This window comes from Eubalaena glacialis, chromosome 15 (genome assembly GCF_028564815.1).
Source record: "Eubalaena glacialis isolate mEubGla1 chromosome 15, mEubGla1.1.hap2.+ XY, whole genome shotgun sequence".
Taxonomy (NCBI): domain Eukaryota; kingdom Metazoa; phylum Chordata; class Mammalia; order Artiodactyla; family Balaenidae; genus Eubalaena; species Eubalaena glacialis.
In genome coordinates, this window is record NC_083730.1 from 71,517,186 (window position 1) to 71,803,692 (window position 286,507).

Here is a 286,507-nt window from a genome sequence, read left to right on the forward strand (position 1 = left end):
CAACACTGCCCATCCACTCACTAGCACCTGGTCCTGACTTCTTCAGTCAGAGAACCAACTATCGCAAGGGAGGGTGCTTTTGTTCAAACGCAGTCTCAAGTGAGTGTAGATTAGCTTTAAGAAAAGTGGAGATGAGGGACTTCCGTGGTGGTCCAGTGGTTAGGAGTCTGCCTTCCAATGCGGAGGACGTGGGTTCCATCCCTGGTCGGGGAACTAAGATCCCACATGCCGTGGGTCAACTAAGCCTGCGTGCCACAACTACTGAGCCTGCGGGCTCTGGAGCCTGCGCCACAACTAGAGAGAAGCCCGTGCACTGTAACGAAGAACCTGCATGCTGCAACAAGCATCCCGCCTGCCACAACTAAGACCCGAAGCAGCCAAATAAATAGATAAATAATTAAAAAAAATAATAGTACTTTATAAAAAAAGAAAGAAAAGTGGAGATGAGAAGCTGAGCAGACTAGTCAAAAGGTTTCTATTACAGAAATTTCAACTGCAAGGTCTTGTGGTCAGAAAACTGGTTGGCCAACCTTTCCAGATCCCTCCATTGTGAACCCTTTGGGTGTGGAGGGAGGGCAATCAGGCCAAGGGAGTAGCAGGATGAAGGCTTAGAGGTGGTTGCTGACCTATAGGCTGTGGAAGGTGCAGAAGAGGCAGGAGGGATGGTTTGAATGTCAGGACTTTATTTTGGCATAGACTGAAGAGCCATTCATTCATTTAGTAAATATTTATCATGTGCCAACTGTACGTAAGGCATTTTGGCAGGAATTACCGCCTAAGTGAAAGGCATAGTCGTTGTCCTCAAGGAATTAAATGGTCCAGTAGGAGGAAACAGACACACAAATGGAGGAATGTTGTCAGTGTGATCGAAACTCTAAAAGGGATCTGCTTAAGGTGCCAGGAGAACAGGGGAGGAACACCTGTCCATGCAGGGGTAGGGAGCCGGGGAAGGAGGAGGTGACTATGGCATCTAGTTTTGCTTTTGTGGGGTTTGCCTGCCCAGCATCCATTCCCCCTCCAGTCATCAGTCAATCTCAGTCCCTGTGGCTGGAAGGGACTGACCCTCTTCTCCAGCTCCAAGGAGCGCCTTGAGCCAGGCCTAGTCAATCAGCATAGTCCATCCTCCTGGCCATAGTGATTGGTTCACTGAGGTGTACGTAAACCAGCTCTGGCCAATGAGAGTCAAGTTATGACGGGTTGGAAACGAGAGTAAAGAAGCTCTGCCTTCCCTGGGAGTGTTGGCAACGTGGATGATGTGAGCCTGGAAGAGAGGGGTTGCTGAGTAGAAACCGAGAAAAATGACGTCATAGAAAGCAGAGCTGAGAGCTGGAGAAAGAAGGTGCTTGATAACATCCTTTGAGCCCCTGAACCCAGCTGTGTCTGAAACCAAAATTATCTCTGGACCTTGCGGTTATGTGAATCATTAAATCCACCGCCCCCCCTTTTTTTTTTTTGCTTAAGGCTGTTTGAGTTGGATTTCTGTTATAAGAGAAAGGATTATGTTTAGTCTCTCTCCCATCCCAGACTTACAATTTTTTCCTTTATTCAAACAATTCTGAATAACAGTTTCTTCTGTACATTCCAGGAAAAAAAAATATGTATATATACATATATGTTTGTTTGTTTTACAGAAATGGAATATCTAACCATAAGATACCTCCATCTCATGACCCTGCCTTCCCCCATTGAGTTATTCATCTTGAATCCCTGGCTTTCCTTTTATATACTTTAATTGCACTTATATATAATGCTGAGTTTTTTCCCAAATTAGTTACTTTTAACTTTATAAAAGGATATCACAATGAATATAATCTTTGGGGATCTTTTTTTCACTTAATATTATATTGCTAATATTCATCCATATTGTTCTAAGTCGTTGAAGTTTACTTGTTTTGACTGGTATAATATTTCATTGCATAGATATGTCAGAGTTTATTCATTTCGTTCTTATGTTGATGTGCATTTGGGCTATCTCCCAAGTTTTTGCTCTTGTGAGTAATGCTTCTCTTAACATAATTCATGTCACATTATACAATAGCCTATAGGTTATTTTCAAGGTCCTAGTTTTCGTTTCATCCAAAATGAAATTCAGTGGGATCATGGGTGGTATTCTATTATTAAAACTAATTAGCTAACTAAATAAAAGTGGGCCATGTATGGACCAATAATGTGTCCAATAATGTGTGTGCCAAGGCTAATTTAATTCTATATACCTGAGGACCAGAGAGAAAAATAAATTGGGAAAATACTGTGTATGTTATAATGCACCCTGTATTTTGTATGTAACAATATGTCTTGGAACTCTTGCTGTATCAGCGCATATAGCACATCCTATATAATTTTTAACTGTTACGGAATATTCTGTTAATGGACATATCATAATTTAAATAGTTAAAAATTTTCATCATGGAAAATTTCAAACATATACAAGAGAACGGCAAAAGGGAGTTCCATGTATCCAACACCCTGCTTCAGTAATTATCATCATCTGGCCAATCTTGTTTCATCTGTACCCCATCCCTGCTCCCTCCCCCAGTGCATTATTTTGAAGCAAATCTTGGCTATCTTATCATTTGTCCATAACTTGCGCTCTATTGGTGAACACAGGTTGTTTGCACTCTTTGGCTTCTATGAACAGTGCTACAGTGAACATCCTTATAAATAAATCTTTACAGCAAGTGTAAGGGAATCTGTAGAATAAGTTTACACTAGTGGGCTTGTTTGATCCAAAGGGCAAATGAATTTTAAATTCTGATGGATTTTGCCAGATTGTCTCCTAAAGGGGTTGCCCCAGTTCCCACTCTGCATCATCAATTCTTTGGCATCTTTTTTAAAAAAATATTTATTTACTTATTTGGCTGCACCGGGTCTTAGTTGTGGCATGCGGGATCCTTTAATTGCAGCATGAGGGATCTAGTTCCCTGACCAGGGATCAAACCCGGGCCCCCTGCGTTGGGAGCATGGAGTCTTAACCGCTGGACCACCAGGGAAGTCCAGTTCTTTGGCATCTTTTAAACCTCTTTCTCATTCAGTAATGAGAAATTCATTTCAGGTTGCTGTTTCTTGATTTTTCTCTTCTTCCTTCTATCTAAGATGAAAACAGGAAAGATGCCCAGAGGCAGGAAAAAGTATGAAAGGCAGAAGTAAGGCCACTCATCAAGCTGTTCTTGGGAGAGGACTGTCAGCTCCTTGGGGCCTGAGGGCTGTGGCTTCCAAGAGCCTCAAGGCTCCAGCTGACCAGGGCGGGAGAAAGTGGCACGGCTGCAAGCCAGTGCCCCAAACACACAAACAAATAAAGCAAAAGTGTGGGATTTCTCTCTTCCACAGCACTTCTGTGCCCAGTGTTTAATTGTTGCCAGACAGCACTTGTACATAAATGAGGAGATGTCGAAGGCTGGGGAAAGCTGTACTCTATATAATTTATGTCCATCTATTAGCTTGTTGTGGGTTCTAGGTCTTGGATTTCTTATCTGTCAAACAAACAACACTTATATGATTTCTAAGGTGCCTTTCAGCAGTAAAATGGGAGGCCTCTCTGAATTCCATGTCACATTTTGGAGATTACAGTTTTGTTGTTTTCTATGTAGTGAGCTATTTCCGTTTTCTCAAATTGAAATGACATGAACTCTAGTCTGAGTATGTACTCATTCATTCATTCATCCACTCAGTTAATATATTGACTACTTCTTTACTTTAGATCTTTTGTTTTGGAATTCTTTCTTTCGTTTTTCTCGACTTGCAAAAATTTGGGGGGCGTGATAGATACTAGAGATCTCAAGATGAAGCTGATTGACTCAATTGCTTTTAGCAAAATGTGGGTTTCTCGATCTACCTCAATCTCAGAGTTTCTTTGGTTTTATGGGTGTGTGTGTGTGTGTGTTTACTTCCTATTGCTGCTGCTGCAGCTATCATTGAACTAGGCACCTTTTTTAGTGTTGTATTCGTCATGAGTCTTTTTTTAAAAAAATATTTATTTATTTATTTTGGCTGCACTGGGTCTTAGTTGCGGTACGTGGGATCTTTTTTTTTTAGTTGCAGCATGTGGACTCTTAGTTGCAGCATGCATGCGGGATCTAGTTCCCTGACCAGGGATTGAACCCAGACCCCCTGCATTGGGAGTGTGGAGTCCCACTGGACCCTGGACCACCAGGGAAATCCCATGAGTCTTTTGTCATAGGGATGGATCCAGGGGATCAAAGGATGCAGCCAGTACCCTTCTTATTCTTGTTTGTCTCATCTCAGCTTGCCTCTGCTTCTCTTTCTTCTCCTACAGTAGCAGCATCTTCTCTGTGGTTGGGGAAAATGGCCACAAATACCTTAAATTTACATAATCCTTAGGGTTTGAGATCCCATGGGGGAAGACAGACCTTCTCTCCCTCAGTTTCCAAAAAGATCAAATTTTAGGGAAGACTCTGGTTGCCCCTGCTTTGGTCACATGCCTACCTCTGAACCAATCACTGTAGCTAGAGGAGTGGAGTACTCTGGCCATTCTGGGCCACATGCCCACCTAAGTTGGGGAGCTGAGTCCTGTGTTTGACAGCCCCAGAGAGATGGTATGGGCCAGGAAGAGGTGGGTACCCACAGGAAGAGATGCTGAGTCAACAATTCCTGTTCATTACCACTTCTCTGCAAGCTGATGGGGCTTTCCAGCCAGGGTGAATGGAGTGTGCATTTCAGCATTCTCACCCCAAATCCCTCTTCTCTCTTATTGACTCACCTCTGTTCTAAGCCACCTTGTCCTATACAGTTGGAGAAAAGCAAGTGATTGGCCTTTACTTTCTTCTAGTGTTTTCACTCAATCCCTTTTTACCTTCAAATAAAGGTATAATCAATGTTAAAGCCACCTGACTCATCTATCTTTCAAAGCTCCAATGACCCCCTTATCTACTATCAGCCTTTCTTTGTCAAGTAGGCATGTGATTACATTTCCACCTCAGTTAAATATTGCATCCTGAAGATAGGTTCCTCCTGTGGTCAGAGGTGCAGCCTGCACATACAGCTATCTCCTTTATATAGTGCAGTATTTATACTTCTCAGATATTGGGGTTTCTTCCTTTTCCTCTACCTTAGCAGCCTAGAAGCAACAGTTTTACGACCTGGTCCAATCAGCATTTGCTTTGTCACTGGTCTGTGTCTTTTGGGCACAAAATATGTTGCTTTTTGGACCTGTAGGTGTGTTTATTTGGCCCCACACAGCAATATAAATATTTTAAATCTATTTTAAACATTTTAAAACCAAGAGACACTACAAATACATTTGGATTTTTGCTTGTTTTGAACAACTCGGAAGATCTGTGAACCTGGGCCCATGTTCCCCAGAGCAATGATGCTCAGGAGTGGCCCTCTGGACTGGCCATGCGTTCCCTGGCCACCACTCCCAAGGGTGTTCCTGCCTGAGGCCCCTTTGCCATTTACCTTCTTACTTGCTGGTTATTTTTGCTTACACCTGGCCCACCTCACTCAATCACATTCCCTGCCTGGCCCCTGGAGCATTGTTTGAGTTTGTGACTCCTGGTTGGGTGGCCATTGCAAATCAGGGACAGGTTGAAGCAGGGTTTAAACCACTGATGCATCGGGCCCAGATTGGCCTTCTGCCTCAAGGCTCAAAGTAGACGTAGATTGATGGTATACTTCAAAGGCGGAAGAGACACTTCTAAGAGTTTTGAAAGAACTGCCGCTACTTGTCCGTGTAACATCTATTGTACCTTTCAAGAGAATTATATGATCTTTAAATACAATAAATTAAAGTTTCCAGAAATAGATATAAATACTGTGGAAGAATGCTAGCATGTCTTAAATTTAAATCGCCTTAAAGAAACAAGATGAGATTCAAACTCTTAAAATCACTTTGTAAAATAAAGTAGACTTTATTGTAATCTTTTATGACTTCTCTAACTGCCCCATAGAGACATCAATGTTTGCAGAAGGATGGAAGGAGAGAAGAAAGGAAGGAAGGAAAAAGGAAGGAAGCTACTTGAATACGGGGACTTGCCAATTGATTTTTTTTTTAAGATTTATTTTGATGTGGACCATTTTTTAAGTTTTATTGAATTTGTTAAAATATTGCTTCTGTTTTATGTTTTGGTTTTTTGGCCATGATGCATGTGGGATCTTAGCTCCCTGACCAGGGATCGAACCTGCACCCCCTGCATTGGAAGGTGAAGGCTTAACCACTGGACCACCAGGGAAGTCCCACGGCCAATCCATTATTAAAATTTTAATTTTTACTTGTAAATAACTAGAAGAAGAAGTTGCAAAAATAGTACAGAGAGGTCCCGTGTTCCCATTACCTAGATTCCACTAATGCTAACACCTTCCATAACTGTAGGCCAATCCCATTTCACATACCAGTGGCACGTAGAAGGTGTTCAATATAGTTTTTTGAGGGGACTTCCCTGGTGGTCCAGTGGTCAAGACCTCGCCTTCCAATGCAGGGGGTACAGATTCGATCCCTGGTCAGGGAGCTAAGATCCCACATGCCTTGTGGCCAAAAGCCAAAACATAAAACAGAAGCGATATTTTAACAAATTCAGTAAAGACTTTCAAAAAAATTTTTTTTAAATAAGGTTTATTGAATGAATATGTTTGCATATGGAAAATGAATGTTATCTGTTGACTTAGCGGGTTGGTTGCTCTATTTTATTTTATTACCTTTGAATAGGTAATATATGTGCAGGGAACAAATTCAATACGTTCAAAGGGTATACAGGGAAGAGTACGTCTCCCTCCTTTCCCTGCCTCCCAGTCACCCAGATGCCTCCAGAGGCAACCATTTATTCATTTCTTATAGCTTCTTCCACACATTGTTCATGTTTGCAAGTTCATACCTCACGTATCTGTTGCCTCCTCACCACCCCCCTCCATTGTAGAATACCATATGCACATCTTCTTCACTGGGCAATATATATTGGAGATCATTCTATGTAAGTTTATAGAATGCTTCTTCATTCTTTCTAATGACTATTTAATATGTGTTCCATGATATAAGAAATGGATGTATCATAAAAGAATTTATTTAACTAATCCCCTATTGATAAGCATTTAGACTGTTTCCTATCTTTTATTATTAAAAGCAATATGGCTGTGGGACTTCCCGTGGTCCAGTGGTTAAGACTCTGTGCTTCCACTCTTCCACTGCAGGGGACGTGGGTTTGATCCCTGGTCCCTGGTTGTTGAACTAAGATCCCGCACGCCAAGGCTTGGGGTTAGGGGGAGGGGAGACAATACTGTTGTGAATATCCATGTCTGTTTTGATTTAAGCAGATACAGTCTCTCTCTTTTTTAAAAATTTTATTGAAGCATAGTTGATTTACAATGTTGTGTTAATTTCTTATGTACAGCAAAGTGACTCAGTAATATATACATATATATATTCTTTTTCATATTCTTTTCTATTATGTTTTGTCACAGGATATTGAATATAGTTCTCTGTGCTATACAGTAGGACCTTGTTGTTTATCCATCCCATATATAATAGTTTGCCTCTGCTAATCCCAAACTCCCATTCCTTCCCTCCCCTCCCCACCTCCCCCCTGGCAACCACAAGTCTGTTCTCTATAACAGATACAGTCTCTTTAGGTACTAAAGCATATGTTTTATGGATCTGAAATCCCCAAACTTCGCTATTTGGTCATGTAAATAGAACTTTGATGGCAGAAAATTTCCTGAAGCTTTGTGTGGTTTCTGGCCTAAGTCAGTGAGATTTGTTCAAGGTCTGGCTGGCAGCTTTAACTGATGCTGATGCACCTGTTCTCCGTTATTTTCATCTGAGCTGTGTCTGGTAAGTAGAGAAAGGAACAAGGTAAGTTATACTCGGGATGATTAGGGATGTGCCTTGAAGGATAGTGAATGTGCATTGCTTCTCTTCACTCCTATCACTTGATCCAGCTCGCTGATCCAGCCCTTGCTCCTGGCCTATGTGTCTTCCCTCTTATTTGAAGTTATCTTCTATCTTCCCTTACTGCCCAGCAGATTTTGGTGACATTTCATTACTCAGTAAACACCTCCATTTCTAAACAGCTTTACACTGCTGAGATGAATCATATTACCTCTGTGTTGATGATCTGTGTCTTATTAACTGTACCTTTCTTTAAGCAGATTTTAAAAAATCTAAACCAGTTTCTTTTTTGACCCTTGACTGGGTTTTCATCACAGTCCCTGAGGGAAAGACTGTTGCTCTTCTCCATGTTCAGAGTTTATTTTGGTTCCATGAAGCCCAGTGCTCCTAAACAGCTGTTAACAAGCTGCCCCAAATGCCTGCAAAATGAGAGGGTTACACAACAATGAGCTTATCACTCATTCATTTAGTCATTAATTCATGCAACAAATATTTATATTGAGTGTGGACTCTGGGCCAGGCAGCCTCAGCCTAAGTCAGTGAACAAGACAAGATCCTTGCCATTATAGAGTTTGTTCTCCAGCATGTGTGTTTATGGGGCATGGAGGAGAGACAAAAATAAATAAGCAAATTATTTAGTATGTTCGGAGGTGATAAATGCTATGGGGTGGGGGGATGAGCAGGCCAAAGGAGGTTGGGATTGGGGGGACAGGGGGCATACTGCTGTTTTTGCTGAGGGTGTGAGATTTGAACTAAGACTTCAAAGAACACAGAATATCCTTACATAGTATCTTGTGTGTTATGTGTATGTTTGCATGAAAAAGACCACTAATGACTTTGTATTTGTTGAACAACTGCAACTGTACTGAGATATAATGCTCATACCATTAAACTCATCCTTTTAAAGTGCACAATTCAGTAGTTTTTAGTGTATTTACAGAGTTGTGCAACCATCACCATTATCTAATTCTGGAACATTTTCATCACTCCCAGAAGAAACCCATTAGCAGTCACTACCCATTCCTGACTCCCCCCGGTCCCTGGCAACCACTAATCTACTTTCTGTCTCTGTAGATTTGCCTATTTTGGACATTTCATATAAATGGAATCATGTACTATGTGGTCCTTTGTGACTGGCTTCTTTCACTCAGCATGTTTTCAAGGTTCATCCATGTTGTAGCATGCATCAGTACTTCATTCCTTGAAGAATAATATGCCATTGTATGGATATACCACATTTTGTTTATCCATTCATCAGTTGATGGTGACCTTGAATTTTAAATGTTGCAGAGTGTCATGGATGGGCTGTAGTGATGGACCTCCCTGTTAAGGACTGGACTGTGCCATGTAGAGGGAGCCCATTGTCAGGACTGATGTTGCCCAGTCCAGTCAGCACTGGTTAGGCTTGGTTCTGGAGAAACTAAAAAGCCACCATACTCAAAACCCTGCTTTTCCAGGTGCCTCCCTCCTGAGCAGTAGCTCTGGGTGGTCCAAATGCGGCAACACAGACCTGTGGGTTTTTTTCAAGTGTATTTTCTATTCCATATTTTTTCTACTTTAAATTGTAACCTTGGTAAGTTGTTTACCCAAGACAATTCGCAATGAGTTTTCTTTTCTTTTTAATATTTTGGGTGTGGTAGCAAGTAGAAGCAGATCATCCTAACCAATTATTTGCAAATATCTGAACAAAGTCATTCTGGTCATACAGGGAAGACTCCACGGAGGAAATGGGAATTGAATCTGGATTTTGAAAGAAGGTTCGATTCTCAGAGAGGAATAGATGAGGAAGGAAAAGGCACGTTCCAAAGAGAATTCAAAGTTTATCTTTTGGGTGACTGGGAACCCCTGGGCCCTGGAGCACGTGTCTTAGGTATGATAATTTAGCATCTATCCTCTGCGCATAAAGTGCGATGGTGTTGGAATCCTCTGGACTCCTGCACAGGAGACAATCAAAGTTTCAGAACTTCTATCGAGGGGGATGTTTCAGTTACAGCCTCCGGGGCTGCAGATTATTTCCATCAGAGTCCAAATGACTTAATGGCTTTCTCACCCCCGCCCCGCTCCTACACACACAGTTGAGAGTAACTGTCTAAGCGACACCAGTGCAAGACCCGGACACGCCCCGTCATGGCCCAGCGGCACACCTCCCCAGACCGCCGGAGTCATTCCCGTTCGATCCTGGGGGTGGGGGTGGGGATGGGGGTAGAGGACCAGGTGCGGTGCCTCCGCTCCCAGGAACTGCAGATTGGGGCGGGGGAGCCAGGAAGGACAAGAATCTAAATCTTGCATGGGAGCAGGAGGCGTGGGGTCTCCAAAGAGGACGCACATCGGCCCAGAGCAGAATGCTGTCCCCATTCCCGCCGAACTTCAGCAACCGCGAGGAGAAATGTCCGCCGCGGAGGGCGGAGCGCGGTGGGGGCGGAGCTCGACCCAAGGGGTGGAGCTAGAGCGTGGGGGCGGAGCGAGGATGAGGGGGCGGAGCGAGACGGTGGGCGGTGGGCGGGGCGACAGCAAGGGGAGGAGCGCAGACGGCGGAGGAGAGGCGGGGCTGGGATGAGGGGCGGAGCGAACACGGGGGCGTGCCCGGCCATCCGGCCCCGCCCCCGCCGCAGGCGCGCCCGCCCCGCCTTCCCGCTCCCCCCGGCTGCAGAGGCGGTCGAGCGCTGAGAGGGAGGGGAGAGCGGGTCACGACGTTGCCGGGGCGGGGATAACCCCTCACGTGGAGCAGATGAAAGGGCCGCGGCGCGACGCCCGGGGGAGCCGAGCAGAGCCTGCGACCCACAAAGCCGCCGCCGCCGCCGCCGCCGCGATGGGGCTGTGAGGCGTCCGCCCGCGCTTGGTCCTCCGCCGGCCCGCGACTATGCCCGGCCGCGCCCGCCCTCCGCGCCCTCCCGCCGCAGGACCATGAGGCCGCGCTCGGGCGGGCGCCCAGGGGCCCCGGGCCGCTGCCGCCGCCGCCTCCGCCGCCGCCCCCGCTGCCCCCGCGGCCGCCGCCTGCCGCCGCCGCCGCCGCTGCCGCTGCTGCTCGGGCTGTTGCTGGCGGCCGCGGGGCCCGGCGCGGCGCGGGCCAAGGAGACGGCGTTCGTGGAGGTGGTGCTGTTCGAGTCGAGCCCGAGCGGCGACTACACCACCTACACCACCGGCCTCACGGGCCGCTTCTCGCGGGCCGGGGCCACGCTCAGCGCGGAGGGCGAGATTGTGCAGGTAGCAGCCCGCCGCCCGGGCCCCGCGCCGCCGCCGCCACAAGATGGCTCCGGGGGCTGCGCCCGCCGACCCCGCCGCGGGCTGGCGGGCGGGCGGGAGGGGCGGTGAGGAGGCCAGCGGCATCCCTCCCTGGCTGGCGGGCGGGACGCGGCCTCCAGGGCGCCGCCGCGGGGGGCGAGCGCACGTGGGGGCTCGGCCTCCTGTGGGTCCGGGGAGCGGGAGGGGGACCCCGGGTCAGGGCACCCACGTTGGGGCAGCCGCCTCGGGCCGTTGGGGCTTTCGGTTTGCCTCAGGTGGAAGTCCCGGGAACTACCTGTTGAATGCCAACTTCGGAAAGATAAGTGATGAAGGATGGAGTGGCTTGTTTCAGGTCGCAGGCTGTCCTTCCCACCCGTGCATGTTCTTTTGGGGAGTAGCCAGCCTTGTCTGAGGGGCTGCACAGCATCAGGTTCTCCCCTGGAACCTGCCGCCAGCCTCACCTGGGCGCTGACCCTCCTGTGGGGCTCTGGACAAGCAGCGGCGGGAGGAGAGCAGCGGGAGCCCGCCGAGGAGTGGGGATCGCGGGTGCCCTGGAGTGGACGAAGCAGGCAGCCCTCGCTGCGTGCCTCAGATTACAGAGGGTGGGAGGGAGGCAGCCTGCCCGCTCCTCGGCCAAGGACTTCTGCAGAGGGCCTGCAAATCGGGAGACGGGGTCGCTCACTGACAGGGCCTCCACCTTGCTCCAGATGAAAGAGGTGTGCATTCCAGAGGCTAGGGAGAGCTAGCTTTAAGCTGACCCCGCTCTTTCGAGGAGGAACTCTGAGCCCAAGCCTCTGCAGATGGTGAACTGGGTAGATGCCTTCCTGCTTCGGGGCTATGATTTTATCAACTTGTTAGTAGACAGCCAGCGCACTTACTGCGGTTAATATGCGTGCCTGGGATGGGGGCGATTTGAAACGGTTGGCTTGTCTTTGAACCTTTTGGGGGAGAAGAGTTGGCTGCAGGGCTCTAAGCTTTGGGCCTTCTGCACTTCACTCTTGGATGAGTTATGAATGAAGAGAGGGGAACCGAGTGGAATAACTGCAAGCAGCCTTTCCTTTCCCCTCTCCTGGTGCAGACTCAAAGCCCTGCATGGTTAGGACAGGGAGCCCTGCAGCTTGGCCCTTAGAGGTGTGTCCTTACATCCCTATCTTAAACTTCTGCAGGATGAATAGAAGGGAAAACACATGTTGTTTGAGTTCTGTGACTACATATATGTTAAAGGATTTTGGACTTTTTTTTTTTTTGATAATGTTATAATTACGGTCTTTATAAGATTTAGAGACCATGGTCTGCTGAAGATTCCTACACATTTCATTCGCAACCTTCAAGCACAGTTTGAATCTTAAAGCTTACTCGTTGTGACTCCTTGTTTCTCTTTGAGGCTTTCACTGTGGCCTGATGCCTATAGAAAATATTTGATTTACAGCCTTCTAAGAGAAAAGATGTTTTAACGTGGCACTTCACTTTTTGAAGGAGACTTTTGAAGTTTGCGATTTTTGTCTGCAGTGTTTTTTAACTTGTACTCTTTCTCCCTGGTAGTTTGTCTGGCGAGCTATCCGTTATGAGTAGTGCTATGCTTTGGAGATAATCTGGGGTTCACCATTTAATACAAAATTAGCAGTTTAAACACACCATTTGTAACTATTTTATCCTTGTGAGTGGAGAGATAATGTGTGAATTTGGCAGAAGGAATCTATTCTCTTTTAAAACTTTTTGAAGTGCTTATCTAACTCCTTTGTAGTCCATTAGCCTTGCCAAAAAAAAAGTCAACAATTGCTAAGTAAAGAAAGATGACTTAAATGGTATTTAATAAGTTTACCTGTTAAGCAATCACTAATAGGTGTCCTTAATTCCCTTATAACTGCAGTAACGCTGGTGAGTTTATCTGAGCTGTCTGAATAGTCATTTCTTGGTGTTCTCACTCTATATCTTTGATAACTTTATTGTGAGGCCTACTTGCCGAACCTCTCCGTGTGCACAGAAGGAGCTCAGCGTGGCTTCTAGGGCTGTGTGTGTACAGAGGCTGGCATGCTTCTATTATTTCTTCGAATACGCTTGAGTGAAGGAACTGGTGTGGCCCGTCAGCCCTGAAGAAGGTTTTTGTAAGGAAAGCTGATGTTTTAGGACTGCTGAGAGGGAACGTCACATTTTGCATGAGAAATGAGAATGTACAAGAAACAAATTGGTGTTCAGCCTCAGATTAATCAGGTTTTCTAAGTGCCCTTGTTGAACTTTTCAAGCCTCCTTCTATTTACTATCTTGAAAAAACTCTGCATAATTTGCTATTTAATATTTTATGGTCTTCAGAGCAGAGTTCATTTTCCTTTAACGGAACCTAAATAGTAGCCCTTATAGGATTGCTTTTGTTATTTCCCGTGGGATTCCGCAGCCCTGTTGTTCATGCTTTAGGGGAGAAAAGAACCGTTTTCGGAGACTCTCTCCTTTAAGAATTCTAAGATAGGAAATTGGTTTGTATCACTGATTTTTTCCCCTCCCTGTTGTATGCAATGGAAGTATGTGTGTGTGTATGTTTATAGAGTAGATACCTTATCATAGTCTGGTTTGCCCAGATACTCCTAATTAGAGTACCTGTTCATTCATCTGCATGAGTTGGAGTAGGGGGAGGCCTGGTTAAGAAGGGTGTGTGTGTGTGTTTGTGTGTGTGTGTCTGTCTGTGTGAGTGAGAGAGAGAGAGAGAGAGGTATTCAAACCTTGGGATTAGTCACAGGAGTCTTGGATCTCTCCTTGTGCATTTTAGGCTTAAATAACTTTCCCAAGGTCATCAGTGTGCTCTGGAAAAAGAGATTTTTTTTTTTTTTTGACATCTTCATCTGTGAAAGTTGTGGAAACAATGTGTCGCTATGAAATGCTATTCATTACTTTTATTATCTTATTTATTCATACAGCATTAAAGCCCATTTGCTTTTAAGTGTCAAGCATACAGTGTGAATGATGGAGGAAGTAATTACACTTCTCTCATAGTTCTGAAGTGTGGAAGTTTAAAGGGTTCTTAGACATATTGATACATATTTCATCTTTGAACCAATTTGTTGCTATTAATGAGATCCTTATCTGAAACTTTGAGACTTGGTTGTTCAACTCACATGGTTAGTGATGTTAAATAAATGCCCAATTAAACACGGGCTAGGGGTATGTGGATTGGTTAAGCAAACAAAGAAAATTTGCGTAGAGGTGAAAGATTGTTTCAAAGTGGAAATGCATCTTTTCCCCTCTTGAAGTCAGATATTTGGAAATGCTTGAGAAATTCATTTGTAGAAGAAATCTGAATGGTAGGTTTTGTGTAACTTTAAAATCGGCCTCTGTGGATCCTGGGTTAAGTGTTGAATGGTCTTGAAAGCAGAGCTTGCTGAGAACATTTAAGAACTAAGCCAGTGGGACTTCCCTGGTGCAGTGGTTAAGAATCCGCCTGCCAATGCAGGGGACGCGGGTTCGATCCCTGGTTCGTGAAGATCCCACATGCCATGGAGCAACTAAGCCCGTGCGCCACAGCTACCGAGCCTGCGCTCTAGAGCCCGCGAGCCACAACTACTGAGCCTGCGTGCTACAACTACTGAAGCCCGTGCGCCTAGAGCCCGTGCTCCGCAACAAGAGAAGCCACTTCAGTGAGACGCCCGCGCACTGCAAGGAAGAGTAGTCCCCGCTCGCTGCAACTAGAGAAAGCCCACTCACAGCAACGAGGAGCCAACGCAGCCAAAAATAAATACATTTATTTAAAAAAAAAAAAATCACTAAGCCAGTGCCTTTAGCCATGAGGGGCGAGAGGAGAGCTGAGTGGTGGGTTAGAAAGGCTGAGTGAGGTCCTTAAATAGCCAGTGTTAACTAAGGGTATCAGAGAGAATAATTTTAGGAAACTAATTCCTCTGCCTTGTTTCCCTGTCAGTTTGTTTCTGCAGTTTAGCGTTTGATCAAACACTTTCTTTTCATCTCCATTTTAAGTTAACTTAACAGGCCTGCCTCTAAAAATTGACTTGGCCTAATAGAACAATTGCGTGCTGACAGCTGACCTGGATTTACACAAAAAGGGACTGCTGACTGTCTTGTCAGAAGGGCCTTCATAGGTTAAAACCAAGCATTTGATTTTGGGAAAAACATTAGGGCTGTGTTTTGTGACCTTGTGAATTCTTAGGGGCTCTTATTTTCTGTCTTGTTCTCTGAGATGCCCTGGGGGTTACTAATACAGCTCTGTATGGAGATGAAAATGGGAGTGGGAGGTAAGTGTGGGGTCTGGAGACTAGAGAGGGTGGTGATGGCTTCCATTTAGGAGCATTTATTTTGTACCGGGCACTGTGCCAAGCACGTCATGTGTTTGCTCATCTAATCATTACTTTAACGTGGAATCAACAACTGTTGTTAACCCATTTCACAGATGAGGAAACAGGTTGAGAAAGGCGATTTGACTTATTCAACCTCACACATCTAGCGCATGATAAAACCTGGGTTGAAACCCAGCTCTTTCTGGCCTCTTTCTTCCTATTATCGCCAAATAAATAGAACTTAGCCGGCTAGGTCTGGACATTAATTCAAGTCTAATTTTTTTTTAATTTTTAAAATTATTTATTTTATTTATTTAATTTTATTTTTTTGGCTGCATTGGGTCTTAGTTGCAGCATGTGGGATCTTCGTTGAGGCATACGGGATCTTTCATTGCGTTGCGGGCTCTTCGTTGTGGTGCGTGGGCTTCTCTCTAGCTGTGGCACGGGTTTCTCTCTAGTTGTGGCGCTGGGGCTCCAGGATGCACGGGCTCAGTAGTTGTGGCGCGCAGGCTTATTTGCCCCATGGCATGTGGGATCTTAGTTCCCCGACTAGGGATTGAACCCGTGTCCCCTGCATCGGAAGGTGGATTCTTTACCACTGGACCGCCAGGGAAGTCCCAAGTCTAATTTTTAACAGTCTAGCATAGGGGTTCTTAACCCGAGGGACACAGACTTCCAGAGAGGGCCTGTGAACCCCTGAAATTATACACAAAATCCCGTGCACTTTCATTTTCCTGAGAAGGTACATAATTTTTCCCCTTGGTGGGTTCTGTGATGCCCCTCCTCTCCAAGAGGAAAAAGAGAAGCACTCACCTAGTACCTGTCATCAAGTAGTGCATCACTGAGGATTTGAGCGGCGTGAGTTGTAGAGAGGTCTACAGGTTTATGTGTCTCCATCGAGCATGTTCATTTGATAGATTTCTACCAAAGCCCTATTCTGTACCAGATACTGTATTGCTGTTGTCTTCTGGAGTTCACAGTCCCTTATAGAGCCAGACGTGTGTGGATAAATGATAATTCTTCCCAACTGGGTTTCCCTACACAATAGAGCCCTTGGTCCTGAAGGCATCCATTGTCTCTAATGGATTAACTTCTCTCCTGTGCATCTATCTGATAGTAGTTAAATGCATCATCCTTGGGAGAAGTGAGAAGATAGTCACTCCAAGAATTTTGTGCATTTAATATCGAATCACTATGTTGTGTACCTGGAACTATACTTTATACTTAAGTTAAAAAAAGAATTTTCTGCATTTAGCTGGTGAAGGGCAAGAAGGTGAGGCTCAATGCAGGGTGTGAGAGTGCGAAGTGCAGATGTGTGTGCCTTTGCAGTAATTCACTGGAAAATGAAACGGAGTGTCCATCGATGTTGAAATGCCTTAAGAGCAACTCCTTACATCTTCCTTGTGGACCTGGGCACAGGCCTGTTTGCTTTTGTTCATCCCTGGGTCCCCGGTGCTTGCTGCTTATCAGACACTCACTGTTAGTGAATGAATGATGGATTCAGAGTGGACACCAGGCAGGCAGTGGGTCTTAATGGGCTTGGATTAATTGATGAGAACAACGTCATTTGCTTTGGCTATACATTCTGGGATTAGCTTTCCTTTTTGGTTGTTATTTACAGAAACTTGCTTGATTAGATGCAAAGAATGGTTCTGGTGGACCCACTGATATTATAATACCAGGTTGTATGAAAGTGACCTGTGTGTGTGCACATGTTCAGGGGCAGGGTACCTGACATAAAGGTCTGAAGACATGCTTTTCGTGGTAAAACACTGATTATTGAGAAAGCCCTAATGTGGACAGCTGTTACGGATGGACAGACACATGGAGAATAGTTCACAGCCAAGCCCTAGTGTCCCTGGGAATAACTATAAAGGTTTGGTATTCAGAATCATCATTAACCTGAATATATGTCATGTGAAAACTTTGCTTCTTGATGGTGTTTCCCACGTCTGGACGATGCGGATTTGCAGTTCATGACGAAAATGACTTTTAAATCCATCTTAATAATCCGAAGAACCAGACTCAGCCCTTTAATGTGTTCGATAAGGAGACCAAGGTCCAAAGAAGTGAAGGGCCAGGGCCATGTGGTGAGGTAGAGATGACCTTGGAGAACTGTTTGGGTCTCCTGACTTCCAGGCTTGGGCCTTCATGTCATCCTCAGCTGCACCTCGGCTGAGTGTGCCAGGGAGAGCCAATAGAGGAGCGTGCTTTATGATCAGGTGTATAATTGGGGAAAGCCAGACCTTCTAAATCTGCACATTGGGTTTAAGTGGTTGCTTTTCTCCTTTAATTTAGATTTTGAGTCGCTCAGTTTTCCTCTGTCAGAGCTTTTAAAAATAGGTAGTAATGATCATATGCTTCTGCATGCCAGGCCTTGGGCACAGTGCTGTGCTTATACTTAACGGACGAGGTAAATGGATGCCCCGGGTTTTCAGATGCAGAAACTAAGCTCAGAGAGGTAAAGTCACTGAGCAGATCGGTAGCAGGGATCAGATTCAAACCCAGGTCTGTGTGATTCTAAGCCATTTCTGTTTTTACAAGACTGCTTCACTTGGCACTTTCTTCTGCTTGGGATGAGATTATGGCAGCTGATGGTGGAATTTAGAGTCAGTAATCCAGACTGATGGACCAAGAAATGAGTCTGTAACTTCAACTGAGAAAACCCTCCGCTCTTAGAGATCTTAGAGATCTCTTCTCTCCCTCCCTCCCTCCCTCCCTCCCTCCCTCCCTCCCTTCCTTCCTTCCCTCCCCTTTTCTCTCTCTTCTTTTTTTAATCACACAGTCTCATTCTACCTTGTTTTTTCCACAAAGAGCCATTCTGCCAAGGTTGGGAAGAGGGACCAGTGACTTGAGTACACAACTGTCGCTCCGTGGCACGTCCCTTGTTTTTTGGCTTTGGGAAAGTTGGAATGGCCATGGCGCTCTGGCATTTAAAGGGATTTCTGACGTGAGACACACCTCCTTCCTGTGGCCAGCTTTTTAGAGCCATTTCGGAGCCTGCATGGCTTTCTCCAAAGAGGCCCCATCCTGTGTCCATCGCCTTTCTTACTTTACAGTCTGTATGTTCCCTGTGATTTGAAATTTGATTTAAAAGATTGTAAGAACCTAAAGCTGTGGCTTCTCCCTGCTCATGCCATCCTCCTGGCTGTTAAACCTTCCCATAGGTCTGCATTTCCGCAGTGGACAGGCATTCACTGCTGCCTTCTGTTCCCCAGACCCTGTGCGGGGTGAGGCGGCAGGTGGGGATGAGTGAGACACTGGCCTTGCCTGCAGGCAGCTGAGTGGAGGGGGCAGACAGCGTGCCAACCACAGGTCCTCTGGTGGAACACACCTATGGGATACTGAGGGTACGCCTGGCCCAGGTGCTACGTGTAGGCCTGGGCAGCCCATTCTGAAGAAAAACGTCTGTAATGACACAGTACATGGATTTGCGCCTTCTGGCCCTTTCTGACTCATTTTTACTTACCTTTGAGGTTAAAGCTGATAACCCCTTCGTGGAGACGTGCCTTTATACCTGTCAAACAGGATGGGGAGGCCGTAAAGAGTAGAGGTTCTTTGTTCCATTTGCAGCTTGAATGAGATGTTTTAAAATCTGACTTTTAGTGGCTCTGTTGACTCATGATAGTGTGAAGAGAATGAGGTCAGCTGGCCTATTGTGGTTCAAGGGAGAGCGTTTTATTTTTATTACCCTTAAGATGTGTTGTAAGACTTGATATTAACCCCCTTCTTTCCCCAGCAACCAGTCTGTTATGGTTGTTTAGAAACTCAGTGTGTAGAGCTGATTTGGTGAAAACAGACTTTGATGATTCTAGAAGTTTCACGGGGGAATTTTATGTTGGAATGGGGACTTCTGGTCTCCTGGTGTAGAAGCTGCTGCATTTTAAAAATAGGAGAGTAGGGGTGGTGCTCGATTAGGTGTGGGTACGGGAAGCCATTCAGTGCTGTAAGAATTTAATTAAAACTTGATTTTCTACTTAAACTGAGTACCCTAACTTGTCAGCAGACATTTATTGAGTTCTTACCATGAATACAGCCTAGAGAAGAAACATAATACACCCACAATACAGTTTGTGATTTACAGATGTCATTTTCATGATTTCTCCCATACATATTTGGGCAGTTGAATTAGCTGCACTTAACAGAGGAAACCAGGGCTGAGAGTGTAAGTAAGCTTCTCAAGGCCACAGAGCTGGGATTGAACTTGGGTCACTTGTCACAAAGCTCACTGACCCTCTTGCTTAAGGACCTGGGTGTATTTTGATACAATTTGGGCAAAAATGTTAGAATAGATTCATTTTACATTACTTCTTGTCAGGGCCAAAATTTTCCTTTAAAAAAAAATCATCTAACTTATTTTTTAATTATAAAAATAATATATAGTGTAGAATACTTGGAAAATACAGAAAAGTATGAAAAAGAAAATCAGTCCCGCTGCCTACACATACCTCTGTTAACCTTTTGTGTTTTGGTATAGATTTCCTTTCTTTTTTTCCTATGAGCTTGGAGGGATTTTTAAGAAAATTGGAAAAAGCATTACATAGTGTTTATAACCCTTCATGTACCTTAATTATTTTCCTCTTACTAATAAATACTCTGAAACATTTTTAGTGTCTTGTTTTTCTTTATTATAAGTAATGCTGTGAGGAACATCTTTTCTCTGTCTCTTGATTGTCTTCAAAGAATCAAGTTCTAGAATTGGGACCACTGGGCCGAGAGGTATAAACATTTTTCATGCTCTTGTTATGTATTGTCAGTTTGCTCTGCAGAAGAGTGGATCTAGTTTACACTCCCCAACCAGGTCAGCACACGTGTTTCCACACACCCCCACTCACAATGGGTAGTATCTGTTTCTTAAAAAAAAAAAACAAACCTACATCAGAAAACAGTTTCATAAAAGTGAAAGGCTATATATTCCTATCACTTAGTAAATGGTAAAGTACTGGCTTTTTCCCTCTGCCATGAGGATCTGAGTTATGACCAATGTCTGCATCGAAGGGAAGGTACCTGGCATGGTACCTGGGTCCCTCCCTTGTAGGCGTATCTGAGCACAATCCAGGAGCTGCTACCCTAGCGTTCTGGGCAGGGACATATCGGCTGGTCAGGCAGATGGCCATGCTCCGAGGCCTAGAGGCGGCCTCACGGGAGGGACCACTGTGCTGTCGGCACACCCCGTGGCAACTGATTGTGGCCCAGGTGGGTGCTGCTGCACTTGATGTTTTCTGCCCTCTTTCCCCGTCCTCATTCAGAGTGACGCCGTCAGTTTGTGGTGGGCAGAGATGCATTAGAGCCAAGCACCAGACCGTCAGGGTGCCTCCAAACAGCAGGCCCATGGGCTGAAAATGGCTTCCTGCTATTTTGTTTGATCCCTGTTAAAAAATCTAGAAATTTTACATAATAATCTGGAGCTTTGGCTCTTCTTGAAAAATGAAAAGATCTGGCAACGTTGGGCCCACATTCCCACATGGCGACAGCCTGCCCCAGTGGAATAACAGCTGCCCTCTTCAGATGGGACACAGGCCCCAGTTTATAAGCCTCTGTTGCATTGCTGCGGCTTGCTGCGCACACTGTAACGATCCTGTGTCTACCAGTGCCTGGGCCCTGTGGGCATTGATGTTTGCCATCCATTCTGTCGCTGGAAGTTCTGGAGCTGAAAGCTTTTAAGTTGCGTTTGGCAGGTCTCTGTTCTCTCCTTTCTTGGCCATCTGCGTGTCAGATGGCCATTAGTGGCTTTATGACACTTCACCGGACCATGTGAGCCTCAAGTTCTGCTACCGGGGAGGGCTGCACCGGCCCTAGGGTGACCAGAGTGTTCTCTTCACTTTGACACAGGGGCTTTCGTTTTCTAGAGCCATTTGGCCTGTGCCTTCATTATGATCTTTGTCCCTTCTCTCTTTTTGCTCCTTGGTTTCTTTTGACTGCGAGAGTCCTTGATTGAGCTGGAGGGCACCCTGGAATGCTGTGGCTCTGCTCTCCTTTTACAGTGAGGGCGCTGTGGGAAGGCTCCTCAAGCCTTTGGTCACGAGAGGAGCTGGGGTTAGAACTCGGGTCTTGGTGTTCCCAGGTGCTGGTCTTTCTAGAGCGGCATCCCTCTCTGATGCTCAGGTTCCAGCAAATCTTCCACATGCTTTAGGGGCCCCCATGAACTTTCACCCGTATTATCTTGTTTCATCCTCCCAGCTAGGAGCGCCTTCCCTGGATTCTACCCAGAAGGCCGTCTGCTGTTCAGGTTGTCCCGGTTGCCAAGGCTTGTCCCACACTTGACGTAGAATGCTTTTCTTTGTACCTATTGTATGCTTTTACTTAAATGCATTTGACATTGTGTGTTCAGCACCTTTATGCGATTTTTGGAACCATCAGTGGGTACTCGTCGACTTGGCATCTTTTCAGAAAGTGCCTCAGTCTTGGAGTAGGTGGGAAGCAGGCAGCTAATGGCATGTAAAGAATGTTGCAAGCTTGACTTGCAAAGCCATTTCAAAATTTAAATCAAGGTAGCTTGTGGCCAAGTCAGAGGAAATGAACTTGTTCTTTCCTTGCTGACCTTACTGCTTCATGCCAGGTGCTGCCTAAGCATCTCCCTGCCTCACAGTCTCACTCCTCCCAACAGTTCTTCCCCTCCCCACCAGATTCATCTTTCCAAAGTAACCTCTGATCTTGTCATTCCCTTGATCAAAATCTTTCAGTGCCATCCTGTTTACTAGCGAGCTGAGCACAGAGATGGCCTGGGATGCGGGCCTGGGTCCTGTGTGTTCCCGCCCTTACTTCCTGAATGGGTCCTGGGCTTTCTTCCCTCTGTGCCCTTCGTTTTGGATTGCCCTTCTGCGGGAATATGTTTCTACGCCTCCACGTTCCTGACCCCCACCTTTGCCCCCTACCCTCCTATCCTCTCTCCCAACGCTTTCACCTATGGTCAAACTTCCAGCTCTTCCCATCAAGTGTTTCCAAGTTCTACTGGTGGGTTCCTTCGACTGAAGCACTCCATTTTTCACTTCTCAGCTGGTCTTCAATACCTTATTCTTTGTTTTCTTTTCCCCACAAAATCACAGCTCCCAGCAGAGCGGGCTTGTGTCTTACTCATCCCCCTATTGCCCTGCAGTAAAACTCTTAAATATTTACTGAGCTGAAATTCTTCTAGATCATGATACTTTGGGATAGGGTAGTGATGGAGATGTTAGTGTAGCCAGAAGAAGACTTGGCTTTTTGAGGGAGAGCTTTCTGTGATTGTAGAAACAATTCACAAGACATGGGTATGTCCTAGGGCTATTCCAAGTATTTGGGAATGGACCAGACTCTGAAAATAATTTCACCTTGCCTCTGTTCTCCAGGCCTGGAAAAAGGAGGTGGGATCAGGACGTAGCACCATCTGACTCCTCCCAGGCTGGCGTGTGGCTGCCTGGGTGCAGTGTTCAGAGCATGCTGGAGAAGAGACATCTCAGCCTGACAGTAGACTTTTAGGGGGTATGTTTTATTTAAATATGGACAATATTTTGGTGTCACTTAGAAAACTGGCGTTTTGGGAAATAGTAAAAGTTACATGTATTTCCAGAATGACCCATCCTTACTTAAATTTATACCATATTGTTTCCTCGATCCCCCTCCCTCCAGCCTTGGAAGTTAATGGCTGAGCCTGTGTTTAGGTGTTGGATGGGAAGCAGTTTTAAAGGACTACAGTAGTATTTCTAAAGAGACCAGCAGACTGCAAGTGGAAGAAATTTAGATTTCAGTTTAATGAATGTGATTTTCTACTCTTTAAGGGCCCCACTATAAGCATTTGGGAATTATTAAGTTATTGCTTCGTTATGTACATGTTGGCATGTTGAAATTTTTTTTGGTTATTGTTGCTGTTTGTTGTGGAACAGTGGTTATTATATGGGTGCTGGGGCCTCCAGGAATATTCCAGAGTCTATCCATGACATGTTATAGTTCACTTGTACTAGAGGGTTGTCATGCCTTTTCACGGCATGTCCACTCCGGAAATGTTCCAGTGCCCATCAGTAAATGTCACCCTCACTCAGGGAGTTAAATGAACAGCTAATGTGTAGTTTTGAAACTTTGGAGTTATTAGGTTTAAATCTCTAGGACACATATAAACTTGCTTGGCATTAAATGTGCCGTATGAGTGATTCAAGTTCGAGAGGCAATTTTTGCATTTCCTGACTCTTGTGTTTAAATTTGCAGTCTCAACATTGCATCACCGTAGGATTTCACATTTAATGAATATTTATGTTGAGCCGAGTTCTATACGAATGCGATGGTTTCTGACTTGATTATAGCTTGCTGTGTGCTGTGGCCAGGAGTGCCCTACAGACAACAGAGCTGGCACACGTCTTAGCAAGCCAGGCCCTGGCGGATGTGGTTAGGGACCACAGTGACTGGTGCTCTGGTTGCCATGCCAACCTTGTTTTTGGAAGGGGGAGGCTCTGAAACAGCAATGGGATGGGGGTAGAATAGTTTTGAATATTCCAAGTGAAATTATTCCGTATATGTGTTCCTACAAGAAGATGTAGAAAACTCTAGAATTCTTACAACATGCTCAGATGACATTAATTTTCTTAATAATTAATTTTTAAAATTTACTTAGGCAAGGCTGTTTTAATTGTCCTCTTGCAAACTTGTCTAAGTTCACGTATGAATGTCTTCCCTACTTGCTGCAGGATAAATAAGGAATCTTCTGTGTCTTACTATTTACAAACCCTCCCACCTCCTGCCAACATCCCTTGCCCTCTGGTAACTCTGATCCAGTGATGGCTGATTGGGGGAGGGGAAGGGAAAGAACAGTAGGTGGGATGGTTGGGGGACTCCCCCTCCCCAGCTCCTTATCCTCATTCCTCCCTACTTCCCATTTCAAGAAGGCTTATCCTCTCCCCTCCCTGATCGTGTATATTCAGCAAAGACCATGGTGGCAGGTGCCATCACCCATAAGTGGGATCTTAGGATGCCCAGCTCTCAAGGTTTGGCATTCAGGAGCTGAGAGAGGAAGAGGAGTGATGTGTCTTGGCATCCAGCACTGGAATTCTGTCGACCCCTTTGCATATGGTATCCCGCATAATTAATTCTGTGGTGCTTGGGGTTGTGCAGTGAAAGGTCCAGAAGGGAATTGATCAGGCCTGGTAAGCCAGATGGGAGCCCCGGATGGCAGGATGGGATGGGACGCTTGGGCACCATCCTCTGTCCTAGAGCCCCTCTACAGAAGGAGACCCGAGCCACTGGAGGCTGGGCTTGTGCAGCTTCAGTAGCTCAGGCAGTCCCATGATGTAGAGGGCCTGTCCTCAAGGCTCATCCCACAGAAAAGAAAGCACCCCACCCCTTTGTAAATTTATTTATTTATTTATTTATGGCTGTGTTGGATCCTCGTTGCTGTGCGCGGGGGCTACTCTTCGTTGTGGTGCGCAGGCTTCTCACTGTGGTGGCTTCTCTCGTGGAGCACGGGCTCTAGGCACCGGGCTTCAGTAGTTGTGTCACGCAGGCTCAGTAGTTGTGGCCCGTGGGCTCTAGAGCGCAGGCTCAGTAGTTGTGGTGTACGGGCTTTGTTGCTCCGCAGCATGTGGGATCCTCCCAGACCAGGGCTCAAACCCGCGTCCCCTGCATTGGCAGGCGGATTCTTAACCACTGCGCCACCAGGGAAGTCCCTGCCTTTGAATGAAAACTTACTATTTCAGAAGTGGATGCTGACCACACATCTAATCATTGCTTGCTGACTTGGAGTCGCCTGTGTGACTCCCTAGTAGATTGTCTCATCTTCAGCACAGGGCTGGTGTCTCAACCTTTTAACATTTCCCCACTCCAACACAAAGGGTCCCTCTGTGTGAATTAGGAAAAGCTGTCCCTTCCTTAAGATACCTGGCTTCTGTTTGCCATAATGTGGATCTAGGATGACTCCAGAAGTGGACGGCGCCCCCTAGAGTTGTGCAGGCTTGAGACACCTGTCTGCAAGTCGTTCCCTCCTCTCCAGTGCTTCTCTCTCAGCAGTTGTGATTTGCCGCTTCTAATATCTGTAGTCTATTCCTAGAACACCAGGGAAGCACGTTTGCCAGAATTGAGTGTAACGTTAAAAAACAAGATACCAAGGTGAGTAAGGAGTTTAGTACACGGATTCTTGACATCTCCTTTGGCTGCTTTTTTGCTTTGTGCTGACTGGATCGGGGTCCTCAGGCCTTGGGTGCATTACAATCAAATGGATAGGCCTTTTGTGGAGCAGAAATGGCACCACCATTTTATGGGAGAAGATACACATGTCTTCCTAGTAACCAACTTAAAAATTAAGTTTCTGTCTATAACCTGATTTGGGTGTAAGTTCTCTTTAGTTCTGTGTTACAACCTTGAACCAACTGTATTTGGGAGGAGTTGGGACAGCACTTCCGTGTCATGGGACATTGGTGTGGCTGTTAGAAGCAGGAGTCTGCACCTTTGCTATGCAGACACCCAAGGTTTGTCGGGTTCCTTAAACTGTGTTGTAAATTTTGCAGAACAAAGTGGTTCTGGATTTCCTTTGCTGATGGGAGAGGCAGCAGAGCACCAAGTCTGGAGCCAGACTGCCTTGGCTTGGACCCGACTCTGCCAGTTACCTGCTGTGGAAAGGTGACTTTGCCTCTCTGGGTCTTAGTTTCTTCATCTATACAATGGAGTTGAGTTACTCACACCACGCTCTTTGTGTCTAGTGATGATAACGATGATGATGAAGAAAATAACATACAGAGTTACGTAATGTTCCTCACATATACTAATACTTATGTTGTAGTTCCCAAATGGCTGGAAATTTTTATTCTAAAGTTGTAGTTTATCAAGGTTAAAGAATCCAAAGATGGTAGTCATTGACAAGAGAAGTGATCAGATTGTAGGTATCATTTCCAACATGCTCAGTGCTGACCACTTGCACCTGTGTCCTTTCTCCCCTGGAAGCGCTCTGCGAGGGGCCGGGGCCTTCACACCTTGCTGATCCCTGGTTCCCTCCTTCAGCTCTGTGTCCTGTGCGGGGGCGGGGGGGCGTGGGGGGTGTTTGCTGCAGCTCCATGTGCGCATCCCTGTGCGCTACAGCTAGATCACCGTCCAGGCTCCGAGCTCTCTCACTTGGGCCCGTACACACACACACACACACACACACACACACAGAAGCGTGTGAAATGCAAGTCCAGTGCACAGGAGGCTGGGTTTCTAGGCCAGCCTGTCTGTTGTTCCTGAGCCCGCTTGGCCTGCACATGGGCGTGACTGCTCTGAAGGGAAGCGGCGTGGTGGCTTGCTTCTCTGGATCCAGCCAGGTCATGTGGAATGTTGTGATGTGCTAAGGCTGTGCTCTGGGGGCCTAATTATGTGGGACCTGTGGCAGGCACAGGTGACTTCAATGCTTGATTTGATCCACTGTGCTATTATGCCAATGCAAATACTGTATTAATCTTAACCCCCCAAGTTAGGCACATGGACTTTTTCTAAAAATGGGAATGATAGGAGTGCATTGTGGGTTTGTTTGTTTTTTTTATAACTCCCCCCACCCACTCTGCCAAGTGCTTTCCTCTCCTTGAATGGAGACGGTAGCTTCTATCTCTGTCTACCCCCTTCTCGCACATTCCTGAGACTGGGTGACGGAAAGATGCCCCTTTCCCTTCTGTGCAGGTGTGTTTTCTCCTTGCTTTCTCCAAGAGGTACTGCTTCTTTCTACTTCAAGGCCAAAGAATCTTGCTCCTCAAAGGATCTGCCGTCCTGATGGAACTTTCTTAAATGGGGACTCTTCTGGTTTCCTTAGGATCCTGTCCTGAATGTGTGTAGGGAAACTGCTCAGTGACTTCCTGCAGTGACCTTGAGTGTGCCTGGCGGGGCTCAGCTGTAATTTCTCGTGAGGCACTCGAGCGAGGTCAGGGCTTCCACTCGACACCCTCGCAGTGTCTTAGGTGAAGGGCCCACTCACAGGGTAAGTAGAATGCATCTGGTATCAGGAAGTGAGGTCGTTCTTACCCAGTCCAAACTGGAAAAAAGAAAAGCCTCTAAATAAGCAAGCAACCTAACCTCACCTTGAAAACGATTCTGGGCCAGCCTCCTCCCTTCTCTTCACTCGGCCTCTGAGCGGACCTGGTGGGATTTACCAGCTTTGAAGTCCTAAGGTGCTATTTTAATACTTTTCTTTTACACTGCAGGTTTCGAGACCGATTTAACTAGATTCTGGAGGGAGCTCACTTTACAGCATTCTTAAGAGCTCGGACAGTCTTGAAAGAGTTAAACTCTAATTAGCTCATTCCTAAGGTATTTAATGCCCTTATTAAAACTCAACTGCTCGTTCGCTTTTTTCTTTAGTGAATCAGATTTCTCGAGGAGCTGAGCCCTCACTCCTCAGATCACAGGCTCACATGTTGAAGCTGGCAGTGCTAGAGGCTAGTTCCTATCTGTGTGACAGCATTTTTAATTTAACAGGACCGCCTTTGATGTTCCCAAATATTTATAGGCAGCTTTAGATCATTTCAGCGTGTGCTTTCTTTTTCTTTTCTTTTCTTCTCTCTCTCTCTGTTTTTTTTTTTTTCCAAACTGGAGCAAAAGTTCTTCCTCATGCAACAGCCTTCCTTTTATCCTGTTAGTTTATTTTTGTTTCCTTTGCAGCTTTGGTGAAGGCTCTTTGGCTGCATTCACACACACAGGATTGACTCTTCCTTTTGCTCCTTTGGTAAAGGCTACCTCTGTGTATCATCTGCCTGCTTGAGATTGCTTAAGGCGCTTCTCTTTGTCCCTCGACTTTCTAGAGACTGAGGTTTTTTCTGATTTGTCTCAGGAATCTGCTCTCTGGCTAACCTGAAACCTTTTAGATCCATGCAGAGACCTGGGCAACGTGTGTGAAGGTGTCTCTTTATGGATGACCAGGCTGCGCTGTCCTACTCTGCCTGTGCGTCTTGACCGGGCCTCAGCAAGTTATGATTTATGATGTAACTTTGGCAGAGACTGTTGTAGCTGGGGCAGGAAATACAGATAGACAGAACTCTGTTCTGATCATTGCAGGCTTGCTCCATTTGGCTTTGCTGGACTTCCTGGCCGAAAGTAATAGAGAATCGTCGACTTCAGACTCAGGAATGGGAAAAACAGAGCTGTGATGTAGATTTGTTAAACCATTAAGGAAAAGGAAAAGGAAACTTTGTACCAATCAAATCAAATGACAGGACAGAGGACAGTGGTTTCTCCAGCCTGGACTCTGGGTAAACATTCTGCTTGTGAAACAATCTAAGCTTTTTTTATTACCTCTCAGCTGTTGTCACTTACCCGGGCCTGGAACCTTTCCGTGGCTGCCTTCACCGCTGCTGGCTCTGCCTCCTCCTACATGGAAGGTTTTTGGGGCTGAAGGTCACATAGGTGGTTGGTGAAATATTTGAATGAATGAATACTGTCAGACACTGTCCTTGGAGCTTTACATCGTTGGTCCCACTAGATCCTCAGGACCATTCTGAGCGATAAGAGGTTCCATCCCTGTGTTTCTAGATGAGGACACCAAGGTGCAGAGAGGTTTAACACAACTAGTGAGCGGAGAAGCTGGCCTGGAGCGCAGGACTGTGTTTCCAGCCTCACCATAAGGTAGTCTGAGGTGGGTAAATCCGATGGCGGTCTGCTGATCTCTTACGTCTAAAAACCTTTTACATCTAACATCAGCTGTGAGTTGCATTCTGAGAGTTCAGAGTTGACCAGACTCTTGCCACGTAAGGGGCACAGTAGTGGAGAGAAGGGTCCTGGAGTCAGGCCAGCATTTGCATCCCGGCTCTGCCACTGCCAGCTCTGTGACCTTGGCCAGGTCACCCAACCTCCCTGAACTACTGTTTCCTCATCTCTAACATGGGACAGTATAGCTTGTACCTCCAAAGGATTGTGAGGATTAAATGAGATAATATATGTAAGGCATCCAGTAAGTGCTTAATACATGTAGTACCTGTGGCTTTGCTGTTATAGAATCATCACCCTCAAGGAATTCACAGTCCTGCTGGAAGGACAGTCAGGTAAAACAGGTGAACGTGGTAGCTGCAGCAGAGATGTGCTAGTGCTTAGCACGGGCCCAGGACAGCGCCACCGGCTTGGTTTTATGTCTTCCTTTCATTCAGCAGATGCGGATTGAGTGCTTGCCGTGTGTGCGAGGCAGAGCTTTGAGTCACACTCCCCTCCCCCTCCTGAAATTTCCCTTTCCCTTGGGGGAATTTGAGTTAAAATGTTAATTGCCACCTGGAGAAAAATTTCCAGAAGTCATTTTCACATGAAATCCTAAGGTGCCAAATGGGCATTTGACAGTTTATCTCTTATGGCTTTGTGTTATCCTTCAACTGTTATTTTAACCTTATCTAATTTTCCCGGTCTCTCATACATGAAAACGGTACTGTCCTTGAGAATGTACAAGCGACTTGCCGAGGGAGCAGGTGGTGATCCTTTTGTTCCTCACAGTGCCCAGATGGTGTCCGTGCCTTCTCATGGTCTGGTTCCGTGGGGATTTTGTTGATAAGATTTTGCTTTGATTTGGTTTTCCAACCCAGTGCCATATTCGGATTTGATTACCGGCACTGTAGCTTGTTTCTGTGCTTAGTTTCATTGTCTCTGTCATTGGCTGTCTGGAAACATAGGTCCCATTCTTCACCTCCCCACCCCTTCACAAGCCGCGGGGATGGTTGTGCAGGAGAACTTTTTAACTAACCACCGTGTGCGTGGTCCAGAGTGGATGGTTCATAACTTTCATTTGTTGAGTTGATTGATAACATTTAACCAAATATGTTAAATATTTTTAACAAGTAATACAATTGAACAAAAGATACAGTTGAAAGGCAGTTGGTATTGTCTTCTATATACTTTAAGAACCCAAATAAGCCTTTTTTCTAAAATAGATTTAAGGTCATTTCTGTGCCTTTCTCGTAGAGTTAGCGAGCTTTCAGTGGGAGGTGGGTGTTTTCTAAATACACTGTTGATTTGAAGCTAAGATAATGATCTAACTACTTTTGGACCATGAACATAATGTTAATTTTTTACCTGGCTCTGTTTGAAGGTACCACCAGGGTGGGTCAAATCTATTCAGCATTGTTGGTACCCATGCTTTCTTTAAATAGCATGCTTAACTTCACATTAAAGTAGCTTATATTCAGCTAAATCAAGCACTGATTGATTTAGGAGGAGGGTTTGGAAGAAGGGTGAATGAGAGAGAGAAGGCAGCATGCGACTGAAATTTGCTGCAGGTCAGCTCCGTAGTGTCCATGAGAATTGAGCAAAGCCGATTTCTTTCCAAAGAACCCCCAACAACCCTCGATGTTTACTTACCTTCTCTTGGGCATCTTGGTGGCGTCCTTTTGTCCTTGGTCCCCAGTACACTCCAGCCATGGATAAGGATAAGGCAGTAGTGTCTGGAAGCACATCTCCAAGCAGTGTTGGGTAGTGTGCAAGGCTGTTTTGGAGGGGAGAAGTGGGCATCACTAACAAATTTGGACAGAAAGAAGTCCAAGAGGGTTGAATTAGTCCCCCTGGGGCCTGAATGTGGCGATGTTTATGTTTTCTAACAATACTTATGGACGATCCACTTGCCCCATGTCCTATGGGGTGTGTCTGCCCCCACTCTGGTTGTCAAAACTAGGAGCAAAAGCCATTCCACATCGCACCCCTTTCTCCGGCTCAGTTGGACTGCCGCTTGCACAGTCAGTCGGACGCAGTGTGGTTTTGCTCAAGGAGGGGAAAGCCTGCATTGATGATACAGTGATAGGACCTGTGCTTGCAGTTTGGGTGTTTGTAATTGGGGATTAGAGCTGTCTGGGCAGGGAGCAAAGATGAAGGTAATGGTCGAGTAGAGACCACGGGTTCCCAGGCCAGGCCTCTTGTCTCAGTTGGGCTTTTTAGGCACCCTTGCCTGCAGAAGCTTTTTTGCTTTTGAACCACTTTCCCAAACTCTGAAGCCCTTCCTGGTCTTAAGTCTGTGGAAACTTGCCCTTTGGGGATGGGCAGCACCTAGGAGCCGACAGCCTCTTAGCCTCGACCGTCCTGGGGCCTTCCTGTTGGCCTTGTTCACTGCCCTGCTGTGGACTCTACCTCTAGACCAGGACGGTTTTCACTTGTACTGATTTTCTCAGAAAATAATCAAACTAAAATTTGCTCTTGCTGGTATAGGATGATTATGCAAATCAGGTCCATATGCTTATGTTCCTGGAAATGTTCAGCAAAAAGAAGAAAAGGCCTTCCTCTGGCTCATGTACTTTCCTCATTTACGCAATGAATTTGATGAAATCTGGTTTGTGCCCGGGAGCCTCAGTTTCTCTGTTAGACTTTGGGTCTGAAAGGTAGTAAGGGGAAAGGTGAGGTAACGCAGTGCCGTCTTCTATGGATTGGAGCAGCCCCAGTGTCTTCACCGAGGTCTGCCCTGTTCCTGTGTTCTTGGGTACGGCGGTGAGGAAGCCTCGGGTGTATAAAGGTGTGTCTGGCTGTGCTTAGTGCCCTCTTTCCTGGAGCGGTTTGATGGATGTGGGCTTGACATCTTCTGGATAGTGTTCACAGAATCACTGCCGGCCTCCTTCTGAGTGTCTGGGGGCAGGGGTGGAGGGGAGGGCTTATGGGCCAGTGGGAAAGCCAGCATGTGTCCCTGAGATGGTGACATGGCTGGACTGAGTACCACATGCCTGGGGTTGCGGGAAAGTGCCTAGAATTTCTGAGAAGCTCCTGGGGGCGGGCCTCCAGCTGGGTTCTTAAAGAAGGCTGCTGCTTGGATCTTAGCCCTGCCAGCCCGTGGGAGGGTGGGTGGGTAGGTGGGGGGCATTCCTTGCTGAGACCCAGGCTGGCTTGGCATCCGATGGGGCTTTCCCTAGCTTGTGGGGCTAACAAGTAGACCGGAGGCCGCCTGGCGTGGAACGTGCTCGTGGCAGAATGAGGCATGGCTAGGAGACAAGTCGCCCGATCTGCTCCCCGATCTGTCACTTAAGTGAGACCGGAGGGGAGCCAGCCTCCCTGAGCCTCAGCCCACACATCCGTAAACTGGGTGAGATGCCTGGGGGCTTAGATCTGTGTGCCCGGGGGGTGGGGCAGGAGCAGGAAGGGGGAGAATCACCCAAACTGGAGAACCAGGGAGGGAAATGAACTTCAGAGGGCGAGTAGGGGATGGACAGGAGGGGCTCTCAATGCCAGGGAAGGTGTTTGACTTTTTTTGTAGAGCCTGATGGGTCCCACAGCCATGTGCGGTAGATGAGGTCTATGTGCACAGCCAGATTTTTGATAACACGACCTCCCCCGGTCTATGTTCCCCAGCAGCACAGTTTGTAATCACACCAGCCGGGAGGCTCAGTTGGGAGCTGTGCTCTCCTCTCCCGAGAACAGCCTGGAATGTAAGGGAGTAAGTGGCATTCAAGTGAAAACCTTGAATTCGCTTTATTAAAGATAAATAAATTACATGCCAGCTTTGGCCTTTAACTGTTATTACTAACAAATTGCTCTCCACCCATACTCTCAACCATTCATGACACCCTGGGGAAATTTGCTGTTGTGGCTCTTTTTTCTGAGAGTTTTTTTTAAATATACCATGAGTGCGTAGAAACTTCGGGAGGGCGATTCATCAGCTGCCATTCAGGTTCTGCCCATAACCCATCAGTTGGGGCTCCATCTGTTGACAGTCCTGGGTTTCAGAGGAGAGGTTTCGAGGTCCGTTAGGATTAGGCAATAGAGTGACAGGCTGGTTTGGACATTTTTCTGGTTATTGACAGGCCTTACTGTGGCTTCTCCCAAATGAATGAGGAATATATTTTTCTAAATCCAGCCACTGAGCCAAATGAGCCACACTAGGATAAACTCTGTTTGTTTACAAATTATGTAAGAGAAGGGCCTGGCCATTAAATTCTTCTGGGCCAGAATTCCTACCCCTCTTCAAAGTTGTAATCAAACTAAACAAACACTTTCCACAGGAACTAACTCCCTCCTGAGAAACAGGAGCAGATGCTCCTGGGAGGCCTTTAGCAACTTTGGAATGTTTAAAGTAGAAATATGTAACCAAGGTGAAGTTGTTCCAGAAACGTTGCTTGCTCTAGCCAGGACCAAAGCACACGTCAGCTTTTTAATTTAGGGCAGGAGGTGCAGAATGATCTGGGCCAGTCCAGGCGGAATTTTCTCTAGGATGTTTAATTTTCTATTTTCATCTTTCCCTGCTTCTCATAATTTCAGCTCTTTGTGACCTTTATTCCTTTCTGCTTAAGTAACTTTTTTTTTTTTTTTTTAGGTTGATCCTTATCTCTTAGCTATGCTGGATTACATCTGGGGATCAAGGAACCCTCCTCCTAACCAAAGCACTTAATTATTGCTTCTCTGTCCCTAGGAAAGATGTCAGGTGCAGAGCAAACACTCCAGGGGAGGGAGACAGAGGCTGCCTTGCCTTTGTTGTTGTCCCATAAGATGTGCTTCTGGGGATAGGCAAAGACCATCAGGCTCAGGGACAGAGTTTCCCAGCTCTTACTGATTTGGGTCTTTACCGGCTGGCTTGATTTATTTTGGTTTGGGAATGCTGTGAATTTTTAGGGCCTCAGGCACACCTGTATTAAAATAGAGGTACAGTTTCTAATGCCAGATGCAGATTTCTCTGGATTATGCCTCAAAATGAGCTTTCTTCAAGGCGCCTTCTGAAGGATACCAGTCCTACAGAATGCTCTGGAAAGGGTTCCTTGGTGAGCTAACTTTGAGAATGCTGTTTATCATCATTGCCTCTTGGAGATTTAGACTGCACAGTAGTAATGGCTCTTAGAAATGCTGCTGAAAAGGAATTTAAATGAACTCTATTCAAGCTGGCATTTCGCACATATCCTTGATCCCAGAACTCCTTTCAAAGGCCCCAAGGTGCTGGGGAAACTCCACTCTCAAACAGCTGGTGTTAGGTTGGTTTAGGGGCCGCGCTTGTCCAGTTGGTGTCCCACTGGATTATGAGCACGGAAGCCCAAGACTGTGTTGATTTCCAACTTCCCACAGGGCCCTGGGATACAGTTGTGCCCACCAAGAGCGGTCAGAATGCCTTTCAGCTGTGATGGGACCTTTTCTCCCATTTGGGCTTAGCAGGTTTGTGGTCTTCTCTGTACTTGGGTGATGGATGGGGTAAGGGTCGGAGTATAAAAGAACCAAGAAACAGCACCTCTCTTTGAAGAAATTAATTTCTACTAGGATGGGAAGATTCATGAAAGAGTTAAACAGAAATACCTTCCAAGCGGATAGGAAGTGATACCAAAGCAAGCTTAGCACCGGGTCCAAGCAGGCTGTCCTCTGGGCGCTTGTCAGGGGTGGGAAGGAGTGCGTGTGTTGCAACTGAGCGAGCTGTGGGGAGATAAGATAGAGGAGCACCCTGGCAGCTGGGACGTCCTAAATGACTTGTTGTTAGACTCGGCCCTGTGTTTAGCACATGTTCACGCGGAACAGTCCCTTAGACTCCCCCAAGGTTGACGTGTTAAGAGTTGGATGAAATGCAGCTCTGAGAGCTCTCTGGAAAGGAGCTGTCTCTGGCTGCTCTGCTGGATTTGGGGTTGGCCACCCTCCCCAACTCTGACTCTTAAGCTGTGAGTTTGGCTGCCGGGTTTTGGGGGCCTGCTGCCTTGGAGGCGCTGGGCTGAGGTGAATGGTAGTGCATTTTTCAACTTTGTCTACCTTGGTTAATGCACAAAAAGATTAAATATGCTCTTCTGGCTCTAGTTGCCTTTAGGAAGAATGTGACGTGAGCAGGGCTGAGATGCTCCTCCCCCTGTGAGGTGCTAAGAGGAGAATCCAGATGAATTTAAATTCTTCTCCAACAACGTGTCACATTTCATAGAGTGTTGACATAGGGCTTTTTTTTTTTTTTTAACTTTTTAAAGTTGGGTTGACCTACCTGATGGATATTGTCAGCAGCTAAGTTCTCTCCGTAGCCTTGGGCATCCAGCCCTTTGCCTCAGTGGCTTTTGATGAGGCCCCAGGCTCTGCTACTGCACTAAGGGTGGGGCTCAGCCCCTCCTCAGCTTCCCCCCTCAACACACACACACCCCTTAAGGAAGCATCCCCTTCTTGCAGGGTGCTGATTGTCAGAAAGTTCTTCCTTATACTGAATAAGACTTCTGTGCCTTGGTTCTGGTTCTGCTTTCTAGAGTATATTAGTGTCCTAGGGCTGCCAGAACAAAGCACCACAGAGTAGGTGGCTTAAACAACAGAAATTAGTTTTCTCACAGTTCTGGAGGCTACAAGTCCAAGATCAAAGTGATGGCAGGGTTGATTTCTTCAGAGGCCTTTCCCTTTGGCTTGTAGACGGCCAACTGTCTTCTTCCTATGTCTTCACATGGTCTTCCCTCTGTAACTGTCTGTGTCCAAATTTCCTCCTCTTAAAAATGACACCAGTCATTATTGGATTAGAGCTCATCTTTAACTTAATTACCTCTTTAAAGACCCTGTCTCCAAATAGTCACACTCTGAGGTCCTGGGGGTTTGACCTTCAATATAGAGATTTGGGGAGACACAATTCAACCCATAACATAGAGCCACTAAGACATGATGGCCCTTCAGATCTTTGAAGGCGGTTATCCTGTCACCCCCTACCCACCACCACCACCGATGAAACCAATAACATTTGTTTTCTCCTTGCTGAGCACCCTGGTTCTTTTCATTATTCTTCACATGAGATGGTTTTGAGGTCCCTGACTGTCTTGGAGTCTTCTAGACTTGCTTTCAGTTAAGAAGAGACAAAGTCAAGCACCCTGGACTCCTTGCTGTATTCTAGATGGAATTCATCCCAATATCTGCTCCAGCAAATGGTTTTGATGATTTTTTTGAAAAATTTAAAAGACTAAAAATGGACCTGAGTTTCAGTGGCAACTTTTATATATTCATCTTTAATTGTGCCTGAATAGGTCTGACCATTGACACATGCACACGTGTATACATACACACACACACACACACACACTCATGAGAGCAGTGCTAACCATAAGTCTTCTTCTGAGTCAGGCATTGATGTTTAGAGTTAAGGGCTCAGGGTCCAAGTTTATTCACCACTCTTGTCCTTCCTTATACTTCAGTTTTAGGAAAGCCAATGCGGGTAGTTATTTCAAAAGAACAAATAAATGTAGAGATGTGTGTGTTCTTTTGAAGTGTAATTGCTGTCTGGAGAGTCTAGAAGTAACTCAGTTACTTGAATATAACTCCTTTTAGGTACAGACTCTTATGCCAAGTTCTAGTGTAATTAGATTTAAAATTATAAGGTATCCTCTTCACTTTTGGAGATTGTTTTACTTCTTATTGCCCACATCTCCTCCACCAGAAATTAAGTGTCAAAAGGCTTATCTGTTTTGTTCTTCATATTTTCAGCACTTGGCAGAGCGAAGTTTAAAAAAAAAAAAGTTTGTTGAATGACTAAATGAAGCCTCTGAATCATCTTGTGCTTATTTAATCAGGAGTGTCCTGTTGTGTCTCAGAGGCCTAAATGCGGCAGAAATATCAGCTTGGGGTTTGGGGGTTATTCTGGTTGCTTCCCCTTTTGCTGTTGAATTGTGGATCTTTCCACGAAGAGACCCTCAGTGCCATTCACTTTTCTGCTAAGTAGTGGTTTGTAAATCCTGATGGATAGTTCTGACAGACTTTCTCCCTCCACTGTAGTCTGTTCAGATGGAGTGCGGCACTCTTGGAGTTCCTTTCTTTGAAGATGCTTTGACTACACTGCCCAGGGTTTCCAAATTGTAGCTCTGAGATGCCCAGAGCCCTGGCCCCACACAGCTGTTAGGCCCGACAACATCAAAAACACCAACTATTTATAGCATACTTTTCAGTGTCAGGAAATTACAGGATGCTCTTGCCAGTGGGACAGGGCAAACACCCACCTGCTCGCCACTCCACTGCTGCCCAGAAGCTTGCAGCCAGGTGGCAGGAGCTGAGTCCCACCTGAGTGCTGCGGGGGCCTCCCTGGGCTGAGGCCTGCTGGGACGCCAATTACACTTCAAAAGAATAAACACATCTCTACATTTATTTGTTCTTTTGAAATAAGTATCCCCACTGGCTTTCCTAAAACTGAAGTATAAGGAAGGACAAGACTGGTGAATAAACTTGGACCCTGAGCACTCTAAACATCAATGCCTGAGTCAGAAGACTTATGGTTAGCACTGCTCTGGTAGAGCCCAGGTCCTTGGAGATGGTGTGGCTGGGGGTAAAAGAACAAAGGATGCCGAGGTATGTGGACTCTTGAGAGAAGCCCACGCTGCTCTAACTGCCACCCCCCAGGTAGCTGTGTCTTCAGTGGTCTGTGCAGAGAAGCTTGTTAGGTTAGATCAGTGTGCAGTGCAGTGTCTGTGTAATCGTCCTTGGAAGGATCCCTCAGATTTCAACCCAGGAACTGAAGATGCTGGCTTTGGATTTGGGTCGGTACAATCTCCAGAGGGTGAAGAATCTGGAGAGAATGTGAAAGCTCTGGAGAAGGCCTGATAGGGTCTCGGGTCTTAATCTTCCCTCACCTGCCCCTGTGGAAAGCTTTGCAGGCCGCCCTTGAGAGTCCAGGGGAAGGGGCAGCCCCCCCTCAGGGCGCTGCTTTGAACGTTTAGAAAGGGCTCAGCTGCTAGGATGCTGCTGAGGGTGAGCTCTCCCCCGGCCTCCAGGCCTGAAGGGGTCGGACTTTGGGGGGCAGGTTTCACGGTGCTGGCTTTTGAGCCCTTCAGCCCCTCGCGCGGCTCAGGGAGGGACTGGGCGTGAGAGAGAGGCCTGTCCTGTTAGTTGGAGTTGCCACTGAAGCGCTGGCTGCAGGAGCCTCTGAACCTCCAGCGGGAGGGGATTTATCACGGGCTGTTTGCGCGCTCGCGCTCGGAGGAAGCGGGGCGGCCTGGCTGCAGGGGGTGAGGAGCCGAGCCTCGGTGCAGGCTGCGCGGGCGTGGCTCCGCTCCCCGCGACCCCAGCAGGCCCCCACGGCCCTCTCAGGGTTAACGGCTCTGCTTTGGAAGCAGCTGGCCAGTTTACACTCCTCCCTGGGCTGTACAAAAATACTTCCTTTGAAGTGTGGGGAGAAGCGGTGAAGGGTAAAACCTGGTGGCGAACCGAACCTGGAGCGGGGCCTGCGCGCATGTCTCTCCCAGGAAGCTGCCGGGGGACCGAGCCCCCAGGCTTCCTGGTGACCCACCGGCCGGTAGGGTCTCCCCACACATTTCACAGCTTACAGCCGGGTCGCAGCTGGCTTCCTCTGTGTGTATGTGTGTATTTGTGTTTAAAGTCTCTGCGAAAGGAGTGTTTCTCCACGAGAGAGATGGTTAGACTGCAGCTCCTGGCGCGGGCAGGAATCCCTTTGACCGCACGGCTCCCTGGGGCTGCTCCAGTGGGGGTGGCGGGGTGGCGTCCTGGTTCATGGGAAGCCCTGGTATCTCTACTTGGTCCTCAAGCGGTGAGCGTGGCTCCTTGCCCCCCACACCGGGGTAGGACAGCCGCCACAGATCCCGCCTCTGATTCAGATCAGAGCAGCTCAGCCCAGACGACCCGTGGGCTCAGAGCAGGGAAGTTCTGGTTCTGACGCTTGGGACTACTTGCTGAGACCCAGCACGATGCTCTGACTCCTCTTAACCTTGGGGTCCCATTCTGTAAAGTGGGGCTGGCAGCTCCTGCCACCAGGACGTTGTAAGGATCTGTGGAAATAAAGGGTTGGGGGCACCCTGAGAAAGTACAAGACACTTCTCCAGTGCAGGGCCTGCTGTTGAGCAGAAATGGCATTTAGGAAAAAGGGGCCGAAGAGAAGAATGCCAGAGCAGAAATGAGACGGAACAAAGCTTGAATGTCTTCTTAATCCTTGAGTATTTGCAGCCGAGGAGGGGTCAGGGCGAGATGGGAGGAGAGGCAGCTGTTATATTCTAGAGAAGAATGCCAACCTGTTTCTCCCCACAGATGGGGCCACACAAGTTCTTTCTGAGCTGGGGTTTGCAGTCCTTTCTTCCTTGGGAGATGGCCTTATCATATGGATTTCTTACTTCTCATGACACTACTTCCTGTCTCTCTTAGACAAGGCGTGAGGGCCACAGATTTAAAATATCACAGGGCTAACATTTATCGCTGACTTGTGCCAGGCATGACATTAAGCACCCAACACAAACGATCATATTTAGTCCTCATAACAGTCTTGTGCTGTGAAGCACTTGTCCCCGTTTTATAGATGAAGAAACTGAGGCTTAAAGAAGTGAAATGACTTACCCAAGGTCTTACTACCTACTTATACAAGTATGGAAATACAGACCCACTCAAGCTGATTTTAGACCCTTTACTCTTCATAGCTCTAAATTACAGTAAGTGTTGAAGGATGAAATTTAATTCAGTGCCCCAAGCGCGGTCAGAAACTGTTTTTAGGGAAAGAAGCAGAATGTTGAACTCTTCGGACGGTTACGTTCATCTGTTGATTCTTGCTGATCAGTTGTATTTGAATAAACGTAAATGCTTTTTCCCCTTGTCGTTTCTTGAAAGGAACTTTTCTAATTTCTAACTCTCTGTGTTGTCTTTATAACATAAATGCTGTTTTCTTTCTCATTGGGAAGGAGGGACGATGGTCATAGGGCTCTGTAGTCGTGGCTTTCCTACAGTTGAAGTTCTTGGTGTTAGGGATTGATGGTTAGTCTGTACCTCTAGGAATCTTAGCTTTAGGCTTTTGGTCTTTCCCCAGCCTAGATCCAGACTTGGCATTTACTGCAAGGGACTTGAGATCCCATCCTTGACCTTCCTCAGTTAAGGAGGGAGAGGGGGAGCGAGCTGGGAAAGCTTGAGTGATTTGCCCCCTATTGCACTTGGGGCCAGACCCAGGGCTGGCCAGCAGGCCACTGGCCACATGCTTCTTCTTTTCACCTGAATTTCAAACAGGAGGGAAGATGAAAGGAATAGAAATGACAAGTCAGAGGAGTAGGAGGGCTGTCGTTTGCAAACAGTTTCTTTTGATCTTCACCCCCTTGTTACACACACACACACACACACACACACACACACACACACACACACACACACACACACACACACCAAAAAGCCACGCTGGTAGTAGCCTGAGCACATGATTCTCTCTGGTTCATTGAGGGAACAGTCATTTTTCTTTTAGCAGGAAGCCCCCCACCCTCCAGTGGTCTGTTTCAGTTAGGGCCCCACATCCCCTCTTTGATTCTGCTACTTGGCTGCCAGATGTCACATTGCTCTTCACAAATCTTTAAGAGATTTTTTACTCTTTATAGGATGGAGTCTAAACCCTGTCTTACCCTAATGTTAAAGCCCTTGGCATTTTGCTCCCCATCTGTCTCTGCAGTTTGATACCCTACTGTAGAACCACTCGCCTCCTCCGAGCAGGCTCTGGCCTTTATTTGTCTCTTTGCTCACATTCTGCCCATCTTTCAAGGCTGCCACCTCCAGGAAGCTCTCTTGGACCACTGCAGCACCCAGTCATCTCTGCTGCCTCTGAACTTGAGACAACCTGGTCTGGTCATGCATTTGACACTTCATAATATGTTATTTTTTGTTGTTTAATTTGTGGGTGTGTCTGTCTTCTCACAAGATTGCGGGCCTACTGAGGTCAGAGGCAGGCCTTCTGAACTGCTTTACATCACACCAGCACTTCATTGGGCCTAGGCTGGATGCTACATAAGGATCTGGGACTGTAATGTTAACTTTTTTCTGTTAATAGGAACGAAAGACTTGATAAATGAGTTTCCAAAATAAAATAATTAGCAGAGAGATTTTTATGCCAGAAAGATCTTGAGATCTTGCTATGCCAGAATCAGTATGCTTTTAAATCAGGAGTCCTTGAATGAATCGGGGAGTTTGTGTACATTTTTTAATATGTGTGGTTTTACTGGGAAATGGTCTGTAGTGGCGATTTTGGACCTAGACCCCTTCAGGATGAAAGCTAACAAATACGTGCAGTTTTAATCTGCTGTTGATGTTTTGCTCCCCAGTTAGTTGCCCTTTTATTTTTAGGCTTTTACTTCAGTGTTCTGATAACTTCTCCCCCAAACTCATTTCTTGGATCTCTTCTCACACTGTTATAGTTGTGTTCTTCTCTTAAAAATATCCCTAATCTTTTCTTTTTTTTTTTTTTTTGCTGCGTGGCATGGGGAATCTTAGTTCCCCGACCGGGGATCAAACCCTTGCCCCCTGCAGTGGAAGCACGGGGTCTTAACCACTGGACTACCAGTGGTTAGATTAGAAGTGCCCCTAATCTTCTTAGCTATTATGATACTGTGTTTTGTTTCCTTGACCCTTTCCATAGTTTGTGGTTTTGCCCTCGACTCTGAGGGGTGCAGGTAGGTTGGTGGTCTTCACTGGATTTTTAGTTTGACCTCCCAAAGGTGGATCCACCTGTATGGGAAGGATATATTTTCCCTTCTCCGCCCCCTCCCATTCCTTCCCTCTGCCTTCTGGCCTGTGTGTATGAAATTCTGGCTTTGAACACACCTAACAGTCCTGGACCCTTCCTGCTTCTGAGTTAACTCTTTTGTGCCTGGTCTGCGTGTGGCTTGTTCAGCTGCAGCAGTGGATAGAATCGTGTTTGCATCCCCATATACCTTTTCCTTCTTGGCATTTTTTCCACTTCTTACTCCCCAGTTAAGCGTGTAGTAGAAGAGGTGGTGGCAACACAGGTCGTCATTAATAGCTCTCCATTTACAAAATGCAGGGACCGGCTGGGAGTGGTTCACGACTTACCCAAGGCCACAGGGCCAGTAAGGAGCAGAATTGGCTTTGTGAGGCAACTCAGAGATGTGCCATGCCCCATGACGGCCCTGTGTGGTGGCATTGGGAGGCCAGTGACTGGTTGGGTACCTGTAGCCCTTTGAGGGAGGGAGTTGTCCAAATGGAGCAACCTGGAGTGCTTACTCCAAGGGCCATTTCTAATCAGATTTCTATACATAATGGATTTTGAGGGTGGGTTTGGTATTTCCTCCAGGTTCTCCTGTGTTTATGGGTGTTTTTCTGGAGAGATGAGTTTTACAACATTCATCTTTCTGTTAAAGAGGGCTGAGATCCTTCAACCAGTGAAGAGCCCCCAAGGGGGGGGGTGCCATTTGTGCCCCTCCCCCTGCAGGGATTGCACTGGGGAAGCTGGCCATGTGGGCCTGCTGCACCCTGGTAACTCCAGGGACTGCCCTGGGGGCACAGTTGGAAAGTCTGATGTGATCCACCCTCACCCCATCCAGTGTCAAACTGCTGTTTTCTTTCCTAAAATAAAAGTCTGTGAGGAATAACCTTTTAAAATAGCAAAGAGTTAGAGGTTGGTTTCTTTTTCAAGTTCTTATTATAGAAAATGTTACATGTATTCACAAGTAGACAGTAGGTGTCCAGTACACAGTGTACCTCCGCTGTCACGCCCCACCCAGTCACCATCACCTGCTTTAGAAGTTGTCAACTCCTGGCCCCTCTTGTTTCATCTGCACCCCAACCTCTCATGTTCTTTTGAAGCAAAGCCAGCATTATCATTTTTTAATCTGTAAATATTTATAAATCTGTAAATATCTCTGAGTTTTTTTTTTTAACGTAATCTCAGTGCTATTCCCACAACAGGTTAACGCTAAGTTAGTGGTGTCCCCCCAAAGGGACAGTGCCCCTTCCCCCCACTTTGTAAGCCGTCAAGTGTCCCTGGCACTGGCGCCCTGATCGGGCGGGCACTGGCGCCCTGATCGGGCGGGCACTGGCGGGGACGGAGAGCTGGTAGGGACAGAGGCGGGCGCGGGCCGGATGGTCCCAGCGTGGACGGTGGGTCCCTGCGTGGGCGCGCGATAGTATCAGCTTGGCCCCAGGGCTGGAACCTCAAGATCAAAAGGCGCCGCGCGCTCAGCGCTTCAAAGCCGCCGGAGCAGCCCGGATTGATGCAGAGAATGAGAGCGCTCTGCTGATGTAATCATAGCCTGTGAGACAGGTTCTTTTTTTTTTTTTAATTTAAACAAAGACACCCCTTGTTTGTTTAGAGAGGTGAAGCGTGTGCCGCGGAGGGCAGGCGGCATCTGGAGGCTCTAAGCCGGGCTGGGGTGGGCGCGGGGGGCGGGAGCGGGGGCGGTAGGGCAGGAATGCCCCAAGCGGAAGGAGTTTTCTTAGATGGACTTCAGATTTCTCCGCAAAAGACAAACTGTTTCTCTTAAGAGCAGTTGATTTTTATCCCTTTCTTAGGGTGGTCGGGTTTGTTCCCAAGTGACCCTCCTGAGATTTTGAAAGCAGCCTCCTCTGGTGGGTGAGTCAGGCTTTGGAACACACCTGGTGAACCAGGTGGGAGACAAACCAGGAGTAGGCAGGGGTGTGTGTGGGCTGCCTGGGGTCGTTCCTGCTTATCTGTCCCTTCCCCAGTGGGTGTGAGAGGCTTGCCCGAGGCTAGTGAGCAGGGCTTTCTGTTGAGGGGGGGGTCCCCAACAATATGGCAGAATGCCAGGATCTCCACCACCCCCAGCCTGAATATTTTCCAAGTCTTTATAAGAATCACAGACGGGTGGCTGATTTTCTAGGTCTTCCCAGCTTAAGCTGGTGTGTCTGCCTTAAGCCGTTTGTTCAGTACACACACTGGCGAAAGCCTGTGCCATGCATACCTCCATGATAGCCATGCCCCATTGTCTTACAGACAAATAGTTGCACAGATAAAGCAGTCTTCCAAATTGAGCCAGCTTGCTGGCCCTTGAGCTCCTTCCCAGGATCTTTCTTACATCAGAGGTCGGGATCAGTGGGGTCTGAGGCACTCAACCAGGCTAAGTCATGGAGGCTAACGTCCACCTCGGCATCTTATGGGCACACCGAGCAAACCAGCACCTGTAAAACCAGATTTTTCTTCTGTCCCCAAATCCTTTTCTCTTGGGTTCTTGCCTGTAACTCAAGCTCAAATCCTGTTGTCTGTCTAGACTGTCTTCTCTCTTCTGGCCCCAAAGATGCCTCTGTCCACGCATGTCGAATTGTCTGTAAGCTCCTTGACAGCAAGACTGGGAGGTTTTTTATCCTTTTTTAAACTATAAATCAGATTTGCCCCATCTTCTACAACACCCCCCCCCCAGTATTTTATCATGAAAAATTTCAGACATATAAGAAAAGTAAAAGAATTTTATAGTGAACACCTATATACTCATTGTCTGTATTCTACCATTAACATTTTACTATACTTGCTGTATCACTTATCTATCCATCTGTTCATGTGATGTGTCTTTAATATTTGAAACCTGGGTACATGTATATGGTAGGTGCTCAGATGTTTTAATGGATATGACAGGGTTTTTTGAGGTTCCCTTTTTATTCTGGTTTTACAACTTTTAGATCCAAATATCTGTCTTTCTTTCTGTCTGTCTCTCTCTCTCTCTCTCTCTCTCTCTCTCTCAAGTTGGAGCAGCCCCAGGGATTTTGCTTCTTGATTTGGACACTCAAGGGAGAACCCAGAAGCTTGCAGTGGCCAGAGGACAACCTGGGGCATGGAGTTTGCCTTGGAGACCTGTTGTGTTTGAATGACTTGCCTCCTCATGCTTCCTGGAACGGAGCCCATTGCTCTTCCTCCAGCTTGTCCCACCCTTTGCTGCCTGATGGTTGCAGGGCTCAGAGACTGTAGGTTTTCGTACAAAAGTGTGCTACTGTAGAGTAAACGGTTAGCCAGCTGGGTGGAACTTCTGGTAGGTTTTTAAACTGGTTTTAAAGATCTCTAGTTTGAAGAGTATTGTGTTTTTTATTTTTATTTTTGAGTAAGTAAAACAAGTCATGTTTCTTGAAATATCAGTATGAACATGTGCTTTGGAGGGAAATCTCATTGGAATTGGCAAAGTCAGCTTATTTGTATGACCCTTTCAGTTGAAAGGCTTTAGCTCTCACTTGTAAATCTGCTCAAAGGATCCTGGAATCCTAAAATATTTTGACTTAGATGTAAAAACTTAGATGTAAAAAGCTTTGCAAAGTTTAGATGAACCACAGCTTGTTGCACTTAAACTGGCTTCGCGTGAGCTTTCCTTTTTCTTCGCTTTGCTCAGCTTTGTGTCTCCTCCGGAACAAGCCGATGGGATTGTGGGTGTGTGCAAAGTCTTCTAGAGCAGAAGCCCTTTCTTTCACTGTTAAAAGCAGGAAATGGACCAGGTCTGCAAGCTTACCAGATTCTTTCTCTTCATAGGATGGGTAAGCTCTTCAACTTGCGCGTGGTGAGCATATTTTCATTCCAGCCTGTGGTTTCCTTGCTTAAGGGGTTGGGTTCAAAGAGGTTTCAGTTTTAGGGGTGTGTGTGTGTGTGTTCAGAAGAACGACCTGACTTTGCCATGGTCTCCATGGTGCCTCCAGGATGCCAAGAGGTCTGTGACATGGGTTGTGTTGTGAATCTGCTGGGTGTGCCTTTTTTTTACTCCAGGGTTATACCTATTTTATTTTGCTGTAGCGGTAGAAGGCAGTTATGCAGCCTTTTAATAATGAAGCTAAGACCACCATCTCCAGTTTGATTCTGTTTGGAGACCTTTTTTTTGTTTGGTCTAGATCCATGATCCAGCGGTACTTGTGATTTGATTGTCTCCCTGACCCCTGTCTTGGTCTGTGTTAATTTTTGCCTAGCTCTTTTATTTTGAAGTTTTTAAGCATTTAGAAAAGTTGAATGAATAGTTGAGTGTGGCAAAATGTTAACAGTGGCTCAGTTTATACTCTAACATATGCTCTGTGTGTGTGTGTGTGTGTGTGTGTGTGTGTGTGTGTGTGTGTGTGTTTCTGTTTTGGCTAGACCATTTGAAAGATGCCAATACCATGACTTTTTACCCCTTAATACTCCAGCATACATCCAGCTAAGATTAAGGACATGCTCCTAACCACTGTGTCATCATCACGCCTGTGAAATTGACATGTTTAGATTTCTCTAAGTGTCTCAGACATGTCTGAAATAGCTGGCCTTAAAACATCCAGGATGCATTCAGGCTTCTCTCATAGTATTCAACTTTTAAGTAGTTATATTGTGTTGATGCACAGATACTGTAATGCTAATGGGAAAGCAAAATAAAAGGAAAAGCTTCTTCCACAATCCTACTATCACAATAAACCAAACGAATTTCACTTTTCCATCTTCTTATATTTAAAAACGAAGCTCTGGACAAATTTTTAGTTCATTTTTATCATCATCCATGAGATAATTGGAGGTATTGTGGAATGTAAAAGAAAAAGAAAAAAGAAAACTGACCAGGACTCTTGCGCAGTTTCACCACATAACCAAAAATTGTGGTCTTTGAAAATTCTTGCTGAGAGATTGGGAGTTTTACTAAGAATGTCAGGAGGCCAGTGGCCTTTGAGTACTGTTTGAATCAAGAGGGAAGAAATCAGCTCTTCCTTTGGTTTGTTCAGAAGGCTGGTTTTTTCTGATGATGTAACAGTGTCTGTAGGTCTTGGATCTCCTTTTTCCAGGGTGGCTTCTCTACTCTTGGCACTTCAAGCTGGATCATTCTTTGTGGTGGGGGCACTGTCCCACGCATCAGAGGATGTCGAGCAGCATCCCAGGCCCCTACCCACTAGATGCCGGTAACAAGCTTCCCTCTCAGTTATGACAGCTAGAAACGTCTCCAGATATGTGTGTGTGTGTTGGGGGGCAGGGGCACAGCACAAAACTGCCCGTAGTTAAGAACCATTGTTTTAGAAACTCTTTAGGGTTAATTATTGAGTTGGGGTTAACTATGCTACTGATGAATTTCTGTGGAGAGACATTTCCTATTACGGTGAGAATTAAACTATGTTAAGCCCTATCCCTGTCTGAGAACCCAGAAATTTCTAGATGTCACTGGCATCTAGAAGGGATTGAAATCACTTGGCAGATGACAACAGAGTGTGTGCCTTTTGTGATTTTCACACTTTAGCCGGAGCTTGTTACCTGATATTATTGGGACCTGTGGATAGTTGGGTGATTGAAAACGGTCAGTTCAGTTGAAGCTGGGAATGATTTAAAAAGTTTAAAATTATATTTTAATTAAAGTCTGTGAGCAGACAGTCAAACCCAGGCTTTTGTGAATGGGACCACTGATCTGTATTCCTTAGAGTCTTACTTTAGCCTTCCTCTTGATTTAGCACTTAAAATTCACAGTTCTGGGCTTTTTTTCAAAGTGAAGGGAAAACTTGCAAGCACTTGCAGACTATCAGGAGCCTTCTAGAAATTTGCCATTTTCCCCCTTTTTGTCTAGTCTTCAAAAGTTGCACTTAGTTCTCAGCCATTTTTAGTTATTTGTCTTCGTTTAATCTTTTTTTTTTTTTAAAACATCTTTATTGAAGTATAATTGCTTTACAATGGTGTGTTACTTTCTACTTTATAACAAAGTGAATCAGTTATACATATACGTATGTTCCCATATCTCTTCCCTCTTGCATTTCCCTCCCTCCCACCCTCCCTATCCCACCCCTCTAGGTGGTCACAAAGCACCGAGCTGATCTCCCTGTGCTATGCGGCTGCTTCCCACTAGCTATCTAATTTTACATTTGGTAGTGTATATATGTCCATGACACTCTCTCACCCTGTCACATCTCACCCCTCCCCCTCCCCATATCCTCAAGTCCATTCTCTAGTAGGTCTGTGTCTTTATTCCCATCTTGCCACTAGGTTCTTCATGACCTTTTTTTTTTCCTTAGATTCCATATATATGTGTTAGCATACTGTATTTCTTTTTCTCTTTCTGACTTACTTCACTCTGTATGGCAGACTCTAACTCCATCCACCTCATTACAAATACCTCCATTTCATTTCTTTTTATGGCTGAGTAATATTCCATTGTATATATGTGCCACATCTTCTTTATCCATTCATCCGATGATGGACACCTAGGTTGCTTCCATGTCCTGGCTATTGTAAACAGAGCTGCAATGAATATTTTGGTACATGACTCTTTCTGAATTATGGTTTTCTCAGGGTATATGCCCAGTAGTGGGATTGCTGGGTCGTATGGTAGTTCTATTTTTAGTTTTTTAAGGAACCTCCATACGGTTCTCCAAAGTGGCTGTATCCATTTACATTCCCACCAACAGTGCAAGAGTGTTCCCTTTTCTCCACACCCTCTCCAGCATTTATTGTTTCTAGATTTTTTGTTGATGGCCATTCTGACCGGTGTGAGATGATACCTCATTGTAGTTTTGATTTGCATTTCTCTAATGATTAATGATGTTGAGCATTCTTTCATGTGTCTGTTGGCAATCTGAATATCTTCTTTGGAGAAATGTCTATTTAGGTCTTCTGCCCATTTTTGGATTGGGTTGTTTGTTTTTTTGTTATTGAGCAGCATGAGCTGCTTGTAAATCTTGGAGATTAATCCTTTGTCAGTTGCTTCATTTGCAAATATTTTCTCCCATTCTGAGGGTTATCTTTTGATCTTGTTTATGGTTTCCTTTGCTGTGCAAAAGCTTTTAAGTTTCATTAGGTCCCATTTGTTTATTTGTGTTTTTATTTCCATTTCTCTAAGAGGTGGGTCAAAAAGGATCTTGCTGTGATTTATGTCATAGAGTGTTCTGCCTATGTTTTCCTCTAAGAGTTTGATAGTGTCTGGCCTTACACTTAGGTCTTTAATCCATTTTGAGTTTATTTTTGTGTATGGTGTCAGGGAGTGTTCTAATTTCATACTTTTACATGTACCTGTCCAATTTTCCCAGCACCACTTATTGAAGAGGCTGTCTTTTCTCCACTGTATATGCTTGCCTCCTTTATCAAAGATAAGGTGACCATATGTGCGTGGGCTTATCTCTGGGCTTTCTATCCTGTTCCATTGATCTATATTTCTGTTTTTGTGCCAGTACCAAACTGTCTTGATTACTGTAGCTTTGTAATATAGTCTGAAGTCAGGGAGCCTGATTCCTCCAGCTCCATTTTTTGTTCTCAAGATTGCTTTGGCTATTCGGGGTCTTTTGTGTTTCCATACAAATTGTGAAATTTTTTGTTCTAGTTCTGTGAAAAATGCCAGTGGTAGTTTGATAGGGATTGCATTGAATCTGTAGATTGCTTTGGGTAATAGAGTCTCGTTTAATCTTTCTTTCCAAATTATTTGACTTAGTTTTCCTAGGATAAAACTCAACTTTTTGCATCATTTAAGATTTAGTTTTGTTATAAATTTATATCAGATAGAGTTAGCATAAACAGATCTACAAACACGTACAGCCTGGCTGGTGGGAGCAGTGGCGTGTGGTGGTCCTGGTGATGGTTTCCTGGCCAGGCATCTGCAGTGGGAGCAGGTACCGGCTCACGGCGTATTGGGCAGGTTTGTCAATAGCCCCTGCTCTATTCTGAAGTAGCGGAGAGGCTCCAGACAAAGGCGGTGCCCTTTCTAAGTGTGGGCCTCCTCAGGAGTTGGAAGATCTGGGGGCAAGATCTGCCTTAGAGGCCCCAACCTTCTCGTTGCTCATCTGTCAGGTGGGAGTGACAGTTATGCGTAACTACCAAGCAGGTTATCCTGCAGGTTCCACGCAGGTCACCTAACGGACACGCAGGATGTGCCTTTGCAAATGTGCTGTGGGCCCCTGGGGTGTTATTAATGAGTCAGCTTTTGCTGAGTCTGAGAATGGATTGCTCTTCTGAGGATGTGTTGGCTGCTTCTTGCTCTCTGACCAGAGGACACTTGAACCCTCACACTGAGAGCTTTGGGCCAGAGTAGGAAACAAGCGACTTTGCTCAGTGCATGTTCATACCCATCCCTGAGGAAATCGCTCTGGGCTCCTACCATGCTGATGGCAAAGCCACATGGCGTGACTGAGTCTTTGTTGCAGGTCTTGCTTGAGCGGAGATTACTGGCTTCTCAGTGATGAACCCAGAGAGCAGGCGGGAGTGAGGGGGCAGGAGGTGGGAGGACAGGGGCTCGGCTGGGGTGTCGGAGGCTGGCAGGGTTCTTATCACAGGTCCTGTACCCGCGCTTTGATGCGCATGCAAAGCAAGTGACTTGTGGATACTGCACCACCCCGGAGGAAAAGAAGTCATCGTTGCGGTGCAACATTCTAGGGTCTTCTGGACGGTAAAATTTATTTATTTTTGCCAGGATGCCACTTTCATTCTTTCATCATCAGGCTGACCAACGTTGGATATGTCAGCAGAGTCTTGTGCTGTTGAATGAATGGTTAGATAAATCTCACACTGATGTTCAGACCTTGAAGGACCGCTTGTTGTGGAGTGTCACCAGTTAGGGACACTGAGCCCATCCAATTGCTCTTTTTGTAACCTTCCTCCTTCTCCCATCAAGGGAAGCTAGAATCTTCCCAGTAAGTGAAGACATTACTTTGTAAGTATGTTTGTAGCTTGAAGAATAGCGAAATTGTGTTGCAGTTAGCATTAGGGAAACCCTGGAATTATGATGCAAATTGTTATTAATACAGCACAAATTCTGCCCAGAAGCTAGCACTAGTCTTTTGACATGGGAAGTGACAAAAGGGGAATCAATCCAGGAGGCTACTATTGGTTAGGGAGCCCATCCATCCTTGCCAGGCACTAGGTCAGGCACTAGGAACACTGCAATGGAAAAGGCACGGATCCAACATCGCACTAGGGAACCTGTGTCCCAGTACAGTCATTCTGGAAACAGAGGGACTCTTCCTGTCCAGTTCCCCGGGGCTGTATGTGTAGTACATGTGTGATCGAGAAACAGCTAAGCTTTGGTCACATGGCAAAATACAGGTGAGGCTCCCGTGGTCAGAGAAGGCGTGATGGGGACTTGCCGAGCTTGGTGATGCATCAGTGTGGAGAGCCTGGGAGACCCGAACTCGGTGACAAGTGTAGGCTGTCAGCCAGGCATGGGGCCAACTTGGAACAGAGGCTGTGGAAGGGACAGGGGTGTGTGCGGTACCTATAGCTGAGGCTCAGGTGATGACCTTACCCTGCTCAAGCTCGGAGAGGATGAGTTGAGCCACGCACACAGTCATCCCTGAGCACCTATTTGAAATCAAGGGTGAAAGCCTAGAACAGGGAGGTCTGCCTGGGGCAGTAGGGTGTGGAGGAGCTGATGCTTATCTTAGCTGGGGAGAGGCCTGGCCCTCTCCTGAGCTTGGTTTCCTCACCTGGAAAACTAGGCCTACATCTCAAAGGTCTCTCCTGGTTTGATTAAAAAAAAAACAAAACAAAAAACAGAAAAAACTTAACATTGTTGAGTAAGAATCTAACCACTTGCCTCTTTGATCTTTGATCAGTGATCCGGGTGAGTGGAGGGGACCTGGCTTTTCCTGGCTCCCGCTACCTTTGGAGTGAATGCAAAACGTCTGTTTATAGATGGCCAGGCCCCTGTTGTCATGTACAGAAGCTCAGGCAGCGTGAGAGTGCAGGAGCCACACAGCAACACGGGGTCATTGTGTGCATTTGTTCGTAAGTTTAGATGATATTTTAAAATGCATTCTTCTCAGTTATACCCTGATTCTACCATGATCTTCCCTTTCTTCTCCTTAATGTCTCTAGAAATTATTGGAATCTACTTATAAAAACTGGGGGATTGTACATTATAAGTGTTCAAAAATGAATCAGTTCGAGTCTGAGCAGTATGGTAGTTAAAAGGAGTTTTAGGTGTTATTCTGATTCTCTTTTTTTAAGGAACATTCCTGAACTTGATTGAAGCCGTCAGTGTTCCTGATGAGCCATGGGCCCGTGAAGCAAACGTTGGAGTCTTCTGGTGGGCATCATAACTGTTAAGGAGTTAGTGTTACCCTTGCCGTGTTTAAACATTAACCAGAGGGCTTCCTCTGCCGTTATCTGTTATCAACAATTATTTGGAACATTTTCTGGCAGTCGAGCTTTGTTTTTCCTCTGAGGAGATGCTAGAACAGGATGAGAATAGACATTAGGCCTCAACAAAGGAAGATTCTTGATTATATCCAGAGAAACAACTGGCTTTGTGGGTACATAGAGTTTGCCTTCTTAACATTTTGTAACCTCCTGTCAACACCCCCTGCCCCCCCAATACACAAACACACACACACACACACACACACACACACACACACACACACACACACGAGTTATCTGGATCCGGGGGAGAGGGCTGTAGTAATTATTTTATTGTATAAAAATGAATGGTACCTCTTTTCCTATTAGGGATACTCATTAAAATTGCTTCGTGGAGACAGAGTGATGGCGAGGTACAATGAGACACAGTCGAGTGCTCTCTGACGTATTAATGCTCTGAGGCCACTAATATTTGGGGGGACACATAAAGGGGGTACTGCTCTATTGCAGATGTGTTCATTTGGTTATTAACAAAAGGCTGGGGTGACCCAGAAACTTAAACCCGGAGAAGAACAAAAGTACTTTCAAACTCACAAATGGGACGATGTTGGAGGCTCCTGAATAGCCCCTCTGGAGTGCTTTCTCTGCCACCTAGCTGCTTTGGAGCTGTGGCTTCCAATAGCTTCTCAGCCTAGAGGGCCCCATAAAATTTTAGCCTGTTTCTGTATAGAGTGCTTTGGAGTGGCCATTTCTCTCTGCCTCTTATTTACTCTCAAATACCCTCTGGAAAAAGAGCTGATGAGGTGCATTGAGAGTTGACATCAAAGGCCATTCATTGATCGCCATCGCTCAGTGCTCCTGTATTTTTGGCCTTAAATTTTGTTTTAAAAAATTGTTTTAAGGCATAACTCCTATAATTCAAGCAAGCATTAAAGTCTAATCAGTGAAAAAGTATGTAGATTAAGAAAGGAGAAGCCTTCCCACCCTACTCTTCCTCCTGTAGATGCTGCCATTACCAGCTGGGTGCCTGGTTTTTCTTTTTGGCAGTTATCTGTGTGCCCTGTTCCTAGACTTGCTGACCCAGGGCTTCTCCGAATGGAGCAGGGGCACCGGAGCACCATAACCAAGCCTCAGCGTGGCGTGCAGTGCGGGTCACGTGAAACAGGACACACTTGCAGGCATTTGTGGGGCAGTGGTGCTTACCTTACGCCCCTGGGTTTCATGTCTCTTCTGTACGCTTCAGATGTTGCCCCAGTTTCTGGGTATGGCTGTCAATGATTCTTGATTCTTCTGGTGTTGTTCTCCTAATAGGGCAATTCCAGAATGGAATTTCTGAATATCTCAATTCCTTCGATCTCAGATACGAGCACACAGACCCTGTCCCTGTACCCGTCCTTTGTCCCGAGAGGCATCTCTGCGGGAGCCCTTCAGAGGCAGCCCACCTTGGTGTCACAAGTGATAAAGCCCCGTTGTTTTCAGGTTTCTAGTCACTCGGCCCCGACCTTGGCATTGCTTCTCTGTGGCTTGGGTTTCGGGTGCCCTGCCGGTGCCCTCGGTTCATCTGTCTTTATTCCGGGTTCTTTGCTTGGCGTACATTCACCAGGCTCCGCTCCCTGAGGGCAAGGCTGCTGTCTTTGCACCTCGGAGGCTGGCCTGTCCACTGTTGATCCCCTGTGTGGGTGAGGTACCCACCCCGACACCCCACACATCTGACCAACTGCCCCGGGTCAGCCCGCCGCCTCCTCCAAGGTTTGTTGGGTTCCGTCCTCCAGTGGCTGCAGAAAATGATTTTCTACAATTCCATCACAGTGGTTTATGAGAGAATCCATTTTCCTAAACCGGATATGGGGGCCCTTCCACCAGCAACAGAGTATTCCCTGAGGGTCTCCAAAGAGGCTCCCCACCTGAATTCCCAACCACCTCACCAACCCCAGGAGTCTGGGGAAGTGAGTAGATGATCTTTTTATTAGAAGAAGCACTGCTTGTACTTTTTGTCCTTCCCCACCATGCACTGAACCCCACCAGGCCTTTCCTGGTCCCCTCCTCGGTGTGGGAGACTCCAGGGGTGTAGACCAAAGGCCCAGTTGAGGTGATTTAGGAAGCCAGACCCTCGCTTCTCTGGCCTAGGTTTCTCTGCATCTGTCAGGCTCTCCCAAGAGCTGTTTTGATTCACCCGGCACCTTTATTGCTGGTTTCCACTCACTGGCTGGCCTGCTGCTCCCAGACTCATGTGAAGGTCTTTCAGCTGTAGGTCCCTAATGGGGAGGACAGTCTCCTGTCGGCTCTCCAGTGTCATTCTCCTTATCCTCTGGCTGAAAGTCCTGACCTGACCCAGCCATGACCCAGACTCGGACCCTAGGTGGCCTTTCTAGCTTGGTCGACCTCCCATCTCTACTTGAGCAACCTGGGTTTTGTGGCTGTCATGCCCCCCCCGCACGCCACACCTGTGCAGTCTCCTGCCTTGAGGACATGCTGTCCCCGAGCCCTGGAGTCCGTCAGCGGCAGGCACGACACCTTTCAGGTCCCAGTGCCTTGGCACCTCTCTTGGGTTCCCGGGGCCCTGGCAGAGCAGCAGGCTCAGTGCCTGGGAGTGTGGCCCTCAGTTCCTGGGCCTGTGAAGTGCCCTGAGTGGCTGCTGGGTCGTGGGTGGCTCACTTCTGATGGCTGTGATCTTGCTCATCTCCCATTCCTCCTCCCCCTTGGCTCTAGGAGGTAGTAAATTTTTTTTTTAATTAATTAATTTATTATTTATCTTTGGCTGCATTGGGTCTTCATTGCTGCGCGCGGGCTTTCTCTAGTTGTGGCAGGTGGGTGCGTGGGCTTCTCATTGCAGTGGCTTCTCTTGTTGCAGAGCACGGGCTCTAGGCGCACGGGCTTCAGTAGTTGTGGCACGCGGGCTTCAGTAGTTGTGGCTCGCGGGCTCTAGAGCACAGGCTCAGTAGTTGTGGCGCACGGGCTTAGTTGCTCTGCAGCACATGGGATCTTCCTGGACCAGGGCTCGAACCTGTGTCCCCTGCATTGGCAGGCGGATTCTTAACCACTGCACCACCAGGGAAGCCCCTCTGTGCTTTTCTTTGCCATGGCTTTCCAGTTTCTCTTTTTTACCTTTTAAAAATAATACTTTTTAGGAACATTTGGTATAATGTGCATAAAATTATTTACTGATTTATGGACAAAATGATACAAATAGCATCTTTTTTTTCATAAATTTATTTATTTTATTTTTGGCTGCACTGGTTCTTCGTTGCTGCGAGTGGGCTTTCTCTAGTTGTGGCGAGCTGGGGCTACTCTTCATTGTGGTGCGCAGGTTTCTCATTGTGGTGGCTTCTCTTGTTTCGGAGCATGGGCTCTAGGCGCACGGGCTTCATGGGCTGTGGCACGTGGGCTCAGTAGTTGTGGCTCGCGGGCTCTAGAGCACAGGTTCAGTAGTTGTGCACACAGGCTTAGCTGCTCCGCGGCATGTGGGATCTTCCCGGACCAGGGCTCGAACCTGTGTCCCCTGCATTGGCAGGCGGATTCCTAACCACTGCACCACCAGGGAAGCCACAAGTAGCATCTTGACTGAACATCATTTACCTCAGATATTCAACCAGCAGTACATTTTTTATGCAGTCTCAACCTATATCCTATTTGTTACCTCTCAAAATATTGGTAAACAATTATTTTAGCTTTATTCTGTATTACGTGTCAGTGTTTTGGGCACAGGTTGTTGTGCTACTGTCAAATTTTACTTGCTGTTTTTTCTGCAAGTATTTAACAAAAAGTTAAAAAAAGAAAAAAAGTCCCATAAAACCCCACCTTGGGTAAGTGATTAAGTATTGTACAAATAAAATGTATGCTATCCCCATTCCATTCCCAAGTTAAAAAAAAAAAATTGTATGATTTGCATATGAAGTTTTTCTTCAGTTATATGTTCTTAAAGAGGGGAACAGTAGCTTTATAATTTATAGTGAGGCTTACACCTTGAGATTTGCAAGAATGGGGATAGGTGAAGGGGAGGTTTGTCAATTGTGGTATTTCCCTCCTTTGTTGTGTAAGCAGATTGTATTCCCACAAAAGTACGTATGTTGGTCCTGTCAATTTTAAAAGAGGCTAAATGGCATTAGTTATCTTGTCTTTTCATACAGAGATTTTTAAAAAGTGGCTTAGGAAATAGACATCAAAGATATAAACTATACTTCCCAGCTATAACTAGTTTAACAATTGAACGGAAGAATTCTGGTATTTTCACTTAGGGTAATCAGTAAGAGTGATCACCAAGGAAGCTAGCTTTCATTTACATTTTTAGTGTTGCAAATTCTTTTGTTTATCCCGTGACTTTCAAAGAAAATGGGGGTGGAAGAGCCCCACCTAGTCACATTGAGTGTCACAGTTCACACCAATGGATTCTCAATTTTTTTAGGGTAAAGGTGAAGGAAGGGGCAACACTTAGGTTATGGTGGTTTGAAAGAACCTGCGTTGTCTTCTAAAACCAAATGAAAATGCAAACCACAGTGGAATCAGCAAGGAATCTCTGCAGAAAGACCAAAACTGTTTCCACAGCGCTGCTCTGCAAAACAGATTCTTCAGGAAGTTAATTGTATATAATCATCATATATAGCATTATGATGTGGTAAATTTGAACCAACAGCTCTTAATTCCTCAGAGCCATTCACATGCATGTCCACAAAATTGGAAAGACTTTTTGTTTTTGTTGTTTTTCTTAATAAGATCCTGTTTTTGGTAGGGCACTTGGAGGGATCACATGAGTGAAAACTGCACCAATGCCGGTAACATTCCTCCTCACCTGTTTTTCAATCTTTTGATTGTGCTGTTAACAGGCTACATTCCTCCTCTAGTAAATGAAAATATCTTTAAGCCATATTTGTTTACATTATTCTCAAAAGTTTTTTACTAGGGCTTTTTCAGATTTGGTTTTTATTTTATTGATGATGGTTTAAACAATTTAAGAGATGAAGTTAGGTTAAAAAATTTAAAGTACATTTTAGCTTCTCTGTATTAGGGAATATGGAAAGGGGAATTTCAACATTCCTTCTCTGAAAAAATGCCTTTGAAATGTAGGCACGTGCTTCATTTGTATGACTTTTGCTAACCTATTTTTTCTAGTTTGTTTTATAGCTCTTTCACTGATGTTGATGGATTTTCTGTAGCTCTTATGGAGCCAGGGAGGCAGATGAGTGCTCTTAACCTTTTAGTGGAATCTTAAGCTGATAAAAATTTGCAATCTTTTTTTTTTTTAATAAATTTATTTATTTATTTATTTATTTATTTTTGGCTGTGTTGGGTCTTCGTTTATGTGCGAGGGCTTTCTTTAGTTGCGGCGAGCGGGGGCCACTCTTCATCGCGGTGCGCGGTCCTCTCATTATCGCGGCCTCTCTTGTTGGGGAGCACAGGCTCCAGACGCGCAGGCTCAGTAGTTGTGGCTCACGGGCCCAGTTGCTCCGTGGCATGTGGGATCTTCCCAGACCAGGGCTCGAACCCATTTTCCCCTGCATTGGCAGGCAGATTCTCAACCACTGCGCCACCAGGGAAGCCCAAAATTTGCAATCTTCAAGACAGTTCTTTAGGTACTTCTTTGGTCAGTGCCTTTAAAGCAGAGGGTACTTCCCTAAAACAGTTCAGAAAAATTTTTAAAGGGACAATTTTAGCTCCAGTGCAAAATCCTTGCTTCTAGTAATAGTGAATCTACCATGGTAAGTATTTTGGCAAACTGTCCCCCAAAAATCTATAGACTATTGCGTAGAACCAGGATGCAAGCCTTAGCTTTCATGAGACACTGCTGAAAAGTAATTGACAGTGATCTGAAAACTTAGAATGCCTAAGTATGCAAAGAATACGTTGTAACTACTGAAGAGCTATTTTTATGCGCAGAAATCTCATATTCCATTCTAAACGCAATACTTCTTAAAAACCAAGTAAATAATTTCTTAGAGTTTTAAAAATACATGGTAAGGAACACGTTACTGAGCTTTGGTGTCAACGAAATTAGTTGAATTCCAGGGTCTGTCAATCCTCTGGACAGGGCCACTACTGTGTTAGTTTTCTCACCTGTAAACAACAGTAACTAAATATCATAGGGTCTTTGACAGTTAAAAGGATTACAAACTGCACAAGGATAGGGACTCTCTCTTTTGTAAACCTTCCATGAAAATAATAGGCAATCAAATATTCTTGAATAAATGAAGTCACAACACTTAATGAATGCTTATTAAATTTCACTTTAAACATATACCAGGGGCTTCCCTGGTGGTCCCGTGGTTAAGAATCCGCCTTCCAGTGCAGGGGACACAGGTTCAATCCCTGGTCGGGGAACTAAGATCCCATACGCCTCAGGGCAACTAAGCCCACATGGCGCAACTACTGAACCTGCGCGCTCGCCCGCAATGAAGATCCATTGCAGCCAAAATAAAAATAAATAAATAAACAAACAAACAAACATATACCAGTATTAGTTCATGGATTCCTGAATTTATAAGGTGATGCTTTGACATTTCCACATTCCTCATAGGGGTCTACTTTTTGTTGCAAATAGATTTAGTTAACACTGTCATACACTTTCCGTTATTTGTGGGAGTGGTTTTACAGGAATTTCCTAAAGTGCCTGTTAGAAAGACAAATGCTAGTCCCTAGAAGAGGCCCAAAAATCTGTATTTAAAAGCCTCCTACAAGAGATTCTTCTGTAGATGGTATGAGTACCATATTTTAAGAAGTCTGGAAGAAAATGTTCAAACTTTTGGCTTTTTTCTTCCATGTGAACCATCTTCTAGCCAAACTGATCAGTCTCCTGAACTAGAAGACCTTGGTCTGGGACAGAAACCCAAATTTCCATGAATACAGAAAAACTGCAGCACCTCCCAATGGACCAAAAGATTACTCATTACACCTCAACTCTTACCATTGTTTTTTTACTGTTTTGTTTAAGGATTGTTAAAACATCTGGCTGCTGGGTTGAAATGAACTCTTCAAATGTACCACATAAATACTTCACAAGTGTTAAATAAGCATGTGGTTCAATCCCTAAAATAGTCATGCTTATTTTTTTGAACAGCTACTTACAAAATAATCTGAATCACTGGAATTATAAATCATGTAACTGCTCGTGATTCAAAGGCAAGGCACAGCCATGATACTGCATATGTAACAGTCTCCCATAAATACAAAAATACATCTTTATAAATATAGGAAAACATAGTAACATATCTTGTTAAAGGACAATAGCTTTTAGTTCTTTAGAGAAGTATGCCTGAAACTCCATAACTGAAGCCATGGTTATATTTATAACCAGTTTAGGGAGGATGTTGCCCACTGCCTAACATCTGTAGGACAGTTAGGGTATTTCTGCAAAGCATTCATAATTTGTGTATTATCCAGAAGTAGTTTCATCAGCTGGTACTCCCTCTGTGCATTTACTGATGTTCTTTCCAGGGGCCTTATTAATTCTAATTGTTGTAAGTGTTCAAAAGCCTTCATAACAACAGGTTTCTCAAAATTATAAACAGAATGGGCCCTCCTTTGAACAAACTTCTGAAACTCATTATAAACCATTTGAAAATTAAAGGGCTCCTCTTCATAGATGTCATTTAAATGTTTCATTGCTATGATAAGACAGATTTCCAAGACCGACAGACCACGTACAATATTTGCTTTAGAGTTCACGCTACACAGCTGGTTTGCCTCCGTCAGATCTGCTGCAGTCATAAATGGTTGTGATGGTGTTACGCGATTTAAAACAAGCCTCAATAGCATGTGTAATGACCGCAGGTTTTTGCTGACATTGAAATGCTTCTGCAGCACTTCTTGCACACTTCTATCTTCTGAGAGACTCTGAACCTTCTCATTCCGCTTCTCAGCGAAAATCTTGTCTGGAAATACTGCAGATAGAGATAATTATTCTTTAAATATTTTAAGATACTGCGGAAAACCAAATGAATTCATTAAGTGTATCTGCCAGTGGGAAAATCGTGACTTCACTCTTTTTTCTAAGAGTTCCAAAATATCCAATCTACGCGTAAGACCAATAACTGCTACTGGAGTCTGTGCAAACTGAGAAATGTCAAAAAGATTATAGAGGAGTGTTTGGTTTTTATGATGAGCAAAAAGATCAAATTCATCTAATATGAAGATCGCTGGGCAACTACTAGTCCAGTCACCTTTTTTTAAAGCTTCCAGAAGAAATGAAAGGTTTTCAGCAAAGCTTCCAAAACTTTATCTCCAACTACAGTTTCCAGATTTAACTGCCTTTAGGGCAATTTTATCGTTGATCTGCAGCAGTCCATTTAAGTGAACTTGTAATACATTTTCACTCCCTCTTCTCCTTCTATTAGTTCTTTCAAAGCATGGTTTATTAACATAGTCTTTCCTGATCCTTGGGGTCCAATAATGAGAGCAGAGTTACTTTCTCCATGGATAGCAGTTCTTTTCAGCAGCTCAATTAAGTGTTTATATTGTACTTGTACTCCAAATAGGCTACTATGTGGACTCTGATGACAAAATCTTTCACGTAAAATTCTTTGTACCTGTGAAAGGTATTCTGCTTGTATTAAGTTCTTACTCTTTGATTTACGACTGCTCATTTCAACAAATTGAAATCCAGGGCAGAGCAGGATTCTGGGGACCGCGGGAATCCCTTCACAGGCTCCTCTCGCCGCGTACTCTGCTCTGCCTCACCTGCTGCCGCTGCCAGCGATACACCCATACTCCCTTTACCATGGCTCTCATGGAGCTGAGCCAGCAGGCAGAGCAGCCCCTTGAGGGCCTCTGAAAGCAGAGCTGAAGTACAGACTCCAAGGGTCTTCTGCACGAGGTGGAAGGAGTCTCGGGATGTACCTGGAGGGGAGGAAGCCAGCCGGGCATTATAAATACTCCCGGGCCTCGGAGTAGGATGGCAGAGGACATCCGGGGCCATTCCAAAGGCAGGGCTGATAGGCTCACACCTTGTTCATTTGAGCTGCTACTACATTCATGTTTAGGAATTTTTTTTTTTTTTTTTTAATTATGAAGATGAGTCTCTACCTCTTAAACTGTTAGTTGTCATGCCCTGGCTGGTGCTGTTAATATACAACCGAGACCGGAGGCCATAAATTTGAAGATGATGAGCTGGTGCCAACAAACTTTCCTCTTACAATAAAAAATTTTTAAAAAAAGAAACCCTCCCCCCATGCCAGATTTGTTTGTCTGAGACTTGTCTCTGTAGGTATCCCAGGGGCTCCCATGGAAGCTGGCCTGGGATGGTGGGGAGACAAGAGAAGGGACAGAGCGGGTCAGTCTGAGTTGGGACTGGCCTGTGCTTGCCTCCCGGTGCACGTGCTGTGTCAGGGCCTGCATCTGGGCTTAAAATGCTATTCATTCGTCAACATACCCCCTTTTCAAGTTTCATTGTTCTGTTGTTTTGACTATAAAAGTGACACTTTTTATAAAACCAGTTTCTGTGATCTGGAACAGGGTTCTCAAACTCTGGTGTGCATCAGAATCATCTGGCCCCCACCTCTAGAGAGTCTGATTCAGTGGCCCTGGGGTGGGGCCTGAGAATTTGCGTTTCTAACAAGTTTCCAGATATCGCTGCTACGGCTGATCTGGCAACCACCCTTTGAGAACCACTGATCTAGAAGGTACAAGGAAATGAGCACCATCTTCAATCTTACCACTCAGAACCATTGTTAACATTTGAAATGTAGTGAATATATACTTATGTATATGGACAGAGTTTTAAAAGCAAAGATGGTTCTGTGCTATACATATTATTGCTTTTTAAAAAAAAACTTTTTTTTTTTTGACTGTACCTTGCAGCATGTGGAACTTCCCCCACCAGGGATTGAACCTGCACCCCCTGCAGTGGAAACACGGAATCTTAACCACTGGACCGCCAGGGAAGTCCAAAACAAACTTTAAATTTTAGAATCGTTTTAGACTTACAGATAAGCTGCAAAGATAGAGAGTTCCCATATACCATTCACCCAGTTTCTCTTATTGTTAATGTCTTACATTATTGTGGTACATTTGTCACAACTAAGGAACCAACAGTGGTACATTACTGTTAACTCCACACTATTTTTGCTTTTAATGAAAATATTACTTTTAATGTTTTTTCATAATAAGATTCAAATATCAGAACTGCATAGTGACAGAAGGAAAAGACCTCTTTACTCCTCCCATCTCATTACCTATATATTTCAGAGTATTTTTCTGTGCTCTTGTATACCCATGTAATCACACACACACACACCTTTTTTTTTTCATTTAATGTGTCTTGAAAGTTCTTCCTTATCAGTATATCTAGATCTGTCCCATTGTGTTTCAATGGATAGCACACATTGTTTGGTACCCTTTTAAAACTTAATAATATCTTATCAGTTTCCAGAATTTAAATCTAGTGGATGAAAGGTGAGGTCTGGCATACCTCCCTTTTATCTTGCATTGGAAGTTAGACATTATTTGCCCGCTTCTGTGGAGTACTTAGCATGTTCCAGGCACTGCCAAGCCTTTAGCATACATTATCTAACACACTTATCAAAACAACCTTACGAAACAGGTATCATTATTGTCCTTATTAACAGATGAGGAAACAGGGTCAGGGAGGTTAAGCGAGCAAAACCCTTTGACGACTTTCTAGCTGAAGCAGGCTCTCTGGTGTTTTGAGTGTCGTGAGCCACTCAGTTTAGTGTGACCATGGCGTGTTTGTTCAGCTTTCCTGTGTGCCACACCCAGTGCTAGAATATGAAGGTGAAGGATGTCGTTAAGGAACTTGGGCTAGTTGGGAGGACATGCATGTAAACAAATAATTATAGGCTAAGAATTACACCGGAGGTTTTAAATTACTGGTGGGGTTTTGACACCTTAAAAAAAATCCACTGGAGGAGGTGATGTGTGCTTGGAACTGTTGCATTGCAGAGGTGCAGAGGGAAATGCAGCATCAGACTTGGCAATCTGACCTGAGTTCGAAGTCTAGTATTACTTTTCAGCTGAGTGACCCTAGGTAAGGCACTTAGCCTCTCTGAGTTTTTGTTATGAGTATCTTAAAAAATACTTCTTATGGTTGTAAGATTAAATAGATACATAGTAAGAGCTAGCTATTGTTATGCTCAATAAATACACAAATATATATTAAGTATTTTATATATTTAGTGGGCTTAATAAATATAAATGTGTAATCTCTGCCACATCAATTGCTGAGTGGAAACTTGGAGGACTTCCCTGGCGGTCCAGTGGTTGGGACTCAGCGCTTCCACTGCAGGGGGCACAGGTTTGATCCCTCGTTGGGGAACTAGGATCATGCATGCTACGCGGCGCGGCCTAAATTAAAAAAAAAAAAAAAAAAAAAAATCCTTGAAAAGTTCTAGACAGAAATAAGTAAGGAACCAAATCTCACAGTCTTTTATCTCTCGAGACCAAATCCTGAAGCCCTCCCGGGACGCCTCATGCCCCCGTCTTGCCTTCTCTTGATGGGCCTCGCTCTTGGCACTTACCCCTCACTCCCACCTGCATTTTATTCTTTTCGTGCCTTCTCTCCTCTGTGTAACTGCAGTCTCTTTGAAGGACAGGATCCCTGTCTTTCATTCTTGTGTCCCCTGAAGTTAAATGGAAACACGTTGAACATCAGTTGCAGAACCAGGTGCTTTAGGAGGGGAGGTGCACGCTCTCCTTGCCAAGATGGTCGAGCTTAAACAGGATGGTCTTGGAAGAGTTTTTTCATCTCTCCCAACCATTCTTCCCCCCTGGGTTTTTCAGACGTTGGCCTTTTACACCCAAACTTGAGTTTTTAACATGGATGGGTCACTCAACATTTTGTTCAAGATTTTTAATGAACTGTATCTTAATATACGAGTAGTCTGTATTATGAGTTAACTTAATCCTCGGATCTTTCACTGGGAAGATAGATTTATGTTGATATTCCCCGCCCCCCCAACTTAGAAAAGCAGAACAAAACCTCAGCAGGCCTGCGTCTTGTGTAGCCAGGACAATTCCGACCAGACTGCCATAGGTTAAATAAAATGCCTTTTTCCTTTTTCCTTTCCTACTTATGCTTGGGGTAAAGAACCTTCTGGCAAAGAGTCTGGACCAGCAAAGCTGAAATAATATTGTAAAGACGCTTTGGTTGAAGATGAAGCTAAGTGAGTTGAAGGAAAGACTAGCTTCTTTGCTGTGTAATGGCTTGGAGAAATTTCTAAGTTTGTCCTGGGGGATTGGCGGTTAAAACATAGTCCGTGTCAACCTGAACTGTCTAAATAGTAATCTTGAGAAGAAATAAGGCAGTGTTATTTTTTTTCTCCTTTCCCTTGAAAATTGGCTGAACCCCACACGTTGGTTGGAAAGTGGGCTTGACTTGAGTATGTGAAAATCCACTTTCCTAGATCCGAAGAGCAGGACTCCCATTTCTGAAGGGTAGTAACAGAGAGCCAGGCGAGGTTTCTGCCGTTTTCTGTTTTTTGTTTTTTTTTGAAGGAGTTTGCTCCCCCTAAGAGAGCCAACTATTCAGAAAACTTAATCACAGGTTCTTCCTCCATTCAGACTTAATCTGGTCATTCAGAGGCCCTTTCCCTCCCCATCAGAGGCTGCTGGCACCTGACCTGGGGCCACAGAGGTCTTCCTCTGGGCCTTTGGAAGGCTGAGAGGGCAGGAGCAAGTTCGATTCTTTGGGTTAGGGGGTTGGGTTGGGTCTCTTAAACTTAATCTCCAGTTGTGAGCTGTAAGGGAGACCAACCATCAGAGACCAACTCCCCTTTATCATTTACCATTGCAGCCAGAAGCTTCTAATGGTTTCAGCCAAAAATATTTATGAAAATGACCCAATATAACAAAAATGTATTTAACTGAGGTTGTTCATTTTATGGACAGTTGTTCCTTTTCAGGCACTTGAATCACCCTCATGAATTCCTTTTTTTTTTTTCCCCTCCTCTTTTTCTGTCTTCAATTCTCTAACATGTTCAGTGACAGTGGAAGGTACTCGAGAAGTCTTTCTTCATATAAATAAGTGCCTACATCTCTCCTCATACTTCTCTTTTCTTTTTTTAAAAATTTTTATTGGAGTATAATTGATTTACAATGTTGTGTTAGTTTCTGCTGTATAGCAAAGTGAATCAGTTATACATATATCTACTCTTTTTTAGATTATTTTCCCATATAGGCCATTACAGAGTACTGTACTTCTCTCTTTTCTTGACACTAAAAAACAAAACAAAACAAAAAACCCACAATAGTAGAAGTAGGGTTCTGAGAAGTCCTGTGTTGGTGGCAGCATTGGCAGCTGAGGAAGAAAGTGATGAGACCCTGGCATGCTGATTAGGAGCACTCGCTTGTTTACTAGCTGGGTGGCAATAAAAGGTGTCTGGAGTACTGCAGATTTATTTTTGTTGATTTGAATTCAGAGTTTATTTCATTTTTATTTTTTTAATTTCATGTTTACTCTTTTCCACTTGGCTGAGGACAAATACAGATAAAGTCTTGGCCTATTGAAAGAGCCATTTAAATTTGTTTGATTTTTGTTTTTAACACAGCACATTTTATATCCACAAAATGTGGTGAAGACAGAGCCATTCATAAAAACAGATTGCACAAGTCTGTGACTTCTGAGTGTTTACCCTGGAAGAAATCACCCGTGCCATTTTAGCCTTGCCCTTTCACATGGGATATGGTTCTGTGATTGAGTTTCAGGCCTGAACCCTTTGTGTGTGTACATCTAGCCCCATGAACCTCTCACCTGTTTCAGGAAATCATTTTGAGCAAAATGATACCTTCTTTGAGAGTCTGAGCACTTTCTCAGCAGAGCCATGTGATACAGACACGGAGAGCAGGGTGAGGACATACAGATGTGTCCACCTGCCTGTGGGCCTGACTTCTGTGAAAACCCACCAAAACCAACAGACGGACTGTTCTTTGGGAGCACTTTGTTTCAGAACTTTCATATAGCACATCAAGCCATTTAGTAGCAGCCAGAAATGAAGACGAAGCTTTAGCCCCTCTCCTTGTCCCTAGACCTTTATGGTTGTCGCCCATGACAACCAAGAACTTCAGCTTGGGAGTTGGGAGACCTGGCTTCCAGATGAGCTGGGGGAATGTCCCAAGGTCTGTCTTCATTCGGAGTGAAGGAATGGGACTTGATTCTCTAGCGGTCTCTTCCCCCTGAGTCCTGTGTGATTTCTGTGCACCAGTGCTACATCTGGGGTTGGAGAGCTCAAATGCAAAAGGGACTATTTGAGATGTCCACTTAGGGGCTGTGAAGCCTGTCGACTCTTGTGCTTTTTACCTGGAAAAATGAGGGCAGCTTCTACCCAAAGTAAAGGCCGCCCTGAGATTCCCCTATTTAGATTCTGTGGACAAGTGGTTGGTCTACTCTTCTTTGTGGCTGCTGTTGCTGTATTGGGAAGGGGGCATTTGGACCAAGGATTTAGAGATTTTTCTGCCGGGAGATGATCACATTTGTACTGAGATGGTGCTTAAAGCTGGTACTTGCCGTTTTATCACTAATGGCTGTGTTTCTCTTTCCGTAGACGTGGGTTTTATCTGGCCGTCTCTCAGGTACGCTGACAGTTTTGACTAGCGCTTAAAAAGGCAAGTTCAAGAAATGCTATTTTCTGTGTTTCTTCTTTCCCTACTTTCCCGCTTGTTGAGCAGCACAAAACTGCCAGGTTTTATGTTCCACTGGGCAGTTGCTGCTGGTCTGATGTTTTTCTCTCCCCTTCTTCCTCCTCCTCCTGTGCCCCCTCCCCCGGAGACGCCCCTCCCGCATCCGTGCTCTGCTCCGAGGGGAGCTGTACCTTTGTGGTTCTTCTGCAGCTGCCGGACTTTGATGGGGACATGCTTGCTGCCTCTACACTTGCTTCCCGTAGCAACCGGCTCTTTGAAGATGACCTCTTGCTGTTTGCCTGTTGTCTCTTGTGTTGGATTATAGATGAGAGATTTACCAGGCTGGGGGTAGGAGCCTGCTGTTAGCACATTTCTTTTAGGGTTCCCAGCGTCTCTCAGCCTGTGCTTTCTCTTTCCAGAATATGAGGTTTTGCGGGGGTGGGGGTGTGGAGGGGATATTTGTGCTGAATCAAACACAGTTTTGAGTGTGTAGGATTGCCCTAGTTGTGAGATAATGTGGAAATAGTTGCTGCAGTGATTCCTTACTGAAGCTATTTGGTTTACTTTTCATTTTTATCATAATGTGATTAACACTCATTAGGAGGGGAGGGCACTCTTTGGCCCCCCACTCCCCCCAGGTGTTGGTATATTGGCACTAAACTTGCTTCCCCATATAATCTGAGTGCTGGGAATTGCCAAGTACCTAAATCTCCACACACTTGAACACCCGTGTTTTCCCCCAAAGCATCAAGTTTTCTCTTTCTTTACAGCAGCAGAATCCCCTCACATGTGGCCCCTGTCTTGCTTGGACAGTCCCTGATGTGCTGTGCACAGCTAGTGCGTGGATTTCTGTTCAGCTCTGTGAACTTGCCTTGGACAGAATGAGGACATTGTGGAACAGCAAGGATTCCAGAGGAACCCTGGATTAAAACAAAAACTAGCCTTTTTTTTTTTTTTTTTTTAACCTATCCAAGTGACAACGGCTAAAATAATAGTAGCGCCCATTTTGGTAAAAAGGTACAAGAAAATAGACATTTTTATGCACTGCTGGTAGGAGGGTTGTTTGTAGCAGCGTATGTATCAAGAGCCTTAAAAATATTCATACTCCTTGACTCAACAGTTTTTCTTCTAGGAATTTATCCTAAAAAACAAAAAACAAAATCAGAGGTGCATATCAAGATTTTTGTGTGAGGATGTTCACTAATATGTTATTTATGATAAAAATTGCCAACAATGAGAATATCTGGCTGGCAAAGTGATAGTACTTTTGTTCATATAGTAGAGTGCTTTACAGACATTAAAATTGTTTGAGAGTATTTAATGTCAAGGGAAAATGCTCATAAGTGGAAAAAAAGCAGAATATAATAATGTAGTTTAGGGAATTCCCTGGCGGTCCAGTAGTTAGGGCTCTGTGCTTCCACTGCAGGGGTATGGGTTCGATCCCTGGTTGCGGAACTAAGATCCCGCATGCTGCGAGGTGCAGCAAAAAAAGTGTAGTATATCATATGATCCTACTTTTTTTTAATTAAAAAATAAGAAAAATTGTATGGCATACATAGAAAAAGACTATAATGAAATACTACCTCTCAGTTTTTTCTCCGGTAATGAGATTTTGGGGTGTGTTAATTTTCTTCATATTCTGAGTTCTTCAATGATCAGATAATTACTTTTATAAGCTGAGAAATTTAAAAAATTGATTCCCTGCCGATTAACCCACAAAGTACATTGATAATATTTTCTTTTAAAACTAAGTATTTTTTAAATAGGTGAACCAAGATAATACATCTGTTCTTTGTTTTTTTATCGTTAGAATGTGCTTGTGTTTTTTTTTTAATTGATACCACCATCATTCTTTGTGTGAGAGAAATGGCTTTGCAGCTTTAAGAAGTTGTGGTTTTATCCAAAAGGAAGTTCTATCCCTTAGCAGGAATTCAATAAAATAATATATCATCTTTTGTAATCATGCAATGATGCCTGACTTCAAAGTGACTTACTAGTTTATGGGCATTGGTGTTTGGATTGGTTGTTTTTGGCAAAGTCCAGGTGGACTGTCCATTTGTTAAAGGTGGATGCATGGCAGTGGGCTTTGGAAGCCCTTCTGTTTGTTAGTGGTTGAAATCACTAGTTATGGACCTTACCTTTATTTGGAAATATTTGTGATTTGGGGGAAGAATGAGAAGTATTCGCAGGTGATAGTTCTATGAGCAGGTTATCTAGGGGCATCAGGGTGGTGGGAGAGCGTTTTGGGGACCAGAGGGTGGGTTTCATTTGTGTTTGATAGTAGCAGATGGCGGCTGATGGTAGGAAGGTCTGCACTGTCTGTTAAGGTGAACTTGACTATGAGGTTGGTTGAGTTACTCAGCTATGCTACAAGCCTTATGCTTCTTCAACCCTCACTGTCACCAATTACAGTGAATTGGGAAGCTCATAAAGCTGGGAGGAAGAGAAATATAGCAGTCATTTCTTGGGAAAGCATTGAGAGGCAAGTCTAGAATGCTGGAATATGGGTAAAACTAGCTTCTGTTGGGTTCATCTTGTGGGAGGGACTGGTGAAGTTAGGGTTGGCTCTCCTGAGAGGGTTTAGTTTTTTAATACTCTCTTCTATTTTGAATCCTTTAAATAGGCACATGTGGGAATCCACAGGTGTCTAGATAGAGTTTTCTTTTAACTGGTATCCTGTTATTAACCATAGATTACTGAATAATGTTACATTGTATAGACACCACATTTTGTTTATCCATTCATCAGTTGATGATCATTTGGGTTGTTTCCACTCTTTGGTTATTATAAACAGTGCTGCTGTGAACATTCATGTTCACGTCCTTGTGTAGACATGTTTTCATTTCTCTTGGGTGTAAACGTATCAGTAGAATTGTTAGGTCATACGGTTACTCTATGTTTCATATTTTCATCAACTACTAGACTATTTTCCAAGTGGTTGCACCATTTTACATTCTTATCAGCAGTGCATGAGGGTTCCAATTTCTCTCTGTCCTCATCAACACTTGTTGTTGTCTGTTTTTTTGATCATAGTCATCCTAGTAGATGTGAAGTAGTACCTCGTGTTCTGATTGCATTTCTCTGGGGCTAATGATGTTAAGCATCTTTCCGTATGCTTATTGGTCATTTGTATATCTTATTTGGACAAATGTCTACTCAGATCCTTTGTCCACTTTAATTGGGTAATTTTTTTTTTTTTATTGTAAGAGTTCTTAATGCTCATAAAGTTTGTTTTTTTAATATTTATTTATTTAGGTTGCACTGGGTCTTAGTTGCAGCACGCATGCTCCTTGGTTGTGGCATGTGGACTTATTGGTTGCAGCATGCGGACTCTTAGTTGTGGCATGCATGTGGGATCTAGTTCCCCAGCCAGGAACGAACCTGGGCCCCCTGCATTGGGAGCGCAGAGTCTTACCCACTGGACCACGAGGGAAGTCCCTCATAAAGTATTAAGGTGCACAAAGAGATTTTCTTTATGTGGGTTGTATCTACTGATATTTGCCAGGTGAGAAATTAAAACAAAAACTTTAAAAATATTTAATTTTAAAATATGCTTTAAAATAATAATAAACCCATTACATGTTAACATAGCTAACATTTTTTATGAACAATATTATGCTTTGGAAAATATAGTGAAGAGTGGTCTTTTTAATATTTTTATCTCTTTAATATCTGGCTTAATAGAAGATAGTTGGATTCTCACATCTACTTCTGTACCCAGTTTGTTTTGATATGCTTTGGTTGAAGTATATGAAGAAAATCTGGCCTTACACAGATGTGTAATTGGAAAAGGGAGAAGTATTTTATTCGTTTCTTAAGATAATTGTGGATATCTTTGATACTATATCAAAACTCAGCAAGAGGTAGTTTCTTGAAGGTTAATTGTAGTGTGGAACCTGAAGCCATATAGATGAACTCTTCATACTCTTTTACATTGAAATCCATTGGTCTTGCTTGCACTTTGAATGGGTCTGTTACTAATGGATGATTTTGTATTATTGTACATTGGTTATTTAGAAAACACTGATTCACTGAGTCATACGGCTCTTTCAAACTCTGACACATTTCATTATACAATATTAAAAAAATCACATTTGTTAATATCCTCATCATCCTCAATAGGAAAGTCTTTAAGTAGTATTGGGATTCTGTCAAGCACATGGTGGTAGATACAAATTTCCCCAAATTCTGATTTTGCTTGGAAGCTCAGATTTTATTGTTGGCAACAAATATTGTCAATATTTGTCAAAAATAATGTTTTCCTTGAAGTGGCAGGCTCACTTCATTCATTTGTGAGAAAATGTCTGCCCTATACTTATCTGTATAACCATACTTTGTCAGTTATTCTTTTAAGTAAAAATGGTGTCCCATAAAAAAGTGGCTATTTCAGCTTGCAACTCACAATTGCACAAGTACTTTATCAGGAAGCAACCATGTGCTTTGGTATGCAGCAGAAGTGCTCTACGCATACTTCCTTTGTCACACAGAATATTAAAAAGTATGTACTCAGGAGTTGGGAGCTAATAAAATAAAAAATAATAAAATAAAAATAGTTTTTATTCATCAGTGTTCTTCATCAGTATTGCTTTGTCAACATTCTTAAGGAAACTCCTTTTTCTGATTGCAAGTATACAGTAGTCAGGAGTGCAGTCTGGCGCCACTGCCTTGATTCACTCAACAGTATTATCCCACTGTTACATTTACACAATCAGTGCAAATGTCGGCACAATGTAAAAGGCAATTGTTGTCTTAGTATTATTACAAATATGGTATTGCCCTCGCAGATTCTCTTAAAAGGTTTAAGGACCACCCCCACTGCCGCCCCCACCAGGAGCTTATAGAGTGGACTTTGAGGACCCATGGGCTAGATGGCATTTAATGGAAATTGGGGTGAAATTGTTTTGAAGGCACTTGCCCCTCTGTTATCTCAGATGTTAGCACACATTTGCATGATGATAGTGACAGTGTTTGTGTGTGTATTATGCACCTTGTAGTTGGACATTCTTCCTAGTCTTCAGCAATATTCAGAATCACAAAGCTATTACCACTGAGGCTCCTTTGAAAATAAAATGCCTTCCCATTTTCTTTTCTTTTTCTTTCTTCCAAGAAAAGGCCTCTCTTCATCACCCACCTTTGCCAGATGTGATGTTTCCTTATTTCATGTTTTGAGTTTGAGAAAGCAGGGGCCCTTTAGAGCCTTCCTGCATATGTCCGTTTCTCAGGACACTCCTTACTCTGAAAACCCTAGATGGGTGTCTAGCTCAAGCCCAGGCCAGTGGCTGGCAATGACCTGATCCTTGCCATGTAAATCCTCACTGAATGGCATGAGACTCAAAGTTAGCAGTTCACGGAATTGTAAGGTGAGCCCCGTTTCCCAGCCAGTTATGACCCGATCTAAAGCCATAGCTGGGCCATTAATGTATTTTGGGGCTTGTCCTCTTTTATATCTTGCCAAACTCGGAGAGTCTACTGTATAGCTACTGGCAACAGGCCTCTGCCAAAACTGTTTATGAATGTATCATTTTACACCTCATTTTTCCTGTTTCCCCTTGTGATGGTACCTTGCCTGTGTTTCTCTCCCACATCTTTCTGCCCACTTAAAAAAATTATTCATTTAACTTATTCCTGCATTGTGATACAGGCTTTTGGCTTCTGTAGTTACTTATTGTGCAAGAGATGCTAAAAAATGAAAATGCTGATTTCTTACAGGACCCTTTCTTTTTCAACTACCAGTGATTCTCCAAGGGCTTTCTTACGGGGTTGAATTATGTCCCTTCCCCCAAATTCATGTGTTGAAGTTTTAACCCCCAGTACCTCAGAATGTGACCGTTTTTGGAGATAGATTCTTCACAGAGGTAATCAAGTTAAAATGAGATCATTAGGGTGGGTCCTGATCAAATATGGCTGGTGTCCTTATAAAATGGGGAAATCTGGACACAGACACGAACACAGGGAGAACCATGTGAAGATGGGAAGCAGTGATGGGGTGATGATTCTACAGACCACGGAATGCCAAAGATTGCCAGCAGCCCCCCCAGAAGCGAAGGGAGAGGCGGGAACAGATTCTCCCTCAGCCCTCAGACACCTTGATCTCTGACTTCTGGCCTCCTGCACTGTGAGACAGTGCATTGGTGTTGAAGCCACCCAGTCTGTGGCATTTGTTAGGACAGCCCTAGGACACTGATCCTGGTTTCAAGGCTGACTGCTCTCCCTCATGGCCCCGTGGTTCTGTTATTCACCTTGGACCTTTGTTCCATAGGTCACACCATGGATGGTCTCCCAGGGCGACCTGTGCCGCCCCCCGTGTGAGGGTCCTGCTCAGAGCAATGCTCCCTTAGTGCTCACACTGATGAGGAATGCAAGGTTGAGGATGGCATCTTCTGGAAGGATGGAGAGAGACGGTATTGGACCCCGAGGCAGGCAGCTTCACGCATCTGCACCCATCCTTTCCCCGGCACTGATGAGAGATGTTGAAATCTGCCTGGCCTCCTCTTGCTCCCCTTTCCTGCGGAGCAAGGAGTGTTGAGCCAGAATGGGTATATTTGGCTTTATTTTCTCCAAGTGCTTTCTCCCTGCGACCCTCCTGTGGGTTCCCAGCTGACCGCCTGTTTGCACCACACTGCAAGGAGAGGTGGCCAAGAAAACCGAGCTGCTGGAATGCTTGGGGCCCCGAAACATTGCTCTTCATGGTAGTTTGGTTCTTGCCAGGATGTCCTTGTAAAACTTTTATGAAGATGTTGTTGTACTTGCATTGGAGGTTGAGAATTGCTGTTAACTTTGCTAAGTCCCGTGTCCCCCAGGAATGTGGGCCACTGAGGAAATGCCTCCGGCCCTCCCTTCTGGACGGGCGCTGCGCTGTGGCAGCTGCCTGCGCAGAAAGTTGAGCTGGATGGATGGATTAAGGGACATCAGCTAGGCCTTTGTTTAAAAATATTTAAAATATGTTTGAACCTCCCTTTATCAACAAAGAACAGTTCCTTTCGGCAGAGAGAAGTTTTTCATTTCCATGTTTTTTTTGTGATTTTGTTTGGTCCTTTTGTATATTCGTGACTTTGGAAAAGTGTTCCCATTCACATTTTGAAAGCCGAGTACAAAAGGCACTGCATAATGTTCTATTTTGCTTAAGGGAAAAGAGCAGTTTACTTCTATTAAGAACATAATGTTTATGAAGATAATCTTCTCTGGCTTGAGTTAATTTTTTCTGGTGCTGAGCTTTGACGATTAAAAAAAAAAAAGAACATGTTTGAGAATGTATGTATTTTAAACTTCTCTGGAATTAGGAGTTAATGGAGGCATATCAGTAATGAGAATGAGCTTTGCAAGTTACAAAGAAATAAAAATGAAAGAGGTTCCTATGTCGGGGTCTGTGCTGCTCTTAGAACCAGGAGTATTAACTAGCTCAGAGTCCTTGACTATTAAGGTATTTTGAGTTAAATGTCAGAATAAAGTATTTTCCTAAAATAAGATCCAGGTTTTTCCTTGCCTTCCTCCGTGATGATCCCAGTTTTGTGTATCAGGTTTCTGCTTAACTTCAGATCTTCTCTGGGCATTTGCCCAGAGTTATTAGAAACCTGAGCTCCTTCTCTACATATGTGCAGGAAGGGCCAGCATGTTGCACAACTCTAGGGGCCCCATTCATCTGAGTAGATGAGACCAGGGTGTGAAGGGTGCCGGCTGGAGCCGGCTGCGTGCAGCCCTGAGTGCAGGTGCTGACAGGAAAGGCATGGTGGGTGGGGGCCCTTGCTTTTGGGGTCATTTATTACATAATTACTTTTAGAAACAGACCCTGGGCATAACCTTTGATATTCTGTGCCCTTGATGAACCAAATCATTCATCTCGAGAAGTATTTGGCCAACCCTGGCTTATGGCTTTTGCCCTCCAGCCACTAGCTTAGCCACAGCTTGACAGGGGTGAGGCCACAGCTTGTGAAAGATCAATCCAGAGAATTATCAGTTGTCTCTTAAGGTTGTCCTGAAACTGCTTGCAGGACAGCCCTGAAGTTTAGGAACAGAACGTCCTCGCATTTCTCCTTTTTATACCTTTCTCCTGCAAGTATTCCTTCCTGTCCTTCAATTGATTCTGGAGACTGGAGTCCAAGTGAAGAAAATGAAAGGGGCTTTAGGTAAACATTCTAGAATATTTCAAAAGTTTCAGGGTTTTGGATTGAGGTTAGGGATGCGCCGCCCACGACCGAGGTTCCACTCTGCCCTGAAAGGAATTCTCTCTAGTCAGTCACGTTTCAGCCGTTAATCAGACATTTAACAAATGGCTGGTGCAGCTATTAGATTGAATCCTTTGAACTTGCCAGTTTTGTAAGTCAGAAATAGTTGAATATTGGCGATTTCCCATGGTCCTACCCGGAGTTCTCTGGAGAGGCTCAGAAGAGCAGGGAGCTGGGACCCACATGCCTGGTGCTGGGCTGGGCTTCTCACCTCGGCACCACCTGTGTGTGACATTGGGCAGGTCACCGCCCCCATCGTTCTGCAGTTCGCTGCTCTGAAGACAGGCATGATGCGGTACCTCGTCGTGGAGTTGTTTTAAAGATTAAATATGTTCAGTTCTATAAAGCACTTAGAGCAGGGCCCGGCACACGGCTTGCTCTGTGTGCTCTTGTTATATAATGTAGTCATTCTTATAACACCTTCACAGTTCCTCCCATATCTGTGTGCCACAGTCATTTAATATTTCTCTTTAAAGTGACTATAATTCTAAAAACTGAAATAACTTATTTTGTTGATTCTTAGATGCTTTGCTTTTTTTGTCTCTTATCATTTCTGACATTGGAATGTCTTAAAATCCATTGTGTGTCCTCGTTTAATTTTTTCCTTGCGACTCAAAGATGTTTGGTTGATGGTGCCTTAGCTTTGGTGAAAAAGGAGATTTTATCAAGAATTTGTGCTTATCTCTTCTAATTCATTGTAAAATGAACATATGTATATTTATGTATATGAACATAAAATATATGTTTTAAAAAGTCCACCTGTCCACCACCTAGAATCCTCTGTGGATTTACTTAAGGGTGGGTTGATAGAAAGGACTTCCTGGGGCTTCCCTGGTGGTGCAGTGGTTAAGAATCCGCCTGCTAATGCAGGGGACACGGGTTCAAGCCCTGGTCCAGGAAGATCCCACATGTCGCGGAGCAACTAAGCCCGTGCGCCACAACTACTGAGCCTGCTCTCTAGAGCCCGTGAGCCACAACTACTGAGCCCGCATGCCACAACTACTGAAGCCCATGCGCCTAGAGCCCGTGCTTCTCAACAAGAGAAACCACCACAATGAGAAGCCCACGCACCGCAATGAAGAGTAAGTAGCCCCTGCTCGCCACAACTAGAGAAAGCCCACGTGCAGCAACGAAGACCCAACGCAGCCAAAAATAAATAAATTAATTAATAATTTAAAAAAAGAAAAAGAAAGGGCTTCCTGTACTAAACATGGCTTGGAAACCAGCAATAAGCCATCCTTCCATTTGCCCCACTGACCACCTGCTGAGGTCCTAAAGGCCGGGCAGGATGGGGTGCAAAGGGTTCTCTTCATCCCTGGGACAGGAAAAGCACGTTGGCCCACCTGGCTGATGGGTGGTGGCTCTGTCCATTGTTGGAGCATATCAAGTACCACAGAGATGGTCAGAGACAGGGATGTCCGCCTTGGCCAATAGTGCCTTCAAGTAGGGGGTGTGTTCTCTGCAGGCTGCTTTCTGGGATGGAAATGGGCTGGTAAAGTGATGTGGGAGGCCAACCCTGAAATACAAGGGACCGGACAGGTGTGTAGTACAGATAAGGTGGGGAGGGGTGAGGGATAGTTCCTGCTAATACCTGTAGATCTTCCTGTTAGCCGTTAAGTGTCTGATGACTATTTTAGATTTTCTGAGCAGCCTTTGATTTCTGTTTCCTTGATTTTTTTTTCTTTTTTTAGCAGCAGCTTCTTGCATTGGATGAAATCCCGAGCTTCCTAGAAACAAAGGGACCTCCTGATCTTCTTTCCTTCCCTTTTCTGGGGCTGGTGTTTTCTTCATGACCGAGTGTGTAGCATGGAGAATTTGGGGAAGCTGATTTTGCCTTTTCTCCTCCAGGAAGAGAGGCATGTCTACAAAGCATGGGGCCTGTCTTTCAGTCCTTTGAAGTCATCTGCTCTGACTGAGACCGTTTCCCCACTAGCTTCTTGAACCTTGAGCTGAGCAAAAAATTACTTAATCGCCCCCAAAGCAGTACGTGAGGTGCGTGCGGAGGGCTTCATGCATTCCTGCTTTAACTTTATCTGCCAGAGAACTGAGAACTGAGTAAGGCACTCCTGCTTCTTAGACCTCTGGGCATCACAGGCCTCCTGTAGAGGGGGGTCTACATGCCTTCAGGCCTGGGGGATGAATAGTCCCAGAAGGCTTTGGAATCATGCTGGGTCCGTTCTGGAGGAAAAATAGGGCCTAACAGCCATGACTGCTTTTCACCCCAAAGTGTATTTAGCCCTGAGGGTCTCAGCAGCCAAGTGGGTTCCAGGGGCGCCAGGAGTCCTGAGTGGCACTTCCCCCTCCTAGCACATCTTGATTTGTTAACAAGGAAGATTTGAATTAGGTCTAGAAAGGTAATATGCATATTGGGCAGACCACAGGGCTTTTTATTCAAGGCTGTCTGCATTTGGAAGAGAATTGTAGAGCAGTGTAGATTTGTTTGTAGTGTCTTTGGTTTATGACAATTTTTGGTTTATTACAGTGTTATGGTTTGGAGCCAGGACAGTGCTTTCAAAATTCCATCTTTGGAGCCAGGACAGTGCTTTCCAAATTCTGTCTTTGTCGAGGGGCTTTGCAGTTCTGAGATTCTGGTCTGTTGGCACCGGTTACAAGATAAGACTGACAGTCACAGAATTCCAAGCCGATTATCATCTGGAGCCCCTCCAGCGTGGGATCCTTGGTCTGACTCTTCACTGTGTCACTCACAGCACCTGTCACAGTGCATGACACCCAGAGGGTGCTCAGTAAATTTAGTGAACGGGTTTATATATATTTTTTTAATAAATTTATTTATTTTATTTATTTATTTTTGGTTGCATTGGGTCTTCGTTGCTGAGCATGGGCTTTCTCTAGTTGTGGTGAGCGGGGGCTACTCTTCCTTGTGGTGCGCGGGCTTCTCACTGCAGTGGCTTCTCGTTGCGGAGCACGGGCTCTAGGCACGTGGGCTTCAGTAGTTGTGGCACACAGGCTCAGTAGTTGTGGCTTGTGAGCTCTAGAGCGCAGGCTTAGTAGTTGTGACGCACGGGCTTAGTTGCTCCATGGCATGTGGGATCTTCCTGGACCAGGGCTCGAACCCGTGTCCCCTGCATTGGCAGGCGATTCTTAACCACTGCGCCACCAGGGAAACCCTGAACGGGTTTATAAACTTACAGATTGCTTTCTTTTTTTTTTTTTTTTTTAATTTTATTTATTTATTTATTTATGGCTGTGTTGGGTCTTCGTTTCTGTGCGAGGGCTTTCTCTAGTTGCGGCAAGTGGGGGCCTCTCACTATCGCGGCTTCTCTTGTTGCAGAGCACAGGCTCCAGACGCGCAGGCTCAGCAATTGTGGCTCACGGGCCAGTTGCTCCGCGGCATGTGGGATCCTCCCAGACCAGGGCTCGAACCCGTGTCCCCTGCACTGGCAGGCAGACTCTCAACCACTGTGCCACCAGGGAAGCCCACAGATTGCTTTCTGATTGGATGATAATGCTTACTGTTTCTGAGACCTCGTCCATTGCACTGCATCCAGCAAGATCGTATACTGCCTCCCCCAGGTTGCACCACGTTTAGAGGCGGGAACCAATGTTTGTTCTCGGTCTGGCAGTGTGAAGAACTTTGGGATATGGGGTGGGGGAGCGTAGTGGAGAAGGATGCTTTGAAAAGCAAGTGACTCTTCTGTCTAGTTGTTAATAAGAACTGAGGCTCCAAGTCATTGGAATCAGTTTGGTCTTTGCAGAAACCAGTTGATCTACCAACAACTACTTGAGTGCCTACTATGCAGGCAATAAATCAGTAACTGATTGATTTGGCGATGGGTAAAAGTTGGTTTTACTTTTGTCTCCCTCAAATCCAAAGAATGACTAAAAAGTCATTTATTTTTCCTGTTGGGGAAGGTGTATGACCCAGTGACTCGGGGGCCTAGTTGGCAGAGGGGATCAGAGTGGCTGGTTTGAACGTGGGTCCAGCTGCCTCCGTGTCTGTTTGGATGTGTCGCCTCCTGAGTGCAGGCTCTTCCTCAACACACAGGAACAGTAATCTCTGTCATGCACACCTGCAGTGAAGGAGTGGATATGACCTTCATTAAGGGTTGTAAAGACTGGGTACCCCAAAGTGGTTGCCGCTCATGGGGGGAGAGGATGAAAGAGTGGCCCTTGTGGGGCACAGAGACTCCAGGAGCCTCAGGCTTGTGACGGGCTGCATTTGGTGGGTACCGACTCATCCAGTTTCCTTCATTTGGCCCATTTCCCAGTTTGGCTTCTCTCTTAGCTCTAGGTAAACAAGTTACCGTGTTCAAAACTGAATGACTTGCACCTGGTACATTCTGTCCTCGCATCTTATAGCAAGAGCTAAATGGTACCCTGGCAGCTTGGCAGAGTGAGTGCCGACTTCATCAGCAGAGAAGAACGCAGTCTCGTGGGAAGGTGAGGCCCTGGAGGAGGGTGCCCTTTCTGGTCTGGAATTTCTCACCAGTCACAAGTGCTCATGAAAATTACCTTTTGGTACTCACTCTCCCATCCTTCCCAAGGGAAGCTGAGTAGCTTCTCAAGTATGTCTTACAACCACAGGGATGAGAATCCCAGTTTTGTTGAAAAACTAGACCTCAGAAACAGGAAGATACAAGCTGGTCTTTTTGGAGGACGAAGGAGATTCAGCTTACACAAGGCTCTGGCCCAGCAGCTCCGTGGCTCCCACATGGGAAGTGATCCCTTAGCTGTGGAACCGGGCAGCTGGAGGGACGCCATGCCCGCGGACTGCCACACACCCTGGCTGGTGCCACCTCCCCTCTCCTAGGGGAGCAGTGCAGTTCACAATGGAGACAAACCTCTGGCCTGAGTGGACCTCTTATATTGACAAATTAAGGTTATCCTCTTCTATGGATAAGAAGATGCCCATTCGCCAAGGTGCATGCTTGCATCTAGAAGTAATATTACCTTATTACCATATGCAAGTGCAAGTTTTGTAAATAAAGAACTTGGCAAACAGTGGCCATTTCATATCATTTTTTCCACTACTTGGAAGCATTGAGTTATGATTTCTGTCATGTAGTCAGTTTCAGGTAGAAATGGGAAACCTAATTTGAATTATCTTCCTTGTCTACACTTGACCTGTTTTCTTTGGCCTAGGCAAGTAATTTTCAAAGTGTTCTCAGAAGTTCACCTTCATCAGAATCATGTTAAAATCCCTAAGTCTGTGTCCCAGCCCTAGAGATTCTGATTGGGGTTCTGTGTATGGCTGGACCGTGAATTTTCTGTTTCTTTACAGTTCTTTCTTTGAGGTTAAAATTTGCATGGAATGAAATGTACAAATCTTAAGTATTCTACCCTGTGGGTTTTGACAAATGTGTCTCCTTATGTAACTCAACCTTTATCTTTTTTGTCAAGATAAAGAACAATATGACCATCAGTCCAGAAGATTCCCTTGTGCCCCTTCCCAGTCAGTCCCCACTGGACTGTGCATCTAGCAGTGCCCCAGGGCTTCTTGTTAGTAATGGCTGAGGCCAGAGAGCCACTGGTAATTAATGAACTACAGCACAGAGTTGGAAGTTTGATCTAGCAGGAAGGGCTGGGGATTGGAGTTACCATCTGAATTCAAGGTTCTTGAATTCTGTAGATCTTGGATCCTATTGATAGGGACTATATTTTAAAGAGACATATTTTGGCAACTTGCTTAGGAGTTGCAGGCAACCTCTGGGCCTGCCTTGCTTCTCCCTTCTGAAATCAGGGTGTTTGCAGTTCCAGATGTGGCGTCTACATTGTTGCTTGGACTTTCAACTCCTTTGGGCTGTTTTAACAAAATACTACGGACTGGGTAGCTTATAAACAACCGAAATTTATCATTCACCGTCCTGGAGGCTGGAAGTCTGAGATGTGGGTGCCAGCATGGTCGAGTGAGGGCCCTCTCCTGGGTTGCAGACTTCTCGTATCCTCACATGGCAGAGGAGGCCAGGGAGCTCTGTGGAGCCTCTTTCATGAGGCACTGATCCCATATGTGACTTTAAGCACCTCCCAGAGGCCCCACCTACTTAATACCATCACCTTTGGGGGTTAGGATTGCAACATAGGAATTCTGTGGGGAGACAAGCATTCAGACCATAGCAGAGCGCATCGCCTGTCAGGCTCTTGCAGGCTCCAACCCCTTCTTGGCGGGGTCCCCTGCAATTCCATGGTCAGGGTTTCCCAGCTACTGGTTCTTCTGCGGCTGTTCCCAGTCATCCTAAGTGTAGAAGACCAATGCCATTCTTGGCTTCTTCTTGGTGACTCACTTGAGTGCATCAGCTCCCTTTCCTTTATGATGTTGCTGTTTATTTTTCATAATATCAAGGTTTGTCATTTGATCCAGAGCCAGTGATTGACAACCCCCTCCCCTCTCCATGGGGAGAGAATATACATGCAATAGGTAAGCTTAGAAGAGTCCAAACAGGGTAGGCGTTCAGAAGTGGGAGCAGTAATAGTGAGTGGAGGGGTTCTGGAAAGATCAAGCAGAGGCAGTGGGGTTAGAGCTGGACCATGAAGAGTGGATGGAGCCAAGGAATGGGGCATAAGGACCTCCAAGTCACTTAGGTGAATTTATGGTGACATCTTGCTTTTAGGTAGCATTTGGTACTCTTTGGTACTCATTACTTTTTCTTCTCCTTTCTAACAGCTCTTTGAATTAGATGTATGTACGTGAATCCTATGTATTGCTGAGAAACTGAGGTCCAGAGAGAAGAAGTGATTTGCCCAAGACTACCCAGTGAGATCACTGGCAGCCTGAGCTCTCCCTCTTGCTATCTTAAGTTTCCTGTGTCACCTGACCTCCCACTGGTCTCTGACCCCAGAACACCTTCACTGCTCGTTTCCTGTGGTGTTTTGTTTTATTTTGCATTGCCCGGTGCTGCCAAAACAAAATCTTTTTAAAACAACATTTCCGCTGTTAACCTGTAGCATCAAACACATTTCTTTATCTTCTAGATTTGAGCCAGTCCTGATTTTAATTTGATACTTTTAAGATAACTGGAGGTGGACAGGGTAAGAGTATGTTTGGACTTTTGTTTTCCTTTCTTTCTTGAGATTGTAGGGGTGTATTAGATTTCAGAGTCTAAAGTTAAGATTTCAGAGTCTAAAGTTAAGATAGCAGTCACTAACCAGATGTGGCTTCTTAAATTTGAATTAATTAAAATTAAGTAAAACTTAAAGTCCAGTTCTCTGCCTCCAACAGCCACACGTGGCTCATGGCTCCTGCATTGTCAGTGCAGGAACAGAGCTTGCCCATCGCCGCGGAAGGTGCTGTTGTTTGCCAGCCCTGATCCACAGCCGCAGCCCCCACTGAGTGACTTCCCATGACCTCTGACCTTACGAGGAAGGCTCGGAACACAGAAGGTGTGATAAAGCTGTCCATGGCACTGACACGTGTTCAGGCCATGTTCTAGCAGTCTCTGGTTCAGCTCCCTAAAAGACACAAGCAGTCGCTTGTTTTTCACAGAGAGGGAAGACCTCTGACCTGAGTTGTACTGACTCCGGTACAAGTGCTCCTGTGGTTGGGCAGCATCCCACGATAGAATCTAGAACCAGTGTCCGTCGGCCCAGTGTAACCACAGGTTCCACATCCATGGATTCAACCAACCATAGATTGAAAATGTTCAGTTGGGAAACAAAATTCCAGAAAGTTCCAGAAAGCAAAAAGTGAATTTGCCTCATTATGGCGACTATTTAGCATTTACATTGTATTTACAACTGTTTACATTGTACTGAGTATTATAAGTAATCTAGAGATGATTTAAAGTATACGGGAGGATGTGTGTAGGTTATATGCAAATACTGCACCATTTCGTTTAAGGGACTTGAGCATCCTCGGATTTTGGTATCCGCAGGGGTCCCAGAACCAGTCACCCGTGGAGACTGAGGGACAACCGTATTATCGTTTGTCCCATGTTTATATGTGGTCATATTACATGTGCTGTTAGTGGTGCGTATATACACGGTTGTGTGTGGGTGGATGAATGCATACGTGTGAAGATATCTGCCTGTGTTGGGAGAGGTATGGTGGGGAGAACAGCTGTAGCCAGAAAAGCTCCTGTGCAGAGGAACGAGCTGCCATGTTGCCGCCTCCACCCTTAAGAATGTTCTTTGTTGCCGGTCTCCGACTGGAATTTGGTTTGTACATACTTTCGGTTTGCAAGAATGAAAACCTGAATGCAGAGTTACGGGTAAGGGGCTGGTCTTAGTTCAAGTGCATCGAGGTGAGTCGTTTTACGCACAGTGGCTTACACTGGGAGTGTCCTTTTGGAAGAGGGTGGCAAAGAGGGCTCTTGTGTGTCTCAGCATGTACACTGCCTCTGATGGGATGGTTAGACATCCCAAGGGCCCTGCTCTAGGTTTTAGCCTTTATTCTACCAAGATTAGGGTTTACGAAGCATGAAGAGCCAAATCCATGCTAGCTGTCTAAAAAAGATGTTGTCTCGTATTGGTTTTCATGGCCCGATTCTGAGCTAGACCTGAATCAGAAAAGGAAAGTTTTCTTTTTTCTTCCCTGGGTCATCATGTGTTTATGAATTAAAGCCCACTTACATAACTGAGTGTTGACGCTGGGATGCTTGTTACTTTGGGTTGGGTTGGAGAGCTCCATGGTAGAGTTGTTGACTCTCTTTTTAGAATGCTGTCTTTGTTTTTACACAGAATGCAGCAATTTCCTTAAAAAAAAACCCCAAAACCCTTTTAATTGAAGTATTTATTTACCATAAACTAACCATTTAAAGATGCGATGTAGGGTTTTTTAAAAAATTAATTGATTAATTTATTTATTTTTGGCTGCATTGGGTCTTTGTTGCTGCGCGCGGTCTTTCTCTAGTTGCAGCGAGTGGGGGCTGCTCTTTGTTGCGGTGCGTGGGCTTCTCATTGTGGTGGATTCTCTTGTTGCGGAGCACAGGCTCTAGGCGTGCAGGCTTCAGTAGTTGTGGCTCACGGGCTCTAGAGCGCAGGCTCAGTAGTTGTGGCGCACGGGCTTAGTTACTCCACGGCATGTGGGATCTTCCCGGACCAGGCCTGGAACCCGTGTCTCCTGCATTAGCAGGCGGATTCTTAACCACTGCACCACCAGGGAAGCCCCCATTAGGGAGTTTTGATAGATGTATACACCTATGAAACCAACACCACAACCAACATTTTCATCACCCCTTAATGTTTCTTGTCCCTTGGCAGTCCATCCCTTCCCCTGCCCCAGCCCCAGACAATCACTGCATTCTGTCACTGTAGATAACCTTTATTTTCTAGAATTTTATATTAATGGAAACATGCATTATGTACCCTTTTTTGGGGGAGGGGAGTAAGTCTGGGTTATTTTATTCAATGTGTTGATTTTGGGGTTCATCTATGTTGTAGCATGCATCAATGTTTTGTTGCTTTTTATGGCCGGGTAGTATTCCATTGTATGGATGCACCAGATTTTTTGTATTCATTTACTTTGTTGATGGACGTTGGGTTGTTTCCACTTTTTGGCTTTTACAGACAAAGCTGCTATGGCTATGTGAGTACAAGATTTGTGTGGAAAAATGTTTTCATTTCTCTTGTATAAATAACTAGGAGTAGAATGGCTGGGTCACCTGCTAGGTGTATGTTTTACTTTATAAGAAACTGCCAAACTGTTTTCCAGAGTGTCTGTGGCACTTTGCATTCCTGAAAGCAGTGCATGAGAGTTCCCGTTGCTCCACGTTGTCACCAACGCTTCGTATTATCAGTCTTTTAATTTCAGCCATTCTAGTGGGTATGTAGCAGTATCTTGTGTTTACTTTGCATTTCTCTGATGACTAACGATGTTGAGCATCTTTTCATGTGCTTGTTTGTCATCCCTGTCTCTCCTTTGTGAAGTCTTTATTCAAATCCTTTGCCCGTTTTTAATTAGATTGTTTTGTGTTTCTATTATTGAGTTTTAAGAGTTCTTCATATATTCCGGATAGTAGTCCTCAGTCTTCTTTTGAGTCTCACAGTAATTTTGGTGTCTTTGTAGTAAGACAAGGCCCAACTTTCATTTTAGTGTTTAAAACTGAACTCCTTCCGAAACAAACGTATTCTGTCATTCTTCCTCATCTCAGCTAATAGCGTTTCTATCCTTGGAGTCATTCTTGACTCCTGTCTTTCTCCCCCGCCCACATCCAGCCCATCAACAATTTCTGCTGCTCTACCTTCAAATTATGTTCAGAATCCATCCACTTTCACCACCTCTACCCTGTTCTCACCCACCCTCATTTATCCTCTGGGTTCTTGCAGGAACCTCCTAACTGGTCTCCCTTCATCTAACCTCCCACTTCCTGCCACTCTCCCCTACCCCATCTTTTCCCAAGTGTAGCAGCCAGAACAATCCTGTTAAAATCTAAGTCCAACCTTCTTGCTACTCTGTTGAGAATTTCCCATTGACTTATGAGGGCTCGTAACCCTCCGTGGTTTGGCCTCCTGTCCCCTCTCTCCCCTTTCTCTGCTGCGCTCCATCCCCCGTGCTCACTCTGTTCTTCAAACATTCCAGACCTGCCTCAGGCTTTTTGCACTTGCTGTTGTTCCCTTTGTCTGGAATAATTTTCTTCCTCCAGGCGTGACTCTCTCCCTTACTTCCCTTTACGTCTTTGTTTAAATATCACCTTCTGTTCAGTGTATATGTTTAATTTTGGATCACTTCCATTTGCCCCCCAGTTCCAAACACCAAACAAAGTTAAAGATGTAATTATGCTCAAAAACAAGATAAACATATCTGTAAAAAACAAATACAAAGCAAAGATTGATGCTGAAGCCACAGCCCCGCTCTGCTGTGAGTCTGGAAATAGGCGGTGGAGCTGGGAGCTCCGCTCTGCTGGGGCAGAGGGAACTAAAAGTAGCCCATGAGCCAGACTCACTGCTGAAAACAAGGTCTGGGCTGGGCTGCTCCAGCTATGGAAGGAGGCTAAAAACATCCAAGACAATTACTGCTCAGGGTGAAGTCTAGGGCGGCGGGAAGAAACAGACACAAGCTTGCAGCCCACTCATGGGCCAACATCACCTGGAGGCATGACTGAAGTTTACCTGTGTCACTGTGTGCGAGGGGTCCTGGTCTGTCAACACGAGACTTGTTCTAGGCTTGCAGATCCTGGGAGTAGTGACCACAAAACTGTGGGGGAGGGGTGGTACGGAGAAGACCTCCCCTCCCCCCACCCTACCTCGCCCCACTCCACCTCCTCCTCAACTCTGACCGTATGAATTTGCAAACCAAAATTCCAGAACACCTAAACTACTAAAGATAGCCAACAAAATCAACAGTGAGAGATTAATTTGTTCAGGATTAAATGAAAATAGAGCCCTCTGATACCAAGTGTAAAATGCATGTTTAGAATTATCAGAGATGAAAGGCCTTACAGCTAAAAGAGAATATGAAACACAACAGGCAGAAAGGAAATATTAATAGGTAGATATGAACAAAAACCTGTAAATGCTGGAAATGAAAAATAAGCATCGAAATTTAAATCTTAATAAATGAAGCTCCACACTGGCCAAAGATGAAGATAGGATTAGTGAATTGGAAGATATGCAGAATGCAGGCGGAGGAGTAGGAATGTTTTGACAGAGTAGTTGGGTCACATGGAGGGCAGACCTACGCCTCCAACCCTGGTCTGATAGATGTTCTAGAGGAAGAGAGATGGGGCAGTGGCAGACAAGCACTGTTCAGAAAGATGAAGACTGAGAATTTTCCAGAAGCAAAATAAGACATGAGTTTTCAGATTGAAAACACACACAGTGCTTTGTTTAACAAGGTGAATTAAAATAAACCCACAAGTCCACCCCTAGGCATGTTGCAGTGAAATAGCCCAATGTAGGGATAAAGCAAAAATCTCCCAAACCACCGAAAGAGACAAGGCAGGTAATCTACCAAGGAGCGGCAGTTTTAAGGTAGTCTTTTTTTCTGACCACATCCTACTTCATCACAAGCCTCGATCCTAAATGCTAAGGCAGTAGGTTATTGTTTATGCCCTTAAGCAGCCACAGATTGCCTCGTTGAGCGGGAAGGGGACCTGTGTTCAAGTGGCCACCCTCTGCTACACACTGTATCCGAAGATGTACGAGCTGGGGTGTTTCTTGCCATGTTTTATAGACGCAGAACCTCGAGGCCCAGAGGGGCTAAATGACAATGACATGTTCAAGGCCATTGGTGTAAGAGACCGAGTAGAGGCTGTGACCCAGAGTCCGTGCTCTGTCCGCCTCTCCTCAGGGTGGTAAATCAGCTAAGCAGACGTCCCGGGCGATCTGGAATTATTTAGTTCTCCAGGCTAAGGTGTAAGTTAAAGTTCTCTCTCTGGGCTCCTATTGTGGCAGGTGATCTTTCTCACCAGGGCTTCTGGCTGTGGGTCCGCTGCATCCTGGTGAAGGAGAAGGGAAGACTGGCTGGTTACCCTCCTGTGCCGACACACAGACTAAATACCTGGTGTAGTCCCTGCTGCTTTGGCCGCCTCCCAGTGTTTTTTTTCTTTAAATGACCTATTTCCTTTATTAACTTGTTGCTGGACCAAGTTGGTACACTTACGATTTGCTATTATGTGTTACTTTTTTCTTCAGGTTAGGAAAGTTGACATAGATTGGTAGTTTTCTTCCTGCCAAGGTGTTTTTGGTACCCTGTTGAATTTCAGACGTTTAATTTTTTTACACCTTTCCCCTTCATTTAGATAAGGACCTAAGAGCTTTGCAGAGGTAGGAATTAGGTTTTTGCTACTCAGGGCTTTGGGGAAAATATCTGAAAGTAGACAGGAGACATACTAGGGCGATCACTGATTTATGGAGTGGGTAGAGTGTGCTTGAGATGGGGGTGCTATGGGTGGATTTCTTATGTAATAATGTCATTCGGTTTATGCTTTCGTAAGAAATCAAGGGATTGAGATGTGAAACAATATATCAGATACTTGGGTATTTATGAACAAGCCCAAGAAATAGTATTTCCCTCTCCTTTCCTGCAAAATGTGACCCCATCTTGAATTTGGTATTTTTACTTCCATTGCTACATCTATCTTACATGGGTCCAGTGTTTGGCTGAGTTATTATGGATGCTTGCATATTCCTAGATTTGGACCTTTGGTTTGTGGAGGCAGAGGGTCATGAAGCTCAGTTTGTCCTTCTTAACTGGGAATCTATTTGATTCTGCTCTGCTCCCCCCTCCCCAATCACTTATCACTTCTACAGTCTCTTGTTATCTACATCCCTGCCAAGCCTTCTCTTTTTCTCATTGTTTGTTTGTTTGTTTAAACTCAAGGTTAATCGAATAACTAAGAGGGTATCAGGACAGGCACCATTCTTAGCACTTGGATTAGATAAAACATGTTACTTTCTTTTCAGCACCAAGAAGGTAATGGGAATATATTTCATGTCTACTATGGCAGGGTGGTAAAGGCTACCCGGGTTTAAATCCCAGCTCTGCCACTGACTTGGGTGTGACCTTGAGCAAATCACTGAACCTCTGTCTTGGTTTCCTCATCTATAAAACGAGAATACTAAGAATACCTACCTCAAGGCTGTTAGGATCAAATGAGTTGACACCTATAAAACTAGAAAACCAGTGCCCAGAACATGGCAAACACAAAATAAGTGTTAGCGGCTATTATAATCACCGCTCTGGAAGTTTAACATATGTTATCTCTAATCTTCACAACACCCTTATAATATCAGGTCACCAAACTGGATAGAGACCCTTGAAGACAGAGACCCACATCAAGTTTTTTGTATCAATTTTGCACACACACACAATTTTACACATGGCCTTGCCCTCGCTTTGAAACACCGTAAATGCAGGTTTCTTTGTATGTGAACTCAGAGTCCACCTGGTTTCGTTAGTTGGTAGCCTTGAACTTAAAACCTGCAAAAACCTGTCCGTGAGCCTGACATCCAGGAACAGAGTAGTTCAGTACTCCAGGAGCTTGTTCCTGCTCCCCTCCCCAGCCTGGCAGTCGCTCCCCTAGGGCCCTACATGTTGGGGTGTGAGGGCGGTAACACGAAGCAAAGGGTCTCAATTAAAACCCAGAAGTCCAGAGAGCCTTTTTAACCATCCGTCTCTGGCATCAAATGCTGGGCGCTGTGCTGAACGTTCAGGGTACCCTGTTGCTGATGAGCAGGGTGTAGGGAGTGGCGTTAACAAGGTTGGCCAGGCAGAGCAGACCCAGCCTGGGTTATGATCTCTCTGGTCCACTCTTTGAGAGAGAACTTTAATAGCAGACGTAATAAAGCACAGGTGGCATAATGAGGTGAGGAATGGGCAAGAAACTGTCCTAGCTTGTGCTATTAGTGCCTGAGACCTAGTATTGTCTCCAGGGAGCCCGAAGCACAGCTCAGACATTATCTCATTAATCCTCCCAAAACCCCCATGGGGTAGGCAGGTGGCAGGCATTCCCCTTGCTCTCAGGATCAGAGAGAATGGGGCCCTTATATGACTCACCCAAGGTCGGGTGAGGGTGGCAAAGCACAGCATATAATTTATTGCTTTTAACGCTGTGGTTTCCTCTCCTCCCTAGCCCCCTGCCCCTGTTATTAACAGCGATTTTCATCAAGTGACCCTTTCTGAAGCGCTCTGGTTTGGAAACTCACCAGTGCAATTACAGAGAAGCGAGGATGGGATGGGGGTGAATCTGTAGCCTGTGGGTGTAGCTAGCGAGTCCTCGAGGAACTTGAGGTGCCCTTCCCCTCCCCGCGAGCTCTTGCCCCCATTCTGGATCTATCACTGGTGTCCTGCTTTCCTGCATTCTTGCGATAGGTTTCTTGCTTGGGTCCATGGTCTTGGGCATGGTGAATAGGAGTAGTTCTATTTCCACCTCACTCTGCTCTCACCGATCTCCTGTTGTCACTCTTTTCATGGTGACATTGCCCTGGCTGGAGCCCTTTCCCTCTTAGGCACTGTGCCCTAATACAGTCCCCTCACCCCCAACCTTGGAATCCTAATTTACCGAGTGCATTGGCTTGTGCCATCTAACTCGGGTGATGCAGGCGCTGTCCCTGTTTTACACACGAGGAAACTGGACCTTGGGGCTGTGTTCTTTTCAGCACGCCATACCGTTGCTCATAATTAGAGTCTTGCCCTACTATTTATTTCTTCTTTTCTAACTTGCCCTTTATTTGCATTAACTCTTTCAATAACAGCTTTGTTGAGATATAATTCACACACCATACAATTCACCTATATGAAGTGTACAGTTTAGTGGGTTTTAGTGTATTCACAGAGTTGTAGACCATCACCACAATCAATTTTAGAACATATAAATCGTATCAAAAAACAAACCCTGTACCTTTTAGCTCCTACTTCCCTATCCTTTCATTCCTCAACCCTCCAGCCTTATGCAACCACTAATCTATTTTCTGTCTTTATAGATTTCCCTATGCCAGACTTTCATATGAATAGAGAATAGAAGATGTGGACTTTTGACTGGCTTCTTTCACTCAGCTTAATATTTTCCAGGTTCATCCATGTTGTAGCATGTATCAATATTGTTCCTTTGTGTAGCCAAATGATATTCCATTGTTTGGGTATACCACATTTTGTTTACCGATTCACCCGTTGATGGACGTTTGGGTTATTTCCACTTTTTTGGCTGCTATGAATAATGTTACCATAAACTTTCAGGTACAAGTTTTTGTGTGGGGGGAGGGAGTGTATTTTCTAGCAGATGGTGAAAGGATTTTTAGCTTTGTTTTTGTTTTGAGTGTTTTTCTCCATCTGTTTTGTGTGTGTCAAAGGAAGGAACCAAAACCATGGTGTAACTTCATAAAGTATTTCTGTGATCAGGTGGCCTCTGGCTCAAGCTCATCGTGTCGGGATGACCGATGCTAAACTGCTGTCATCATCCATTAGGATGGTGTTTATTGTTGATTCCACACTGCGTGCCGGTTTATCATACTTTCCTCTCATGTTTTCTTGCTGAGCCCTTGCAGGCAGCCTGTGCTGCTTGGCCAGCGCAGGCTCCAGTGCCTGGCCGTCCTGTCCAGCACCCACGGAACGCTCTCTCCAGGGTGCGCTCAGCTGCTGGACCATTCTGTGGTGGCGTGTTGCTGTGGGGAGGAGCACATCTGTTTGCGGATGCGTGTCACTACCTAGTAATGCCGTTTGTTACTTTTAAACTGTGTTGTACATGAGCTGATTTATAGGAAAAAGCCCTGGTGAGCTTCAAATTTCCGTCACCTGTTGTGTCAGCAAATGCACATACATTTTAGATTTTTTTTTTTTCAAATTACTGATCAAACAACAATGGGTCTTAATTACCTTTTCTTGTCCACAGTGTCCGGCACAGGGTCAGTGCTCAGCAAATATTGGTTTGGATGAATACTAGAATCCAAAAAAGGAAAGTCTCCAGCTACCCTTACTCTCTAAACCCATCAACTTTTAAAATTCTTTGTTTCCTTGCAGTTTTCGCCCATCTGCAGATGGTATTTTTAAATAGGTGTTGTTTTGCACATATGCTTTTCTTAAAATTTCATACATGGTACTTTTTATACCATGTTATCTTCATCATTATCCTCTTATAATTATATAATATCCCATAAATTATGCACATTGTTTTGTTTGATTATATAGTCTTTGGGAAGACATTTTCTTTTTTCTTTCTACATTTTCATAGTTTGGAGAAGGACTGCTTGAAGATTTTATCATGGCAAGTTACTTCTTTGTTTTATTTATTTATTTCATTTGTTTTTGACTTAGTTTTAGGTTACTTCCTCAGGATCTGCTCTAAAAATGGAATTATGGGGGAAAGAAAGTCATAGGATCTTGGGTTTGTTGTATATTGATAGACAGATTACCCCAAATTGAGCCGATTTGCAGCATGGCCAGCCAGCTGTGTCCACATACACCCAGCAGCCCATACACCCAGTAGCATTGAGTTAACGTTGGTGATTTTACTGTGCATTCATCAGCAACAAGGTTGACGGTCTTTCTGTTTTCTTACTATAAACTATTTATATATATCCCATAACTGTCACTTCATTCCTTTCTGTTACTGATAATATGGAGAAGTTTTAAGAATATATTGCTCTTTCCGCCTCCTTTCTCACTGTCTAGCTTGTTAATTGTCCTAAAGGACTTCCCTTAACTCGAGTTGCCTCACTGATTCTCAGAATAACTTATGGACGGCGAAACTGAGCTTTTCTCTGCATTGCTATCCACCTGTCCCAACAGGTGTATTAAGTGAGTCCTTTCTGCATCCTTATGTTGTCCTGGTTTGCATCATAAGATCTTTTAAAAATTTAAATGTGTTTTTGGAATTTCTTTTCCACTTGTTTTATTTTTCTAGTTTCAGACTGGCATCATGTAGTTTTATTGATTTTGTGGTTTTATAGTATTCTTTTTAAATCTGGAAGAATGAGAAGCCTTCTTTACCCTTTCCCCTCCAATATACTTCTTCTTGATTTAATAACTGTTTTGTGTGTACAAGTACCAAATCCTTACCTTTTTATAATAAGAACAATCAAGTGTCCTTTATGATGTTGCCTTGTAATTTAAAATAAAACTATGTCTGTGAATTTCTATGTAGAGCTCAATACTTGTCATCTGGTAGCTGTATGTGTCACTTTGAGTCATTTAAAGAATAGATTTAGAATTAAATTTTGCTTAACATTTTCAGATCGTTTCCTATCGGCTACTGGATACTTTTTGTTTTTTTTACTAAATTTAACCTATGAAACATCCCCTTACCTACTTGGAATTGGAAGTTCTAAGTGAAGGTCTGTAAAGTCAGACATGCGATATACACAGGGCCGTATCTAAGTTTCAACATGATTATCTGACAAAATGCAATTCAGGGGATGGGAGATATTCAGGTGAGAAGGTAGATTTGAAATACTTGCTGCTTTGCCCAGATTCCGACAGGCAGCTTCTCAGTTGTTCTTTTGGTACCAAGAACAAGAGGAACCAAACAGGGTAGAGGCTGTTCTTGGTTTTTCTCTAAAAAGTGACACTCACTACAGAAGACAGTGTTCGGAAAACCAGACCCCTCAGCGAAGAAATGCGGGTTTTAATCCTCAGGCAATTCCCATTTGGAAGTTTCCAACAAACAGCAGCAACAGCCAGCTCCTTTTCTGTGTCTGGGGTCCTTTCTGTTCCCATTGCTATGACAACGGGGGGAAAAAACTGTGTTCGGGTACCTCTGGATTCTAGATCCAGAAAAAGGTTCAGGCTGTTTGTTCAAAGAGCAAAAAAGAGTTGTCTGTTTCCTTGTACACAGAAGAGAAAAAATAATCCTTATGATTCAAGAGAAAAATGGGTGGAGCTGTCCTTTTCCATTCTTTCACATAAATTATAAGTCTTGATTCCAGCCACCACACCTTTTAAGAAAAGGTCCAGGGCTGTTGTTTCAGGTGAAACTCTGTACCACAGTGACACCCTAGCCTGGTCTGCGGCGGCAAAAGGACAAAAGGAAGGAAGTTTCCCTTTTAAATCCCCAGGAATTTTTTGATGAGATAATATTACAGAGTGAAATGTCTCTCCTCCTATTCGTTCCGTGTTTGGCTCCAGTGTAACAGTAACCCACTTAGAAGCAGGCGGCCCTTTTGAAGTTATTTTAAACTTCCAGCAGAGTGTGGAGATATTGTAGCCTTGGATAAGAGCACCACCAGCCCCGGTTTCAGTTTTGCCCTTTCAGACGTGTGGAAAGTGCCCCAGTATATCTCAAGGATTTTGTACTGAAAGCTTCTTAAAGAGCTGGTCTTGGTTTCAAAGCTTGGCTTGATGTCTTGTACCCAAGGGAACGTAGTTCTATTTCTCCAGATACTTAACCTTGTCTGACATAGTCTTTGGGCTTTGAAGTTCCCGTAGAGTCTTTGTCCATTAACAAAACAGTGAAACCATGATAGCCAACCTCATCGGGCTCCGAGAAATTTGAAGAGGGTCCATCTTCATGTTTCAGCATAAAACCAGATGCTCGATACCTGGCACTGATGGTGGCCAGGACTCTGCCCTGCTTATTGTTAGCCATTTTGCCCGAGCAGCTCCTTGTTTGGAAATGCAAGTAAGATGTTCAGCACCCCTTGCAGAGGTTATAGGATCTGTCTGTGTCTGGGAGAAAACTGGGGCTCCCTAGAACAACCACCCTGGTTGTTGTGTCTGCCACCTCTGTAACACCCAAATCCACATCACACTCTGGTGCCCCCTGGAAGTTATTTGGCTTATGGGGGTGGTGAGGGCTGCTGGTTCCTTCTGCACCATTCTCCCTGAATCATCCGTGTGCTGTGTTCCAGCCGTCCCCAGCCCAGGGCCTGGGGGCTCCCGAGCGTCGTCCCAGGCAGTCCTCCAAGTCCATAGTCCTGTGCAGGTTGCCTGTTGGGGTCTCTCTTTGGCCTGATGGAATGCTTCCCTGCAGGACCCAGAGAATCGACTGGAACACCTGGAGGAAGGGGACATCTGTCCAGCAGTGCCTACGAAGATCTTAACCAAAATAAAGCACGTATACGTTTACAGAAGGGAAAGAGTACTTCATGGCTTTTAATTAAAAGAGCGTTCCTCTGGTGTACCCTTTGCCATCCCTGATTGCTATTCTCAGAGGCAACTACTTTCAATTATTTAGTGGTTTCTTCTGCCGTTCACCTCTGGGAATATTTCTAAATTTCTGTCAATAATTTCTAAACCTGCTTATACTGCCTCATATTTTTAGCCCATTTATACATTTTTCAACTTCCTACTCTGGAAGATGGCGATTTTGTTCTCTTACCCCCCTCATCCCTTCCCCTGCCCTGCCTTTCCACCTCCCCACCCCCATACACACATTTCCCATCTCTGCATTTTCCCAATGTAGTTATATCACAATCAATGTTTAGATCAGGATTTACGTTATTATGGCTGTCACTGTTCCCAGCCAGGCCATGCATGCCATACCCTGCTTATGGTTTACAATTCTGGTGTGACTTTTTGGTTTTTTTCTGGAGTTAATAACTGTCCCCCCCGCCCCATTACTTTAGTTTGCTCTCTGATTATCACATTTCATTCTCCTGTTCGGGACTGTAACACTCTTCTCAGTACTGTCAGTCCCACCGGGTGATGACTCAGGTTGTTGTTGTTTGTTTGCTTATTTTGGGAGCTCTCCTGCAGCCCTCATCCTTCTGACCCCATCTGGGCTGGTCGCCTGGCAGGCTGGTGGCATAGCTGTCCTCCTGGGATTTCCGTCTATTTTTCTTCTCTGTTGGATTCTCTGTGCCCTGGATCCCATGCCTGCTTCTTCCTCGGTTTATTCCCTTGTTTTCTCGGAGCTGACAGCAGCTTCTGAGATCAGACAGGGGCCGGGAATTTTGAGGTTTTGCTTTTTAGGGGAGGAATCCTCTCTTCCTCTTCCCCCTCCATCACCCTCATAAAGCACTGTGGTGGGCCTGCCTGAGTGAAGGGCAGCGGCGTTGTGTTTTCTGCACGTGGAGAGTGTTACCTGCCTCTGCAAGCCCAGCTGCTGAGACCAAGAAGGAACAGCCTTTGCTCCTGTGCCATTCCCAGTAAATCTTGAGATTGCCGGTAAAGTCCTGGGAATGTGTTTGGTGACTTGGGGATCAATGACTCTAAGAGCCGGATCTTTTAAAGTTCCGGCAGCAATTTGTTGAAATCCTGACCTCTTTGTCCTGTTCCCTCACTTAGCCGAACAGAGACGCAAATGGCTTCCCCAAACAGAGCTGAGATGCGGAAGCAGGCCTGTCTCCAGGCTGAGGGCTGGAGACACCCAGCAGTCATTTATTGAGCACCTATTGGGCACAAGGCTCTGGGTGGGGTGAAAGGGGACCTCTGAGAAAGACTCCTTGTAGGAGCAGGTACCCATCCCAGAGGAGAGGCTGAAGGAACTGTGCTAAGCACCATGTAAAACATTTGGGAATGTAGAGGTGGAAGCAACTAGCTATATTGGTGCATTCAAGAAAGCTCCATGGAAGGGCTGACATTTAAACTGGTCTTGAAGGACAGAGAATTCTAGGCAAATGCATGAAGGACAAGCAAACGTGACATGTCAAGAGAAAGTGAAGAAGGAGAGGGCTTTCCCACTGATTGAGCGTCTACCATGCAGCTAAGATTATATATTTTATCTCATTTAATCTGCACAGCACCCTGTTGAAGTGGATGGTACTGTCCCCATTTTACAGATGAGAAAATAGAGGTTTATAGAAATCGAGTCATCTGCTCAAGGAGGTATGCCTCATAAGAGGCAGGTTTCAAAATATGGTTACATGATTCTAAAGCTCTCATCCTCTCCATCCCCCAAACACCCCTCAGAACAAAATCAGGAGTGAGGCAGCCAGAGGCACCGCTTCTTAATGTCAAACCTCCCGATAGAGGACTAACTGGGAATTTGCCTTCAATTGACTTAAGCCAGGGTGTTGACATCCCGAAGTTATTCTGAGAGCACAAGACCAAAGTTATAACTCAGGACATATCTTCTGTTAAATCCTCACACTTTAGTGTGGCTTGTTAATTATTGGCATTTTTCTTCTCCAGACCTGCCCCAGGAGTTTTGCTTATCTTCTCATTTCAGGCTGTCCTTCTCCTCCTTCAGTATTATCTGTCCAGTGAGTTTTTGTCAAGTTCCATTCTAGGTTTCTGAGTTTATTTGGTTTTTCCTTTATGTTTTCATTAGTGGTTCTTTCTGACAACCCTGAGTTCTTATACACGATTTAGCCATTTTTTTTCTTCCAGTTTTGTTTGACATACAGCACTGTATAAGTTTAGGATGTAGAGCATCATGATTTGACTTACATACATCATGAAATGATTATCACAAGAAGTCTAGTGAACGTCCATCATCTCATATAGATACAACATTAAAGAGAGAAAAATATATTTTTTCCTTGTGATGAGAACTCAGGATTTATTCTCTTAACCATTTCATATGTAACATACAGCAGTGTTCATTATATTTATCATGATGTACATTACATCCCTGGTACTTATTTATCTTATGTCCTGGAAATTTGTACTTTCTGACTACCTACATCCAGTTCTCCCCACCCCCAATTCAGCCATTTTTAACCTTCTTAAAAATATGAAGGCAAAAACTTCTTAAATTTCAAACATCTGATCAGGTAAACCCCACGCACCCAAACATTTTAACAAAATAAACTCAGAAATTCCTATAATTGTTAAATGCTTATGTGCCGCATTAAGTTCAAAGTTAACATGCTTGAACATCATTCATTGAAATCTCCTAAGATTAATTTTGCACACACAGGTCTTATGTGTAGTCACTGCCTGTATGTCACTGGCTGGTGTCAGCATGTACGAATTCACAAGCGTGGTTTTCATGTGATGACAGCCTGGAGCAATAGTGTGGCAGCAATGTCTCACTGAATATTTAGAATATATGTGTTTCATATGTTGGAGGTCCTCATTCTCCATAGGTGACTGTGGTCCAGAAAAGGACTTTGGGATCTTTTTAAGTTAAGGGCTACTGTTTCTCAGTAGACAGTAGAAGGATTTGGCTGGGGCTTTATCTTGAAACGTGGAACAGAAAATAAGTTTGTATTTGAATTTAACAAGTTAAATTATAATTGCAACTTTGTTCTGATTTCTGAGAATGAAGAGTGAATCCCCTGTTGGCAGTGTTGGGATATTTCCAGCAAAACTGTCTGAGAATGTGGATGTGACATCCTTCGCTTACGTTTGACTCCAGCAGCAGGATCACCCAAAGTCATTTTTCCAAAAATGTTAGAGAACTCTCTCTTTTCCCGAAGTTCTGTCTTAATCCTTTGATCATTCTCTGTGGAAGCCCCCATGTGGATTTCTTCTTTAATCCTTAGCTAGATTGTTTGCCATTTGCTTTGAGTGGATCCTGTTGCTGACTAATATGACTTTGGTGGACTCTGTTATATTTGCATCATTGGCTGATTTGCGGTTCTAGCTTGCAATTTATCGACATGGTCTAGTCACTCTATCATCTGATAGACCAATTAGCAAGAGGTTGCTGTAAGGATTAAACAAGATAAAATACATAAACAGAGTAATATAGTTGATGCTCAATTAACAAGAAAGCCCTCTCCTTCACTTTCCCCAGACTTGGCATATTCGTTTGCATTTTATGCCTTTGCCTAGAATATTCCATCCTTTGACACAGGTCAGTTTACGAGTGAATATTTTCATGTTATGGCTTCCCTATAAAACATTCTGCTGAGCTCATAACTTGGAGCCCTTGGGAAAAGAGAACCCCAGGGCGTAAATGTTTGGAGACCTAGGGTGGCGGGCATTTCTGGAAGCTGATGCTGTCATCAGGGGTGAGCTGAAAGAGACCTGAATTGTACAATATTGGCAGGTGAGTCAAAGAGGCCAGTTACACTTGAGACGTAGCTGAGGTTGAATTCACAGCCCCAGTAGTTTGGGTCTCTGGAGATACAGACTAGAATACGGAACTCAGAAGAGAAGAAACTCCGGAGTGGAGCTGGGAAGGGGGAGGATGGTGAGGTCGGTTTTGGATGCTCTGAGATGTGATTTTGGTGGCCCTTTACCCTCCCTGGGAAAATAAACCACCCACGCCAACCGATTACACCCACCAGCACTTGAGAAAAAATTCCTTTTGGTTTTTAAATCTTTGATCCCTGTGCAGAAGTCAACACCCTTGACAGGGCTGACACTTTGAGCTGCTCACAGTCACCCCAGTGACAGCGGATGCTTTGAAAAGGAGTCTTGGGCCCAAGGAGGGGGAGGGCCCCACATGGGGTGCGGCCCAGGGTGCCGGGGGGACCTCAGCGTGTGTGAGGCTCACGCAGTTGGGATTTCCAAGTGCTCCGGACGCCCTCTTGCCATGCCTCCCGTGGCCACGTGTCCTGCCCCGCAGCTCGAGCCTCAGCTTCTACTCCTGCTTCTGCTGCTCTGGGTTCACAGTCCCGCCCTCCTCCTCCTCCCGCCCTCCCAGGCCCCCCCTTCTCTCCAGCCGCCCCACACCGTCCCTCCATCTCCTCCCACTGCAGCCTTTGCTCTTCGCGTCATGTGTGTCAGCGTTTGGCTCGGATCACATCTACTTTAGGTTCGTTTCTTCTCACGCATGTACCTGTGCTCTCCCTAACTTGGCATTTCTCGGAGTGTGTCCCATGAAACAGTGTGAGCATATTAAACACAAAATGGGTTGATCATCAACGGGTAGGAAATGCTGGTTTTAGCAAAGGTTAAAACCCTTTTAAGTTATTTAAACCTTAGGCCTCTGCAGAGCTTTAATTTCCAAATGTAGATCCCGAATCCCTATGTCGTGTTCCTCAGCATTAGTTGCGTGTGCAGGAACCCATTTATCATCGTGCAGGGCTAGTATTCTGCAGGACACAGTTTCCCGAAGGGCTCTGGTGCTTGGCTTAGGCTCTGGAAGGGTGGAAACCACATCGTCCTACACTGTGGATTCCCATGTTGGCTGAGGGCAGTCATTTCTGAGTAAACTCTTAGGACTTTTTTTTTTTAATTTATTTAATTAATTAATTAATTTATTTATTTATAATTTATTTTGGCTGCACTGGCTCTTAGTTGTGGCATGCGGGATCTTTTAGTTGCAGCGTGCATGCGGGATCTAGTTCCCCAACCAGGGATCGAACCCGGGCCCCCTGCGTTGGGAGCGTGGAGTCTTACCCACTGGACCATCAGGGAAGTCCCTGACTCTTGGGACTTTTTAAAAAAACTTATTTATTGTGGTGAAATTGATACAGAATTTACCACTTAAGCCATTTGAAAGTACAATTCAGAGGCATTTAGTACATTCACGGTGATCACCCATCCATTACTATCATCTGATGCCAGAACATTTTTATCACCGTAAAAGGACTCCTGTACCTATTAAGCAGTCACTCTCCGTTTCCCCCTCCCCCAGGCAGGCATCCACTAATCTGCTGCTTTCTGTTTCTATGGATTTGCCTGTTCTGGATATTTCATATCAGTGGAATTATACAATATATGGCCTTTTATATCTGGCTTCTTCTGTAAAGTTTTAATACACATACAAAGTCTTAGACCTGCATGATTCCTCTGCTTCCCTCGACGCAGCTCTCTATCACTGACCAAACCCTATACAGGTGTAAGTAACAAAAAGCACCTTTCCCTCTGGAAACCTCCAAGGCATATGGCCAGGTTAAAAATATCATGGAACTCTGTAGAAAAGTGTCAGTAGTGGGGCTGCCGTTGACGTGACTTGACCTGGGATGTCAGGAAGCTGACTTGAGCCCAGCTGGGAGCCACTTCCTGGAGGGTCAGAAGTGCCTGGCTCTTGGCACGACTGGCTTATTGCCCTTGCCCATCCTCTCCAGTTGGAGATCTGCATTTCAAGTCGCTCATCATTTAATAACCATCGAACATCCTAGAGTGGGCTGAGTTTTTCAGGGGCAGCTGGAGGGAAGCTGTGCCGTCCACTGCACCGCAGGACCCTCCTTGGTCCTTTGGGCAGACTCTTCGAGCCTGAGGGCTGGTGCAAAAATCATATGTCGCAGGCTTCCCCATCTCAAGTCCTGCAATTCCCAGGGCAGTGTTATCCTGTGCCCGCCATGAAGACAGCTGCCGGCCACCGCTTAAGCTCGCAGGGCTCACCCTTCCTTGTGGTTCCATCGACTTGCCAAGGATCTCTGCCCTCTGGGCTGCTCCCTCCCCTCCTCCACTCACTCATCCTCTCCAGTCCAGGGCCACCATTGCCAGAAGGTGCAACCCGCCTGCCTCAAATTACTGTTCTCGGTACGCCGCTTTTCCGAAGAACCTGTGGTGCTGTCCTGGTGTCCACACGCCTTCCTGATTTTTGAGCCCATCTCTTTCTTCTTGGTGTCGGCTGTGGCCCCCCATGCTGCTCAGGTAGCCTCTCCTCTCCCCCTGAATCCCTCAGCTCCTCGTCCCCGGGCGTGGATGGCCGCCCGTCCTCTCCCCTGCCCCGGACCCGTCCAGCTCTCCCTGTGAAGCTCAGCTGCAACTCTGGCCACCTGCACCAAACTCACATTACACTCCCACACCACCCAGTTCAGAGCTGGCAGGCAGCCTTTCTTTACAGAGATTTTACCTCTTAGTCTTTTCTCCCCAGTCAGGTGACCAGCTCTCAGAAGAAGGGACAATAAAGTTAAGCAAGTGGAGTTGGAAGGTACTGGACTGTGAATTCAAGGGCCAGGCCACCCCTGGGGCAGCCACTTGCTGGCTGCGTTGTCTTGGAAAAGCTGTTTATCTTGAACTTCTCATCCGTAAAATGAGTGGGGGATAAGGAGGGTGTATTAGTTTCCTATTTGCTACTATAACAAGTTACTACAAACTTAGTGGCTTAAAGCAACACAAACTTATTCTCTCATAGTTCTGGAGGTCAGAAGTCAAAAATGGGTCGGCAGGGCTACGTTCCTTGTGGAGGGTCTAGAGAGAATCCTTTTCCTTGTCTTTTCCAGCTTCTGGAGGCGGGCTGCCTGCATTCCTTGGCTCATGGCTCCCACCTCCATCTTCTGAGCACATCACTCCAACCTCTGCTTCCCTGGTCACATCTCCTCTGTTTCCACGATTCCCTTTTTTCCTTGTAAGGAGCTTTGCGATTACATTGGGCTCACCCAGGTAATCCAAGATATCAAACTTAATCACGTCTATAAAGTTTCTGGTGCCTTGTAAAGTAACGTATTCACAGGTTCTGGGGTTTAAGACATAGATGTCTCATGGGCCATTATTCTGGCTAACACAGTAGATTCTTCAGTCTCTTGTATCTCTAACATGCCATGACTCTAAAGACATATTTCTTCCAATTATTTAAAGAGCTTAGCACCGTGCTAGACTCCTTCACGTCTCGGTAAGTTAGGTTTATCCACAAGGACTTCCTCTTCTCAGATGGTTATTAGGGATTCTAGGGTCTGATAAAGCTCAATACTAGAACTGTGAGCGCAAGCCATAGTATCATTCTGTGTTCAGGCTTTCACTAAATGCACTTATACTAGTAAAAATTTGACAGTGCTCTCCTACCTATCTTTGATTTTGTGTTTTGCAAATTTTGAAGAAACCTCAAAGAATTTCATCTGTTTTCCAGTAACCAGGGGTAGCCTTTAAACAGCCTGTTAATTATCCTGGTGATTCTGCCGTATGTCTAGTGGTCTCTCCATAAATTCCTGAATGTGTTTCGAGGTCCTCTTGCGTCAGTTGAAGTAGATGTGTTGTTAAGGTCTGGAAGCCAAATAGTTTTGGATGCTGACCTAGCTCGTCTCCTCTGTAGCTGCCACTGAATGTTATGGTATTTCACAGCCATCTAGACCGGGATTTATGTGGGAGTTACGCTGTCTCTCTTTTCCTACATCCCACTGGGGGGTGTCCACCTTGGGTGACCACTGCTTACAAAGCAGTGAGAAAGCATCTGTGAAGTCTATTTGTAGTGGCTCTATTGTGTTCTCCCCAGGGCTCAACTCATTGTACTGAAATAGGATCCACTCAATGGGTTGAAAAATGCATCCTCCCCATATAACTTTAAGTTTTGACGTTGCTTTTGACTGTCGAGTCTGAGACATGCACACCGGGAGTCAAGCAGGTCTGCAGCCTGCCTACTGAAATTTTCTTTCCATTTGTTTCCTAGATGCACCCACTGGGCCTGTGTAATAACAATGACGAAGAGGACTTGTATGAATATGGCTGGGTAGGAGTGGTGAAGCTGGAACAGCCAGAACTGGACCCGAAACCATGCCTCACTGTCCTCGGCAAGGTAAGCACCAGGCCCTCCAAATTGCTCCCGTTTTGATTGGTGTTCTCCACACCCTCATTTCCCCAATTCCTCAAATAGCCGGTTACGGAGAAGAGCCTTGCTGGCACAGCACTCTTTCCTGGCTGAAGTCATGTCTTGGAGCAGCCCCCCATGGTACCCAGAAGCTTGGACTCTGATGGCAGCTGCCAGCCTCAGAGTGGGCTCCACCCTGCCCACTGTGTGGCCTTGGGCAGGTCACTTCCCCTCGAGGAGTCTCAGTTTCTTCTCTGTGAACTGGGTTGAAAATAGAGATTCACAATCCCTATCTTACACCCTTGGGGCCAGATATTTCAGAATTCTGAGATTTGAGACATTTAGAAAGGTATTAAGATGCACATATTTTGTATTAAGGAACCCCCAGGAGATGTGGGGCCGTCCTCAGGAACCAAACACATGCATATTTGTGTAGCAAACTACATGGATATTCACATTAAGTGGGACAACTAAAATCTAAATAGCCCCATGTTAGTTCAGGGCAGCTGTGCCTCCAAATGAGTTCAGGGCCATTAAGTTTCGCTGCCAAGTAAGTTCTGAGAAGACTTTGGGGTTGTAGAGCTTTTTTGGTTTCAGAATGGCAGACAGCAATTATGGTCCTGTATTAGACCTTACCTCATAGGATGGTTAGCAGGTGAGATGAGATACAAACGTCTAGCAGAGGAAGCTCTCTAGAAATGTTTACTGCCATTGGCTATTGTTATTCCGTTTAGAAGTACTAAAAAAAAAATCTTTCTTAGCCTCAAGGGTCAGCATTACCTCTGGCTGCAGTATAAGATAAAAGACAGAAATACATTTACTTTGGAAAACCATCTGTCAATGATCTTAAAATATGACAGATAGCAACCTGTTTTGGTTTTTTTTTATTATTTATTTTTGGCTGCATTGGGTCTTCGTTGCCGCGCGCAGGCTTTCTCTGGTTGCAGTGAGCGGGGGCTGCTCTTCGTTGTGGTGCGCGGGCTTCTCACTGTGGTTGCTTCTTTTGTTGCGGAGCACGGGCTCTAGGCGCGGGCTTCAGTAGTTGCAGCACGCGGGCTCAGTAGTTGTGGCACACGGGCTTAGTTGCTCCGCAACATGTGGGATCTTCCTGGACCAGGGCTTGAACCCGTGTCCCCTGCATTGGCAGGTGGATTCTTAACCACTGTGCCCCCAGGGAAGTCCCAACAACCTGTTTTAAACTGGATCATTTTGTTAAAGGGAAGGGTTTGGAGAAAGTTGTTAGAATTTTGGTTGGAGGAAAGGTAGTATATCCTAAGGGTAGTGTTATTGCCTGGGTAATTTTTATATTCTCAGAAGCTGCTGTTCTAAGTATAATGGAGAGACAGCTGGGAGGAAAACAGTCCTGGTTCTGACCTCTTGAGGAGATTCAGGCCAGAGAAGAGGTGGTTTTGATGTAGGGAGCCTTTCCCACAGTCAAAGCTGTCCCAGCCGGTGTCTCCTGAAAGGCTTTTGGCCCAGGAGACCCTCATGGATCTAATCTGTGATGTTTGCGTCCCACTTGTCTTCTGAGTAGCTTCCGACCACTTGTCAAGTTCCCCTGCCCTTTTATAGAAGGAGAAGAAAAAAAAAACAAACAAAAAACAAAAAACCACAGGGACTATTACCTGTTTGGTTTATAATTCCTGAAGTTGAATCAACGTGTTTTAGGCAGCCCAGGCCCCGATACTTCATCATTTAAATAGTTGGCCAGAGCTGCCTAATGATGCTCAGAGAGCAGTGACCCCCTTGAGAATACGTTAGTGTTTTCCTAGGAGAAATGCCAGCTCCATCCAAAGATTAGGAACAGTGCTTTCCTTGTAGGTAGCACTCTCCTAATAGAATATTTTCTCCTGTACTTAAGCTGCTGCTACGCAGGGCTCAGCAGCTCGGCTTAATTTTGCTTTGCCCCAGTCCAGTGGGTCTCCACCTACGCGTCTGTTATGTCTGTAAATGGGTTGGAACAGGGCCCCTCGGGGACACCGCCTGTTCTCCCATGGCTTAGTGGTGTTGAAGTCCCTCAGAGAACCCAAATGCTCCTCCTCCGCCTGGGACAACCATGTAGTGGTTTGACTTGAAGAGTTCTGTATGGTTTGGCCTGCCGGCCTGTGAAGCCAGGGGGAATTAAAAACCCTCAACATATATTGCCTCATTAAGTATTTCTTGAGTTTATTCATTCACCAAGTGTTTATTGAATGCAGGGGCCCGGGAGCTAAGCGCATGGTTGTACCTGCTAACAAGCAGCACCCCGCTCCATGTTTCTCCGTGTTTGGAGAAACATGTTTCTGTTTGGAGAGGCTGTGGTGGTGGCCAGGCCGTATTTGCACGTGGTTAATTACTGAAATTTGGCTTAACACCTGAATAAAATCATTAACCAACCTGCTTGGGCCAGACGAAGCAAGACGGTTTAGCTTTTGCTTAAAACCTGGGTTGGTATAGGAGGAACAAAGAGTCAGGCATCTCTCCCTCTCCCTCTCCCTCTCCTTCTCCTTCCTCTTCCTCTTTCTCCCTCCCTCTCTTCTGCTCTCTCACCTTGTTCTTAAGTGTAGTTGTTTTCAGCTTCAATTTTATTAACTTCGCTAACTGTGTTTTCTTTCTTTCTGAGCCCCCAAGTGCAGTGGCAAGAGGCTAGGGTAGGAAGAGCAAAGTGGTCCTCATGGGCGGCCTGCTCGCCTGCAGACACACAGCATGGTTTTCTACCCTTTCTTTGCCCTTAGTGGTGGAGGCAAGAAGGAGGTGGGCAGCTAAGAGAAGCACAAAAGGAAGACGCTACAGCCAAGTCCCCGTGGGGGTGGGGGAGGGACTCCTCCTCCGTGTAGATGTTGAGACTTGTTGAAAACCATAGATGGGGGGAGGATGCTGCTGGGCGTTTGGAGGAGCCTGGGGGAGAAGGGGGAGAGCAGACACAGACCCCCTCTCCCTCCCCCATCACCTACCCCCATCACCCACCTGCCCACAGAAAGTGCCATGGGGTGAAATGTTGAAAATAACAGAGGAATGTCCTAAATTAAGAAAACATAAATGCCTCTCCAGGAGTTCAAATAAAGTTTCATTTTAAAAGGGAAATACATAGACTCATCACCTCGGTTTATTACTGAGTGCTTTTGAACTCCTCAAAAAAGGAACACTATAAACTCATGAGAGAAAAATGATTTATGATCCCCTCCTTATAATCTTTTTGATTCTGGAGGAGGCAGGGCAGACAGTCGGATCAGCTAGTGGGGCAGAGCTGGGGTGGGAGTGAGCTCCCCCAGAACGTAGCAGGCCAGGGCACCAGGCCAGGCCCCGGGCAAATCCCTTCCGCTTTCTGGGCCTTTCTTTTCCACTTCATGTGAAGAGGCTGTTCTGGGCTCCTTGATTGTCTAACATTTTGAACTTCTGTATCATATTAAAAATCTCCCCTTGATATTCTAGTTTTCGGGGATTTCTAGGTGCAGCCTTGAAAGGCTCTGTTAACCTGCAACAGTTTACGTCCTCGGAAATTGAAACAGAAAAAAATAGACATTACTGAGCAGCTTGCTATTGAAAGTAAGGGTCTTAAACCATCCCCAAAGTGCAGGAGTCTGTTTATGCCTCAGGCATTTTAACCCTTCAGTTCAAACAGTGTTTATTATTTAAGCATCTTATGGGATTGGTAAGACATTGGAAGGTCGACTTTAATAGCCGTGGTTCTTATGACTCTTCCACCTCATGGAGAGCGTTGTGGCAGGGAACACACAAGACGTGCTCAGATCTAACACAGCCCGCCTGGCCCAGATTCACCAAACGTGGAAGAAAACCAGCCTCCCTCCCTCACACCCCATGCTGGAGTGGACTCGTAGGGAGGGTTTTGAAGGGCAGGATGGACAACAGGCATGAAATTGGCTCTTGCCAGTCCTTAGGAGGAGAGCAGAAAGTTAGTAGAAAGACAAGAAAAACAAGGGATTTAGGTCAAAGAGATGCAGCTTTGGCTGAGTGACCTCGGAAAGGTCACGTCAGTTCTTGGGGCTCATGCTGCCCTTGTAACTGTGTTGGGGGTACTGCGAGGGGCCCTGAACACAGAGCCTGGCTCTCGGGGGACGCCGGCAAGAGTGTAAGAGCAGCCCTCGTGTGGTGGGTGCTCGCTGAATGCCAAGAGCTTTCCGAGCAGCATCTCCTCTCGTTGTCAGGCCAACTCTGGGACTGTGTCCAGATTCCCATCTTACGATGAGGAGATCTCAACCTAACCTGAGATCCAACGGCTCCCAATTGCTGAGCCGAGATCTGAGATCAGGACTGTCATGCCGCCGCATCAGCGCTGGTTTCTTCCTCTTGCCTCCTTTTGCCTTTGCCGGTTTTTCTAGATAAAAATCGGATGCGTTTCAGTAGTCACTGGCTGGGCAAGGACCGTTGGTCACATTGAATAGAAACCGTGCTTGAGCTGTGTTGAGCCGAAAGGGGAATCCGCTCTGGAAGCTCCTGAGTGTTGTCAGGGAGCCCGTGATGGGGGCGCTGCTGCTCCTCTGGAACCGCCGACCGCAGGGCTTAGGTCTTCTGGGAATCTGCGTTATTCCCCACCCCCCACCCCCCCCTTGGTCGGGGACAGCGCCGCAATATCCCTTGGCCTGTCGCTCTTGGTTTCAAGTCTAAAGGATTCCAGAAAAGGGATTTAGTGGCCCATCTTGGATCAGGTGCTCACCTGTAGTCTGGTCAGCTGTGATCCGGGGCTGGGAGCACGCTGCAACTGCCCAGCCGTGTGTGCGGCATGGGTGGAAGGTGTGCCTTCCAGAAGGAAGCTGGTGGGGACAGTGCTGGCCTACCGTCCCCAAGCAGCCCCCTCAGTCACCCAGTCACGTGTGCACTCACAAGCCGCTGGGCGATGGCCTCAGTTTATCCCAGGTCGGTCAGAGAGGCGCCACTTGGAAGAGCCTGCTCTGGTTCCTGTGTGCTGGCAAGAGTCACTTCCTCTTGCCCTGAACCGAGGGCCAGTCCCTGGCACAGACGGTGGTTGTTGTGAGTGAGGAGAAGCATGTCCCCGGGGCCGGAGGGGTTGGGGCTATGAGGCGGGCGCGTAACCTCCAGGAAGAGGGCGGGAAGAACGGGAGCAAGTTCCTCAGGGGATCGTTGAAAGTTGCTGGGGCAGGAAGAGGGTTTCGGATGCAGGAGTTTCATCTTCATCCCCCAGGAAGTTGGGAGCCACTGAAGGTTGTGGGGATGTTCATTGGGCAGTGTGTCTAGGCTGGTGGGAGAGGGGAGGGTCAGGTTACTCTGCTGGTGGGTGCTTCTGGAGCTGAATGGGCCCAGACGTCAAGTCTCTTGAACGCTTTGGTGAGGCTCTAGCCAGTGACGTTGCCAAGGACACCTCGCGTTCGCCTTCAGATTTCCCGGCTCTTCATCTCGCCTCTCCTGTTTCCACCTGCGGCAGCAGCCTGGCCGAGCGCACGGCAGGTGGACACTGCCGGGAACCGCCGTGCCTGTGAGGCGGGGAGCGGCTCGGCAGTCCTGGTTCTTCTGATGAGCGGTGCGCAACCCGGTGGCAGGTGGGGGGGTGCTCGGTGGAGAACTGAACCCTTGCGTTCACTCCACCGACCCACATCCAGCCCTCGGAGTGCCTAGGTAACTTCTTCAAAGAGAACAAAGACCTTAGTGACCAAAGTGACCGCAAGGCAGAAAACAGAATCAAAGGAATTTAATTTTTTCAGGATGGTTGGGAGGAGAGGGAACACATAATGGTTAAGACTGGGGTTTAGTCATCAAACTAACCTGAATTTAAACCCCAGTTCCAGCCCTTTAATCCATGTGACCTGGGATGGTCCCTGAACCCCTCTGCCCGTTTCCACCTCTGGAGACAGGAACCTCGAGGCACCTCAGGGAGAGAGTGTGTGTCAGGTTCACGCGTGGCTGGAAACACAAATTAGCAGCTCTTGGTGCCCATCCTCTCTCCCTCCCTCCCTCCCTCCCTCCCTCTCTCCCTCCCTTATTATCCTTCAGTTTCTTTCAGCACTCACAGTGCTGTTACTTAAGCAGTCAGATCCTTAGAGACAGAAAATAGAGTGGTGGTTGCCAGGGCTGCGGGAAGGGGAGAATGAGGAATTAGAGTTTAACGGGGCCGGAGTTTCAGGAGGAGGTGGAAAAGTTCTGAAGATGGGCGGTGGTGGAGGGAGCGGGGGGCTCGTCGTGCCCTTCTCGTTCAGGGTTTGGTCACAGATGGGTGTTTCCTACAGTATTGGGTCCCCCGGCCCTTAGGCCGAGCCCAGCCTAGTGCTCCTGAGAATGAGATTCCCCGCTCTGTCTCAAGAGCGATGGTGGGACTAAAATCTTGGGGTCTGACTTGAAAGGAAGGTGGTGGCTGACTGGAGCAGGGTCTCAGAGCAGCTGCCCCCATCACAGGCATTGGCCTCTTGAGGCAGGGAAGTGAGTGTGATATTTGCCACATACCTGAGCTCAGGGTACTGTGACTACCCGCAGCTCATTGCCGTGGTATCCTTGAGAGCACCTGTGCTTGGGACACTTACCTGTGTCACACCTTCCCAGAGCATGTTACCCGAGGCATCTTATTGCAGCGGTTCTCAACTGGGGGCGTACACAGCACGTGCGGGTGCGCGCGCACGCACACACACACACACACACACACACACACACACACACACTGCCCCAGGGGACATTTGGCAATATCTGGAGACGTTTTTGGTTTTCAGACAAAAATATCCAGGAGAGGATGGGGGTGGGGCTGCTGCTCAACACCCTACAAGGCACAGGCCAGCCCCCCCTACAACAAAGAACATTCTGGCCCCAATGTCAGTAGTGTCACCATTGAGAATCCCTGTCTTTCTGTGACACGTTTTCTCTCCCTAAGAAGACCTTAAATTCCACTTCCTCCTTCATCCTTTGCTTCTCTGCCCTGCTGGCCTCCAGTACAGAGACAGGTTCACGGTGTCCTGTGGTGTGTTCGTTGAAGTGCACGATCAATGTTAGAGCGCATTTGTGTTTCCACGTGAGGAGTGCAGGGAGCACAGTTTGCAACTATGCCGCGTGGCTTCACGATCTGGGCTCCCTGCGGTCCTCTGCGCTCCTCACTTTAGGCCAGTTAACCTCTCTTTGTCTTCGTTTCTCCATATTGCCCTCTGTAAAGATAGTTGTGACAATTAAAAAAATGATGTGTGTAGAGTTCTCGGAGTGTGTGAATACTCAACAAATATCAATTTCCTCCCTTCTCTAAACATACTCCTGAGGTGAGGTGGGTTTCTGGTTGGAGAGGAAGTTTGGAAGGCTCTTCAGATTTATTTTAAGGAGTACTTGGGTAAATAACTCCCATATTTGGTTAAAAAGGAAAGCAAGAAAGGAACTTAGTGAAAGAAATCAGACCAGGAGGAAAAGATTGACATGATATGAATGGAAAAAGGAAAAACTCGGGGAATACCACTTTTCTTCTAAGGTCATGTGTCTGATTTGAAAGTCACAAACTTTTAATCTGATGCTTTTCTTCTATGCCTAAATCTTCCAGGAACCTCTTGGTTAAAAGGCTATATTAAGCACAAGACTTTTTCTTTTTCTTAAACTAGGTCTGAGACATTTTCAGCTATAAAAGGCTAACTGAAACCATTATTTGAAATCCTCTGAAAGACTTAAGGGAGTTTTGAAGATAGAGCGAGTGAATAGAACAAATAATGTTTCTGCCAACCCAAGGAGCACAGGCTGATGGCCATCTCCCCAGACTGGGGGAAGCCTGGCTCACAACACTCCTTCTGGCCATTGTCCCCTCTGATTGAGCCAGGCTCTCAATAGAGCAGGGGCCACAAATGAGGCTATCCTAGGAGACTAGGACTGGTGTGACGGGCCAGCAGAAAGACCATCAAAAACAGCTGATGACCTTGTCGACTTTTGAGAGGCCATTTTGAATAATAAACGAAGTTAAAACCTAACATATTAAGTCATGATAATATGTATAGTACCAGTCCCAAGTCAGGTGACCTGAATCTCTCATACCTGGAGATAAGCCCCAGAGTCCCATCTGCTCAAGGTTCTCAGAGAGAGGGGTCTTGCACACACCTGGCTGTGTGCGTGAATTAACCCAAATAAGCAGCAGCGGGCTGCCCCTCGAGTGCGTTTCTGGCCACGTCCAGGGGCATTTCAGATTTGGCGGGGGGCTGTCTTGACAGTGACTGCATGTAACTGGTTAACGATCTACGTGGAGAACCTGTGCACGAGGTTTGACCAGCTCACAGTATAGGGCGCTTGAGCTGCACCTGTGCAGGAGGGCGCCTGGGTGCCCAACCTGGGCAGAGAGACCCATTGGGTGAAGATGTGGAGGAACGGGAATACTGGCCAGATCTTGTCTGCTAACCTTGGTCACAAGACCTTCTCAGACTGCGGACAAAAGCCACTTCTTTGCCTCGTCCCCTGTCTTTCGTGTTTGTTCCCCTTACAGAAAGCACCATATTTCATTTGATAAAAGGTAGCATTCAGCTTTGGTGATCTTATTTTCCAAATCAGACCTCGGGCTGTGTGTTCTAATACTTTCTGTGCTGTTTTAAGTTCGAGGCAGTCTAAACAATTGGGATACTGAAATCCTTTAAATTCTGCATCATTTTTGCTAGTTATAAAAATAATAAGAGTATCAACACATTCCAGTAGTTCTATGCACTGCTGGATGCAATAAAATTCTAGTTAGCCTGAAGAACTTTGGCTGTTTCTTGGCATGTATAAAGCCCTTGGCCTTCACTATTACACCTTACCCGGTTGCTGATAGATGTTCACAAATGTATCAACTCTTAACTGAACCTCAGAGAAAAGAATGTGGAATATGCAAGGAACTTTTGTTACCTTGGCTTGCTCTTAATCAAATTTTAAAGTGTTTAGCTTCAAAAGCTTTCTTTTTCATCTATTTGTAAGCATAGTAGATTGGTTTTTTTTTTTTTTTAAAGGGAATGCTATTTATTTATTTATTTTATTATTTATGGCTGTGTTGGGTCTTCGTTTCTGTGCGAGGGCTTTCTCTAGTTGTGGCAAGCGGGGGCCACTCTTCATCGTGGTGCGCGGGCCTCTCACTATCGCGGCCTCTCTTGTTGCGGAGCGCAGGCTCCAGACGCGCAGGCTCAGTAATTGTGGCTCACGGGCCCAGTTGCTACGCTGCATGTGGGATCTTCCCAGACCAGGACTCGAACCCGTGTCCCCTGCATTGGCAGGCAGACTCTCAACCACTGCGCCACCAGGGAAGCCCAGTAGATTGGTTTTTTAAGTGAGTTATTTTCTTAGTGTTTTTCCTTTTTTGAGAGTTTCAGTTGCTAGAATCTTAACATTTTTTATAACCCCTAATTTTAAAGGTATACCCAAAATTTATAGCATTAACTTATTTTACTGTTTTTGTAACTAACAAATTTTCTGGTCCCTTTGTCTTTTTTTTTTTTTTTTTTTTTAAGTGTGTAATTCTCATATTCCTAGTGTCAGGAACAGTGCCTGGTACATATAGTGGGCACTCGGTAGATATTTGTTGCATGAAACAATTAATTATGGAGAATTTAAAAGTAGAAGGAAAAAACCCAACTTTAATTTTGCTCCTTTAACACATGTACTGTCAGTCTTGGTTTATTCCCTTCCAGTCTTCCAGGGAACCCGAGTCTGATTTTTAACGTAATTATTATGAAGGTATGAACATCTGTTCTGCCTTTTCAAACTTAATAACATATGCTAGTCATTTTACCAGTTTGCTATTATCTTCATAACCTATCATTTTATTGGTTGCATAACATGACAATAGAACATACCGTGATATAGTTGACCATTCCCCCAGGGTTCTGTAATTAGATTGCTTCTGTTTTATTTTTAATCCTTACAAAGAAACCAAACTGAAAGCTTTCTTTATGTAAGATGGGTTTTGGGGATTTTTTTCCCTCTTTGAATTATTCTCTCATGGTAATATTCCAGGAGGAGATTATAGATCAAAGGATATGAACATTTTTTAAATGATTCTTGGTGCAGACAGTTACAAATTGCTTTTCAGGAAAGTTCCCTCAGTTTACCTTGCCACTAGTGAAGTAAGAGTGAACCATTTTCCACAGAAACAATGCTAGCATTGACTGTTATCGTTAATGTTTCTTTACTAGTTTGAAAGATAAAAATAGTACTTCATTGTTTTCATTCGCATTTCTTTGATTATTAGCAAGTATTAAGCGCCAAGCATTTTTCCATCTGCTAATTAAATTTCCTCTCTTGTGAATTGTCTATTCTGGTCCCTTGCTCGTTTATGGGTGGATCTTAATGTAGGGGTTTTTTTTATAGCACTGTATTAATTCCTTGTCATTTTGGAATATTTTTAAACTGGCCCTTTTATTTACTAATTTTTTTTTGTTTTAGCTCTCTTGGCATGCAGAAGTTTAATATTTTTACACAGTCATCACTCCTTCATGATTTCTTCTTTTGCTTTTAAACTTAATTATTTTCTTCCCTCCCTTGCAAGCTTAGAATCATTTTTGCCTTTTCTGCATTTTCTGTGAACACTGGTTTTAATATATTACACCTTTAAATCACTCAATTTATTTTGATGTGTAATATCAGGGAGTGGCTAAGTAGAGTCTCTCTCTTTCTCAAAGTTGTCATTGCCTTCATTTTATGTATCTTCCTCCTTTTAAAAATAATATATTCTGTTCTACTGAATTCTGTAACAGAATCACATCCTGTGTTATCTACTGTCAAATTCTGTATCCCTTTTTGGGCCAATACCACACTGTTTTAATTTTTGTTGTTTTAGAACACAGTCCCAGAGTTAAGTGAAATATGCTTGCGAACACATTTAAAAGAATTAATCCATCGGTAAATCAACAAAGCAAATGCCTGTTTGTGGTATTCTTTAGAGCAGGGAATCCTAGTTAATCCTCATCCTCTCCCACTTAGTGAGTATATCATAACCCTGCCCCAACTCTGTCAGCATGGGGAGCTGCTTTCAGAATCTGTTCATTATTGTAATTGCCATATTCAAGTTTCACTCCATTCCAGCACGCACACAAAATTTTTATTAGGAAATGTATACTGTGGTTAAAACCAACTACTAAGCCTATTTCAACTTTCAGTTACCCAAGATTGTTTCACCACCAAAACTTTTCTACCCATTTCTGTTCAAGAAGTAGATGATTGGACTCTATACAGAAATAGAACAGAAATGACTGATCAGATTGTTCCCACATGAAGGCTTCTTTTTTTCTAAGTGTCCAGTGGTTTTTAGTATATTCATAGAATTGTGCAACTACCACCCACAATCAATTTTAGTATTTTAATGTTCTTTATATATTATAGATACAAGTCCCTTATCAGATGTCTGAACATTTCCATCAACCCAAAAAGAAACCCCTTACCACTGAGCCGTCATCTCCCTTCCATACTGGACATTCCATATAAATGGAATCATGCAGAACGTGGTCTTTTGTATCTGTTTCCTTTTGTTTACCATTATGTTTTCAGGGTTCATCCATGTTGCAGCAAGCAACAGTACATCGTTTCTTCTTATTGCCAAATAATAGTTCATTGTGTGTTTACTGCTTGTTTATCAGTTGATGGACATTTTGGTTACTAAGAATGATCTGTGAACGTTTGTGTACATGATTTCTTTTTTAAGATTTATTTTTTATTTATTTATTTTATTTATTTTTGGCTGCATCAGGTCTTAGTTGCAGCATGCGGGACATTTGTGGCAGCATGCAGGACATTCGTTGAGGTGCGCGGGCTCTTCATGGTGGCGCACGAGCTTCTCTCTAGTTGTGGCATGTGGGTTTTCTCTTCTCTAGTTGTGGCGCGCAGGCTCCAGGGCACATGAGCTCTGTAGTTGTGGCACGTGGGCTCTCTAGTTGAGGCGCACGAGCTCAGTAGTTGTGGTGTGCGGGCTTAGTTGCCCCACGGCATGTGGGATCCTAGTTCCCTGACCAGGGATCGAACCCGTGTCCCCTGCATTGTAAGGTGGATTCTTTACCACCGGACCACCAGGGAAGTCCCTGTGTACATGATTTTGTGTAGGTATAGGTTTTCACTTCTCTTGGGTAAATAACTAAGAGTGGAATTGCTAGGTCATATGGTAACTGTTTAACCTTTGAAGAACTGCCAGACTGTTTTCCAAAGTGACCACACATTCTACATTACCGCCAGCAGTGTATGATTTCTCCACATTCTAGCCAACACTTGTTATTATCTGTCTTTTTGATTACAGCCATCCTAGTGGGTATGAAGTGGTATCTCATTGTGGTTTTGATTTGCATTTCCCTGATGGCTAATGACGCTGAACATCTTTTCCATGTGCTTATTGAAGGGTTGTATATCTTCTTTGGAGAAATATCTCTTCAGATCCTTTGCCCATTTTTTAATTGGTAATTTATCTCTTTATTATTGAGTTGTAAGTGTTCTTTATGTATCCTAGATACATGTCCCTTATCAGACACATGATTTGCAAATATTTTCTCCTATTCTGTGGGGTTTCTTTCACTTTGTTGATAGTGTCCTTTGAAGCATAAAAGTTTAAATTTCAGCAAAGTTCAGTTGATCTATTTTCTTTTGGTGTCATGCCTAAGAAACCATTGGAAAACTCATTCTTTTTTTTTTTTAATTTTATTGAAGTATAGTTGATTTACAATGTTGTATCAATTTCTGTTGTACAGCAAAGTGATTGAGTTATACATATATATATATATTCTTTTTCATATTCTTTTCCATTGTGGTTTATCACAGGATGGAAAGCTCATTCTTTCACTGAGACCCACTAGTCATCCTTAGTGTGGTATTTTACATGGTCGTATATTTAAGGCCCTTCTGGGATTTGTAATAAAGAATTTATTCTCTTTCCCTCCAGAAGCTTAAAGCTAACAGAGGGCCAGGAAGCACTGGTCTCTCTTCGTCGCCAGTCCTTGTCTTGAGCTGCCCTCCAGATCCCTTGATTTCACCGGGGTCATCTGAGCCACTACAGTCTCCACGTATCCTATGGCAGGTGGCTGGTCCAGCACGGGGCATGCAGTGGTCAAGACTCCTTCAGTTCCAGCTCAGTAGCTGAATGGCTGGGTTAAATATATGGAAAGGCAGCAGAGCTACTGCCCAGCCTTCTCCTTTTTTTAGCTAATGATGGTTCTGGAAGAGACTGGCCTGCTACTTCCTAGCATCCCAGCAAATGCCCATGAATGTGGGTACTCCTGCTGACCAGACTTAGGGACCCGACTTCTGTAGGGTTTAAGGTTATATTCTGTCAGGTTTAAGTAGGGGAGACAAGACAGTGTACCAAAATAAAGGGAAAAGAAAAGCCAATTTTGAAATGCTACAGAAAGGACGTAGGCGAGTGACAGCTGTCAGTAAGGCTCCCACCTCCGCTGTGCTATTAGTGCCTTTGAAAAGACAATAGCTCAAAGGTCCCATTTTAGAACACTCAAGATCTTGAAATGTTTCCAAAATAATTTTTCTCTCAAGGGTTTACTGATGAGTACCAGACTGTGAAAATAATTCCCCCTAACTGATGGCCACGCCCCTGTTCTCAGAAGAGGGTGTAGGTACAGTCTTCAGGGTTGAGGGTCATCGACCAGGATGCTGTGCTCCTAAGAGCACACCAACAGGCAGTGCAGGGACCTTCCGTTGAGTTCTAGCCGTAACCCACAGCCTGTCTGGAAGGCCTGACTTCAGGGGAGCTGGTGGTGCAGTGACTTCATGCCTGCTAGACCTGAGACTTTTCCCAAGTTCTTTCTCATGAGGCCAGAAGCACCGAGAAAAGGGGGAAAAGTTCTTGTAGTTATTTCTGTGTCATTTATAGCATCTGAAATTCATCTAAGACCCTGCAAATACTGTTTGTTGTTCAAGCACCCCATTTTTCCTGTTATATAGTCTTGAGTTCCTCTGCTCATATTACAGTGCAGTTAGCCTTTATATCATGATTATGTTAAGATGGATAGATGGATCGATCGATAGATAGGAGACTGGATGCAATTGGCTACCACACAGAATGTTTACTTGACATGGAAATGGACTCTTCCCTAAAGGTCAAAGTAGAATCTGTTTTGCAAAAGGATTACTTGTAGAATTGCTTTCAGCTATCCACACTGCTCTGCAAACGAACCCCACCCCACCACCAAAAAAAGAGACAAATGCAGTATACGCCCATCTCTTAAGCATTGTATTATGTTAAGAAGGTGGTATTCTATAAAGCTGCATCTCTTACCAGGCCCCCACCCTCTTTATCCCCCTGTGCTATTGTCATCTCTGCTTAGGTTGGGTTCTCTTCTATGAATGAGAGAAAATAAGAAAATTGCCTGTTTTAGGCAATGCAGGTGTGTTTCAGAGATTTAGAGTTAAGAAGTCAAGTAAATATTTTGGCAGCCCAACAAAGGTAAGCAAGGGAGAACGCACCTCATGGGCTTTTCAAATTACAGGCCTGTCCAAACACTGCCTTCCTCAAGAGCTGCTGGTCAGGGCCAAAGCCTCCCCTGCTCGGTGGTGGCGACAAGGCCTGGCCGAGAAGTGGGCTCACTTCTCTCACTGACCCTGGCCCTGTGCCCAGTAGGACGCTGTTGGACTTTGATCCGTCCGACCCGAGAGGAAAGATACTTATCAGTAAGGGAGAGATCTTTCCTCCTTAACAGATTCTAATCACATAGCTTCCTCTTCCTTGCTGAAAAAATCCCCGATAGCTTTTTCTCCCCTTTTAAATTGGAACGCTGAAGAGACGGGGCATAGCATCTCAGATAACTTTTTCAGTGTAACTTCATCCATCTCAAGGGTTAGGAGGTGGACAGCTATAAAAGAGGACCCGGAAGTAGCATGTCTCAGGGGGGCTGGGCATCCAGGTGCACCCCAAGTGCATCAGTCTAGGTGGCTTCTGGGTCTCCTGGTTTAAGAGCAGAGACATCCCAGAAGGAGGTTGCTCTGACCTGCTAGTGGCATGTCTCCTCCATTCAAGCTGTGCTTTGTGTCTCTTCTAACAGAACGGCAGACGTGAAAACTCCCTCTCTTCCTTGCCCTCCCCCAGTGGCTTCCACTGGATCACCTTGGCAGGGCCTCATCCGAAGAGGGCGGGAGGGCTGGCAGGAGGAGGGTGGTGGCTGCACCAGCGGCCCCTTTGATCACCTCCCTCCCGGTTCCAGGCCCCACCGCCAGCAGGCCAGCCAAAGGCCCGGCTCTACTGATCTGATGAGGTGCTGAATAGGACCCGAGGGGCAGTGACGGGAGCAAGAAGAAAGCCTCGGGAATGAAAAGGAAACCCTGTGAACCTGCTTGGCTTCACTGGCCAGATTTTCCTACCAGGGAGCCGCTCAGTTCCTGCCAGCCCAGCCGCCTGCCCCTCACCCCAGCCCCTCCTGTCTCTGCTTTTCAGACCCAGTGTGTGTTTTGTGTTTGAATCATGGCTGCTCTCCCTGGTTCTCAGGCTGGGAACCCACTGCGCCTGTTTCCATGGTCACTGGGAAGCGCTCAGCGCCATGTGCTTCAAAGGGAACCTTTCCCCTCCCGGCGCTTGAGCTGCCCGCCCCAGGCAGCCACACAATAAGCAGCTCCTCCGAGCCAGGCCTCTGACCCTCGCTTGCCATGAGGAAAACCTTGTCTCTGCCGAGTGAGGCTGTGCAGCCTCGCAGAAATGCCCTCAGCAGAGCGTGTGGATGTGCACAGGGCAGGCGAGTGCACGTGCACACCCGTCTCATGTGCCCCTGCTAGATTTGGATGGGATGTAGAGATTACAGGTGGTGAGCCTTTGGGAGCCTTTCTGAAGTTGAAGGAAAGAGCAAAGCCTAAGCCCCTTATAACTGGAAGAGAGGTGGCCTCGTTGTGGGCAGGAGAGGGGAAGGAAGAGGAGGCTTGGACTGAGGAAGGTCGTGGGACTGGCCGGCCATGTGGGACTTTCTCCGTTAGCCTTTGGGGTCAGCAGAGAATGGAGTCAAGGCAGGTGGCACTGGCTTCCTGTCCCCAGAGCCAGGGTGAGGGGGGTATCTGCTCACTCCTCCAGGACCACGGATGCCGGAGCAGTCACCCTACCCCCCACCTCCAGGTTTGACTTTCATCTTTGCTTGTTTGTTGAATAATGCAGAGGAGTGGAGCCTCTCACGTTGTTTGGAGAGACAAAATCAATGTTAACCATCTGGGAGGGCTGCTGTACAGTGATGCTGGAAGTAAAAGGTGAATGTCCTCTGAGAGCTCACCTTTCAAATGTCAAGCCTGCCCCCCTTGCTTGGAGCCCAAGATGTTAATTTCTGCCTTGAGCTTCCTGAGCATGTGTGGGAAATTGGATGTTTCTCCAGCTGTTAATTTGCTACCTATCTTTACCTTTTGTAATATTTTAATCGTACCTCCTCTTTTTCTCTTGCTCATTTGCCCCTTCTATAAAAACTGTATCTCTTTCCTTTTTACAAAACTATCTGAAATGGTACTTCTCTCGTTTGCACGCTCAGGTGATGAGGAAGGACATGCAAGGATGGCACAAGTTCTGTGTATTAAAAAATGTCATCATCACCATGTCCTGTTTGGTGGGCAGAGTACACGCTCCAAATTGTATTCTTACTAGTGGGAGTTGGAGACTTTGAGCTGTTCAGAGTCTGGCCCGTGGCCATGCGGTCCGGGGATAGCTGTTCACCCGAGTGCATGCTCCTGGAGGTGATGGCTTCCCTCATTCCAGGTTCTGAGCCAACTCTCTCGAGATTCTTTATCTACCTCGACATGCAGAAATTAATGGTGGTGTGATTTACTTTGGCCCTTTTAGGTGTCAGGCACGTGTCTTGAAGAAACTAGGAAAGAGAGGTTAGGGTTCTTGATTCATTTGAACCTTTTGGGTTTTCTGTCTTTCCTTTCTCCCCAGTGTCAGGCCTAACTTGGGCGTAGTACTTCAAGGCTGAATGAATGAGCACCGTTTTCTTTCTGTGTGTTCTCAGGACAGAACTAAAGGGGACGGGCGTGGGATGGCAGGTGGAGAGTGCATTGGTGATGGCTCTTGACTTGAATTTAGCAGTTCTTCAGAAGAAGGTTATTGGTTTTTCACCAGTTATGCTAACGACTATCCTTGTTGGCAGCTTTAATAGAAGGATTAGGAGAATTGCATGTCTCTCACCACTCGAAATTGATTCTCCAATTCAGTTCTGTTGTTTGTCCAAGTTCTGTGGCTGTGATAGTATAGGGAGCCAATTAATCTTTTTTGTTACCAAGAAGGTTTATTCAGTTATTGGGCCAGGGTTTGTCATTTAAGGTGTGGATGTGTACAGGATGTTAAATTTACCTGATGGCTCAGAACTACAGCTTCCCACATACTCCTTTGCCCTGGTTGCCATGGTCCCTTGATCTACAGAGGTAGCTTCGGGGTGTCCACAGGACTCCAACCACCCTCTGGGCACTACAAGGCCATCATGGGGAGAAAATCAGGATGGACTCCTTCAGGTCTTTGCTTATACATTGCTTTCTCTTAAAAGTCTTTCTGGGTTCGTGGTGTGTTAGCAAGGGAAGGCTTCACAGAAGAGGTGAAACTGAACTTTCAAGAATGGGTTTGGGGTAAGAAAGGGATGCAGGAGGAAACACCAGGAGTGGGGCCAGCAGGAGTAGCAATAACCCTTGGTGTGTCCCAGGGTGGGTCAGAAAGAGCGACTTGACCCGGCCTCGTGGTTTTAGTAAACAGGAGATCCCCTTGGTAGGGAAGGCATTTCCAGGGAGTGTGTCAAGAGGTATGCAAAAGAGGAACACACAGTGGAGGGGAGGGGCACGTGGTCCCAGCAGAGGGAACCAGGATGTGATTAGGCCTAGAAATAGATTTCCAATTTGGACATTTCTATGATGTTGCTGTAAATTGCTATTCTGTGGCAATTTAAGTAAAAGAGAGGAATGAAACTTAACGTATCAGAGGCCTTAAAGTGTAAAATCCCAGAGAAGTTTTACATGATTGAACTAAGGTGGTACTTGGTAGAACTTGCCCGGCCAACGTAAAACACAAACAGGGCTCTAATTTCCCTTCCCTGTGGCGCTAATTCTTTTTACCCTGAATCTTCTCTCTCTCTCTCTAAATTGTGGTTCAATATATACATAACATAAAGTTACCATTTTAGGCATTTTCAAGCGTACAATTCTGTGGCATTAAGTGCATTCACATTTTGTGCCACCATCACCACCATCCATCTCCAGAACTTTCTCATTTTCTACAGTTGAAACTCCGTACCCGTTAAATACTAACTCCGCGTTCATCCCTCTCCCCAGCCCCTGGCAGCCACCATTCTACTTTCTGTCTCTATGAATTTGACTACTCCAGGTGTCTCATGTAAGTGGAATCATATAATATTTGTCCTTTTATATGCTTTTTACTTAGCATAATGTCTTTAAGGTTCATCCATGCTGTAGCACGTATCAGAATTTCCTTCCTTTTTATGGTTGAGTAATATCCCACTGTATGTATACACCATGTCTGTTTATGCATTCATCCCTCGATGGACATTTGGGTTGTTTCCATCTTTTGGGTATTGTGAATAACGTTACTATGAACACATATACAAATGTCTCGTTAAGACCCTACTTTTGGTTCTTTTGGGTATATACCCAGAAGTGGAATTGCTGGGTCATACGGTAATTCCATTTTCTACAACAGTTGCACCATTTTGCATTCCCACCAGTAATGTACAAGGGTTCAATTTCTCCACATCCTATCAACACTTCTTGTTTTCTGTTTTGTTTTGTAGAATAGTCATCTTAAGAGGTGTGAGGTGGTTTTTCACTGTGACTTTGACTTGCATTTTCCTAATGATTAGTGATGCTGAGCATCTTTTCATGTTCTTATTGGCTATTTGTATATCTGCTTTGGAGAAGGACTATTCAAGTCCTTTACCCATTTTTTAATTGAGTTGAAATCCAGATTCTCCAGTTTTTTTTTTCCTTTTGTGGCCTGAGCTTTTGGTGTCTCTTCTCTCTCTTTTGCACTTGCTCCTTAATTCATCATCAGCTAACATTTTCTTACACATAGAAAGTTATACAAGCATATCTTACTACTCGGTCTTGGTTTAGAATTTACTGTTGTCCTGAGAATTCCAGAAAGGAAGAGAAATTTTGCTTCCTGGGCCAGGCTCTCGGGGACTCGATATGTTGGAAGATGTGCTGTTGTGGATACAAAGAATGATACGGAACTGCACAGAAGTTTCCAAGGCTGTTCCTAGGCTGGCCACAGGGGTCCAGCAAGCTGGCTACACTATTCTGTGGTTGACCCCTTGCAAGTGGGGAGCTCCTGTCCGCCTCCGTGGCCAGCTGCCACCAGCCCCATGGTGTGAATGGCGAGGAAGTGGGGGCTGGCGGCTGGCCGGGCTCCAGGATGCAGCCTTTGCTGGCGGAGAACCAAGGCGGAGGGGGAAAACACTCTTGTGTATGAGAGAAGTAGTGCCAGTTCCAAAACCTATAATTCCCAAGTTTAAAAAAGAAAAAAAGATTTTTCAACCAAACTGTGCTTTTATCTTTGGATTCTGAATGGGAGATTGTTCACACAGCTAAGCTGGCTGCAGAAGCCAGGCCAGTTAAAACAATATGCAGGCAGCTCTCCTCCAAGTAACCAGAAACTGTTGGCTCAAAGGACCCTGAACCGAGGAACCAACCTGCTGGGAGACGTTTTCCAAGTAACTCCAAGCAACGGCCTGAATGTAAATTCTCCTGCTGGGGAATGGCACTTTGGCAAGTGAAGACCCTAATTAGAGATGGAAGGGTTTCTATTTTGTTTTTCTTTAATCCTTACCCTGGGGCCTTTGCAGGGCCGCCATGTCTCTGCTTGTGTGCAAAGAAATTTCCAGCTTCTCTTTGTAACAAGATCCTCTTTTGGGAAAGAAGCAACAAGCTGACAATGTGGGCCCACCGCAGCCGGGGGACCCCACCACCAACCTAACCCAAAACAAAGAGCTCGGTCTGGGCCAAGAGCTGGGTCACCTGGATTGGCCGGTCGTTTGAAGCTGTTGGCCAAGTTGGATCCCAGGCTGCCCCCCCGCCCCATGAGATGCTCAAATCCATGCTTAGACTGCAAGTGAAGTTTCTTAAGTCCTGAAGGAGAACAGTGAGAACAAAATGCAAAGCAGTGAGGGGGAACTGCAGCTCTGAGGTGCCAAGGCCAAGGTCGAATTGGCACTGGGTGGTGGGACCCTCTTATGTCTTCAGCCTTGCACATGAGTCTATGCTTCTCGATCTTGACCATGAAGCAGAGGGGCTATGCTCCCTTCAGACTGATCACCTCTTAGTTCTTGATTATCCGGAAGTATCGCGTGTGTAGAGAATCCACATACACCCGTTTTGTTTTGTTGTGGGTACATCATTGACTTGGCCAGGGACCCTCAGGGGCTAGAACAGATGATCTCTCTCATTTTTACTCTTTTGTCCTAAAAAGGCAAATGAGCAGTGTTCTCTGGGCCCGAAGTATAAGGCTGTTGGTAAATGATAGAATCAATTTAAGACAATTCTAGATAATTACCATGAGCTCGGGTGATGTGCCTTTTCCTAGCTGATCTTTGAGGCACCCTTCGTCCTTCACGTTGGTAAGTGTGTGAAGGGCGTGTGAGAACTTTGTGTACCTGAGCATTTTATGCACAATTGAGGGCTGTTACCTTATTCATCGTTAAGTTCACTGGATGCTTGTGCCTGAGTGACTTTAAAAGTTCATAAGGGGAAATTACACTTTTTGGAGTCAAATGTGTGAAGCACGCTTCTCCTGAGCTGCTGTTCCGTGCTGAGCCCTGGGCCGCACTCTGTCCAGATAGAGTGTCCTCTGGTGTTCACAGCTCCGGGAGCCAGTTGATACCCGCCTTTAAGATGAATACACTGAGTCTTGGGGAGGAGACTTACCCACAGCCACCTCCTGGCTCTGTCCAGGTCCTGAGGTAACTTCAGACTTGCTCTTTCTAGGCCACCCAAGCTCCTCTTTGCCCGTTAGTTCTGTCCTTTGAATTAGAAGCTGAGCCTACAGACGGCAGTTCTTCTTCCACTTGTGCATGTGTAACAGGACAGACAGACAGATTCCTGATCGACAGTCCACGCCCCCCACGGGGGAGGAGCCCAGCACTGCCACCCATTCCTGGTTGTCATGTGCCAGAGGGACGTGTCCGCTGCGTCTGTTTCCCACAAGCCCTCAGCTTGCTCAGACTGTCTGAAGTGAGGTTTCAGGGAACCCCAGGACGTCTGTCTTCCCGCGCCATGCCTGTGGTTAGGCCGCTGTAGCTCGTCCGCTGCCTGGCAAGATGATGCCGGTGGAGAGTATCCTGTCAGTGCCAGCAACTGGCCCTGTTCCAACCTCGCATTCGTGCTTCAGTTTTCATTGGGGCTTGTAGAAACTACTTAAAGTCATTGGGAGACGGGTAGATCCAGAAATAAAAAGACAACTAAGTTTTTAGAGGCCACGTTGATCCTTTTAAAGAGATAAGACAAAAGAAAACCTTCCCACCATGGCCTCGATTTATCCTGTCGCTCTTTGGGGAGTGTGGTGCTTAGGTGACAGAATGTGGTAGCAACTTGACCCTTGTTGTTATAGAACATCTTGGCCATGTTACACACTCACAGCTAATTTAAAGCTGTATCAGACCGAAAGGAGGGTATATGATCATTTGCATGTCAACTTGTACCTAATGAACAGCTTAAACCGTTGCCTGCTAAACTTGTGATGACAGTGGGCTTGGGAAGGGACTCACGTGTCAGGAACCGAATTCTATCACAGATTTTCAATTGCCGGTGTAGCTAGGACACGGAGAAAACTGAACAATAGTGGATTTACGGCAATGATGCTTCACTCCATTAGCATGAGGAACTGGGTGGGGTGGGTCTGGGTTGGAGTGGGTACTGTTCTGTAACGTAAGCAACCACAGGCGTCACAGAATATTGGTGGTGGTCTTTCCCAGAACAGCCTAGCATTGTTAATAATGTTAAAATATCTCCATGCTCAGAAGAGAAAAAAACAGAACAAAACAGTGCAAAAGTCTGCATAGTCTTAATATTGTTCCCTAAATATCTTTCCCTGTATTTTTCCTCTTGCCCTGGTTATTTCCATGTTGCCAGAAAGTCACACAGACGTGCGAGGGCTGAAACAACAGTGAGGATCCTCGCTCAAATCTTGCCCCTAGGAAGAGCTGAGAAATGTCACTCGAATTACCACTGTTGTTTTTCTTGCTTTGTGCTCCCCCGTCCCCGCCACTTTTTTTAATTGTTTTTTTTTGTTTGTTTGTTTGTTTTTTTAACAAGGCAGTTTAATAGTAGTGGCATCTTTGGTGTCACTCAGTCATCTGAAGTCATTTGTTAATGCCCTACATGCCCTCAGCCCTTTCCCCCAGGAGCAGTAGCCCCGTGGGCTGCTTGAGCTGTCGGGCAGGCTTGGGTGCTGTGATTTCTCATGTCTGTGGGATCCCTGAGCCAGGGCAGCTCAGCAGCGCACTGCACAGAAGCCAGGGTGGGGACAAAAGCTTGTGGACCATTTTACTGCAACCCCCTCATGTGACCAGAAGCAAAGACACCCGAGGCTCCCAGCAGTGGTGAAAGGATGCAACGAGCTTGACTCTAAGCGGCTCCCTTTTGTAGCTCAATGTAGAAGAACTGACTGCATCTTTAGATTTCATTCCTCTGTTTATTAAGTACCTCCTATATCCTAGGTCTTCTGCTAAACGCTGCTGATACAGTGGTGACTCAGATAGACAAGTCCCCTGCCCACAGGGGGCTCACAGGCAGTGGGGGGATGCAGAGGACACCAGCAAGTACACACACACACAACAGGCTGAGTGCAGCCTGTGACGTGCATCGCAAGACCAATAAACAGGGGTGGGAGGGTGAGTGGTATGTCTCTCCACATAGGCTGCCTTGAGCTGAGAGCCCAGGTTCAAGGTTCCTGGATAAAAAGAGGGAAACATTCCCACACCCCTCACCACGACACAGTGTGCCTGCCTCCGCACCTACCCGCTCCGGCACCTGCTCTTCAGCACATCTGCCGCGTGAGGTGTGAGCTCTTGATTCCTGTGATTCCTGTCACTTTCTAACCATCAAATGGCACTTCGCTACCATATATGTCCTATCTGCCAAGTAATAAAACAAGAGCACTCAAGTCTTGCAGAAAGTTAACGGCTTATTTTAGGTATCTTGTTAAATATTATCTACTTGACTATTTGGTGACAACTGCTTTCAAACCCTCTAAAAGTTATATAATGTGCTATGTGATGTAAAAGGATGTACTATATGCAAAATCTTTATTCTAATAATTGCCAAAAACTTACCGTGTGGGTTTTTTTTTTAATGCTAAGTTGTAGCCTAAGACACCCAAAGTTTAATTGAAACTTAGTCCGGTTTTGGTGTATTGCTTCAAGTTAACATCCTTCCTTCCAGACTTATTGCCCTCTCCCAGTGGCTTTAAGAAGGGAAGGAAGGAAAGGGGAAAAAAAACAACCCAAAACTGATTAACATGCAGACTGGCTTGGCTGATGAGACTTGTATCTTCTATTCTGAATTAAATAATGTTGCAAGAGGTCAGCTGATCATCCCTGTGTCTGTGGTCCTGGCAAAGGCCGCGGTGACAGTTCATGCAGAGCTTCCCGGTGCGTTGACCTTGCCTTTGCTTCAGAATCTAGAGACCAGACCACCCAAGCGCCCTCTCAGCCCGCGATCAGTGCATTTGGGAAGGTGAAGCGGTGCCTGACCACCTACGGAAGACGCAAGTGTGGAGACAGGTTGCAATGAGCTAGAGAACTTTCTCTTTAGAAAAAAGTGAATGGGAAGCAAGGCTTTGCCAGGGCAAGGGGTGGGAGCTCTAGCAAATAAAAGGTTATACTAGAACCCACTTCCTTTGTTTGTTCTACTAAGTAAAGTCTTGCTAACACTGAATAATTATAGTAGGAAAAGCCTGAATGAGGCCATCCTTTCACTTGTTCAATGAAGGTTAATTTAAGGAACTTAAGGGTTAATTTAATGAGACTTGAGATAAAGCTTGAATTTAGGGATTTTTGCAAATTACCTGTTAGAGGCAGTGGAAACAGAAGTGTATTTGTTCCTTAATACGTGAGTGACCTCTTAGTATTTAAGTGATTACTGATTAACCAAGGAGTTTCAAATAAGACTTTTCATATTCTGATTTAAAGTACTTGCCCCGGCTGAGAGAGAGCTGGCTTATGTTGGGGTGGGCTGGGAGCAGTGGGGGGCTGCTGTACCTCACAGAAACGTGACTTCAGCTGGAGAAACATCCCTCCCCTTCTGGGTGAGGCTCCCCCATGTCCTCGGGAGTGTGCACAGCAGTGCACAAAGCCACCTCTGCCACTCATTTTCATCCAGGAGACTTGAAATGGGAGAGAAACGTAACGCTTGCCTAGAGAGAAAGGTGGTCTGGTCCCTGTATTCTAGATAAACTGAGACAGCGGTGCTCTGCCCCCACAAATGGTCTTTGGGGGCAGAGCTGGTGAGTGGCAGAGACGGACTCGGCCCAGCTCAGGAGCCTGCTCGTTTATTTCCATTCCCGAAGTGGGGCGTTTTCCAGGCAGAAATCTGAGGGTTTGTTGAAGGCCAAAGATGTAAGGCACTGGCCACTCAAGGTGCACCTGCACAGTGTTTTAAGTATAAATTAGGTTTCAACACTTCAGTTGGAAGATTTTAATATAAAAACCTGCATTTCTACCTTCTCTTGAAAAATGAGAAGGTCCGGCAATGCTGATGCCCCATCCCTGCTGATCAGGATCACCTGAGCTGCATGGCCCCTGCCCCCATCAGACGGACGTGCCCCGACCAGTCTGCCACTGTCCCCACCACTCGGCTGCTTTCCTCTCACCGTGGCAGCATATGTGCTGCCGTCAGCCTTCTACCTGGCCCTGTGGGCAGCTGAGTTTGTGATCTCCATTGCGTGATTTTTAAACTGCCAGGGAAATACCATCAAGGTTGTCTGCACAAGGTTTAGTGAATCAAGTGTGAACACAGACCAATATTTTCTGATGGTCAAACAGTGAGTATGAAGAAGAATCCAAGATGGGTTGGACTTGCCAAATTCTTTTATGCCTCTGATTTGTGTCAAGCACTATAAGACCAATGTAGGGCGACCACGTCATTTGTCATCCATGCTAGAACACTTTTGAGAATGGAAGGGGATGCTGTCACTATTCATTATGGTGGGAAGACAAGTGTAAATCACGGCTGTCCCAGGCATGCTGGGGACAGGACATATGACTGTGCTAGGCCTATATGACATGAAAACAGGAAGCTTACATTCCATCAACAAGGGTGAGTGAAGTAAAGGTTCATAAGAGGGGCTCACACGGAGGCTACAGTGGTATAGAGATGGTTCTGGAAAAAATGGGCAAGACTTTGCAGAGAAAGGAGGCTTTTGGGTAGGTCCTTGAGCGTGAGGAGGGCTTTGAGAGGTAGAGAAGGATCCAGGAGAGCCATTCAGGGAAAAGGAATAGCCTAAGCAAGAAGGTGTTTGTGTGTCTTAATTTTTCAGAATTGGGGCCACCATATGTCAGGAGCACACAGTGCTTTGGAGGCAGACAGCGGGAGAGGGTTTCTGGATTCACGTGATGGTGGTTCCATTAATCTGAGACAAGTAATGTAGGTTTGAGAGAAAATTGGTGGCTGATTTTGGCTGTATTGAATAGGAGCCCTGGAATCTAAGAAAGGGGTGGGGGCTGGAGGTTGGGAAGTCATTAGGGGGGGAGTGTGTTTTCAAACCAAGGGTCTGAATGAGCTTGTCCAGGAAGAAAATATAGACCAGGAAGAGAAAAGGGGCCAGCACAGGATTCCAAGGAAAACTTGGAATAAGGGATGATGGAGGGGAAAGCCAATAAAAGAGATTGAGGAGGAGTTGAGGAGAGCGGTATGTCAAGAGGAGATTAGTGTTTGGAAATTTCCAGAGGCAAGCAGGCAGTGAGTGGGACCACGTAAGAGTCATCAAGGGGAACCTGAACGTGTGAGAGAGGAGAGAGGCCAGCCCGTGAGCACAGAGCAGTGTTCACAGGGTTGTGGACCAGCACAGAGGACAACCCAGGCAAGGGAGCATGACCTTGTTGTGCATTCAGTTAACACATGTGTATCCATTAGTTTTTGCTGCATAACAAACTACCCTGAAACCTAGTATCTTAAAAAACAGCAGTTGTTCTCATTTGTTCATGATTCTATGGGTCAGCTGAGCAGTTTTGGTCTGGGCCAGCTTGGCTGATCCCTGTGGTCTGCTGGCGGTTCTTTGGGGCCTCGCTCAGAACAGTGGTACCTTCTCAGTCCGTGCTCTCATCATCCAGGAGGCTGGCCCAGGCTTCTTCATGTGGTCGTCTCAGGGTTCCCAGCAGCAGAAGAGGGCAAGCCCAGTGCACAGGCACTTACCAAGCCTCTGCAAGCATCATATGTGCTAATGAACCACTGGCCAAAGCAAGTAACATGACCAAGCTCAAGTTCAAGGGCTGTAGAAATAAACTCCACCTCTTGATGGGAGGAGCCACAAAGTATTGTGGCCATTTTTTCCCCATCTACCCTGACAGGTGTGAATTTCTCGTAACAGTTGGCCAAAGGAGCTATTTGATGCTTTGGGTCAATCGTGTAATTCTCAACTGAGCCAGGAAGGATTGAAGATCACAGTGGAGCAATTTAAATTCTGAAGACTCATCTAATTGTGGAGATTGTTTCAGTTCTGCTCCAAATGAAAACTGAAGGTGGTGCAGGGGAAAACAATGCCACTCGTATTCATGAGAGCAAGCTAAAGCGATTACTAAAGACATTGATATACCTCGTTGAAAACTCAAACCCAAGTTCCTTTCTCTCAAAGCAGCATTGTCCAATTTGCAGCAATCAACACTTCTTAGCGCCGTGACTCATTTAAGACTAGGTCATAGCTGCCATTAATTGGTGCCTTCAGTGTGCCCAAACCGTGGCAAGCACTTTACGCCCATGAACTGTCTGATCCCTTGAACAACCTTACGGAGTCCTGTCACTGGCCCATTTCTACAGATGAGGCGCCTGAGGATCAGAAGTGACTCAACAATGGGCACCTATTTAGGAAGTAATAGAATCGGGAATTTTGTAAAATCCCTCAGGCCACTGGGCTCCCAGGACTACGGGCAGCAGGAGCAAGTGCACAGGGACACGCGCCCCCCTCGCTGCCCCTTCCAGTCCTGGCCATCCTCACGTTGATGTCTCCTGCGTGACCTGGGAGCCCCTGTGGGCTCCCTACTGCTGGTCCAGCTTTACCATTCACCCAGATTCATTGAGAGTGGATTTGTTTTAGGATGCTGGGACACTTTTACATATCAGAAGGAGGTCTTACCTTGCTCAGTCTGGATAATTTTTAAAACCAGCTTTAGAATTTTCCTATATTAACTAGAATTAACAGCATTCACATGATGAAAGCTATTTGTGTCATAAAAATTTTGCTTTTAAGCAATAAGAGCAATAATGGGAAAAGAATGTTTGTACATTCTGCCCCCACCCCTAATTTTTTAAAGTTCTTTATTGAAGTACAGTAGACATAATAAACAGTATGTATTTAAAGTGTACAATTTGATAAGTCTTGACCTACACACACACACACACACACGTCCATGAAACCATGACCACCATCAAAATAATGAACTTCCCATCGCTCCAAAAAGTTCCCTCATGCCTCTTTGAAGCCCTTCCTCCCCCTTCTCTCTCTGTCCCTTGCCAATCCCCACACAACCGTTATCTGCTTTCTTCTCTCTAGATTAGTTTGACTTTATATGAATGAAATCATACAATATGTACTCTTTAATCCGACTTCTTTCACTCAGCATAATTACTGTGAGATTCATCCATGTTGATTGTATCAGCAGTTTATTCCTTTTTATTCCTTTTTAAATTTTAAACGAGAAAAGGGAACACTGCTTTTTTTAACTGAACTTGACCCAGGACTATTGAAGTTACCTACAAAATTGTACATTAACCAACTAATGCCAGTGATGAGTTAATCTATAACTTCATCTGTTAGCTGTTAACGTGACCCCCAAACCTAACCTCCTCTTGACTGTCAGACCCTGATCCTGGGCACCCTTTCTCTCGGGGCTAAAACTGAAGTCGGGCTGTGGGGCTTGGGGAACCCAGTACTTGTGAGTCTTGGTTGGTCCCTGCCCAGCATCGTATCTGAATGTAGCACATCTTCATGCTCTCATGACAGTGGGACTTTGGGCTTTATGGTGGTGTGACCAGCAGAATAGGAGGAGCTGGGTGCTCAGTGAAAAGCTTGGGCTTCAGTCAACTCTCTTTTATTTATACACCTGAGCTATGCAAATGCCCAGTAAAAGCAAACTCAGTATATGGGCAGAAATTAGGGGACTTCTGTATTGTTTCAAAAGTACTCACTTTAGGATTTATTTTTTTTATAGTGAACTCAATTGGTATATTTGAAATTATTTTCATTTATACTTCTTTTCAAGACTCCATCCCCTTTTAAGGCTAACATACACTTGTCTGCTAGCAAGTTCATTACAGTCAACCTTCTTCCTTTCACAAATCAGTTTTTAATAAACTCTTTCCTTAAATGCTTGGTTTCAGACCTCTTAGTACAGGAATGTTCTAGTAAACGATTGCTTAAAATAATATGCAAAATACTTATATTCTTACTAATAGGTGCTGGTTAAATATATCTTTCAGTTATTTTTGGAAAACTAACATTGGATTTCCCTAAGTTTTGATTTTCTCCAAAAGGGAAAACTCAGACATGACAAAACGTACGGGACTATAAAGAAGTTGGGGGGCAGGGCTGACAGGATGCAGTCAGCTCTGAGTTGAACACCCTCCCCTGCTGCCAGCGGCTCTGACCTCGGGAAGTCACCGCATCCTTTGCAAATCTGGGACGTGGGACTAGGTGCTCTTTAATCCCATTCCAGGACTGAGAGGCACTTAATCGATTCCGATGGACCATAGTCAAGGTCATTGTTGCCTAAGAGGCCCCCTTTGTCCCTCTGCATGAGGACTGCAGTGACTCTTCAGCTGGGCCATGCTGGTGCCCGGGGCTGGGGAAAGCAGGCTCAGTCTCTCCTCTGGATTTGGCTCACTGGTCCTTCCAAATGTCCAGCCTCCTGCAGGGTACACAATTTGACTTGTTTAGCCTCAAAATGATGCCAGCCAGCCCTCCCCCCCCCCCCGCCTGCCTGATGGTTGGGTGCCTCTTGAACCAACCTTGGCATATTCTACAATTGTCTGCTTGTTTGCGGGGGGGAGTCCCATGGCACTTTCTAGTTTCAGCTCTCTCCACTTATCACAAACCAGACTGCCAAGCTCCTAGATCGTGAAACAAAGCGTAAGCACCTGGATCATGACCCAGCTCTTTTCCTGTTCTTCTTTTGAGACTTCCCCAACAGGAAAGGCTCTGGGTAATTGATAGAGATTATCCCTGATTCCCTTAATGTAACCTTCTTACTCTTTCCTTTTCCTGGGATTAAGCTGTTCCTTTGCAAGAAGTCCTTTTCTTAATGACACAGTCATCGACCTATTATTGACCGAAGGAAGTGATCCAGCCCAACTCCACCTTTCTGTGGTTCATAGTCCCTTTAGTCTGTTTCATTATAATGACTTTCAAAGTTATTAACTGGTTTTTTCAATTTTCGGCACAGTTAAAGGCTATCAAACTGTACTTTAAAATTAATCTGCCTTCTTGAAGCAATAATTGCCCGTATATTTGTTGTTGGATAAGAGAGATGTTTTAATATTTGCGGAGTGAGGGTTCCGTGCACAGGATGATGAGTTGAGTTCTGATGTAAAGGGGAGACACGTGAGCCCTGTCAGCAGGCACCTTTCTTCCCCCCCTGCCACCCCCGCCTTCCCTTCATTCAAGGAAGTATTTCTTGCTGTGCACGTAGGGCCCCTAGTGTGACTACTGGAGCTCCAAGTTAAGAGGGACTAAATCTAGGACTGAGCCTGTTCAGCATACGATTGTACCATCATGGTAGGCGTTCAAGAAATAGGTGTTAAATTAACTCCTGGGGAAGACGGTCACTTAGAATTACACGTTTCCCTGTAAGCACGTAGTGAGCAGACTGAGCTTGTGTAGGGGTCAGAGAACCCTTTTCCAGAGAAAATAAAATTTCAGTTAGTGATCCAAAAATGTCAGTAAACTATAGGGGCTACTTGGACACTGTGTCACAAACTAACCTGTGGGTGTGCTGCCTGCTACTGAGAGAAAAAGAGTCAGTAAGCAGTATTCAGTGTTTATATGATGGCCTTGGGAGTGGACTGTAATGCGTAATCACCATGCAACCGAGCACCGCCTCTTCCCTTCGTGGGACTTGATGTGTTTGCAGGGTCTGTGGCCTCAGCCAGCGCCTTGTGTGTCCAGCTCCTGGCCAGCCTTCCCTTCCTCTTCATCCGGGCAGCTTGGTCTCCATGAAGCCCTTCCCGACCACGCCAGCCCATAGCACACACCACCCCCATCCAAGCTCATCTGTTCCAGACCTGTTTGGAGCCTCCCTCAGGGTGGTCCCACACAGTTGGGCTCTTGATCCATTTGTTTCCCTTGTTGGTCCAGCTCCCTCTCTCTAAGTCAGGAGATTGCAAGCTCTGCACAGGCGAGCTCTCATTCCCGACTGCTTTGCAGCCCAGGTGGTGGGGCAGGATGGGACTGTGAACCCAGGAGCAGGAAGTACCATTGCCTGACACTGGGCAGGGATGCCCGAGAGCATCTTTTTCCTCCAGCTCAGGTCCTTTCTCGGCCTGAGGAAGGCCTGTTTGGTGTCTATTCAGCTTTTCTCCTTCCCCTTCCGTCATCACCACCATTGTTGTGACTGTTTATTGAGCGCCAGGCCTGGAATGCATTCGGAAAAAAATAAGAGTGTACTTTCAATGTGGCCTTCAGCTTGTTGGCCTATAGAAATGGGATCCTAAGGCTTGTTCTTTGAATTAGACACTAAAATATGGCCTTTCTGGGTTTAACTCACATTATGTTTTATAGCCTAAAACATCTGAGCTGCTGCAGCCTGTATCCCCCCTCCACACGCATAGTCCCGTCACCAGAATCACTCCTAACGGCAAAGCAGTCATGACTTTTTGCAGGGAAGTGGAGGTTAGGTGGGCAGTTGGCATCCAAGTTCTGTGACTTGGTAAACTCAGCTCAGTGTGTGTTTGGAGACTTCATTCAGGAAAGCATGTGTTTCAGGGACTTCCCTGGTGGCGCAGTGGTTAAGAATCCACCTGCCAATGCAGGGCACACGGGTTCGAGCCCTGGTCTGCAAAGATCCCACATGCCACGGAGCAACTAAGCCCATGCACCACAACTACTGAGCCTGCACTCTAGAGCCCACGAGCCACAACTACTGAGCCTGTGTGCCACAACTACTGAAGCCCACGTGCCTGGAGCCCGTGCTCCGCAACAAGAGAAGCCACGGCAATGAGAAGCCCGCGCACCGCAACGAAGAGAAGCCCCGGTTTGCTGTAACTAGAGAAAGCCCACGCGCAGCAACAAAGACCCAACGCAGCCAAAAATAGATAAATAAATTAATTAAATAAATAAATTTTTTTTTAAAAAAAGCATGTGTTTTGTGAAGAAAAATGGGACTTAAACTTGAAAATGGCGTTCTTGAAATTCTTGTCTTTCTGAATTTTCATCATCCTATTATCACAGAAGACTCTTTTGGAACTTACATTCTATTGCTCTGTCCAGTCAGGGGGTGGAGGGCCCTGGACTCAGGGAGGTCCTAAGCTGTGAACCCCAAAGCCTGCCCTGTAAGGGATAGATAGTTGCTCTTATGCCATAGCACCTCCCCCCAGCATCTGTGCCCCGTGGCATTTGCTGCCTGCTGGGTTCCAGGTACCCTGCCTGCTGGGGGCCTGGTGACCAGAGGATGCCTGGGATAGTGGCTGCCCACCCCCAGACCTTTGACTATGAGAGCCCCAGGCTTCTGCTTGGGGTTGTGGGGGTGGGGGAGGTGTATCATTCCCACAGCCAGACATGCCAAGAAGCTCAACTGCTTATTGCCTTGAAGCACATTTTTCTGAGAGCTTTCCTTAAGTCTGAGTTACAGTAGCCTAAGTGGGTTTCTAGAAACCAAATAGTCTAACTGAGAAAGGAATCTGGCAGTTCCAGGAGGGGAGGAACAAGGGATGGGTGAGCTGGGCTTGAGAAGCACACTCCCACCACCCTGTCCTCTGACCTCCTTAAGGTCTTTGTCTGGTGGGTCCCTATCTTGGCTGTGCCCAAGGATCAAGCCGGGGAGCTTTCAGGCCTACAGAGGCCGGGTCCACTTCTAACCCAGTGCCCCCCAGTCTCCAGGGAGGGGTCTGTCCCTGTTTTTAATATTTATTTATTTATTTGGCTGCCTCGGGTCTTAGTTGCAGCATGTGGGATCTTAGTTCCCTGAGCAGGGATCGAACCTGGGCCCCCTGCATTGGGAGCACGGAGTCTTAGCCACTGGACCACCAGGGAAGTCCCTGCCCCTGTATTGTTAAAAAGCTCCCCAGAACATTCCGATGTGCCACTCTGACAGCCACTGACCACCTTCTGCCGGTTTTGGTGCCTAAACTGTGAGGTTCCTGTGTGTATATGGTGTGCAGTACACTCAGGTCGACTTCCAGAACCTTCCGAAGGTACAGTCACCGTGAGTCCCAAGTGCCTGCCACTCTGTGTGGGAACTGGACCTGCAGGAGGGTTCAGACAGGGTGCCTCAGCTCTCCTTCCTGGAGAGGAGAGGAACCCTGTATGCAGATGGTCAAGGGGAGGGCCAGGTGCCCCAAGGAAACACTCATAGTGTATGTGCTGTGTCGAGATGGAGATCCGGCCAAAGTGCTTACCGTGTGCCAGGCATCTTCTCATCTTGCCTGTTAGCATTATCCCCATTGTGCAGGTGAACAAATGGGAGCTGAGAAAGGTCGTCACGTCTACTCACAGCCAGAGCTGGGGAGATGAGCCCGAATTTTGACGCAAGCAGTGTGAGGTGACAGCTCCACCCCCTGCCCTTCCCCCATGGCAGTGCTAAAAAGAACCTGGGTTGGCCCGCCCATTCACAAGTCACCTTCAGGCTGTGTTCTTCCTCAGGGCCACTGTGGTTGGGGGCCAGATAAGAATAGCTAGGCTGAGGGGGACCCAGCTGGTAACACTGCCCAAGGTAAGTGTGGGGAGAGATTTGGTTCTGTTGCTGTTATAAATGATTTTGGTGTGAAGTTGAGATAATGAAACTATATCATTCTTAAATTCTAATACAAGTCACAGATACAAGGAATCAATACAATAGGGTATGCCGAGGACCATATTGAAACAAGCTTCGTAGATCCTTAAGAAGTATACAGGGTGAAGGTTGTACTGTTTGTGAACTTGCATTGGCTAAAGAGCAATGGATATAACTCCTGTGAATGAAAGAGCCTCTGATGAAACAGACATGAGCTTTCAAAGCAGCTAACCTTGTACAAAAGTAGAACTTTCCACCCTGCCGTCCCTCCTTATGTTGACTATATGAGCTGCATGACATTTGTAAAGGGAGTTTTAAAGATGGAGTCCGTGGGACTTCCCTGGAGGTCCAGTGGTTAAGACTCTGTGTTTCCAATGCAGGGGGCATGGGTTCGATCCCTGGTTGGAGAACAAAGATCCCACATGCTGTGTGGCATGCCCCCCCCCCAACGCCCCAGAAAAAAGATGGAGGGAGTCCAGATGGGTTAGGATAAGAGATACCTGGAATTTCCTTGTGGGGTTAGGAAATACAATACTTACATAAGCTGTTAATGGACTACCTGAGTTTCAGCATTCATGTTTATACTTGTGCACATACCTCCATCATGCTTGATTTTTGGAAGCCCCTAGGATAACATGAGTATTTCTGTAGCCTGGGATTATGGAGAGAGGCTGATGTCAAATTGTCAGCTCTCTACTACTCCATGGCTGTGTGATGTAACTTCTGAGCCTCCAGCTGTAAAATGGGAATCAGCCCCACCTTGCCTGCAGATGCTGTGCAGATTTAGTGCTATTTGAAAGCGCTCATTGCCTTGCCCCGTACATAATAAGTACTTTCCTTACTTTTCCCACTTGGAGTCTGATGCTTTGGAGCAGTAATGTCCCAAGACCAGGCAAGGGAGCCCCTGCTTCTAAAGCTTCTGGCCACCTGGTGACGAGTCCAAGAGGAAGTCCCCTTCTAAATCATTTCCGGGATCCCCACATTGCCCCAAGATGACCCTGTGCTGGCTTCCAGGACCTTGCAGACCTCTTCTCCAAGACCCTCCTCCTGGGCGCAGACTATCCTAGCAGCACACCCGTCTTCCCAAGGAGGGTGGACAGACCTTGGCCTCAAGGCTGGGGTGTCCACTCGCATGTGTGTAAGCCCCCCTCAAAATGCACAGTGGGCCAGGGGTGAGCTTTCTCCACACTGACACATTCTGACAAGGAGTTAGAGAAATCTCGGTTGGAACCTGACCTTTCAGGTCTTTATGACGGTGTATATGTCAAGATAGAGAGTAGCATAGATTTTATTTAATAGTTTTTTAGCTTTGTCCCAAGCCCCAGAAATGTTAGGAGCAAGCCTGCTTCGGGCATGCAGAAATTCTTTCATCCAGATTCCTTTCCTCTTAATAAAAATAAGAAGGTCATATAATCAAAATATCTTGGGTTTTTGTTTTGTTTTGTTTTTTCAGTTTGCCACCTGATTCAGGAATTCTCTTCCATGTTCCTTTGCCTCATCACAAGTTTTGCCTGGGGTGCTGGGTAGGCAGCTTCTGGACCTCCGCGAGTCCAGCTGAACCAGGAGAGGGTCTGGAATGTGCATCTGACAGGCATCCCAGAGGCTTCGTGCAGTTTGGGGCTCAGTGGTACTCAGCCCTACCTGAATTTTAAAACTAACTGGGAAACTTTGAGAAAAATACTTCTGTGGGGCTCCATTCCACATAGATGAAATAGGCATCTCGAGGGGTGGGCGGGGCCCAGTTGCCTCCCCAGTGGGCCAAAGTTGAGAAGCAAGTCCACCCAGCTCAGCCTCAACAAGAGCCCCGCCTCCACTCTCCTGGTGGAAGGGAGACTGTAGGGTCTTCAGACTTTGCAGGCACTGTTGTTCCTTGTTAAGCCCCATTCCGCCACCTAATTAACACTTGTTTATAAAACAAGTGTTCGCTGCCATATGCAGAGAAGGGGGTGGTCCTTTTTGAAGTTTCCAGTTGCTGACTTTGTAAGATTTGGCCTGAAGTGGGACTTCTGGAAACTCAACCCGGGATAGCTAGCAGCTAACAGGTTCTTCCAGAAGTTTCTCTTGCAGCCATAGACATCTCACAAAACAAGCCAACTGCCGACGTTTTTCCATAACACCCCCTGACCCGGCAGTGGCGACGGAGCGGAGGGTGTGGACAGCTTCCTGGGTTTTGGTGCTCCTTGTCAGGTGTTAAAACAAAGAGGATCATTGTGTTTCTTGGAACTGGCCTAAATGTCTATGTTTAAGATTAAGATCTAGGGAAACGCATTTCCGTTTGAGACCCAGTATTTTCTGATTGTGAAGGGCACCAACCTGGTAATGGCGCCGTGACACGGCCGCGGCCTCCAGTCTCTTCTGCCGGTTCCTTTAATTAGGAGAAATTAAGTGGGGCTGCTACATATTTTGAGAATAAATAACGCTAAACGTAGGCAGCCTTAACCACTAACTTAACCGCTGAGTTCTCGCTGCTACATGTCTCCTAAATAGATGAGCATAATCTTCACTAGGACTTAAAATGCATCACCTTCATTCCGGAGCTCAGAACCAGCAGCCGACAGACTTTGGAGGCTTAATGACTTTAATTATGGCGAGGAGTACCTTCTCCGGGTGGGAGGGGCCCGGCCGGCGAGCTAGGGTCAGAGGAGGCCGGATGGGAGCCCGCCCCCGCCCCCACCCCCCACCCCGAAGGTGGCCCCACCGGGTGGGGGGAGGGGCTGGGGGTGTGGGGAAGCCGAGGGGGAGGGACCGGGGACGGGGGTGGCCGCGGGGCCTCGGAGTTCTGAGCCGTGTTTGTGGCTCTGGCGCTTTGATCTCCGGCCAGGGAAACCTGGAAGGTCAGGCCGGGCTGCAGCCAAGCCCCGGAGCCAGGAGCCGGTGGAGTGGGCCGGGCTGCGCCACCCACCTCCACCCCCCACCCGCCTCCTCCCGCCGCGGAAAGTGAGCCCGCCTGGCTGCCCGGCACCCGGACCTCCACTCCGCGGGGGCTGTTTTGTGTTGGTCTGCCTTAGGCAGTGGGTTAGGGGCTCCAAGTCGTGACAGTAAACTAGCCAAATGCCCTGCACGTTTGGTTTGCAAAGATCGTGTTTGTTGTACATACTGTAAAAGAAACCAGGTTATTTTTTAAGCTATGTGCCCCCCTTCCTGCCTACCCCCTACAGATTCCCCCAGAGCTGCAGGTGATTCCCCTGACGGTTTGTGCAAGTTAAGGTGTTAGGGTCGGTTTTTTCTGGCCACTTCTTCTGATGCCCCGCCCCCTTCTTGGCACCAGGATTTTCTCACCAGTTACCCATGTGCGCTGGTGTGTGACCTCATTTCCTATGGAATGAAAGGTTTCTGTAGGAAAACAGGGCTCTTGGTGAGACGGGCCTTGCAAGCCCCCTTGCCTGGCAAGAGTGTCCCCTGTCGTGCAGTGACTCATGCTTCAGGGCACAGCAGCTGACCAGAATGCTCAAGAGCCCGGTGCCTGGGTGGTCACTACTCAGTGAAGAACACGGGGGAGGAGGAAAGGAAAAAGTGAGGAGGGCAGCTTTAAAATCCACTTAGTGGCCTCCAGAGGGAGGGGCATAAAGGGACATGGTGAGCTCTGGCTTGTTTGCACTGGGGTGGGAGCAGCCAAGGGAGACTGGTGGCCGTCAGGCGGGGTGTCTCTGGGTCTGGCTGGTGGGTCTCTGTCGTGTTGACAGGCCCTTGCCCCTCCCTGGCCACAGGAGCAGGCCCTGTGGCAGTGGCAGCCTAAGCAGGGCTTGTTACCGGCCCTGGGTTCCTGGCAGTGACGTGCTTGAAGCTCAGGCCTCAGGTGGATGAGCCTCGCAAGCCTGTGCTTTTAGTCTCTCATTGCTCCACCTGAGGCCACCACTGAGTTTAGAGTTTGGAATCTGCGGCCAGTTCCCAGGATCTTCACAGCAGGTGGGGAGGGCAGGCCAGTGTCCACACACTGTCTCCTGTGTGGTGCAGGCCATCTTTTTCCATCAGTCTTTTAGGCTGAAGAAAAGCAAAGTTCCCCTAAGTGATATCGGGAGAAAACTGTGAAAATCCACATCTCCTGCCGTTTGTCCCTGTGGATATGCCCGAAGCTGATCGTTTGGTCAGCTTTCCTTTGGTGAGAGTTCTCAGGGAGGCTTGCATTCCTCCCTCGAGTAGAAAGGGCAGACTCTGCAAGTGCACAGGCTCGTTTTCTGAGAGCTCTGACATCGGAGATGTGTTCACAAGAGGCCTGGGGCCCCATAAAGATCCACCACGAGGCAGAGCCACTTTCAGTGACTGGGGTCGAGGTTGCCCAGGGAGAATAATTCCTACATCAGAACCAACCACCAATAAAAGACCCATCAGCAAGCACTACAGCAGAAGACATGCATGCGGTTAATAAGAAACCAAATCCTGAACATCTGCAGTGCGGAGAATCTTGAGTTCCAAGAAGATATGGTAGAGAATTGGACCTTCCACAATTCAAGAGTCAAAAGAAACAGGAGATCAGGTGGCCTGGAGCGAGCTACAGCCTGTGTTTGGAGTAGCAAGGCCCAGGGTGTTTGATGCTAACCCCAAGGGCAAAAGCTCATCCTTTTTAGGTTAAGCAACAGACATTTCTTGGTCTTTTACCCTGTGCCAGGCTCTTTGTGGGATTCTGGGCATTGAGCAGGAAAGAAGTCTGAGGCCTTGGCTGCCCTCTAGTGAGGGAGGCACTTTAAGTAAACAGTTACAGTGTGATGTCACAAGAGCTGCACCCATGGGGCTCAGAGGCAGGCGGCAGGCCAGGCAGTGCGGAGGGAGTGACACCCAAGGCAGTGAGAGTTAGAGGAGGTAAGGCGGGCTGTGGGGAGACGCAGTGTGTTTCCCCAGCAGGTGGGCAGGCTCACCTATAGAGGCTCCTCCTAGTCAGGCTCTGGGGCTGGAGTATTGAGTTTGCTAAAAGCCAGGAAAGTCACATCTTATTCTAAGAGCAGACACAGAGTCGTTCAGGGAGAGTGGGGCAGGTCAGATCTGTGGTTTATTGACTAGAATAGTCCCTCTTATGCTGCGTGGAGACCCTACCAGGGGCAGGCGGGGTGGACTAAGGAACCCCCAGGGGGGAGTGTTTTGTGACTCACATGGGAAGTCTGGTGTCCTGTACAGGGTGGCAGCAGTGGAGATGGAAAAACAGTGGATGGATTTGGAAGATGGAATCAGCAAAACTTAGTAAGCAGTCGAGTGTAGGGGTGAGGGCAAAGGGTTGTAGTTTAGCTTGGCCCCCTGGGAGGCGCTAGCAGGGCACCTCCCTAAGGAGGGAGCCCTGGTTGTAGGAATGTGAGGACTGCATGGAGGGTAGGCCCATGCACCTGTGTCAGCCTGAGCAAGAACAGTGAGCTCTGCCCCGGGAACAGCGGCAGAAGGAGCTTGGGGACCCTGCTGAAGCAGAAAGCTGATGCCAGGTTGTGGGAACTAAGCCCTGGGACTCTGGTGCCATTTTGGATTCTCCATGATCATGGTTTCTGCCACCTTGGGTCATACTGCTGTATCAGTATGCCAGAGGAGAGCTGCAAGAGAACACTCTCTCGGGTAAGAAAGGAAGAGACCTCAGCGCCCTCACCCTGCTCCTTGCTAAGCAAGATCTCTTCCCCCAGGACACCAGCAAGTGTGTAGAGACAGACACTTCTAGGAGGTCCTGGCTTGTATCTTTCTTGGGGCTCCTGGCACACAGTTGGCCCTCTTAAGTAGTTGTCAAATTGAACTGTATACAGTTGACCCTTGAACAACACAGGTTTGAACCATGCAGCCCACTTATACACAGGTTTCTTTTCGGTAGTAAATATTACAGTGCTACACATCCCAGTTGGTTGAATCTGTGGATGCAGAACTGCGGGTACGGAGGACCTTGGAGACAGAGGAACCGAGATTACGGAGGGTGACTGAGTTACACATGGATTTTCCTTCAACTGCGCAGAGGGTTAGCACCCTAACCCCCACGTCGTTCAAGGGTCAACTGTAATTGAATATACCAGGAACCATCTCATTTAAACTGCAGTGTGTGTATTCCTTAGTAATCATTTTCCAGATCAAAACGTCGATCTGTGGCCCATCCCTCACCCTCTTACGTGAGTTAGAGCCAGGGAGTGGTTAGGGGGTGAGATTCCTGTCACGTGAGCGTGCCATGTGCACGGAGCCTTGGGTCCCAAAATTTCTCCCATGGAAGGGAGGGTAGGGTGTGGACAGGAGTTGCTGCAAAAAGGGTCCTGTGTCAAAAAACCTGGGGATGCCGGGTAGCTAAGAGCCTTATCACACGCAGCATTTCTCAAAGGACACTGACTGGGACAGTCTCTCCTCCCCTGACACCTACTACAGGGATGTGGGATAAGTGACTCCTGGTTGGTAGTTTCTTACTCATTGGCCCTCAGGACCAAACGCTCGGACCTTTCCTGATGACTCCCCCAGCCTCTTCAGAGAGGCCTGTGCCAGCACTGCTGGCAGAATGGACGCTCCGTGAGGACGCGCGGCCACCATTCTGCTCACTGTGTGTATCCTCCAGGCCTGGCACACGTAGTAACTGGTTAATTACTACCGTTGAACAAATAAAGTAATAAATGGCACCTCAAATAGAATTAAACTCTACTGCCACCTACTATGTTAATTTGTGGAGTATGGGCCGCGCCCAGGGCAGTCTGCTCTGTTAGGCTTTACGGGGCACAGACACGGGTCAGAGATGTACCTCCTGGCTCCATAGACCCTGGGGCAGGTTAGCCTGGCACCCAGTCAAGACATTTACATGTGAGATGTTAGTGCCATTCGACTCCACAGGGCCACTTGTAGCGATTTAAAGGATAGATTCCACCAGAATGCTAGTACAAGAAGATAAATACAGCACTGTTCATAATAGAGAAAATGAAGAAATCCCCTGAATGCCTGTCAGAGGGACAGTCTTAAGCTCCATATAATGGAAGAATATATGTAGCTGGTAAGAAGAATGGACATTTTTCTGCATCACTGCATATAATATTGTTGAGTAAATGGTTGAGTTAAGGGGGAAAATGGCAGAGTTGAGAACATTATATACATCCAATTTATTTTTAAGTATATTTTGGTATATGAGTGTATATAAACATAAGCATTTTATTGCTGCTAATATATGAGTTTAAAAAAAATGGAAAGATATAAACCACACTATTATAAAGCTGGGATATAGGGAGGTAATAGGTAGATTATCTTTTGCTTTCAATTTCTCAATTATTTTAAAATTTTCATGTCAAGCTCATATTACTTTTATTAATAGCAAAAATACTAAAAAGGTGGTCACACTTGCGGGGAAAAATGCATCCCAGAAAGTGGTAAGTGGCAGAGGAGAATCTTGACCGGTATTAGAACTAAGAGAGGGATAAGAGCTGCTTTTCACTAAAGAGAAGCACTTACCGGTCTTATGCGGCAGGCTTTGCACATGAACTTGACCTTGAAGAATCAGTAGGCTAGGTAAGATCAACTCATTATAGTTCACTCTGGAGATCTTTGTGCACGTGAAGGATCACGCAGAGAATTACTCTGAGACTGCCTGCCTCCTCCTAGCCAGCTCACCAATGGGCCACTTTATCCAGAAGTTAAATCTGTTGACAGATTTGTCTTTTACTGTCTGTGTCATCTTATCTTGTCATTACTGCAGATAAATTAAGAGTTGAGTGGGTTTATAAGGAGGGGCATTAAAATCCTATGTGGATTGTATTAAGATTCTTAATAATCTTCATATTCTTTGGCCCTGGGCCTCCATCCTAAGAAAATTGGAAATGTAAGCCAAGATTCATTCAACGTGGCATTAATTACAAGAATAAAGAAAAAACTGGAATAGCCCAAATATCAAAAAGATATGAGTAGCGTATCTGAAGGGATATATCACAGCCTTAAACATATTAACAAAAAAATTTAAATGACTTGTTAGAAGCTTACAATAAGTACAAAAAGACCAGAATGGGAAATTATATTCAATAGAGGCAAAAAAAAAAGTCTGCTTGAAGCCCCCATATGTCAGAACTTCCTGTGAGAGGTTGAAGACACAAGCCTCCATATCAGTGCTAACAGTCCAGCTTCCTGGGTTATCCTCTGGTCAGGCGTTTGGGACAAAGGAGATTTGGGGCCATCTTTTGGGTTATTTCCGATTAAGGTTGTATGCTATCGAAAGTTTTCCTACAATAAAGATTAGGCACTGGGGACGCCACGTCCAGTGCTTGACGAAGAAACGGATAAACGGGGAAATGGAATCTGTTCCCAGGGGCTCTGTGGAGTAGCTATGGGGTGGGACCAAGCCCCGAACCAAGTCTGGGTGTAACTGCACGCACCGGGGAGAGCACCAGGTCCATTCCTGATTGGAATTCCTGAATTTAATTGAAACCCAAGCAGACTCTAGGCTGTAGGTTTTCTCACCCACAAGGTGGTAATGGGACTATTCTTATCAGAATGCCCCCCATGCGTCCAGAAATTCACAAGCCCCCTGCATTGAGAGTGTGGAGTCTTAACCACTGGACCGCCAGGGAAGTCCCAAGACTCAAACGTATTGATAGAAGCACTTTCTTAGGGGAAAACCACATCCACATTCAGGGAGCAGTAACCCAAGAGTACGGTCCAGGCAGGTTTGCTTTCAATTAGAATAAACGTTTAGTGAATAACCATAGGAGTCTCGCATTGCGATAAGTGCCAGCCACGTAAGATCCTGTCTTCTAGAGCTTGACCTTTTGTACTTTGCAAGATGTAAGTCTGCAGATGTTTGTGCTTTTGCTACGTGTCTCAGTGGCTGTGACAACTGTCTAGCCTCGGGTCTCACAGCCCTGGAAAGGTAAATGAGAGACCATGAGAACCTTTTTTTTTTTTTTTTTTTTAGAATTTCACTTTTTAATCTCTATTTATTTATTTTTGGCTGTGTTGGGTCTTCGTTTCTATGCGAGGGCTTTCTCTAGTTGCGGCAAGCGGGGGCCACTCTTCATCGCGGTGCGCGGGCCTCTCACTATCGTGGCCTCTCTTGTCGCGGAGCACAGGCTCCAGACGTGCAGGCTCAGTAGTTGTGGCTCACGGGCCTGGTTGCTCCGCGGCATGTGGGATCTTCCCAGACCAGGGCTCGAACCCGTGTCCCCTGCATTGGCAGGCAGATTCTTAACTGCTGCGCCACCAGGGAAGCCCCCATGACAACCTTTTATTCCTCATTCTGCTGCAGGGCTTGTGGTCACCTGCTGGCTGGTGCCAACCTGTCCTGGCCTGATGGAAGCAGCAGCGGTGATGAAGGGTGGGGAACACCTGTGTGAGTGGGGTGAGGGGAAGGGCGAGCAGAGGTCAGTAGGCAAGGCCTTCAGCTGCTTCTGGGAGGCCTTGCCAGGACATGCCACCTGCTTTCTGCTGCTCACACCCTTCTCATGCTCTTCTTCCCATTCCGGTCTGTGCACAGGTCAAGGGTAACTGCCTTCTCCAACTGAAGCCCAGTGACCAGTGACCTTCATCTAGCAACAGGCACCAGGCTGCATCTTTCTCAGCCTTTTGTTGAAACAGCCTTATTCTGAGAAATTTGGACATTGGGTGTGTGCCTTTATAAAGATAGGGTTTTGAAATAATATTCCAGCCCAAGCTTGACTGGAGAAAACAGTGAAAGATCTAACATATGAAGACATGTTCAAGGATGCCTCATCAATTTTTAAACTGAAAATGTGGGGCAAGGGGGAAAGTATGACCAAGTAGTGTTCTATGTTTTCATTTGTTTTGGGAATAGTGTGATCAACGTGTCATTCATGGCGAGGAATGGCCATATTCATGGCCATTTCATGGCCTATTTTCAATCCCAAGCCTTGCTCCTGACAGGCGAGTTCCTGATGTAATCCTGACTTGCCTCCTGTCCAGTCCTGAGTGCAGGAAATACAACCTTACTTTAACAGCAGCTTACATTAAACATAACTTTTAAAGTAAGCCAACTGTGAGAATTATCATTTTCTCAAAATATTAGTACTTTGGACCCTGTGCATTAACCTGGTTGTGCCTAAAGTTGAGCTATAAACAGGATTAAGCACCTTATTCTTGACCTGCTCTTTTCACTCGAGAAACCTGGAGATGAGTCCTCCCTCCTAGATTTTGTTTAAAATGTCTTTTAAAACGTGCCTGGCCCATGGGGGTCATGCCTGGCCTCCAGATCCCCATGACTTCTGCCTCCTCGTGAAGCCAGGGGGGCTGGAGGCGGGAGCAGGCGGCAGCCGAGGCTTGCACTGCCCCGGGGCCTGCAGCCTCTTGTCCCGCGGCCTCCAGGCTCTCCAGATGCACCCCATTGAAGCTCCCAAGCAAGAGGGAGCTGCACGCACAGTCCCCTCAGGTGCTGTCTGATGTGCTCAAGCAGGGAACAAAAGCCAAATAAAGGAACGAGAAGTCCTGTTTATTTCCTCGTTTGTGGTGCTGTCCCTCAGGGCCCTCTGTGTCCCTGAATTTGTGAACACGGCTGGGCTACCCCGTGAGACTGGCACCCACTTGCTGTTAGTTAACTCTGGAGCCCCCGAGGGCCTGTTGACCTCAGGCAAAGGGGTCTGTGCCCCTAAAGAGCTTTATGGAGGAAAGTGACACCACCTGGCCCCGAACTTTCTCACTGGGCCATCATGTCCTCTCTTGCTGGAGGCAAATGACAGCTGTTGCAGCTCTTTCTGCGTCGCTCTGGACAGTCCCTTGCCTCCTTGAGTGGCCAAGACTGGGAACTGGAAGGGACCCTAGTCCTCATGACACAGGCTCCCTCCTCCTTTTACAGATGGGGAAACTGAGGCTGGGGCTGAAAGAGACTCTGACTCGCCCACCACTGGCAGCTTGTCTGGCAGAGATGGAGACAGCGCCCAGGAGCCCCTCCTGATGCAGCGTGCTGGCGGGGAAACGGGGTGGGACGGGCAAGCGGCAGAGCAGACTAAATACATCGAATCTCAGTTCAACAGGAAAGGGTCCCCAGCAGAACAAGGACAGCTTCTGCAGCACAGCACTCAGGTGTTTGAGCTTGTTCAGTTGCGGAGGACTTTGCTGCATCCCTGACAATCCACCGTCCTGCTTATTTAGTACCAAGTACAGGGAGCTGTCTTGTTGTAGAAGCTGTGAGGTAAGACCGCCCTCTGGTGGCTGATGGAGCCATTGCTCTAGCCACATTCTGGTCTAAGGCTCAGTGTTGCTTTCCTGTGCGGAAGGAATTCAGATTTTATTCTTTCTCAAGCACTCTGGCTCACAGAGACTTTCTTGACCTCTGAGTACTAGCCATCATTTGCCCATCTTATAGGGGGTTTGGTTTTTGTTTTGAGCCCTCCCCCCACCCGTTAGAGGTGTCTCGCTTCCCTAACGAGATTCAGGTTCCTATAAGCAAGGATTATGTCTTATGTCTTGTTCTTCCTCAGCTTCTACCCGTTGTCCCCTTAGCTGGACATGAAATTAGAAGGTTCACTGGGGTGGAAAGGAATCCTTTCCTCCAAAAGAGAATCCCACCCCTTCTCATTTGTTCCTAAAACGTTCTAATCTCATCTCTGATCAGTAGTTCCCCAAGTGGTTGAATCATCAGAATCCCTCAGAAAACCTTCAGAACTCAGTTTCCTGGGCCTTACTCCAGCCCTGCTGAATCAGTCTCTGTGGTTTGAGCCAGGAAATCTGCTTTACAAACTTCCCAAGTGGTTTTTGATGTGCAGCCAGGTTTGGCAGCCAACTGCTCTAAATCCCCATTTACAATTATTTCTCGTAGCTTTTCCCCCGACAGCATGTCCAAAGGTCTTTAGCTTATGTCACTTATTAAAATTGACCGTTTTGAGATTCCTTCGGAAATATTCAGTACGTTCCTCTAACTGCGGTGCTGGATGATGTGGGGAGGAAGCAGGACCGCAAGAGAAGGACCAAAGGCATTTGCTTTAGCTGCCAACGGCCCTGTGTTCATAGCAGAAAATACTGAAACCAATACCTTTATGCTGACTGGGCAGGTTGTTGATTTGTAGTTTGATTTTAAGATTTAGGCTGGATAGGGAGACAAAGGTTAATTGAGTACCCAGCTATTTATTTTCACCATTGCTAACTCATTTGGTTCCCAGGATAACTGTACAAGGTGCTATTGCCCACCCCCACCCCCCTTTTTTTTAAACAGATGGGCAAGTTGAGGCTTAGGAAAGTTAGTAACTCACCCAGTCACATAAATTGGTGACTGTCAGATTCTGCATTCGAATACAGGTCTGATTTCCAAGGCCAGCTTCGGAAAGGTAAGGACCAGGGTGCCAACCTGCTCTTTTTCACTCTGCCAGGCCAAGCGAGCCGTGCAGCGGGGAGCCACTGCAGTCATCTTCGATGTGTCTGAAAACCCAGAAGCTATCGACCAGGTAAGCTCCTCGGGCCAGGCCAGTGCTGCAGTGTCCCTGAGAGAAGCACCTCCTTTACTTAGCCTGGCTTCTCACGGTCGTGTCACCCTCATCCTCAGGGCCCTTGCGCTTGTCTGCCCTCGTTAGTTATCCGTGTTTGCACATCATACTCCAAGGCAAGTGTATCAAGAGGGGTAAGAGCCAAGAAGTTGAGGGTTGGTGAGGCATTTTCAAAGACCCTTCTGGGGTCCCGCTCCATCCTAAAAGGGGCATCATCCTCAGCCTCGTCCTTCTGGGAGCTCCAAGCCTATGATGCTTGAGGAGTTTGAGGATTTCCAAAAGGGTATTTCGTGTTCTTTTCCTCCAGTCTTTCTTTCTCTCTCCTGCTTCTTGAAGTAATTACGTCTTCTAACCAGGACCTCCTCTCCTTCCTTAGCTAAACCAGGGGTCAGAAGACCCACTCAAGAGGCCAGTGGTCTATGTGAAGGGCGCAGACGCCATCAAGCTGATGAACATTGTCAACAAGCAGAAAGTGGCTCGAGCAAGGATCCAGCACCGCCCTCCTCGAGTGAGCCTCCGCTGGCCACGCCGCCACCTTCCCTGCTGCCGCCTGTGCCTTAATCCCCTTTGGGCTTTGGCCTTTTGCTCCTGCCTTCTTTCCGTCTACAATGCTGATGCGCCCCAGGTTCCTGCAGGTTTAGATCAGACGTAAGGCTGGAGGCCAGGGAGAAATTTCACCCGGCTCCTCTAGAGGGGATTTGAAAAGTCCTTCCAGAGATAGGTGATTTGTGACCAAATGTCTCTTCCACCCGGCATCCCCTCTGGGTAACCTCCTGTCCTTTTTTCTCTTCTGTCCCATCTCCCTGTGAAAGGCTAACTGAGGAGCACTGAAGGGAAGGACACCCCGCACTCAGCTTCCTGTATCTCCCTCCTTCTGTCTGGCCTAGACTAGAGGATAAGGCCTGTGCTTCCTTCTTCCTATGGGGCAAATGCATTACTGAAACCCCCTAACTTGTATTTGATTCTGGAAAAGTAAGCTTTCAACAGGGATTGGGGCTCACGACTTCCAGGTGGTTAATGAATAGCTTCATTTTTTAGGCTTCTCTTAGGTGTATTAAAGGGACACTGCTGGCATCTTTTGCCCAACCTCAGGCTGAAGATTCTAGGAACCTGGGACAGGTGCCCCACAGATGGTTTATTTCCTCCTCACGAATGTTGGAATATTCACATAGAGGATGGGTCTTTTGCACAAAATATCCGGATACCCATAGCGTTGAATTAGCAAAACTCCATTCCTGTTGGCTAAACACGTCCCAGATGAGGTAACTTTAAGGTTTTAGGAGGCAGTGTGCCATAAGGAAAAGGTAAGAACTAAAACTAGAGGGAGTTTGCAAAAGAACTGACTTGCTGGCTGCTTTTTAAAGGAAAAAAGAGCACTTTGGTAAATATGACTCATTGTAGTGGAAGCTGATATTTGTGGAAGCAGCATACAATTTTCTGAGTTGTTGTAAACCATTAATTATATGGTTAGTAATCACTGTTCCCTCAAAACATGACACTCACTCCTTTGTCCCATAAATGTGATATTTGTGTTTATTTGGAAGGGCCGCTCCTGCCGGTTACGGTGAACTTTGCGCTATTCTGCAGGGAGCGAGGCTCTGTGAACAGAGTTCTCTTGGCTGTTAGGAGGCCTGGCTGAGACCGCTGCGGCCTCCCCGGGCCACACTGCGGGGCACTACCTGGGCCTGGATAGCACACTGTGTGTGTGTTAGCAGAACCCCACATGTGCCCTGCAAAGGAGGGGAAATGCAGCCCGGTGGCCCCATCCTTCTCCCGACCAGGGCTGACCCAGCCCGTGTGCCAATCCCCAGGCTGAAGAGAGCTGTGACTCACTGTGTCTGTGTTCTGTTCCAGCAACCCACGGAATACTTTGATATGGGGATCTTCCTGGCCTTCTTCGTCGTGGTCTCCTTGGTCTGCCTCATCCTCCTTGTCAAAATCAAGCTGAAGCAGCGACGCAGTCAGGTAACTCAGAGCAGCCTGTAAGTGTTCATCCCTGCTGCCCCTTTGCCGGTGCAAACCTGGTCCTGAGCCCTGCAGCCTGTTCCCAGTGGCCTAGAACCAACAAAGATGGAGAAAAACCAGAGCAAAGCTTATAGCACTGTGTCATCTCTGTTCCGAAAGGGCCAGTCCTACAAAGGCCGAGCCCTGGGGCCGTTTCCAGCCAGGGGTTTTTCCAAAGAAATGTTTAAATGTCAACCTGGAGCCCTAGAGCCCTGCTCCTCAAATATGATCTTGGGACCAGCAGCATCAGCATCACCTGGGAGCTTTTGGCAGAAACGCAGAATCTCAGGCCCCACCTCAGACCTGCTTCATCCGACTCTGCATCTACCAAGCTCTCCAGGCGTTTCTCAATAAACAGAGTAGCCGCCCTAGTGCCCCAGCCGGCACACCACTGTGTGCTTGTAGGAAGGAAGGATTTGGGGGTAGAGGGCAATGGGAGGATACTCGGGAATCTAGACTCTCAGAGGTGTAGCAGTGTGATGTCCACAGCGAGAGACAGTGGACCTGGGCGCTGAGTTCTCTCGAGGATGGGTGGCCATCACCGACGGAGCAGCAGCTGACGTTTGTCGAGCGGGTCTGGTTTGCCAAGTGCTGGGCACCCCCATGCATGGTCTCATTTGCCCTCAGAACATTCTCCAATGAAGGGAGGAACCCTTAGCACAGAGCAGAGTTGGCCAAATAATTAGACTAGACCTCTGCTGGTACTGCTGCTTAGGCTGATGTGGTGGACACTTGGGAGTCTAGAAGATCTGTGCTCTTGTGCTGTGGCCTCTGAATCTTTAGTGATTTCTCAGAAGTCTGTCCTGGCCTGATGGAGACTAGTGTTTGGCCGACCATGGCCCCAGGGGTGACTACTGCTGTTAACATGTCCCAGACCCTAACATGGACCACGTTCTGCTGTGCAGAATTCCATGAACAGACTGGCCGTGCAGGCCCTGGAGAAGATGGAAACCAGGAAGTTCAACTCCAAGAGCAAGGGGCGCCGGGAGGGGAGCTGCGGGGCCCTGGACACGCTCAGCAGCAGCTCCACGTCCGACTGTGCCATCTGCCTGGAGAAGTACATCGATGGAGAGGTAACGGCAGAGGCGGGGCCAGTCCTGGTGGGGATGAGGTAGACAGGCCCGCAAATGGAAGGGGAAGGGCCGAGCCGCCTAGGTCTCCAAGGGACGTCCTGAGACCTTCAAACTGTTATTCCGCCCCCTCCCCCCCGGAAGGGGGTGGCCACACACACAGACACTCTCTCCAGGGGACCAAGCTGAACATAGGTGATTTCGGAAGTTGATCAGAAATACATAATGGGCCAGAAAACGTCTAGTTTTAAGAACATTTACAGTTAATTTCAGAATTGCTCTTCTGAAAACTCTGGCACTTGACTTGATACAAACCTCTCTTACAAAGCTGTATGGAACATTTACGTTTTTAAAGAGACACGGGATGTGATGTCCCCTTTTTCGTTCTAGCTTTTTTCTGAAAATTTCAAACTTTCAGAAAAGTTGCAAGAATCAGACAATGAATGCTGCATCATTCACCTAGAATCACCCATTGTTAACATTTTGCCACATTTGCTTCATCTCCTTCTGGATAGAGGCGTGCATATACACACACATTTTGGGGAGTGGGGAGCAAACCACTTCAGAATTAGTTGCAGGCATTTGATGCCCCTTTGATGAAAGTGTCCCGCCGCTGTGTAGACTGTTGGATGAAAAAAGAGGTTTTGCAGAGGCCTTCAGATGAATAGTCTCACATGGTCTCTACCTGCAGACTGCCTGAGTTCTCATCTGGGCCCAGGAGGGTTCTAGCTTTGTGATCTTGGGCAAGTGACTTTATTCTCTGTGCCTATGCTTGTGACATGGGCCCGAGACTGACCTGTACTCCAGGTGATCACAAAGGTTACACGAGAAAATCCAGGTAGGACTCTTGCCACGGTCAGGCACAGCCTTAGGTGTTAGTTTGAATGTTACTGCATTGAGCTGGTCAGAGAATGGAAAATCAAAGTAAAATTAGCAAGTTTGGAGGGTGCTTTGGGCTCAGGAACTTTAGAGGTGGTTCTGCCTGCCTCAGAACCCCATTACCTCCTCTCCACGTCGGGTGCTTTGTTATTAACTGTGTGCCCCCAGGTGAGTGCTGAGGGTCCAGTGAAGGGGAGGACGGGAGAACTTTGCCCCCTTGCTGCCCCACCTGTCAATCATGAGTCCCGGGCATCTTCCTTTCTACCCACTGCATTTTGGGTATCTGGAGCCAGCCACCATCCCAGAAGTGCAGAAGGTTTTGGGGTGTATCTAGCCATCCTTCCATACCCCCAGGCTCACCATTTGCACTAGCATACAGCGCTGGCGGTCCCGTGTGTGTGGCGTGGGTATGAGTGCCCTTCTCACAGGAAAGGAGCTTGCTTCCTCCCTCAACACCAAGCACCGTGGTTGGAGCTGGCTGATGGTCCGTGTCTTTCTCCCTAGAACCCGTGTGTGGGCCCTGACTCCAGGGAACAGAGCCCACTTGTAGCTAGAGATGGGGAGGGGAGCCTCTGGGCACTGCCACAGTGAACTGGGCTCCTTGGTCCACTCCAGGCTCCACGGGAAGAAGCACGTGCAGGGCTGAAGACAGCACCGCCCTCTGCCTGTGCCCTCCCTTCAGGCTGTGTGTCCTCTCTCCCTCCCAGGAGCTGCGGGTCATCCCCTGTACTCACCGCTTTCACAGGAAGTGCGTGGACCCGTGGCTGCTGCAGCACCACACCTGCCCCCACTGTCGACACAACATCATAGGTAATTCTCCGCTGCCTCTGTTGTTGCTGGAGTGTCACTGTCTTTACCGAGTACCCAGCAGGAGCAGGACACGTGCTGGGGAGCGAGCAAACCACCGCAGCATTGCCGCCTGGACTTGGAGGCGTGGGGGCTTGGGGTTTGGAGGCCTCTGAAGAATCACCCTGAGTTTGGGTTCTGGCTTTGACATGAACTGGCTTCCTGACCTTGGGCCAGGCACCCGGCCTCTCCAGGCCCTGGGCCCACAATCTCTTCAGCGGGATGACAGTGGTGATGCTTGCTATGCCTGGTACCTCGGGGTTGTGATGCTGCCGCTGCCTCCCTGTGGTGGTGGATGAGGGCCCGGAAGGCAGGGTGCCCTCCAGGTAGCTGTTCTCCCAAGAGGGAAAATGCCTTTCCTCTCCGTGTCCCTGTTGCTCTCTCGAGCCTTATGCCGTGCAGAGCAGCTGGGAGGTGGGAGATGGACCCTGACAGGAGTGACCACCTTTCGAGTGGAGAAGCAGGAGGCCTCTACCCGCGTGGCCGGGTTTGGTGGCAGCTTAGAATGGGCCATGGTCGTGAGACTGGGCACCTTGGCGCCGGCCGCCTCAGTCTGTGCCCGCATCCGCCCCTCGAGCCCTTGGCCCCAGCGTGCTCGCCCCCCTGACCGCGTTTCCTCCGCCTCTCCCCAGAACAAAAGGGAAACCCGAGCGCCGTGTGCTTGGAGACCGGCAGCCTGGCGCGCGGCCGGCAGCAGAGGGTGATCTTGCCGGTGCACTACCCCGGCCGCGTACACAGGGCCAGCGCCATCCCCGCCTACCCGACGAGGACAAGCATGGACGCCCACGGGAACCCTGTCACGCTGCTGACCGTGGACCGGCGCGGGGAGCAGGGCCTCTTCCCGCCGCAGACCCCCGCCTACATCCGCGGCTACCCGCCCCTCCACCTGGACCACAGCCTGGCCCCTCACCGCTGCGGCCTGGAGCACCGGCCCTACTCGCCGGCGCCCCCCTTCCGCAGGCCCAAGTTCGGCGGCCGCAGCTTCTCCAAGGCAGCTTGCTTCTCCCAGTACGAGACCATGTACCAGCACTACTACTTCCGGGGCCTCAGCTACCCCGAGCAGGAGGGGCAGCCCCCTCCCGGCCTCGCCCCCGGGGGCCCGGCTCGGGCCTTCCCCCCGGGCGGTGGGGGCCTGCTTTTCGCCCCCGCGGTGCACGCAGCCCCGGCCTCGCACCTGGAGAGCGGCAGCGCGTCCAGCTTCAGCTGCTACCACGGCCACCGCTCGGTGTGCAGCGGCTACCTGGCCGACGGCCCGGGTAGCGACAGCAGCAGCAGCAGCGGCAGCTCGGGCCAGTGCCGCTGCTCCTCCAGCGACTCGGTGGTGGACTGCACGGAGGTCAGCAACCAGGGTGTGTACGGGAGCTGTTCCACCTTCCGCAGCTCTCTCAGCAGCGACTACGACCCCTTCGTCTACCGCAGCCGCAGCCCCTGTCGCACCGGAGACGTGGGGGGCTCAGGCCGGGGGCCCGTGGTGCGCCTCGAGGGCTCCCCGCCCCCCGAGGAGCTCCGGGCTGCGGCCCGACGCCCAGGTGCGGGGCGGGGAGAGCCCTGGCCCGGGCCCGCCTCTCCCTCGGGGGACCAGCTGTCCACCTGCAGCCTGGAGATGAACTACAGCAGTAGCTCCTCCCTGGAGCCCCGGGGGCCCAACAGCTCTACCTCAGAAGGGGGGCTCGAGGCCTCTCCCGGGGCCGCCCCGGACCTCAGGAGGACCTGGAAGGGGGCCCGGGAGGGGCCGCCGTGTGCCTGCTGCTGTGAGCCCCAGACCCCCGCCCCAGACCCCGGAGCGGGAGCGGCTGGGGGCGGCCTCTTGTTCCTGGGCCCCCCGCCCTGTGAGGGCTGCAGCCCCCAGGGTGGGGAGTCGCAGCCGGGGAGCTCCCAGGGCCGCTATGGCCTTCACCCGGACCATTTGCCCAGGACAGATGGGGTGAAGTACGAGGGCCTGCCCTGCTGCTTCTATGAAGAGAAGCAGGTGGCCCATGGCGGGGGCGGGGGCGGGGGCGGGGGCGGCGGCTGCTACACCGACGACTGCTCGGTTCGCGTGCAGTACACGCTGGCCCAGGAGCTCCCGCCCAGCTGCCACCCCGGGGCCCGGGACCTGAGCCAGCGCATCCCCATCATTCCGGAGGATGTGGACTGTGACTTGGGCTTGCCCTCCGAATGCCAAGGGACCCGGGGCCTCGGCCCCTGGGGTGGGACGCTGCCAGGTCCGGATGCCCTGTGGCCCCACAGGGGCCTGGGAGCAGCCCAGCAAGAAGAGCGGGTTCCGTGCTGCCCGGCCAGGGCACCGCTGTCACCTCCCTGCCCTCCAGAGGATGTGGGGGCCCCTGGGGCCAGCTCCCCCAGTGCCCCCCAGGACACTCAGGACTCCAGCGCCACAGCCGCTGAGGCTGCAGGTGAGAGCGGGCGGTGACAGTAGGCCAGGATCTGGGTCTTCTCTCTACACAGTCACTTTCTGAGTGACTTTCTTGGTGCCCTTGGCTTTAAACACCATCCGTACCTGATTTCCAAGTGTTACTCCCCAGTCCAGCCCTTCCTCTGGGCTCCAGACCTGCTGGGCCCTCTGCTTCCATGAGCTCTCCCCCAGATGCTGCGGAAGCATCCCACTTGATCCTGCCACAGCAGTGTCTCGAGTTCCTCCCTCTGCACCCCCTTCTCCAAGGCTCCCTACCTAGATGCTCAGGCCAAAAGCCCAGGCCCCAGCCCTGAGCCTGCCCTGCCCCTCACGCTCCAGGGTCCTGGGCTTCTCAGCCTGTCTGTGAGAACCACATGTGCTGGTTTTCCCCTGGTCCAGAAAATTGAATCCCCAGAAAAATGAAACTTAGCAAAAGACATGCAAAACCCAAGTCCAGATTTTTTATTATTAGATTCAGCAGACATCATCAAATTGTGATAAAGTTGCCAAACCTTTTGTCTTCAGTAGTGAACAGTGTGCAGTCTAGCACCTTTGAGTAGCACTGGGACAATTCCATCTCCAAAGTAAACCCACATGGATCTGCTCTGCTCCCCGCCTGCTGTCCGCAGCTGGGCCCGTTTCCTCTCTCCAGGGCGAGGGCAGTAGCCTTCTGACTGGTCTCCTGTGGCTGCTCTTGCCTTCTGTTCCAAGTGGGCGCCAGAGTCGTCTTTTTTAAAACATAAGTCTGTGTCTTTACACCAGAAAACTCTTCACTGACTTGCCATTACCTTCCAAATTTTAGAAATGTAAACCCCTCACCCATGTCTGTATGATCAGGCCCTGCCGCCGCCCAAAACCTCCTCCCGCGTCCCTCCTTGTTCACGACGTCAGCCGCCTTGCCCCTGTCCTGTTCCTCCAACATGCCAGGCTCATTCCAGCCTCCAGGCCTCTCTACCGCTTCTCTCCTGCAGATCTTGGCTTAAGAGCCGCCCTCCAGCCCCCTCCGAGCTCACTCTCACACCCTCTGTTTACTTCCCAGGTTTTCACGATCTGAAATTACTTTGTTGTGAGGTGTGGGAGCTCCGCGATGGGGGTCTTCCCAGTGCCTGCAACAGGGCCCGAGGCACATCTTTTGTACATTGTGTTTTCATGCTGCCTAAGGGTTTCCAGAAGGCTCTGCACACCCCGATGAGGGAGGCCGGGTTCCTAGAAGGCCCCCGTGCCCTCAGAAAGGGGGCTCCACTTCAGCCCTTTAGCATATACACAGTCCATCCAGTATCCAGAGCTGTCACTTCTGAGAGCCCACCACACGCTGGGATGGGCCCCCAGGTCCCTTGCCTCATCCCTGCATGTGGTGCCCAAAGCCTGCGGGGCCGGCCCCCTCCCCTGACGATTGTTCTCTCTCTCCCAGGACCGAGATCTTGCCTGGCCGACAGTGGCAGCCCTGGAGCCTGAGCTCAGAAGGAACTCTTCCGTGGAAATGGGAACTGTACGGAGACTCCAAACTCTGACTTCCTACAGAAAAAAAAAGAAAAAAAAAAAGATTTTTTTAGCTTTGACAAACACAAAAGTGGTAAAAAAGAGAGCCCTCCTCAACCCAAAATGTGAGCCACGTGTGGCAACCCCTCCTCCCAATTAACAAACCAACAGACAAAATTCTCTTAGTCTTTTGCCTCTTGATAACATGTTACTCTTCTGTTTTGTAAAGTGTGTGTGCTTGGGGTTCGAGGTGTGTGGGATTGACTTTCTGCTTTGTTTTTTAAGATATTATATGTAAATGTAAAAAGTTATTTAAATATATATTTTAAAGAACCCTAACCGCCAACTTTTGCTGAAAAAAAAAATCACTGCTGCATTAATTGAACCACATCATGTGTAGATACTGTTGTCTCCCTGGAGGGAGCTCAGGCCTTTGAAAATCTCAGGGCTACACCTGCCTTAGAAAATGAACCAGAAACTTGAAGTAAAGCTAGTTGATATGGGTACAAACTCTGAGAACAATGCAATGCTGCCTCTTACTTTCTCGTGGCAAATCCCAACGTACAAAATGTCAGGCCTTCTCGGAAGCCATGCCTCTCCAGCCCGCACCTTCAGGCAGCTGATGGAAACAGCTTGGGGTCGGGTGGAAGGTCTGCAGCACTGCGGAGCCGGGACAAGCCATTGCTACGTAAGCCCCAGGGTGACAGGGACGATTCTGCGTAGTGTCCTCAGTCTGTCCCCTCTGGTCATCGTCCTAACTAGAAGGACAGAGTTTACAGTCCTGATTTTGGGCTTCCTGCCACTGGCTGCAGAGATGGCTCGACGAGGTGTGGGGGGAGAGACACCCAGGAGGAATGTACGTGGTTTTTGCAGCCTTGGTGTCTGCCCCAGCTGTGGGAGAGGGGGGATGGAGGGCGCCCCCGCGCGGGCCTGTGCGCATGCGTCCGTGTGCGCCCGGCAACACACCCCCCCCCACCCCGGCTGCTTCCCGCGTTGGGCTGTCTTTCTGGGTGCGCGTCGCCGGGACCGATAGGGTCTGAGCTCCCTTTGAATGACAACGTTTCCCATCCCATTGCTTCAGGGTTGTTCAGCCCTCTGCCTCGTGGCTGAAATTGCTCATCTCGCCTGCAAATGTCTACTATCCTTTCTACCTAATGCACTATTCTGTATTGATTCTCCATGAGACAGAGTGAAAGAGACTATCAGATAGTTTAGACCCAAAGGGTAGGTTTTTGTATATTGTTCCAACCTTTTGTTGTTTGTTGTTGCTGTTGTTGTTGTTTTAAGAGGGAAGAGTTTAAAAACCCAAACCATTTTTAAAAAGATGTTTCCATTTTAAAAGGGAGAATCTATTTAAAGCTATTTCAGATCAGGGATCGTTATCCTTTTTGTTCAGTGTATTTCTTGTTATTAAAAAATATTTTTAGAAGAAACTAATCACATTAGCCCTTGAGTTCGCTAACTCTTCTGGTCACTTCTGTTTATTCATTTATTCAGCAGGTGTTTGTTGTCATCTGAAATGCTCGTTTGCTGAATAGGAACCTTGAGTCCTGGCCCCCTGTAGGTGGGGAAGCAGAGACCCGCCCTGGGCTGCCAGGGGACTGTGATGGCTCTTCTCCAGTCAGGCCCAGGGAAGGTCAGCCCAGGGTCCACATTACAACGTTTTGAATGAGAATCTTACTGAATCCCTTTTTCTTAAAAACCCCAGCCTGTGATGAGGAAATTTACTTACTTCCAGCCAGGATTTGTCAGAAAGAAATTCCAGCGTCAAACGATTGAGCCATTTGCCATTAAGGAGCTCACTGTGGTGAGATTTGTCGTCCAGCCTCTGAGGTGCAGTCCCTTGGGGGCTGCCCCCACCCCCAGCCCCGCCTGTGCCCAGCACACCTGTTGGCGAGGGTGTGCGAAATGCCTGAGCCTGTGACACGTGATCTGGGCCGCCTTTATTCCTCGGGCCAGGAGTAGCAGCTGCTGAGGACAGCAGCTTGCATCTTGTGGTTTTAGGGAAGGGGTGGGGGGTATGGCTTCTAACATGAACTACAAAAAGCAGCTTCTCATTGTTGAGATTTTGTTTGTTTGTTTGTGGCTTTGTGTTTGTTTGTTTGTTTTTAATGCCTTTGAGTGCATATTATCTTCCTTGTCTGAAATCATACCCCCAAAGTGGCTTTCTTTAGCCCTGGCTGGAAAACCACTCCCCAGCAGCCTTAAGCAATAAATAGATGAGGAGAGCATGTGGCTTCAACTGGGCTTATTAAAATAAATGAGCCCAATTTTCATTTGAAAGAGCAGTAACTACAGATGGCCAAAAAAACCACATTTAATTTTCATAGTTTATAGGGTGGTAGAAACAGAAAAGTGAAACTTTCAGACTTTAAACCTCAGCCGTTGTCTTAAATTTGTGTTGGGTCACCAGAGTATGGTGACCAACTATATCGCCTCACCATTCAAATCAAAAGAAATGTCTTCTTTGAAGTCATAAGACTCCAATAATGATGACGAGTACCTTTTCTCGGTGGCCTCTCAGTGGCATGTGGGAGTTATATAGCTATGGAAACTGGGAGCATCACATCTTCCATTGAGACACACACACACACACACACACACACACGCAGGAATGTGACTGTTGGGCGTGGTCCCTTGGCCCAGCCTCGGGTGTAGGACAGCCATGTAGACTGAAGAGTGCTAGAACCAGTTAAAAATGGGGGTTTGGGAGTTCTGGTCCACCAGGTACCTCTTTGTAGTAGACACAGCCCCAGGATGCTGGCCTTAACTCTCCGTCTCTTTGCCTCTCCCTAACCCTAACCCTAATCCTGACCCTAACCCTAACCCACGCCGTTTTATGACATGTCCACCACTCTGCTGTCCGCCACTCACACCCTCCCTTACGTGCTGCTAGTTCCTACTCAAAGCTCATGCAGGACTAATGCTTTTAAAATGAGGTCTAAAAAATAATTACTGATCAAGAGTATTATTTTTTAAACAGAACTGCCTTTTTCTATTCTTTATATAAACTCTATTGTGTTGGTCTAACAAGGCACTATTTTAAAATGTTTTTTAAAAAATTTCTCCCATAGCACTTAAAAGATATTTTGTAAAGACTTTGCTGTAAAGATTTTGTAATAAAGTGGTCTAAGGGCTCCTTCTCCAACATTACCATTTAAAAAAAAATGTTTTAAAGGCTAGAAAACAACTTATGTATATTCTGTATATGTATAGCAGCACATTTCATTTATGGAAATATGTTCTCAGAATATTTATTTACTAATATATTTATCTTAAGCCATGTCTTATGTTGAGAGTGTGACGTTGGAATAATCATTGAAAATGACTAACATGAGGCCCTGTAAATACATGATAATTGCACACAGATTTTACATATTTGCTGACCAAAAATGATTTAAAACAAGTTGTAGTCTTCTATGGTTTTGTAACAAATTGTACAAATGACTGTAAAAAAAAATACAATTTTATCAAGTACATGTTATATATTGTCATTGCTCTATTTGGTAAAGGTCTATAGATTCCACAAAGGAGAGGTCTGCGTGAAGCAGTGCCTAATAATATCAGCTCGCTCATGGGAGCATCTGTGTAATTTCCTCTCCTGTTAACACAGAGTTCAGGTCATTGGGGATCCAGGTGGTGTCTGGGCAAGCATCCGAGAGACAGCGTTTGAGATTATGTCCCTGAGGTGGTGATAGGTTTTCTGCTCAGCCCTATGGGGGGAATGGTGGTCAATCCCAGCAGTCCACTTTTCGAACATAGGGACTGTAAACTGGGTATAACCATCGACTTCATCTGCCAAGCCTTTTCCTATCTGGAAGACTGAGGCCCTCCAGCCCCTCTTTAAGGAAAAGGGACTTGTAGGAAAAAAGCTTAAGCATCCAGCCTGGAAATGACCAAATCATGAAGGTGGAGAGGGGCCCTGAGTCTAAAGTGAATCTTGTACCCATCTTGTTTCCCGGGGAGGGTAGTCACTGATCTGTAAAGTGCTCTGAGATCGCGTGGAAGGTGCAAAGTGGTGTTTATTCTTCAGACATCTACCAGAGAATACCCTAATCCAGTGAGCTCCTGTCCCTATTTCTCGCTCCTTAACTTGGGCCATTTCTTGGGAGCAGCCTCCTCGTGGACCTCCGGCCTCTTCCTGCCTGGCAGTGGGTCCTTCTGAGCACCTTCAGGGGTGGCAGCCTGGCTGCAAAGAGCCTCCCAGGGCTTTTTCTTGATGGTCTTGCCCAGCTCCAAACTGGACCTCTCGGGGGTCCCCGAAGGATTCCACAGCATTGGCTCCACCACCGTGTGGTGCAGAGTCCGGTGGCCTTCTGTGTGGAGGCCATGGATGGTGAATGCGTCCTCCGACAACTGCTGTCTCTTCCTGGTTTCCGGAAGTGAGGCTCGGCCCTTCCAGGACACTGTCCCAATGTCCCGGGGTAGCACTTGGGTGGCAGCCACATGTTCAGCATATCTGCTCTCAAGATCTTGGCAGAGTGTTACTTTTTTCTCCTTTGAACTTTCTTTACTCTAGCCAGGAAGAACGCAGAGAAGTCAAAGCAAAAACTTGAGAAGGGAGCTCAGGATAATTATCTGGGATTTGTGTCCCCAAGTCTTGGTTACAGCCACAACCAACATTTGTCTAGCATGTTCTAGTTTACCGAATTCCTTCAGGGATACCGCTGCGAGCGTTTCCCCACAGCCCTGTAAGGTCAGCAGGAGACAGCTTTAAAGGCAAGGAAATTGGAATGGGTTTGCCCAAGGCCACACAGCCAGAAGGTGGACCACGGCTGTCACCTACTGAGTGCCACCCAGGACCCTAAGCCTCTACTCTGTGCCAGGCTCTGCTCAAAAGCCCTTTGCATGCATTAACTCATTTCATCCTCGTGAAACCCTGTGAGGGAAGGGCTATTTCTCCACATCTATAGACGACAAAAACCAAGGTAGAAAGAGACTGAGCCCACAGTCCCCCACAATTATGGTCAGAGCTGGGATTTGAACACTGACCACCTAGCTCCAGGGTGCATTCTGAGCTCTGCTGGCCACCATGGACTAACGGAGCTGGACTCAGATCAGGCCTCTGGACACCAAGTTCTCCATGTGGAAGTTCATGGCCAGGTCTGTGGCTCAGCTCTGGGGTTCAAGCATGTGCATCTGAGCCTTTCCCATCCTCATTTTCGCTTCACATCAAGTTTCTTTTGTCTCCACTTCTGAAAGCCACTTTATCCTCCTCTCAAACTGAGCAAAGGAGAAATATGCATGACCCCAGATCTGTCCTCTCTCCACTAAATCACGCCCCCACCCCCATCCTGACACCCCACAATCCTGTCTTTAACTTCAGGGTTTCCTTCTCTTGGCATGAAGCCCTAGCTTACCTTTCCCTCTCCCTACCCCATCACATTTTCTCCACCACCAGCCATCACCTACCTCGTTGATGCCTCCTGCAGGCCTCCTGTGCCTGGGTGAGCCTGGCCACGGCCCCACTGGCCGCTTGCTCTTGGAACTGATGGAGTTTCTTATCCAGCCCTGCTGGGCGGCTTTTGTTGCTGAATCGTCCTTGGGCTTTAATCTCTTTGAGGGTTTCGCATCTCCAAACTTGCGTGGTACTGGGCAGCATTTCTCCTTCAGTTGTCGCCTGAGCAACAGTTTAACCAGGGAGAAGGAACTGGCAATTAATGGGTTCTTTACAACTTCCCAAGAAGAGGTGGTACCTGGTATGGGAGCATTGGTGTTCTGCTTTGCACACGTTCTGGTTGTCCAGATGTTGGTGAGAGCTGGCGAGTCCACATAGCAGTCCTGAAGCCTGGTGTTCAGTAAGATAGACTGTCGGAGTCCATAGGTGGGGTTGCTGGGATCTCGTCTCACAGAGATTGGATGCTAGAATTATAAGGGGGAGAAAAGGAATAAAAAAGACCAATTCTCAAGCAGAGACTAGAAGGTCTATTTTGGAGGTAAAGTATTAACATTTTTTTATAGACCATTCCTTCCACACAGCTCTTAGAAATCTTTCTGCACAACCTCTCTCCTGCTCACCAAAACCTTTTGTACCAAGTAGGGAAGCAGTAGAACTTCACAAGGTCACAGTGATGGTCAGGTTCTCAAAGAACATAGCAGGCTTGGGCTGGAAGCAGAGGGAGGGTCAGTGAGCATTTATAAGGAATTAAAAACCATTTCTGTCCCCTGGAAAGCTAAGGGAACCCATGGCAGGAAAGGAATGGGAGATGGGATCACTCAAGCTTCCTATAGGAGCTGTAGCCACTCCTCAACTATGCTGCAACCCAGAAATGACAGCAGGTAAAATCCTGCCAAGCCCTGAAATCACTTTCTAACCAGACTGCCATGAGCCAAGAAAAGCTGCTAAGCAGGGAAATATACACTGGGGTCTAAAAAGGCAAAAGCACAATGTAAATGATGCTGGCCTCCGTTTCTCGGGACCAGCCAAGAACAAGAGAACAATTTGGATAGATTAGAATCACACACTTAAAGAGACCTGGCTTTCTAAGAAATGTCATCTGTAATAAAATAAAATCACCTTACCATATTTCGGTTGCCTTAAATTTTATTTTAGTTAGCTTAGTAGGGGGAAGAAATATGTATTTTCTTTTCCCTTTTTCTTTTTTTTTTTTGTTTTGTTTTGTTTTAATACTTCTATCACCTGTCTTTCTCTGCCTCAGTCATGTATGGGCAAATTGCTGTTTGTTTAGATTTTGGCTCTCATGCAGTTTTGAACCATTATCTCTAGTATTTGTGCTGTCACTTTCGTTTGTGATGTGGGTGTGGGTGGGTGTTACATCATCAGATTTTTATAGTTAAATTATGTTGGAAGAAGTTCTATTTTCTTGTGCTTACAACCTCAGGAACTTCTCAAGCCCTCATTTTCCCCAATATGGCACAGGTGAATTTTGAAGGTTCTGACATTCTTAAGAAGCACACTTTGCACGCAATGTAGTCAAATATGCAGACCAGATTTTTGGATACAGGTAGCGAGATGCATCCTTACAGGTGCGAAAGGGCCCTTCTCCGTGCACATAAAGAAGGTACTGTTAAGTTCTCAGAATAGCTGCCAAGGTTAGGGACCAGAAATGAAAGAACACGTTCCTGCAGCCCTGGGCACCTCTGCCCGCATGTCTCTCCCCGGGAGAATACATGGTTTCTGGAATGTGGTTTTATTTTACATCCCATGGCAAATGCAGTAATTAGAGCTGTTAACAGTGTCAAGGGCTTGAAACAGGAACAAAGACGCCTCTTCCTGGGAACTCTTGGGCAATGCCTATCTCCTTATCAGGTGCCTGCCCTGTTGGTGGTTTTGATTTTTCATGTGCAAAATGCCAAAGGAGGCTCCCTCTCCGGGGGGAGGAGAGCGAAATGGTGGAAAAACAGAGTATGAGTCTGGCAGGAGTTCCTGGAATCACATGCGTTGCCTGTTTGATTTTTTTGTCCCTGGAGTGAATCAAAGTCGCAGGTAGACCGCACCGCAGGCCGCCGTGGAACCACCACCAGGCCACCGGCATCTGGACCCACAGACGCTTGGGAGGACAATAGGGTCCATTCAGTGGCAAGCTCTGGCCTCACCTCCCGAGGGGTGGGTCAGTTTTAGAGCTGAGCGTTGGAAAGGGTTTGTCTTTGGGAAGGGTTTGCAAACGTCTGGAGACCGGGCAGGCAGGCATCCTTTCAAAGCCAGTGAAGTGCCACCAGGAGAAGTGACACCAGGCTCTGGGGCTACGGTCTGCCTTTACTCCGCATGGCAGGGACAGAAGGGCAAGAATGGCACATGGAGCTGCTCTTCTGCTTTCCTTCTCTCCTTCCCCATCTTGAGGTTGGCTTTCCCACACCACCTCTTTCCAGACACTCAAATGTATTTACTTTCCTAGGCCTTTGACTCAAGGAGCACTCAGTATCTCCTTCTAGCACAGAGCTGTTCACACAGGTGGCAGCTGATACAGACTCTTCAAGTTCTATCAAATTCTACCTTCTCTCCCTTCTGTGTAACTCCCTTCAATTGACCCTGCCCTAGTAGTAAGCCTCACGTTCCTTAGAAATAACTCAGGGTAATTTGGCCTGTGCTATTTCTCCTATTTCAGTAAAATCTGTGTTGATTGAATGCTCACTGTAGTCCAAACATGGTTCTAGACAACACTTTACCAACATCATCTCACCAAATGCTACCAACAGTCTTCTGCATGAGTTTGGGTGCTGCTGCCATCCCTACTTTATAGATGAAGAAACTGAAGGTCAGGGACTTCCCTGGTGGTCCAGTGGTAAAGAATCTGCCTTCCAATGCAGGGGACGTGGGTTCAATCCCTGGCTGGGGAACTAAGGTCCCACATGCTGTGGGGCAACTAAGCCCACACGCCACAACTACTGAGCTCTTGCGCCTCAACTAGAGAGCCCGAATGCCGCAAACTACGGAGCCCACGTGCTCTGGAGCCCGCGTGCCACAACTCTAGAGAGAGAAAACCCACATGCCACAACTAGAGAGAAGCCCACACCGCAACGAAAAGCCTGCGTGCTGCAACTAAGACCCGACGCAGCCATAAATAAATACATTAATTCATTCATTAATTAAAATTTTTAAAAAAGAAAAGAAACTGAAGGTCCAGTTGCTCAAGGACCATGCCTCAGGCCCAAAAGCTAGTAACCAACAAAGCCTGGACTCAACCCAACCAGGGTCTACACCACCTTTGCTCTTATCCACTCAGAGCTACGTTGTGACACTTTGCCTTGCATCTGGTTGGCCCATCCACATACCACACCTGGGCACGGACCACATCAAGTCCTATTGATGGATCCCAGATCCATTTCTCAATGGGCAAGTGAATTCACATCTCTGGGCCTTACTTTCCTCATCTGTGAAATGCGGATAGTAGGAGTGCCTACCCCAGGATCACTATGAGGAGGAAATGGGACAACGCATGTGAAGCACTTGGCATGGCTCCTGGCAGAGAGTAAGTGCTCAGTAAATAAAGTTCTAATTAATGTTGGTTTTTGTTTTTTTTTTTGGCTATGCTGTGAGGCACGTGGGACCTTAGTTCCCGAACCAAAGATTGAACCCACGCCCCCTGTGGTGGAAGCACGGAGTCTTAACCACTGGACCACCAGGGAAGTCCCTAATGTTATTAATATTATGGCCCATTCACTCATCTGACCCCTTCTTGAGCTCCTGTTGCTCATGGTCGGAGTGACTTAACCCAACATTTTATAGGAACTTCATCCCAGGTCCCTAGTTGTGTGCCCATCTGGTTTATGAGGCCAAGCAATGAGCCTCTTTTTTTTTTTTAATTGAAGTATAGTTTTTCAGATTCTTTTCCATTATAGGTTATTACAAGATATTGAATATAGTTCCCTGTGTCACACAGTAAATCCTTGTTGTCAAGCAATCAGCCTCTTGAAACGGGGGATGATTCTGATCTGACTTGGGTATCATGACATTTCTTTTCCCACGATCCATCTTCACTAAACATTTGTCAGATTCATCAACCTTACGGAGGTGATGTATCTACAAGAGCTACATTTCTCCCTGGTTTTAGAAGTTGTCCCAAATATCCCTGCTTTGTTAGATGGAAAGGGAAGCGGGTACCTGAGGATACACTAAGGAAAGTAACTAGTCTTTAACAGAGGTTGTTCTGTTGAAGGTTGTTCAGAAGTATAAAGTCAGGATGGAAAGACTCTTATTTGATCCAGGGTCCTGAAACCATGGCAAGAGTTTCCATTGTTGGTGCCAACACTCAATCCAGAGACCTTGGGGCTGAGGCCGTAGGGCTTCCATGTTGCTGAGAGTCCTGTTCCTGAGTTTGGTTCGCCAATTAACCTTTTTCACTCTGCTGAGCTCAGTCTAAATAACCTTTATTTTCCACCCATCTTTTGGAGCTGTTCTTTCTGACATATCTAAACCACCGCTTCTATCTGGAAACACATCTGCCCTTGTCTGATGCTTAGCCAGTCTCTACTCACTGTATTTTTAGCTCCAATAATCTTTCTTCTTTCTTTTTCTCCTCTACTACCACTCTTCGCTTTAATTTCTCTGAGCTCCTGTTCTCTTTCTGGAGGGTCAGTGAATAAAGAGGAAATTGAGCTGGGCTTCCCTGGTGGAGCAGTGGTTAAGAATCCGCCTGCCAATGCAGGGAACACGGGCTCGAGCCCTGGTCAGGGAAGATCCCTCATGCCGCAAAGCAACTAAGCCCGTGCGCCACAACTACTGAGCCTGTGCTCTAGAGCCGGCGAGCCACAACTACTGAGTCCATGCGCCGCAGCTACTGAAGTCTGCGCGCCTGGAGCCCATGCTCCACAAGGAGAGAAGCCACCGTGATGAGAAGCCCGCACACTCACTGAAGAGCAGCCCCGCTCTCCACAACTAGAGAAAGCCTGCGTGCAGCAATGAAGACCCAACGCAGCCAAAAAAAAAAAAAAAAAAAAAAAGTTTAAAAGAAAAGAGGAAATTGAGCCAATTTATATGAATTCTCATCTTCCTCCTTCATGTCCCACCCCCAAATTCTAGTGGAATTTAGTTGTGTTTAATTCCTCAGAAGATGTTTTTATTTTAACACCCAAGCAAGTAAACTTCCACACCCATATGGGAACACGTCTGAGGTTTGTGATGTAGAAGTTTTAGGAGAGAAGAGAAAAACTTTGGATGAGAGAACTTGAAAAGATTCCTGAACCATGATGCAAACTCGGAGGACCAGTGATTTAGACCACATGTGCTGAATACACACCTATCACGGGCCAAGTATGTGAAATGAGGGTGCCCTGCCCATGCTGCCACCCCTTCTCACCTGGCTCTGAGTTCTCAGATGTTTCCACCTGGATGCCCCACAGACACTGCTAACTCGTTATGTTCAAAACCAAATTCTTTTTCTCCCTTCACCCCCATCAGAACAGACTAACTACTGCTTCTCTTGAATTTTCCATCACTAGTTGCCTGACCCAGAACCTGGGAGACAGGATCAGTGCTGAGATGAGCCTGAGGCTAAAGGAAAATCAGGAATCTAGGTCCTGTTTTTATTTAAAGTTTTGAGATTCTGTTCATCATTAATTTTTTAACATTCATTTAGAGTTTTAAAAGATATTGCATAAAAACACTGTCCATTAAATATATTTAATATATTTAAAAATTGATTAAATATTTGTCTTGATTACTGAGTTTTGGGGGGGCCCCCTTAAATCTTGTGCCTGAGGCCAATGCCTCACTTGCCTCACCCTAATCCCAGCCCTGGACCACTCAGTAGGCATTGGTTGCTAGAACCCCATAAAGATAATAAGGCAATTCACCACGGTGATGAGGAGTAGGGTCTTGAAGTCCCACTGCCTGGGGTCATAGCCCAGCTCCACCACTAGGCAACCTTTGGGCAAGCCATTTAACCTCTCTGTATGAGGGGGCTCATAAGAGTGCCTCCTTCATAGGGCTACCGTCATATGAGAAATGTGATGACAAACATTGCACACTGCTGAAAGCTTATTAAAATCCTCAGTAAAGGTTTGCTATTCTTGTTATTATAATCAGACTCCTCATCCAGTGCTCTCTCTACAACATGACTGCCCTTTGAGCAGAAATTACCCCAGCTGGAGTTTCAAAGATACCAGGATCGCCCAAACTCCACCAGCTGAGATCTCTCAGCTTCTTGGCAAATCCTGCTGCCCTCGGGAGGAATCCAAGGGCCTGACTGCAGAGCCGGCAGACAGAGAGACAGACAGACACCAATATCTTCCTGGAGGCCCAGGGGCTACAGTCAATGCCCTCACTCTTTCCATGAAATAAAGCTGCTTAAGGACTGAGGCATGTGAAGCATTGAAATGAATATCTCAGGCAGCTCCTTGCCAGGGCCGGGGACCACATAACTGAGCAAAGACCTTGAGCCATTACGTGCCCTGACCTAGACCTGCTTGGTTGTATTTTTAGCCTCTGTGTGCTGTTTCCATCACCTGTGCTGGGCTTTATGCTGGAAAAGAGGGGGGGAGGGTGCTGGGGACAGCTAGAGAGATGTTTCTCATGGCAGCCAGTGGGGGCAGGAGCTTGCACACTATTTCTGAGCTCTGTTGTACAAGTCAGCTTTCATGGGCTTGCAACATTTCAGGGGTGTGTGTAGTTAATGACACAGGCCCCCGAGCTTAGAAGGACCTCAGGCTTGGTTTAATGCTCTGTTGTCACCATCTTGAAATTCTAAAATATTTTGAACACGGGGCCCCACATTTTCATTTTTCACTGTAGCCCATTCTGGTTACACAAGGCCAAGAGAGCAGAATAAAGGAAGGGGGCTGGTACCCAGTCAACAAGGGTGCCTTTCTGCAGGGCAGTAAGACAGATGGGAGCTACTACCATGAGGCATAAATCCCCAGACTTGGCCAAATAAACCTGATTTCGACCCCCCCCCCCATCTGCCTCTTCTTATTTCCTCCTCTGAAACTAGGATGAGATATGAAAGGACCTTGTAAACTGTAGACAGCTGTGTCCCGCTTTGCTAAAACCTTGCCCCAGCACTATTTAAAACAGTCCACAGAGCACCCTCTGTCAATATCATCATTTTCTTGTTTTTGTAGTACTTTTTGCTCTCTGAAATTCACATTGTTTTCCTGTTGGTTGACTGGCCTCTCTGCTCTGTTTGAGTTCAGTTCTAGGAGCGTAAGTTCTTGTCTTGCTGGTGCTCTTGACAGGCTCCTCACTGAATATTTGTTGAATGGAGGAAGGATCACCCTTACTGAGTACTTGCTTTGTGCTGATGGTTTTACCTGCATCTCCCCATTTTATTCTCCTTCTAGGGCCTCCTGCCTGGGAGGGTGCAAGTTAAGTGTTGAAGCATTCCCAGGTTATGTTGGAGGAGGTGATTTTGGAGGTGGGGAAGGGCCCAAAATGGTGCAGGAGAAGGTAAGCAAGAGTGGGAGACACCAGGTGGGATGTGGAGGGCATCCCCCTGCTCCAATAAGGAGCCCAGAGGATTCTCGACCTTGGTAATGACCCAGGGAAAACAGTGATTGAACAAGCGCACTCTTGCCGTGGCACTGGGTCGTGTGGGTGGTGTGACGGAGCCAAGAAGCCTCGTGGGAGTAGTTGCGCCTTTGGGGCCCAGCTCTGGGAGCAGCTGGGATGGGGGGATGGTTGGGGGCGAGGTGGCGAGTCTTGGGACTGGGCGAGGGGGATGGCTAGGGGGCCGGTGCACCTAAGGCGGGACGGGGATAGACCAGCCCCGCTCAGGGCGCGGCGAGTCAGCACAGGAGGGCTGAGGTTCCCGCCGCCGCGCCGGGCACAGGCCCGCACTTGCAAGTCTGGGACCAGGGACTTAAAAGCGCCCGGCGCACCGCCCGGACCTGCCCCGCGGGGCGTCACCGCGGCGGTTTAGGCTGGAGCCGAAGGAAAATCTCTGCCTGGGGGAGTGCGGGGGAGGAGAGAGGCCCACCACAGACCCCGGGGGCGGGAGGGGAAGACCATGTTGGGGAGTGAGGCCACGCGGGGCCGAGAGTTTAAGCGAGCCACGCGCTCTCTGCGTCCCGGGATCGCAGTGTCTAAGAAAGCACCATTGCCCCACCCACTTCTGGACTTTCTTGGTGTCGGGCGCTTTACTTGCGTCTATCTAATCTAATCTAATCTAATCTTGTGAAGGCCATTTAATATTCCTATTTTGCATTTGACAAAGAGCAGGAAACTTGCCCCAGCTGACAAAAAATGTGCGATAGGATTCCGAACCGGGGCTCAGTATGCTGCCTCCTTTTTTTTTTTTTAGTTAATTTTTATTTATTTATTTATGGCTGTGTTGGGTCTTCGTTTCTGTGTGAGGGCTTTCTCTAGTTGTGGCAAGCGAGGGCCACCCTTCCTCGCGGTGCGCGAGCCTCTCATTACCGCGGCCTCTCCTGTTGCGGAGCACAGGCTCCAGACGCGCAGGCTCAGTAATTGTGGCCCACCGGCCCAGTTGCTCCGCGGCATGTGGGATCCTCCCAGACGAGGGCTCGAACCCTTGTCCCCTGCACCGGCAGGCAGACTCTCAACCACTGCGCCACCAGGGAAGCCGTATGCTGCCTCTTTTGTGGCTGCAAAAATTGGGATGGTGAAAGGAACTCAACATTTTCTAAGATCCTACTGTGTGTGTGTAAAAGTTTCCACGCATTGTCTCATTTAGTACAACCTCTTTGGGAGTAATTGCTATCAACGTCCGCATTTAACAGATAAGGAAATTGAAGTAAGAGAGCTATTTTTCCTTTAAATCCGCCCAAGATTTTACAGGTGATCAAGTGGGATATGAACCCGGACAGGCTGACTCCAGAGCACCCTTTTTTAAACCGCTGCGAAGAGCCAAGCAGGGAAAAGCGGTTTGCAGACTGCTGTTCTGACTATTACGGCTGCGGTTGAGCCCGCGTGTGGGTCACGACCCGAGTGAGGGTGGAGCAGGGGTCACTGGGCGCCCGGCCCGGTCCAGCCGGGTCAAACCTCTGCTTGTGGACTCGGAGGCTGTGCCCCAGGCCCCGCCCCTCACCTGCTGGCCCCGCCCCTCGAACCAACCAAGAAAGTGGTCCGCGGGTGGGCGGGCCCAGGTGTAGGGGGATGTGGGCGGGGCCTGGAGCGTGAGTGGCAGGCGCGGGTGGGGCGAGGCGGGCGTGCGCAGTCGGCTCCGCCCCTCGGGCCTCGCGGCGGAGCCTGGCGGGCCGCTGGCGGCAGGGGCGGTGGCGGCGCTGGGGAGGGCGGGCCGGGGCGGGGCGGCCGGGCGGCCGGGGCGGGGCCACGCTCGAGCCTAGCGTCCCGCTCCCATGGCCGCCCCCGGCTCCGTGCGTTGCCCCTTCTCCCCCGGGCCGCGCCCCGGGGCCCCGCACTGACGGCCCATGGCGCCGCCCGCCGCCCGCCTCGCCCTGCTCTCCGCCGCCGCGCTCACGCTGGCCGCCCGGCCCGCGCCCAGCCCCGGCCTCGGCCCCGGACCCGGTGAGTGAGCGACTCCCCCCACCCCCCGCTCCGCCCGTCCTGCGCGGAGCCCGCCCGGGGGGCCCAACTCCCTCGCCCCTGCCTTCTGGGACTCCTTCTCCAGCCCCTCAGCGACGCCCCTCAGACGGAGCGGCCCCTCTCCTCAGGACCTGGGACTCCCCCAGACCTCTCAGCTACGCCCTCGGCCGGTGCCCAGTCTGCCTCAGTACCTCCCAGACCCTTTCGCCAGGCTCCTCAGCGACGTCCCCCCGGCCGGGATGTCTCCTCTGTCTCAGGACCCGGCACCCCCAGCTCAAGTCCCTCAGCGACTCCCCCCGGGGCCGGGACGCTCCCCCACCCCGCCTCAAGACGCTGCCCCCCCCTCCCCAAGCCCCTCAGCGACACCCCGGGTCAGGATTCCCTCCGCAAGCCCCACAACGACGCCCCCAGTACCCCCTCCCACCCACGCCCGCGAACCCTGCGCCTACCCGCTCACGAGCGGGTGCGGAGGCGACGGGAGCGGGCGCCCGGCCCCTCTGCCCGGTCCCGGCTGCACCCGCTTGCCTAACACTAATTTCTGAGTACAAGTCGTGAAGAGTAAAGTTGACCTGCCCGCCCTGCTAGAGGTAGACCTGGGTCCGGAGACGACCGGCTCTACCCAAGCAGAACGTTCCCTCCCTAGCCACCCCCCACCCCACCGGGACCGCTTTGAACTTCCCCGTGACTCGGTGTAGGTCCAGTGTGGAGAGGGGAAGAAAGGAAGGGGTGATGGGAAACTTCTCCCCTACAGAGCTTAGGGTGCTTATCCTGACTTTAAACAGGGTAACCCGCTCCCCAGGCCAAGGTCAAGGCCAGGTCTTCCCAAGTGGGGCCCTAGACCAGGATGGAAGCTGGGACTTTGCTTAGCTTGCCCGAACACCCTTCCTTGCAGCAGAACTCTCCAAGTTGAAGAGCAGGCAAGGGGGCGTTGTCTGGCCCAGGTACATTTGTCCGCAGGTTGTTCAGGTGTTGAGAATTCGGCATTAATGGAAGGGACGGGAAAAGTGCATTACAGGTTTGCTGAAGTAAGAAAACCGGCCTCTGGATTCTCCACCCAAAGTCGCAGACTGTGATATTGGAGAGATGGATTTTGCTGATGAAAGAAAACTCCAAGTTGCTTTGTTTACTTACCAGCTTGGATTTGTGATAAAGATAAGGATTTAGTGTTGTCACTTACTATGTGACTTTGGGTTGTGCCTTCAGCTCTCTGAGCCTCAGTTTCCTCATCTGTAAAGGAGGGATGATGATAACTCCCTTGCAGGGTGTTGTGAAGATTAAATGATGTACTGCAGGTAACACACCCACGTATAGCAGGCAGTCACTAAACATATTTAATACTTCTTTTTATAGTGCTTTACGGTTCACCAAGTGCTGGACACCTCCTTTGCCCTGGGAATGCTATGAGCTTCCAGTCTGATTAATCCCTGTAAAAGGCAAAGCTTGGCTTTAGAGTGGTAGAAGGGGGCTCTCCAAGTGCTATAAACCTTAGGCTCAGGAAGTGGTTTCTGAGTGATCAGTGGCCTTCTAGGGGACAACTACAAAAACTTGTGCAGAAGTTTGATCACTTCTACTGTTTGCTGTATGTGGGGAATGAAGGAGGGACTTTCTGAGAGCCAGGATATGTCAACATAACTGTAACCTAGTAACCCCTTAGCTCCACTTTGCCATATGTGTGGTCAGGATTTAATGTCCTCTATGGAGAGAGAGGTATGGGTGGAAATAAACTGTTTCCTCTCCTGGAAAGGGCAGAGTAATAGCTCTGAAAAGTGTTCAGTGAACCAGCTGTGTGCTTATGCTTGTTGGAAGGTGGCACCCTCTCCTCAGGCACCTTTGCTTTGCTTTGCTTAGAAGGGTCAAATGCAGCAGCTCTTATGTAGTTTGAACCTCAAACCTTGGTGTGTGCTTTTATTGGAGTCTGGGGTAGGGACAAATAAATAACCATTGTGAAATGATTTATGATAAGTGGCCCATGTTCCCAATTCAGTGAGCCTCACCAGCTTTTTTCCCTCCCATCCTAGTACATCAGTGCCTTTGTGATTTCTCCTCTTTAGTTCCAGAGGCAGTTTTAGGGAGATACCACATGGTCTTCAGCATCACATCCTGTCTAGAGCCTACCCACTAGTTTTTAAAAATCCTTTCCAATAAAAAACACGTTTTACTCTGAGGATATGCCAAACTTGACATTTCATATTTTTGATACTGTAATTTTCTCTAAAATTTCGTGGATGGAAAAAATTATTTCAATACTTATATTCTGCATAATTTTGTAATATTTAAATTACTGGTGGTTTGCATTTTTGAATGCTGACTTTATAAAAAGTTAGCTCATTCCCTATCAGTGCTACTTCTAATTACAGTGTGTAGCCAACCCCAGATGACCTCCCTTCTCTTCATTCTTTGAGATTCTCTCCCTTCCTTCACAACTGATAAGGAGGAAGGTAGAGGTTAGTGAAACCTAGAGGTTAGTGAAATTCTAGGTTAGGAATCTAGACTCCCTTTTCAAGGAGGAAGGCAGCCAGGGCCGTGGGCTGATGGGCTCTCTGAAGTGAACTCCCATCTGGAATTTACTGACCTGCAGGGGACAGCCGAGAGGTAGGAAGAGCAGAGAAGGCTGAGTGGACTTCTGCTGTGAGTTTTCCACCTAAGGCATATACCTGCTTGGGTGTTTCACCACATTTAGGGGCTTTCGGGTGTGCGTCAACTCTGGCTATGTTTGCTGTGAACAGCCTTTTATGCTCATCCTCCTCCAGCTCCTCATGTAGAATTTGTCCCATTAGACAGCAGTGTGTCTTGCCATAAAACCTATGAGTTCAGTTAACAGTGAGAGTTTCATACTGTACAGGGCCTTATCCCTCTTGGGGACTCCATTAATGTTGTATAGAATTACCTGTATACAACCCAGGGGCTGAGAGGAGTGAAGGGGACTAACGTGCATACCAGTTACTTTTATGTATTTTTAAGAAACAGGAAACCGTCAAAACTGACCTGGCATCAAAGAACTCTGATCTTTTTGTGAAAATTTTTGGCCCCTCGACAAAGCTGTTTAAGTGTTTGAGATATGCAGTGAGACCTTTTATAAATCTTAGAGCAAAAAGAAGTTCAATTTAGGCTCACTGCTAATAAACAGCAAGTTGGTACACTTAGTATAGATATTATTGATACACTTACTTATGATTTAGCATATTTGGATCAAAAGCAATAAATGATGAAGGTAAAATATATTGCTTTAAATTGCTTCACAATATACAGATTAGGAATTTTGGGTGATGGGCAATATACCATCTTTAGTTTAGAATTTTTGAGCCTATAATGCCATCTTAGGCTGTAGGTCAGGTAGGTGTCAGCAAACATTTTTTGTAAAGGGCTAGACAGTAAATAAGTTGGGCTTTGTGGGCCATGTACTGTCTGTTGCAGTACAACAGCTGCAGAATCTCAAAGAATGAAGAGAAGGGAGGTCATGTTTGTAGAGCAAAGCAGCCATAGACAAACTGAATGGATAGGTGTGGCTGTCTTCCAAGAAAACTTACATGGACACCGGTATTTGAATTTCATGTGATTTCTTTTTAACAGTTTTAAAAAAATTTTATTTATTTTTGGCTGTGTTGGGTCTTCATTGTTGTACACGCGGGCGTTCTCTAGTTGCAGCGAGTGGGGGCAACTCTTTGTTGTGGTGAGCAGGCTTCTCACTGCGGTGGCTTCTCTAATTGCGGAGCACGGGCTGTAGGCGTGCGGGCTTCAGTAGTTGTGGCACGTGGGCTCAGTAGTTGTGGCTTGCAGGCTCTAGAGCGCAGACTCAGTAGTTGTGGCACACGGGCTTAGTTGCTCCGCGGCATGTGGGATCTTCCTGGACCAGGGCTTGAACCCGTGTCCCCTGCATTGGCAGGTAGATTCTTAACCACCAGAGAAGTCTAATGTGGTTTTTATATGTCACAAAATATTGTTCTTTTGGTTGTTTTCAACCATTTAAAAAGCATTTTTAGCTCATGGGCCATACAAAAATGGGCAGTGGGCCAGAGTTGGCCTGCAGGCTGGACTTGACCAAGTTCTGCTCTAGGTCCATATGTGTTTATTTTTTCTAGTGTTCACTGGTCTGGAAAAGTGACAAGGAGGCTTGCTGAATGAACCTTTTACCTTTTACTATAAACTAACTTTAAGAGGCATGGGAGAAATGGTTAAAAAGGTAAATTTTGTGTTAGGTATATTTTACCACAATTAAAAAAAAACATATCGAGGGAGGGAAATTTCATACACATACATTTGGATCTTTAATAAGACTTTAAAAAATACTTTAAAAAGAAATTCAGTATGGTTCAGTGTGCACTACATAAAGAAAATAGAGCCTTCCTCGGAACCAGCCCATTGTTTGTTAGCTATGCAGATGTTGCTTGGATCAAACTGTTGAGAGATTTGTTTCTCAGAGGAAAGCCCAGGCAGCAGGTGGCACCGGCCCTGAGACATTTAAAAAAAAACAAAAAAACAGGAGAAAAAAAAGAAGAAAACAAACTTCTGTCACTTTCCTAAACAGTTGAATGGTTCTATTGTCATTTTTTAAATGGCCTTTAAAAAACAACAGTGTGCTTAGCATGGATGATTATTTTGTTTTAATTAAAACATTTTCGAAAAAACAAAATGAAACACTCAAACATACCAAATTGATTGTGTTTGTACTGTGGAACAGTCAATGCAAAACACTTGCGAGAGGCCGTAAGTTTGGATCTGTAGTTTTTTCTTAGTTTTTGCCTCCTGAATAAGGATAACAGAGGAGGAAGTGAATGTGTTCCTTAGCAAACTACCTGTGCAGGTTTTGAGGTGAGGTCTCCTCAAGCCCTCTTTTGTCACCTGGCAGGTTAGTTTCTGGCTGGCTCACAGTGAATGGGTGAGAACGGTGATTGACATTCTTCCACATTCATTTTGACCTTGAGTATCCAGGTGGAACCCAGAAGCATTAGTCTAGGAGAGGAGCCTGAGGTCACTCTGTTTTTTCCCCTTCTCTGTTGTCTTCAGTGTCATTCTCTCAAGATGGCAGTGCTTCTTCCCCAGACGTCGCCTCTGGGACATTATCCTGGATTCAGATTAAACAGGGAAAGGAAAGAGGCCGTTGTAGAAATATTAGAAGGGTGTCCATACTCCTCAAAAATAGCCACTCCACAGAAACCTGCCTTCTCGTCCTCTAAGGAAATTCCTTCCATCCCCCTTTTAATCCTCTTTCTAGGTAAACACCTCCCTCTCCTGGACTTGCACCAGTTTGAAGAGGAATGAGGTTGGGGCTAGGAAGTACTTTACAGACAAAAGATTTGAGGCCACCTCACACGCAAGGCTGCCTCTCCCTCCTGCAGTTATGAGAGGGTACTTAATAACAGTACCCTCTCGGGGCTGCCCCTCTGCTGGGCCCAGCTTCTAGTTTCTCTTGCCACTGATTTAATCCCTGGCAAGTAGCCAAAGCATTAAACTTTTATTGTTCAATTTACCACGAGGGCGGGGCCCTGCTTCTAGTGGGCTGAGGAGGCTTCCAAACCCCAGTGTCACACCACATTAGCAACTTCAGACTTTGAGGGCTGGATTTCTTTCAGTTTGGTTAGATTCTTGGTTAGAACCAGAGCAGTATATTCACACTCAAAGTTTGAAAGCTCGGAAATAATAAAAACAGCATAGGCAACTTTTAAAGATGATACAAAACAGTTGTGGCATTGACTTATAGGACTAACTCTAAACAGAGTTAGAGTTTATTCTTTTAAACAGAAATGTTAAATGGCTGTCCACGTTCCTTGGTGTCCTAAAGTTGGATGAAAACATGGCGACCAAGTAGTTCTAGAACAGTAGGGATTGTTAACCAATGTCATCACAGTATGTAAATTACTTGCTGCTGTTCAATCTATAAAAATTCATCTTCAAAGAAAATTATTGGGCTGGTAAAAATATTTTTAATAATGACCACAGAAGCCATATTTGTTTTTCTTTGATGTTCTTCTGAAGACTTCTTCTGGTTTGAATCAGATTGTTCCCACATAAAATACAGTGGAAATCTACAATAATAAAATCCCTATTCCTATGTCTATGGGGAAATAAACAGGATGGGGACTGTCCTTTTAAGGGGCTTTCCCCTTCCTTTTCCCCAGACTCAAAGCCTCTATTACTGGTGGGTGTTTTGGCATCAGTTAAGGGCCTTCAATCCTTCCCTCCCTCCATGTTTTGCTCTTTTATTAAAGTGTTTCTGTTGTCTAATTATATCCTTTCAATCAAATTAGAGACTGCAGCATCTGGTGAGGGCCGTAACTGCTGCCATCTGCACCTCGTATATACAGGCCTTTTCAGCTGAGAATCACTCAACTTCCAAATGGCAGGAAGAGATTTGGAAAAAGTTTAGTTGGAAGGGAGGTTAACTTAAAAGGAACATCTTCAAAGGCTGGGTTCGATGCCCTGCTTGCTGTGGTGTGTGCACTGCCATGCAGAGCTTCATCGGCTTGGCTCACCGAAGATTCTTCTCTAGTGCTTCTGGCAGATGAAGGGTTTCTGATTGTCTTAGCTGAAATGACTAGTCCTCTCATCCTTGTTATGGGCTTGAGGCAGCCCCAGGGCGAGCTGAAAATTTCTCCCTTGAGAAGAATCTTTTGTTATGTGACCACTGGTTGGTTAATGGATCTGACACTTTCTGTTTATTTGACCATTTCTTCTAATTCAGTGGTTTCTACTAGAGGAGATTTTTTGCCCCCAAGGGACACTTGGCAATATCTGGAGACATTTTTGCTTGTCACAACTCACTGTGCTGTGGGGAGGGGTGTGCTACTGGCATCTAGCAGGTAGAGAGGCCAGGGATGCTGCTTACGATCCTGGAATGCACAGGACAGTGGCCCCCTTCTCCCCCAGAATTATCCAACCTGAAACGTCAGTAGTCCTGAGGTTGAGAAACAGTGTCCTAATTATATTATTCTTTTATCCTTCCCTTCACTGTGGCCTCGGAGTAGGCAACTCTGATCAACATCTTTTTTCACTCTTAAGAAAATAGATTCTTCATTGTCCATATCTAAACTCCTTAAGCATTTCCATGAACAGTGTTTCAGAAATCTTAATGGAGTAAGGTCTGTGGGTCACCGTATGTTTCCACTCTGGTAAGAGTGCCAGATTAAATATAGGACACTCAATTAAATTTGAATTTCAGATAAACAGTAATTTTTTGTGTTTGTCTCATGCAATATTTGGGAATACTTATCTTTAAAAATCATTCGTTGTTTATCTGAAATTCAAATTTAACTGGGCATTCTGTACTTTCATTTGCTAAATCTGACAACCCTACTCTAGATCCATGAAACATTACATGAAACTTTAAACCTTTGACTAGCAAATCAGTCCGTTGGCCACCATCTGCCCTTATTGTTCTGGGTGACTAGAGGTGACAGCAACGCTTGTTCTTGTTTTTAAGTCAGTGCTACACTGAGACTTTCCTTCTGCCTCAAGCTGTCTCCATGGCCAGAACTTCTGAAACTTGTCACTTGAGTCATATTTTTATCTTGGGACCAACTAACAAACGCTTATCAAATGCCTACTGTATGCCCAGCATCTCCGACTAGGACTCGTCCCTGTACCAATTCTTAGAAGACGACAACTTTGTTGCTTCGGGTTTTACTTTAAAGATGTGCTCTAGAGATACACTGTCTACCTGGCAGTCAGCTAGCTCCCCATTCAAGGACTGTTGTATTATTTGCCCATCCCACGTCAGCCAAGGGAAGCTGAATAGCCCAGAGCCTGGTTTCCATGGAGCATTGGCTGCCCTCCAGGGCTCCATTATTGGGGAACTTTCTCGCCCTCTGAAATTAAAAATAGGGTACAGGCAATACTGATGAAAGTTGTCCAAAAGCTGGATTATATTAGTTTGTTTTATCTCCTTTTTAGTCTGACTGAGAGCTTCAGACAGCGTGAAATAGTGTTGCTCAAGTGATGGTGAGGCAAGGTGTAGATTTGAGCCAGGTGTCTCCCATTGAAAGCAAACTCAATATCAACATGAGTATTCATTACAAAGGGGGTTGCTTATTCCCTATTACAAATAGCTCTACCATGGATTCCATTTAAATAGCAGACTCCCCTGGTTTAAATAGCAAGCATTTGATTTCAAATACTTGATTTATATAAGCTTTCCTGGAACTTCTCCCAGGTCATTGCTAGGTAGGGCATGATAGCTAGCCTGGAGGCGCAAATTGGTGAGGAAACCAGGGCACTCTGAACATGTCTGTCATGGGTTTTTCCCCCTAGCCCTCCATACATCTGCTTCCCTCATTCAACAAAAGTTTGCCAGGCACGTTCTGTGTGGTCTGTAGTTGCTGAGAATACAAAGATGAGTGAAGAAACTTACGGGCTAGTGGAAGCAGGGCCAGGTGCTTCTTGAGCAATTATAGGTCAAGCTGATCAAGTCTTAGAAGAGCTGGGGCAGCAGATGCTGTGGGACTTGTTTTAGAGCCTCTGGTTTCCATAGGAGTATAGCGCTATCTCCTCTAGACCCTGAGCTTTCAAATAGTTCTCCATCTTTTGTCTTTTTTATTTCCTTTAGAGTTGATTTATAATGTACTAAGTTATTGCCCATCAGAGAACTGGACTTTGAGCTTTAAAACATCTTATTGTGCTTCCCTTTTCCTTATGTGAAAACTCTAGTGTGAAATTTTATTTCAAGATTGAAGAGGATATTTATAAATAAACATCTAAAGTAGATTCATTTATACTCAAACATTACACCGAGAGAGGTGCCATCACCACACCGTGATAGAATATGTTCTGTTGGTATTGGCAGTAAAGTCCATGGTTAATTAATGAAATGTTTTTCTTAGAGTTCTGCTGAGCTAGTGACTTCTAACTGAGTGAGTCCATGCTTTCACTGAGGCTTGGCCTAATCTCTCTGTATATGTTACAGAACTAGATGTTGATAGGTTAATGGTCATTCTTTCTTAAGAACTATCTCCTGGTCTTCAATTTGATGAGTGTACTTGTATATAATATCCTAAATGATGAATGTAAGTTCCTCAAGCACTACTGCATGTTCATGGTGACTCTTCCTGGCAAAAACACATGTCCTTCACAGTGACAGCCACGGCATGCTTTCCAGTGGGTCCTGCCTGTGTAGGAGTGGAACATATTCAAGATGAGAGCCAGATGGGAAGAGTGGTACCCAAGCAGCATTGCATTCTGGGCCTGCTCTGCCTCAAGAATTATCTATTTTTCCAATTTTTATATAACAAATAGTAAGGACCCCTCTCTGAAGTGTTTTCGTGGGTCTTCTGAATTTAAACCTATTGTCTATTGCTTACGATATGTTCAGTTTTTCTTAAAATAGTCTTTTAATTAAGTATTTATCTGTTAATAGAGATGAATAAACTGGAGATTCAAATAGAAGATCTCAGGTCTCCTTCCAAAAGTATGAATTCTTTAGTTAAAATAACTTTGAGAGGTATGGCCTTTTCTTCTGACATTGTTCCCATGAATGAAAAGGAAGATCTAAAAGATATTTTAATGGAAAAGCTACTGATAAATAATTGCAGTGATTATTTTTGTGGTAATTCTACTTTGGGCAAAAGTACAAAAGTACTTTGTCCTCTGGTCATTTGAACTGTGAATACGTAGTCCAAGAACATGGTAGGTGAATGTCTGTCTTGATTTTAGATGACTGAATTTATGGCTGATTGAGTTTGTTTATCGTTCTTGAAAAGAAACTAAGGTAGATTAATTGTAAAACAACATGTTAGTAAGTATTTTCAAGATGTCCTTTCAAAAAATTTTGCTTTGGGAAATTTAGAACATATTCAAAAATAAAAGTGTAAGGAAGTCGTGTGTATCCATCTTCCAGCTTCCACAATCATAAACCAAGGCCAAAGTATTTCATCTCTACCTCTTTCATCCCCCCAACTAGATTATTTCATAACAAATCTCAGATATCATATCATCTTATCTGTAAATATTTCAGTATGTATCCCTAAAGGATAAGAACTCCTTTCAAAAACATAGCAACAGAGACTTCCCTGGTGGTCCACTGGGTAAGACTCCGTGCTCCCAATGCGGGGCTCGGGGGGGCCTGGGTTTGATCCCTGCTTGGGGAACTAGATCCAGCATGCATGCTGCAAGTAAGAGTCCGTGTGCCATAACTAAGAAGTCCACACACCGCAACTAAAAAAAAAAAAAGGATCCCACATGCTGCAACGAAGCTCCCACGTGCCACAACTAAGATCCGGCGCAACCTAAATAAATGAATAGATATTTTAAAAAACCAAACATAGTAACAGTACCACTACCATTATCACAACTAAAATTTTAACAATAATTTCTTAATATCGTCAAATATCCAGTCAGTAATCAGTTTTCAGATATCCCTGGTTGTCTCATCGGTGTTTTTACCATTCAAAGCAGGACCTAAGCCAGGTACAGTTAGGTGATGTGACTTTTGAGTCTCTATTAACCTAGAGGTTTCTCCTCTTTTTCTTTTTTTTCTTGAAATTTATTTGTTGAAGATGTAGTTTCTTCTAAACAAAAAGAGTGCTTAAGTGCCTCTTTCAGAGGGAGGGCCCACATGGAAGGTGAGTTATTTTTTTCCATAGAATTCTCACTTCCATTAGAGAAATGGGTAGAATTAGAGAATTTTAAGCCTGGGAGAGATTTTAGCCATCAATCCTTTCCTGTCACACTCCCTCAGACTTTTGAGCCTCAGTTCTATTTTGTTAGAATCTTGAAATTAGAGTTTAGAGTGAAGGGATATTGAGACCACCTGTCTCAAATCCTCTTGTTTCACCAGTGAAGAAATGGAGCCCCAAATCCAGGTGATTTCTTCAAACCCCGCAGTGTCAGCTACTCATCTGGTGTTATTTCCCCTTTCTTCCAGTGATTCTCAATATGTACCATGTGTATAGAAGACCCCTTCCTCCTACCCTCTCTCTAAGTAATCTAGGTGATCTAGACCTGATCACCTGCCTCCATGTAATCATGGGAATCTCTTCCCTTGGGGAGCCATCGGCGTTAAAGACGCAGAGTGTCTTCTCACAGGCTCAGCTGTGTTAGGATGGGAAAGTCTGGGAACCCCTGCCTTCCCAAGGCCACGTGCTTCTTTACCACGGGGTTCCACATAACTGAAATAAGCATTCCTGAAGTGCTTTTGAGTGTCTGAGGGCAAAAGGTGATTTTGCCAGGGACCATAGGCTTTGAAGACCTACCCATGAGTTCCCACTGGACACCAGTCTGTACTGGAAACCCAACAGAGCAGCAGGTGTGTTGTGCAAACATCTGACAACACTCTTGTGTTGCCCTCTAAATATTAAAAGGAGCTTTTTCCACCTAAGCCTTGTATTTCTATAATCTACCCACCTACCAAATTTTGTAGATGTCTTTAAAAGAACAGATGTTCCCACTGGAAAATGTTTTCTGCCTTCTTATTTTAAGATGCCATAATTCAATTTAATGCTTATTGATTCATGTTGATTTCAAACTAGGCTAAAACCAGCCAGATTCTTCCAACATAGGATCAATAGAGATGCTGAGTGGTCCTACATGGATGGAACAGAAAGTCAGCTTTGATGGATTAAAAACAGTGACTCTCACAAACATCATATAATAGAGATCTAACTAGTAATTAGCTACCAGAAAACCAGGAAAATTCAAGACTCAATATGAGAAAAACCTCAATAGTGTGGTTTCAGGCAAACAGTGTAGTTAGGAATGACCTAGTTATAGAGCTTCATTGAGAACTTATTCTTCAACTTTATTAAATGTTATCAAGGAATAGAATGTCTTTTGCTTTCCTACCACCATCTCATATATGTCAAGTTTTAATTATTTTAAAACACATCGTTATAGTTTTAAACATGAACTTTAAAAACGCAGTGCACGTGCAACCTGTCAGGAGTTAAATTGCCTGGTTCTCTTAACTTAGCATTTTCCTCACTTATAATAAGTACAGATATTGAATTATGTGATTTCAGTAGCATATATAAACAAAGATGTGTTTCATCCCACAGTTCAGATTTTGATTAAGAAAAACATGTACCTTTTTTTCCTTACTTTTTATCCACTGAATGCTGGGATTCAACGTAGGGTTCAAACCATATATATTTTTCCTATCCTGATGGTAGCCTGATAACTGCCCATTAAGTCACTAGGTAGACAGACTTTGGGAATTGTATTGTGGAAAATGTATCTGGGAATATTTCTAGGTCCTCTACAGGTCATGCCTCTAAATCAACTGAAATCTTCAAATAATGTTACATACAGCATGCGAGTATGAGAGCCTATGGAATTTGAGGGATAAATATCAAAGTTTTGAATATATATGCCATCAAGTCAATCAGTCTTTATACCAACCCTTCTGAATTCCAAACATAATAAACAATAATAGTTTTATGAGACAAAACTCAAGCTTGCTTTTATTAGCAATGGGGAATATTGAACTTTCACCCAGACATGGTCTTTGTCCTCAGATCTTCCTACCATGGGGATGACCTCCAGGCCTGCATGCAGCAGCAGGTCCTGCAGAAAACAGTTGGTCTGCACAAAACCATTTGCTCAGAGATTCTCACCCAAGATTTGTATACCCTAATGTGATTCCACGTATCTCAAGAGAATTTCAATGAAATTAGCATCTCCAGTTTTTTTTTTTTAATACATTTATTTATTTTATTTATTTATTTTTGGCTGCGTTGGGTCTTCATTGCTGGGCGCGGGCTTTCTCTAGTTGCGGCGAGCGGGGGCTACTCTTTGTTGCCGTGCACGGGCTTCTCATTGCAGTGGCTTCTCTTGTTGCGGAGCACGGGCTCTAGACGCGTGGGCTCAGTAGTTGTGGCTCGTGGCTTCTAGAGCACAGACTCAGTAGTTGTGGTGCACAGGCTTATTTACTCCGTGGCATGCGGATTCTTAACCACTGCACCACCAGGGAAGCCCGCATCTCCAGTTTTTAAAAATAAATGCCATATGCCATATTTTGGAGGGTTTTGGTGCTGGAGAAAAAGATAAGGAATCGCCAACTTAGAAAAGTAGAATTAATCCCGAGTGCTTTGATGCCAGCCTTGGAAGTTTTTATTAAGGAGTTTTCTTCTGTATTTACTAAGTTTTTGTCAGGCTTGTGTCTAACTTAACGGCTGTTTTCATTCAATCCCCAAAGCAAAAGATTTGCAGTTTTCTGATGGAGAGGAAGGTCCAAACAGAGATGAATGGAATGGGTTCCAACTGGAGAAGACAGGGAGGAAATAAAAGTGCTTTCACAGCTTATTATTCCTCTCTTTTCAAAACACCTTCTCCCTTACCTTCTGAGACCCACATGCTTCCTTAGCTTTTCTCCCACCTCCCAGGCTGCACATCACTGCTGGGCCCTTCTCTTTCCAGGCCTGAAACAATGCAGGGCCCCAGGGCTCAGCCCCAGATGTCTTCTCTCTCCACGCAGGTGCTATTACCTCCACACTGTGGATCTAGCCTTGGCTTCTTTCCCCAACTCTAGGCTCATCTAGCCATCTGCTTACTCTGTATCTCCGTCCAATTTTCCTATCCAAAACCAAAGCCTTGATTCCACCCCAAGATATTCTGTGCCTCTTGGGTCCTCCCCATCGTAGTAAATGGCAGCACTGCTCATCCAGCTGCTCGGTGTTGTACCTAACTCCTCTTTCTCTGGGACCCCAGCAAATACTATTGGTTCTACCTTCAAAATACGTCCGGAATCCGGCCACTTCTTCCTATCCTTCAGCTACTAGCCTGGCCCAAGCCATCCTTCTTTTCAGCTCATCCTTCTGCAGTAAGCACCTAACTGGTCTCCCTGCTGAGTGCTTAGCCGTCTCTACATAGCTCTTCCTCCACCCAGCAGCTACAGTTCTACTAAAAGATAAGTCAGATCGTGTCATTTCTCTGCTCAAAGCCCTCCAATGACGTCCTGTCACTCTTAGAACAAAAGCCAAAATCTAATTTATACGACCCTCAAGACTTTACATGTCCTGGCCTTGCCTGCCTCCTCCTCCTCTTCATTTCCCACCACCCTCCCCTGCACTCACCCTACCTGATCGGATCAGAGGAGCTGCCTCACAGTTCCCCAAACCTTCCCCAGCACATTGCTGCTTGCAGGGGGGTTTGCACTGCCTGTGCCCTCTGCCTGGAAAGCCCTTCCCGTGTCCTTTACGTTGTTCGCTTCCTCCCCTTGTCCACATCTCCCCTTGTCCTCCCCTCGTCTCCTCTCCAGGCCTTTCCTGACCCACCTCTTCTAAAAGAGAACCCCCACCCTTCCATCTCTGTCCCCTAACTCCATTTTCCCTTGTAGCACTTCTCACTGGCTAGTGTTAATTTTGATTGGTGTATTATGAGCGTGAAGCCCTGTGAGCATGTGAGCTCTAGGAACACAAGAGTGTTCACCACTGCCATCCCAGTGCTGTGAACAGTGCCAGACACATAGTAAGTGTTGAGTAAATATTTGTTGAATTAATGAATAATATCGTAGACATTAGATTTATCACCTTTGCTTGTTCTCTTTCACTGAATGCATAAATATTACAACCAGCCATGTGATATTTTATTTTTTATTGGTTTAAGCCACACCTTGCTTGTCTAGCCAAAGCTTAGGCCAGTTTCATAGTGGTAGGAAACAAGGGAGGCAGGGTCCTCATTACCTAGTGCACACCCCAGTATTCTGATGAAATCAAGATGCACACATAACTTTAATCCAGAATGTTCAAGTTTGTTCCCCCCCCCCCCACAATTGACATGCACTGGACAAGTCTGTTAAAAAATAATTGTCAAATCTGGTAACACTGCCTCCATTTCCCTAGCGTAGCTAAGAACAAGACTGGGTCTAGGAGGAATAGACTAAAGCAAACAGGCCTGCTCTTACCCATTCCCTCTCTCAGATGCCACCTCATTCCATTCCTGAGGGCTGACACTTGTGTGTATGGCTACCACATTCTTTTGTGTTACAAATCAAGTCATCTGAGTCTCTGGGAACACCGACCCCACTGCCCTGCAGGTTGCTGTCTATTGCTAAGGCTTTCCAGTGGTCGGCCAGCATTTCTGGCTCCCAAGCCACTCCTTTGTTGAATTAATGAATAATATCTCCTACCACTTTTGATAGGAGAAAAAGATGTATTAACACATAGCAATTAAAATTCTAGCAATTGGCGAAGATTGGCTTGATGTTCCTAGAATCATCACATGGGCAGCTTTCTAGAAATATAGGTTCCCAGGTCCCACTCTAACGTTGGGATTGGGTAGGGCTCTGGTGTGGTACACACACACACGCACACGCACACACACACGAGTCTCTTTCTCTCTAGCAGATCATATATATTCCTAGTGATAATAAGTGCTATGAAGCAAGCAAATGAAGGGCAGAAAAACAGGAGTGGAGATGGTGGGGAAGGGTTTTCTGAGGAGGTAATATTTAGTCTGTGATGGGAAGTATTAGGGAAAGAACGTTTCGGGCAGGAAATAGCGTGGTGTGTTTACAGAATTAAAAGCAGACGAGTGTGGCTGGAGCACAGCACGTGATGAGGGGAAGAGCTCGGGCCCGGTGGAGGGAGGGCCTGGGGCCACATCGAGGGGGCTTCACAGACAAGGATGATGGCTTTGGGTTTTGTTCCCAGTGCTCACGTTTTCCTGGGAACTTTGAACCCTGTGCAGAGAATGCGTTGCGGGAGCACGAAAGTCGAAGCTGTGAGACCTGAACAGGACCGTATTGTCCTCCGATGGTGAACAGGAAGAAGGTGGCAGCACCCAAGATGGAGAGGAGAGTGGGGTTTCAGGGAACATATTTGAAGAAAGTCAACAGGACTTGCTGATGAGCAGAAAGGGGGTGAGGAAGAGCATGGGGAAAGCAAGGATGATGCCGAAGCGTTCTATCGGAGGCAGTATAGGGTGTGATCGAGTGCCCCAGGTGCCTCATCTGTGAAATGGGAGTATTAAGGGACCTCCCCACTGGGTTGGTGGTGAGTTGATGTAAAGCACTTAGCGCAGAGCTTGGCACACGGTAGAACACTCTGTAAACATCAGTTACCTTTGAACTTTTTTATTTATGCAGACTCTTGGTGGAGGGCTCAGTTGTCTTGGAACATGATGAGTTGCACTTCTCGTAACATGTAAATGTCACACCAGGCACGATAAAGTGCTAGGGTATCCTGTGCCGCCTGGGAGTCCAGGTTATTTTGGCTGTCCATAAAACCAGACTGTTCCAGACAAAACGCAGGGCCCAGATAGGGAGAGGAAGGGGGTACAGGAAGAGAGATGGTTAGCAGGTAGATTTCAAATAGTAAAAGGAATATCTTTCAGAATATAGATGTGCTTGTGTTGTGCACATGCTTAGGCCAGAGGAGGCACATGCACTGCACCAGGAGCCGGCAGTGAGAGTCCTTCATACCGGAAGTCGTGGGTCAGCACATGCCAGGAGAGGGAAAGAAATAAAGCTAAGAATGTTAGTGTAACTCCCCCAGATTGTCAGGTTCCTAGTGATACATCTTTTTTTTTTTTTTTTTTAATTTTATTTATTTATTTATTTATGGCTGCATTGGGTCTTCGTTTCTGTGCGAGGGCTTTCTCTTGTTGCGGCAAGTGGGGGCCACCCTTCACCGCGGTGCGCGGGCCTCTCACCATCGCGGCCTCTCTTGTTGTGGAGCACAGGCTCCAGACGCGCAGGCTCAGTAATTGTGGCTCACGCGCCCAGTTGCTCCGCAGCATGAGGGATCCTCCCAGACCAGAGCTCGAACCCGTGTCCCCTGCACTGGCAGGCAGACTCTCAACCACTGCGCCACCAGGGAAGCCCGATACATCTTAAAAAAGTGTTTGAAGTGCTCTATCTGTCAGTTTCAACTAAGCTAGTTTTTAAAAATTGCTCTTTGTACTGTGCCTTTCTCATGAACCTCTGTGAATTTAATGCATGCAACATGTGGGGGGAAATTCTCTCAGCTAGAGTTCCCATACCCCCCCCAAAGTCTGAGAGGCAGAATGATTTGATTTGGCTGCGTTGGGTCTTCGTTGCTATGCGCGGGCTTTCTCTAGTTGTGGCGAGCAGGGGCTGCTCTTCGTTGCGGTGCGTGGGCTTCTCATTGCGGTGGCTTCTCTTGTTGTGGAGCACGGGCTTTAGGCATGCGGGCTTCAGTAGTTGCAGCATGTAGACTCAGTAGTTGCAGCACGCGGGCTCTAGAGAGCAGGCTCAGTAGTAGTGGCGCATGGGCTTAGTTGCTCCGCGGCATGTGGGATCTTCCCGGACCAGGGCTCGAACCCGTGTCCCCTGCATTGGCAGGTGGATTCTTAACCACTGCACCACCAGGGAAGTCCCTGAGAGGCAGATTTTAGAAGCACATTGCTGCACCTGCAAGGATTTTGTCATTTTATTAAACGGACCTCAGACTATGTTGAATGTGTCCTATAGGAACGAATTTCAGAAAGAGGTGAGAGAAAATGCCAACTCAGCCCCTGCTCCCTCCTGTTGACTGTCTGTTTTGTGGCACCTCTATCTCAAACAGCGTGGGGAGGACTGTTCTTCATTACCAGGGAATGTGAGTCATTCGCAGACTTGTGTGATTGGGATTCCAAAACGTTGCTGTATCTGATGGTCTTATTAAATCCAAGTGTCAGTGCAGCCTTTCAGACTGTAGGGGAGAGCTCAGTTACAGCTGGTGACCTGGTTCTAGTTACCACACAGAGATGCTGGCAAGAGCAGTGACCCCCTCCGAGCACCCAGAGTTCCTCACGGATGGCTGTTACCAGCTCTTCCCAGATTTGGGGGTTTCCCGGTTCACTCCATAGGCTTCATTACAGTTCAGCTCCCTGTTTATATCCTAGTTGGGATCTGTATACTTTAGGGGAAAATGTCCTAGTGTCTGTAGACAAGCGAGTGCCAAGATGAGCCTAGCATTTGGAGGGTACCTCGTTTCAGATTTCCTCAGCCCTACCAATGTTAAATCCACTGTGTCCAGGATCTAGCAAGACACTATCCATTTCTAGCTTGGTCCAAACAAAACAAATAAAACATCAAGCAAAGAGGGAGGAAGCTATAGATGTTGCCAGAAAATTAGTTTGCTCTGTCTTTTCTTTCTCCTAGAATGTTTCACAGCCAATGGTGCAGATTATAGGGGAACGCAGAACTGGACAGCACTGCAAGGCGGGAAGCCATGTCTGTTCTGGAACGAGACTTTCCAGCATCCATACAACACTCTGAAATACCCCAACGGAGAGGGGGGCCTGGGCGAGCATAACTACTGCAGGTAAGATGGGGTTGCACAGTACTTAAAAAAAGCTCTGGTCTCCTCTTCCCATTTCTTCTGGCCTTGCTCACAACAGGGAAAGCTTCTTTGTCTTCTTTTGCCCAACTCACAAGGCCTTTCTTGTTACTGTTTTAAAAATCTTTCTCCCAAAACTGCGTGCGCGCACACACAATCTACCCGCTCTTTTCAACTTGGGTTGCTTTGATACTGGTTTTCAGAGCTCTGCTTTCCTGTCTGATAGCTTCCATGTCTCTTTGGGAGGGTTTTCTTAGTTGGCCCAGAAGACAGTGCACAAACAGCGGAGCTTCTTAAGCTGCTGTGAATGTCATGGGCAAGCAGAGCACCATCTGTGACCCAAACCTCCCTCTGCTTCTGAGCAAAGGAAGCTGCCCTGCGTTGTACCACCTCCTGCCAGCCCAGGACCACCTTGCTCTGGGAGCAGCTGTAGCCATCAGATTTGTGCTGTTTCCTTCTTTTCAACAGACTAAGGTGTTCCTTTGCTCTTTCACCTCCTGTCTGACCCTCGCAGGGGCTGAGATCCATGATGAGGGTCTCATCATGGGAGATGATCCATGGCTTTGATCAGATTCTCAAAGTTGTCAGTGATCCAAAACAAGTTGAGAATCACTGGTCAGTAGGGACCAGAGCACCCTTGGTTATAGCTACGTTTTAGCTATTTATACCCAGGATCCTGGTAACATGACTCATGGGTCAGCCATGTGTTGAATTTAATTATTAATAGGACAGGTGCAAAGGCAGCCTCTTGAGCCATTGGGACAGGGAAAAATGATCACCGAGCTACTCTTTGAGCTACACACTGTGCCCCCAGTGCTACCAGAATGTTGGAATCTCAACCATGGCACTGTTGACCCAGCTGAGACAACATATTTATACCTGCATTGCATGGGCCACAGTGTTTACCTACTGCCCTTTCCAGGTACCTTTGCTAACACCCTAGGACCCTTATGCTTATCTTGAAGTCTCAAGGCCTGTAGTCCATGTTTATCCCTGTGCCTTCAGCTCTTTGCTTCACCTTGGTTCTAATGTGTACCAACTGGCCATTCCCCCATCGTTGCTGTTGCACTATTTTTTAGTTTGTTATTTGATTGCTATATTTTATATGTTACATTTTATTATTTGTTTGCTATAAAAGTATTAAAAGTTTTTCCAAAAAAAAAATTCTCAAACACAACAGATATATATATTGTTTAAATAAAAGTCCCCATTTTACCTCTTTCCTCCCAAATCCTCTCCAACAAGGCCTACTTCCCAGAGGTAACAATTTGTATATGTGCTATTTCACATTTCGCTATCATTTGTATTTTATTGTTAACATTACACATGCTCATTAAAGAATTCTTTGTTGTTTTATTTTCAAAGTTATACATATTCATTATTTTTTTTCTTGCATAATTAAAAAAATTAACCCCACTCCACTTCTGGCTTATTTCCTTCCCCTAGTTTTCCTATTCATGGGAATAGTTGGCTTGGGTTGGGGAAGAGTATTTAGGAAGAGAAACCAGTGTTTGTTTTTTATTTTTACATAGTTACTTATCTTATTGTTCTAAAGTGTCTCTTGGTATTAGGCTGTTGGTTTATTCAGTTATATTATTCTGTTATTCTATTATATTATTCTGTTGCCTTCTATCAAGCAAGCCTTCTCAGACATGCTCCTGACTTTAAGGTAAATTTTAAATTTCCAATGAGGTTTAATTTATCTGAAAAAAAAATCTTTTCTTATAGATTAGTACCCAGTTCTACCACTAGGCTCTCAGAAATGCACCAGTAAATATCCATTAAGAAAACACTGAGAGCGGGGGGACCACCTTCCTCCTGAGCCTTGGCTGGCTGCGGTCCTCTCCTTTGATTTGATGGAATGTACCAGACCTGAACTAACAATTTATCCTTCAAAAAAAGGGATACTGAAATTGTCGATTATTATCACATCAGGGAGCTGGGGCCTTTCATTTTAGCACTGCAGCAGAGTCAAAGATGAATTTGCTTGTTTTTTTTTTAACCTATTCCGATGCTTTTCAAAATGGTTTTGACATTGATAACAAACAGTTGTTTTCGAAAGCCTTTACCAAATACTACATCAAAGCCGAACACTGAATAGAGGGAGGAAAATGACAGTGAAACTGTTTAAAGAAGGGCTTTGTACAAATTCTCCGACTTTGATTTCTCAGCTGACATCCGACACCCTGTTTGTCTTATGCGATGTTTCCAGACCCATCCCAGTTGAGATGTCTGTGAGATGGCGAGTGATGGGAACGCGCTTCTCTGGCTCCACGTATCTGGACTGGGGGGAGGCAGAGAGGCCAGGACAGCAGGGTTGGCACTGGTACCTGCCTTTGGGCACAAAAAATAAAAGGACCCTTTGTGCTTCAGGGCAGCTTATCTTCTGGGCCACACAATAGGCTGATCCCTCCCAGGCCTGATAGGGGCTGCTCCAAAGCTCCGGCTGCGGGGTCTTTATGCCCATTTCCGGCCTAACCGGAGTGTCAGGTTTCCAGTGTTCTGAGTCCAAATAAAAGGAGCTTGAAAAGCAGCGAAGAGAGGCGAGGCTTTTCTGTGTGTCCAGTAACCCCTGCCATCTTTTGCTCTGTTTCAGCAGCGCTGCCCATTATTGTCGTGGCATCTCTGAGTTGAAAAGACCTTAAAGGCATTTATTCCAAGCCATTCATTTAGAAATGTGGAGTAAGTCTTTTGCAATTATTATTGCCATATCAGAAGTTGGTACCAGGATTATAGGACTGTATGTTCTGAGTGAAACTCTTTGGCATAGTTTTTTTCAGAATTCTCCGAGAAGTTAGTGTTTTGACGTGGAAATAGGACCCATTTTTATCAAACGTGAGTTGACTGGCCTGATCCTGGTGAAAGTTTGTCAGTGCAGTCTACGTGATGTGAATTTTACTTTATTGCTTAAAAATTACACAGTGTTCATTGTAGAAGAAATGAGAAAATAAAGAGAATTGGAAAAGAAAAAAATTAAAATTACCAGTAGTCCCATCATCCAGTGATAAATACTTTCAAGAGTCTGGTGCGTATCCTTCCCTAAATATATCTTTTCAAAAATGGGATTGTTGTCATCCATCATGTTTTAGAGCTGCCTTTTAAAAAAACCTAACAAGACATTGTGAATATCTTTCCATATTAATAAATGTGTCTCTATACCACATTTTTACCAGCTGCCTAGCATTCCCTTATATGGACATATTTGTTTAACCAATCCTTAATTGTTGTTTCTAACTTTTTTGCATTATGAAAATGCTGTGGTGAACATCTTTGTAAGTAAAGATTTCCTTAGAATATAGCACTAAAGGAGAAATTGCCAGGTAAAGGGGGTTTGCGTATCTTCAGGGCCTTTGACTCTAATCACCAAGTTTCCATCCTGACTGTTTACTCCATTCACATTATTATTATTATTTTTAAAATTTATTTATTTATTTTCGCTGCGTTGGGTCTTCGTTGCTGTGCGCGGGCTTTCTCTAGTTGCGGCGAGCAGGGGCTGCTCTTCATTGCAGTGCGCGGGCTTCTCATTGCGGTGGCTTCTCTTGTTGCGGAGCACGGGTTCTAGGTGCGTGGGCTTCAGTAGTTAATGGCATGCGGCTCAGTAGTTGTGGCTCACGGGGTCTAGAGCACAAGCTCAGTAGTTGTGGCGCACGGGCTTAGTTGCTGCACGGCATGTGGGATCTTCCTGGACCAGGGCTCAAACCTGTGTCCCCTGCATTGGCAGGTGGATTCTTTTTTTTATTTTATTTTATTTATTTTTATACAGCAGGTTCTTATTAGTTATCTATTTTATACATATTAGTGTATATATATCAATCCCAATCTCCCAATTCATCCCACCACCACCACGCCCCCCCCCAACCACTTTCCCCCCTTGGTGTCCATATGTTTGTTCTCTATATCTGTGTTTCAATTTCTGCTTTGCAAACCAGTTCATCTGCACCATTTTTCTAGATTCCACATATATGCATTAATATACGATATTTGTTTTTCTCTTTCTGAATTAACTTCACTCTGTATGACAGTCTCTAGGTCCATGCACGTCTCTACAAATGACCCAGTTTCGTTCCTTTTAATGGCTGAGCAATATTCCATTGTATATATGTACCACATCTTCTTTATCCATTCGTCTGTCGATGGGCATTTAGGTTGCTTCCATGACCTGGCTATTGTAAATAGTGCTGCAGTGAACCTTGGGGTGCATGTGTCTTTCTGAATTACGGTTTTCTCTGGGTATATGCCCAGTAGTGGGATTGCTGGGTCATATGGTAATTCTATTTTTAGTTTTTTAAGGAACCTCCATACTGTTCTCCATAGTGGTTGTATCAATTTACATTCCCACCAACAGTGCAGGAGGGTCCCTTTTCTCCACGGCAGGTGGATTCTTAACCACTGTGCCACCAGGGAAGTCCCTGCTCCATTCACATTCTTATCTGTAGTTTTGCGAGCACCTGTGTTCTCCCAGCCATGGGACCACCGTGTTCATGGTTAAGGTGCCAGTGCTGTTTGGCATCATCTGTTCAGTGGTTAGTTGTCCTGGTTACACTGCAGTGAATTTGTGTAAACATGTTTCACCTTTGCTCACTCCCTACCCCCGCCCTCAAACTCTGAAGTTTCTGTTGGAGTGGATAGCTTTGTTCTTGTAGTATTAACCACTTTTTTCTTCCTCATAAGAGGTGGCATTAAGATATATACGAATTATTAGAAACAACACAGAAGCCGAAGTGTGTTTTTGTTTTTTTTTGTTTGTTTTTGGTGAGGGGCGTTTGGTAAAACTGAAAAGCAATGAGCCAGTTGACTTAAAACAATGGGAGTGTTACCAGGTGTGTCCTTTTCCCTCCACAGAAACCCAGACGGCGATGTGAGCCCCTGGTGCTACGTGGCGGAGCATGAGGACGGTGTCTACTGGAAGTACTGTGAGATTCCCGCCTGCCAGAGTAAGGCTCTAATGCACCCATGGCAGGTTTCGGGACCCTGAGCGCTAGGCGTGCAGAGTGGAGGCCACTGCCGGGGGCAGGTAGTGCAGGCAGGTGGATTTCCTGAAGCAGGTGAAAGGAGGAGCCACCTGGGCTGAGGATTTTCACTTCTCTTATGGAGGCTTTTCAGAAACGGGACTCTCAGGTTCTCTCAGGACCCCATTCCCTTGATGGATAAGCCCAACCACAATTTCTGCTTCTGCTTGATTTCCTCATGCTGATTCTTTCATGGATAGAGATGGCACCAGATCAGTAGCAGTCCAGAAAAAAAAAAGTACCTTGCACTTTGGGGAATTAATTTTTTAGAATGAGAGAATTCCCTGGCAGTCCAGTGGTTAGGGCTCAGCACTCTCACTGCTGGGGCCCAGGTTCAGTCCCTAGTCGGGGAACTAAGATCTCTCAGGCCACATGGTGCCACCAAAAAAAAAAATTTTTTTTTTTAGGATGAATGAATAGCCCTTTATAGACAGTAAAACTAAGTTACGACACTGCTTACTGTTTAGATTTGATGTGGTATGTCTCCTGAAAAATGGTGTTCAGTAAATATCTAATTAGATACCCTCCAAAGCCAATGTGATAGTCCCTTTCCTCACATTAGCATAAATATGTTCTATTGTTATTTTATGATAACTCACAACTTGTCACTCTCTACTACTGGAAAACCCACTTTCTTCTGTCTTTTAGCACAAGACCTGTTTTCTAACTGGTTCATTCATTCATTCCCGCATTCAGTGTTTATTATCTGTAAGGTACAAAGGCAGAAAGATACCCTGACCCTCAGGGAATATGTGATGTGGCAGGGGATCTTAGAAAGATACTTTAAAACAAGGTGGAAACTGTTGTGGGAAGATTTAGAGTACAGGAACCAAAATCAAACATGGTATTGTAAGGCGTTTACTAATGCAGTGTTTATAATATCTTCTTAAATATGCCAAAGAAACAGGATTTTTCAGTTCCTAGAGCTGAAGGAAAGGACAGCTCATTCATAATAATTCTACCTGTTTTTTTTTTTCTTTTTCCTTATGATTTAAACCTACCCCTCGCCCTGCCTCCTCTCCCACTCCTCAGGGCAGGAGGGTGTGTGTGGAGAGGGTATGGAGGTCCACGTGGGACCCGCGACCCTCTCCCTCCTGCCCACCACAGCGGTCTGAATTCTGCTGCCTCAAGGGGACCAGTGCTCACCTTTCATGAACTAAACTTCCACATGTCACCACTGTCTGGCAGTCATACCCTCACTTTGCTATCCTTCCAACCTGATATACCTTGATTCAGTCCCCCAAATTGAGAAAACAGTAAAGACCAGAAGAATAGGCTTTTGCCCAGGCTGCTTAATCAAATTTTTAAAGTGAAAAACATCTCATTTGGCTCTAGTTATGTAAAAAAGGAAGGGGCAGGGGGAGAGGAAAGCAGATTTTCCTCGGTCCATTTGTTCTACACAAAGATAGTCTTTTAGTACCAGCCTATGTCATTCTCTCAGGAATGGCAAAGAGGGGATTTCAATCCGGTCGCTTTTATTTGGAAAGATAATCCTCAACTCGCATTTATAAAATATAATTTGGGCCAATGGGAGTGGACTCATGTGGTCACTGAGACTAAGTTCCAGAGGAGAGAATTATAGCAAAACAGTATGAACCACTTAATTCCCCTCTAATTTGTAATATTTGTCAGATGTGCCTCACTGTCCCAAAAAAGAAAAATTAAATATCATTTTTCTTAAGGCCCTTTGGTAACCCTCTCAAAGCTTCTAAAGCCAGCCTTGAAATGGTCAGGGTAGGGAGACATACAGAAGTTGGGAATGAGAACTGGGGAGGCCCTGGTTTGGGGGTGTGGGAGGAGTGAGCAGTGTCTGGCTTTGGTTCTTTGGAAAACCCTTCTGTTCACCCTGTGGGCACCAGCGCTTCCCATGAAGCTGAGCCTCAGACCTTGAGTCTGGAAGGACATTGTGCTTCTAATGTGTCAGATTAACATAGTTGAGAAAAACTCCTGTGCTGTTTGCAGCAAGAGACCTTGGTAATTGCCTGGTGGACTCAACTGAGATCCAGCCTGCCTATTTTAGGCCAGTTTTGCCCTATTTCTGGATGTGGAGTCATCATTTTCATGAATAATACTAACCCTCTGTGTGAAGCCTGCTATTCATGATTAGCATTGAACTTGTCATACAGGAAAAGGCCTGTGACATGATCAGATTCCTGGAAAGTTCATATCTGAATATAACAGACCCAGCAGGAGCCAGGGGGAGTGAATGTTTAGGGACAAAGCTGAGCGTGGTTGAATGGTGGGCCATTGTGTGGAGACCGGAATCTCTGTTACGTAGAGAGCTAAAAGGAGCAGGGAGGCAGAGACAAGCCTGATTCAGAAGGGGGCAAAGAGAGATTTGAACTGTGCTCTTGACCTACGGAACACGGATCAGAACTTACTGTTAAAAGGATTGGATTTGCTGTTTAAACTGCTTCTGCCAGTATGTTTCTCAGAAACCTCGTTCTTATTGCAGAGAGAAGAAATACAGATTTTTAAAAAGAAATTTCAACAGCATCAAGTTTACCACTCCTCTGTGTCCTGCCTTCTAAATCTCTAAGTCCTATTGGTTTGGCTACTGAGGGAGAAATCATTTGGCTTAATGTCCACCCCTTGTGTATCTGTCTGTTGTTAAATAATCATCCTCACCAGTCCAATTCCTCTTTATTTTATTGCTTTTGAGGGACATGCTGCGTAATACTCAGCATGGCTTTTGTTTTGTTCTCTTTTACCTATAGATTCTTATAAAAGTTTTGTACAGTTTTTTAAAGTAAGTAATCTAGTTGAGGGGGAGCAGAACCTGCAAATGGCACTTAAAGGCAAATATAATTTTTTTCACATACCTGATTAGGGCCTGAGGCCACAGGCATGAGATATTTATCATGTTGGCTCCGAGAACTATTTTTGGTTTGCTGTTAAATATTCACCTGATTTCTACAAACTCAACTATAAAAATTCATCTTTGAAATAGGGAAATTTGAATACAGGCTGAGTATTAGATTATATTAAGAAATCACTCTTGGGCTTCCCTGGTGGCGCAGTGGTTGAGAATCTGCCTGCCAATGCAGGGGACACGGGTTCGAGCCCTGGTCTGGGAAGATCCCACATGCCGCGGAGCAACTAGGCCCGTGAGCCACAACTACTGAGCCTGCGCGTCTGGAGCCTGTGCTCCGCAACTAGAGAGGCCGCGATAGTGAGAGGCCCGCGCACCGTGATGAAGAGTGGCCCCCACTTGCCGCAACTAGAGAGAAAGCCCTCGCACAGAAACGAAGACCCAACACGGCCAAAAATAAATTAATTAATTAATTAATTTTAAAAAAAAAGAAAAAAAAGAAATCACTCTTAATTTTATTAGGTACAATAATGGCATGGTTGTTTACATATACAGAGAGTCCTTTTAAATTACAGATACATACTGAAATATTTGTAGTTGAAGTTATATTATATCTGGGATTTGTTTTAAAGTGATCTAGCCTTCCAAAGAGTGAGTTAGGAGGGGGGAGGGAAATAGATGAAATAAGAATGGTTTTTTAAAAAGTGGCTATTTGTTGATGCTCGGTAAGGGCCTCATATTCTTTCCTACTTTTGTGTATACTTGAAAGTTTCAATTATAAAAATAATTTTTGTAATATTAAAAAATTTTAAAAATTTAAAAGTGTAAATGTGTAAATACATTCAAAGTATCTGGATTCTAATGTGTAACATGACTAAGCTAAATTGTAGTACTTTTAAAATATAGCTCACAGGTATTTGAGTTAGTTATTAAAGTTTTAGTTATTAAACTTATTAAAACTGTTAGTTATTTAAAGTTATTAAAACTATTAGTTATTAGAGTTATTTAAAATTAGTTATTAGAGTTTAAAATCACAAGGACTTTAGAAGTCATTAGCTGTGACAAATGACATTATTTAAGCTCTGACCATATACCAGACCTTGTACAAAGTAGGGGACACAGGGTGGCATGGTCTGCAGCCTGTGGAGAGCCCCTAGTTTAGGACTGAAGGCCGATATATAAACAGATCAGCAAATGCGAGATACTCTGTAATAAGTGAGATGAGCAAAAGGATGGGAGCACTGAAGGGGGGCATCTGCCCTGGCACAGTGGGTGGCAGGGCTGCTCTTTGTCAGAGGGCTTCTGGAAGAAGTGGGGTCTTAGTTCAGGGCTTCTCCCACTGTAAGGTACATACCATCACCAAGGATCTTATTAAAGTGCAAAAAAAAAATAAAGTGCAGATTCTGATTCAGTAGTTCTGGGACAGACCTGGGACTCTGCATTTCTAACACACCCCTGGGATGTTGGCACTGCAGGACCATACTTTAAGCAGCCAGATTCTAGATGTTAGGGTTGGGCAGAGGGAACAGTTTACATGCGTATACACACACACACACACACACACACACGTGAATTCCCAAGCAAAATCAGTATTGCTGAGATATCAGTTTTAAGAAGGAAGGACAGGAGATGAGGTCCGAGAAGAATTAGATGGGGCCAGATAATGTTCTGGGTACAGACTTGACCCAAGAAGATAGTGATGAGGCTGAGGGGAGTGTGGAGGGTCAGAAGGAAACATTTCTCCATAACTTCTTAAGCCTCTGTATTAGGGATATGGGGTGAGGTTTCTCCCTCCTAATCCGTGAGAAGTTCTCTAGTGATTGTATCATATTCTCCCAGACCAGCCCTAAGAGGATGCCAGCAATAGCACCTCTGCCATATGGGACCTTCGGTCAGTCTCAGCTAGTGACCTCACTGGCTCAATTTCCTTTTATTTAAGTGATACCCTGACTTTGTTAAAACAGATTTGTTGTTCCTTACAAAAGTGCAACCCCCAAAACAGGATTTGAAACCTTCTGAATGTGATCCCTAATAAGAGTTTTTCAAGTTCAAACTTCGAGTTTTAAAGTTCAGACTTTGAGTTTTTGAAGTTCAGACTTTGAGTAAAAAGCCAAGAGTACTTTGGCAATGGTGGTCAAAGCAGTCTCTCAATTATAGAAAATGTTTTGTTTTTGTAAGCACTTTCTGCATTTTAATGTCAGCACTGATTTTTAAACATTTTAGCTTTTATTTCAGTTTTTATTGAGTACCTAGTACGTGTAAAGCACTTATATTCACATTGTCTTATTAACCTTTTCAACAATTCTATGAAGCAGATAGTATGTCCTCTCCCGCCTGCCCCCCTTGGTCAGATGAGAAAATGAAGCTGGAGTGGTTAAGTGATTTGATGAGGATTACCCTCTGAGCCAAATAGGATTTGAATCTAGGACTCCTAATGGCAAGACCAGTGCCCTTTCTGTCCAGTACTTGAGACCAGCCCCATTTCCTTTATTTCCTTAAAAGCGGGAGCCTTGAGATGGATCCAGGCTACTGTTGAGGTCATTCTTGAGAATTTTTCTTTGTGGATTGTTTGGGAATTAGAGTTTGAAATTCTGATAGTATGCTGAATTATTAGGATTGCCTTTTTGACATTGTAGAAACCAAAGGATTAACTCAGTGGCGACAGAGGGTCTGCAGTTCAAGCTGTTAGCTCCAAGTCATTTTCTTTTCTTCTTTGAGTTTGGGAAATCCCAAGCCCCGGGAGTAAGCAGGCTGCGATGGTATCCAGGAAGCATTTGTTGCAGGCAGAGCCAGCTCTGGAGACTGTTGGGCCCATCTCTGCGGGTGTTCCCGGCCCAGCTGTTCTCAGCTGGGAAGGGGCTCCCCAGAAGTGGACCTTTTGTTTGAAACCCTGCATCAGCAGCCTTGTCCAGGCCTCAGGGTCTCTCCCAAAACCGTGTTTCCATTGCACTGGCTGAACCTCACCTTGAAAAAGACACACCTCAGCACGTCACTAACACTTTACAGCTAAAATGAAACCTTAAACTTTAGCTGGTAGCCAAAGAAAAGATGAACATTAATAATATGAATTATGCCGACTCATTTTTTACCTTTTCTCTCTTTCCACTACAATTATTTAATGTTTTTGTCTAATTGAACCCTTTTAGACTACCCAAATTAGCATGGTCAGAATCCTGTTTTTGATTGTTTATTCTTGCATGACGTGAGCAGTTTTGTTTTCCCAACTGGACTAAGCTGTTGAAATATCGGCACAGGGGTAGCTCTGGAATCTCTGTGAAGGAGAGACTTAAGGTGGAGGCGTACTCGAGGGTTTCTCTGAGAGCTGTGTTTGCTCAGCCGGCCCCCTCATTTTACTTGGACTGTATGTTTATTTACAGAGGGGTACTGATGGTATTTATTGGGGCTTTCCCTCCTCGAGCCATATATTTTAACAATCTTCCACAACATCTAGTACTGTGGAGGCTGTAACAGGTGCTCACCAAATATTCTTGCTGATGTGATGTCATATCTCTCCCAAAAAGAGAGACAACACAATCTAGTGGAAAGAATGTGGCCTCCAGAGTCATACCGGCTTAGGTTGTAATCGTTACTCGCTTAATAGTTCACGGCCAAATGGCTCTCCTCTGAGCCTTGGTTTCCACATCTCTACCTTTCAGGGTTATTTTGAAGATTAGATGAGTAAAATACACATGACTCTGAGTCCAGGACCTAGCAGAGGGAAGGCATGAAAGTAACAGCATGGATTGTGGTGGTCTCTGCTTTCTCCAAGGCATAAACCACCATTGGCATGCTCCTGTCATCTAATTCCTAAACAGGTTATTCCTAACCTGCATTTTATTTCTGTCTGTTCCTGCTTTATATGATTGGCCCTGGGGCCCCGGAGCTGTGCCTCAGCTGCTCGGAGGCCGTTCCCCTGGGGCCTGATGTGACACTGCACTTGGGGAGCACAGGAGGCCCCACATTCCTTGTGACAGTGCAGTTTTATGGTTTCAGATCTGGCATATACTCGATTACTCATTGTTTTTGGCAGTGGATATTATTTAATTTTTCACTAAAAAAATACAGACTTTCTGAACCAAATGGACATTTTCTTCAGTAACAGTTATATATATCACATTTCCAAAATGTTCTAAAGCAAAGTTGTGTAAAGCATACTAATAACTTAAAAAGGGAAAATCATTCAGATCAATAAGGACAATTTTACTGAAAATCTTTACACCAGCACTTGCCTGTAAGGAGTATACATAAACATAAGAAATAGTCCCTACCCTCAATCTTATGATGTAATTAGGAATCTGAGTTATAAACACAGGAGAAAATTGGAGACCAGCCCACCAATTATATAAATAAGATTGAATTATGAGGTAGAGAGCTGTGAGTTTTTGAAGATGAGAGGGCCCTGTGAGGGTTGGGGAGCTGGAGGCATCATTATGGAGTAAGGCTGGTGGGGCTGGACGGGTCAGGGCACAGCAGGTCAGGGAACAGCTGGACAGAGACTTGGAGGAAGGACACGGGATTGCCATGCACGCTGATGGGAGCCAAGATGCCTGAGGAAAGGAGCGGACGGAGAGGAACTGGGTCAGAACCTTGAAAGCCAGGGCTGATTAGTTGGCAGCTGACACGCTGAAAGCCCTCGTTCAGGAAGATGAGCCCAGTGTCCCTTAGAGGATAGATCGGGGGAGGGACGTTTGGGGAGGAGAGAATGGGTGTAAATTTCTAAACGCAGGGGATGAGGGCCTGGGCGGTGGTGGCAGCAGTGAGATCGTGCAGGAAGGGTTAATCCAAGATGCGTTTAGGAAGAAGTCAGAACTTGACAAGTGGAATATATAAGGGATGAAACAGCAGGAAGAGTAAAAGATGCCTCTGTGGTTCTTTGCCTGGGATATTTGTGGTGTCCCAGAAAAAAAGTTCAAGTCAAACTGAGCTCTTCTTCCCAGAGACACAGCTGTATCATTCCTCTTGAACTTGGACTGAACTTTTGTCGAGTAAGGTGTTTCAGTTGTCTGTTACTGCATCAGAAGCCACCCCAAACCCCAGTGGCTTAAAACAACAACAACTTGTCATTTCTCCTGACTCTGTGGGTTGGCTGAGTTTCAGCTCGGCCGCGCTTCTACTGCTCTCATCTGGGCTCAATCGGGTGGCTGCATCCACCTGGGGGCTCTCCTGGGGCTGGGGCATCCAAGACAGCTTCAGGCCTCTACCTGGGCAACCTCTCTTTCCAACAACATACTTAGACCTCTTATAGGGTGGCCGGCTTCCAAGAGAAGCTTCCAGTCCCCTTAAGAAGTGAACTCAGAAGTCCACCATATTCTGTTAATCAAAGCAAGTCACAAGGTCAGTCCAGATTCAAGAGGAGAAGAAATTGATTCCAAGTTTAAAGTGGGGAGTCACACACATATATGACATGAGTGGGGAGGGGAGAAAAGATTAGACCCTCCTTTGGAGACTGTCTACTGCATTATATCACCAGAAATTAAGTTTCAAAGAAGGAACTCCTACCAGAGAAGAACTATCTCTGTGATACATCAGGGTTATATGGGGGTCAGGATCCTTAGGAACTCTTACTACCTTCCCCTAAAGGTAAAATTTCAAAGGGGAAGAAAAAGTGGTGTTTACTTATTTATTTGGGTGAGTCGATAATGAGACTCAGAGACGTAAGTAGGGCTGCTTGAAGAATCAGAGTGACTGAAAACGAGAATTGATGTTTAGAAATAAAGTTATAGAGGTGGAGGGATTCCCTGGTGGTCCAGTGGTTAAGACTCCATGCTTCCACTGCAGGGGGCACAGGTTCAATCCCTGGTGGGGGAACTAAGATCTCGCATGCCGCACAGCATGACCAAAAAAAGAAAAAAAGAAAAAAAACTAAAAAAAAAAAAAGTTGTAGTGGTAGAAAGGGGCCATATTATGATAGGACTTGGACCAAACTGGTGGCTGTCAGGTTTGGAATGGAAGTTATAGATGGACAGGATGGGGTACAGTGTGCTCATAGTCATGGGCTGAGAGTGTGGAATAATCCACGCTTAACCTATTGATGCTCTGAAGGAGGTGTTTAAATTGACTGGTCCTCTGATAGGACACCAGTGGTATCATCTCATGTGTACTTAGTCCTTATTCCCACGGAAGGGAGAATTCAGCTACAGAGGCACCAATGTGGAGTCCCTGAGGCAGAAGATAGTCTCTGCCACACAAGGTTAAATGACATTTAAAATAAGCAGTCACCGCCCCCCCCCTTCTGTAGCAGGAAACAAATTGCTTGTTCTTGAGAACTTTCCCATCAAGAATTTAATAGAAGCAGGTATACTTAATATCATTTTGATGTTTTTGTCAATGTTTCCAAACAATGTACTTTGAAATCAGATCACTTCTTATTCATTTTTATATAATTCTCCTGATGCTCTTCATCACACATTAGTGATCAGAAATAAGATGCAATTCCCCAGTCCCTGCCTGCAAGACCTGAGTAGGATCTTACTGTAAGTTGAAGGGAGTTTTGCCTTAACTCATGGATTGTGCAAGAATGAACTGCTGTTGGGTTTGACTGATTGTATATGGGTTGTGGTGTGGTGTATCTGAAGGCTATTGAATGCAACTTACAATGCTTGATAAAAATCTTTATTCTTGTAGTATAAAAAAATAACATAAGCAGTCACTGCATGGTTTCTGAGGAACCAGATTTTTATTTGTAAGAAAAAGTAAGAGGAGTTCTGTAGAGCCAGGGAAGAGTTTTCTAAAATGTAGAACTTTGCTTCTGGTTTCTTAAACAAATATCTCAGATTTGGTCAGAGCACTGGAATAGAAAACACAGTAATGGGTCAGGACTTCTTCTTAAGCAAATTACCATCTGAAGATTTTTATTCAGATTGAGCTTTTACAATAAAAGCCATGTTTTCTGTGTTTGTCAGGAATTGTTAGATTGCGAGGAATAGAACTCACTCAGGCTAACTTGAGCAAAAGAGATTTATTGGAAGGACACTGGGAGTATATCGCAGAAGCCAATACCTGTGTCCCAAGAACCTGGGAAGGAAGTACCCACTCTTGCCATTTCTCTTTGGGGCCACATGGCCTCCCGTCTCTGCCTCTCTCTCAGTATGGTGTCCATTCTTCTTCCTCTTTGTGGACCAACAGAATCACCTCACTCATCCACTCACGTGCTCCAAACGTGGCTGGTTGCCTTAATCCCTACTTGACTGAACCCTACAAGTCCAGTGCCTGTAATTCACTTACGGGAATCCTGGTTCCACCTTCCTGGGAGAGAGGATCTGGTGGCCCCAGTGGGAGTCAGCTGTGGCCAGAGGATGGGTGGGGTTCTTTGGCCTGTCCCCACCCAGCAGCAGTTACGTTGGCAGGTAGCAGATCCTCTGAGACGGTGGTTCTCAGAAAAGGGCTGTTGGCTGTGGAGGCCCCCATGGAGGTGTGCTTAGCACCTTCACAGTGAGGCCACAGTTATATCCAAATGTAATGGCTATTTAGGAAGCCTGCCTGGTTGCTTCCCAACGGTTCCTTGTGGTAGTAAAAGAACAATAGTTCCTGGATTAATCCGAAGAGAGAACCATCTTCCCTCAGCCACCTCTAAAACTTTTATCTCTGTCAGGAACTCTGAACATCTGAAGAGGTTGTTGGTAATTAACTGTCATGTTTTAAAGCATCAAGTATGATAAACAAGGGGTCCATTTATATTTTAAGATGATTTTAAAAAATTGAATGTGTTGGAGCCTCTTTGGTAAGAAAAAAATGCATGACCAAGCAACAGGACTTTAAAGTGGTCTTGAAAGTAAAAAGGAATCTGAGGACAAATACCCTTTTTCAAATTGACTTTTCCTCCCTGCTTCTGGGAAGAGCTAAGGGTGGGACACAGTCTGGAAATCCACTCAGTTGACCAGTCATGCTTTTGAAGACGACAATGACGTGTCTTCTCTGGCGAGACTTCGAGCCACACTTTCCAGTGCGAGTCAGAGGCAGTGACAGCCCTCAGAGGCTGGCTTTGTGGGACACAGGGCGCTGAGGGACTGCGTGTTTGCAGATTCAGTCTTTATTCTCAGGAAGTCACTTTCATTTAGCTCCCAGACTGTCCCCATGAGGAAAGGGGGGGGGCAGGGACACCAAGAAAAATACCGTGGAGTGAGAATCTGCCACTCTAGAGCTGACCTCTGCTCTCCAGTTAGTTCCATCTTGTGTGTCCCCACGCAAGGCCCTTAACCTTGCTGAACTGCAGCTTCTTCTCAGTCACCTAGGAAGCACATCACCTGTCCCACCTTCTTGAAAGGGACCTGAGTTTCATGTGAAAGGCTCGCGTGGCAGTGCACTGTATCTAACCAGATGTAAGAGGTTAATATTTTAATATCTAGAATCAAACCCAGTTTTCCAAGGTGGCTGCCTTTGACTTTATCTTTTAATTCAATGCTATTTTACTCCTTTTTTTTTTTTTAATTTATTTATTTTTGGCTGTGCTGGGTCTTCGTTGCTGCATGGAGGCTTTCTCTAGTTGCGGCGAGCGGGGGCTACTCTTCGTTGCGGTGCGTGGGCTTTTCATTGTGGTGGCTTCTCTTGTTGCGGAGCATGGGCTCTAGGCGCACCGGCTTCCGTAGTTGTGGTATGGAGACTCAGTAGTTGTGGCTTGCGGGCTCCAGAGCGCAGGCTCAGTAGTTGTGGCACCGGGGCTTAGTTGCTCCACGGCATGTGGGATCTCCCAGACCAGGGCTTGAACTCGTGTCCCCTGCATTGGCAGGCAGGTTCTTAACCACTGCACCACTAGGGAAGTCCTATTTTACTCTTCTATTAACCGAGCAGGTTATTCTCGTTGGTGTGGTAAATGATGAAAGTCTTGTTGTATATAATGATAACAAACACTGTTTATTCAGCACATACTATGTTGCCAGGCCTTGTGGTGTTTACTTTATTTACATTATCTAATTTTAATTCTCACAAGAACCCTTTGAGGCCCATATTGTTCCTCATTCCACTGTGGACGAACCTCAGCTTAGAAAGGCCGTGGTGGAGGGGCCAGAGTTCAGCCTGGGGTCCTTCTGACTCGAAAGCCCACATTTGTGAATGATGCAAAATGCTGGCTGCTTCTGGACAGGTGATGGTAGCACCAGTGCTCTTCAGAACGTTGCCAAGAACTGGGAAGTGAGCAAGCAAAAAACAACCCCTGAGCTACAGTATGGACGGCCGAAAGTGGGAAGTGGTAAAAGCCTTCCCTCTTTCAGAAACTATTATTTTCCACACAGTTCTAATAAGCTCGATAGTTTTCTTCTAAGCCTAAGAAGCAGAAAATTAAGAAGAGGATAAGCAAAGACCACAGGCACGAACAGTAGCAAGTAGACGCTAAGACTCCTTCCAGTTCTAATGTTCTGAGGGTTCAGCTGCCCCAACAGTAACCACGGAGACAGATTAACTATTAAAGTCAGACACAGGAACACAGAAGAGCACACCAGTCTGGGACCATTTGGTGACGTACATCTGGTGACCTCAAGCCACCAAGAAAAACTTAAAGTATGTAAGTTAAACTAAGTTTTTTTTAAAAAATAGTTAATGCATTTTAGAAAAGTTTCATCCAAAATGATAAAGATAGAATTTTAAGTTTTAAAGTTAACCTTTAATGGAGAACTTGGTTATCTGGAATGGTGTTTCTAGATAGTCAAAGAGGACAGTGAGGAGTCAAAACCAGTGGGTACTGGCTGTAAGTGGACGTCGTGATGCAGATCAGCTCTGCCTTTCACTCTGCTCTCTCGACTCCCTGCTGCCTAAGAGGTACCTCTCCCTCTCCATGAGTTCAGCTGGCAATGTGGGACACATTTGTTCATTCAGCACACAGTTTTAGAGCACCTGCTGTATGGCTAGGACCATGCCAGGCCCTGGGAATACAAGTGGGCAGAAGGTACAGTCCTACCCTTAAGTTGTTCATGGTTAATTGGGGAGAGAAACACATAAACAAGTGTTTAGAATCAAGCTTAGCATAGGCTGCTGTAGGACTACACAGCAGGGGGCGTATAACCTGTTTTGTGGGATGGGAGGATGATGGGAGGCCCGTGGGGCTTCCCAAGGGAAATGATGCTCAGGCTGCAATCTTAAGCAGGGAAGAGCATTCTAAGCAGAAGAAACAGACTTTTGTAAGAAAGTCCAGAGGCCATACAGCAATGTGCAGGTGGGAAACTTGCAGATGCACTATAATTTATCTTGGCTTTCATATAGAATGTGAGCCGAGGGATAGAGAGAGGGGTCATGCTGATGGGGGTGGGGTAGGGGAACAGCACAGATCAGGCAGGGCCTTGTGTACCATGTGAGAGAGTTTGGACTTTATCCTGAAGGGCAGCCTGGGAGCTTTGAGGGTTTTAGGCAGGGCTCCTGCATACCTCTGCAGCTCCTGCTGCTTTTCCCTCTCTTTCACTGGTCATACTCACTTCTTTGTGTTCCTGCAAAGGCCAAGGTTGTTCTTGCCTTAGGCCTTTGCCCTTGGCCTTCCTCTGCCTGGAAAGTACTGTAAAGATTACTCTGCTTGCAGTGTACTAACTAGATTAGAATAGGGCCTAGGAGCAGGGAAATGGAATAGTCTGAGTGGGAGGGAACGGTGGCCTAAACAGGGGAAATGGCAGACTGGATAGAGACGTGGACAGGTGTCTGCAATATTTTAGGAGGTAGAAATGACAGTGTCTGGCAAGCGATTGACTTGGGTGTCAAGGATGATACCTAAGGCCGTGGGTATTCAGAGGGGTGGAGCAGCAGCAGCGTGGTGTGGTCTGATTTCCAGTGATCTACCTCCCGGTGTGTTCTGGGACCTCACTGCCCCACTAGAACATGAGCTGCCTGGATTTGCTCACCGAATTATTGTGAATAAAGCTTATAGGTTCCAGCTGCATCAATGCAAACTACGACCCTGTTTATGTCTAATCTTAACATTTATGATTATGTGCCTTGGGCTGTCTATAAATGAATACATAATATCATGCTTATTTGTGAGCATAATGGAATAAATGAGAGAGAAATCAGAGTAAATGACCAAGACGATCATGATCAAGTAGCTCTTATTAAAAACCATTAAATGCATGGCTCAGGTTTCCATATGTAAAGCCCCTTTAACAAACTTGGCTTATATGATATGCCTCCAACTAGAGATGCTTACTTAACTCACTGCATTTGTTTAAACTCTAAAATCCAGCCATTCCCAAGCTAGGCCCCCACTGAACACTGTGAACTCCTACTGCCTAGAGCTTTTCTGTTTACATTTGCTTCTATAGAGATTTGGTTTGTTTCCGAAAGATGCATTTTAACATTTGTGTGGTGAGCCACATTTGTTATATTTGAACCATGTGTGATGCAAAGGAGAAGGGTAACCACTTGGCTTAGGGGGGAAGGGTGACTCTTTGGGTTAACTTCCTGCCAATTTAAAATGAACTGGTTAGATGTAGATGGTGACAGAAATTAAAAAGTGTGTATGTGTACATATATATATTATGCACACATATACCTATATACATATATATGTATACATATGTATATTTTTATATGCCAAAAACTAGTTTGGATATAAAGCTTACTAAACTGGACCATACTGTTCTCCAGTCTTAAACATAAAGGAAAAGTGCTTCCTAAGAATCTATATGTCTCACTTTGGAATTGGATAATGTATAACTCTTGACTGACCTAGAAGTGCTTCTAGGACCAGGCCTCATTCATGTCTTATTATAGCTGTAGTTATGTAAACTGTGAGGAGCCAAACAGAGAAAGTAGGGAAAGGGCTTCATCTGATGGTGAAGTGATTCATAAATTAATAACACAGATGGAAAACTAAGGGGCAGAGAGGTTGATTTGTCCATGGCTCACAATAAATTCATTCCTTCATTCAATGAGCATGTATTTAGTATGTGTTATATAGGTGTGTTAGTTGTCTATTGCTATATGACAGATTACTCTAAAATTTAATGAATTAAAACAACACACATTTTTAAATGACTTTTAAAAAAATTATTATTTTTTATTTATTTATTTGGCTGCATTGGGTCTTCGTTGCTGCAGGTGGGCTTTCTCTAGTTGTGGCGAGCGGGGGCTACTCTTTGTTGTGGCGCATGGGCTTCTCATTGTGGTGGCTTCTCTTGTTGCGGAGCACTGGCTCTAGGCGCACGGGCTTCAGTGGTTGCGGCACGTGGGCTCAGTAGTTGTGGCTCGCGAGCTGTAGAGCACAGGCTCAGTAGCTGTGGCGCACGGGTGTAGTTGCTCCATGGCATGTGGGATCTTCCCGGACCAGGGCTCGAACCCATGTCCCCTGCATTGGCAGGCGGATTCTTAACCACTGCACCACCAGGAAAGCCCCAACACACATTTATTATCTCACACTTTCTGTGGGTCAGGAAATCTGGGCATGGCTTAGCTGGGTCCTCTGCTTCAAGGTCTGTCATGTGTCTGCCAGGGCCGGGATCTCCTCTGAAGGTTCCCCTGGGGAAGGATCTACTTCAAGCATACATAGTTGTTGGTGGGATTCAGCCTTTGCAGAAACTGAAAGTCTCAGTTCCTTGCTGGCTGTTGGCTGAAGGCCATTCTCAGTTCCTTGCCACATGACATCTCGGACATGATATGTTGCTTTATCGAAGTATATAAGCTGAGAGGGCGATAGAGTCTACTAGCAAGACCGAAGTCACAGTCTCTTGTAACCCAATCACAGAAGTGGCATCCCATCAACTTTGCCACGTTCTGTCGGACGAAAGCAAGTCACTCTTCCAGCCCACACTCAAGGGGAGGGGATCACACAAGGGCACACCAGGAGGTAGCGGTCATGGAGGGCCGTCTTTGAAAGCTCTCTACCACAGTTGGTATATATATTTAGGTTTCCTTATTCTCAGTTGCAGCTTTTTCTATAGACCAGACCATCTGATTGTGTGGTTGTGAAACACTAATATGTTCACTGTGGTAAACAGAATACTCCTTCCCCAAAATGTCTATTTTGTAACCCCCGGAATCTTTAAATATGTTACCTTACATGGCACATGTGATCAAGTTAAGAATTTTGAGACGGGGAGGATTATCCTGAATTACCCAGGTGGGCCAGTGTAACCACACAGGTCCTTGTAACAGAGAGGCAGGAGGATTAGAGTCAGAGAAGGTGATGTGATGATAGAAGCAGAGGGGGGCAAGCAGAGGCTGGGATGGGGCAGCCACAAGCCAAGGAATAGGGGCAGCTTCTAGGAGACGGAAAAGGCAAGGAACAGGTTGTCCCCTCGAGCCTGCGAAGGAACACAGCTCTGCTGACACCTTGATTTTAGCCCCAAAAGACCCATTTAGTACATCTGACCTCCAGAACAGTTAAGATAATGAATTTATGCTACTTTAAGCCACTAGATTTGTGGTCATTTATTCCAGTAGCAATAGGAAACTAATACATTCACCAAAGGACCTGGTTAAACCAACTTGTGGGGCTTTTTAAGGGCAAGGGAAGGCACAAGGCATAGGATGGTGGGCTTCCAAGGGCTTTTTTTTGCCGTCCAGTGACTCTGAAACATAATTTACATATTGTAGCTTCTCTGTTTTTAGAAAGTTATTCCCAGTTCTCGTCAATACTAAATTCTATCAGTATTGAACAGGTGAAAAATTTCTTAGGCTTAGTTATATGGGCCTCACTCGTCAAAATAAAACAAAAACATAGCAGCTAGCAGAGGACACTAAGGCTTCCATTTTTAAAGCTTGTTGCTTGTTATTCATTTGCACCTTAGGAGAGGAAATGTTGGCTGAGATGAGAGTACCTGGCAAAACACGCTTTTCCCTCTTGGTGTTCACAGCCAGATGTTGTAAAGTTCTTTTGTTTTTCTTTTTTCTTCAGTGCCTGGAAACCTTGGCTGCTACAAGGATCATGGAAACCCACCTCCTCTAACTGGCGCCAGTAAAACGTCTAACAGACTTACCATACAAACCTGCATCAGTTTTTGTCGGAGTCAAAGGTTCAAGGTAACGGTTCTGTGGCTATGTATCTATAGAAAAAGATAAAGGTGTAAGTGCATTCTGCTAAGATACCTTTAAAACATATAAATTTTAAAAAACAACCTGTGAAGCTATATGACTGTATACTTTTCTGCCAAGGAGAAGTTGGAGGAAGAGTGAGGCTTGGGATTCAGGGGCGTGAGGCAGCACCCTGTCCAAAGACTGCGAGAAAAGGGGAGGAAAAGCACCAATATCTGCATCCCAGTTTGACCTCCAACACAGTTACATGTGTCCTTGAGCCCCTGCGTGTTATGAGCAGAGACATCTCTGGCTCCGTGGGGGATCTGGGAATAAGCCAAGGTAGTGGTTACTTCTTTGATACATTAGGGGGCCCTAGCCTGGACACCAGTCCAAAATATTTTCTTTCCTTCCTATCCATTCTTCTATCTGAAACTCATTCGTCGGCCGTTAAGGTTCAATAATGCTCTTGTTTATTATATCAAAAAAAAGAAAGAAAAGTCTTTCCCTCCCTCCCTCTCTCCCTCCCTCCCTCTCTCCCTCCCTCCCTCCCTCCCTCCCTCCCTTCCTTCCTTCCTTCCTTCCTTCCTTCCTTCCTTCCTTCCTTCCTTCCTTCCTTCCTTCTTCAGTCAAAAGATCATTAATCAGGCCCAAGCGAGGAGAATAGACTGGCAGGGTTCAGGGCCTCTGTGGGCCAGGTAGCTGAGCAAGGCAGTTGGCCCAACGTGATCAAGCGATCGGTTGCTTGCAAAAGATTGAGCATATAAGTAACTATATTGAGGATAATGGGAGCCAGGTTTCTCACTATTAGAGAAGAAAGCCAGGGAAAACTGGAATGAAGTCTATAGTGTTGGACAGGGATTGAAGTTATTAGTGTAGTGCATGGTTTCTGATACATATAGAGAGAGATAGAAATAAATTTAAGTATAAAAGTGTGTGTGTATGTGTATGTATGTATGTACATGTATATTTCCTAGCTCTGTCCACTGAGAAGGCCTGGGAACAGTGACACACTGGTAGTAAAGGTCACATTTAGCACTCATATCTTGGTTTATAAATACTATTCTCCATTAAAAAGAACTAGGGCTCCTTGGACAAAATTGCTGATTCTAGAGAAATCGCAAGATAAAGTTGTTTTTTTTTTTTTTTCTGAGAAAGCACAAGATGATCCTGAAACATCTTGTACAAGAAAGTAAGGAATGTGAGGGACTTGTCAAAAGGACACAGGAACCTGCTTGGAGGGACTCCCACTGGCTAAATCTAACATAATTTGAGCTTCAAAACAAATAATAAGAATAATAAATATACTCCATTAAATAAAATAAGAATCCGCAAATTCACGCTGATATAAAAAAATAACTGAATACTACCAAATGTAAAATAGATAGCTAGTGGGAAGCAGCCACATAGCACAGGGAGATCAGCTCGGTGCTTTGTGACCACCTAGAGGGGGTGGGATAGGGAGGGTGGGAAGGAGATGCAAGAGGGAGGAGATATGGGGATGTATGTATATGTATAGCCGATTCACTTTGTTATAGAGCAGAAACTAACACACCATTGTAAAGCAGTTATACTCCAATAAAGATGTTAAAAAAAAAAAAGTGAATAAATAAATGAGAAGAAGAAAAGCATTTCCTTACAGGAGAATGCCAACTAATAAATGTAGAAGAAATGATGGAATTAGAAAATTCACCATTTGGCCACCATCATAGTAATAATTGATTCAGAGAACAAATATCAAGGTATGTAAATATTCCACATCCTCATGGATGGTGAGTAAAAGTTTTACTAGTGAGTGAAAGTTGCGTGAGGCACAGGATATTTATATAGCTTCAGAGATCTCCCCACAAAATACTACCATAAAGGGAAAACAAGTAATTCTACAGTGAAGAAAACTGGCATACACTACCGTACACAGGTGATCAAAGTTAGCATCACCAGTGATGGGACCACTAGACATTGTGTCCCGCCTGACCTGTCAAGAGCATAACATCACTTTGGTGATTGTCTGCCAAAAATGCATAATATGAATCTAAGCATGAAACACTAGGTAAATCTGAAACGAGGGACATTCCACAAAATAGGCTTTATTCTTCAAAAATGTTAAGGTCACAAAGGTCAAGGAAGGCCTGCAGCTATTCCAGATTGAAGGAGACTGAGGAGACCCGACAGCTAAGTATGTCTGTGATGCTGGATTGGATCCTTTTCTACAAAGGATACAGGGCAGGCAGTTGCCAACTTGAATGTGGGTCTCTAGGTGAGAGGGAAAGGGCAGTTCTTTGTATTATTCTTGCAATTTTTCTGTAGGTTTGGAATTATTTCAAAATGAAAATACAGCATAAGTATTTGAGAAAACACAACACCCATTAATGAGAAAAGTCATAAGCAAACTAGGAAGAGAAGGGAACTTCCTCAATTTGATTACGAGCATCTACCAAAAACCCTAAAGCTAAATTTATATTCAGTGGTGAAAGGTTCAGTGCTTTACATGTATGATCAGGAACAAACAGTGAGGCCCACTGCCACCTCTTCTGATCAGCATTGTACTGGAGGTCCTTGCCAATAAAATAAGGAAAGAAAAGTAAATAAAAGTCATGTAGGTTGGAAAGGGAGAAGTAAAATTTTCTTTATTTATGGACAAGATGATCATGTATGTAGACATAAGGAATCTATGAAAAAGCTATTAGAACTAATAAGTAGATTTAGCAGGGTTGCAGTTTATAAGGTCATATACAAAAATTAGTTGCATTTCTATATACTAAAAGTGAACAATTAAATATAAATTTTCAATTTAAAAATTAATTTTAAAAATAATTTTTAATTAAAGTTTTATTTTAAAAATTAAAACAAAAATTTAAATGCCATTTACAGTAGCATAAATAACAGAAATAAATTTAACAAAAGGTATTGAAGACCTATACACTGAATACTACTAACATGGCAAGGGAAAATTAAAGACGACCTAAATGAATGGAGACATAGACATTGTTCATAGATCGGAAGGCTCAATATTGTTATAATGTCAGTTTTCCCCAAATTGATCTATAGATTCAATACAATCCTAATCAAAATCGTAGCAAATTTTTTTAAATTGACAGGCTGATCCTAGAATTTATATGGAAAGGCAAAGAACTTAGAATAACCAAAATAATTTTTAAAGAGATCATCCTAGGAGGACTTGCCCTGCGTGATCTCAAGACTTTCTGTAAAGCTACAGTAATCAAGACAGTAGTATTGGCATATGAATAGTCACATAGATCATGAGTCAGATTTGGCGTGTGGGCCAAATCCTACCACCCACATATTTCTGTAAAAAAAAAAAAAAGTTTTATTGACACACAGCCACACCCATTCCTGTATATATTGTCCAGGCCTGCTTTCATGTTGAGTCGTTGAGAAGAGACCGTGTGACCCACAAAGCTGAAAACATTTACTGTATGACCTTTTATAGAAGGAGTTTTCCAACCTTTGTTATAGATCAATGGAACTGGATAGAGAGTCCAGAAATAGACCTGCACTTAGATGGACAATTGATTTTCAACAGAGATGCCAAGGTAATTCAGTGGGAGAGAGGATAGTCTTTCAACAAATGGTTCTGGAGAACTGGAGCTCTTTATGAAAAAAATGAACCCCTGTCCTTACATCACATCATAACTTTAAATTATACTACTGAAAAAATAGCTATAGTACTGACATAAAGATGGACATATAAGCCAATGGAATAGAATTTAGAATCCAGAGATAAACCCATACATTTATTTAAGGCCAATTGATATTTTTTTTAAAAGTTTTTTTTTATGTGGACCATTTTTTTAAAGTCTTTATTAAATTTGTTACAATATTGCTTCTGTTTTATGTTTTGGTTTTTTGGCCCTGAGGCGTGTGGGATCTTAGCTCCCCGAACAGGGATCGAACCCACACCCCCTGCATTGGAAGGCAAAGTCTTAGCCACTGGGCCGCCAGGGAAGTCCCAAGGCCAACTGATATTTGACAAGGGTGCCATATCATTCAATGGGGAAAGAATAGTCTTTTCAACAAATAGTGCTGGGACAACTGGATATCCACATGGAAAAGAATGAATTTGGACCCCTACCTCATATTACATATGAAAATTAATTAAAAATGGATCACAGGCCTACATGTAATAGCTAAAACTATAAAAGTTTAGAAAGAAGTATGGGTACAAATATACATGACCTTGGATTAGGCACTGGTTTTTTTAGTTATGATACCAAAAGCACAAACAATCAAAGAAAAAATAAGTAAATTGGACTTCATCAAAATTTAAAACTTCTATGTATCAGGGACACTATTAAGAAAGTGAAAAAACAACTCACAGAATAGAGAAAATATTTGCAAAACATATATCTGAATAAAAATCTAATGCCCAGAATATATAAAGAACTCTTGCAAAGTGACAATAAAAAGACAAACAACCCAACTGAAAAATGAGCAAACGATTTGTAGATTTTTTTTTTTTTAATTTTTATTTATTTATTTATTTATTTTTGGCTGCATTGGGTCTTTGTTGCTGCGCATGGGCTTTCTCTAGTTGCAGCGAGCGGGGGCTACTCTTCGTTGCCGGTGCACAGGCTTCTCATTGCGGTGGCTTCTCTTGTTGTGGAGCACGGGCTGTAGGCATGCGGGGTTCAGTAGTTGTGGCATGCGGGCTCAGTAGTTGTGGCTCGCAGGCTGTAGAGTGCAGGCTCAGTAGTTGTGGTGCACAGGCTTAGTTGCTCCACGGCATAGTTGTGGCTAGCGGGGGCTGCTCTTCGTTGCGGTGCACAGGCTTCTCATTGCGGTGGCTTCTCGTGTTGCGGAGCACGGGCTCTAGGCACACAGGGTTCAGTAGTTGTGGCACGCGGGCTCAGTAGTTGTGGCTCGGAGGCTGTAGAGCGCAGGCTCAGTAGTTGTGGCTCACGGGCTTAGTTGCTCCACGGCATGTGGGATCTTCCCAGACCAAGGCTGAAACCCTTGTCCCCTACATTGGCAGGCGGATTCTTAACCACTGTGCCACCAGGGAAGCCCTGATGAGCAAAGGATTTGAATAGACGTTTCTCCATAGAAGATGTACAAATGGCCAATAAGCACATGAAAAGATGCTGAATATTAGTAGTCTTTAGGGAAATACAAATCAAAACCAATGAGATACCACTTCATACAATAAATAACCTAGGACAGCTGTAATTTTTTTTAAACGACAAAAGCAAGTGTTAGTGAGGTTGTAGAGAAATTACAACCCAGAAATCCCATTTCTAGGTATTTACCCTAGAGAAAGGAAAACTTATGTTCACATAAAAATCTACACAAATGTTTATAGCAGCTCTATTTTATAATTATGAAAAACTAAAAACAACCCAATGGATTTACAAACTGTGGTACACTCATACAACAGACTACTACTCAGCAAATTATAAAATACGTGCATCAATTTGGATGAACCTCAGAGACATTATGCTGAGTGAAAGAAGCCAGTCTCAAAACATAACATACTATATGATTCCATGTACAGTATACAATGTCTTAGTCCATTCCGGCTGCTGTACAAAATGGTTGGCTTAAACCAAGCATTCATTTCTCATGGTTCTAAAGGCTGAGAAGTCCAAGATCAAGGCTTTGGCAGATATGGTGTCTGGTGATGGCCCGTTTCCTGGTTCATAGACGGCCATCTTCTCACTGTGTCCTCACATGGCAGAAGGGGCAAGGGGGTCTCTTTTATAAAGGCTCTAATCGCATTCATGAGAGCAAGCCCTCACTTCCCAAAGGTCTCACCAGTAAGTACCATCACATTGGGAATTAGCTTTCAACATATAAATTTTGGGGGTTGTGGGCGACACAGGCATTCAGTCTATAGCATATGACATACTCGAAAAGATAAAACTATAGTGTAGAAAGCTAATTAGTGGTTGCCAGGGGTTATAGAGGGAGAACTATTATATAAAGCGATAGCACAAGGAAGGTTCCTGGGGTGATGCACCTGTTCTGTATCCTGATTGTAGTGGTGGGTGTACAAATCTATACGTGGGTTAAAATTCATAGGACTGTGTACCATATAAATAGCTGTACTGTATGGTAATATAAAAAAAAAAGTTAAATGGGGCCTACAGTAAGTTTTCTGTGAGGACTAACTTTAAAGCATTTACCACCTGGCACATAGTAAACATTCAATAAAATGTTTAGCTGTTATTATTATTAAAGTTTCAAGTTAATGAGATTCCCCCCCGCCTTTAACTTACTTAAATACAGTAGAAATACAAACATTAATAAGGGATGCTTACTGAAGGGGAAGCACCGTGGTGGTGTGTAGTTACCGGTCTGCATGTCATGAAGTGTGGTGAGGGTGGGATGAGGCAGAGGTCCCCGGGGAACGTGGGCTGGGAAGACGAAGTGCTTGCTTGCTGGGGGCCGAACCTGCCAGGCTCCTTCAGGCCACCGACACCCCTGACTGACGCTTACCAAGTGCTGCTTCTCTGTCGTGGCAGTTTGCCGGGATGGAGTCAGGCTATGCTTGCTTCTGTGGAAACAGTCCTGATTACTGGAAGTACGGGGAGGCAGCCAGTACTGAGTGCAACAGCGTCTGCTTCGGGGATCACACCCAGCCCTGTGGGGGCGATGGCAGGATCATCGTCTTTGACAGTGAGTATGCCCTGTGCCCGGCACTGTCCAAGGCACGGGAACCCTGGGCTAGGGGAACCGGCCTGCCCCTGCTTCCTCCCTCCCCGTTATCCATTCATTCACTTGGCAGTATTTATTAAGCACCTACTGCAGGCCAGGCAGTCACTGACCAGACCCTGGAGATACAGCACTGAACAAGAAGACTCTAGAAGGGAGCACAGACCTTTAACAAGTAATTACTTACAGTTGTGCCCTGACCTATTGTGAGATGCTCAGACAACCTAGAAAAGGTAATAGGGACACTGATGTAATGGTTCAGTATCAGCTTTAAGATCCTCTTGTTTAATGTAATTTGCAAGCCCTTTTAGTGTTTTCTGAGGCATCTGAGATTTACATCTTACTGTGATAGAGCAGAGAAGAAATGCAAAGCTTCGAGTTGTCTTTCCAGGCCTGGTACTGAGTGTGCCCTGACCCATCTCCTCCCTGACCTGCCACGCGTGTGAGATGCTGGCCAGGGCAGAGCATCTAAACGGGGTATGGCCTGGGGCCTTGACCTCTTCAACCTCTGGGCCACTTGATCCCCCGTAATCCACCCACATCTACGCGGTGGTAATGAGACTTTGCAAGCGCCCTCGTACCAATGCAGGGCCAGATTTTAAGATGGCAGAAAGGAGATAGTCACAGATGAGGCAGACGAAGGGAAAGGCTTGAGCTTACTGAGATACACTGTAGAGTCTACAGTGTTGTTAGTCCCCAGGCTAGAGTAGATGCTGACATCTTGACTAGGCTGAGTGGCTCAGTTTTAAGCCAGAATGTCATGTGGTGCGTCAGTGTCCTGGGGCTGCTGCCATAGCAAATTATCACCAACTGGGTGGCTTCAAACAACAGAAATTTCTTCTCTCATAGTTTGGAAGCCTAGAAGTCCAAAATCAAGGCATTGTCAGGGCCATGTTCCCTATGAAGGCTCCAGGGAAGAATCTTCCTTTGCCTCTTCCTACTTTCCAGTCATTGCTGGCAGTCTTCGGCATTCCTTGACTGGTAGCTGCATCACTCCAGTCTCTGTCTTCTTTACGTGACTGACTTCCCTCTGTGCCTCCTTACAAGGACACTAGTCATTGGATTAGGCCTACCCTAATCTAGTACAGCCTCAGTTAACCTGTTTTCAAATAAGGTCACCATCACAGACACCAGGCATTAGGACTTAAACATATCTTTTTGGAGGACATGATTCAGCCACTACACATGGTGTCTGTAAAACCCAGCCCGAGTTTATAACTGATGCTTTCGCAGGTTACAGCTTAGACACTGTCAAAAATGTGTTTTTTGTGGGGGGGAGGACAGCGGGAGGATTGGTGAGCAGAACTCACGTGGTTAATTGTTGGTCTTTTTAGTTGTGTGCCCATTGGAGACTGCCAGTGGCTTCCTATACATCCTGTTTTGCTCAGTGTTAGTACCTCTGTTAAAGGCTGCACCTTAGCTAATGTTTAAGGGAGAATAGTTGGCAAATAATATGTGCTGCACGTCCATTTAGCCTTTCATCTCCAGAGTTCATTGTTATAAAATCCTCTGCCTCAACACCCCGACCCAGGAGAGTATGTTGGCTGACCTTACAGAGTGCCTGGTATACTCTTAAGTAAAAAAAATGAGATAAACATTGAGTCCCTAGTACGTAAGGCTTTATAAGAATTGTCACGTTGGGCCCTCCTGGCAGCCATCTGAGGAAGGCATTATTATTATCCCTCTCATTTTACGGAAGAGAGTCCTAGGTTGTGGAGAGGATAAATAACTTGCCAGGACTCACACCACCAACAAACCGTGGGCGTAGACAGTAAACAGAAGCAGGGTGTGTGGGTTCACTACCTGTTTTTCTACTTTAAACAGAATATAGTGTTAATTTTTTTTAATGGAAAATAAGTGTTGGTGAGAATATGGAGAAATTGAAACCCTGTACGTTGCTGGTATTAATGTTAATGGTGCAGCTCCTTTGAAGCAGTCTGGCAGTTCCTCAAAACGTGAAACAGAATCATCTTATGACCCAGTAATTCCACTCCTAAGTATATACCCGAGAGAGCTGAAAACATGTTCACACAAAAGCTTGTACATGAATGTTCATAGCAGCATTATTCATAACAGCCAAAAAGTAGCAACAACCCAGATGTCCATCAACTGACGAATGGATGAACAAAATGTGGTGTGTCCATACAAGAGAATATTATTTAGCCCCAAAAAGAAATGAATTACCGACCCTTGCCACAACATGAGGAACCTTGAAAACATGATGCTCGGTGAAAGAAACCAGACACACGGGGCGCATATTTAATGATTCCATTGATAAGAAATGTCCAGAATAGGCAAATCCATACAGACAGAAAACAGATTAATGGTTGCCAAGGGCTGGGGAAAGGGGAGGAATGAGAAGTGATTGCTTAGGAGGTATGGGTTTTCTTTTTGGGGTGATGAAAATATCCTGGAATTAGATAGTAGTGGTGGATGCACAACATTGTGACAATACTAAATACCACTGAATTGTACTCTTTTAAATGGTTAAAGTGGTGAATTTCATATCAATAAAAATAAGTGTAGTTTTTATATGATACTCTTTCATTCATTTAGCACATTTTTATTGGGTCTCTGCAGTGTGGCAGATAAATTATGTTTTATTTGCACAGTGCCTCTACTGGAGCGTCAAATGGAAATAATTTGGTTTAAAATCAGTCATCTTTGTACCAAGTATCATCTTTGGTACTAGAAATATATCTAGGAGATAGTGCTGGGCCTCACACAAAAGTGCCCTAAGACAAATTAATTATGATGAAAATAATTGCTCTCTATTGAGTGCTTGCTTCATGCTAGACTTGATACTGGGGCACTTGTTTATTTTGTTATTTAATCCTTGCAACAGCCCAGTTGATAAGGAAGCTGTGGATCAAAAGATTAAATAATTTGTCCAAGCTAATAAGTGCCAGAGCCAGGATTCAAACTCAGGTTTGCCACAGTTTTTTATTTTTCTAGTTTCAGCAGCTAAAAATCCCTTTTATTAACAATAACAAAATAGATCATAATACCAGATCCAGTTTAATGCTTTAAAAGTATGTGAACAAAGTTTGCCCGGTTGTTCAGATTATGATCAAACTGGCCCCTTCCGCAGGTCTCTAGAAGCTGCCCCCTCTGGCTTCCATGCCCTCGAGGACTAAAAACAATGGCACTGAGAGGCTGCCCATTCCAGTCTTCAGAGGCCCTGATGTGTGTTGACTGGCAGGGGCCCCTGACAGCAGCCAACTCAATTCACACCCCACAGCTTTGTAAAGAAAGGTACAAAATGCAGCACTGTAGAAATAATCTGTAAAGTTTCACCTGTTAGGAGTAAAATAGTTTAAAGAGCTTAAGTACTGCCTCATGGAGATCCTTATGATCCACTGGATGAGGCTGAGCATTTCAGAGATGGTGACTGCAGACTATCCCATAATTTGGGAGGGCAAAGGTGCCTCTCCAAAGAGATTGGAGGAGAGTTAGATGTGAGAAAGGGACCAGGTTGCAGTCTCTGTGTCCCAGAACAACAACCTCGGGAGAGAGACTACTCAGGCAGTGGGCGGAAGCTGTCTGCTCAGTGGTTGTTGCCACATCCAGTGATTTGTCACAGGCTCTGTGGCTGATTTTCCAGCAAGCTCTCATGAGCTTAGGGAGGTTGCTGAAGTAGGTTGTGTTCTGTGTGTAAATGTGGCGCTGATGAAGGCTTCAGAGCCTCTGCTGCCCCCAGAGTTAAATGTATTGAATTAACAGAACCAAACAGAAGATCAGATAGGCTGGCATCAGCAACAGGTCACAGGGACTGCCCAAGCAACCCTCTTGGCCTCCCTCATCTTCTAGGCACTGAAGGGAGAAGTGAGTCATATAGGTTGGGTCATACTTGGTAACATTAGTGGAGCACTTATATTTACAGGGCACTGTGCTATCCATTTCCCAGGCATTCTCTCCCTTAATTCTCATAATACTGTGAAGCAGGTACTGTTACCCTTACTTGCCCCACAAGAAAACTGAGGCTCATAAAAGTTTAGTAACTTGCCCGGAGTCCCACAGATAGAGATCCTGCCCTCATGGGACTTACATTTTGGTGGGAAGGGAGGAGATTAATGGTGAAAAAGATTGAGGGCCTAAGGACAGGTAGGATCTGACAGCTGGGACTATATTAGTAATTGTATTTCATAGATTCCAAAATGCTATCAGTTGTGAGATACAACATTATTTTATATGCCACTGAAGGGAAAAAAATGCTTCCAATTAAACAGTGACATGCACGGACTGAAAGACACATCCTAGGTTGTGTGTCAGGTCAATGTCCCCTTCAAAAAATAAGATCTTGAATATATTCATAAGTTTTAAGTTTCCTTATTATCCGAAATGTAAGTTTCCTTTTTTCCTGAATTATCACTGAACTTTAATAATCCATCATAGATGTCATGTGCTTATTCTCAAAATTGCTGAATTGGATGTACTGTCAGCACGGCACGCATCTCGGAATCGAAATTTCTGAGTTTGTCTGCCTTTGCTGTTGAAATATCAGTTTAACCTGGACACTTTTTTCTTTTCAAATAATAATAATAATAATAAAATAACTAACACGTAACTGAGCTTGTACTCTGTGCCAGATCTCATACTAAACACTTTACATGCATCAACTCATTTTGATTCTTATAACCTCATGAGGGAGAAACTATTACTAATTTCATTCTATAGATGAGGAAACTGAGGTATACAGAAGATAAGTATCTTGCTCAAATTCATAGTACATGGTAAAGTCAAGATTAGAACCCAGGAATCTTTATTTTTTTAATTTAGGTTTATTGAGGTGAAATTACATACAGTAAAATCACCCTTTTAGTTGCATAGTCCAATAAGATTTGACAAATATGTACACAGTCGAAATATAGGACATTTTTGTCACCTCAGAAAGCTCTCTTGTGCCCCTTTGTGGTCACCACCCCCAGCCCTCAGTAGCCTCTGATACCGTGTTCCATCTGTATGGTTTTGTGTTCTGAACAAAGTCATATAAATGGAATTATACAGTACTTAAACATTTGCGTCTGGCTTCTTTCACTTAGAAAAATACTTTTGAGATTCAGTTGTGTTGTTTCAGTAGTTCCTTTTTATTGCTAAGAAGCATGCCTTTGTACAAATGTATCACAACTCATTCATCATTTACCAATCGATAAACATCAGTCTGTGATAAAGATGCTGTACGGCTGCTGTACACACACATGTACAGGTGTTTGTGTGAGCATGTGTTTGTATTTCTCTTGGGTGAGTACCTAGGAGTTACAGCATTTCTGGGCCGTACACTAAGTGCATATTCAGCATTTATAAGACACTGCCAGCTGTTTTTTGAAGTGGTTATACCATTTTGCACTCTGGCTGACAAGATATCAGATTTCCAGTTGCTCCTCATCCTCACCTGTACTTTTGTATTGTCTGTTTTTTAATGTTAACCATTCTATCATGTGTGTCGTGGTAACTCATGGTTTTACTTTGCATTTCCATAATTTCTAATGATGTTGAACATCTTTTCATGTTCTTATTTGCCATCTGGTATCATATTCTTTCGGCCTAAAGAAGTTCCTTTAGCATCTTCTCTAATGCAGGTCTGCTGTCAATGGCTTCTCTCAGCTTTTGTTTGAGAAAGCCTTATTTCACCTTCTTTTTTTTTTTTTGGCCATGCCACACACGGCATGTGGGATCTTAGTTCCCCCACCAGGGATTGAACCTGGGCCCTCGACAGTGAAAGCACCGAGTCCTAACTACTGGACCGCCTGGGAATTCCCTTTGTTTTTTAAATTTTTGTTTTATTTGCCTGAAGATTGCTGAGATTCTTAAATAACCTTTCATCAACTTTGGAGCATTCTTAGCCATTATCTCTTCAACTGTTTCTGCTATCTTATTCTCTTTTTCTTCTCTTTCTGGGACTCCAATTATATATTGTTAGACCGTTTGATATTGTGCCCCAGCTATTGGATGCTCTGTTCTGCTGTTTTCATTTATTTTTTTCTCTGTGTTTCATTTTGGAAAATTTCTACTCACCTATTTTCAAACGCGTTGATTCTTTCCTCAGTGTGTGTAATCTGTTTCTAAGCCCATCAAAGGAATTCTTCATCTCTAATATTGTTTATTTATAGCATTTACATCTGACTCTTTTTTGTAGTTTCTCTATCTCTGCTGAAATTTCCAACCTGTTCAAGCATGTTGTCCATCTTTTCCCCTAGATATTTTCTGTCTGGTAGTTCTAATGTCTGGGTCATTATTGAGTCTGGCTCTGTGGATTGTTTTATCTCCTTTTTTAAAAATTGAGATATAATTGACGTATAACACTGTATTAGTTTTAGGTGTACAGCATAATCACTCAATATGTATATATATTGTGAAATGATTACCAGATGTTTTATCGCTTGACAGTGTCTTTTTTTTAAATATAAATTTATTTATTTATTTATTTTTGGCTGCGTTGGCTCTTCGTTGCGGCGCACGGGCTTCTCATTGCGCTGGCTTCTCTTGTTGTGGAGCAGGGGCTCTAGGCGCACGGGCTTCAGTGGTTGTGGCACTCAGGCTCAGTAGTTGTGGCTTGCAAGCTCTAGAGCGCAGGCTCAGTAGCTGTGGCGCACGGGCTTAGTTGCTTCGCGGCATGTGGGATCTTCCCCGACCAGGGATTGAACCCGTGTCCCCTGCATTGGCAGGCGGATTCTTAACTATTGCACCACCAGGGAAGTCCCGACAGTGTCTTTTATTTTCCTTTCTTTCTTACTTGCTTGCTTTTATGTTTTGTGTGTTGTAATATTGTATTGAATACCGTACACTATATGTAGAAGGATAGTAGAGGCTGAGGAAGTGTATTTACACCTGGAAATGGGCAGGCCTGCTCGGTGTGGGGATTGATTGAGCCTTTCTGTCAGTGGTCGAGCTGGGTTTGGGTTTCCTTGTTCCTATCGTCACCTGCAGTGCATGTTAGCCTTCAGTTTCCTCCCATGATGGCTGCTGTTACCTCGTGCTCAGTGTGGAGCCTGGGATGCCAGTGGGGTTTTTTCATTGTTGCCATTCTACCCTCAGCTTTGAGCAGTTCCTCCATGCCCGTGACCTTTCCCCTCCCTCGATGGTAGACTTCTGCTGCTTGTTACTTGGTGCTGTGCTCGTGGTATGGTTGGGGGTTCTTGGTTCTCCTGCCCCATCCTCCATCTCAGACATGTCGTGTCACTGGGCCTCAGGGATGGGGTCTTTCCAGCATCCCCAAATACCCCTCTCCTGGCAGCCGAGCACCGCCTTGTATCTGTGGGGGCTCCCAGGAAGAAGAGGGTCTCCTGCCCCTCCATTGGGTAGCAGACCTCTGCTTTGCATTGGTGCAGGATCCTGGGGCTCAAGGCAACCAGGGGCTGATGGCTTTTGCCTCTGCTCTTCCCCCAGAAGCAATGAGTCTTTGCCTGGTTACTTTGACAGGAACGAGAGAGTCTCCTGCTCCCTCCCCAAGGGCTTCTACCCTGGCCCTGGGAGCAGGAGGGTTTGCTGCCCCTCCCCTTGCAGCTTAAGGCTTTTGTTTCCTTTGAGAGGAGGGTCCTGGAAGAGGGCAGGGTTTCAGGCCTGTCCCCCAGCAGTGGCTCATCACCTCCTACCCATCACCTCCTGCTCACTGGTGCCACCAATGGGGACCCTTTGATCTCCTGCCCTACCCTGGTCATTCTCGTGGGCCCTGGGTGGAGGCCTGCACAGAATTGCTTGCAAGTGAGTGCAGACTCCTATTGTGTCTGGGGTCCCCGGACATCCTGGACTGAGAGGCTAGCCCACATTCAGCCTTTAGAAATTTGATAAAATTTTAGCTGCTTTCTTCTTATTTACTTTCATGGCGAAGCCCTCTTCCTCTTGTGCTCCGTCGACGATGAAACACTTTGTGTGGCCTGACTCTCCTCAGAGGAGCTTCTTACTTTTTAGAATTAAATTGCCTTGGTTGTCTTGAGATCTCAGCTTTCTAATGGGTTGAAGAAAAGTTCTGAGCTTTTTCTCATTGTTAGGATGAAAGCAGCTTTCTACATCCTAAAGGGAAGCAGAAGTCCCCCAAAGCCTGCTTTTTAAATCCCGGCCCTACCCTCCCTCTTGAGGACTTTCATTTCCAGGATCTTATTTGCACTTCAGCACGTAAGATACAGTGAAGTGTATCTGCCACTCAGAACCAGGAGTCCAGAGACATCAAATGTGTTGCTGCAGAGTGATCAGTGAGCTTCCCCTCTGAGAAAGTCATTTCTTGTGCCACAGTTTCCCACTTGAAAAACAAGTGTGGCCCCTCAAATGAACCTCGCACCCCTAAGGTACTTGGGATGCCCTCGGCTTTTTACTACCTTACCTCATCGAGTGCCCCCTGCAGAGAGGTCCTGTGTTTTCATGTGCTTTGTCTCATCTGTCCTCACACATTTATGTGATATGAGAGCATGTAGGTGGTGGTCTCTCCACCCTCAAAGCTGCGAGAAGCTAGAGGCCTGGATGTGAAGTATGGCCCCTGGGATCAATGGCCCAGCTGGTTCCGAACCCAGACTCTCTGACTCCAGCCTGGCCCCTGCCGGGGCCGCACTGCTGTGCTGTGTGCTAACTTTAAGGTCTCCTGGGAAAAAAATAAAAAGCCTCCAGTCATTTGTTCAGGGTTTAAGCGATTCATTCTGTGATTCAATCCTGAAACATAAGACAGTCTGGTTTTGCAGGCAAAAAACAACATCCCAAACTGGATCCCATCAGCTAGGAAGTTTTGTTTGTAACAGGTTGAAAAGCGAGCCCTGTGGCCGAGCCCCAGCCTGAGGGCTGGTGTCCTTTTGTCTCCTGCAGCTCTGGTCGGTGCCTGTGGTGGGAATTACTCGGCCATGACTTCCGTGGTCTATTCCCCCGACTTTCCTGACGCGTATGCCACAGGGAGGGTCTGCTACTGGACCATCCGGGTCCCGGGAGCCTCCCACATCTACTTCAACTTCGCCTTGTTTGACATCCGGGATTCCGCAGACATGGTAGAGCTGCTGGACGGCTACACGCACCGCGTCCTGGTCCGTTTCAACGGGAGGAACCGCCCACCTTCGTCCTTTAACATCTCTCTGGACTTTGTCATCTTGTATTTCTTCTCTGATCGCATCAATCAGGCCCAGGGATTTGCTGTCTTGTACCAAGGTAAGACCCCGGCCTCCTCGGGCTCCCCTTGAACCTCATTGTGACGTGTGGACCTCGGGTGCTTGTTGCCGGAAGGACTGTGCGTCAGGATCTGCCCACTCAACTTGCAGGTTTTCCTGCCTCCTATTTTATAACTTGTACCCACTTCATGATACAGAAACGAGGTGCCACTGTTCTGTGTGAGTTCTGCTGTTTTAGTCGTTCTCATGACAGTTTTCATGGGAGAGTTAAAAGACTAACTAAAAGAAAGAGCTGAGATTGGTAGAATTGGAAGGTTCTAGAGAGGTCAGTTGGTCCATCCTCCTGCCTCTGAACATCCCAGCCAATCCCCAAAGCCTGGTTTACCATCTTCAGACCCTCCTAACATGGAGCTGCACTCCTGCCCCTGTAATGTGAACACACGTGTGCTAGGCACACCTCCTTGCCTGCACATGAGAACACAGCAGGTGTCCACGACCTAGTCTCTGTCCTGGACGTCAAGGGCCTCAAGAAGAGTTCAGTCAGTGTGCAGCTACAGGAAGGAGGAGGAGGCCTCCTCACGGGTGGGACAGGCTGAAAGAACAGGTAGGATTGGGGAGGACAGGTAGGAAGGAAGAGGGCCTTCGGGGCAGAGGGACCATAGCTGCAGAGGCACAAGGGAAGGAAAACCCTAAAGCATGTTCAGGTGTCCATGCAGAGATACGTCAAATGGCTCCTTCGGAGCCAGAGCCTGGCAGGTTCTGCTTTGGGGCCAGCGGGGCCAAGAATTGCCCCCAGCACTGAACCATAGAAAACTGCCTCCTCTTCATGACCAGTGCCTCCTCCTCTTCGTTGTCTCCACCAGCTTTCCCCCAGCTAATTCCTTTTGATCTTCCAGCCGTCAAGGAAGACCCGCCACAGGAGAGGCCCACTGCCAACCAGACGCTGGCTGAGGTGATCACGGAGCAGGCCAACCTCAGTGTCAGTGCTGCCCGGTCCTCCAAAGTCCTCTACGTCATCACCACCAGCCCCAGCCACCCACCCCAGACCGTGCCAGGTAGCAGTTCCCAGACACCATCAAAGGGGTGGGAGCCACAGAGCTTGGGGGTAGTGCCCTTGGCGGTTACAGAAACAGAGCTCTCTCAGGTGTTTCTCTTTCCGAGGCGGGCTGGGGGTCCTGGCTTCATGACTCTGTTTGTCCTGGCCTTGGAGGGACATTTTCTCTTTAGCTTGATTCCTTAATCCTTACCTCCAAGATCCAACACGGCTGCCTTTAGTACATGGTGATTAATCAGCTAACCCAGTGTTTCCTACGGCCCCAAGTTGTAGCTCTCTGAGTGCATCGGCAGTTGCCAGAGCTGTGTTTATTCAGTCATTCGGAAGATGTGTAAGTGCTTTAATGGTGTCAGGCTCTGTCTTAGGCACTGGATTGTACAGCGAACCACACAAAATCCCTGCCCTTCTGTGGCTGACAAGTGGAAGGAGAAAGACAAAAAGCAAAAGAAGAAGTCAGATAGTCACCAGAGCTGTGAAGGCAGGTCCTGCAGGAGACGGGTGGAGAGAGGGTGGTGATCTTATGGTTCAAGCTGGCTAACTTGGTCGGGTACGGACTGTCACTCTCTCTTTTCTGCCAAGGAAGTTGGAGCCTTTACAAGCTGGTAGAGCTGCAGATACCATTCGCGATTCCCTGGACTAGAGGTTTTCCCCTGCAGGACTCACAGTAGGAAGTCAGGGAGGAGAGCCCCTTCCTGTGTATCCTATTGTTTGTGTATCTGTAGGATTTCACAAGTCACACATCCCATTCCTCAGATGAGGAAGTGAGGCCCAGAGAGTTTATGTAATTTGTCTGCGGTCGCACAGTGATTCCAGTAGTAGAGACAGAATGTGCATCACCCCTTTCAACTCCAAGTTGAGTGTGCTTTGGACCACGCTGCCTGCTTCTCTCCAGGAGGTAGTCTAGAGCAAGGCGAGGTGCTCAGAAGGCCTGGGACTCCGGGCCAGCCCAGCTCGAGCTGCGTTGCGTGGCTACCCCCACCTGCAGGGAGCTCCTCAGCCAGGCCTGCTTCTCTGAGCCGCCAGGGCTCACTCAGACCTCCTTCTGAAAAGTGAGCTCACACACACAGTCCGATCACCCCTGTCTTTTGCACTTGCAGGATGGACAGTGTATGGCCTGGCAACGCTCCTTATCCTCACAGTCACAGCCATCATAGCAAAGATACTTCTGCACATCACTTTCAAGTGAGTATGAGAGCCGCCTGACTCCAGGAGGGGAAGGCTCAGGGCTCCTTTTCTACTATGCTTCAGTTGTCTGAGAACACTTGTAATATCGGAACATGATTCCAGAGCCCTCAGTGCTGGGCAGCGTGAGGCCATAGACATTCCTCATTCCCTGTAGAGTGAAATGTACAACTGGACAAATCTCACTAGGTTTGAGGGATTGTGTGTGCTCCTGGGTCTAAAGGATACGATTTCAAGGAGGATTGAAATAGTCTGGGCATAAAACAGGACAATTTCCATTTTTTGGCTTGTGCTGGCCCCTTGAAGAGATCTTTACGTAAGGGCAAAGATTCCTAGGACAATACCAGGCATATTTCCTGATGCCTTCTAGAAACTGTGAGACATTCTTAGGAAGAGAATTCCAACATTTTATTAACTACTGTTTAATAATTATTTTAAAACAATTATTTAAGAAGCTTTTAAAAGCTTCACCCTTCAGTTCTGACCAATTTGGAAAAAAATATTTCCTCCCCTTACTTCCGCTGTTCAGGTTTAACTGTTCTGCCTTCCAGGAAAGGGGCGATTGTTCATGTACTGATGTTTGTGTGCCTACAGAGGGGGGGTGCTAATTTTCCTAGCCCTCTGCTCTGTCTTTCCTGTGGTTCCCAGTCCAGGCTCTCTCCATTTCTTTTTTTTCCTCAGTAAAACTTTTTTCTCAGTTTTACTGAGATATAATTGACATAAGGGCTCTCTCCATTTCAAGGCCTTCCTGAGCATTGGTGTCCTGTAAAAGCTACCTTTTCCCTGACCTTCTGGCTTGCTCTCTGCCACAGACTTCTTTGTACATTAAATGCCGGCTCCTCCATTGCCCTGTAAAGGCTGCCCTTGGCCACTTCGGCACCACCCATAGGCCTCTCCACCCTGCACTTTACATTTTTCAGTGGAAACAATGTCCTTGTTATTGTTTACTGAGCTTCTATATCTGTGTTTCTCTTTTTTTTTTTAAGTCCCAGTTCACACGTTCTGGGGAAGCCTCTCAGGCACAGTCCCGTCTGCATGTCCCCCACAGCAGGGAGAGCGCAGGACACTCTCTGTAGGGCCCAGCACTTCACCGCACGCTGAGGCCCCAAAGCCCGTGTCTGACGCGCTCTGACACCGAGCCCCTCTGCAGCTTCCCTGTCAAGCAGTGCCGGGGGCTGGCACGGGGGCAGGGCAGGCGTGGGCAGAAAGGCAGGTCCTAGTCCAAGAAGAGCAGGCTTGCCTTCATCCTGTTTAGCTAGGTGGGCTTCCGAATAAGTGTCATTTGAAAAGAGTTCTTCTGCTTAAAAACAAAGAAGTATTTTGAAAACTCATAATCTCTCAGGCCAGCCCTTTCCAGATTTGAATAATCCTGCCAGCTAGAAGGTTCTTCATTACACTGAGCTGGAACCTGGCCCACTGCACTGCCATCCCACAGGGCACAGGTCATCCACAAGGTGGTCCCTTGGGTCTCTAAAGGCAGCTATGAGGTTTCCTGAGGCCTCGCCTCACCGAATGTCCCATTTTATAGGTGCAGGTATCTCATGAGATGGTAGGTTGTTTTGGACGCTTTGTTCTATTCTACTTGAAAAATTAAGTTATTTTTGTTTGACAGATCCCATCGTGTTCCTGCCTTAGGGGACCTTAGGGACTGTCATCAACCAGGGACGTCGGGGGAAATCTGGAGCATTTTTTATAAGCCTTCTACTTCGATTTCCATCTTTAAGAAGAAGCTCAAGGGTCAGAGTCAACAAGATGACCGTAATCCTCTTGTGAGTGACTAAAACCTGCCCCCTCCGTGCCCAGGACACGAGATCCCTCTGAGCTCGAGGCCCCTGGGGACCACTTCTCCCGTGGTTTCGTTTGACTGACTCTTCCTGCCTCTCCCTCAGCCTCTTCTGGGGCACCGGCCATAGGGGCAGCATAGCTTGGATTCGACCTGCTTCATCACTGCACTTAGGAGAGAGACTCACGGTCCCACGGTCCGTGCCTCCTGCATCTCTCTCTCTCTGATCTAGGAACAGGGTGTCGGGACAGTGGGGCTGAGATGACAGAGATGGTTGTGTCCAGCACTGGGCTCAGGTACGTTCTAGACGACTGTCAGGTAGTGGGTAGGTAGTGCTGCTTCTCAGTTTTGTCCACACACAGATCGCTTTCTCCTGGTCTTTATGGTTTGGAACAGGCCAGGCATAGAGAGTTCTGAGGCTGTCCTGGGGGTTGGCCCCCCAGAGCATGACGGAAACCCACGTTCTGTGCTGACTCTGGGGCTCCAGGTGAGAATGGGCCGCCTCCAGCCTGGGAGGGCCTGTCATGTCAAACCTGACACCTTCACCAATGGGCTTCTTTCTATGGCTTCTTCTGCAGCTTGGTGACCAGCAGACAAGTTTGAGGGGTGGTCATAGGAAACATCCATTCATTTATTCATGCAGTAGACTTTACCGAAAGCTTTTCTAGGTGTCAGTAGCTCCTTGTTGGGCTGGATTTGGTGACCTCTCCCCCAAGCAGCTCGTCCTGTGGAGCCTGAGCCAGGCCCCGTCTCGGGATTCCTAAGCTGACTCTCAGTTCAGAACAGGGAGTGTAAACGTGGTTGAGCATCCAGGAAGCAACGTGTGACACAGGGTGCCAGCAGTCCCTCCTTTAAGTGTCCCTTATTTTAAGAGGATGAAAAATTCCCAATGGCCTGTGCTCTCTGCGGCCTCCATGCCTCTTCTTATGGGGACAGGGTGGGCTTCGGAATGGCTCAGTGGGGAAGGAGAGGCCTCTTGTCCCTGCTCCCACACCCTCTGCCCCCCAGAAGGGGAGGGGAGCCACAGAGTGGCATACGGAGTGGGGAGGGAGGGTGTGGGAACGGGAGCCCCACTGAGGAAAGGCCTCCGAAGATTGAGAGCTGCAGCTGCAGCGTCCGCGGGCGGTGGGAGTCAGTGCCATCCCGTCCAGAAGCCCTGCCGACCCGTCCGAGAGCAGCCTCGTCCACAGCAGCCGGGAGGAGCACCTGGGACCCCGAAGGCCGGGCCTGGCCTCTGTCGGAGTGTGGCTCTCCCGCAGGCACTCGAGCCTTGGGCCTCATTGTGCCTCTGGCCTCACAGGTTCCTTGTTTGGGGCACTTTGCCCCCCTCGCCGAGCCCCTGAGCTACTGCCTGCTGTGGCCTTCCCTAGGGTTCTCCACACCGGCAGACGTCTGCGCCCGGCTCCCAGAAAGACAGAGGGCCGCGTGGGGCCAGCTGGGAGGCGACACTGGCAACCAGGAGAGACGCTGGGAGCTGGCAGGGTGGGCGAGGGGCGTTTGGAGAGGGAAATACCACGTGTCCACGGGAGAGTGGGGGCGCTGCCCCAGGCACCGGGTGAGGCTTTGATCTGGAAAGGGCGGTTACCCTAAGCAGCTGTCTGCCGGCCCCAGGGTCTGGAGACAGGCCTGCTGAGTGCAAGGACCACTGGAATATACTGATGTGTGCAGTCTCCCCTCCAAGCTATTCCTGGCCTTTATGGAATCTCCTCTCAAACACAAGTGTCAGGTGTGTGCAGTCACAGAGGGCCCTGTGCTGTGAATAGGTCCACGCAGCACAGAGGGAATGTGGAATCCCACCCGGGGGGGCGTCCAGCCGGCCGGGGGCAGTTGCTCGCAGCCATGGGCTCCCTCTGATCACTGGCCTTGGTGCATCCTGTGGGCCCGCCTGCCCTCTTCACACTTCGTGACTTCAGGTCACGGTGTGTCTGAGCACCTGGAGCAGCCCTTTTTCAGAGACCCCAGAAGGGCTGTGACCCCAGTGTTGTCCTTCTTCCCACCCCAGGCACAGCCCAGCACCCTGGGACCCACTTACCATCCCGGGAGCAGCCCCGGGAATCCCAAACCGGCCTCAGGACAGCATGGGGGGAGAGGGCCATAAATTGTCCCAGGCCAACCTCTGTAAGCGTGATCCCCCAGAGGGCCCCCCGCGGCTAAGTAAACACCGGAGATGTAAATTGTCCCAGAAGAGGGGAGATGTACACCCAGGAGCACCGAAGGAGGAAGCACTTGATCTGCTAAGAAACCACTTTAGAGGCGAGAAAGTGGGGGTTGGAGGGGACTGGAAAGGGGTGACCCTGAGAAAAGGGTGAGGCTCCCCCTTTCTGGGCATGAGCGAGGTAACCAGGTTGCTGTAACTTCTGAAGTGTGGGCTCTGGCTCAAGACTCCAGTCGACCAGAAACCGGCAACGCAACAATCAAAGCACTCGCAAGCACAGCTGTCCTGGCCCTTAGGCTGAACCCATGGATGGGCACGCCTGGGCACGGCCCCACCCGCATGGCCCATCGTCAGCCCCAGGCAGGAGTGGCCTGACCTGCTCAGTGTCCGGCCAGGTCGTCCTGACACCAGCAGGGCATGCAGCCTGTCACCAAGCCCCCATGCTTCCTGGCACTTCATATTCCCTAGCACTTACAGGGGAACGGCCTCCGAGGTCCCATCCCCTTGTCTGATGAGCACCCCAGGCCTCCCGCAGAGCCGGGTGGCCCCCACTCTGTGGCCCGGTCAACTGCTGCCCTCTTGGGTTTCCAGTCTTCTCCTTGCTGTTTGATGTCTGCTTTTGCTACCACCTTGGGAATGTTTAACCTTTTGATTGTTTTCCTCTGGTGTCTTTGTTTACCCTCCTCACTGTTCTACCTCCTGACCAGGGCTCTCAGCTTAGCTACCCTGGCGCGGGGTGTTTTTCAGACCTTCCAGCCGCAGCTGCCTCCCCTCAGGCTGGCTGGCCTGGGGGATGGGCCTCACCCTCTGTTTGCAGACCCCAGGGGGCCCATCTCCCAGGTTCCTGTCTTGCCAAGTTGAACATATTTAACGAGGCAGCAGTGGGGTGTGGAGGAAAGTCTGAGGTCAATCTACTGCTTCAGAAAGGACGTATCGTCAGGAGCACACGGTTGGGGGGCTGCCGCCGAGGGGTCCACACAGCGTCAGCACCTGCCCACATCCAGACTCACCTTCCCGCAGGGATCCTGACTTTGGATGACAAGGCTTTATTTGTAAATATGCTCTTAATACACAACTTTGAGAATAAAATAGAAACATCATGTATTTTAAAATATAAGATGAAGTGTGACGCACTGTATACAATTTAATATATATTTTTAGGATTGTTATTTAAGAAAATGGAATGTAATGGTACTTAACTTTTACAAAAGAGAGAAAGATGTTATTTTTACCGTCTGGAGAAAATAAATATTCTCATTGTTGTAGAAATCGCGATGGGCCCTAGGTTGTCGTGTTTACGGGAGGCTCCCAAGCCCGAGGCCAGGAAGGTGTCGCGCTGGGAGGACCTCAGGCTCTCCCTGGGTCAGCGTCTTCCAGTCCCTCAGCTCTCATCACATCTCTGACCCACAGCCGATCTCCGGCCGGTAAGGTCTGAAGAGTGGGGATTCCAAACTCACATGGTGCACGGTGGACACAGGGTGGCCACGGGCAAGGGCACAGGGCTCTGCACTCAGAAAACCTGGGTCCGAAGTGGCCTCAGGTCGGTCGGTCCAGCTTCCCCTCCTGTAGGATGCACGGCATCTACGTCTCAGAAGGTCGAGAAGGCTAGCATGCTGCATGATTATCGTCCACATGGGTTTCCCTGCCTTTCAGAGCAGCCAGCTCTTCCTCTCCCCTTTCCCCCCACCCCTTCCTTTTCATAACACGGAAGAAGCTGGGGTGTGAGTTGCCCTCTCCCGTGAGGAGCCGTGCACCCCAGTGGCCCTTTCAGTGGGTCCTTTGGTCCCCGTTTTGATGATGAGGAAGCTGAGGCTCAGGAGTGCGGGGCAGTAAACTAAGAGCACGGCTGAGTCAGCCTGCAGGATTCAGCTCCCACCATAGGTTCGCTGTGAGGCCGGGGGTGTAAAACAGGGAGCCTTTGAGGGGTTTCAGTGGAGGAGCGACGCCAGATTCCCAGTGAGAAGGATTTCCTACTTGCATTTGGAAAACAGGTCGGAGTGGGGTAAGACCGAGGGCGAGGAGGCCAGTCGGGAGATGCCGAGGCCCCCACACCAGCGCCGTGGAGGGAGGGGAGGGCCTGACAGAGAGCTGGCCACTGCCACAGGCCAGGGGCCTGGCTCATCCCCCAACCCCACCACCACGTGACCTCGGGCGTGGCGGGTGGTGGGGGCACCCAGGTGCCTGTTTTCTCACCTGTCAGGTGAGGGCAATTACAGTACTTACTTACCTCATCGAGTTGTGATGAGTTATTACCTGTGGTATGTTTTCAGTAAGTGGTGGCTGTTCCTTGTTATTTTAGAATGGAGCTGGGGGGTGAAGAACAAGGGAGTGTCTAGGGTGATGCCCAAGTATCCTGACTTGGGTGCTGGGGAGAGAGAGAGGCCAGTCTTTTTGATAAAGGACGTAAAAGGCACCAGAAGAGAGAGAAGACACACTGAGTTCTGTTTGGGCTGAGTCGAGTGAGGTCCCATGGGACATGGAGGCAGAGCTGTCAGGCCCGGACAGGCAGCCTGAGACCCAGGGAGGGTCAGGCCTGGGTTCTACAGCCCATGGAAATGGGGACACATGACATCTCCGGGGTGTGTCTGGGGCCACCCAGGAGGCTGCTGAGGACAGTGTCACGGACACACTCAGGCAGATGAGGGGGAGCCTGGGCAGGACTGGGGCGGGGGGAGCTGGCTCGTGGGGAAGGAGAGGGGGCAGCCCCAGAAGCCAAGCTTTTGACCTGCCTGGTTCAGTCACACAGCCACTGCTGGTTCTGTGAGCCCCAGGTCCAAATTCTCAGGAGGCAATTTGCTGGGGGAGGTCTCCCTGCTCCAGCCGGTTATGGCAAGGAGAAAAGGGGGCACATTACCACCACCTCAGATGCAGACGTGTTCCTCAGAGCGGTGCCTGGACCACTTGCCTCAGAATCCCTGGTGTGCTTGTTCGAAATGCAGGTTCCTGGGCCCCACCCCAGACCTGCCAGAATCCCTGGGAAGCTTCTGAGTGATGCCGACGCTCACTGAACTGTGACAGCCCTCTTGCCTGAGACGTTTGGTCGGTAGTCCCCTTTTCCTCTAAAACGAATCATCCACTCATAGGCAGTGGCCTTAAGTTCCACTGGCTGCTTCCTCCACCATCCACAGTGTATTGGTTACTTGACTTTGAAGGCCGTATCACTCTAGAGATTCATTGCGGAACAGAGAGAGGCAGGGGAGGAGAGCTGCGCAGCACAGCAGTCATTCCAGACACTTCTCCAGAAAGCGCTGCCTTGACGTGGGGTTTGTGCCCCCCTCCCGCTGTCCCCTCCCTTCCTGACCTCGGCCTGCGCCCAGGCAGTCAGCCCTAACCTGCTGTGGCCGTTGCCACATGATGGCACCTCACAGGCCAGCTTCACTTGAGTGTTTATCTTCTCTGAGCTCTCCTCTCTTTCCCATAAGCGCTTTCCTTCCCTGAAGGAAAATATTTTTAATGGCTGGTGGAAGACAAATGGGGCGGCCTAGCTGGTGAACTTCTTAGAGATGGATCCGCCTGCAACAGAAAAATAAATACACGCAGCCAGGATGCACACCACTGTCCTGCCTAAAGCAGCGCCAGGAGGAGCCCCCAAAACCCATCTGAGTGGACTCTGGGGATCGCTGGCCTTGACCTCATCTCCTTGTTCCGAACCTGCAAGATGGGACACTAAAACCCGCCCACCCGGGAGCCAGCACCAGGGCAGCATCAGCACCATCCTCGGTCAGGCAACCAAGGCCCTTCTTCCTATGGAGACGAAAGGGCTGGACAAGGGTGACCTTGTCTCCAAGCTTGGGGGTAACGTGATCATCCCCTCTCCCCACTGGGCTGTGTGTGCCTGAAACTGCAGACGGTCTCTGGGACGCAGAGAACTGGGAAGCTTTTGTTCCTCTGGCGGGGTCGGGTCCCCATGGGGGATTGTTTTCGCTTGGCTGAAAGGGACACTTTGGGGATAGAATATTTCAACCTCAAGAAGCAGCAACATTTGCTTGTAGCTGGAAGTCTCCCGTCCTGGTCTCCAGCTGTTGTCTGGAGCCACCAGATCCCTGCTGAATGGGACTACACCCGGCAACTGGGCGCAGACAGCACTGGGCTGGGCTGGCCGTGGACCAGCCTGTGTCCGGGAGGCCCGTCTCCAGGACAGCCCGGTGGCAGGGATGCCCTCAGCCCTCTCAGTGGTGGTTACCAGGCTCTGGAATGAACCTGCCCACTGTGGATGACTGGGCTGGGGAACCAGGCTCCACAGAGAAGCATTTTAGGGGGAAAACAGATCCAAGCTTGAGGTCCAGAGTAACTCCTTGGGGAAAAAAAGATGGCAGGATTTGAAACAGCCAAGGTTCTTGCAACAGAGAAGCTTCAGATCTCTTATTTAGCTCTCAGGAACGTTTACCATTGTCCCTGTTCAAGTGAAGCCACTGAACTTCTAAAAACTTAATTGGGGACCTGCTGTTTTGCACACTGATCGTGAGAATATGTGTAATGAACTCGCCTTAGTTGCTGGTACCAAAGATAAAATCGGATCAAGAGCACTCAGTGGGAATTCAAACCTCATATTAGCCAAATGTGGGGCAGCTTTTTATAGGTCCCAGGTGAGCTGAGGAAATCTGAATGTGCAAGGATGCTGATGATGATGATAATAATAGCTACCATTTCTGCGGTACCTATGTGTGCCAGACACTGTGCTCAACCCTCAAAGTCATCCCTGGGTCAACCCAGCCTGGGAACCAAGGCTCGGAGAAGCAGTCCAGCTGGTGGAGGGCAAGGCCAGGACTGAGCCCAAGTCTGCTGGCTCCAAAGCCAGGACTCCTGGTTCCTGTTGCTCTGCAAGCCCCTCCCACTTGGCCAGGGGGTTGGGCTCTGAGGGGAAACCCTGTGGCCCCCAAATATCTCCCCCAAATATCATCCCTGTTGCCTCCAGACAGCCCAGGAAAAATACAGATCAATTTGCCTAGGGTGAGGAAGGCATCAAACCTACACTTCTTTACCTATTTGGCAACCCAGACTCCTTTGGGAATCAGAGGAATGTCATGAAGCCCGTCCCCAAAAGACCTCACCTGCAAAAGCTACATAGAAATTCTGGAGATTCAGAGACGCTCCCCACCCAGCCCCAGAAACCCTTCCATGGACTTCAGGTACAGAATCTCTCCATTAAGCCAAAACAGGGGTACCTGAAAGTAAAAACTAGACCAAAAGAGTAATAATAATAATAGTAACCATGCATACATTTTACTGATCACTTATCCAGTGTCAGGTACTCACACCAGGAGTTAGCAAACTTTTTCTGCAAAGGGCTAAATAGTAACTATTTTACCTTTTGTGGGTCCTATGGTCTCCAGTCTCTGTCACAACCTCTCAACTCTGCCTGCACTGGTTGGGGGCAGCATCCACTCGAACCACAGCCCATTCCCAGGGACCCCCAAGGACCCCCCCATCACCTCAAGTCCTCAAGCCTTTGGGTGACTGTGAGGGGGTGGGGATTGGCAGTGGGAGGCGGGCACCAAGGCCCACCCCTAAACAGCCACAGACAATATATGAACACATGGCAGCTTGTATGCCAATAAAACATTTATGGACACTGAAACCTGGATTTTGTATAGCTTTCACATGTCACCAAAATATTCTTCCTCTTTTGACTCTCCCCCAATAATTAAAACATGTAAATACCATTCTTAGCTCGCGGGCTGTAGGAAAACAGGCGGCAAGCCCACAGGCCAGCCCCTGCACCATCCCAACCGCTTTTCGTCCTTTTGAATGCTCACAACAGCTGGATGGGTTAGGCCTCGTTATTATCCCCATGTGTCAGATGAGGACACTGAGGCTCAGAGAGGTTAAATAACTCACTCAAGAAGCACAGGAATCAGGACTTGAACCCGCCCCCAAGCCTGTTCGCTTTCCTGAGAGACAAGCCGGGTGAGTTTAAATTGTGGAGAAAGGGAAGGAAAAGGTGCTGGTGGGGCAGAAAGGGAGACCCTAACGCACAGCAGCACTTGCCCCCCGGGAGCACAAGGGAGGGCGGGGTGGGGGAGGCTCTTTGCTTGAATGGGCTGCACTGCAGGGGTGGCGGCTGGTTTCCTCCAGAGGCCCCAGATCCAGGACAGCTGGTGGCCCTCACATTGTTTTGCGTCTCCCAGGTTCTCTTAATTATAACTAATTTGCCACCCTCAGCAATGCCTTGTTCTCCTTTGCTAATACCCATGAGTTGGAACCATGAGCCAGACTCCCAGCCAAATGTTGGGCAAAAATCACTTCCCTTTCCCACGTAGGGAGCCCCAGTCTCTTAGAAACTGGCCTTCTCAGTGCCGCAAGGCGGGCAGGGCGGCCCTTTTGCATGTGGCCTTGCTTGGCTGAGATTTGCCATCAAATCTCTCAGCAAAGGGTCTTAGCAAAGAATCTGCTTAACTTTCTCCAACCCCTTGCCTCCCTGGCTGACTCTCGGGGCAGGAGACTGACTGCACGGGTGGCCTTTCTCTTTAGTGCTATTCGCCTTTTCTCCATTCCCACTGAGTCATTTGCAACTTGGGCCCAAGTCTTGGGAACCCTCTACCCCAGAAACACTCCGGGCTGTGCCTCTGTCTTGTTTGGGGTGACAGGGACCGGAAGCTGGGGCTGAGGAAGGCAGCCGCTGCTGAGGGGTGGGGGAAGGAGGCGGGCTTGCCAACACACCTGTGTAGGTAACCCTAGCCAAGCCACCTGGCTTCACTGAGGAAGCCTTGATTCCTCATCAGAGGAGCATTAATACCGTGAGCTCTGAACTTGTGGGGACTGGGTTTAATGCAGGCTCTGCTGTCACCAGCTCCCAGACCTCAGGCAAGTTATTTTACCTTTCTAACCTCAGTTGACTCATCTATAACACAGGTCTAACAGTAGTTTTCTCATAGAGTTGTTGTGAAGATTAAATAACATAATAAAGGTAAAGTGTTCAGCTCTGGCACTGGCATTTTAATGATTTTCATCAGTAAACTAAGGGTGGTGACGCTCTAACCACACAGGCCTGGAGAGGTCAGCATGTCAAGGGTCTGGTCCATAGTCCCAAACGGGAGCGGAATCACATGGTTCTGCAGCCAGACCTCCCGGGGACCACCAAGAGCATGGGACCTCAGATGCGCCCTGCCTTTGGGATTGAAACTCTGTTTATCAAATTCCAAGCACACAATGCACAAAGGGCAGTTCGCTCCTTAGAAAAATAATTCCTGACTCGGTTCCTTTAAGTAGCTAATTTCCCCCAATATGTTCAATATATGGCCCTATTTTATAAAAATATCTACTGACCATCACCTTCTCAGCAACGTTATCTGTTGGGTGAAAATACCCTTCTCTGCTGGCCTCCTGCCTGCAGTGGATTTCTTTATCTGTTGCTTCAGGTCAGGAACAAATGCAGAATTTGGATGTCCTTTTATTTCCCTCCTGGCCCCAGGTGGGCAAACAGGCAGGCTAAAACCCCAGGCCCAGCTCTCTCTCCACACGGCCCCGACCCTGCCTCCCGCGCCCTTGCTTTCATGGCAGGAGCCGCCCCTGCGCAGCCTTGCTCACCAGCGCTGCTCAGTGGTAATATCAGAGTGCTGCGGCAGAACATCAGCCCTGAACCGCCACCTCCATTGCTCTGGGCCCTAACCCTGTTGACTAACCCAGGACACTCTCTCTCACCACGACACCTAGGAGCTCTCGGATTCTCAAACTGTCTGCTCAGAAGGCGAGTCCTCTGCGCCCTGACCCCACGGTACCCAACAACAGGAAGATCTTTATTTAAGAGCATCCTTTTTGTCTGCTTATAAAAGGAACACATCCCATCAGCAGGTACGTGAGCAGATGAATTATTCTACTTCCATACTATGAAATTCTAAGTCACCGTTCAACACATTTTATTTGATGTGTTTATACGTAGCTTGAATCTTTTATATTATTGAATTACATGTGCAATTTGGGGAGAAAAAAGCACATTGATTATTTTTTTAAAACTGGAAAGTGTAAAAAACAAAGCAACATTTGCCTCTCACTGGCACACCACTCAGAAGCGAGCAGTTCTTTCTTCTGTTGAAGAGTCAAAATGCTGGGGTGTGTGTTTCCAAGACAGACTAAGCCTGAGAAGCAGCACTTCCCCTGCTTGGGGAAGTCACCTGGGCTCTCAGGGGCGGGCTGAAGCTGCTAGCCTGCCCCACCCCAACCTGAGCCACCCCCAGAGGCACCTGCTTGTGTAGGGGGGCCTCCCAAAAGGTTCTCCCTGGGGCCAGCAGAACACTTGGGCCACAAGCCAAAAGGTTCTTCTCTTTGTTAACTACAAAATAAACAACTCCAGCCCCCCGGGCTACTTGCAGTACAAATGTTTATGCCTTTGGAAAGAGAAAAAAGAAAGACTCTTGCGAGTTCTCGAGCAGATGGGCGCCAAGTTTGTAATTAACTCTTAGCAATCGGGGTGTCTGATCTTCAGCCAACGGGTCTGCAGCAGTTTGAGGAGGGTGGCTGATGTGGGCTTCTGCTATAACTTTGCTATTGATGGGCTTTTGAGGCCTTGGAATGCTCTCTGGAAATGACGCCGGCTACATCTTTAAAACTCTGAATTAGGCACTAGGGACTCACCCTGAGAAAGCGCCCGACACCACAGCACCCGCTCCAGGTGAAGGGTTGTGAGCAGCTACAGCATTCATACCACTTGGGGCAAGACCCCCTGATGATGGGTGTGTACACAGAGTCGGAGGGAGCAACGCCCACCCACCACGGGGCTAACATTTGCTGAAGAGCAGGTACTTTGTCATATCAATGGTGGACATTGATTAAATGCCCGAGGACCAGACTCCCTGCTAAACTCGACACACTTCATATTATTTCATTTGATCCTCCCAACCACCCAGTAGGGTGGGTATGGTTATATTCACGTTTCACAGATGAGGAAATTGAGTCTCAGAGAAGTAAAGTCTGCTTTATTTTTTTTTTAGTCTCATTTAATTCTGGCTGGTTAGGTCCTCCTCTTCAGATGATAGGTGTCCCTTTCCCGAGGTCATCGACCTGGTGAGTGGTGGCAGAGCTGGGACTGAAACCCAGGGCTTTGCAACTTCAAAGTCACCTCTGGCCATCCCTGTCCATTTGTGTTCACTAACACAAACGACGGTTATCACCTTTCAGACTTCCAGAAGCAATGCCGAACTCAAAGGAGCTACCTGTGGGAGCTGAGTGCACAGACCAGCTCGCCACTTGGGGGTACCCAGAGGGAGTGAGAGGGGCAGCTGTCAGCCCCCAGGTCCCGAAGCCCATCATGAAAGGCTGGGGGATCTCAAAGGATCATCCTCCTCCATCTTTCCAATGGGGAAACTGAGGCCCAGAAGGCAGAATTCATGCCCAAGTTGCCACTATGACTTTGCCTCCACAGTCTGTGCCCTTTCCACGGCTGCATGGAGCTTCCTGAAAAAAAAACTGAAGGTGGTGGCAAGCACTGGACTGGGAAGATGGGGAGAAAGCTGATCTGGCGTGTTCCCTGGGCCCTCGGTTTAGATGGAGGGCATCACCCAGTTGCTAAGGGTGTTTCTTCCTTTATGCAAAGTCAGCCGTGGACTGCTTCCATCTTTAGCTCCAGCATCTTGTGGATTCAAGGCACCCTTAGTGTCACAAACAGGCAGAGTGGGGAGTGAGTGGGCAGAGGGTCTCCAGGAGATTTTAGGGGCAGGACCCAGGAGTATACTCCTTCACTGTACTTCACTTCCTCCCACATCCCATTGGCTGTAACCAGTCACATGGGCTGGGCTGGGTACAAGGGCTTCTGGGAAATGTAGTCCTCCTGCAGGGGAGGCGGTGTGGGAAATGAAATTGGTGAATCCACAGCACTGTCTCTGCCATGACTATTCAAAATCTCACAGTCGTGTCAGGGTCTGAAATGCCTCAAGATCTGAGGGAGGTCCAGTGAGAGTGCTGTTCAGCATAGCATGTAGGAGGAGCAAGTGGGTGAGGCTGGAGAAGTGGGCTGGCCCAGCTTGAGAAACACCAGTGGAAAAGTAGCAGGGAGAGAGGGTACTGATTTGCAACCAAGCCCCATGTGGGTCGAGTCCCTGACATCAATTCAGCCACGGCAGGAGAGGGACAAGATGGTGCCAGACACATGTATACAATGGAATATTACTCAGCCATAAAAAGAAACGAAACAGTTATTTGTAGTGAGGTGGATGGACCTAGAGACAGTCATACAGAGTGAAGTAAGTCAGAAAGAGAAAAATAAATACCGTATGCTAACACATATATATGGAATCTAAAGACAACAACAACAACAAAAAAACTGGTTCTGAAGAACCTAGGGGCAGGACAGGAATAAAGACCCAGACGTAGAGAATGGACTTGAGGACACGGGGAGGGGGAAGGGTAAGCTGGGACAAAGTGAGAGAGTGGCATGGACAGATATACACTACCAAATGTAAAATAGATAGCTAGTGGGAAGCAGCCGCATAGCACAGGGAGATCAGCTCGGTGCTTTGTGACCGCCTAGAGGGGTGGGATAGGGAGGGTGGGAGGGAGACGCAAGAGGGAGGGGATATGGGGATATATGTATATGTATAGCTGATTCACTTTGTTATAAAGCAGAAACTAACACACCATTGTAAAGCAATTATACTCCAATAAAGATGTTTAAAAAAAAAAAAAAAAAAAAAAGATGGTGCCAGAGCAAGAAGCAGATGAATGTTAAGGGAAACCCAATAGCCCTGAAGATGTCCAGAGGAGGCCACACCAGCCAAGAGTCCTGGCCAACTTTCCAGAAAAGAAGAGGATGCAAGGGGGAGCTGGAAAATGAAAATAAAGAACAGAGGAGAAAGCAAACACAGGGCACCGGGGAGTTCTAAGACAACAGGGACTGGTGCCAGCAGGGCCCGCGTCACACAAAGGCTACCTCTGCGGTGACACAGGGCCACACGTTCAGAAAGGTCCCGTGCTCGGCTCTGCTGTCACCATCTTGAAATTCTTAATAATTGTCAAAGAAGGGGCCCCACGTTTTCATTGTGCATTGGGCCCCACAAATTATGTAGCCAGCCCTATATCTAGCGGTATCGGCATGATGACCCTGCCTCCAGGGCAGGGGTGCTGCTGACAGAGGCTGCTTTCCAGCCTGATGGGATAGCAAGGCAACAGGAGATGGATCTAGAGGAAGATGGGGAGTGGGGGCTGGTCAGCTCAGGTGTGTCTTGTTCCTTAGTGTTCTCAGGTATAAACATTTAGGAGGGACTGGTTTCAGATTCCACTTGCTCAGGGAGCCAGATTGGGAGGAAACAGGTGCTTGCCGGTGAGAGATTTTTTTAAAAATTGAGAATGATGAGCTCTGTAAGAGATGTGATGTTGAGAATGACAGATGATAGATGAAGTCCAGGTGCCCAAATGGGGAAATGGAGACAGTGGATTAAAATGAGAGGGAGGGGCGTTAGACTAGGAGACTTGAGGTTCATCCTAACTTTAGGAACCTCTACCTTCATAGACAAAGAGACATTCAAGGAGACCTGCCTGTATGTTTTTTAAAACCAGTCCTGATGTTGGAGACATCACAAAATCAGGAAATAGGTTAACTAGTCCAAAATGGAAATGGCTGTGGATGGTGGTGGTGGGGATCCTCTTCAAGTCAAAGAGGGATTCAGACACAGCTGGCAAAGTGATGGGACCAGCCCTCCATTGCATTACCTAGAACAGCCCACAGCCTAAGGGAAGAAGGAACCTAGTACAGTAAGCTCAACCCAGATACAAAGCTTGATTCCAAAGGAGAGGAGTGATTAATAACTGCGCCTTCCTATCATTTGTTGAGTACACACAGTGCCAGCCACTGTGCTGCACACATGTATGAGTTATACTCTGCTGTGTAACATACCCCACAGTTTAGCAGCTTAAAACAATGAAAATGTATTATTGACAGTTTCTCTGGGTCAGGATTCAGGAGCAGTTTAGCTGAGTGGTTTTGGTTTAGGGTCTCCCACAAGGTTATAATCAAGATGTCAGCCAGGGAGGCCGTCATCTGAAGGCTTGTCTGGGGCTGGAGAATCCATGTCCAGGATGGTGCACTCATGCAGCTGGCAATTCGGTCCTGGCCCCCTCAGTTCCTTGTCTCTTAAACCTCTGCATGGTACTTCTTAAGCATCCTCAAGACATGGTAGCTGGCTACTGGAGCATGTGATGCAAGAGAGAGGAGGATGGAAGCCTCAATGTCTTCTATGATGTAGCCTCAGAAATCACACTTGGTCATTTCTGCAATGTCCTGCTGGTACAGAGATCAAACCTATTCGGTGTGGGAGGCAACTACACAAGGGTGTGAATACCAGGAGGTGAGGATCATTTGTGGCCACTGTGGGGGCTGCGTACTACAGCATGTTGCTTGCATTATCTCATTTAATCATGACAACAGAGTTGGTAATAATATTTTCCCCTACTCGGAGGAAGAAAGTTTGTTCAATATCAAAGAACTAATAGCAGAGCTGGGATTTGAACCCAGCTGTCCCTTGGATATGTCTGAGCTCTATGGTAAGCAGGGATGATGTAAGCGAGGACTGACAGAAATGCTCACAAACCCTGTTAGACCCTGGACTCCAAGCAGGAAGATGTTGCATTTCTCTCCTTTGGAGAGTCCCAAGTGGGAAGGGCATCTTCTCCCCGACTCTCCCACAAGCCATTGGGAGCTTTGGCCCCGGGAGGGCACCAGTGAATAAGAGGTAGAGAAAGGGGCTGTATCTCTCCAACCCTTCCTCACTTCTCCCCAAGAGAGTGGGCTGCTACTTCGAATGAGTCTGATTGCAGAACAGTGACTGAGTAGAGTTTACTAGTCACTGTTAGAAGATCCTTCACATACACATACACTACACACATGCACACACACACTGTCTCTCCATACACACATACCACATGCATGCACACAACCACACGTGCACAAGCATGCCCACACTGTCATACAAATGTGCTTATCATGCAGGTGCACATGTGACACACACACACACACATGCACACACACCACACACTCTTCTCTTAGGCTTTCTGCCTCTAAGTGACCACATGGTTCATTTTTTCCATAAATATTTATTGAACACCTACTTATGCCTGGCATGGTGCTGGGTACAAAGGATACAGTGGCATTAAAAATAGGTGTGGTCTCTCCTAGCTAATGCAATAAGACAAGAAAAGGAAATTAAAGGTATACAGAGTGGGAAGGAAGAAATAAAACTGTCTTTGTTCACAGATGACATGATCATCCATGTAGAAAATCTGAAAGAATCAGTAAAAAAAACCTCCCAGAACTAATTAGTGATTATAGCAAAGTTGCAGGATAATAAGATTAATATACAAAAGTTAATTAGTTTCCTATATACTAACAATGCACAAGTGGAAGTTGAAATTAGAGAAATAGTACTGTTTACATGAGTACCCCCCAAAATGGAATACTTAGGTATAAATCTAACAAAATATGTATGAAATCTATCTGAAGAAAACCAGAAAACTCTGATGAAAGATATCAAAGAATAACTAAATAAATGGAGAGATATTTCATGTTCATGAATAGAAGGACTCAATATTGTCAAGATGTCAGTTCTTCCCAACTTGATCTATAGATCCAATGCAATTCCAATTGAAGTCTCAGCAAGTTATTTTTGGATATTGAAAAACTGACTCTAAAGTTTATACGGAAATGCAAAAGACCCAGAGTAGCCAACATGATATTGAAGGAGAAGAACAAAGTTGGAGGAATGACACTACCTGATGTCAAAACTTACTATAAAGTTACGGTAATCAAGACAGTGTGGTATCAGTGAAAGGACAGACAAATCAATCAGTGGAACAGAATAGAGAACCCAGAAGAAGATCCCCATAAATATAGTCAACTTATCTTTAACAAAGAAACAAAGGCAATATAATGGAGCAAAGATAGTCTTTTCAGCAAATGATATTGGAACAACTGGACATCATATGTAAAAAAAAAAAAAAAAAAATCTAACCACAGACCTTACACCTCTAACAAAACTTAACTTGAAATGAATCACAGACATAAATGTAAAATGTGAAACTATAAAACTTCTAGAAGATAATAAAGGAGAAAACCTAGATGACCTTGTGTACGGTGATGACTTTTTTAGATACAACACCAAAGGCACGATCCATGAAAGAAATCGTTGATAAGCTGGACTTCATTAAAATGTAAAACTTCTGCTCTGCAAAGACATATCAAGAGAATGAGAAGACAAGCCACACACTGGGGGAAAATATTTGCAAAAGACACATCTGACAAAAACTGTTATCCAAAATATATTTACACGGGAACATATGTATATGTATAACTGATTCACTTTGTTATAAAGCAGAAACTAACACACCATTGTAAAGCAATTATACTCCAATAAAGATGTTAAAAAAAATTAAAAAAACAAAACAAAACAAAATATATTTACAAAGAACTCTTAAGGGCTTCCCTGGTGGCGCAGTGGTTGAGAATCTGCCTGCTAATGCAGGGAACACGGGTTCAAGCCCTGGTCTGGGAAGATCCCACATGCCGCGGAGCAACTAGGCCCGTGAGCCACAACTACTGAGCCTGCGCATCTGGAGCCTATGCTCCGCAACAGGAGAGGCCACGATAGTGAGAGGCCCGCGCACCGCGATGAAGAATGGCCCCCGCTTGCCACAGCTAGAGGAAGCCCTCGCACAGAAACGAAGACCCAACACAGCCAAATAAATAAATAAATAAATAAATAATAATTAAAGGTGCTAATAATTAAAAAAAAAAAAAGAACTCTTAAAACAACAATAAGAAAATAAATGACCTGATTTTTAAAATGGGCCAAAGACCTTAACATACATCTCACCAAAAAAGATATACAGATGACAAATAGCAAGTGAAAATATGCGCCATGTCGTATGTCATCAGGGAAATGCAAATTAAAACAACAATTAGATACCACTACACACCTATTAGAATGAACCAAATCCAGAATACTGACAACACCAAATGCTGGTGAGGAGCAATAGGAACTCTCATTCATTGCTGGTGGGAATGCAAAATGGTACAGCCACTTTGGAAGACAGTTTGGTGGTTTCTTACAAAACTAAACATACTCTTACTATATGATCCTGCAGTCATGCTCCTTGGTATTTACCAAAAGGAATTGAAAACATGTCCACATAAAAACGCGCACTCAAATGAGTATGGCAGCTTTATTCATAATTGCCAAAACTTGGAAGAAACCAAAATGTCCTTCAGGAGGTGAATGTATAAATAAACTGTGCTACATCCAGGCAATGGAATATTATTCAGCACTGAAAAGGAATAATCCATCAAGCCATGAAAAGATGTGGAGGAAACTTAAAAATGTTTTACTACGTGAAAGAAGCCAATCTGAAAAGGCTACATACTGTATGATGCCAACTATATGACATTCTGGAAAAGGCAAAACTATGGAGACAGCAAAAAGATCCAGCAAAAAGACAGCAGGGGTTAGTGGGGAGGGAGGAATGAGTAGGCAGAGCACAGAAGATGGTGAAAATACTCTGTATGATACTTTGATGGTGGATACATGTCATTATACATTTGCCAAAACCCATAGAACGTACAACACCAAGAGTGAACTGTAGTGTGAACTTTGGACTTGGGCTGATAATGACATGTCAGTGTAGGTTCATCGACTGTAACAGATGTCCCACAACCATCTGACTTGCTTGAGGCAGGTCACAACTTTCTTACCTCATCTGGGACCCCCGGAGGTCCCACTGTGTTCTCTCAGTGAAACAGCACACAGCAAGCCACAAACGCCAGAGCAGACAGAAGGAGGGATGCCGCAAAGGAATCCAGCCCTGGTCGCAATATGTTTTATCATCTGGACAAGCACATAAAGCCTTGTGTGGCTTGCTCAGGATCAATGGCCATAATCATTTAATGGCAAAGCGGGACTTGTCACTCGGTGACATCAAAGGCCCCCAAGCCCAGTGCGGGCTCCTCTGAGACTGTTCCAGAACCAAGTTGTATATCATTTTTCTGTTTGTCAATGTCTTGGTGTGTATATTTCACTGGGCAACCTCACGGGAAGCAGGATTTGGGCACCCCGGACCTCCCGTCCGGACACCAGCCCTGAGGACCACAGTCCCACCATGACTTCAACCACAGGCTTTTGGCACCAGTGGGCAGCCTGGGCACCCAGCAGAAGACAAGGGTAGTGGGTGATAACAGATGGAGTGTGCGCCTGGTGGGCAGGCCCATGCATGCATGTAAGAGAGCCTGGAGGCCCTCAGCACGTTGAGACTTTGAGGGAGGCTGACCACCCCATCTGTGGCCCAGGCCTGCCTAATTTACCTCTGGTTACAGATGCTTTCCTATATGCCAGAACCAAGTAATTTAAGTCACAATCTGGAATGTCTGTCTGTCAGAGCTGGAGGTCGTGCTCTGTCCAAGTGCAGGCACCCCCTGTAACATCCTCAGCAGGTGGCCCTTTACCCCTGCGTTCACCTTCCTGCGGCAGGAAGCTTGTACCTCTGAAGGCAGCCACTCCTGCACTTGACAGGTGTGACTCTTACCTGTCCGGCCCTTGGACTCTTGTTGGCCCAGAAACGTGGGCCTTGTCCCAACCTTTCTCTCAATCCCATCTACTGCCCTTTATCCCTCTGCCACTGCCGAGGTCAAGCCACAACCACCCCTTGCTGGGTGACAGCAGTAGTGTCCTTGGTGGTCTTCCGCCTCCTATCTATTCTCCACCCTCCCACAGGGGGGCCCTCCTGAACCCAGGGCTGACCAGCTCCTTCCTGCCTAAACGCTTCCACAACCGAACACCAGCCCTAAGAACCCGTGCTCCCAGGATAATGGGGCTTCCTGGGCTTTTATGATCTGGCTTCAACTGACCTCTCTAACCTCATTAATAAGAAGAAGAAGAAGAAAAAGAAGAAGGTGATGATGATTGCCAACACTTAGCACCTACTGAGCTCCAGGCACTGTTTAAATGCCCCAAACTGCCCTGGTGACACCTTGGTTTTGGCTCAATGAGACCCATTTCCAACTTCTGACCTTTAGAATGGTAAGAGAATGAATTAGTGTTATTTTAAGCCACACAAAGTTTGTGGTAATTTGTTACAGCAGTCATAGAAAACTAATACTCCTATTAGAAATTTAAATTGAGAACTTTAAAAATCTATTAATTTGTTTAAAAATAACAGTAAGTATATTTTTTGTTAGCATAAAAATATTTTTATTTTAAAGTAACTATATTTTAAAAAACATTAGTGAGAATATGGCTTTTTAAAAAATATTTTCGTAAATCTTTTCATGTCTGGCTCCACAGATGATAGCTGGATTCCCATGTCTGCTCCTGCATTCTGTCTGTTGTGATGTATTGTTTTGGTTGAAAATATGAAGAAAATTCAACCTCATACAGATAGGAAGGTGGAAAAAAAGGGGAGCATTTCAATAGCTTTTTCAGACAACAATGGCTATTCTTCTTTGATATAAACTAAAACACAAAATTGGCAGTTTTTCAAAGGTTAGTTGCAGTGTGGAATCTGAAACCATATCAATGGTCTTTGTTATGACGGCCTTTGAATGATTCTGGCCTTGATGCCCCTTTGCTACACAGAGGAGCTGACAGTCCCCTTGCTGGGGAGCCCAGGAAAATGCTGAAGGTAACTCAGCCCTAGTAGGAGCTGGGCCAGGGAAAGGACAGAGGTGACAACGGGGTGGAAGTGGCAGAGCAGTTCAGGACAGTGGCATTGGACACAGCCAGCTGAGACCTTTAGAGGCTGCCAATGACAAGCTGACACTGCCCCGTCCCCTCCCCATAGCCAATTACAACTCAAACAAAACTAACCATAAGTTCCAAACCTTTGTGCATGTTGGAATTAAAATAGCTTCTTTCTAAATCTTCTGCTATCTTCCAGCCAGATTCTGGCTAAGTTTGTCAAAGCCCATCTCTGCTAATTGCTCTGGTCCTTGGGTATCCAGCCTGCTGGGAGTTAAGACAAGCTGAGTATGAGTGCAGATCCTGCTATGCACCAGGCCTGTGGCCCTCGGTGTCCTCCTCTGTACAGCAGGCATCTTAACATCTGTCCACCAGGGTTGTGAGGACCCTGAGATGAGGCTTGTGAGGCATTTTAGCCAGCGCCTGGTGAGTGCAAGCTCAAGTTTGCTGTTATTATTGCAGGAATGCAAGTGACCTTCCAGATGCCTCCAGCTGGCTCCTGCAGCCCAGATCTTTCAGCCAGTGCCCAGGGCTTAGTGAGGTCGGCTGAACTGTCCACTCTCTCCACAGCTCCATAACCTGGGGTTTCCCTGGAAGCCTCAGGGCTGGGGATGGAGGTGGTGATGAAAATAATCAACAAACAATCTGTAATAGGAATAGCAAAGAGTTTTATCTGAGCCAAACTAAGGACTATAGCCAGGAAGACAGCCTCTCAGATAACTCTGAGAAACTGCTCCATAGAAGCATGGTTTTCAGCACAGTTTTATGTCTTGTCAGAACAAAGAACATCAAACAAGTCAGGGATACATTCCTTCAAGTTAAAAAAAAAAAAACAGATCAGCATGTACACAAGTCAGTATGGCCTTGGCACCTGGGAAGGGAGTCTTAGCATCAGAGGAGTGCCATCCCAGGAAGGGAGGCATTTAATCTTTATTTTTAACATGGGCATTCTTTACTTCTGGTCAAAGCGCCCTTTTCTTTAATCAAAGCAGATGTACAATGTATGTTTAATAGGCCACAAACGGGCTGTACTAGTTAGCATAAAATTCAAGTTAACTCATGTATAAGCCAGAATGACTTCCCCAGACCTCAATACGTGAACATTTCTTTTATCAGAGGAATACAAGGAAATGTCTCAAATACAAGCAACTTTTCCATTTCCTCTTCCCGCAGAGCCCAGAACCACTGCAGCTGCTTCCAGAAGGATAGGATCTGGGAGGCCAGGGGGAGGAGGGGAGCAGGTCAAGGAGGCAGCACACTTGTCCCACAAACTTGAAGCTTGTGGTGGACACTCTGAGGGGCACTGTCCAGATCCCCCTTCCAGGCCGAGGCACCCAGAGCTCATCCCAGTAGCCCAGAGCTCGTCCCAGCAGCCAGGAAGTGGGAACACATGGCTAGATGTCCTCCTTGTCCTCCCTTGGGGGACCTGGTCCGCCTTCAGTGGCTCACTTTGCACAAGTCCAAAGGGCCATACCAGCAGCAGAGTCCCAGTGGGCGGCCAGCTCCCCCTGCCCAAGCCTGCCTTCCTGAGAACAAGCTCTTATAACCTGCTCTCAGATCTGGGGTCTCTGAGCTGCCCTCGGGGAGCCTGCCAAGGGGCCTGGGTCCTGCTGGGTGGTCCAGGTGAGCCCCTCACCCTTCCCAGTCTCAAGACCTCCCACAAAGGGCTGGAGGAGCCTCTAGTTAGGAAGGGAATGTGCAGCCAGTGGCACATATGTCACACCTCCCTCCTTAGCAGACCCCTCCCCACCCCACCTGAGTCAGAGGCTGAGTCAGAGGAGAGGAGGGAAGTCTCCTTGAAACCTCCCAAGCGTGTGGGGGAGAGGGGAGGGATGGAGACAGAGATGGGGATGGGGCCTCCTGCCCTTTCTGCAGACTTTGGGGACAATCGGCAGAGTGCTGGTTTCTTCTATCCAGCCTTTGCATCTTAAGGGGAACAGAACCCTAACCTTCCCTGGTGGTGGAATGCCACCCTCAGCTGCAGACGTGCGGGAGGGGGTCTCTGAGGCATGGTGGTTTTGCCCGAAGGGGCAGTTCTGCCCCTGGCATAGGGAGGTGGACAGGGGAGCCAGGGCAGCCCCATGGATCTCCACTGAACTAAAAAGGGGAGGTCAGAAGGGAGATGGGTCAGACTACCCTTGGTTTCCAAGGGTTGGCCATAAAAGGCATTGCAGTGCCTGCCTTCCTCTCTCTTGGATCACTTGCTCTGGGGAAAGCCAGCCACCATATTGTGAGGACACTGAAGCAGCCCCATGGGAGGCCTGTGTGATGAGGAACTGAGACCTCCAGCCAAGAGCCATGTGAGCAAGCCATCTTGGAAGTGGTTGTTTCAGCTCCAGTCAAGTCTTCAGGTGATGGTAGCCTTAGCCAATATCTTGACCTCAGTCTCATGAGTGACCTGAGCCAGAACAGCTCAGCTAAGCTGCTCCTGAACTCTTGACCCACAAGAGCAACAGATAACTAATAAAGAGTTCCTCAGAATTTGGAGGATCTAGGTGTGGAGGAAACAGGTTCTGCTCCAACCTTTGTTGGTGGTTGGATTCTTCCGCCCTCAGATCCTCGGGCTGTGGCCTCTTGGCTCTGCCAGGAACCAAAAAGATCTGCACCCAGCTCTGCAGACTGGCTGAGGGTATGGCTGGGCCACCTCCCTCAATGGGTAGAAAAGCTTGTTGTGTGTGTGAGGAGGGGATGAGGGGTGATGATTAATTTGCTAGGGCTACCATAACAAAATACCACAGACTAGGTGGTTTAAATAACAGAAATGTATTTTCTCATAGTCCTGAAGGCTGAAAGTCCAAGATCAGAGTGCTGGCAGGTTTGGTTTCTCCTGAGACCCCTATCCTTGGCTTGCAGATGGCCACCCTCTTTCTGCCTCTTCACATAGTTGTCCCTGTGTGCATGTTCATCCCTGGTATCTCTTTGTGTATCCAAATTTCCTCTTATCAAAAGGACTCCAGTCATACCAGATTCGGGTCTACCCTAATGACCTTCTTTTAACTTAATTACCTCTTTAAAAACCTTAGGTCCAAATGTGGTTACTTTTTGAGATACTGGGAGTTAGGACATCAACATATGAGTTTGGGGGTGGGCACAGTTCACCTGATACAGGTGCTGAGAGCTTAGTTTTGTCTGAGCCAAGGGGCTACAGGCAGTGGGGAGGAGCATAAAAGAACTGGGTGTGGGAATAGGACCCATGATCTGAAGAGGAAGAGTGAGGCTCAGGGTAGGCTGCCTGCCACAGATAACTTTCTGGGAAATAGAGGAGCCAGGACCCAAACATATAGTGCCTGTACCCCACCTGAGTGGACACAGAATCCAGTTGTGGGGGGGGTCTCTCTGTGGCCAGAGTTTCATTGGTAGACCCAGTGGCCACGTCAAGGCCTGGGGCCTTGAGGAGGGTAGAAATTGGAACTTGGGTATCAGCCCAGCCCAGCAGAGGGGACCTGTGAAGGAGATAGCCAGGGAGGCAGCTATGAGGGCCACAATGCAGACAGGCCCAGGGCCAAGATGACATTGAACCTGCACCTCCCTCCTGGACCTCTCCTTGCCAGAACCAGGTGTTTACCCACAGACCCTGGACAGACCATCTCTGTACAGCCTCAGCCTTCGCTATGACTGAGAAATATTCCTGCAGTTTCTGCAACAACCCTTGACCTTCTCTTCACTGCCTGGACTCATTCAGGGTTTTTCCACATTGTTTTCAACTTAATTGACATTTATACAACTTCCTACCCCAAAATAGCAGAATGCACATGGAACATTTACCAAGATAGACCATATTCTGGGCTATAAAACAGACCTCAATGAATTTTAAAGGATTGGAGTGGGCTTTCGCCTTAAGAAACTAAAAGGCAAGAAGAAAAAGGTGAAGAGCAGAAGGAGGAGATGAAGAAGGGGGGGTGGGGGAGGAGGAGGAGGAGATTAGTGAGACCCCAAGTAAGTAGAAGAAAGGCATAAAAATCAACATGGAAATCAAATAAATGGAAAACAGAAAAATAATAGAGAAAATCACTGGAAAAAAAAAACTGGTTCTCTGAGAGCAATAAAATTGATTAACCTCCAGCCAGATTGGCCAAAAAAAAAAGAAAGAAGACACACTACAGAAGTGACATCACTATAGATTTTATAGATATTTAAAAAACAAAAAGGGAATATTTTGAACAGCTTTGTGCCAAAAATTTTGGCAATTTAAATGAAATAGACAAATTCCTTGAAAAGACATGATTTACCAAAGATCATTCAAGAACCAAGAAATACACTGAATACCTCTTTATCTATTAAAGACTTTGAATTTATAGTTAAAAACCTTCCTACAAACAAAACTTGAGGCCTAAATGGCTTCACTGGGCCCGCAAATCCCCCCCAACATTTAAGGAAGAAATAATACCAATTCCATACAAACTTTCAGAAAATTGAACAGGAAGAAATATTTCCCAATTCATTCTATGAGGCCATTAATTCAACTGATACCAAAACCAGACAGTAGTATTTTAAGAATAGAAAAATTACAATATCACTCATGAACATAGAAACAAAAATTCTTACCAAAATGTTGGCAAATTGAATCCAATAATATACAGCAAATTCTCTTGTTTTTTGTCTATCTGGGGATGTCTTTATTTCACCTTCAGCTTTGAAAGATAGTTTTTGCTGGATATAAGATTCTTGGCTGACATATTTTTCCTTTCAGCACTTTGCCTACATTGTTTCTTTCTCTTTTTTTTTTATAAATTTATTTATTTATTTATCTATCTATTTATTTTTGGCTGTGTTGGGTCTTTGTTGCTGCGTGCAGGCTTTCTCCAGTTGCGGCAAACGGGGACTACTCTTCATTGTGGTGCTCATGCTTCTCATTGCGGTGGCTTCTCTTGTTGCGGAGCACAGGCTCTAGGCGTGCATCCTTCAGTGGTTGTGGCACACAGGTTCAGTAGTTGTGGCTCACGGGCTCTAGAGTGCAGGCTCAGTAGTCATGGCGCACGGGCTTAGTTGCTCTGCAGCATGTGGGATCTTCCCAGAACAGGGCTCAAATCAGTATCCCCTCCACTGGCAGGCGGATTCTTTTATTTTTTTAATAAATTTATTTACTTTATTTATTTTTGGCTGCGTTGGGTCTTCATTGCTGCACGCAGACTATCTCTAGCTGTGGTGAGCGGGGGCTACTCTTTGGTGTGGTGCATGGGCTTCTCATTGCAGTGGCTTCTCTTGTTGCAGAGCACAGGTTCTAGGTGCATGGGCTTCAGTAGTTGTGGCACGCAGGCTCAGTAGTTGTGGCACATGGGCTTCAGTAGGTGTGGCTCGCGGGCTCTAGAGCGCGGGCTCAGCAGTTGTGGCACATGGGCTTCTTTGCTCCGCAGCATGTGGGATCTTCCCAGACCAGGGCTTGAACCCATGTCCCCTGCATTGGCAGGTGGATTCTTAACCACTGCACCACCAGGGAAGCCCTGCCTCCATTGTTTCTGATGAGAAGTCAGCTACTAGTCTTATTGAAGTCCTCTTGTATGTGATGACATACTTTTCTTTTGATGCTTTCAAGAATTTCTTTTTGTCCTTAAACTTTTTTTTTATTATGATGTGTTTGGATGTGGATCTGTTTGCATTTTTCCTGCTTGGAGTTCATTAAGCTTCTTGGATACGTAGATTAACGTTTTCATCAAATTTGAGGAGTTTTCAGCCATTATTTCTTCTTTTTTTTTTAAAGGAATTCCTTTATTTTTATTTTATTTATTTATTTTTGGCTGTGTTGGGTCTTCGTTTCTGTGCAAAGGCTTTCTTTAGTTGTGGCAAGCGGGGGCCACTCTTCATCACGGTGCGTGGGCCTCTCACTATCACGGCCTCTCTTGTTGGAGAGCACAGGCTCCAGATGCGCAGGCTCAGTAGTTGTGGCTCACGGGCCTAGTTGCTCCGCGGCATGTGGGATCTTCCCAGACCAGGGCTCGAACCCGTGTCCCCTGCATTGACAGGCAGATTCTCAACTACTGTGCCACCAGGGAAGCCCCATTATTTCTTCAAATCGTTTTTCTTCCCCCTTTTCTCTCTCCTCTCCTCTCCTCTGGTGCTCCCATTATACATGTGTTGGTGCACGTAATGCTGTATCACATTTCTCTAACTCTCTGTTCATTTTTCTGCATTCTTTTCTCTCTCCATTCTTCAGATTGTATAATCTCTGTCAGTCTATCCTCATTTGCTGATTCTTTCTGAGCTGAAATGGGTGGGGGAGGGAGGGAATGTGCCATGTCTCAAATGCTACAGACTCTTGCTGTTCTGAGATTTACTAGATTTTCTTGAATAAATGTTTCTTTGTTTGCTGTATGCCCTTAAGGCAATTTTCAGAGACTTTAAGTGTGTTTTTTGTTTGTTTGTTTTACAAATAATTGTTATCAATTATAGTTGTTTCTCTGGGGAGAGGGAGCCACAGAGTTCCTCACACCACTATTCCATAAGCCATCTCTGAATATATGACATGTAAAAAGAGTAATACATCACAACCAAGTGAGATTTCTCTAAAGAATACAAAGTTGCTTTAATATTGGAAAATCAATCAGTATGATTCACTGTATTAATAGACTGAAAAATAAAAACTGTAAGAGCATCTCAATAAATGCAGAAAAACATGCATTCCTGTTAAAAAAAAACTTTAAGCAAACCAGGAATAGAAGGGAAATTCCGTACCTAATAAAGGACATCTACACAAAAAACACCAAACGACAACAACAAAAATCCTACAGCTAACATCATCTTTAATGACGGAAGACTGAATACTTTCCCCCAAGATCATGAACAAGACAGGCCTGTCTACTCTCACCACTTCTATTCAGCATTGTACGAGAGGTTCTAGCCAATATAATCTGGCAAGAAAAAGAAATAAAAGGCATCTGTATTTGAGAGAAAGGGGGAAAACTGCCTTTATTTGCAAATAACATGTATGTCTACATTGAAAATCTGATGGAATTTACAAAAAAGCTATGAGAACAAGTAAGTGAGTATAATAAGGATGCAAGATACAAGATCAACATACAAAAATCAATAGTATTACTAGCAACAAACAATTGGAAATTTAAAAAAATTTATTTACAATAGTACAAAAATATGAAATAGGGATAAATACAACAGGAAGTATGAAGCATCGTACAGAACATTGTTCCGAGAAATTTAAAAAGTCTAAATAAGTGGAAAAGTATGCCATGTTTGTGGATCGAAAGACTTAAGATTGTCAAACATGTCAATTCTCCCTAAATCAATCTACAGATTCAATATAATCCTAGTCGAAATCCCAGCAGGCCTTTTGGTAGACATTGACATGCTGATTCTAAAATTTACATGGAAATGCAAAGGACTTAGAATAGTCCTTTCAACAACTTTTAAAAAGAACAAAGTTGGAGGGCTTAAATAAATGACTTCAAGATATTATAAAGCTACAGCAATGAAGACGATGTGGCATTGGTATAAAAATAGACAAGTGATTTAATGGAACAGAACAAAGAATCCAGAAATAGACTCATGTATGTATATGGTCAATTGACTTTCAACAAAGGTGCAAAGGCAATTTCATAGAGAAAGTGTAGTATTGATATTTTCAACAAATGGTGCTAAAACAATGATAGTGTGCTGAACCTCCACCCCCAAGATACGTCCACATCCTAATTCCCAGAACCTTTGAATGTTACCTTATTTGGGAAAATGGTCTTTGCAGATGTAATTACATTAAGGATCATGAAATGAGAAGATCATCCTGGATTATCTGAGTGGGCCCTAAATCCAATGACAAGTATGTTTATAAGAGACACACAGAGGAGAGACATACAAGGAGAAGGTGGTATGAAGTCAGAGGCAGAGATGGGAGTGATGTGACCAAGGAATGCCAGGCAGCCACCAGAAGCTACAAGATATGAGGAAGAGATTTTCTCACAGAGGCCCCGAGGGAGCACAGCCCTGCCAACATCTTGCTTTCAGACTTCTGAACTCCAGAACTGTTAGAGAGTTGTTTTAAGCCACCAAGTATGTGGTAATTTGTCATGGCATCCTCAAGAAACTAATGTAGACATCCATATGCAATTTTTTTTAAAAAGAATTTTGATCCACACCTTGCACTGTATATAAAAATTAGCTCAAAAATAGATCATAAACCTAAATGTAAAACCTAAAACTATAAAACTTCTAGAAGAAAAGATAGGAAAAGAAAATCTTTGCAACCTTAGGTTAGGCAAAGATTTTTTATTTATATGCTCCTGCATATCCAACACCGAATCTGAACTTGGGCTCCGAGTGGCCACTCAGCAAACTTGTGTGTGGGACGAATGAGGCCATTCCCTGTACAGGCCCGGGATGCTCAGGCCACAGAGCCAGCATTGAATCTCCTGGGGATTCAAGTCGGCCACGTTCCACCCAGCAGGAAAAATTCAGAGCTGACATGAATTCAGACCCCACATACATGATTCTTACTGAGTGAGGCATTGAGACAATCTCGCCCTTTGTCAGAACTGTGGGAGTCTTACTTACACGTAGAGAGAAGCCAGTCTAAAATCAGTTGCTTTTTGAAACCATCAACTCAAGAAATTAAGGATTCTGTCAGCGTGCCCTGAATTTCTGAGGCCAGCAATTAGTTCCTTCTAGATTAAAGGATTGTTGTGTTTCTAATACATTATTATGCGGAGTGGGCTTGCTGTGAATTTTAAAACTTTAGCTAGAGTCCTCATTAACTGGGACCTTTTATCTGTGTGCAACTTCTAGAAGAGGCCAGTGGCTAGAAAGTGAGCTGACACATCCAAAAAGAAAAAAAAGCATCCAAGGGGGCGTCCCAATGCACATTCAGCCCGGGCAGCTGTCCCCTCTCCTAACGGTAACGGGGCCATTTCCTCATAAGGCACCAGGCCCAGGCTGGACATTGTACATCACCCCACGAATCCTCGCCCGCCCTGTCAGGTGAACACAGTTGTTATTATCTCCAGTTTACAAGTGAGGAGACTGTGGCTGGTGAAGGGAGGTGAGGACCCTTGCTCAGGCCCGTGGTGGCCCAAGTCTGTCTAACCTCCAGGCTCCATGCTTGGTCGCATTTTCCACTGCATCCCCTACTACCTGGACAGTGAAGATCGCTGTGCAGAAGGATGACCCCAAGGCCTTTTGAGTCCACCATCCACCTAAGAACCATTCCATTGTGGAGTGGTACCCAGGGCCATTTACATGCTGGGAGGGAGCCATGGAAATGCAGCCGTGTATGAGGCGGAGGGTGACCCAGAGGCCAGGGTCTCCATCCCATGTCTGGGAACCTCGGGATTCTTTCAGGCAGGGTCCAGCCTGGCTGCACTTATGGCAGAACCTGAACTCAGATGCAGCCCTTGAGGGGAGATTTCCAGGACCTGGGTCAGACGCTGGCTGAGCCACCCCACATTAACCTGGGTCCCCTCAGTATTTTAGTCAATCCTCATTTTTAGTTCACATGGGTTCATATACATAATGTGTGTGCACCCAGCCATCTCCTCACCCCACCCCAGCCCCCGGCAGGCTGGGAACCAGTGCCCACCTCCCCTCAGTCCAGTGCAGGTCCCTGGAACCCTGGGGTCTCCTCCTAGAAACTTTAGAAACTCACAAGGGAGTGGGTCAGGAGCTCCGGCCCCCCTAATAAAATGCCCCCTTCCAGCTCCCCAGGCGAGAGGTCAGGAGACAGGCAGCTCCGAGAGCAGACCCATCCCAGGGCCTCCTTCCTCTGGGCCCACGGCACCTACCTAGAGCAGAGGAGCTGCTCAGCACCTCCTGCCAAGGTGGCTGGAGCTCACCACCGCACAAGCCGCTCACAATAGTCTTCTCGTGGAAAATAAAATCTAAAGGAAATTCCGATACATGCTGCAACATGGATGAACCTTGAGGACATTATGCTGAGTGAAGTTAGCCAGTCACAAAAAGACAAATACTGTATGATTCCACTTATATGAGGTCCCTAGAGCAGCCAAATTCATAGAGACAGAAAGTAGAGTGGTGGTTGCCAGGGGCAGGAGGGGAGGAGGGATGGGGAGTTAGTGTTTAATGAGGATGGGGTTTCAGTTTTGCAAGATGAAAAGAGCTCTGGAGACGGATGGTACTGACAGTTGCACAACAAATATGAATGTACTTAATGCCACTGAACCATACACTTAAAAATGGTTAAAAAGGTAAATTTAAATGATGTATATTTTGCCACAATATTTTTGGTAAATTTATGTATTTTATTACTTTATTTTATTTATTTATTGTTTCTGTCTGCATTGGGTCTTCGTCGCTGTGCGTGGGCTTTTCTCTGGTTGAGGCAAGTGAGGGCTACTCTTTGTTGCGGTTCCCGGGCTTCTCATTGCGGTAGCTTCTCTTGTTGCGGAGCACAGGCTCTAGGCGCACAGGCTTCAGTAGTTGTGGCACTTGGGCTCAGTAGTTGTGGCACGTGGGCTCTAGAGCGCAGGCTCAGTAGTTGTAGCACACAGGCTTAGTTGCTCCGTGGCATGTGGGATCTTCCCAGACCAGGGCTTGAACCCGTGTCCCCTGCACTGGCAGGTGGATTCTCAACCACTGCGCCACCAGGGAAGCCCTACAATTTTTTTAAGTTAAAAAAAATATCTAAAATTTCCCTTCATCAAGCATCCTGCTATTCCCATTCTCCCACTGAATGCTGGCAGCAACATTTGGAGGTAACTTCTACTATTATTCTCATTTAATAGGTAAGAAAACAAAGACGAGGGAGGTGACATGAGTGGCCTGAGTTCACCCAGCAAGTAAGTGTAGAGCCAGGGCTTGACCCAGGGCCAGACTGCAGAACCTGCTGTCTCCCACCGGGAGCCCTGGCCGCAAAGGGAGCCGCCCCTCTCTGATTACTTGCTACAGCTCTGCTCTGATTCCCCTGCCAGTGGCTACAGACAGGATCCAGATGGTGGTTCCCCTGCTGACCAGGATGGGGCCGAATTGGAAAACCCCTCCTCCAGGGTTTCCAAATGCATCCCAGACTTCTGTCCTGGAAGTGCCTGGTGCCCTCTTGCTGGGATGGTGGGGGGCAGAGAGGCAGCCAAGCCTGGCTACTGGCCTGGACGGTGACTGTTGTGGGCGACAGGGGTTGGCACCAACCCAAGGTACCCCTACAGGCCCTGGAATGCCCAGTTTCCTCCGACCGTGAGACTCATCTTATCCTCACCTGAGCTCGTGCCCTGGGGCCGCAGTAACAAAGTATCACAACTGGAGGGTATAAACAACACACTTATTGTGTCACAGCTCGGAGGCTGGGAGTCTGCAGTTGAGGGCTCAGCAGGTGCCTTTGTGGGTTGGGAGGGAGAATCTGTTCCATTGCTCTCTCCACCTCCTGGTGGCCTCAGGCATTCCTTGGCTCATAGGTGGCCTTCTCCCTGTGTCTTCACATCATCTTCCCTCCATCTGTCTCTGTGTCCAAATTTCCCCTTTCGTAAGGACACGGCCGTAGTGGATGAGGACCCACCCCAATGACCTCATCTTAACTTGATCATCTACAAAGACTCTATTTCTAAATAACGTCACATTTCAAGGGGTGGGACTTCAACATCTTTTAGGGGACACCATCCAACCCATAACTCTGTTCCACTACACTCTTACTCCTCTCAGCCTCCCTGGAGGCCAGTGGGGAAGGTTCTGAGGGTTGGGGACGTTTGCAAAGTGAAAGGGTATTTCACGTACTCTCTAAGGTTTTGTGAATTTATAACCATCATCGCATGTACTGAATGCTCGCCGTGTGCCAGGCACTGGGCATACACACTCCCCCATCCTTAGCTGCAGGGCAGCTGTTACCATCCCATTTCACAGGTGGGTGACACAGCCCTCAGTTGAAGGAATGAAGCTTAGATCATTGCAGTTGGAGTAAAAGGCAATGCCTGGGAATTCAGGCAGGAGAGGAGGTGTGAGGGGGAGGTTATTTCTACCTCCTAAAAATCTTCGGATCTGGTGACTTCTCTCCATCCCCACGTGCCTGCCTGTATCCGTGTCCTGGGGCTGCTGTAACAAATGACCATAGACTTGGTGGCTTAAAACAACAGAAGTTTATTCTATCACACTTCTGGAAGCCGGAAGTCAAGATGTCAGCAGGGCTCCCTCTGAAGCCTCTAGAGGGGGATCCTTCCCTGCCATGTGCAGCTTCTGGTGGCTCCAGGCATTCCTTGGCTTGTGGCTGCATCCCTCTCCGATCTCTGCCTCTGTCTCCACATGGCCTCCTCTTCTCTGTCTCTCCTCCAGTGTCCTTTATAAGGACATTTGTCCTTGGATTTAGGGCTCACCCAGGTAATCCAGGACGATGTCATCTCAAAATCGTTAATTACATCTGCAGAGACTCTTTTCCAAGTAAGGACACCTTCACAGCTTCCAGGATGTGGACATATGTTTTGGGGGTCACCATTCAACCCCTTCTTATAGTCCCAGCTGCCATCATCCAAGCTGGGCCACTGCAACTACCCTGTCTCCCAGCCTCCAGCGCGCACAGCCAGAGGAATCTTTCAGAAGCAGAGACCAGACCCCAGTCCCTTCCAACTTAAAGCCTCACAGGCTCCCAGAGCCTCAGGAAGCTCCCTCGGCCAGGTCCTGCTGACCTCTCAGGCCTCGGGTCTCCCTGCTCCCCTCCCCGCACCCTGTTCCCACCACACTGACCTGCCCTTTGTTCCTGCAAGGGTCCACGCGTGCTCTTGCCTTCAGACGTCCCCCGTGCGGTTACCGCCACTCCCTCTGCCTGGGACTCTTCCCGTGGGCTTCACCTGGATGACTTTTGCTCGTCTACCAAGTCTGTTTAGAGAGATTCTCCTGCACTCCCCTTGACAAGTGAATCGGGGGCCTGAGTTCCCACAGCCTGTCCCCGTCACGAGTCGTCCCAGGGGGTTATAACGTGGGTTCACCTGTCTTTGCTCTCCGGACTGCGAGCTCGGCCGGAGCAGGGCCCACCTCACCCACATCCATCCTGCTCACTGCAGAATGGCCGCCACCCGCTGCAGGGCACAGCTGGCGTCCTGCAGTGTGTCTGGGGGAGCGTGAGGGTCAGACATGGCTGGATCTTTCTTCCCACCTCCCACCCCGGCCCATCTTCCTTCGTCAGAGTCTAGGGAAACACTTTTTTCCCACCTTTAAAATCTTAAGTTCTGTTTGAATGTATGTATGTGTGTTTCCTATATAATAGCTTTATTGAGATATAATTTACATACCGTACAATTCACCCAAAGTGTACAAGTCAATAGTTTTCAGTGTATTCAGAATTGTGCAATCATCACTACAATCAACTTTAGAACATTTTCATTACCCCCAAAAGAAATCCTATACATACGAGCAGTCACGACCCATTTCCCTCCGACTGCACCCCTTCCCCAGCCCCAGCCTCAGGCAACCACTAATCTCTCTGTCTCCATGGAGTTCCCTATTCTGGACATTTCATACCAAAAGAATCTTCCAGTACGTGGCCTTTTGTGTCTGGCTTCTTTCACTTAGCGTAATGTTTTCGAGATTCAGCCACGTTGTAGCATGTGTCAGCACTGCATTCCTTTTTATTGCCCGAATAATATTCCATTATATGGATAGACCACTATTTATCCATTCATCAGCTGATGGACATTTGGGTTGTTTCCACTTTGGGGCTATGATGAATAGTGATGCTGTGAACCTTTGTGTGCAAGTTTCTGTGTGGATATATGTTTTCATTTTTCTTGGGTCTATACCTAAGTGTGGTGAATGTGTTTTTCTTAATTAAAAATAATTTATATTTTAAATTACAAATGCAAAACACGAGAGATCACCAAAGCCACAAATTAGAAACAAGAAAATACAGACACATCCATAATCCCTACAAACAAAGATATCTGGTGTCCTGCCCTGGAAACATCCCTTTGCTCTTGTTTACTTATATGGATTGTGAACGGGAGGCCGTGTATGTGGAAACTGTGACAACTCCTGGCCCTTGCATTCAACTTCCTCTGATCTCTCTTGTGACTATCAATAAAGAACCATTCAGCACAGATTAGAAATGAAACCAGCTTTAACTTCAAAGGACAAACAGCTAAGAGTTTAGCTAACAGCTAAGAAAGAAGGAGGATTTTCAGCTGTCTGGAGATGGGGGAAAGATTTTCAATGGGGCTGGAACTTCTCATTCTTTGGCCAAAAAAAAAAAAAAAAAAAAGCACTAAAAAGAAGGGAAGCCCAAACCCCAAACAAAAATCATCTAGGGAATCATTACATCAAGATAGATGGATTACAAGTGATTTTTTTTCTTTTTGAAAAAATTTAATGATATTATATTATTATAATGTTTTACCACTAAAAAGATTCTAAGAAGGCTTTGAGGGATTACTGATGAAAAAGAGTGATTTTATAAAACCCAGCAATTCTTAAGGAGAGTGCGGCCAAAAAGGCCTTTTTTGTTCTTTTATAGTTTCTTCCAAGAATGGGCTCACTGAGACAGAGGCCGAGTGAGCAGACAGCCGCAGACCTGAGGGAAGCTATGAACACCTCAACTCCAAGAATGAGAGTTGCCTGTGAGCACATAGGAAAAAGCAGGTAAGAAAAGGCATTAAAAGTGTCTCTCTTTAAAACGATTGTGGGGAAAAAATGGAAATTCTTAACCATTCATGACCGGTAAGAAAGGCTGAAACTTCATGTTTGCTTTCTTAAATATCTTGCTGCAAACCTTTTCCCAAACTATATGTTCGTTATTACAAAAATAATTCTTATAAGCATCCCTTCTTAAACAGATATTAGTAATTCTAATATTCATGATCAAGTGTTTTAAAGATTTCCACTTATTCTAAAAAGTATCATTAAACAGGAACACATTCTTGTCTACTCAGAAGCACAGTCTAGAGGTGGCTGGATGCCTGGCACAGAAGCTGCTGCTTTCCACTCCTTCACCCAGGGTAGACATTGCTAAGTGATCACAGCACTCTTTTCCACCAAACTAAAGACTGTCTCTGTATCCCTATCTATTCTTCTCAAAAGGTAACTTCTAGGAGTGAATCAGAGGGGGCAAAAAAAAAACAAAACAAAAACCACTCATTAATGTGCAAGTACAAACCCAAGGCACCACCTAGTGACAGAGCTTCCTAATTGCAGGCAGAGTACAACTAAAACTATCCCCAGTTTTATTTATTTTTTTAAATTAATTTTTATTTATTTATTTATTATTTTTGGCTGTGTTGGGTCTTCGTTTCTGTGTGAGGGCTTTCTCCAGTTGCGGTGAGCGGGGGCCACTCTTCATCGTGGTGCGCGGGCCTCTCACTGTTGCGGCCTCTCGTTGCGGAGCACAGGCTCCAGACGCACAGGCTCAGTAGTTGCGGCTCACGGGCTTAGTTGCTCTGCAGCATGTGGGATCTTCCCAGACCAGGGCTCGAATCCGTGTCCCCTGCATCGGCAGGCAGACTCTCAACCACTGCGCCACCAGGGAAGCCCATATCCCCAGTTTTAGAAAGAACCGGATCCCTGGGCCAGCAAAGCCAGTCACGATGACAGTAAATAAACTATGCAGTCTAGTCTTAAGCAAATACAGTAGCCCTCCTAGAGAAAAGTTTTGCATTTCAACATGGGTTTTCCTTGCTTTAGCCCAAGAGATTGGCCAATAGAAGAATGTCAGGCAACAGCTAGTAGCAACAAAGGGCCTTTAGAAAACCCAAAATTCTTCCCCAATATTCTCTTTGCCAAAGACTGACTCTTCTGTCTATCAGGTTCCCAAGCTGCCCAGATTTCTCATTCTGCAAACTACATACAGCATGCCTCAGAGTCACGTCGGTACTTTTTCCTGAGCAGAATATGCCAGGCCCTGCATAAGGAGCTCATCTGAATTCTCCTCTTAGCAACCTACCCTGAGACAAGTGCTGCTATCCCCATTTTCCAGGCAAATACACTGAGGCTCAGAGAGGGGAAGCAACTTGGCCAAGGTCACACAGTGAGGAAGATACAGGCAGGATTGAAACGTCCTCCTGGCCAAGCTGGGGCTACAGACCCCACAATATCAGCCCCTTCCTGACAGCAGGCTGCCCTTCTTGCTGGAGGAGTCTAAGCAGGTCAGCTGTGCTCCGGGGAACGTCCCACCGGGGCAGGGCACAAGCAGCCCAGATGGGCCAACGGGCCCCGTCAGGAGGGGGCTGGGCACAGTGCAGGGTCCCAGGGCCAATTTGGGACCTGGACTGTCCCGACCACCTGCTCCAGGGTTCTGCAGCAAGACGCTGAGTCGCACTCTGTGGTCACTAGCTGTGCAGTTTATCAGCCTCCCTGGCCTCCCTTTCCTGGGCAGAATACCTCTGCATGGGCGGCTGTGATAATGCATGCCGTCTGCAGGCACATAGATAAAGGCTTGGGGCTGACTCAGTAGAAGACAGGTCATTACTGCCCACCCCCCACCCCCTGCTCCTCTCCACCATCCTGTCCTCCTGCGGTCTCTCTGCTCTCTCCACATCGCTGTCTGCCTGTGTGGCTACTCTGAGCCCCACCTCTTTCCATGTCAGGCCCGGCTCCTCCCTGCTGACGGCAGGGCTCAGTCTCTCTGTCTCTGTGTGTTTATCTTTGTCCCTAACATTCTCTTTCTCTCTCTCATATCCTCCCTCTCTCTCTCACCCTCCTCTTCTCTCTCTCTGTCTTCTCTCCCCTTCTCTTCCTCTTCTTCCCTCCCTGGGATCAGGGGAGGACACAGTCAACTTCAGCTTCTCGTGGCTCCAGCGGGTGGACATGGGGGGCAGCCCTGGCTCTCTGCCAGGTCCTTCCCTCTGGCCAGGGCCCTCACCTCCCCATCACCTCCCTGAACAGCCTCCATTCAGGTGTGTCATGAGTAACCGGAATCCCTGGGCCAGGCCTGCTGAGGACAGGGGCACAGGGTCCTTCCCGGGAGGGGAGGGAGGGGCCGCCTCCCAGGGTACAGCTGGTTCAGAGGCGCAGCTCCTGATCCAGCCCTGGCCCTTGTGGATCCTCTGCCTGCCCAGAGGTGGAGATCCATGTCGAAACTTCACCCCAGCACCCAGGGGCCCTCCCAGGATGCAGGCAATAGCAGCTTCCAGAGCTGGAATTGTAAGAGTTGCCATTTCATATGTGTGCATGCGCGGGCGCACACACACATGAATTTAATTCTTAGGGCAGAGGGTGGATATAATATGTATACTTTTTGGTATTAATTTTTTTCAAACCATGCAAAAAGATTCACAGTGAAAACTAACACCCTCAGTTCCTCAGTTCACCTTCCCAAAGGCAGCCAGTTAGCAGTTTCTTGTGAATTCTTCTAAAGAAAGTAAGTGCATGATCTGAGTACTTACGGGTAGATATTCCTGCAATTTCCCCCCAATGGCAGCATCCTTTACACACAGCTGCACTTACTTTTTTCACTTAACAACTGCTCTTAGAAGTTCCATAATCTAGGGACTTCCCTGGTGGCGCAGTGGTTAAGAATCCGCCTGCCAATGCAGGGGACATGCATTCGAGCCCTGGTCCAGGAAGATCCCACATGCCGCGGAGCAACTAAGCCCGCCTGCCACAACTACTGAGCCTGCGCTCTAGAGCCCGTGAGCCACAACTACTGAGCCTGCGTGCCACAACTACTGAAGCCCATGTGCCTATAGTCTGTGCTCTGCAACAAGAGAAACCACCACAGAGAAAAGTAGCCCCCACTCGCTGCAACTAGAGAAAAGCCCGTGCGCAGCAACGAAGACCCAAAGCAGCCAAAAAAAACAAAAAGTTCCATAATCTACCTCATCTTTATATATATAAATATATATAAGCCTCATCTTTATATGTATATGTATATATAATTCACATGCCACAAAACTCATTCTTTAGTATGAACAATTCAGTGGTTTTTAGTATATTCAGAGTTGTGTAACCATTGCCACTAATTTTAGAACATTTTCATCACCCTAAAAAGAAACCCCATACCCACTAGCAGTCACTCCCCATACCCTGCCCCCAGCCCCTGGCAACCACTAATCTATTTTTTGTCTCTAGGGATTTGCCTATTCTAGACATTTCATATAAATACAATATGTAGCCTTTTGTGTCTGGCTTCTTTCACTCAGCATGATGTTTTCAAGGTTCATCCGTGCTAGAGCATGTATCAGTACTGTGTTCCTTTCAATGGCTGACTAATATTCCACTGTATATGTATGCCACATTTCACTTATCTCTGTTCTTTTTACTGGCAATACAGCATTCCACTGATGGGTGTACCTTAATATACTAGTCTCCTGCAAGGGGCATTTAGGTTGTTTCCAGTCTTTTGATACTACGTATAGTACTGCAGTTAATTTCCTTCTGTTCTTTGCAAATATACATGTAAGAAACTTCCTCACTGTGGAATTACTAGGTCAAAGGAAGACACATTTTACCTTCTATTACATATTACCAACTGTGCTCCAAAGAGGGCATATGTGAAGTGACATTTTCTCCACATCCTTGCCAACTCATTTTATCAAAGATTTTAAGTCCTTACCATCAGTTTTGGAAGGTGCTATCTCATTGTGGTTTTCATCTGCAATTTTTTCTTTTGAGTGAAATTGAATGCCTTTTCATTCTGAGTTGTCTGTTCATAACTTTTGTCTATTTCTCTACTGGGTCATTGATTGATGTTATTGATTTGTAAGAGCTCTTTACATGAGGAGGAAATTAGTCTTTTTTTTCTGATTGATATGTTGAAAAGTTTTTCCACAGTTAATCAGATTATTCTTTTTCAATGCAGAAATTTTTATGTACCCAGTGTATCCTTTATGGCTTCTGGGGTATGTAGTTTTCCTAGTACTCTTAGAAAGATTACGGAAAGGGCCCAGCATCTATTTATGATCCATCAGGGGAATCAGACAAATCAACAGATGGCTCCTGCATAGAACGCTGTGAGTGGAGAAGCCCAGTGGACATGTGATCTAGTCTTGGGGTATGGGACACCTTCCTAGAGGCAGGGAGGGGGTGATGTCTGAGCTGTGACAGAAGGGGGAGTGGGCATTGGTAGGCAGAGGGGATGGGATGGAAAAGCCCTGCAGTCCAGCTGGAGAGCACAGGGTTAGCTGGGAGGATAGAGACTTGCTTTGGTGTCCCAGGGTCTGGGACACAGGGAGGATGAGCAGGCCAGGCCACATTCAGTTCCCACCCTGAGGGCAGCAGGGACACTGAAGGTTTCCCTCACAGGGAAATACCTCCAGTCACCTTTGGGAAGATCCCAAAAGACTGGAAGGGTCAGAGAGGAGGTGAGAAGCCACCAAGGAAACTGAGGCCACATCCTATAGAGGGTGGGGAGGCTGGAAGGGACAGAGCCGAGGAGTGGGCAGATGGAGAGGATCCAGGCTTGGCCCCGCAGGGCTGGACAGGAGGGCAGGGCAGGGAGAGCCTGGAGTCCAGGTGCTCCAGGGGTGCACATCCCCCATATGCTGTCCATCCACTTATGACTCCCTGGGCCAAGCCACGGGCTAGAAATCCATCTCTTCTGGGTCCAGCAGCTCCATCTGCCTTACAGGGCTTCCCAGGCACAATTTATACCAATGCAGGCAGCCCAGAGCCCATTGGTCAGCCAGTGCCAGGCAAGGGCAGCAGATGGCAGAAGGACCAGCTCCTGCCTCTTAGGGGTGTGGGAGTGTGGGTCTGAGGGAGGCAGAGCCTGTCGTGCAGAGGATGGTGCTGGGCTGGCACCCTGGTCCTGACCCCTCTGCCCGGTCCCCATAGGAGCTGAGACCGACAACCTGGGGTCCTCTTCCCCAAGTGCTCTTCTCTCTGTGTCTGTCTGTCTCTTTATCTGTCTCTCTGTCTTTCCATCTGCCTCTCTCTACATCTCTCTGGCTGACATCTCTCCCTCTTGTCTCCAGCTTGCTGGCTCTCTTTCTGTCTTTCTGAGTATCTCTCTATATCTCTATGTCTCTCTCTGGCTCTTTCTCTCTCCCTCTCCTCTTCCTCCTCAGAATCACTTCCTCAGAGTGGAACCCATTCATCCTGGGGGTGTCAGGTGGGGCAGGCCCACATGCTCCTGGCCCAGCAGGCACCTCCTGGGACTGGCAGGGCTGGCAGGCAGCTCCAGGGTCTCCGCTCTGAGTGGCTCCTCTTGCCTGTCCTTCGTGCCTGCCAGGTCCATCTCAACCACAGGGACTTGTGGCCACCACTCCAGATGCGTCCAGCAGGGGGTGGGTTTCACCTCACTGTGGCCGGGAAGAGGACATTTTCCCACACAGAAGGCCCTTTCACTTGGCAGACCTTGTTCCTAGACCCTTGGTCACCAAGCATCCCCCTTACTAGCCTAGAAGTGATTACTAGCCCACTACTAGTGATTTAGGGTTTAAATGAGGAAGAATCCCTGTTAACTGGGCCCCAACATTTAACAACATTCATTAACACTCTAGTGTAAATGAGCCAACCTCTACCCCCTCCAGCTAGGTGGATGTTGCCTAAGGAGACCTCATTAGTCTGTTTTTGCAGGAGGAGAGATGTGGAAAAAGAAGCAGAGCCAGGGATACCCAAAGAAGGGAGGTAGGGCAAAGATGGGGGGCAGAAAGGAGGGGATTTGTGGGCAAGGAACCAGAGGAAGGGAAGTGGGACAAACATTGTTAAGGAGAAGGCCTCTTATCTGTCCATTTCTTCACAGTCAGCAAAGCACAGTCACAGGAAAGTCCCCAAGTCCCCTACCTCCCCTGGTTTCCAGATGGGGGCACTGAGGCCCAGAGAGAAGGGACTCACTGTAGATCATGCAGACATCCAGGTGTCCGAACTCCAAATACAGGTGCCCAGGCTGCCACCCTGTCGTCCTCCCCTGACCCAAGGTGCTGGTCTCTCCCCCGAGGATTCCTGAGGAGGGCAGGAAAGCCCTCTCTCGGAGCCCTAATTTATGATTTTCCGACAGCTTCCTTCCTCCCATCACTCCTTCCAGCTCCAGTCCCAGCTCCATGAGGAAGGAATGAACTGGGTGAGAAGGGCAGCTCCATGGAGCATAAATAACTTGGCTGGGCAGCTGCAGGCTCTCTGGGTCCCCCAGCATCCCCGCCCTGGCCCAGCGAGGGGCCGCAGGGCCAGGCCTCCAGATCAAAGGCACAGAAAGCGGGCATTGTTCCCTAACCTGGAAGGCCGGCCCACCGGCCCTGCCCTTTGTCTGGGCAGAGGCTTCGATGGCGATGGCGCTGGCGCTGACTGGGCCCCTGGGGGCTGCTGCCACAGGCTCCGGGTACCCCCAGGCCTCTTGGGCTGCTCCCTCCCCTATAGAATGGGCACGGCATGGGTACAGATCAACTAGGGCACCTGGGCTCACACAAGCTGGTGTGCAAGCAGGGCTAATTTTATGGGCCCCCCCACCCCCAGCCAGGGAAACTGTCCTTGGGACATAGGCAGAGGGAAGAGGTCCTTAGCACAGGCTCCAGGGGCAGTTCACAGGGAAGGGAGGCTGCGACCCAGGTTTGTTTGCTGTTAGAAGAACAGCATTTCCTGTTTGGATTAGGCCGGCTGGATGTGTCAGTGAATCCACACCAGAAGGGCTGTGTTTCCCAGACCCCAGGGCCTGCTCCCGGGTTGGGTGTGTGTGTGTGTGTGTGTGTGTGTGTGTGTGTGTATGCATGTGCTCCCTCTCACCTCCTCAGCCTCCCGACGGGAGTCTAAATCTGAGCTGAGTTCTCTTTTTGCCCAAAGAAACCCCCCTTGCAGGGTCAGAGGGCAGCAGTGTTGCCTAATGGGTAAGCGCAGAGGCCGGCACCCATCACTCACCAGCCGTGGGCCCCGCACCTGGGGATGATATGGAGGCCTCCCGGGTGTGGGAGAAGAGGGCAGGCGACAATGCAAGCAAAATGCTTAGCACAGCGCCTGGCACACGGTCAGTGCTCAGACCGGACCGGAAGCTGCTGTTGTTACTGGCGGCTGTGGTTCAGTCTTGGCAGCTGAGAAGATCAGCCCCCCAGGGAAGAGGCCCCACCCACAGGGGCCTTGAGCCAGCGGGCCCCTCTCCTCCCCATCTCAGCAAACACTGAAACCTCAAATGACCAAACCCAGGTCCCTGCAGCATTTCCTGCCCTTCCTGCTCAGGGGGGAAAGAGGACCAGAAAATAGGCTGATATCCACTAGGAGAGTGCACCCTCAAAAGGGGGCTTCATACTGTGCCCCAGGACCACCACGCAGAGACCCAAAGCTTTAAAAACTGCCTTGTTTTTTGTTTGTTTAATTGAAGTATAGTTGATTTACAATGTTGTGTTAGTTTCTGGTGTACAGCCAAGTGATTCAGTTATATATATATTCAGTTTTTCAGATTATTTTCCATTATAGCTTATTACAAGATACTGAATATAGTTCCCTATGCTATACAGTAGGACCTTGTTGTTTATCTGTCTTATATAAAGTAGTATGTATCTGTTAATCCCAAACTCCTAGTTTATCCCTCCCCCGCTTTCCCCTTTGGTAACCATAGGTTTGTTTTCTATGTCTGTGAGTCTGTTTCTGTTTTGTAAATAAGTTCATTTGTACCATTTTTTTAGAATCCACATGTAAGTGATATCATATGGTATTTGCCTTTCTCTCTCTGACTGACTTCTCTTAGTATGATAATCTCTAGGTGCATCCATGTTTCTGTAAATGGCAATATTTCATTCTTTTTTATGGTTGAGTAATATTCCATGGTATATATATATACCACATCTTCTTTATCCATTCATCTGTCGATGGACACTTAGGTTGCTTCCATGTCTTAAAACTGCCTTGTTTTTTCAGGCAAGGAAATGAGGCTCCGAGAGGGGAGGTGACTTGTCCCGGGTCACACAGTGTCCAGTGGTTGCTCTGGAATTGACACCTAGGCCTATGGGGTGCTGAGCCTATGTGGTAACCACCAGGCTGCACTGGCATGGGGGCCTAGCTGTAGTTTTAAATACATACCCTGGACCAAGGGACCCCAGCCTCAGTAAGGATAGGACCCTTTCTGATGTCAAAATGTTGATCACAGCTTTTCCTGGGAGCATCCATTGCTGGAGAAATTCGCAGTGGCCTGGAGCACCCACGAGTTTGGTGATAAAGGAACATATATGCCATTCATCACAGGAGCATCTCAGACACATTGCAAACAGATGTGGTAGTGCCTCCTCATTCTGTGGCCCTCCTGGGCCTTCCCAGGACAGAAGCCACTGCCCAGCACTTCCCCTTCCTAAAGAGCTGCATACCCTCCAAAGTGCCCTTTGGGGTGTTGGGTTTTGATCGTGGCCACCTGACCAGGCCTCAGATGGGCCTGGGACCATCTCATGAGATGGCCCCTTGAGAGTGACAAGTTATCTAGAGGATTAAGTAACTGATCTAGTTGTGTCAAAAATAAGAGCTAACCAGAGAGGTGCAAAGCTGCTTTTCTTGGGGGTCAGACAGATGGCACATAGAGGTGCCCAAAAATCACAGATGGAAGGGAGGGAGGCAGCTCCCCTAGGGGGGCAAAGTTGGCACCATGATGACGTTGTTGGAGGATGTGAGTAGCCCTTGGGGGAACCACGTGAAGCAGGGGACTGTGGGGGCCAAGGCATATCTCATTCCTGCACACACCCCATAAGGAACGTGCAACTGTTCTCCTTACAAAGAGAAACTGAGGCTCAGAGAGGGGCAGGCCTTGCCCCAGCTAACACGGGCAGAGGGGGCAGAGGGAGGGTTTGAACCCAGCTCTCACTGCCTGCCCCCTCGGGAGACAGGGGTCGGATCTCTCCACTGGCACACCCTCCGCCCTCTGACTCAGCCCAGGGCCCTGTGCTGCTCTGGGGAGTCTAGGAGAGGTAGTCCCAGGAATCAGAGGTCAGGGCCAGCATGCTCTTCTTGCTGGAGTATTTCTAGCAGAGATCCTAGATCTGGACAAGCCACAGCAGGATCCTGTAGGACAGGCCCCCGGTGCACTGCCAGGGTGGTAGGGGCTTCACCAGCCTGGGACTGCCTGCTGCCCATCAGTTCTGGCAGAAGGGGGTGGGGGGAGGTCAGAGACTGTCCTGGAGTTTGGGGAGGGTCTGGGTGCCCTTTGATGAGAACATAAACACACACTCCGGTCACAGACACATACATCACACACATGCACACAGGCATCACACATTTCACATGCCCCTATCACACCTGCACACATATGTATCACACACACATACCATACTTTCATATACTTTGGTAGGATTCACAGCCCTCTCCCCAGAAGCTCATCCATGTACCCCAGATGAAGTAACTCCACTGTAAGCCAGTCCTTTCCTTGTCACTGATGGGGAAACCCAGGCCCAGAGCAACTGATGTCTGCACTCTTCCTTAATTGTGCTAAAGAGCTGACACCCCCTCTGAAGTCAGGAGACCTGGATTTGAATCCTAGCTCTTCCAACCACTGATGGGGTGCTTTAGGCAGATGACATCTCCTCTCTGCCTCAGTTTCTCCATCTGTAAAATGGTGATAAGAGTGGACATTGACTTTATGGGGTCAGCCCAGGTCTTCTCCTAGGGGGACTACGAGTGCCTGGGCCTCCTTTTTTCTCTCTGTAAAATGGGGATAATCGTGCCCACCTCACCCAGAGTGGTTTGAAGATTAAACCCAGAGAGGATGTGAGGCAGCGGTGAGGTGCCCTGCACACAGTGGCGCTCACTGCTCAGGAAGCCTTTGTTGCATAGATGGACCGTCCCTCGTAGCTCGGGAACTGGAACCCTCAAAAATGTCGAGAGGGGATGAGGCCCCCGCATCATTAGCCCAGGCTTGTTGGGTTTGGGTCCTGGCTGCGTCTGAGACCGTGGCCCAGCCTCAGCTCCCCACTTTGCAACACGTGGGAGGGCACCTCGAAACTGGCACCGCGCCCCCAAAAGGGCCACGCGGCGCAGGGCGCCAGGCTCAGGTGGGCACCTGGCGGCCTTCCTGGCGGGGGTGCCCGGCCCCCCGGGGCTCCTTCCGCGTTGGCAGCGGCGGCGCAAGGGGCGGGGGGCCGCGCGGAGGGGCCGGGCGAGGCCTGGAACGCGCGCCCCCGCCCCGCGCCCGCCTCCCGCCCGCCCTCCCTCCCGCCGCTGCGCTGGGAACCGGGATCCGCGCGTCCTAGGCGGCTGGCTGCGCGGGCGGGGACGCCAGGCTGGGGGCGACGGCGAGGGGCCGCGCGCGGAGGGCACCGGGCGCAACATGGGCGGCCCGCGGGCCTGGGCGCTGCTTTGCTTCGGGCTCCTGCTCCCGGGAGGCAGCGCCGCGTGGAGCGTTGGGGGAGCCCCGTTCTCTGCACGCAGGTAAGGGCTGCCCCCACCCCCCGCACCACCTCTGTGCCCTGCCAGACCGGGGTTGGGGACAGGGACTCCAGGCACCGCCCCCCCCCCAAACTCCGTGCAAGCCTGGGATTGGGAAAGGGACCTGGTTCCCCACCTCATTGCCAGCCCGGGTTGGGGCAGGAACCCTGGGCCTCCCCGCTATCTGGCAGAAGCTCCAGGCCCTGCGGGGGTCCCCTACTTCACGTATACGGAGCCGGCAGTCCCCCGACAGCCTTCTCCACCCCCCACCACTTCACCTCCAGAGCCCCAGGGGGTGGTTTCCCCCGAGGGAGGAAACCACCAAGACTTCCCCCACCCTCTCCCTAGGGCCCCCTTCCTGCACATAGGAGAAGCCCCAGGACACCCTCTAGCTGACACTTGGGGGACCCTCCCCGCTTTACTGTGCTCCTGGCTATTTTTTAGTATCCCAGCTATTTATTTCCCTCAAAGGAAGAAGACTGGGGTGGAGTTTCACAGACCGAGGGTCAGTGTCGGCCCCCAGGGACCTGGCATTTTGGACTGCGCTGGGAGCAAGTGCTCTGTCTTCCTGCTGCTCTCTCAGGAGCAGGGAGCATTCTGTCTGGTGGTGTTTATGGAGCATCTCCCAGTACCAGTGAGGGGGGCCCTTTATGTGCAGTGTTCAAGGATTGAATGAGGTAGGGAACTCTTGTCCCCATTTAGCAGATGAGCAAATTGAGGCCCCAGACAATTAACATAATCTTCTAGGCTCATTGACCATTAATAGCAGAACTGGGATTCAAATCTGTGTCTTTCTGGCCTTGGTGACACTGTTTGAACCTACCCAGGCCCCTCTCCTGGCTGTAGCCCCTGCCCCTGCCCCTGCCCCTGCTGGGGTCCCCTCTCGAGGGCCAGCCGCCACTGTTGTCTGAGGCAGACAATACGGAGTAGCCAGGCCTCTCCAGGCCTTTTCATCCCATTCAAAGGCCTGCCCGGCCCCCACCCCCTACGGGCTCAATTCTTTAATTCTTTTCAGAAATTCCCTTTTCCCAGTGGTCAGGGGCCAGCGTGCCCCCACTGGGCTAGCAAGAGCAGGTGACATGGGCAGGGCTGGAGGGCAGAGGTGGCCGTGGCATCAGAGGCCAGAGGAGCAGTTGTCTTGAGACAGGGACTGACGGCTGGCAGATGTCACAGCCACCACCATGCATGCTGACCTGGGCTGGCATTTCACCTGTACCTATCCCCTCCAGAATCTTCCCGACTGCCATGGGAGGCACACATTTTTATGGTCCTCATTTCATAGAGGAGGAAGGTGAGGCTCAGAGAGGGGACATGACCTGCCTAGGCCAAGGATGTGAACCCCCAGGGTCCCCAGTGTCAAGCTCAGGATGATGGTTGAGAAGGCATAAGGCCTGGACTGCCCTTCAGCCAGTCCACTGCCTCGCAGCCTGGACTCCTTGGCCCCCCAGGACTTGCTATGTGGGAGCAGAATGGTGTCTGTGGGCAGGTATCTGGTGGTCACTGAGGACTGTCACCCCATCTGGTCATAGAAGGCTCACAGTGGCCTGAGCATCACAAAAGCTCTGTAGGCAATGCTGTTGCTCCCATTTTACAGATAAGAAAACCAAGGCCTAGAGAGGGAAAGGCACCTCAATCTAAGTCAATCAGTTTCCAGATCCAGTGTACTTTTCACCCCAGCAGCTCTCCTGGAGGAGAGCAAGCTTTTGTCAGCTTGGGGAGCTGAAAAAGGTTTGCAGGTCGTGGTTAGGAATTAGGGGCTCTGGCCTCAGATAGAGCAGGGTTTTATTCCTGGCTCTGTCACCCACTCAGTGTGTGACCTCAGGCAGGTCTCTTCAGGGCCCCAGGTCTCAGTTCCCCTCTCAGTTTCCTCACTGTTCCCCTCTTCCCTCCCCTCATCCCCTGCACACAGGCCTGTTCTGAGGACGGTTCCCCATGGGAGGAACCAGTGCAGGACCTGATGTACAGTGGTTCCTGCTATGACCAACATTAAGTGAGGGGAGGGACCCCTAGCCAGAGGAATCTGTGGTTCTCGGCTGCCAGGACCTCCCCTTGTGGCCCTGTCCCAGCATCATTGGAGATGGCATGGGGATGTTGCTCCCCATCAGCCCTCCCTCCACCCCTATCCCGGTGCCCCAGGTGCCCCTTGGCAGCCGAGAGACCAGAGGGAGAAAAGAGGCTTTGTGCCTGGGGAGGGGGAGGCCTGGGAAGGCATCCAAGGGGCCGCCCCCAGGCCCAAGAATGTGGCAAGACTTTGAGACCCCCGGAACCAGGGTGCCCGGGGCTGTGCAGAGCTGCCTTGGCTCGCCCTTGCCCCTATCTGCCCCCCCAGTCCCTGCTGGGGGTGCTTCCTGCCCCTCTGAGGGCCCTTCCAGCCTTTAATGACCCATCTCAGTGTCTCAACGCTGTGGCTGTAGAGTTGAAGCCGTCACCGGTGTCCTGGTCCAGGCTTCTTCCCCTGCAGTACTGGCTTTTTTTGGGCAAATCCAAGAATCAAGGAGAGTGGAGAATTTTCTTCCCCACCCCCTCCCTTGGGAGCTCAGATCCCAGCGCTATACCCACAGGGGTGACCTGGGTAGGTGACTTCTCTTGGAGCCTCAGTTTCCACTTGGTAGAATGCAGAGCCTGGCAATCCCTATCCCAAAGTCAAGGGGGAGGACCTTGTGTAGAAGGTACAGTGCTGGTGTCCCTCAGGGAAGCCCCTGGACCACAGCCGCCTGGTGTGGGCCCTATGTCACGGTCCAGGAACAAGAACTACCAAAAGCCGTCAGCGCTGCGCTAAGGGCTTTGCATGAAACCTCCCTTGCTGGAGGAGAGTCTGCTGTCCCCATTTGCAGATGGACAAAGTGAGGCCCCGAGTGGGTCAGGGCTTTGTCCAAGGTCACCAACTTAGGAAGCAGCAGAGCCAGTGTGTGGGGTTTGCCTCCGGTGTGGGGTTCTGGCTCTGTTCACCCCACCCCCACCCTGTGGGTCTTCTTTCTTTCCTCTCCTTTTCATAGCGGCCCTTGGCCCCCAGCCCGCTTGGCTGCCTCCTGCAATTAGCCCCTATCACTGTTCCGGATCACAGCCCTGGGCCCCATGGAGACAAAGTCCCCTGAGCTCCTCGTGGCAGGGGGTGGAGGGCAGATGTGGGGGGGCCCTCGTGGGGGTGGCCAGTGCCAGGCCGAGCTGGTCTGGCCTGTTTGCTCTCCTCCCGGCAGCCTCTGGAGGCCCAGGAGGTGCTGAGTGGGCAGAAGTGGCAGGCCCAGGAGAGAGGTGCTGCCTCCTCCCAGCCCCTGCCATTGTCCCATCCCACAGGAGGTAACCCAGTGTCATCAGGTTCCTGGGTGGCTTATCACCAACCACGCCCCAGAAAAGAAGCTCCCAAGGGCAGCAGGATGGGGGCGGGGCCTCCAAGGACTGCGCCCATCTCTGGGAACCTGGGTCCTGGCTCTTCTGCCCAGGGCCACTGTCTGTTCTCAGTCGTTCAGTCATTCAGCAAACCTCCCTGAGCGCCCCCGGGCTGAGCCCCATACTGGCTTGGTCCCCACCAGCGCCCTCCCACAGCACCATCGGGGGAGGAAAAAGCTCAGGGCTGCTGTGAGTGGCTGAGGGGGGGCCCTGCAGGTGCCCAACTGTGCCCAGAGCCTCAGGACTGAGACCCAGAGGATGAATAGGAGTTTGCTGGAGCAGGGAGAGGGCTTTCCAGGCAGGGGGAATCTCCTATGCAAAGATCTGAGGTGGGGAGAAGACGCGCATGGGGGGGAGGGCAGGAAGGAGAAAGCAGCAGCACAAGTGTGCAGGACCCAGCGGTCAGGGCTTGCAGGGTGGCGGGCAGCGTGGTGGGCTGTGGACTTCAGGCCAGCAGCGCCCCTGGAAAGTGGACGGAGGGGTGGGCGGGTGGCGGAGCCAGGCTAGGACCCTGCGGAGGAGCTCGGGCTTATCCTGGCAGCAGTGGGGCTGGGTCTTCAAGGCCAGGGAGGGGCAGCGCGTAATTATTGGTGACCCCCCAGGTGGAGGGCACGAGGGGCTGACCTTGAACCCCACCTGGCCAGAGTGTCCCCTCCTGTCTAAAATGTCTGCTAGCCGGCCATCAGCTCCGTGTCTCCTAAGCAGGGGATTCAAGCAAACTCCAGCTCGTGGGAAATAACCCGGGGAACCAGGCAGCAACTCACATGGGGGAGATTTTAAGTAAGGAAGAAGAAGAAAAAAATTGTTTTCTCTAGCTCCCCTGTGGTCAAAAGAATTGCTAGGGCAATTGTGGGCAGTCACAGGCCTGCCTCCCCCAGTCCAGTCCAGGGGCTGGGCATGGGGGGGGGGGGTGTGCACACATGTGTGTGAGGGTGCACAGCCCTGTGTCTGCAGGTGTGGGCCCGAGTGCAAGTTGGACAGTCATTTCTGTGGTTATGTGTCCTGCCAGATTGACCTTGGTCTGATTGCGTGCTGTAGTGTGTGTGTGTGCGTGCACGCTTATGTGGGTCTGTGTGTGCACATGGACACGTGTGTCTGGAAGTTGTGTATGTGGGTGTGTCTGTGTGCTTTCATGTCTGCATGTGTGTGTGCATATTGATGTGTGTGCATGTGTGTGAGTCTGTACACTGGCATGGAGTCTTCAGTCCGTGCCCAGGGCCCTCCTCCTGTGTCCCATGCTCTGGCCGTCCTCTGCCCAGGTTGCTCCCTCCCTCCCTCCTTCCTCCACTCACAGAGCCCCTGAGCTAGCCTGCGGGACATCACACAGGCTCAGGGAGCCCCTGAGTCCCCCTGAACTTGTACCCCAAGTTTTATGCATTTTTGGGGGGAGGAGCGACAGCTCACATCAGTCTCCAAAGGGGCTTATGTCCCCCCCAAACAAGATCCCAGCGGGTTTTAAACCACAGCTCTGGGGACCCAGAGGCTCTAACGGGTGAGGGGCCTTTTTTTTTTTAACATCTTTATTGGAGTATAATTGTTTTACAGTGGTGTGTTAGTTTCTGCTTTATAACAAAGTGAATCAGCTATATATATACATATATCCCCATATCTCCTCCATCTTGCGTCTCCCTCCCACCCTCCCTATCCCACCACTCTAGTTGGTCACAAAGCACCCAGCTGATCTCCCTGTGCTATGCGGCTGCTTCCCACTAGCTATCTATTTTACATTTGGTAGTGTATATATGGCCATGCCACTCTCTCACTTCGTCCCAGCTTACCTTTCCCACTCCCCGTGTCCTCAAGTCCATTCTCTACGTCTGCATCTTTATTCCTGTCCTGCCCCTAGGTTCTTCAGAACCTTTTTTTTTTTTTTAAATATGGAATGCTTCACGAATTTGCGTGTCATCCTTGCGCAGGGGCCATGCTAATCTTCTCTGTATCGTTCCAATTTTAGTATATGTGCTGCCGAAGCGAGCACTGGGGGGCCTTTTTGAAATGCATCTTTTTAAACATAAAATCCCCACTTGCTCATTAGGAGAAACATTTCCAGCCTGTGGTTAAGAGCACAAGCCCTGGGGTTAGAAGAAGCTGAGTTCCAACCGTGACGGTGTCGCTCATCGTGGGTGCCTGGGGCACATCCCAGACCCCAGAGCCTCAGTCTTCCCATCTGTAAAGTGGCGCTTATAATTAGGTGTATGGAAGGCCCTGGGCACAGCTCCTGGCATGGTAAACGGAGGCTGCTGTGAGCACAGGGTCCTGAGTGGATGGAGCTCATCTAGGCATGTGATTTTTCCTCACTTAATACACACATAGGGAATTCCCTGGCGTCCAGCGGTTAGGACTCCGTGCTTTCACTGCCAAGGGCCGGGGTTCGATCCCTGGTTGGGGAACTAAGGTCCCACAAGCCGCATAGCGTGGCCAAATAAAATTAAAAAAAAAAAAAATACACACATAGCTTTATATGTACATACATTTACAGTCTTTTGGCTTTCTCTGGTTTTCATGTATTAATGGAAATGTCATTCTCTTGGTCCACACATACTTTTTCCCCCTTAACCAGGCACATGGAGACCTTGAACTCTGTCACAGCACCTGGTTCTCTGTGTCTAGGGGTCCCACTTAGGCTGTTCCAGTTTTGCGCCATTCCTGACAGTGCTGTAACAAGCGCCTGGCACCTCTGCTGTGGGTTCCCTGGCCGAGGGCTCTTTTGAGCTCCTGCCCCATCACTGGGCTGATCAGAGCCACCCTTCTCTGGCTTTCCCACCTCCGTGCGGTCGGCCAGGGTGTTTCCTCCTCCTGGACTGATTTCAGCGTGACACAGAACGGTGAAGGGACTTCCGCAGAGTCCCATAGCGAGTTTGTCAACTGGTCCCTGCCAAAGACTTTCTCCTTCAGGTGGGCTGGGTGGGGGTGGGGCTGCAGCTGCAGGGCTGGGTTTCTGAGGTGGCAGGCACCTCCGTGATGGCTGGGACATTCCAGGTGCTCACCGGCCCTCAGCCCTGCACGGGGTCACGGACCTGCGTTTTTTTGCTGGTGCTGGGAAAGGAGTGACCATTTCAGGTGACCCTTCTCAGCTTGAGCCCCCACCCCACCAGACTTTCCTTTGTGGCCTGGAGCCCAGGGTCAGCAGGTTCCCAGGCTGAGGCCTTCACAGAGCCACAGACCGTGGCTCAGGAGGTGGGGAGGAGACGGGAGCTGACGGGGCCTCTGGGATGGAGGTGGGGGCCAGGCTGAGCCGTCCACATTCCTGGGTTCAAATCCAGATCCGCCATGCACCAGCTCTTTAACATGAACAATTGTCTTCCCCTCCCTGAGGCTCAGTTTACCCCTCTGTTAAATGGGGGGGTGGTTCCTGGTTCACTGTGGGAAGATGATGTAAATACCTTTAGCATACAGTAGGTGCTCAGTATGTGCAGTGCAAGATGATTATTCGTTGGCATTTGAAAAAGTCAGTCCTCCATGCTTGGGATATTGATTGTGCATCCCAGCTGTCACACAGAGGGGACCTGAGGATAAGTGAGACAGAGCCTCTTTCTCACATGCCTCAGGGAGGGAGAGGGCAGACATGAATCGAATCACCAGCTTAATTCAGCATGACAGGGATACAGAGCGCTTAGGATCCTAGGCAGGGAACCATCGCTTCTACTCAGATGGGGGTGGAGGTGGAAGAGGACAAGGGAAGAGGTGACAGCACAGCGGGGCTTCGAAGGTAGGAGGTGTCAGGAAGAGAACTGGGGGAAGGGTGCTCCAGGCATCAGGTCCAGCATGAGCAAAGGCCTGGAGGTGAGGGATCCACAGCAGGAGTGGGAGCAGGAGACTTGGAGGGCTGAGGGTAGGGCTAGGCAAGGGACACTGCCAGGTTTCCATTGTCTGACCCTCCGTCTGGGGAGAGAGTGAGGGGAAAGACACCTACTCGCTGCCCTTGTCCCGGTGGGAGGTGGGAGGCAGTGGTGGCCTGGACGGGTCAGGGTTGGAAAGGAGATGCTGAGGAGGAAGAGCCCCAGTGAAGATGCCCTGCTCCCGTCTGGCCGCCTGCAGCTCATTCCCCAAGACCTCCGAGAGCCCCCAGCACAGCTGTCCCCTCCAGGGTTCTGGAATTCACTGCTCAGCCACTTCAGCCCAAAGACTCCCACCAGGGCCCGAAGAACTCAGAGAGCTTAGGGGTCTCCCTGCCTGGAGACTCGGGGCTCCCAGAGAGAACATGGGCTGCGCGTGGCACCTGAGCTTCCTCTCTGCTGGTCTGTTTCAGGAACTGGTGCTCATACGTGGTGACCCGCACCATCTCGTGCCACGTGCAGAATGGCACCTACCTGCAGCGTGTGCTGCAGAATTGCCCCTGGCCCATGAGCTGCCCTGGGAACAGGTGAGCGAGACCGCGTGGAGCAGGAGCTGCTGGCGTTCCCGCTGTGGGCACGGCCTGGTCGAAGGGCTGGTGCTGGGGCTGGGACCCAGTGCAGGAGATGCCTGGGACCCCAAGGGTGGGCGGACAAAGGGACCATTGTCCATTCCCAGTGCCTCCCCTTGACTTTTGGGCCTTCCTTGGGGGAGGGATTCCAGCATTCACCTGCACGCCTTCGCTCAGTGAGCGTTCACCACTGGGGACAGTCTAGCCCAGCTCGCAGGGGCTTTCTGTCCAGCTGGTTTCTAGATCCCCCCGGCTGTGGGCTGGGGAGGGAATGGAAGGGCTGAGTCCCAGAATGCATGAGGAAAGAGGCTCCAGAGGGACCTGGAGGTGGCAGAGGACCCTGGAGGCTCTGGGCTTGTCCCCATGGATGGTGGGAGGGGTGGCGGAAGGCCCATCTGAACCGGGCCACCTGGGCGCTCTTTCAGCTACAGAACCGTGGTGAGACCCACATACAAGGTGATGTACAAGACGGTGACAGCCCGCGAGTGGAGGTGCTGCCCTGGGCGCTCGGGGTCGAGCTGTGAGGAAGGTAGGACTGCCCCAGGCGAAGACCAGGTGCCTCCCCTCAGGTGTGTGGGAGGGAGCTGTAAACCATCGCTGAGTCGGTAGGTGCTCAAGGGCGCAGCGCCACACTTACCGGGGCTGCTGCACAGAGCTGCCGGCCAGACGCAGCTGGGCCACAGTGGGTGTCTGCTGTCCCACGGGTGTTGACCACCTGCCTCTTGGGACACTGTCAGGACCCCTGGAGGAATTTCATACATGCTGGGTAGCTCACGTCTTAGGTCACACATCCCAAGCCTTTCCTCCAAACTTGGGGACATTTCCATGGGAGGTGGTAACGGTGCAGGGAAGCGAAGCACCACTTAGTGCAGTGGGTCAGCAAGGTTGGGATGGCTACACCAGTCTGCAGGTGAGGAAACCAAGGCTGTGTGATGGGCACACAGGGAGGGGCGTGTGATGGGCACACAGCTCCTAAGTGGCAGGATTCGAACCCAGGTCTGCCTGGCTTCCCCCAGGCCCTCAGGGATGGGAGGACTCAGCTGGGCACCCTGTATGCGGAGTGTGTCCCAGGCAGAGGCCCCCCTCTCACCCCCCACCTTCTCTGCGTGCAGCTCGGTGGTTTGGGGCCAAGCACCCAGCAGGGGCGCAGAGGAGGCAGCCTGCCCCTCCCCTGGCCACACAGCTACCGGCAGCGCCGTCTCCTCGAGGGCGCCTACCTCTGCTGAGGGGTCCAGGCTGCATCCACCCTCACTGCCTGGCTGAACCCAGTGTGCTCCGAAGAATGTCCAGAAAGAGGATGGACTGGCCTAGAGCCAGCCTGAGAACCAGGCCCGTAGGCCCCTCAATAGAAAGAGGCATTCGGGGCCCCCAAGTAGCACTTTAATGTGACTATCGGTCGAAAGATGCATTCTGATTCCAGAAACACCGACGTGTGAAACACAGCCTCCGAATCAAGGGAAGGTGATGCTTATAGCGCCATTCATAGGTGTTTCTTGAGAGATTTACACACTTCACCTCCCTGGGACCCCACAGCAGCCCCAGTTCACAGATGGGGCAACGGAGGCCCAGAGAGGTGAAGTCATACGGGGTGGGGGCAGACTCCCCATGGAGTGGGGCAGGGAGGGAGCCTGGTGGTTTCCATGTGGGGTGGGAGAGCCCCCAACACAGCGGGGGAGGAGCAGGGTGGCCAGAGGGAGGGGGGAGCTGCCCGACGTCCAGCAGGGGTCCGGTATGGAGAGGCAGCCCCTTTTACAGATGGAGAAACTGAGGCTCAGAGAGGTGAGGGGGTTGACCTGCGGTCACTCAGTATGTGAGAGCTGGGACTGGGACCAGCCTGACCAAGCGTCCATGTGTCAGTGCCTCCAGGCCTTGAGGCTGGATGGCAGGGAAGGAAACTGGCTGAGACTCTCACCAAGGCAGATGTGGGAGGCTGGGAGGGGCAGACAGGAAGGGAAGGGAGGGGGCCAGGAACAGCGCCCTCCCCTACATGCTGGGAGGAAGAGGGGGAGGCAGAAGGGCCCCAGGGGCAGGAGGGGAGCCAGCCAGGAGGGACTGTTGCCAAGGAGGCCACAGAGGAGCTGGTGGTAAGGAGGGGGCGAATCCCCAGGGTGCGGGGGCCCCCTGGGTGCAGAGCGCTTGCCGGTACATAGGCCACTCTGTCCCTGGCTCCCCTCCCAAGGGCAAACCTTCCCAGGTCTGTGGGGCCATCGTGGAGCAGGTGGCGGCAGCGCCCATGCCCTTGAGTGCAGCAGCTGGAGGCTGTGCATCCACGACCAAGCCAAGGGCTGGGGCTCTGCCGCGGGGGTGAGGTGGGGGTGTGAGACAAGGACTGGGGCCGGGCCAACCCTGATGTCTCCCTCGGCAGGGCCTTGGGGTTCCAGCCTGGGGATGGGCCAGCTCTGCCACACACCAGCTGTGTGGCCTTGGGCCGGGTACTCCCCGTGCACCGTGCGAGTCGTTGTGCAGGGGTATCGGGCCGGGGGTGGGGGAGGCTGCAGTTCAGACGGCACTTGTCTCGTGCCCACTCAGAGTGAGGGGCACCTTCTCTAAAGGGCACCAAGCTGCCTTGTGCTCTTGCAACACCTGGGGCTCTCCTGCCCTGGGCCTCAGTGTCCTCACCTGTGAAATGGGCAGGATCATACAGTCGGCCTCCCAGGGATGTTGCAAGGGTGAAATGAAGCAGGTGGCGCCGCAGCCCATGGAGGGCAGCACGTGGCGTGATGCCCAATGGGACAGGAAGGGCCTCTCCACACCCACGAGGTTGGAGACGAGTAAAGGGATGCCAAGGCCTGGATATTCTAGAAAACTGCTCTGCTGGGGCCCTGGGAATGGGGATGGCGAAGCATGAGGACATTGCTGACCCACGCCGGACCCTGCCCTTCCTATGACAGCCAGCTTCAGGC

The 286,507-nt window shown here is 47.0% G+C and overlaps 4 protein-coding genes, 1 non-coding gene and 1 pseudogene across 11 annotated transcripts in view; 3 read left to right on the forward strand and 3 right to left on the reverse strand.

Moving 5' to 3' along the window:
- The first annotated feature begins 10,511 nt into the window (after positions 1 to 10,511).
- On the forward strand, positions 10,512 to 156,594 carry ZNRF3 (zinc and ring finger 3). Its single transcript, XM_061169424.1, has 9 exons — positions 10,512 to 11,041; positions 102,096 to 102,221; positions 147,472 to 147,546; positions 147,962 to 148,093; positions 149,440 to 149,550; positions 150,495 to 150,662; positions 152,246 to 152,348; positions 153,017 to 154,777; positions 156,188 to 156,594. Exons 1-9 carry the CDS (start codon positions 10,742 to 10,744, stop codon positions 156,229 to 156,231), a joined length of 2,820 nt encoding a protein of 939 aa, XP_061025407.1. The 5' UTR covers positions 10,512 to 10,741; the 3' UTR covers positions 156,232 to 156,594.
- Positions 59,150 to 60,447, reverse strand: LOC133075711 (origin recognition complex subunit 4-like; annotated as a pseudogene).
- Positions 156,595 to 160,329: 3,735 nt separating the features above from the next.
- C15H22orf31 (chromosome 15 C22orf31 homolog) lies at positions 160,330 to 171,044 on the reverse strand. Its single transcript, XM_061169254.1, has 5 exons — positions 170,998 to 171,044; positions 170,700 to 170,895; positions 169,221 to 169,391; positions 161,668 to 162,117; positions 160,330 to 160,770 (listed from the first exon to the last, which is right to left on the reverse strand). The coding sequence occupies exons 1-5, from the start codon at positions 171,042 to 171,044 to the stop codon at positions 160,330 to 160,332; spliced, it is 1,305 nt and encodes a 434-aa protein (XP_061025237.1).
- KREMEN1 (kringle containing transmembrane protein 1) lies at positions 170,930 to 234,269 on the forward strand. 2 transcript variants are annotated; one of them, XM_061169714.1, is made up of 9 exons: positions 170,930 to 171,139; positions 189,186 to 189,348; positions 194,206 to 194,297; positions 210,992 to 211,116; positions 217,590 to 217,743; positions 226,570 to 226,902; positions 227,759 to 227,920; positions 229,014 to 229,098; positions 230,711 to 234,269. In XM_061169714.1, the coding sequence occupies exons 1-9, from the start codon at positions 171,043 to 171,045 to the stop codon at positions 230,877 to 230,879; spliced, it is 1,380 nt and encodes a 459-aa protein (XP_061025697.1). In that variant the 5' UTR covers positions 170,930 to 171,042; the 3' UTR covers positions 230,880 to 234,269. The 2 variants fall into 2 exon arrangements, with proteins under 2 accessions (XP_061025697.1, XP_061025698.1); XM_061169715.1 differs by having other exon boundaries at positions 227,759 to 227,917.
- A 41,395-nt stretch (positions 234,270 to 275,664) lies between these two features.
- The window catches only part of EMID1 (EMI domain containing 1), a 40,216-nt gene continuing 29,373 nt past the window's right edge, over positions 275,665 to 286,507 (forward strand). For all 6 annotated transcript variants that reach the window (XM_061169440.1, XM_061169442.1, XM_061169441.1 and 3 more), the window contains exons 1-3: positions 275,665 to 275,815; positions 283,449 to 283,562; positions 284,030 to 284,133. In XM_061169440.1, coding sequence (XP_061025423.1) covers positions 275,715 to 275,815; positions 283,449 to 283,562; positions 284,030 to 284,133 — 319 coding nt within the window. In that variant the 5' untranslated portion in view covers positions 275,665 to 275,714. The remainder of the gene's footprint in view (positions 275,816 to 283,448; positions 283,563 to 284,029; positions 284,134 to 286,507) is intronic.
- LOC133076032 (U6 spliceosomal RNA) lies at positions 281,071 to 281,177 on the reverse strand. The gene has a single exon (XR_009697453.1). It is a non-coding gene; the product is annotated as a U6 spliceosomal RNA (small nuclear RNA).

Bases quoted from the DNA above. Each gene is read 5' to 3' on its own strand.
- ZNRF3 (XM_061169424.1), top strand. From the start codon at position 10,742: ATGAGGCCGCGCTCGGGCGGGCGCCCAGGGGCCCCGGGCCGCTGCCGC. The intron at 11,042-102,095 runs GTAGCAGCCCGC...TTTGTTTCCTAG, and splicing joins CGGAGGGCGAGATTGTGCAG to ATGCACCCACTGGGCCTGTG. The intron at 150,663-152,245 runs GTAACGGCAGAG...TCTCCCTCCCAG, and splicing joins AGAAGTACATCGATGGAGAG to GAGCTGCGGGTCATCCCCTG.
- KREMEN1 (XM_061169714.1), top strand. From the start codon at position 171,043: ATGGCGCCGCCCGCCGCCCGCCTCGCCCTGCTCTCCGCCGCCGCGCTC. The intron at 171,140-189,185 runs GTGAGTGAGCGA...TCTTTCTCCTAG, and splicing joins CGGCCTCGGCCCCGGACCCG to AATGTTTCACAGCCAATGGT. The intron at 211,117-217,589 runs GTAACGGTTCTG...CTGTCGTGGCAG, and splicing joins GTCGGAGTCAAAGGTTCAAG to TTTGCCGGGATGGAGTCAGG.
- C15H22orf31 (XM_061169254.1), bottom strand. From the start codon at position 171,044: ATGGGCCGTCAGTGCGGGGCCCCGGGGCGCGGCCCGGGGGAGAAGGG. The intron at 170,896-170,997 runs GCAACGCACGGA...CGCCCTCCCCAG, and splicing joins CGCGGCCCGGGGGAGAAGGG to CGCCGCCACCGCCCCTGCCG. The intron at 160,771-161,667 runs GTAGGTGATGGC...CTTCCTGGCTAG, and splicing joins CTGCAGGAGGCATCAACGAG to AGTAAAGAAAGTTCAAAGGA.